This window comes from Lethenteron reissneri, chromosome 41 (assembly GCF_015708825.2).
Source record: "Lethenteron reissneri isolate LAM-NWPU_2019-01 chromosome 41, ASM1570882v1, whole genome shotgun sequence".
NCBI lineage: Eukaryota > Metazoa > Chordata > Hyperoartia > Petromyzontiformes > Petromyzontidae > Lethenteron > Lethenteron reissneri.
The window spans coordinates 5,999,607-6,287,964 of record NC_083819.1 but is presented as its reverse complement, the minus strand read 5'-3'; the positions used below and the strand labels follow the sequence as shown (position 1 = coordinate 6,287,964).

General features: G+C 51.1%; 5 protein-coding genes across 9 annotated transcripts; 1 reads left to right on the top strand and 4 right to left on the bottom strand.

Annotated features, from left to right (window-relative positions):
* Window positions 1–76,579: 76,579 nt before the first annotated feature.
* Window positions 76,580–184,170, top strand: LOC133352795 (latent-transforming growth factor beta-binding protein 1-like). 4 transcript variants are annotated; one of them, XM_061568700.1, is made up of 43 exons: window positions 76,580–77,659; window positions 79,629–79,699; window positions 83,082–83,385; window positions 94,965–95,146; window positions 95,590–95,766; window positions 97,428–97,661; window positions 98,767–99,095; window positions 99,379–99,481; window positions 109,399–109,476; window positions 114,741–114,863; window positions 115,825–115,986; window positions 116,329–116,511; window positions 118,481–118,503; window positions 118,931–118,970; window positions 120,359–120,538; window positions 120,769–120,867; window positions 122,980–123,108; window positions 123,789–123,914; window positions 125,690–125,812; window positions 128,170–128,289; window positions 129,204–129,329; window positions 131,366–131,491; window positions 133,083–133,205; window positions 134,911–135,030; window positions 137,898–138,038; window positions 147,535–147,666; window positions 148,756–148,899; window positions 149,778–149,834; window positions 150,317–150,391; window positions 152,450–152,485; window positions 152,631–152,699; window positions 154,391–154,447; window positions 155,145–155,210; window positions 155,456–155,521; window positions 156,263–156,328; window positions 156,807–156,995; window positions 158,452–158,532; window positions 164,997–165,125; window positions 170,739–170,879; window positions 172,075–172,239; window positions 177,048–177,290; window positions 177,828–177,977; window positions 179,499–184,170. In XM_061568700.1, exons 1-43 carry the CDS (start codon window positions 77,073–77,075, stop codon window positions 179,657–179,659), a joined length of 6,036 nt encoding a protein of 2,011 aa, XP_061424684.1. In that variant the 5' UTR covers window positions 76,580–77,072; the 3' UTR covers window positions 179,660–184,170. The 4 variants fall into 4 exon arrangements, with proteins under 4 accessions (XP_061424684.1, XP_061424682.1, XP_061424685.1 ...); XM_061568698.1 differs by having other exon boundaries at window positions 177,822–177,977; XM_061568699.1 differs by having other exon boundaries at window positions 76,581–77,659; window positions 177,825–177,977.
* Window positions 184,171–185,496: 1,326 nt separating this feature from the next.
* On the bottom strand, window positions 185,497–208,227 carry LOC133352543 (uncharacterized). Its single transcript, XM_061568254.1, has 8 exons — window positions 207,123–208,227; window positions 205,805–205,855; window positions 205,474–205,562; window positions 198,357–198,489; window positions 196,135–196,287; window positions 194,297–194,528; window positions 190,936–191,047; window positions 185,497–187,556 (listed from the first exon to the last, which is right to left on the bottom strand). Exons 1-8 carry the CDS (start codon window positions 208,225–208,227, stop codon window positions 187,449–187,451), a joined length of 1,983 nt encoding a protein of 660 aa, XP_061424238.1. The 3' UTR covers window positions 185,497–187,448.
* A 4,881-nt stretch (window positions 208,228–213,108) lies between these two features.
* Window positions 213,109–221,977, bottom strand: GNMT (glycine N-methyltransferase). The gene is made up of 6 exons (XM_061568383.1): window positions 221,028–221,977; window positions 216,043–216,170; window positions 215,430–215,543; window positions 214,828–214,970; window positions 213,681–213,805; window positions 213,109–213,331 (listed from the first exon to the last, which is right to left on the bottom strand). Exons 1-6 carry the CDS (start codon window positions 221,231–221,233, stop codon window positions 213,163–213,165), a joined length of 885 nt encoding a protein of 294 aa, XP_061424367.1. The 5' UTR covers window positions 221,234–221,977; the 3' UTR covers window positions 213,109–213,162.
* Window positions 221,978–225,272: 3,295 nt separating this feature from the next.
* FKBP3 (FKBP prolyl isomerase 3) lies at window positions 225,273–239,178 on the bottom strand. The gene is made up of 7 exons (XM_061568397.1): window positions 238,988–239,178; window positions 233,485–233,586; window positions 232,082–232,201; window positions 228,213–228,348; window positions 227,404–227,471; window positions 226,832–226,929; window positions 225,273–225,823 (listed from the first exon to the last, which is right to left on the bottom strand). The coding sequence occupies exons 1-7, from the start codon at window positions 239,084–239,086 to the stop codon at window positions 225,769–225,771; spliced, it is 678 nt and encodes a 225-aa protein (XP_061424381.1). The 5' UTR covers window positions 239,087–239,178; the 3' UTR covers window positions 225,273–225,768.
* Window positions 239,179–242,545: 3,367 nt separating this feature from the next.
* On the bottom strand, window positions 242,546–284,632 carry LOC133352561 (ena/VASP-like protein). 2 transcript variants are annotated; one of them, XM_061568277.1, is made up of 13 exons: window positions 284,242–284,632; window positions 262,843–263,008; window positions 260,345–260,522; window positions 255,690–255,768; window positions 253,382–253,425; window positions 250,171–250,478; window positions 249,319–249,467; window positions 248,376–248,442; window positions 248,025–248,052; window positions 245,765–245,828; window positions 244,525–244,639; window positions 244,272–244,329; window positions 242,546–243,847 (listed from the first exon to the last, which is right to left on the bottom strand). In XM_061568277.1, the coding sequence occupies exons 1-13, from the start codon at window positions 284,244–284,246 to the stop codon at window positions 243,810–243,812; spliced, it is 1,299 nt and encodes a 432-aa protein (XP_061424261.1). In that variant the 5' UTR covers window positions 284,247–284,632; the 3' UTR covers window positions 242,546–243,809. The 2 variants fall into 2 exon arrangements, with proteins under 2 accessions (XP_061424261.1, XP_061424262.1); XM_061568278.1 differs by having other exon boundaries at window positions 249,319–249,464.
* Window positions 284,633–288,358: the final 3,726 nt, after the last annotated feature.

The window sequence follows — 288,358 nt, the reverse complement described above, 5'->3', positions numbered from 1 at the left end:
GTCAACGTGACACTTTTTTTGCTGATTGACCGTGTCGGGTGGTGGAGGGTTACGACACATTTGTAAATAACGCGATCTAACCCAAAAACGTTTATTATGCTATAAAATAGATTTCTGTTTATATGATTGTGGTTATGGTTGTACTTTATTAATCCATAAAATCTGCCACTACATACAATGAAATAAGAAAAGGTTAAAAAGAAAAAACAGAGCAATGTAATACAATACACTATTAGACCTTCTTGTAAAAAATAAATAAAAATTCCATCCTATGTGTTAGTAAATTTTTTATATTCTAGGCAGGAAATTCGTTTTCAAATTTAGATTTTTTTTTTCTGGGGGGGGGACCCCCATACCCCCTGGAAATGTTGACTCCATCGCTACGACCTTTGCCACACATACATACTGTACATGAATCCGTGTGTCAGTCCATCTGTGTGGCCAGCTACCCTTCTGTCTGTCCATCGAAGTATCTGCCCAATTGCCCATTCGTCCGTCTGTCTGTCTATATATCTGTCCATCCGGTCCATCGGTGAGTCCATCGATAATTGTATCTGTCCATCCCTCTGTCTGCCCAATTGTCCATCCGTCCGTCTGTGTGCTCATCCATCCATCCATCTGTTCACCCGATTGTCTGTCCATTCGTCCATCTATCCATGTCTGTCCATGTGTCCAGACATCCACCTGTCTGTCTGCACCATTGTCCGTCCGTCCGTGTGCCGGTCCGCACGTGTTCCTACCGTGGGGTAGTAGGGTGGGGGAGGGGGTGATGGGGGCAGCTATCCCCAGCGTCACACCTCGTAGAAGGTGCACACGTAGACGACCACCACCACGATGATGTTTCCCACGGTGGCGCCGATGGCGATCCAGAGGCACAGCGATTCGCCCGAGAGGGGGCCCTGCTGCTTAGCGCCCGTGGCGGAGCAGGCGGCGTTGCAAGCGGCGGCGTCGGCGGCGTTCGCGGCGTTGGCTGCGGAGGCAGCCGCCTGCGACGGAGGGCGAGCCGTGGCGTTGAGGCACACCACGGAGTTGTGCAGAGGCACCGCCGAGCCGCCGTTGTGACAGCGCAGCGGGTAGTGGCCTCGTGGCGACGCCATCACGGAACACTGGCGGGCGAGACGGCGCCGAGATAAACGCAGCAGAACTGACGGAGAACGGAGAAATAAACCGCGCTCCGAGCACGACCCGCCTCGGGTTCCATTCCCGCGGATGACGTCGCTGGTGGATGGCTGATCCGCCGTGCTGGGGACTTCCCTAGGGCGACTCCGACTTATATCCGTGCCTCGTGCGGTGTGTTACACATCGGCGTTGGGGAGACAAAGGCGGCCCGGTGTTGTTCTACACAGAGCACCGGCTGGTGTTCCGTGTCTGATTTAATCAGTGCTCGCTAACAGCGCTTGTCCCAACAGTCTGGAAGGCTGTATGGGAGATCTTTGTCTTTCTCTCTATGTATTACTGCATGCTGTTCCACGATTTCGGTTGAAATTTGTTTCCAATATTTATTTTGTGTAAACCCCTCTTGTTTAAGTTGCTTATTGTAATCCATGTGTAAAGTACACTGGTTTTTAATAATTTTAAGTCGTTGTTTTTATATATATTCCGTGACCCCACCCATTGTTGTACCCGACTATTTCAGAGAATCCTAACATTGTAAAGTGCTCTGAAAAGACTCGACGTAAAATAATGTTTAATTGAATTGAAGACTGTGACAAGTGGCAATGCATGGGTAATTTAGATTCGTAGTTTTTTTCAGTTGATCACAATTTAGTCAGTCTAGCAATACTTGTATCTGTTGATATCTACACGTATACATTATATTTAAGCAATAACAGAGTGATGTTGAACGGTACCCACTGGTATTCTATATAATCGTTATTAATTAATTCAAAGTTGTCACCAAATCCAAACTTTATCTCAACAAAGCTGTCGTTCTCGCCATGCCATCACGAGACTCCGCAGCCAATCGGAACCCTCGCAGAGCCAACCCACCCCCCCCCCCCCCCCCGCGTTAGAGAATTGGTCATTTAGGAAGTGGATGTCACAGAGCTACCTCCGAGATCCCTCCTTCAAGAGACTTGTGGTGGCACACGGTAGAGGACGGAGCTTCACCCACTCGAGCTGCCGCATCAGAGCAATGATTGTAGCACGTCAGCCAACAACTGTTGTTTTAATTTTCAGAGTTGTAACAAATGTAACAAATTAAAGTGCAGAACCATTTTGGGGGGGGGGGGGGGGTGGGAGTGGCTAACCGGGTTGATGCTATTAGCTTGCACCTGAGAACCCGGTTTTAATTACAGGTGACTGAAACCTGGACTCGAACCCAGGCTCATCAGCGGTGCCAAGCTCATCGCTCTGACCTCAAGCAAGACCCACGCGGTCACCTCATCAGATCTCTGGCGGTCGTGCCGTTTGGTGGCGCTCCCACGTTCGACCTTTCCCTCCTCGCGCAGGGAGCTTCCTCTGCACTTCACTTCCTGAAGAAGCTCCCGGTGCGTGGAGCGAAACGTCGGGGACATCATCGCCGAGCGACACGCGGCACGACCCGACAGCACGCCGGAGGGTTCCCGATCATCATTACAACCTCACGCACCGATCATTAACGCGCGAGTCGCTGCTGGGGGGGGGGGGGGGTGGGTTTAGCTACGCAAAATTCCGACTAATCGGTTTGGTTTTTTTTGCCAATAAATTCCGCAGTACCGTGCCCTTGTAGCCGCGACGGCTGCGACCCCCACACGCCGGTAGGGACGGCGCCGCGGTCGCGCCAGTAACGTCGCCGCGCCAGCTCGCGTTCACCTGACTGGAGTCGAAGGATCGATCGGCGGGGAAGCCCGGGCGAGGCGGAACCTTCGTTGCCATCGATGGGCGGCCCTGCGGATGCCCAGCGCACGAGCTATTGACGCCGCCGCCGACGCCGACGCCACTGCTGCCGACGATACGCTGGGATTTTATGATCTTAAGATGAAGTGGCAGCCTGAACAAGGGGGGTTGGGTAGGGGTGGCGACGTAGGGACGCGAGCGCAGAAGGAGGAGTCTTGAGTAGGATGAGAGCGTGGAGTGGAGCGGCGAGGGTGTTGAGAGAGCGTGTGGGAGATTGGGGAGGCAGCCGATGGCGTAGGGAGTTGTGCGTGGGTTCTGATGGCAATGGGGGAGAGCCGAGGAACGATGGGGGGGAGGGGGGGAGGCGAGGTCCCGCCTGCAGTCCAGGCGCACGCACGCACGCACCCAGATGGGCTGGCGCTGCAAATCCTTGCAGAGCGTAATCCGGATTAGTGACAAGTCACGAGCGCTCCTGTGCGTTCAGCTACAATGGTCGTTAACAGATTTACATCTGCGCCCAGATGAATGTAACACAACGAAACGGAGAGCATAGCTGAAATCAATCACGTCGTTCTCGGCTGGATCTTTGCATCCACCTGCGGTCAAATCACCCAGAGTTGCACCGTATGCAGTGCGGGGTTAAGCTAGTGCGGGGCCTGTAGCTAATGTTATGAAGGGGCCCTGAATAAATAAATAAAAACTTAAATATTAAAACACAAATTTTTTTACTTGCATTTCATTTCATTTGCTATACGGCCAGATAATACGACAAATCGATAACATGAAACACCCAGTCGTTCATAAAAGCTGAAGGCAGTATAGTACTATAGTAATAGAGCAAGTGCAGAATCACTGAACGGGAATTGATAGCTTGAAAGCATTTTGCGCGGGGCCCTTGAAAGTGCGGGGCCCGTAGCTACATATGTAGCTACTTCTGCTCCTAGGATATAATCCGGAACTGCCCACTATGTCATCGTATCTCGCAAGCTAAGTCGGCCTGAGCCTGGATAGTGCTCGGATAGGTGAGCACCGTCCGTTAAAACCGGTGGTCGACTGCAACACAAGCAATCATCATCAGGTGTGAAAACCACAGCAATCGACTTTACCGAAAGAACCAAGAATATAAAGAAAGGGCTGTAAACTCTTCCTGTGCATTGCTCAGGGGCCGTCCATAAATGACGTCACACGATTTTGGAAGATTTTTGCCCCCCCCCCCCCCTAGTCACATGCCGTCACAAAAAGTCAGACGCCCCCTCAATTATGACGTCACCAAGACCCTGCCCCCCCCCCCCAAAAAAAAAAAAACATGCTTCAAATCGCTTTAAACTATTGTCATTGTAGTGCGTATTTAATGTGCCGCTGCACTCTGATGTTGTAGGAGAAAACATTTATCAAAAAGTCTATTAATTAAGTAAAACGTGTTGTCTATATTTATTTAAAGTTGCGCATTTTGATGTGACGTCACATTTATCATCCCCCCCTCCCCTCGTCACACATCGTCGCAAATGTTTGAACCTCCCCCCCCCTAGGTGCGTGACGTCATTTATGGACGGCCCATTACGTATAAACAATGGTTGGTAACCGTCATCATTTCAGAGGATATGACGATATTCCCACTCGGACTTCTTCAGCTGGCCGTGCATCACCCGACCTCTGCAGCAGAGGTCGCAACCGGGTACCCGATACCCGTACCCTACCCGATACCCGGCTACCCGTACCCGGCCGGGTACGGGTACGGGTACCCGTTTGCGACCCTGGTGCGGCCGGGTACGGGTACGGTAGACCGTGAGTCACTGGTGACTAACTGTTTGTCACTCATTTCCCAACGTCTTGTCTCTTCTCACAATTCAAGTTCCTAGAATAAACCCACCCGCGCCTGCAACATGGCTTCATCCCAGAGGTCGCAATCAGGTACCCGATACCTGTACCCTACCAGTACCCGGCGGGGTACGGGTAGGGTACAGGTACGGCCGGGTACGGATACGGGTACCCGTTTGCGACCCTGGTACGGCCGGGTACGGGTACTGAATCAAAACCCGTTTGCGACCTCTGCTCTGCAGTTATGGTCCGCAGCGTGGCGCAGTGGGGGCCGTCACATGCCTCACGGCAAAAAAACGTCCCTGGGTTCGATTCCAGACTCGGGCGCCTTTCTATAGGTTCTCCCCCTGTTCTCCACGGATTCCCTCCGTGTTCTCCCGTTTCCTTCCATAGCTTAAACTAAAAACAGCCTCCAATGTCACCGGTACCGGCCCAACATCGCATAGCTGAAGCATTACCTGTGCCCACCCCAACCCACCCACCCCGACTGCGACAACGTGGCAAGGAGTGTGCAGACTCCGCGAGGCTTTCCTGGGTAAAGACAAGCTGAAACAAATCGATTGGCCTCTATAATCCACACTCGGAGAGACAAGCTACTGCGACGACTACGACTATCCTCAGAGCTTTCATATTCAGGGGATAATTTTTTTCTCTTTTTAAATCCTTTATATTAAGTTCGCTTGCTTGCTTGCGTGCTTGCGTGCTTGCTTGCTTACGACCGTGCAAATCTTTCGGTCGTTTTTTTAACACACTTCCCGTGATCCAATTGAGCTGACATTTTGCACACAGACTCGTTGTGCGTGACAATTAATTTTCGTGAATTTTTTTTCCAAAATTTTAAACTTTTTAGGAAAAAAAAATTAAATGTAATTACCAATTGCTTAATGGTGGCAGGCAATCATCTGACCCATAGGTGGCAGCCATCTCAAGCCAGAGGACGAGAGGACTCTAGCCGCCACGCATATAAAGGATTTATAGTGAAAAACTTAGTTTTTACGGGTTAATTTTGTTATGTTGATGTTGTTGTTGTTGTCTAAAGACCGGGGAGATCGTTAAACGGCGGCACCGGGTCGCCACGTCTGGTGACGGCATCGGCCGCGATTCGACACTTAACAACAGGGGGGGGGCGTGCGGGCTGACAGCTTCCACTCGGAAGGGCAGCGAGCGATAACCAGCGGCGACCGCCGCATTGAGTCAACGGCGCTCTGCATGCCGAGAGGAGATGATGATGACGGCGCGGATGCGAGCAGCAGCTGGAGCGGAGCACTCGTCGGGGTTGATCGGGTTGGCGACCCCGGCACGGAACGCGATTAAGATGATCGCTGAGCGCGCGCGCGCGTGCTCGTGCGTGCTCGTGCGCGTTCGTGCGCGCGTGCTCGCTAATAGCGCGCGCACGTGGCCTCAACGTGCACACAGCCTGGCGCAAGCGACGTCACCGCCACTTAGTGGCGAATGGCGGTTGCTGTTGTTGTTGCTGCTAATAGCACTTGCCGCAAAATCTGTTAAGGCTATACGTGGTGGTGGGGGAGGGTCTTTGTCTTTGTGTCGTGGTCAACGCACTGCGCCACGAGCCCAGAGACCCGAGTTCGATTCCCGCTCACGGCCAAACGCCAGTGACAAATACCCGAACGAGTCCTGGGCCTCGCCTAGGTCGACGCAGCCTCAAATGACTTCCTGGCGTAGCGGTGTGTCGTAAACATCGCCACTGGGGAGACAAAGGCGGCCGGGCGTGGTGCTTGCCACCCACCCGCTCGTGTGCTACCGTGCCGGCCTGGATAGGTGCTGTCGGCGGGGGGGGGGGGGGGGGTCTTTGCGCGTCTCCACTCCGCGCTTTTGACACCGGGAGCAGCAGTCGGCTGCTCCCGGTGTTACCTAACGTCACATTCCCTTTGCAGTCTCGTTAGCCTCGTAGCGGGGTTGACTGCCGAAATGCGAGACGTCTGTTGATTGAAATGTAATGTCCATGAACCCAATTGAGAGTGAGTTCGTTAAAGCGTCTCTCGGCGTAGTCTTGTCCTGTTACGAGCCAATGGCCATTACTCGCTGACATTCGCTGCGTCACTCTCTATCCCGCAATCAAGACGCATGGCGTGACAAGACGGCGAGCGGTGGAGTGGTGGGCGCAGTAGTTAGGGCAATTGCGCTACGAACTCGGCCACCAGAGTTCGAGTCTTGACCATAACGGGTCATGTTTTGTGGAGAGGGGGGGGGGGAAGGCGTCCACCCTGGCACGAGCAAGTGAGTACTTAATTGGGGTTCTTTCTGGGTGTCCAGCACGGGAAGGAGTGAGGTGGAAAACGATATCTGAACCGGTCCTGGCCCACCACGTCGGGTCGTCACCTGTCCTAGTTTCCCCAGGGGTTATCCTCTTGTTGCGGTAGCTCTACTGGGAAATGAATGACATCGTCATATTTCGTTGTGTTTTTTTTTTCATAAATATATTTCAATATTTATATATCGCCGTGCATGCGATTCGCATCTCTCACAATCGCCGAGGAACTACAGAGACGAGCTAGAAGGCAGCAGCAGTAGCAGCTCGGCGGCGAGCCGGCAACCACCAACAATTGCCAGAGCTCTGCGGTCCGCTGCCAGCACTACGTAGTAATGCGTTTCCAGCCAATGGGTGAGCGTCTACACAGGTGCGAAGAAACCGGAGTGGCCGGAGAAAACCCACGCGTGCGAAAGGGGGCAACGCTCGATCCCACACACGAGGGACAGCTGAAGATTCGTCCGCACTTTGCTCTCACTGCCTTCTCCTGGCGAGACCTGGGTACGGCACCTTCCTCGACGCCCACGGGGAGAGAGTCTCACAACGCTCGTGCTGTGACTCACCAACCCTCCCTGCTGCCTCTGGAGCTGCTGCAAAAAATCTGCGGTACGTCTCGCCGGTGTCTGTGTCAGCATCGTAAACATGAATACACCACTGAAGACAGCTCATTGACAGGCAGTTCTCCACTCTCAGGACTTCGAAACAGAATCAGAATATGTATTTATAGTGGAGGAATCCGATGACCTATGAAGCATTTTTTGACAGATGCCCTCCCCACGATGTAACGCAAAGAGGTGGAATCGAGCCTCGCTGCGACCAAGGATCGAATCCGGCTCACGGTTAATACAAGTGGCGATTATCTGAACCGGTCCTGGGCCTCCCTTAGGTCGACTCAGCCTCAAATAGGTACACGGCACGGTGTGTAAATATCATCACTGGGGAGACAAAGGCGGCCAGGTGTGGTGTTGGCCACCCCCTCGTGTGCCGGCCTTCATAGGTGCTCGCTAACAGCACCTGGCCCAACAGTCGATTCAGGATTTATGGGTGTTTTTTTTTGTCTTTTGAGCACCAGGCGGTTAAAACGCAGCGAGGTGGCGCAGTGGAGAGCACTGGTGGTGCATCTCAGACTCAGAATCTTGGTTTAGACTGAAGGAATCCCATGAGGCTCTTTTTTGTAAATATCTCACAAGATGTCGGTGATTCAAGCAGCCCCCTTGGACTGATGCGGCGTGGGCAGTGGGCCTGCATCCATCCAGCAGTGGATTGGCCAAGCGCTGTATGTACACACACACACATAACCACACACGTGAAAGGCGATGGCGACTCATCGCAGAAACTTCGCAAATGCCACGGTTTGACTCGGCCGAAGGCGGCGCTCCTTTGGGATGTCATCGGTTACCGGCTTCTCTGCGTCGCACGCGCACAAACTCTCCGTGTCGCAGCATTCACGCGACCTGTCGTGGCTTGAGAGGCCCGATGCGGCTGCGTCCGTGTGTGGTCGTGGGCCAACAACGTCCCCCCCCCCTCCCCCGCAACTCACCGCACCCGCTTGCCGAGTCCAAGCTCGAGACTTGGCGTGCGTCCTCCTTGACGTGCGTTTAATGAGATGGACACGGTGACGACCCTCTGCTGGCACGCGCACGGGGAAACTCGGCGCGAATTCATCAACGCCGCGGCCGTAATAGAGTCGTGATTCAAGTGGAGAATTTCAATGGGGTTCTTTAAAAAAAAAAATTTACACATATATATTGCGGTGAACAGCGGACAGGCCTGCCGGCAAATGATGTGACCGACCGTCACACGCCACAACAACAACAACACACACACAAACACTCATTGCGTTCATCGTGTCGAGTGCTCGAGTGATGCGACATTGGGCCGTGCCGCTTACCGTACGACTCGCCGTAGTGGTGGTTTGGGAGAAGGGGGTAAAGTGGCTCTCAGTCCTGTCCCAAATCAACTGCGGCGGTAGCGGTGACTGCGCTGCACGTGGCTGCGGCTCCTGCTGCAGCTGCTGATGTCTGTAAATCCAGCGCAAGCGTGAGGGCAACAACGGTGACTGCGCTGCACGTGCCTGCGGATGCTGCTGCAGCTGCCTGTAAATCCAGCACAAGTATGAGGGCAGCAGCGGCGAGGGCCTCGTGGATCGACGCACCACGGCACGCAGATGCTGCGAGAACTCCCCTGCCGTGGGCGCCGAGGCTGTGCCGTACCGCCGGCTCGCCAGGAGAAGGCGGTAACGGTGCGGCGAAAGGTTGGACTCTCAGCCCGATCTCTCTGAATTGGGCGGAGCGTTGCCCCTCCAACGCGCGTGGGGTTTTCTTCGGCTGCTGCGGTTTCCTCCCGCGTCTTCAAGCGCTGCCCGCTAGCACCTTAACACGTGTATATGTCGAGAACCGCAGACATTGGACAATTGCTTTCTAGCGGCTCAGCGCTTTGCTTACATTTCGCTCGTCTGCGGTTCCTCCCAGCGCCCCCCCCCCCCCCCCCACCGACAGTACACAACATGTGAATTATACTGGTAGGAACCTCCTGGTTACACGAGCCCACAAGGGATTATTGTGTCCGTCCGTCCGTCGTGAATCTAAAAATGGGAGGGGTGCTGCTGGGTGGAGAGGGGAGGGTGGGGAGGGGGTGGGTGGGGAGGGGCTGGGTGGGGAGGGGAGGGGCTGGGTGGGGAGGGTGGGGCTGGGTGGGGGGTGGGAGGGGAGGGGCTGGGTGGTGAGGGCGGGGAGGGGCTGGGTGGGGAGGGGTGGGGCTGGGTGGGGGGTGGGAGGGGTGGGGCTGGGTGGGGAGGGGCTGGTCACCCCGTGGTGCCCTTATAAAACTCAACGTTTAACCTACTCACGCCGGCTTGTGCCCGCCCTCACAGTCGGGCATATTTGCGGAATACACCACGCCGCCGTTGACTCTGGCCATTGACCGAGCAACCCAACGTTCCTACCAACTCTCTCCGCAGGAATGTGTTTGTTGTCTCACACCTATGATGTCTTATCGCCTCCCAACCCCCTCTGAAAATTAGTGAAGAACACTGCCCTGGCGTCTCGTTCTCCCTCTCTTTCTCTCGACGAGGGCGAGCGAATGCATCGCGACGCGAGTTGACACCGTTGTTATTAAATACGGCAGTCGCCGGCTCGAGCAGTCTCCTCCCGCACTCAACTCTCCACTCCGGCAACCAACGACTTTCGAAGGCACGCTTGACCTTCAATCAGTCAATCAAGTCTTAATTTTTTTTCTTCTAGATTTGAAGCTTTCGTGACTGCAAGGATTCATATTCTTAGTTTTTTTCGGTAAAGTCACGTAGGTAAAACGTTAAAATTAATAAAAGTAAAATAAAATAAAAATCATGACGTTTCGGAGGCAACACAAGCTTCCATCTTTAGGTGGAACCGTCACAGCCACGACAGCTGTATCAAGTAAATGAGAGATTGCAGGAGCTACCACTCCGTTTATATAATGGTTGGAGAGGGGGGGGAAGGGCCAAGTACAGTAATAATAAGTCTTTATTTCTGTAGCACTATTTCGTGCAAAGGATGCCATTCGAAGTGCTGTACAGAGAGATGAAAAAAAAACATTGTTAATAGACTAAATCACAAGAAGAATAAAAGCAAATTCTATGCAAAACTAAGTTGTATTATAATAAATAACTATCGTAGGCACATTAACGATACCTATTCTGGGTTCTAGATTTGAAGCTTTCGTTACTGCAAGGATTCATATTCTTAGGTTTTTTCGGTAAAGTCACATAGATAAAAATTTGTAATTAAACTTAATAAAAGTAAAATAAAATAAAATTTTATTTTTATTTTATTTTACTTTTATTAATTTAAAATAAAGTAAAAAAATGTTTTCTTTTATTTTACTTTTATTGATTTTAATTTAAAATTTTCACCTACGTGACTTTACCGAAAAAACCTAAGAATATCTATCCTGGGTTGTTTTAAGTTATCCACGGCCGCTCAAGGAACCCACTCAAAACTCGAAACCCACACTCGGCATGAGGTCACTCACTCATCCTCTCTTCTCTGCCGTCGTTGGAAACGCGCTCCCCTCGGCCGCTCGTGCTGCCAAAGCCTCTGCCTCTGGTAAAGTCCAGGCTCAAGAACACGCCTTTCTTCTCTGCGTTTAACTGAGTTTTCATTTATTTATGTACAATAAATATGTAATGTCCCTCATGCCCAATATTTGTTACAGCCTCTCGAGATGTTGTTACGATTGGATCGTGTATAAATCCGCGTCTATTTTTCTTGATTCACGATGTTTATTTCAAATCTCGTACTTTATTTTATTGCCTTTGTCCTTGAAGCTTTGTGAACCTGGAGAAATCTGCCAACTCCACCGGCAAACAACGGCTGTTCCCTCTCGTTCGCTCTGGTTTTGGTCAAACTGGACTCTGGTTCCACCCCAGTCTCTCCTTGCGCTGACATTGGCTTCGTGTTAACATTTTTCCCCAGCGTGAAAGACCTTCTCGATTGCTCAAAGTCGTACACGTTTTTTTAAAAACTTGTATCCCTCTATAAGTTTGTCTTAACATGTCTCTTTACATAAGCACAGCCGCATTACAACTATGGGTCGTTCGCACACTAAAACTATCAACTATTGTTTTTATTTCACCAGGCAAGGCCCACTGATATAGAGAGCTCTTTTTCAGAAGTCAGCTGGCTACCACAAATGATAGCTCAACCGAAGTGACCTATCACGTGGGGACATTTATATCAGCCAAATAATCTAAACGCACGTTGATTCTGATGAAAAATACCCAGATGAGCCGGAGAAGAATCCACGCGACCACGAGGCAAACACGGAAACTTCAAATATACAGCAGTCGCTTCAGGGTCGGGATCGAACCCACGACTTCCCGTATACCAGGCGGGACAGTTAATATCTCGCCAACGCGGAACCGAGTTCGATTCATATCAGCGGCAAACATCAGTGGCGAGTGATATTTGAATTGCTCCTAGGCGATCGCTCCGACTTCACCAGCCCGCGTTGGCCACCGTGGTGAAGTATGGTCAATCACGCCCCATCTAATCAGCGAACTGACTCAGGGGCTAAACGTTTCAATTTGTTGTGCAATCAACTTCCCTTTCTCTTGAGCACTGTTCTGAACTTGTACGCCATCGGCGTATGTCGAACCGTACTGCCTGTCACGTGTCTATCGGATCACTCTCGCTTAGCAATATTTGACATCTCGGTGGATTCTCCCCTGCAAAACTGAAGTCATTAAACCGATTATTCAAATCGTATTGCGGCAATGCGTCGAAGGCCGGCCACGTGGTTGGGCGGGAGAGCGCGTTGCTATGCAAACGGAAGGTTTGCTCGACGTTCAACTTCTGGTTGGTCGGTTCACTCGCCCCATCATCCCGACGTGGTGCAATAATTTGACCACCAATCTCTGGGAGAAGTCAACAGTGGTTGGTTGTCCTGTATAGATACTCGGCCCCGCCATAGAAATGTGGAGTGTTCACCACTGACTCAAGTAGTTGAACACCGCTTCGATGGCTCCTTTGAGTCGGACATCACTTTGACGTTTGACTGCATTCCAGCACCTTCGCTTAGCACGGTTGGCTGCGTACGGTGCGAAAGAAGTTCAAAGTTTATACAACATCATGCATTGCGAGCAAACATTGATGCAGTCGGAATAAGGGGGCGTCTGTAAGCCGGGCAAGTTGTGGGCGATGCCGGGAGGTGGCGCAGGAGGGCCATGAATCTGCTCCCTTGAAGTCCAAGTTCTCGACCTCTTGTCTGTGCCCCCCCCCCAGCTCGAGACAAATGTGTCAGACGATGTCTCCTTCACAAACAATCCGTTCAGATAGAAGGAAAAAAATACCAAAAAATTACAAGTTTTCTTTTCTTCTTACACAACCCATCGTCCCGCAAGGTTTTCTGGGAGTGCAAAATTTCAACAGCGTTGAGTCTGTGCAAAGGAAAAAGACCACAACATCTGGAGCACCACCGCTGAACCAGGGGATGCAGAGGTGGCGCTCAGTAGGAATGGAACTCGATGTAGTTGTCACAATTCATGGTGGATATCAGATGCAGGAATTGATCGTTATTTTAAAATATATAAATTTTTCTCCCGTCTCGTTTGCATTGTTTCTTGGCAATTTCACTGTCGGATTTGTTTACTTTTGTTGATGGCATGCTTTGTTTAAAATGGTTTTAAAAAAATCTGTTTTTGGATGACAGATTTAATGCAAGTGCATTGGGAGTGAGAATTGATTGTAGTTGATGAAATGATGGATGCTTTCACGCCTCGCGCTTATTTTCGTTGATTAATCAATCGAACTGTGAATTGAAACGTGTGTTTGAGAGTGAATAATTATTTGCAACGTATATGTAAATTCTATGTGATTGCCTATTCATATTCGTGGTAGGACTGAGACGGAATTAAGTATACGGACAATACAAACGAGACAACAGAGTATTAATTTTTCGATGTAAAGCTTTCGTGACTGCAGGGATTCATCTTCTTGGTTCTTTCGGTAAAGTCACGTAGAATGGAAATAATAAAATAATAAAAATAAAACAGTTAAATAATTCTCACGACGTTTCCGCCACAACGCAAGCAGCCGTCCTCAGGTGGAGAACAGGTCTGTCGAGAAGACATAGGACGGCTGCTTGCGTTGTGGCCGAAACGTCGTGAGAATTATTTTATTATGTTTTATTTTTATTATTTTATTATTTCCATTCTACGTGACTTTACCGAAAGAACCAAGAAGAAGAGTATTCATTCTGCGATGGAATTGTTGTGAGTTAGAATCGTGGCAATTCGCAGACTGAGTCAGTGGTGTAAACTCCACATTACTATGGTGGGTGCTCAGTCACCTCCCACAAAGTGGCATTCAAACTCAGGCCCTTAGATCCGTGAGCCATAGCGACACCACTTATGGTGGAATCTACTCTTACACTTACTCAATAGTATCTACTATTAAACTATGAATCGCAGTTCCTATGATCACTGTTACATTGTTTTTTGCGGCTTTATTTTTGGTGATTTTGAGGACGGTTTGATCTGGCCACGTTTGTTTGTTGTAGTACAGAGTTGGCCCGATAACTTTAATCTACATTGCCTTGTGGTTGTTATTGGTTGACTTGCATCCCACTGGGATTTTTGCACACAGCGTTGAAATGCGGTGGGTTTATTCTGGAAGGCTTTTCTGTTTTTTCCAGGATTTTTCTGTTGCGTGTAGTCACTTTAAGATGTTTCTTGTTCATGTTTTTGTTTTGTTGCGGCTGCACCCGAGTCAAGAGCCGCATGGCTCACAGGGTTATATACCTAATACATGAAACTGAAATATACTGTATCTGCCAAGTATCCCCCCCCCCCACACAACAACTCTCTCTGGTCTATCTATGTATGTGCGCTGAAGAAGAGCCATTGCCCGAAACGTCGCCGATTAGATATTTAATTGTAAAGCCACAATGTTTTTTTTGCGAATGCGTAGAGTCTTTATTTATGCATTTAGTCAGCTGACAGCGGAGAGTTGATTATACTGCTGGTTATCCCAGAAGATCAACAAGTCAACAATTTGGATTTGAATACTGCCCTTAATTAAACGTGATTACTATAAAATCGCAGTCTCCTTTCCGTTTAGGAGTTGTATCGCGCGTTCATGTTCGACGTTTCGGCTCCGCGTGCCGGCAAATTCTTCAGCGAAACTGAAGAGACACTTTCGGAGCACGCGCGGCAAAACGTCGGACATCGCGCGGCACGACCCAAAACAAGAGAAGCGGGGGGGGGGGGGAACAAGTCAAAGGTCACGGCAAGGATCCTTAAGCAGCGGCAGCAGCGTCTTACAAACGAGCAATAACAATAACAATAGCGCAACTCACGACCTCCTCTTGATACCAAGATCCAGGATGGTCATGTCTATGCGCCGCTTCTCGGTGGCAGCCCCAACAGTCTGGAACGCCGTCATCCCTCTGCACATTCGCAGCATCACCTCAATCGCCTCCTTCAAGAGACACTTAAAAACTCACCTCTACAACCACGTGCTTTTGAGCGACGACTCTGAGCTTGGATCCGCGCCTCTGAGTTGCGGCCACAACGTCTGCAAATTTGCGCGCGTTACAAATTGAACTATTATTATTATTAAACAACAAGCTAAATAACGTCAACATGAACGCGGTCACGAGGCTACGTGCGTCGGGCCAATTGCTCGGCGGAGCGAGCGACACGTTCGACTCGGGGAATGTAGCGCGGGGCAGCGCGTCGCCAAAGCGCGTGTGTTGCGTGAGTGTTGTGTGTGTGTGAGTGGTGTGTGTGTGTGTGTGAGTTGTATGTGTGAGTTGTGTGTGTGTGTTGCGTGAGTGGTGTGTGTGTGTCGTGTGTGAGTTGTGTGTGAGTTGTGTGTGTGTGTTGCGTGAGTGGTGTGTGTGTGAGTTGTGTGTGTGTGAGTGGTGTGTGAGTGGTGTGTGTGAGTGGTGTGTGTGTGCGTGAGTGTTGTGTGTGTGTGTGTGTTGCGTGAGTGGTGTGTGTGTGTTGCGTGAGTGGTGTGTGTGAGTGGTGTGTGTGTGTGAGTGGTGTGTGTGAGTGGTGTGTGTGTGTGTGAGAGTTGTGTGTGTGTGTTGTGTGTGTTATGTGTGTGTGTGGTGTGTGTGTTGTGTGAGTTGTGTGTGTGTGAGTTGTGTGTGTGTTGTGTGTGTGTGAGTTGTGTGTATGGCGTGAGTTGTGTGTGTTGCGTGAGTTGTGTGTGTGTTGTGTGTGTGTTGTGTGTGTTGAGTGTGTGTGTGAGTTGAGTGTGTGTGTGATTTGTGTGTGTGTTGTGTGTGTGTGTGAGTTGTGCGTGTTTGTGTTGTGTGTGAGTTGTGTGTGCGTGAGTTGTGTGTGTGCGTGAGTTGTGTGAGTTGTGTGTATGGCGTGAGTTGTGTGTGTTGCGTGAGTTGTGTGTGTGTTGTGTGTGTGTGAGAGTTGTGCGTGTTTGTGTTGTGTGTGTGTGAGTTGTGTGTGCGTGAGTTGTGTGTGTGCGTGAGTTGTGTGAGTTGTGTGTGTGTGAGTTGTGTGTGAGCTGTGTGTGTGTGAGTTGTGTGAATTGTGTGTGTGTGAGTTGTGTGTGTGAGTTGTGTGAGTTGTGTGTGCGTGAGTTGTGTGTGTTGTGTGTGTTGCATGAGCTGTGTGCGTGTGTGAGTTGTGGGCTACGAGACCCCATTTCTCGCAGCAGAGCTGCTGGGGCTGTAGCAATTCCGCTGCTCCGGAGGGAAGCAAGTTTGGCAAACCGATCCGAACACGTAAATGAATAATAATTATCTGTGTGAAGGCATAAATAGATGACGGCTATGGCACGCACTCAACAAAGACAAATATCTCCACCCTCCCCCCCGCATAGTCTTAGCAGACTGTAGGGACAAGTTCTGTTAGCGAGCATCTATGAAGGCCGGCACGGCACACGTGCGTGACTTGCACCATGCCCAGCCGCCTTTGTCTCCCCAGCGGCGATATTTACGCATCGCACCATGTACTCATTTGAGGCTGAGTCGACCTAGGGGAGGCCTAAGACAGGTTCATATAATCGTCGCTGGTGTTGGCCGTGAGCGGAAATCGAACTCGGGTCGCCGGGTTCGTAGCGCAGCGCGTGAAAACCCTGATGCGCACGTGTACACACGCACGTGTACACACACACGTGTACACACACACGTGTACACACACACGTGTACACACACACGTGTACACACACACGCACGTGGACACACGCACGTGTACACACACACTCACGTGTACAAACACATAAGCACGTGTACACACCCATGTGTACACACCCACGTGTACACACGCACGTGTATACACGCCCACAACTCACACACACACAACTCACACAACTCACGCACACACAACTCACACAACTCACGCACACACACGCACGTGTACACACGCACGTGAACACACGCAAAGTGTACACACGCACGTGTACACACCCACGTGTACACACACGTGTACACACGCAAAGTGTACACACACGCACGTGTACACACACACGCACGTGTACACACACATACTCACGTGTACACACGCACACGCACGTGTACACACCCACGTGTATATACACACACACTGCAGTGCACATGCGTGAATGCGCATTGGAGGGCACATCCTTTGTGGTGTTGCGTGCACAAGTAACACAAAACACACGCAACTCGCGCGTCAGTAACGCCGCCTACCCCCCCAGGCCGCCGTGTTGATGGGCACGGGTTGTCGCCTGGCCACACTTCGCCGTGTCCCATGCAGCTCACGTGAAACTTGGTGCCGGTGCAATGTCAGAGGAATTGTGACCCCGTGTTTTTTTTGGTGTGTCTGTGGATTGTGACGCCGACCACTTCAGCTGCAGCGTGTAACACAAAAAACAAAGATTCCCCCCCCGTATAGCCTGTGACAGACTATTGGGGCAAGTGCTGTTAGCGAGCACCTATGAAGGCCAGAACAGCGCACGAGGGGATGGGTGGCCAGCACCACGCCCGGCCGCTTTTGTCTCCCCAGTGGCGATGCTCACACATCACACACCAGGTACTCATTTGAGGCTGAGCCGACCTAAGAGAGACCCAGGACCGGTTCAGATAATCGTCACTCGTGTTGTGCCGTGAGCGGGAATCGAACTCGGGTCGCCAGGCTCGTAGCGCAGTGCGGTAACCGCTACACCACCGCTCCCCACACACACGCACGCGTTGAAATATTACCGTCATTCAATAATTCTAGATTTGAAGCTTTCGTGACTGCAAGGATTCATACTCTTAGTTCTTTCGGTAAAGTCACGTAGGTAAAAAATGAAATTAAAATTAATAAAAATAAAATAAAAATTACGACGTTTCGGAGGCAACACAAGTCTCCGTCATCAGGTGGGACCGTCACAGCCAGATTAATTTTAATTTTTAAAATTTTTATTTCATTTTTAACCTACGTGACTTTAGCGAAAGAACTAAGAGTATGTCATTCACTAACCCACGGAAGCCTCACTGCCCAGTCTCAAGATTCGTCGTCAGGAGGGTCCTGCCACACCGGGATGGTTGGGCCAGCTCCACGAGTGGGTGTTTGACTTTCGTGCGGAAGGAGGCCGCAGAACCCCGGTGGGAGGCCACCACGCACGCAGGCCAGGAGCGTGCCACTGAACATTAGGGAATCCATCGGATGCGCGGAAATCTCCGGGCCACCTCACAGCCGTAGCCCACACCACGTGGTGTTCCTAGACAGTCGAACATCCAAGCACCGACCAGGCGGACGCTTGCTTAGCTTGCGAGTCGGGCAAATATTGGGTACATTCAGGGGGATTTGATCGCGTACGAACAGTTGAGAGTCTGAGCAGGCGAGAGCCTGAACCAGGTGATGGCCTGTACAGGTGAGGGCCTGGACGGGTGCGAGCCTGAACCAGGTTAGAGCCTGGGCAGGTGAGAGCCAAGACCAGGTGAAGGCCTGGACAGGTGAGAGCCTGTACAGGTGATGGCTTGTACAGGTGAGCGTCTGAACAGTTGTAAAGCCTTGCGCTGGTGCTTGAAGGTGCAGGATAGTGCCTAGCTGCTGCTGCTGCTGCTGCGTGTGCAGCAGTGGACGGGAGAGAGCGGGCTCCAGACAGCTGCTGCTCCTGCTGCTGCCGCTCCAGCCACGGAGAAGAAACGCCACTCAGCCACGGCCCTGGTGCTGGGTACGACGAGCAGCGCTCGCTGGGATGACGGACTGACAGAATTCTGCGACTGGAACAAAAACAAAATCAACAAACCATCACTTGCGAGGGCAGAGTGACGTCTTGACGACGAGCCAAGTCGGCTGCCCCCCCACCCCCCCAAATATTCCACTGATGCGCGCGGGCAGCTGCTGACGTCTCCCGGCACGTAACATCACTTGACGCTGCCACGGGGACAGACAAAGTCACTCACTCTCTCTCTCTCTGCTGTCTCTCTCTATGCTGTCTCTCTCCCTGCTGTCTCTCCCTGCTGTCTCTCTCCCTACTGTCTCTCCCCCTGCTGTCTCTCTCTGCTGTCTCTCCTTGCTGTCTCTCCCCTGCTGACTCTCTCTGCTGTCTCTCTCCCTGCTGTCTCTCCCCCTGCTGTCTCTCTCTGCTGTCTCTCCCTGCTGTCTCTCCCCTGCTGTCTCTCCCTGCTGTCTCTTTCCCTGCTGTCTCTCCCCCTGCTGTCTCCCCCTGCTGTCTCTCCCTGCTGTCTCTCTCTGCTGTCTCTCTCTCTGCTGTCTCTCCCCCTGCTGTCTCTCTCTGCTGTCTCTCTCTGCTGTCTCTCCCCTGCTGTCTCTCCCTGCTGTCTCTCTCTGCTGTCTCTCCCTGCTGTCTCTCCGCGTTGCCCGCGATTTCATTTCCCCTTCCCTTTAAAAGACGCTCCCCCGTGGTAATCGCGACAAGACGCGGGGTTGCCGCCACGTGGCGGATGCGAGCACTCAGAGTCGCTCCCAGAATGCGGCTGTGGGAAATCCTGAGCAGGCAGCAGTGCACCCCATTGCGAACCGTGGCGTACTCCCGGTTCCATTCCAACGGGGGCATTGAAGGGTTCCATTTCAGCTTCCCGCGAGGCTGTCCACTGTGCTAGCAAAGCCGGGACATGGAATTTACCATCGCCATGATCATCATCATCATCGTCGTCGTCACTATCATCCTCAGCCACGTGGGTCAATCCACTGCTGGATGAAGGCCTCCGCAAGCCGCTGACACCTCTCACAATCCCGCAACGCTGCAAGTTTGACACCAAACACGCGAACCGATTTCACCCGATCGGTCTCCCCGGTTCACGTTGCCTGCGACGCATTACAGTCGTTCTCTGCCGCCTCCCCACCACCCCCACCACCACGGTGAGTTAAGGAGTTGTTAACAGCCGATGAGCTACGTGGAACGCGACTCGTGAGTTCCTATACAGAAAGCCGAACGCGAGAACAACCCCCGCCCCGCCCCCCCCCCCGGCATGGAACCCATTAGCGACGTCAGTGGCGTTCCTGAGACGCCGCAGGGAAATCGGCGTAAAAAACCAAAAAAAATTGTGGAGCTGTGGAGGCGGCGTGACGCGTCGCGCAGTTTCCCCCCGTGACGTGGATTACGACGGGGGCTCTGTGGGAAAGGCTCCGTTGATTATTTTTTATTTTAAAATGTTTTATTATTTTATTTTATTATTTTCGGCCGATAATTTACGTGCAGCCCAAACGTGGCCCGGAGCTGTGGCGAGCGCGAGCGCGCGTGGAGCGGGTGGGTGCGTGCGTGGTGTCTGCGGAGCGGCGGTGTGTAAACGTCGCCACTGGGGAGACAAAGGCGGCCGGGCGTGGTGTTGGCCGACCCACCCCCTCGTGTGCCGCGCCGGCCTTCACGAGGTGCTCCTCGCTAACAGCGCTTGCCCTCAAAGTCTGTTCGAGGCGACATACTGTTGGGGAACTCCGTGTGTGCCCGCGCGTGGAACAACAACAACATCAACCATCAGCGGGAGATGTGCGGCCTCATCTCTGCCCGCGATGTTCCGGTGGCACCAGTCGCGGGATTTCGTGGTGACCCACGGGCGCGCAACTTTGGCCGCTCGCGTCGAACGCGGCTCGCAAAGTCGTCCCATCCCATCGAGCTCACGCCGACGACGACGCCGCCACGGCAGGGCAGGCGCGCAAATCTTTCCTGCGAGGTGGGGAGGTGAAGCGGTTTGTGGGGGGGAGGGAGGGAGAGAGAGAGAGAGAGGCCTGGAGTGATTAAATTCTTCCACGTGCCACCCCCCCCCCCCTTCGCTCCCCGATAGGCACGGAGTGCGCGCAGATTTGGTCGGTAATGCAATGCACAGCCATGCGTTAACTCAGAAAAATCAGGGTTTTTTTTGTGTGTCCCCAATTATTGAGGGGGATGCCCTCGGAGTAATAGTCACAAATCGACGGGATTTCCTGCTCAACTGAACGATTCGACGGAGCTCATCTCCTGATCACAGCCCCCTATGACGGGGGGGCGGGGGAGCGAGTCCCGCCATAGGGCAGCCGCTGTTGAGTTCCCAACATAGTGGTACTCGTTTTATCGACCGCTGAGGGATGAAGGGCTGAGTCATTCCTCCCCCAACCAGGGTATGAACTTGCAACGTTCTGATTGCGAGCCGTGCACTCTACGTCCGCTCGATGGGTGACCTGGCCTCTTCCCGTGCTACCATCAGGCTGTGGAATTCACTGCCACCTGGACAGGTGTGATGCCTCCCGCTAGGTTATTATTATTATTCCTTATGTTTTGTTCGAACTTTTAGTTTTAGTTTTAACTCCTCCAACATTGCAGATTTAGGATTCATGAGAATTTGCCACGAAATTCTCATTAACATTTGTCAACATAACTGATGCCCTCTCTCCTCTGACATGACAGGACGTGACAAGAAGAGACCACGCACGAGACCAAGAGACAGTGGAGGGGTCGCGTGGACCGTGCGCTGCCCCATCCACCGCACCGAGCCCCCTGATCTGGAACCCCCCTAAATGTTTCACCTGTGGTGGGCACATTTGAAAGCTAATTGAAAATGACACTGCTCTGTTGTGAAAAATCCCGTTCATGATGCAGATGAGTCCATCTATCGTGACTGAACACTTGTGGTTAAAACTAAAACAAAATGATTAACTTTTTAAAAACTTTACCAGGTAAGGCCCACTGAGCTATATAACTATTTTTCAGAAGCGACCTGGCTATGATAAATGATAGCTCCACGAAGTGGCTTATCACGTGGACATTTATAGCAGCCAAATACTTTAAGCACACCTTGATTCTAAATGTGGAGAAGAAAACCGGAGGACCCAGAGAAAAATCTACGCGACCACGGGGGGAGAGACACGCAAACTCCAAATATACAGCAGCAGGCGTCAGGGTCGGGGTCGAACCCACGGCCTCCTGTGTACCAGGCGAGGTAGTTAACATCTCCTAGCCACCATGGCGCCCTAACAACTAACAAGTTCTGCATTCCCCTCCATATATATTGAGACGTTTTCAGTCCATTAACTAATACGTTTACGAGAAAATTGGAGCACCTGGGAAAAGTGGCTTATCATGTGGGCAGTCAAATACCCTAAGCGCAAGTTTCTAAATGTGGATGGAAAAACCGGAAGGGCCGGAGAAAAAATCCACTCGACCACGGGGAAAACATGCAAACTCCAAATATACAACAGGCGCCAGGGTCGGGATCGAACCCACGATCTCCCGTATATCAGCCGAGGAAGTTAACAACTCACCACCATAGCGCTCCTGTTGATACGAGTGCTACATATATATAAATACTTATTTACCCAGGAAAGCCACACTGGGTCTGAACACTCTTTTTCAGAAGGGCCCTAAATTTGGATGTGTGGCCAAAACCAGTTAACTTGTACGGTGCTTAGCTATGTGAACATTATGGAGAACGCGGAGGAAAATCTGTGCCGAGCAGGGGGAGAATATACAAACTCAACGCAGGAAGGTGACCTCGTCAGAAATCAAACCTCGCTTCTTCTTGCTGTGAGACGCCAGTGTTACCACTGCGCAGAGGTCGCAAACGGGTTTTGATTCCTTACCCGTACCCGGCCGCACCAGGGTCGCAATGGGTACCCGTACCCTACCCGAAATGAGTGACAAACGGCTACTCACCAGTGACTCACGGCCTACCCGTACCCGTACACGGCCGCACCAGGGTCGCAAACGGCTACCCGTACCCGTACCCAGCCGGGTACGGGTAGCCGGGTATCGGGTAGGGTACGGGTATCGGGTACCCGGTTGCGACCTCTGCCACTGCGCCACCCGGTCGAGTGCATTGAGAAGGATGTCAACCGTGCTGATGAATGGCCAAATGTCCACAATGTTCCCGTAAACAAATGCCTCAAATGTACTACCAGTTGAATAACAAAGTCATTGAGGAGAAAATACGAGACTTTGGGGTCGGGGCCGCAGGCCTCGCTCCAATGTTAGGCCTCATTTAAACGTATGCAAATGGCGGTAGTTTTTTTAAAGATTGGAATAATTATGCGTACCCATGGATTATGTAACATGTTCTCACATGTGTTTGTCTTCGGAAGTATCTAATAATTTAATTAGCGGTACGGAAGCCACCCGGTAGCGGTCAGGGCACAACGCACATGCCTGCTTGCGGCACCAAGCTTTGGGGAAGCCTTTGCCCCGACTGCATACATTTGTGATATTGCGTTGGCAGCGGTGCATGAGCACAAATAACAAAAGCGCCGCTATGTGCTACGAAGAGGAATTGCCGCTTCCCACCATGTTGGTTTCCCTTTGAGGGCAGCGTTGTCAATGGATGTGCCGTGCCGTCCGTAGGGTTAGTCCCCTAATCGTAGCGCAACCTTTGTTATAAAGCTCCAATCATCTCTGATTATTATCTTCACGAAGAATTATCATGCCCTCCGTGTACCGCTCCTCCCTCCCCTCCCCACCTTCGGTACAGACAAACGGACGATCAGCGCTAACGCATCATGTACGCGTTCAACCTTCACTGGAAAAAGCGTTCGGAAAGACGCAAACTGCAGGCACGGGCTAGTTGCTGCCGCTGCCGCCGCCGCCGCTGTTGTTGCTGCTGCTGCACCTGGGCATCCTGTTCGCATGCAGGGAGCGCCGCTCGTTCCACCGTTCCCTTGCGACACCACGAGCCATTGCCATGTCGGAACACACAGCCCCAGGTGCTTTTCCTTCCATTGCTTCCATTACCCCGGCGCGTAATTACGGGCGCGCAAAGTGAGCGAGCGTTGTACTCGGCGAGGCTAATGGCGTCTAAATGCGCACAGCGCCAGAGTCCCCGTGCGTGCGCCCTAATAACGACGCCGAAACACACACAACTGGAATGATTCCTCCTCCTTATTAGGTCACCGGTTTGGGTGCCAGATGTTGATTTAAAAAAAAAAAGTTGCGTCACAGACGGAAACCCCGCCGCACGAGTTGATTGTTTGAGGTCAACTGGCCTGCGTTAAGGTCATCTTGGGACCCCCAAGAGCCATGGACCGCATGCTTTGGGGGGCCCTTGCCTTGCCTATAGGTGCCGCTCAATGGCCTTCGGATGGCTGCAACGGGCCCTCGGCAATCATCTTCACATTCAAAACGAAACAACTGCCGCGAACCAACACACCACGGCCGTGGAATTCCGCTACACCTGTGTGGAATCAAAACAGAACAACGTCCACTCGCCTAGACTCATTTTCCACACGGCAGCTGCTCCCCGCCAAAGTTCATTTGTTTTGGGCCGAACCGTAAAAAAATGCAAAACACGGGTTTCGATCCAACACAATGGGACATTGTCCGGGCCCACGGCGTTGCTTCCTGCCCCGGCGATCCGGCGGTAATTGCCCCGCGACACAGGCAGCTGTGGCACCCCAACTGGCCGCGACTGTCCGAGCGCGTGTGTCGGCGGCCTGCCGAGTGACCCCCTCGTGCGCTCGTGGTTTTCTGAGTGTGTGGGGGGGGGGGAGGAGGAGGGGTGGGGTTGGGGGGGTTTCGCTGCCCTCCGTCCTGGCAATCAAAGGGGGTTTCAAAGTCGGGACTGTGTCCGTGACTGTTCCGCTGCTGCTCCTCGTGGTACGGGCCACCGCTCACTCGATGGTTGCCCCCTGTGGTGAAGTATAGGGGGTGGTGGTTGCTGGTGGTGGTTGTGGTGGTGGTGGTTGTTGGTGGTGGTGGTGGTTGCTGGTGATGGTTGTGGTGGTGGTGGTTGCTGGTGGTGGTTGTGGTGGTTGGTGGTGGTGGTGGTTGGTGGTGGTGGTGGTTGTGGTGGCGGTGGTGGTGGTTGTTGTGGTGATGGTTGGTGGTGGTGGTTGTGGTGGTGATTGGTGGTGGTTGTGGTGGTGGTTGGTGGTGGTTAGTGGTGGTTGGTGGTTGGGGGTACAGGCGGTGCCACTGTTTGAGTTGGGCGGTGCGGGGCCGGGGGGAGTGGTGGATCGGGTCATTGCCCCTAATCTAGATGGACGTGGGGGGGGGGGGAAATTGACAAGAGTTCTTGTGGACAAGACGGTAAGAGCCAAGTAACCCAATGTTCATCGTGACATTACACATCTTACTTTAACGGGCCGTACGCGCCTCGTGCTGTTAGATTGATACTTGTCGTGCATTGCCAATGTATTGTAGTCATCGTCATTATCATCATCTGAAGCCATGCATCACCTATCCACCAATTGACAAAGGCTGCGTTCCCCACGCCGTCACCATCTCTTGCGACCTTGCGACGCAACGATGCTCTACAATCTCAAGAGCCACTCACATCTACGACCGGTACATTAACCTTGGCACTCAGTGGGGAGGGAGATGTTATAGGCGAGAGAGTGGTAAAACAAACAAAGAAACGCGGAAGTTTCCTTTGCAATCTGAACTGGCGATTCGAACTCATGCCCTTTGTATCCTCTTCCCTGAAATTCTCTTACCCCCCACCCCATGTGCCCCCTTACACCCCCACATCCCTCGTGGGGGTCATTTATCCTAGCCCCCCCCCCACCCCCGCCCCCCAACGGTTCACGGCCCTAAGTGAGCCTCAAGCTGTTTGGTCTATTGCGACGTTTCGGCGACGTCTGGGCAACGTCCAGGACCCTGGCAGGTACACCAGAGAGCGCGCCTCGCAGTGTCGTTTTGGCTGGCGGAGGGTTAGAAAATAAAAATACAATCGTCTAAATGAATACCACCTGCTACACCACCCCCCTCCCCCCCCGAATTAATTTGGATTAACAAATCTAATCACTCATATTCTAGCGCGGTTCGCGAAAGTGTTCTGGACTTGCGGTTAATTTACAATAGCCGGTTTGCTGTTTATGCTAACAGCAGAGGGCCCCAAGTATTTTATATATTTTTTTGTTGACTGCATACGCCGCTCAACGGCACAAATCGCTCTAGCCGGCTTCGTCTCTGCAGGTCGGATGAATAAATCAAGCCCCGTGACTTGCGCGGGGATTTAAATTACACTCGCAAGCACACACGCACCCGCACAAAAAAAACGAAACGCTTTTAACACAAAGGCACTGAGAAAGCGATGGTCCACCCAGGCACATTTTTTCCCTTCGCCCCCCCCCCCATAAAAATCTCATAATGCCAAGCTGTAGTCATCCAATACCAGATGGGTGGCTTGATCCAGCACGCATTTATTTTCGGGGTTTTTTTTTTACAAAACGTTCCGCGGAATCTGCGGTGCGATCGCTGCCAATTGGACAATGTGCCGCAGTGTTGTCTCGTTACACGAGCCCCCCCTCCCCTCCCCTTCCCCCTTCGTCGTCGCAGTCGGAGTGGCGTTTCGCCGACGCGGATTCATTTCCGTCCGCTGACACTCGTCCCCAGCAGGAGCGCACTCAGGCTTGCCGTTTGGGCGGGTTGTTGTTTTTTTTTGCTTTGCCCGTTTGACACTGGGCACGGTTGGGTCGTCTCTGTTTCACCCCAAAACCTCACGAAGATTAATCTCCAAGCCCCCCCCCCCCCCCCCCCGCGGAAACGGTCCATCACGGATACTACTTCTGGAGATTATTTGAATAAGACCCCCGCGATCCACAGATTCGGGGGGCAGCATCAGCACTTTTCTAACTCGCCCTGGCAGAGAAACGAAAGTTCACCGCGTGGCAGTTCAACCGGCACAAGCAATGTCTCGGAGCCGGACATTCGTCAATGCGTGCGCGGAACCAAGTTTCATTGTGGGTTTGTGTGTACGGCCAAAGGTGAACAGGCTGAGTCCATCAATCCGCAACACTTGAGAACCCAGTTTAACTCCAGTCCGCTGCTACCTGGAGTTGAACCCAGAGCCTCAGCGGTGCAGGCTCAGCGCACTGACCTCTGAACAACCCCGACACGAATCCCAGGGTTACTATAATTATTATTTTTTACGTTCGGCAAGCTACAGAATGCCGTTGTTGCTGGAGTCGAATTATTATTATTGTTATGCGGTATAATGGATTGCTCTGATTTTCTCCAGTGAGAATTGTGTCAAATTGTACATCGGGGGAGGGGTCGGTGGGAGGGGGGGTGGGCTTGCTATTGGCCTTAAAGCGCGATGTTTGGTGGGTGTGGGGTGGGGGGGTGGGGGGTGGGGGCAAGGGGGGCTCACCAATGGCTCTGATTGGGGCAAGCGCACGCTGTTCCGCGCGTGTGACCCGAGCGCCAGATCGTTTTGTTTAGGGTCGTGGTGGGTTGTTGGTTTTTTTTTTGTGGGTTTCTTACCCCAGCCTCACTCCCCGAGTGCACGTCGCGTGTGAAGCTGAAAGCGCTCGCACACCTCGGAATATGCACCGCCGCATATTTTTCCAACTCCCTCCCCAGCCCTCCCCCTCTCCTCCGCTCTCAAAAAAACCGAGGCTCAATCGGAGTGATTTCTGCTGCTGGTCCATCGGTTTCAAACCGCGCTGTTGTGATTTTTTTGTGTGGGGGGGTTTTCACGTTTCGCGAATGAGTGTGAAGGGTTGCGCTGGCTTTACGACTTCATGTCCTCGTCCTTAATACCTTCACCATCCTACCCCTTCCCAAACCTGCCCCTCTCTCCTTTTCCCCATCATCACCCTTCCTTGCCATCCCTTCCCCTCCCCAACACTCAAATCCCATCCAATTACCCCCATTAGGCAATAACTAATGAACCATTTTTAATTGTTGTAAAGTGTGCTATGTAAATTCGAACGTTCCTGTCGCGTCATGTACTTTCTTAAAAAAAAAACAATTGCCGCGGTATGTCTACCAAAAATAATAATAATCCCTTCTTCTAGCTTTTGGGAAAATTACAATCAAAATGTGATTTACATCCAGCAGCACTTCTCTCCTGTGCTTCGTCTTAGCCGCTGGGTGGGAGACGGTGCCCCCCCCCCCTCCCCGATCCGCCCTTCTCGGGGTGACCACAACTTCTGCGCGTGGTCGTGCCACCTGAAACACAACTCACGCGCCGTGAATCCGTGTTCGGTTTGAGCGGCGGAGCTAATTTCCGACAAAAGGCCAATTTCAAGGGGCCAGGAACCGACCAGACCTCAACATTGGCCTGAAGCTCCTGAACATACTTTGCCAAACGCAGGAATAGAATAATACAATTTATCCGTTTCCACAGGGAGTCGCTGCGATGTGCGCAAACGCAAGCCGGCTGGGTCGATTCATTTATTTACTGCAAACGGACGAAATGAGAACAGCGAAGGGGCTTAAGTGGCTCGCTTCAGTTAAAATGCGTGGAGCCGTCACTCTCTGGGACATTTGCAGCTTTGCAGAATTTTCTCATGTAACTAAAAAAAAATTACTTGTATTCATCTACAAATATAAACCGCGGAAAGTACGGCCAAGCAAACTGACGTGGGTTGGTTCCAAGACATGTTACAGCAGCAACTAATTCGCCATCGCTGCTCAAATATGTCGGCTCGTGTACAATTGTGATCGTGATGACGAGAGTGCGTGCCTTTTAAATAATAACCCGTAACAGAATCAAGACACGTTTGTTGGCAGCTTCCTTTGCAACGGAGCGCTTCGTGTCATCCGCAAGGCCGGGTCTTCATCTTCATCCCTCTCTTTCTGCCACTGCTGCAGCCACCGCCGCCGCCACCATCCCATTCCGTTTCTCGTCCGAGTTTCCGACCGCATGCTCGATTCCGGCAGGCAATTCGCCTGGAGTGTTGTTTGGCGTGTTAGGCCTCTGAGCGACACGAGGCACCTGCTGCCCGCAATGATGTACACGCAACACGCGGCGATGCCTCGGTTGAGAAATTCCCATTTGGTGGTTTACAACAACAACAACAACAAACCGTATTGCTGATTAGCACGCGATGTATTGTTGTTTTTTTGTGTCGCGGAGCGGTTTGGATGTAGGGGAGTGCACGTGTGTGGGGGGAAGGGGGGGAGCACGCATTGTAAATATTTTCATAATTATCATCGCTACAAAAACCTGCTGCCATGCACTGAAAAAAAAGTAGCTATGTTTTGTTTCCACCGTGAAAGTGTTTTTTTTTCTCTTTCCCTTTTAATGGGATAACCGTGTAATTGGTGATTAATTCCGTGTTGCACATCCGCACTGGGTTTTTGTTCCCAATATTAACGTCAATGTCAGACACGTCTTAATAATAAAAATACAAAAAAATTGTTCGCTTTAGTTTTAGATTGATTCATGATTAAAACGGCACTCGTCTAACAGCACGTGATCAAAACACCACAGGCGCAACAGGTGTCATGGGCACTGCACCAAATACACCGCGGGGGGGGGGGGTCTCCGCGGCCGCGCGTTGTCCGACGTTTCGCTCCTCGTGCCGGCAGCTTCCTGGGGAACTCGGCGCGGTAACGGTGCGCAAGTTATGCGCGTTGGCAGCGGTGCGCGAGCGAAAAATCTCGAGAACTCAACCCGTTCGTCAACAGCGTTGCCTCGAGAGGGACAAAGAATATCTGTTTGGTGACGTTTGGGACAATGGACCTTCTTCATAGCCCCCCTTGCCTTTTATTCATTTTATATTTGTTTCCCTTTTAGGGCAGTGTTATTGACAAATGCGTTGGGTTCAGCCGTGGATATTTCCTTTGCAGGAATTCTGAAAGCGTCTGCGAGAAAAGAACACAAACCTCGCAAGCCCAATTATTTGGCGGTGGTGACGCTGCTGCTACTCCTGCTGCTGCTGCTGCTGCTTAGCGTTAGCATCGGTGCACAAGCACAGCGAACACATTCGCCAACAACACTGTGTAGCCTTAATATAAAATGAATATGATGTATAAAAGGCGACGTTTCTGGAAATGGCCCATAACAGTGCAGTACTATGGGAATGGTCGTCATGCACTGAAACGACACGTGATAGACGGATATAAGCACACCGGCTTGGGGTGCTAGGTCAGCTGTGCTTATATCCAACGTAGTGTGCTTGTATAAGAAGCTGTCCTTCGCCTTCCTCCCCACCAGCATCATGCAACAATGTGTTGCTTATATCAGAACTGTGCTTAAATAAGCTGTGCTTATATCCGACGTCTATTGCATATACTAACAAACAAAAAAACAAGAGTTGCAAAAACAACTTTGCTGAGTCTCAATGAACTAAAACAACCGAGCGCTTTCGTGAGAAGGGCCATTGAACGAAACGTCGCCGTGTATATATTTATTAAAAAATCATACCACACAATGCCATAGTTCTGCCACCGACACCAAAACCCGAGCGAGCGAGCGAGCAGTGTGCCCGCTACCCACCTTAACGGGGTGGTGGTGGTGGGTGGGTGGGTGGGGGGGCAGCTTCGCTTCTTAAAAAACCCCACACAAACACACACACACGCGAGCAGAGAGGGCAGCAAAAAAAAAAGAAAGTACAAATTAAATAAATTGGCATGTGGCTGCTGATGAGAGTTGACAAGTGAAGTGCGCGAGACTTTGCCACGCTTGGGGCCCCCACCGCCGCGGAGCCCACACAACTTCCGCTCGGTAACCAAAGGAACACGGTCAATATTTGTGGTAAGTGGGTCCCGCGTCGCCCTTAATGGCCACGGTGGAATTATGCAGCGTGGTTGGGTTTTTTTTTTTTAAAAAATTTTGCGCGCCGCATAATTTCGTAGCTGGCCGTCCGTCGCATGCCGGCATCTCGGTCTCATCTCTCCCGGGAGAAAATTAGCAGCTGAGAAAGCGGCGATCGTGGCTTCCGTGGTATGGCCCGTGCTGATTATTTGACCTGCTCCCCGCTGCTCGGGATAACTGCTGAACTGCAGTGAGAGAAAAAAACTCCAAAAAACGAGGCTATCGAAAATCCATCATCGTGGCATATTCCGCTCAACAAACATAAAACAAATATATAAGTTCGGCCCAAATCGACATGTGTGTATACGTAAACATATGCACGTGCACACTTACATTTAAGTCGCCGGCCGTCATTATTTGGAAACTCTTGATATACATTTGCGAACGTGTGTTTATTCGCGAGACGCTGGCGTGTACGAGTTATAATTCATCTTGGGAAATAATTCACAGCCCTTGTGGGGGGTGGGGGAGGCGGTAGTGGCAGGAGAGGTGGCAGTAGCGCTCAGAGCCCTGGCCGCGTCGTCGTCAAGCTAGCCCACACCTCGGTTCGATTCGCAGCCACGGCTAACATCAGTGGCGAGTGATATTTGAACCGGTCCCGAGCCCTAACAATTCGCCGACCTGTACTGACGATCGGCGTGGGGAAGTGTGATAAATAAACCCATATGATTGGCACGGCATGCGGATGCATTCAAGCCAATAGCGGATTGCCAAAGATCCTTAACCAATCGAGGACTTGATCACAGAAGCTCCGAAATTGACTTTCAGCCAGCAGTAGTATATCGTTATTTTAACACAGAACATGATTATATCTGAACAGGCTGTGTATATTTAAACTTAAAGTAAAATTACATAACTTTGTAAACATCGCCTTAACGTGTTTTGTAGCTTCTTGGTTCTTTCGGTAAAGTCACGTAGAAGGGAAGCAATAAAATAATAAAAATAAAACATAATATTATTATTATTTTATTATGTTTTATTTTTATTATTTTATTAATAAAAATAAAACATAATATTATTATTATTGTATTATGTTTTATTTTTATTATTTTATTGCTTCCCTTCTACGTGACTTTACCGAAAGAACCAAGAAGATGGATCCCTGCAGTCACGAAAGCTTTAAATCGAAAGTGTTTTGTAGCGTTCATCCAACGAGATACTGGTGCAACCCTGTAATTATTGGACATCTTTGAGGACATGGGAGTTACCCACACGATACCCCACCACACACAGAAAATGAGTCAAACCAGGAGCAAATCAACAAAGTGAGATCTGGATTGGCTCAGAGTTCTACTGCTGGATGAAGGTCAATTTCGGCGCTTCTGGGATCATGCTCTTGATTACTTAAGACCCTTTGCCAATCCGCTATTGGATGAAGGCATCCACATGCTGTGCCAGTCATTTTGAATTTCAGTGGAGGTCGGCGAAAAGTTACGGTTCTGGACGCCTGTAAAAATGAGCTCAATAGCTCATCGGGTTCTTCCAGTATAAATAGATCTTCTGATTCTGCGATCCCTACGACAGAGCCCACAGGTATTCCATCATGGACATCCCTTGCGTCAGATGTATCCAGCGGGCAATTTTTTTTCCCGAGCCATGCGGCAGCTGTTTCAATCAGCCGGGTAGAGGGGGGTGGGTGGGGGGGAGAGGGCCCTGAGACCACCGCCGAGTCCATTCAGAGGGCACTCGTCGACCAACGCGAGGCGCCGTGGTCCGTCGCTGACCACGTGGACAGAGTGGCTCTGTGGTCACGTCGGGCCCCGGTGTGGAGGCAAGTCGGCTGCTCGTGGACCCTGGCCACGTTCGGAACTTCGTTTGATATTCATATTCTTAGGTTTTTTCGGTAAAGTCACGTAGGTAAAACATTAAAATTAATAAAAGTAAAATAAAATAAAAATAAAAATCACGACGTTTCGGAGGCAACACAAGCTTCCGTCTTCAGGTGGAACCGTCACAGCCACGACAGCTGTATCAAGTAAATGAGAGATTACAAGAGCTACCACTCCGTATATATAATGGTTGGAGAGGGGAAGGGCCAAGAAAGGCACACTTCGTCTGAGCAGGGCCCTTGACCGGCGTGGGAGGTTAAAAACCGAGAAGACGAGCGTTGGGGTCGGCGAATATTGGTCGAAAAACGAGAAGTGGTCGTTGATGTGTGGGCAAGAGGGGACAGGTGTGGCTGGGTCGCGGGTCTTCCATCCTACGGTTCTCAACTGGAGGAGTCTTGAGAGCACTGGAGGCAACGATTCTCGGTGGTGCGGTCGTGTGAGCGGGGGGGAGGGAGGGGGGAACTGTCACGTTTTAATTGCTCTCGACTCCTCTGGCCGGGACATCTTCGAAAATAAATAAATAAGAAGGCGGTACCCTCCGTGGAGGGTCCTAGAAAAACATTATGGAAATATCCGAACCCCCGGCACCGATCTTAGCCTCGTCCCCACGAGACGCAGCTTTGATGCGGAAATTGTTTGTTTGATTGACCCGGCAGAAAGGCAGCCCAGGGTCTGTATTCGCTCGAATCGGCGTTGGATAAATATCGCCGCCTCCTCCTCCTCCTCCCGCTCCTCTGGAGCAGCGCCGCCACCGGAGGAGGCAGCTGGTGTCCATTAGCGCCGCCCGTTTATTTGCTGCTGCTGTTCCCTGCAAAGGAAAATAATGACGCTGACCACGCCGGGAGTGTCCTGGTCATTTCAACGCGGACGGGTTCAGGGCCTCCCCGTCCACGTCCCGTTTGTGACCTTCGCGAGCGTGCCTGACCAAACGCTCGCTTCCATTTCTAGATTTGAAGCTTTCGTGACTGCAAGGATTCATATTCTTAGGTTTTTTTCGGTAAAGTCACGTAGGTAAGAAATTAAAATTAATAAAAGTAAAATAAAAAATAAAATAAAAATCACGACGTTTCGGAGGCAACACAAGCTTCCGTCTTCAGGTGGAACCGTCACAGCACGATAGTGGAAATCTCAATTGAGATCTCACTTGATACAGCTATCGTGCTGTGACGGCTCGCTTCCATGTTTTACACCTCAACCAGTAGGGGTCACTGGGAGCTGTGGCCAGTGGGGAATTTATTTTGTTCATCCAAGACTCGTCCATTGTGAATACTCAAAAGGCTCCGTGCACAGACATCAAAGTGGCCAGGAATTCCACGCTCCGGTCCTCGAGCCTCCAAAAAACGACGCTCCAGGTTTCCGCCTACGCCGAGCGAGAGGCAGATGCTTGAGATGCCCTCTGAATTTAATCTGCACGTGAAGTGCGCAGGATCACGGGATGAAGTGGATAGCCAGACCCAGGGTACGGGCCCTCAGGGACACCAAGGAGTTGAGATGCTTCCCTGCGCAGCTGAGTTGAGTGTCTGCTCCCTCTCGTGCTGTGTGGGGGTTTCTCCCGGCACTCAGCCGGGGAGGGGGGGGATTGGTGGGGCTGCTGGTCCATTTGGTGGCACGAAGCAGAAATTATTTACTTGGGGGCTCCAACCCCCCTCTCCTCCGCCTTTTTTGAATCTATACAACCCTCGTGAGATGACAGATGAGATATTGACAAGAGGCTTACCACTGCACCGCCCATGATGAGGATGATGCTGCCAATGACGCAAAACAATAAACGCCGCAACCACAACAAAAACTGTGCATACATTTGAAACGAACGACGTCAGCTGAGACAAATTCCAGCCACGCGCCCCTTTCCCCCTTGCTTGCCGACGCTCCTTGTGCCACGCAGAGTGAACTTCGAGGTCGTCATCATCATCATCGTCGTTGGTAGTTGATCAATCCACTGCTGGACGAAGGCCTCCCAAAGGCGTCGCCATCCCTGATAACCCTGCGACGTAACGATCCATTTTAGGCGCCTTGCCGTACGCGCTTCCATCGCTCTGCCTCCTCCGTGTTGTTGTTATTGTTGTTGTTTTATATCCGACGCGTTCCATTACCTTTGACTGCGCACTGCGTCATTAATCATTGGCCGTCCTCGGCCATCGCCCCATTTACTCCTAGCGACGACAAACTGGGGCTTCTGACTTGCCAATACACTCGCGCCCCCAACCCAGCCCCCACCGCAACCAAAAAAATCTACCCAAAATTATTCAACAACAACAAACAGATAATGACAACAAGAGCCATCGATGCCAATTTTTTATCTCGACGCGCGCGGCCGCTGCTCCGAGCTGGGATCGACGGGCGGAGCTCTGCCTGGGACCCGGCAGCCACGACGCCCTCGTTCGCCCGCGATGAATCACAATTCAAAATATGCCGCTACACTGGAGGAGAAATCCGATGAGCTACGAAGAACTTTCATTTTTAAAAAACAAAGATGTCCAGTTTGGTGGGGGTGGTGGGGGGAGCGAGCAGATTCAGTGCGCTACAACAACAAGAAGTCTCACGCAAAAAAATCGATTATTTTACGAACATACTCTTTGTTTTTTATATTCTTGGTTCTTTCGGTAAAGTCACGTAGAAGGGAAATAATAAAATAATAAAAATATAACAAAAAATTCTCACGACGTTTCGACTGCAACACAAGCAATCATCACACCTGATCATCACACCTGATGATGATTGCTTGTGTTGCAGTCGAAACGTCGTGAGAATTTTTATTGTTTTATACTTTTATTATTTCATTATTTCCCTTCTACGTGATTTTACCGAAAGAACCAAGAATATGAATCCCTGCAGTCACGAAAGCTTTAAATAAAAAATACTTCTTGGTTCTTTCGGTAAAGTCACGTAGGTTAAAAAAACCCCAATAGATCACGACGTTTCGATCGCCACACAAGCAATCATTATTATTAATCGTCTCCCACCTGAAGACGGTTGCTTGTGTGGCGGTCGAAACGTCGTGATCTATTATTTTTTCTACCCACGTGACTTTACCGAAATAACCTACGGTATGGATCCCGGCAGTCACGAAAGCTTCAAATCAAGAATGTTATGAACAAATAAGAAAAGACCATAGGAGTGTAAAGTATAGGGAAGGTAAACAAATAACTTAGAAAAAATATATGACGTCACTTTATTAGGGGGGGGCGGGTTGGGTGGTTAGGGGGGGGGGGCATTGCCGGAGGACGACTCCGAGGGCAAAAGTGCCGCCCTCGCTTCGCGCCGGGCGCGAGCGGCGACTACAATGACTGCTGTATGCTTTGTCCTCGACATGAAAGAGGTGGGTCAACACTGGCCCCATTACAGCCTGTCCGTGGGGATATTAGCAGTGGCATTCGGTCTCTCTCGTCTCTCCTCGTCGTCGCCCCCCGCCTCTCCACCCCCCTTCCCCCCCCCCCCCCGGCTCTGTCGTGTTTTTTTTTACTTTCAGTCAATGCTGAGAAACACGACGAAAATAATGGCCCCGGATAAAGTCCGCGGTCATCGTGGCTGCGAGGCCGCTTTGCTGCGGTCACGTGACGTTACGATGGCAGAACGGGGAGTGGTGGCGCAGCGGTTAGCGCGCTGCGATACGGTGGTGAGATGTTAAGTACCTCGTCGGCTTGTATACAGGAGGTCTTGGGTTCGATCGCGACCCTGACGCCTCTTGTGCACTTGGAGTTTGCGTGTCTCTCTCCCCGTGGTCGCGTGGATTTTTTTTCTCCCGGTCCTCCGGTGTATCCCCCGCAACATTTAGAAATATGCGTTTAGAATATTTGGCTGCGGCAATTTTACACGTGATAAGCCGCCTTCGTTGAGATATCATTTGTGGCCAAGTCGCTTCTGAGAAAGTTTCTACATAACTCAGTGGGCCTTACCTGGTAAAAAGAAAATGTTTTTTTAGTAATGCTAAATTGAAGCCACCGTGAGTTTAGAGATAATCCCTTAATGTGTACCGGTACTACAACGGAGTTTACAAAATGCATTACAGTTACTACACAGCGTCATAGTGTCGAGGCACAGACGCAGAGGTGAGGAGGAGTAGGAATCCTGAGCACCCTGTACATCGTGAACGGAGCAGAACGAGATCCTCAGCTGTTGACCGTTACACCACAAAGCGACTAATTGAGAGGACGTGGCGATTCCAGCGAAGTGAAACTTTACCCTTTCCATGTGCGCGTTGTCGAGTGGCACGCATGTGCACACGTGTCGCATCACGTGCTCGCTATGCGCGCGTCAAACCGACACCCCTAGAGACCCTTCGCTAAGGACATGTTCCATCTTAAGGGATATCTTTGGTTTTTTTCTACCATGGTGAAAATATTTGAACAAGTTAAAAATGTAAGTCGTTTGCACGGTGAGGTTTCTTCCGGGCACTCAAGCTTCCTTGGACTCGAAGCCAAAACACGGATCAGTGGATCTGAGCCAAGCAGCCCACTGCAGCATGAACCTCTTGACAAATAATCTCGAGACTCATCAGCGCTGGACCTGGGTACATATATTTTACAATAATATTTAAAAGGTGTGGTTTACACGCTTGCAGCTGAAGTGGCTGTCAGATTTGTTTATGTATATATAACAAAATCTTTTCCTGGTGAATACATTATAATTATAGAACTTGCAGAGTCCCCATACGTCTTATGGCAGGTCTGGATATTACCTCCGTGATTAATGCTTCAGCTAGAGTTTTTTTTTCTTTTTTTAAACACATGCATGTGCCTACATCAGCTTAGTAAAATAGGCACGGGTCAAGGAAAGGAAACATCTGTCCACCATATGGAAGTCACCCAAACTAACATGCAGGCTATATGTTGCATCGCGTGTACGTACGAAGATATTTGAGTCGGGAAACGATGGCGAAGTGTGGCTATTTCACTGCGCCCCTACGACCCTGGGTTTGATTCATGCCCACGGATAAGGTCGTTTGGAAAACTATTATTTCGCGCTGCGTCTGGGCCTGCCCGAGGTTGACTCAGCCTTAATATGAGAAAGCCGTGATGTTTGTAAGCATCAGCACTGGTCGGCGGATGAGGGGATGGGGAGACTAATGAGGCCGGGAGTGATGCTGGGAACCCAACCGCCCGCTCATGCGTTACGCTGGCTTTAATAGGCGATCACTAACAACACTTTCCCCAACAGTCTGTAAGGTTAAACGGGGAGATTTTTGTGTTTTGGTCACGTGTGTGTGTGTGTGTGAAGTAACGGGAGAAGCGGTCGCGTAGTGGTTAGCACGCCACGCTACCACCGACGTTTGATTCCTGCTCGCGGCCAACGCCAGTGACGATTATCTGAACCGGTCCTGGGCCTCCCCTAGGTCTACTCAGCCTCAAATAAGTACCTGGTATGGTGTGTAAACATCACCACTGGGGAGGCAAAGGCGGCCAGGCATGGTGTTGGTCACCCACCCTCTCGTGTGCCATGCTGGCCTTTATAGGCGCTCGCTAACAGCACTTGCCCCAACAGTCTATTCAGGCTTTATGGGTGGTTTTTGTCTTTGGAGCACTAGGCGGTTAAAACGCCCTGCGAGGTGGCGCAGTGGAGAGCACAGGGGGTGCATCTCAGAATCAGAATCTTGTATTAGACTGGAGGAATCCGATTAGCTATAAAGCTCTTTTTCACAAATGTACAGTAGGGGAGGGTCAGACATTTCCAACCACAAACAATACAAACACGATAGGAGTGTAAAGTATAGGAAAGGTAAGCACATCACGAAAACGAATGCTAATGAAAGTAAGGTATTTCTTTTATTTTACCAGGTAATGCCCACTGAGCAATAAGCTTATTTTTCAGAAGCGACCTGGCCACAAATGACATTCTAGATTTGAAGCTTTCGTGACTGCAAGGATTCATACTCTTAGGTTTTTCTCGGCACAAATTATATCGCAACAAAGTGGCTTATCGCGTGGAAATTTATAGCAGCCAAAGGCTCTAAATAATCCGTGGGTTATCTCAGGCAGTCAACCCACAAGCGTCTGGGTCTGCCTCGTGACCTCCTGTGAAATGCGAGCCTTCGACACTTCAGGTGGCCTCAAACTGCACCTGGCCTCATACAAGTGCTGTGGTGACGTCCCCGCCACTTGTTGGCGAATGGGCAGGTTGTTGTTGACGATGAATCCATACTCTTTGGTTCTTTCGGTAAAGTCACGTAGGTATAAAATAAAATGTGATTTTTTTTTTCATTTTTATTTCTACCTACGTGACTTTACCGAAAGAACCAAAGAGTATGGATTCCTGCAGTCACAAAAGCTTCAAATCTAGATTGACGATGAATCTCATTCTACTCTTGCGTATGATGGCAGCAATGCGTCCAGGAGCTAAATGCCAATATCGATTCATGATAAAGGTTTTTTTGGGAGGGGGTTTAGATCGCGTAAGTATAAATGTGTCGCTAATCCTCCACACCCGACGCAGCCAGTTAGTCATTTTAAAATTAGTAATCCAGCATGATCAGGCAATTTTGCCACAATTCTGGCAAAATTGCCCTATGATGCGGGTTGATGTAATTACCAGCGAAACTTCGTACTAAAATTGTTAATGTTGTGGATTTACTCTCCAACACACCGGTGGACTGAAGTAGTAACGAATTGGCACGTTTTGCTTACGAGGCAAACCTGTGCCGGGTGGTAGCGGGTTAACAACGCATTTATATTTACGCGATCTAACCCCCACCCCCCACAAGAAACCCTTATTATGAATCATTTTTATCGCGAAAGCCGACGTGCCAATGTCGATGTCTGCTGGCCACGGCTAAAGGGCTGCGGGCGAGAGAGTTCGGGCAGTTTGCTATTCCTCCTCCATTGAAAGAGCGCGGACCACGGCGGATTTACTCCGCGCTCCTCCTCGCCTTGGGTTGCCTTGCCACGACTCCACAACTGTTGCTTGTCCTTCATTATACATTTGCTGCATCTTGACTTGAAGCTTTCGTGACTGCAGTAATCCATACTCTTTGGTTCGTTCGGTAAAGTCACGTAGGTAGGTAGAAATAAAACAAAATCAATCACGACGTTTCGATCGCAAGGCAGCAGACATCGCGGCTATCGCGATTTTCCCCTGACGACGGGCGCTTGTGTTGCGTTCGAAACGTCGTGATTTATTTTGTTTTATTTCTACCTACGTGACTTTACCGAAAGAACCAAAGAGTATTAATTTATTGTATGGAATCGATCCACGAAATAACTCAATTCTCACGCGCGCCAGATTCGATGCACATTTGCGCGAGCGTAACCTACAGCATCAGCGTGTCTGTGTTTAATACCCCCACCCAGCCCACTAACCCCATCACGCCAAAAACAAAGACCCCCCGTATAGCCTTAACACACTTTTGAGGCAAGTGCTGTTAGCCAGGACCTATGAGAGCCGGCACAGTATAGAAGGGGTGTGTGACCAAAACAACGGCTGACCGCCTTTGTCTCCCCAGGGGCGATGTTTACACACCGCACCAGGTAATACTCATTTGAGGCTGAGTCGACCTACGGGAGGCCCATGACCGGTTCAGATAATCGTCACCGGTGTTGTTCGCCGTGAACGGAAATCGACCTCAGAGCGCAAGGGGCTCACCGCGACACCTCCCGCTCCTCACCGCCTGAGTAAAGACAAAGACAAAGATCCCCCGTATAGCCTGAACTGACTGTTGGGCCAAGTGCTGTTAGCGAACACCTATTAAGGCCGGCACGGCACACGGAGGGGTAGGTGGCCAACACCACACCCGGCCAGGTACTCATTCGAGGCTGAGTCGACCTAGGGGAGACCTACAACCTGTTCAGATAATCGTAATTGCTGTTAGCCGTGAGCGGTAATTCGAACTCGGGCCACCGGCTTCGTAGCGGAGCGCGCCAACCGCTGCACCACCGCTCGCCGTATCACCGCACGCCTCACGCACGCTAATCCGCTCGTCACGCCCGAGATCGCAAGCGACGGCAACACGCAGTTCCGTGTCTGCCCGTCACCCCTTGTCACCCCTGCAGCAAATCCGCGCGCGAGTGTTTATACGATCAGGGGGACAAACGATCACGGGTTGCCCGCGCGCGCCTTTGTGACCCCCCCCCCCCCAGATGTGTCTTGCACGTGCGGCCGTTCCGTCAGTGGAGAGAGGATGGAGCTGGCGGGGACGGGGCGGGAGGGGCTGGTCCCAGCCAGGTGTTGTCACCGTGTCCTTTCTTGCCAAAACAACGAGGGCGTAGAAACACCCAGAGGTGTAGGCGAGGTCACGCGGCGGTCACCGACACTCGCAGCGGCCTCGCCGAGCCGATGGCGCGATCTGGGCACGCCACCGTGGCCCGTATACAAAGATCCCCCCCCCCCCCGTGTAGCCTGTAACAGACTGTTGGGGCAAGTGCTGTTAGCGAGCGCCTATGAAGGCCGGCACTGTGGCACACGAGGGGGTGCGTGGCCAGCACCACGCCCGGCCGCGTTTTTCTACCTTGTGGCGATGTGGACACACCGCTCCACCAGGTACTCATTTGAGGCTGAGTCGACCTAACGTAGGCCCGGCACCGGTTCAGATAATCGTCACTGGTTTTGGCCGTGAGCGGGAATCGAACTCGGTCGCCAGGTTCGTAGTGCAGGGCGCTAACCGCTACACCACGACTCCCCAATTGTGGCCATACACAGCACACGCACCACACACAGACACGCACAGACACGCACAGACACACACAGACACGCACAGACACACACAGACACACAATAACACGCACAGACACACACAGACACGCACTGATACACACAGACACACACAGACACGCACAGACAAACTCTGTGGTCCATGCACCCTGAGCATCGTTACTTGGTGACGCTGCGGATGCGTTGGCAGAGGTGCACACGTACACAATAATAATAATGATACATAATTATTCAATAGATACAATACGCTGCACAATCGTCAATCACACCGACTTAATATTTATTATAAATATATAATAGGCCACGTTCCGGGAATCGGCCCTTTTTCAAATCACATAAATTGGTTTAAAAGTGGATGTATGCCCTCTGAAATCACGTAAATTGGTTTATAAGTGGATGTACGCGCTCTGCAGAAGGGCCGTTGCCCAAAACGTCGTCTAATATATATTCAATTTTTTTCATTTCACATATCCACGCCCCGAGCCGATGCGGTGTCAGCAAGACATTTGCTTCACGCCACGTGGTAGCGCGTGCGTTCGTGCTATAGCACGGCACGAGTTTCACGCGCTGTGTGCCTCGGTGTGCTTTAATCGCCCCAACCGTGCCCCCCCCCCCCCCCCACATTCTAAACTTCTCCTGCACGGTATCCACGCCGCAGCCTGCACCGCCCTGCCCCACCCCGCCACTGCCGCATCTGCCGTGCAGCAGCGCGCGGCGAGCCTCGAGCGCGTTCCTTCTCCACCCCGCACACCGGAGTGGATGGTGGTGGTGGTGGGGTGGTGGTGGTGGGGTGGTGGTGGTGGTGGGGTGGTGGTGGTGGTGGGGGGGGTTCACGATGTTCGGCGTCGATTGGCGCGCGGCTCTGCTCAAGAGGCAACCTGAGAGCCGCGCCGTGTAGCGCGTGTTGCGTGCCCTCCTCCTCCTCCTCTCTCACCAAGGCATTTGTAGACGCCGCACAAATGTTTACAATTCCTTCAACGCCACGCCTTTGGCAACCTGCCACGAGACGCTGTTCACGCGGTGCCCCGCGTCCTCGCGTGACTCCGCGAACCCGCGCCTGGACGTGCCACGCGCCGCGGTCGATGCGGTGAAACCGCTACAAACCTCGTCGGCGAATCTCCGCAGGACTGAGGACTGCAAAATGCGATGTCCGATCTCGGACGCCGAACTCGCACTGAGCGACACCCGGAATCGTCCGCGGGCAGCCAGAAGCTTCGTCGCATTGAACCGGCCAAGTCGGCACTCGGGGATGGTTGACTCGCCGCGAAGGCTTCTGAACCCAAAACCTTCCAGCCAGAGGGCCTCTCGCTCTCGAGGAGCTCATCTTGTGGAGAGCACTTCATCCGCCGGCAGTGGAGAGAGCAATCTATTGCAGGACTGCGCTCTGCACCTTCACCGATAGTTTTTTCTCTTTTTTTTTACAAGTGAGCAATCCCGCTGTGGTGGGAGCCTTTCCCGAGAACACACGGCGCATGTGTCCTCGCAGGGTCTACAGCCCCCCCCTTTCCCCCCCTGGACAGCCCCCCCTAACCCCGACTCCACCTCCCAATACTCCGCTTGGCGCAGTCACAAGGCATGCGTGGCAAGGCTGGTGGTGGTAGGTGGCACGCGGCGCAAGTTATCATCCCTGTCTGTGTTTGGCCGCTTAGGAGAGCCGCGGGGAGCAGGCCGAGCACCGGGGGATAGCGAACGTCGTAATTCTTCTTCTTCTTGGTTCTTTCCGTAAAGTCACGTAAAAAGGAAATAATAAAATAATAAAAATAAAACATAAAATAATTGCGATAATTATTTTATGATGTTTTATTTAAATAATTGTGAGAATTATTTTATTATGTTTTCTTTTTATTACCTTATTTTTTCCATTCTACGTGACTTTACCGAAAGAACCAAGAAGATGAATCCCTGCAGTCACGAAAGCTTTAAATCGGAACGTCGTAATTATCGCAGAGAGAGAGAGAGACACCCAAATTGCTCCCAACTGGCGTTGTCGGGCAGCGAGAACGCGCGCGGTATGTCTGGGTCTGGGACGGATGGGGTCGGTCCACTCTCGCTTGTCGCGTTAGGTTCCGTTTTGTTTATGCGGTACGAGGTAAAGGTGCAGCCCTGCAACGCCTCGCTCGCGCGACTGCTGTAGAAGGAGCTCCACTCGAGGGATCTCCAGAGAACAGCTCTGAGGTGGTTATTTTTGGGTAGTCCTCCACGCGGGGACAACATAATTGAACCCGAGTTCAATAGCGACTCACGGCCAACACCAGTGATTACTATCTGAACGGGTTCTGGGCCTCCCGTAGGTCAACTCAGCCTCAAATATATCATCGGTGCGGTGTGTAAACATTTCCAAGACGGTCAGTCGTGGTGCTGGCCACCCAACCCCTTCGTGCACCGTGCCGGCCTTCATAGGTATTCGCTAACACACACAGGCACGCACGATCACACACACACACGCGCGCGAACCCACCCACCCACCCACGCGCGCGCGCACGCACGCACGCGCGTTAGCGCTCAGCTTTGATTTGAGCACATCTGGGCAAAGTGCCGATTGCGACGCGAGGCGAGAGCGCAGACACGAACGTGAATGGCGGTGGTCTCGCGCGGGTCATTCTCTCTTACCGGCCATCGATAGCAGGTGGGCCCCTCGGGAACTCGCGACACCGCGGCCTGGGGCTGACACGTGCGCGCTGTCTCCGTCCGTGCGGCGCGCGCGGGGTTCGGGAATTTCTTCAGCCACTGACGACTGACGAAGAGCAGGAAGCACCTGGGATCTATCTGGCCCAGCCCGTATTTCATTTAATCATATATTTTAGAGAGAGAGAGAGAGAAAAAAAAAAACGTGCTCATCGTCTCAGTCCACGACAACCCATGCAAGTGTATTTGCGTGGTATGAAGCAGAAAGTTCCTCCCGGAAACGTCGACGGCATTGTTTTCCTTTTTTAGGGCCGAACAATGTTTATTGATGAATGCGTGGGAATTGTTGACGTTAATTGTGCGATTGCACCACTGCCATGGCACCACCACCACCACCAGCAGCGGCAACAACCAAATCATCTGTTTAACATGGACGTGTGACAAAGTCTTTGGGTTTGGGTCCCCCACCCCTCGACTCCCACCGCCGGCCCGCGGACAGGGGCAGCTCCGGGCCACGCAGGCGCCGCCACGGCAGCGACGAACCACAGCACAGCGCCTCGCTTGTTGCACCAGAGCTGGTCAAGTCGATGGAGCAACGTCGCTCTGCCTAGCGTCCGTCCGAGACGGCGCGATGCGACCTGACGTCTCTGCCGAGCGGTCATGCAGCACAGGCCCGCCGATTGTGGCGAATAACCCCCCCCCCCCCCACCCCTAAGTGACCTTATCCTTTCAGGGTGCTAATTGCCGAGTGTAGCTTTCAATTAGCGCCGAGGTTGCGGCGTTACAATCTCGTTTTTTTAAAATATATATAGAAAGTGCCGGAGCAATGCCATTGCCAACGTGGCTTAATTGTCTCACCGAGTATTTTTCGTTTCGCTGCTAGACTGGAGTATGTGGCACGTGACTAGTCGTGGTAACCGTAGCCATTGCCCAGAGGTATACTGGATGCTGTATGCCACGTGCAGATATTATTTTCCGGGTCGCTGGTAGACTGCGTGACCGGTGGTAGTCACACAGACGAGAGCTATGGTGGATGTGGTATTCCGGGTCTGGAAGTACTTTCTGGGTTACTGACTTGAACATGTCTGCCTGAGATTAAGAAGCCTTGGCCGCGTCCTGCCGTGTGTAACATCTCGCCGGAGCTCGGGAAATGCGGCCGCGTGACCGACCTCTCAGCCGCGAGTCGTACCATCTTCAAATCGCCCGTGACACCATCTCCTCTCTCAGCTCGCTAAGACTCCCTGCTGTGCCCTACCTCTCTCCTCATCTCGCTCCGCTCCTCTTCACCGTGCTCTCCTACATCTCCTAAATGTTTTTTTATCAGTCAATGCTATTTCTCAATTGCGTGTGCTCCCGAATCCACGTGCTTCTCTTCCTATCTCTCGGTGTAATGCCAAGCGTGTGCCTCGCCACGCTTATTTGCGCACATTTCTAGTTTTTGTTCCATCTGCTTCGTCGAAGACCACGCTTCTGATCCGTGCCATAGCAGGCAATATGGGACTGTGCAGCGTGTGTAGCGTGCAGCCTCGTACCCCCTACGAAAAAAAGAATTACCTCAAATGTAAGTTTTCCTCTCTTTCCTGAGCTCACCAGATGCACATGTGTTTCCCCTGTTTGTGTTTAGCACAATGCACTACGCACATGGCAACTTGATTATGACTCCTGGCTACGGCTAACATGGGGGTGGTGGGTGGGGGGTTGCATCCATCCAGCATAAGCGACGACGAAGCATTTCGCTTCTGACCGGACGTGTTCATGGAATCGCGATTCTGCGAACGCATCGAATAGACTCCCCCTCGCAGTGCATCGTCAATTCCTTGATTTGCGATTCAGGAGCCTCCCACCACGGATATCCCCGAGTGTGAAGACCGCAGCTGCCTTTCCTTATTGGCCATCGGAGCCACGGGGTGGCACTACCCGCACCTGCAGCAAGCAGGTGCGTACGCGGATAATTATTCGCGGAGCATTCATTTGTTCTACGTTCTCTTTTATTGGCTTTAATTAGCTCCCTTGGCACCCGGGCGAACATTGCCCTCCGCCATGCCGTCATCTTGCACGGTTGCGTTTCAGTCTGGCCGCTTTTACCGCGCCTCGCCGATAAAACATTCGCAACGGTGACATTTTACGTTCGCTTATTTTCCACGTTTTTATTTATATCGCGTTCACATTCCAGCTGAGTGTGAGCGTAAAACCCCTAAAAGTATGGGGGGGGGGGGGGCGTTCTCAATTTACGCACGTTGCGGGAGGCGAACATTTCAGATGTAAAAAAAACAAAATCTCCGTTATGCCCCTCCACGTGCGGCGTCCCCACTCGGTGTCGAGACCGTGGCTGCACTTGCGGGGGGGAGGCGAATTTTTGCCGGCGTTCGCGATTGTGGGTGGCGGTAGTGGTGGGGTTTTATTATTATTATTATCATCTATCTTTTGTCAGGAGCCATGCAAAGAGCAAATTTAAGAGGTTTTTCTTTTCTTTTTATCTTTTTGCACAAGCGCCGGTGCAGCTCGGACTCCGCTTTGTGCGCACGCTCCCAGATTCGTGGCATCGCTCCGCCGAGCGTGAGCCGCGTCGCGCTGCAATGCTTTTGCTCGCGTCCGGCGCGGCATCCTGGGGAGTAGGGGGGGAGGGTGTGGAAGAGAGGAAAGGTGCGGGGAAGGGTCCCGCAAGCCCCCCCCCACCCCCCCCCCTCCCCCCGAGAGAGGCACTCACCCAGTCATAATTCATTGTGCGAAATTCAGCGGCCGCCTATTGTCGGGTTAATGAATGGCATCGTCAATGCCTCTCCAGAAGGCAGAGGAATGCGCTTTTTGTTTCGAAATTTTTTGCGCGGTGCAAAGCTCTCGAGCGGTCCCGTCTTCTTCTTTTTTTGTTCCTCCGTTCTTCGTCGACTTTATTGATGACGGCTGCGGCGTTTGTGGTCTTTACTCGAGCTGCATGGCGCGGTGAGCTCAGCGGTGGTAGCGAGGGGGGGGGTGGGTGTGTCGATACAATGAGAAACACTCTGCGGGCAAGTCAAGAGCTGTTGTCCTATGGATAGACTCAAGCCAGCCATAGGAATGTGGAATTTATACCACGAGCTCAGCTATGTAAACAGGAGCTGAGCACCGATGTCTCGATGGAAATCCCTTGTGCGACTTTTACTTGGAAACGAAAGCTCATCCCACAAAAAAAACGCAATCATGTGGGTACAATCTCATTGAGCATTTTGGGTTGAACAATACCCCCATCGTTTAGATGGAGTTGTCTTGCCAATAACATCTGATAACCTAGCAGCAATTGGTAAACAAGCCTGATCTGACCTAGATGGTCGAAATCGACCCAAGGTTCGTTTTCTTAAACACGTGCCGCTGGATAATGTTGATCTAAAAAGCAAATAGGCCGCTAGACTAAGACATTCATTATTTATTTATCTGTGGAATGTTTTTCCCGGGTGCTCCAATTTTCTCGTACACGTATTGGTTAATGGACTGAAAACGTCTCAATATATATGAAGGGGAATGCAGAACTTGTTAGTTGTTAGGGCGCCATGGTGGCTTGGAGATGATAACTACCTCGCCTGGTTTACAGGAGGCCGTGGGTTCGACCCCGACCCTGACGACTGCTGCTGTATATTTGGAGTTTGCGTGTCTCTCTCATCATAATCATCATCACGGTGGCTAGGAGATGTTAACTACCTCGCCTGGTATACAGGAGGCCGTGGGTTCGACCTCGACAATGACGCCTGCTGTATATTTGGAGTTTGCGTGTCTCTCCCCCCGTGGTCGCGTGGATTTTTTCTGGGTCCTCCGGTTTTCCCCTCCACATTTAGAATCAATGTGCGTTTAAAGTTTTTGGCTGCTATAAATGTCCACGTGATAAGCCACTTCATGGAACTATCATCATAGCCAGGTCGCTTCTGAAAAATAGTTATATAGCTCAGTGGGCCTTACCTGGTAAAATAAAAATTGTTGAATTTTTTATTTCGATTTAAAGCTTTCGTGACTGCAGGGATTCATCTTCTTGGTTCTTTCGGTAAAGTCTTTTGTGACTTTACAAAAAGTGACTTTACCGAAAGAACCAAGAAGATGTTGAATTTTAGTTTAGTAAAGCAGCCCATGTCTGTGGTTACCGAGCGATCGCGAGATGCAATTTCCATGAACGACGACGCTATATTTATATAAACTTAACATGATTATAATAATTAGTTTAATATGTGGAAACGCGATGGAATGGTTGCTCACATTTTCGTTTGTGTGCAATCGAATGGCATTTGTAAATCACGACTGCTTTACAATTTTGGCGCAAGTTATTGTAGTAATTTATATATATATATATAATGCCGCAGCACGACTGGGCGTTGGTGTCTTGACATCCGACCTTCCGGAGTGACAGAACATGTGGCTTGCGATGAGTCCGATGGAGCATAAATGTGTGGTTGATTTGTTTGAGTTGTATTATTATTTCCCTATTCGTTCCACCATATACCACTGAGCCGAGGGACTATTCAACAAAATGCACGCAAAGTTTACACAAATACATGAAATATGCATTCCATTATTGCAGTCTCTGCGGTAAGTATGATGAATGGCCCGTGCCAAAGTGATTGGAATGAGTAGAAGATGTTTTGTGTGTTTGTCATTGTGACCGATAGAAATCTGCGGAAGCCAAAACTATGTTGGAGATTGTTGCCTGACTTCATTGATAAAACGGCGTGCGTTGACCGATAGAAATCTGCGGAAGCCAAAACTATGTTGCAGACCGTTGCCTGACTTCATTGATAAAACGGCGTGCGTTGACCGATAGAAATCTGCGGAAGCCAAAACTATGTCGCAAACCGTTGCCTGAATTCATTGATAAAACGGCGTGCGTTGACCGATTTTTATATTTATTGAAGCCCAAACTGCTATGCAAAAAGTTGTCTGACTTCATTGATAATAACCTTGCGTCGACCAATATAAATCTGCCGAAGATTTTTATTGATAAAAACAAAAGACAAAACACTCGTCAATAGCACTGCCTGAAAAATATATTAGTCGACCTTTTCTGCCAATGGCTCTGAATATCATCTATTACATGTTTTCCTTTTAAGGCCACAGTGTTATTGATGAACGTGTTGCGTTGTTGTCGTTGGCTGTGCTTGTGCACCATTGCCAACGCAGGAGCAGCAGCAGCAGCGTCACCAACTACATTTTCTTCATCGATAAAAGTCCACTGTTTTTACCGACGCGAAAAAATCTTCGGAAGCCCCAAACTCCGCTGCAGAATGTTGCCTGGCCCCTTCATAACTGACAGCCTCGTGTTTCCCACTCGCCATGTCGGTGAGAATCGGCCATGGTACCACGCTTCCGTCTCAGCTTGTTGCTGAATATGGCGCGTTATAAATCTTGGATTGAATGCCACGTAAAGTAATAAAATAGCAAACGTATAAAAAAAAAACTCCCGTTGCTAAACGATCGATTCCGCGTGCTTCGGAAGGCACCGCCGTGTATGGGCCGGCGGTGGAGGGCAGGGGGGGGGGTCGGCGGGTGGTGGTGGTGGTGGTCGGGGGCGTGGGCGGGGAGGGTGGCTGCCCCTCGAGTGCGAAATCCCTCGTTTGTCACGGACGTCAAACTCTTAATATAATGTCCTGAGCGTGAAAAGGTCGGCTGGCTGGGAAGAGCGCAACCGCTCTCCTCGTCGTCTACGCTTCGAGACGCAGCCTAGGGTGCAGGACTTAGCGCGTTAAGACCTTCCGTTGGTGAGCACCCCCGTGGCCATGTGGGTTATGGGAAAGCAGCCACACTCCACTGTTGTACTGCGGGCCCACGCTCCCACGTCAAATACACTCGCTGCCTTCCCCATCCCATACTGAACCACGCATCACGATGCGTGATAGCTTGACAAGCGATACTAATCAAGGGTTGTTTTTGCGCTCGTTTCTATAGCTGTTTTGCTTTTGTTATTTTGGCGACCGAGAGCAGTTGCTCTTGGCAAAGGAAACTCATCCCGGTCTCTTGAGTTCCCACCAACCTGGTTACGCAGAAACATAAACTTCAATCACTGCAGTGGTATATCCATGTGAAACCAGTCTCCGCACCTTCAATGAACACGAATTGCTAGGCACGGTACGGGAGAAGGTCAACATACAGTCTCCACCCATCTGATGGGATCTAGCGAGATGGAGCACATTCAGGGTGATTTTGTCCCAGGCAATGCGGATACCCACCACACAGCAAAACCGTACAGCCCTTTGTCGATCTAGTGGCTGGGTGAATGTCCTCCCCATGCCAGAGGTGGATCTGGAAACGCATACGGGTAGTGGACGTTCCAGAAATGTCAAGCCTTTTTTACAGATGGTCGTACATCAATTTAAAATAAAACAACGTATCGTCTACGGTAAATATCAATAAGCCACACATTTTGGGTGTCCCTGAAAGGGGGAGGAAGGGACGAGGTCATTGCCCCCAATCACTCCCCCCACCCCCCAGGTCCAACACTGTCCCATGCCGTGACAGTGGCGGTGTTCGTTTGACCATACTTCACCACCCTGGTTGGTAAAGAGGCGCTGCGCAGGGACCGGTTGCGATATCAATCACCGCTGATGACAGGCGTGTTCCGTGAGTCGAACCCGAGTTGCCTGGGTTCACGGCGCCGTGACGTCACTATCATTGCAAATGAATCCACGCCCGATTCACAGTTTCCTTTTTTTGTTTGGGGGGGGTGGGGGAGTCGAGCGTTTACAATAATCGTGTGGTATAATGTCGCGCACGATGTCCTGAGCCAACAAAAACGAATTATGTACGACTCGTAACATCGGTCGCCGAATCCCACGTTAAAAGGCACCTTTCGTAAGTCGTTGTTCGACGGCGTCGGGTGAGAGTGGGGGGGGGGGGGCTGTTGCCGCTGACAGGTGGAGAGAGCGGCCAGGGCTCAACGAACAATCGCCTATTGTTGGACACGAACAGCGGCACTGTTGTTTTTTGCCAGGAGCCTCTTTTCATGCCGAGGAGTTGAGGCAAGGCAGGTCCGAGGCCAGGTGCAAAGGTCGGCCGAAGTAATTCCCCGCTGCGCTGGATCTCGGAGGCCCCAAAATTAAATGTTTCTCGCTCGTCGGCTCAGCCGTTCGGCCGTGGGGGGGTGATGAGTGGGGGGGGGCACCTCTCACCTCGGCGTTCACGCGAAACCCGCGAACGGAATCTACAAAAGTGGGGAAGTGAGCGTTATCGTCGACGCGAAAGTGTCGCGTGGTGAACATATCTCGCGTGTGTGTGCGTGTGTGTGCGTGTGTGTGCGTGGGGAGCGGTAGTCTTGCGGTTAGTGCGCTGAGCTATGAACCTGACGACCCGGGTTCGATTGCCGCTCACGGTCAATACTAGTGACGATGATCTGAACCAGTCCTGGGCCTCCCCTAGGTCGACTCAGCCTCAAATGAGTACTTTGTGCGGTGTGTAACATTGCTACTGGAGAGACAAAGGCGGTCGGGCGTGGTGCTGGTCATCCACCCCCTCGTGTACTCTTCCGGCCTTCATGGGTGCTCGCTAACAGCACTTGCCCCGACAGTCCATTGAGGCTATACGGGGATCTTTGTCTTTGTGTGCGCGCGCGTGTCTGCGTGTGAAGTCGGTGGGGAGCGGTCGCGCGCTGAGCTACGAACCCGGCGAACCGAGTTCGATTCCCGCTCACGGCCAACACCGGTGAGGATTGTCTGAACCGGTCGTGGGCGTCCCCAAAGTCGACTCAGCCTCAAATGAGTATTTGGTGGCGATGTGTAAACATGTGTAAATATCGTTAGACTATCACTCCCCACGCACACGCACGCACATACACACACACAACGCACCCCATCGTGTGCCGTGCCCGATGTCATAGGTGCTCGCTCATCGCACTTTCCCCAAGAATCTGTTGAATTCTATACGGAGGATCTTTGTCTTTATCTGCGTATGCCCTATCCGTACCGTGCATTTCAATTCCCAGTGTTCCGTATGGTCATAGGCGGCGGGTGTAGCTCTGGCTGAAGGGGCTTAGCCCCCTCAATGCTGCTGATTATGGAAACGGCTTGGAGTGAACTAACTCTGCGATTAAATAGAATGGACGAGACGTACGTGGTATGGACACATAAAATGGATGAACAGGGCCAGATTGATAGTGCTATTTATCCAGGAATGTCACATTTAGTCCAGGAGGTAATTTAATTCAGGAATGCCACACTTATTTTTCAAGAGGTTATTGTTCTATGATGGGCGCGTTGTGTCTACGGGACAAACTTTGCTCATTGGCTGGGTCAGGTGGTGGCGGGTTTAACGACACATTCATATTTATGCGATCTAACCCAACCACCCCCCCCCCTCCTCCTTTAGTATGAATGGATAATATTCCCCGCGAAAGCCTTCTGCGGAGATGTGATTTCCATTGGCGGGATAGTGAAATAACAATACATGCGGCGGGTCGGTAAGGGGTTCTTCCAGGGCTTCAAGGGCTTAGCCCCTCGACATTATGGGGGGCAGCCCGAGCCGCGCTCACGCCGCCTGCAGGTGGTGGAACCGTCAACGACGCCCGGGGACTCGGGCCGGGGACTCGGGCGACGGGAGCGCGAGGCCACCGCTAGAGGGGAGAGCGATCGCTGAACCCGCAGCCCCTTGGACGCGCCGCCAGTCCACCCCCCGAGGCCCTGCTCCTGGACGACCCTGGCGCACTCTTTTGTATTTTTTGGACATTGGCATTGCTTTAGATTTAAAAAAATGTTTTATTTCAAAACATATTTCATTTCATTAACGCACCCCCGGCCCCTGGAGGTGTAGCGCTCAAGATTATGACACTGCTCCATTGCTGTGGTATGGAAGACTCGACGAGAAAATGATGAATATTTGCTGGCAACGGATGACTTGCTGATCCCTTCACGTAGTTCGATGTTGGAGGCGACGTTACGAGGTCATGCAAGGGGCCTGCAGCTTGGATACCAAACACATCACCGTGCCGGGTCTCTTGAAGCCAGGGCTGCATTCGATGGTGAAAAATAAATAAACTTTACATATACGATTTCAGCCCCACGGTGAAAAACGATCTCTGTTCACAGCCACCTTCGCTGCGTGTGCGCGTCGCTTGCATTCGCGTTCCGATTCCCCGTCTCGTAGGAAGACGCGTTTTGGATTAATGAGCAAATAATGAATACCCCACGCACGCGCTCGCTCTCTCTCTGTGTCTCTCTGCGCGTCTCTGGCGAAGCTATTAGCGCCGATACGCAGCGGCGTCTCGCATTGTTGGCACTGTCCGAACTTTTATTAGCCCGCCACGTACGTTTGGTGTTTACAAATTGACCCCGAGCAAAAAAAAAAGAGCGGACACATCACGTTAATCGCTTTTTTTGTTCGCAATTCCCGCCAGCGAAACGCGAGAGAACAATAAAATCCGGAACGAAAATTGTGCTACGAATCTTTATTACTCGATATTCCTTCAGGAGCACTCCAATAACGCGATTGATATTTTCACGGCTGCGTCTCCTCCAAGATGTTTTGCATCTAAAACACGGAGAAAATGTAGTGGGTCTTTTAGGGTTTTTTTTTTCGTTTCTCTCGCGTGATGTAGCGACGCAGATATGATTTAACGTGAATTCTCTGGAAATTACAAATTCTTGGAGAAGGAGCCGATATATCACAGCTTGGCTGTCTGCGAGTGAATCATTACACCGGTCAACTGCGCCGGCCAATATGGAATGAACATCAGTGTGCGTGCGATACACGATGATGCTGACACAGGAACTAATGGGGTTTACACATCCAGCCAGATTTAATTTGTTTCTTAGTTATTCAAATGATCAAGGGAAAAAACATTGCTTTGGGCCTTTTCTCTCGAGCATTTTATTTCCATCGGACCATCGGCGTACAGCCATGACATGAAGAATTGTTTCAACCCGTAGGCCTTTGCAACCAATATGTTTTATTCATCATATTTTTTGGGGGTCAGTTTGCCACGTAAATTAAAAAAAAATTGTGTTGTGAGTCCTCCTCCACCCGACACAACACAGTTACTAAAGTTGCCACGTGACGATCAGACGTGGCCAATTTATTACTGTTTCAGCAGCACCACGGGTAGCGTTTACATTTGTGGATTTCTCTCCAACACTTTTCGAGCGTAATTTCTGTCAGCGTGTTTGGAGCGCAGTGCGCTAACCACTACACTGCCGCTCCCTTTGCACTGCAACTGCCCCAGCGCCACGTACAACCACAATCGCCTCTCCGCCACACGCAACTAAAACTGTCCCAGCGCCACACACAACCACAATCGCCTCTCCTCCACACACAACTAAAACTATCCCATCGCCACGTACAACCACAATCGCCTCTCCGCCACACACACTAAAACTGTCCCAGCGCCACACACAACCACAATCGCCTCTCCGCCACACACAACTAAAACTGTCCCAGCGCCACGTACAACCACAATCGCCTCTCCGCCACACACACTAAAACTATCCCAGCGCCACGTACAACCACGATTGCCTCTCCTCCACATGCAACTAGCACTATCCCATCGCCACGTACAAACACAATCGCCTCTTCACCACATGCAACTAAAACTGCCCCAGCACCACGTACAACCACAATCACCTGTCCGCCACATGCCCGATTATCCTTGGTGTGTTTTGCGCGTCTATTTGCTGTGCGTTGGTCTATGTTTATCTCCGCTCGTGTTAGACAATTGCGCTGCAGGGTTGTTGGTCTCCCGTGTGGAGACTTCGTGCACAAAGGTCCTCTGTTTGGGACGACATTAGTCGCTACAGATGGGCATTGAAGCGAGATGTCAGCCCTTTAATTGGTGGAAACCCACCACCTTTGCGGTCGCTGCCCACCACTTACATTAACATTTAGCTGCCCCGCCCATGCTGCTGACATTTGGGCTATGCCCATTTTAAACCTTTATAAACAGTTTGCCTTTAGAAGCTAACCCCCTTTTTCTCATGACGACCGCTTGTGTTGCAATCGAAACATCGTAGTTTTTGTTACTTTTTTTTAACCTACCTACTTGAAAGACCCAAAGAATAGGTTTTTATTTCGCCGTCGTCTGGCCGTGATGTGGGGCAACAACTTTCATCCGACACCGATGCGGCTAACGCGCCAGATATTTTTTTGCGCCGGGAGTGGCGCGCAGTGGCCCATCGCTGCTGTGATTGGTGCCCCCTCCGTCATGCTTGACACTCGAGCGATAAGTCGTTGTACATTGTTGAGTCGTTTTCGAGTCGTTATACATGGAGTCGTTATTGAGTCGTAATTGAGTCGTCCTTGAGTCGTAATTGAGTCGTCCTTGAGACGTTATTGAGTCGTTATCCATGTTCCACGCTTCTGTACTGGGCGCCCACAATCCCCGCGCACCAGAGAGTCTTCAATTATCATTCGTGCACCGAGTTACCCGCATCTTATCTAATTTTATATTTATAGAGCGCCTTAGCTCAAGGCGCTTGACGTAGATTAAAACAGCGGTAACAGAAATAGAGTGATTTTGATGGCAGGGGCAGTGCAAGGGCCGAGGGATGAGTGAACGCAACATAGGTCACGTGGTGGTGGGGGGGGTCACGAAGAGCCACAGGGGAGGGATGGGACGGAGTGAAGTGGCGAGGGAAGGGAAGAGGAAGGGAATGGGCGATGGAGAAGACGTGGCGAGGCTTTGAGAGAGGAACGAAAGGAGGTTGAAGAGGACCACGCTGCACAGATGTATAGGAAGATGTAGGAGTTACCCATACTTTACCCCACCACACGTGACCTGTATATAGCCATATCCATCATGTTGTCACCTCTTATATATTTTTCCTTTAAAGCCACAGCGTTGTTCACGCCTGTGTTGAGTTTTATAAATGTACCTATAGTTGTTTAGATATTAACTTTTATGTCCCAAACAACATATTGAATGTTGGTTTTTTAGCTGGATGGATTGTTACATCACAGAACTGTAACAGTTATAAGTGGTTATCTCGGGAGTCCTTCATTCAGCAGTGGATAGATCACGACGGATGATGATGACTACCGTCTTCAACGTGGGCCCGGTTGACCCGGCGCAAGTGTTGGGAAGTGTTTACCTTGGCAGGATCAACGTTTTCACATCGCCGCGGTTATTATTATTATTATTACTACTGCGGCTCAAGTGAATAGAACTGTGAGATCCGAGACCGTTGTTTCTTTAGCGGCAACCAAAAACGATCAGCCGTTGTAATTACAACAAGCGCATGCCTCTCTTCTCGCGATAGGGTTTTCATTGTGTTTTATTTAGAGTATTGTTATTGCAGGGGTCGGGAGGGGGGGGGGGCATTAGTGCTAGACTTGCATGCAATGTTTGGGTTAGCCTTAACTGCCATGAGTGATTGTTATCGAATTGGAGGGATTTTTTCTTTGCTTTATTTTCGTGTGGGAACGCTGCATGTGGACGGTGGTGGTTTTGCGGCCCTTCAATTCTCTGCAGTGGAGTGGTAGAGGTGTCGTGTGGGATGTGTTGCCTGCACGAACACGTGGAGAATTGTTCCTGTGGGACGCGTTGCCTGCACGGAACACGTGGAGAGTTGTTCCTGTGGGACGCGTTGCCTGCACGAACAAGTGGAGAGGTGTCGTGTTTGCTGACGAAACACGTGGAGAATTGTTCCTGTGGGACGCGTTGCCTGCACGGACACGTGGAGAGTTGTTCCTGTGGGATGCGTTGCCTGCACGAACAAGTGGAGAGGTGTCGTGTGGGACGCGTTGCCTGCACGAACACATGGAGAGTTGCTCCTGTGGGACGCGTTGCCTGCACGAACAAGTGGAGAGGTGTCGTGTGGGACGCGTTGCCAGCACGAACACGTGGAGAGTTGTTCCTGTGGGATGCGTTGCCTGCACGAACACATGGAGAGTTGTTCCTGTGGGATGCGTTGCCTGCACGAACACGTGGAAAGTTGCTCCTGTGGGATGCGTTGCCTGCACGAACAAGGGGAGAGGTGTTCCTGTGGGATGCGTTGCCTGCACGAACAAGTGGAGAGGTGTTCCTGTGGGATGCGTTGCCTGCACGAACAAGTGGAGAGTTGTTCCTGTGGGATGCGTTGCCTGCACGAACAAGGGGAGAGTTGTCGTGTGGATTGTTTGCATGCATGAACAAGACCCCCGTCGCATGTTGCAGACTGCTTCTGCAATTGCAACATTTGTAAATTAATGAATAACTATAACGATAACAATTATAAATTACCTGTTTCTGCTCAGTCCCCAAAGCACTTTACGGATAACAAACATAAATACATCATTGGCCAGGTGGAGGACAAACTCAGGATTCCAGAAGCCGAGCGAGAGGAGTGAGAGGTGTAGACCCGAGAGCTTTAGTCCCTAGAACTTTAGTCCCAAGAGCTTAAGTCCCTAGAACTTTAGTCCCAAGAGCTTTAGTCCCTAGAGCTTTAGTCTCAAGAACTTTAGTCCCTAGAGCTTTAGTCTCAAGAGCTTTAGTCCCAAGAGCTTTAGTCCCAAGAACTTTAGTCCCGAGAGCTTTAGTCCCGAGAGCTTTAGTCCCAAGAACTTTAGTCTCAAGAACTTTAGTCACAAGAGTTTTAGTCACAAGAACTTTAGTCCCAAGAGCTTTAGTCCCAAGAACATTAGACCCAAGAGCTTTTGTCACAAGAGCTTTAGTCCCTAGAACTTTAGTCACAAGAACTTTAGTCACAAGAACTTTAGTCCCAAGAGCTTTAGTCACAAGAGTTTTAGTCCCTAGAACTTTAGTCTCAAGAGCTTTAGTCCCTAGAACTTTAGTCTCAAGAACTTTAGTCCCTAGAACTTTAGTCTCAAGAGCTTTAGTCCCAAGAGCTTTAGTCCCAAGAGCTTTAGTCCCAAGAACTTTAGTCACAAGAGCTTTAGTCACAAGAACTTTAGTCACAAGAACTTTAGTCACAAGAACTTTAGTCCCTAGAACTTTAGTCTCAAGAGCTTTAGTCCCTAGAACTTTAGTCTCAAGGACTTTAGTCCCTAGAACTTTAGTCTCAAGAGCTTTAGTCCCAAGAGCTTTAGTCCCAAGAACTTTAGTCCCAAGAACTTTAGTCACAAGAGTTTTAGTCACAAGAACTTTAGTCACAAGAGCTTTAGACCCAAGAGCTTTAGTCCCAAGAACTTTAGTCCCAAGAACTTTAGTCCCAAGAGCTTTAGTCCCAATAACTTTAGTCTCAAGAGCTTTAGACCCAAGAGCTTTAGTCCCAAGAACTTTAGTCTCAAGAACTTTAGTCCCAAGAGCTTTAGTCCCAAGAGCTTTAGTCCCAAGAGCTTTAGACCCAAGAGCTTTAGTCCCAAGAGCTTTAGTTCCTAGAGCTTTAGTCCCAAGAACTTTAGTCCCAAGAGCTTTAGACCCAAGAACTTTAGTCCCAAGAGCTTTAGTCCCAAGAACTTTAGTCCCAAGAGCTTTAGACCCAAGAGCTTTAGTCCCAAGAGCTTTAGTCCCAAGAACTTTAGTCCCAAGAACTTTAGTCCCAAGAACTTTAGTCCCAAGAGCTTTAGACCCAAGAACTTTAGTCCCAAGAACTTTAGTCCCAAGAGCTTTAGACCCAAGAACTTTAGTCCCAAGAGCTTTAGTCCCAAGAACTGTAGTCCCAAGAGCTTTAGACCCAAGAGCTTTAGTCCCAAGAGCTTTAGTCCCAAGAACTTTAGTCCCAAGAGCTTTAGTCCCAAGAGCTTTAGACCCAAGAACTTTAGTCCCAAGAGCTTTAGTCCCAAGAGCTTTAGTCCCAAGAGCTTTAGCCCCAATAACTTTAGTCCCAATAACTTTAGTCCCAATAATTTTAGTCCCAATAACTTTAGTCCCAAGAGCTTTAGTCCCAAGAACTTTAGTCCCAAGAGCTTTAGTCCCAAGAGCTTTAGTCCCAAGAACTTTAGTCCCAAGAACTTTAGTCTCAAGAACTTTAGTCCCAAGAACTTTTGTCCCAAGAACTTTAGTCTCAAGAACTTTAGTCCCTAGAGCTTTAGCCCCAATAACTTTAGTCCCAAGAACTTTAGTCCCTAGAGCTTTAGCCCCAATAACTTTAGTCCCATTAACTTTAGTCCCAATAACTTTAGTCCCTATAACTTTAGTCCCAAGAACTTTAGTCCCAAGAGCTTTAGACCCAAGAGCTTTAGTCCCGAGAACTTTAGTCCCAAGAGCTTTAGACCCAAGAACTTTAGTCCCAAGAGCTTTAGTCCCAAGAACTTTAGTCCCAAGAGCTTTAGACCCAAGAGCTTTAGTCCCAAGAGCTTTAGTCCCAAGAACTTTAGCCCCAATAACTTTAGTCCCAATAACTTTAGTCCCAATAATTTTAGTCCCAATAACTTTAGTCCCAAGAGCTTTAGTCCCAAGAACTTTAGTCCCAAGAGCTTTAGTCCCAAGAGCTTTAGTCCCAAGAACTTTAGTCCCAAGAACTTTAGTCTCAAGAACTTTAGACCCAAGAACTTTAGTCCCAAGAACTTTAGTCTCAAGAACTTTAGTCCCTAGAGCTTTAGCCCCAATAACTTTAGTCCCAAGAACTTTAGTCCCTAGAGCTTTAGCCCCAATAACTTTAGTCCCAATAACTTTAGTCCCAATAACTTTAGTCCCAATAACTTTAGTCCCGATAACTTTAGTCCCAAGAGCTTTAGACCCAAGAGCTTTAGTCCCGAGAACTTTAGTCCCAAGAGCTTTAGTCCCAAGAACTTTAGTCCCAAGAACTTTAGTCACAAGAGTTTTAGTCCCAATAACTTTAGTCTCAAGAACTTTAGTCCCAAGAACTTTAGTCTCAAGAGCTTTAGTCCCAATAGCTTTAGTCCCAATAACTTTAGTCCCAATAACTTTAGTCTCAAGAGCTTTAGTCCCAAGAGCTTTAGTCCCAAGAACTTTAGTCCCAATAGCTTTAGTCGCAATAACTTTAGTCCCAAGAACTTTAGTCCCAAGAGCTTTAGTCTCAAGAGCTTTAGTCCCAATAGCTTTAGTCCCAATAACTTTAGTCCCAATAACTTTAGTCCCAATAACTTTAGTCTCAAGAGCTTTAGTCCCAAGAGCTTTAGTCCCAAGAGCTTTAAACCCAAGAGCTTTAATCCCAAGATCTTTAGTCCCGACAGCTTTAGTCCCAAGAACTCGAGTCCCCCCTGGGTTCACCGGCACCGCATTGACCAGTGGGGGACTCAGGCCCTCTCCTTCATTCTGTGCAGTCGAAACCCGAACTCATACACAACCAAATTGTTTCCGCCCCCCCCTCCTCCCCCGTTCTGTCTGATATGTTTGACAGGGTGTGCGCTGTAACGGAAGAGAATAAATGCCACGACAGAATGAACGATAAATTGTTGTAAATTATCAAGCCCATATATGGGATAATTGTAAGTGGGGGGGGGGGGGGTGGTGTTGTTCTCTCCCAAATAATGAATATTGGACTGGGAACCGTCAGAAACGATAAAGATTATTGAGCAGCAGCAGTGACAGCAAAAAAACGGACCCAAAGTTCGATCACAATGCTCGAGGGCGCGCTCAATCACGACCATTGGCAGCCCTGAGCATTCGCACAATAATACATCGTCATTCATCATCGATGATCGATGTTCGGTCGCCACGGTGATGGCATTTGTCGCGATCCGTCACTGAACAGAGTGGGGTCGCGCGAAGGCTACCGCCACCTTCCACTCTCAACGCAGAAAGACCCAACGAAGAAGATTCCCTGAGGTTGTATCTTCCACGAGGCTCATGGTCCACCTTAAACCGCTTCCACTGCACAAACGATGACGGATGCGGACACCTGATGCGCAAAAAGAAACATTGAGAAGTTATCAATTGCGTGACTCCGGTCATCCAGAACAGACCGTGCAACGGGTAACGACGCAATGCCCGATCCACGAACACGAGGGAAAACATCGCAGCGATACACTCCGATACTCATCACGCGGTCATCAGCCACACGATAGAAGAAGAAGAATGATGATTCGTCGTGTTCGGTTACAGCGCCACTGCTCGCTGCGGGGGCTGCGAGGAGAGACGTTGACTCCTGCAGCAACGCGCCCCTCCTCTTCGTGATTGTTGCAGCAAGGCGCTTGTCGCAGCAACTCCGCCTGAGATCATCGCTCAAGGTGCACCGCTACCCACAGCCGAGCCCCGTTTCTCGACACGCGCCGCGATGGGCGGGAGAGTGACTTGTTGAGATTTATCCTTGCACTTTTGTTCATGTTCTTGCCTTCCCCGTGATTTATTTGTTGTTGTTGAAATGACGGTGGAGCACCACTGGGCATGTCCACAAGTAGGTTTGTAACGCTATTGTGATAAAGAGCTGTCATTCAAATGTGCATGCACATAGTACGATGTACGATTTGGTTGGCGTGTCTCTTGTAATCGGACTTCTTGAGCACATATCAAAAAAAACTAAAGGCTTTCTCTTTTTTTATCGCAATGAAAACAAAAAGTGTGAGCAAGGGAAATGCCGGCGAACTTTGGCGTTGGTTTTTTTCTGCCCTTATTTTACGATAATTATTTCAAACCCGAGGTATGCGCTGCGCTGTCAATTACACTATTCGTCCAATTAATTACGGAGGCCATTAACATTTTTTAAATGCGTTAACTCTGAGAGCATGTTTGTTGCAATTGACGTGTTCGGACATTTTAGCTGGCGAGTATTAACATCGGCAATCAATTCGCACTCGAAGGTACATTTTAAAACGACACCACGAACATTCCAACGGTGGCTTTTCACTTTTAAACATTTCCTATTCGTATGTGGCAAACTGGTATGGGTTCCCACAGCTCTGCTCGTTCTCAAATCTCGATTTCTCACGCAATAAATGTTAGCCCCCCTCCCCCCCACCCCCCCCCCCCCCCCCCCCCCCCGCTAAGGATCCTAAATGTGTCTTAGTCTGGCTCTATATAAGCCTCAGGTATGACCAACTGAATCGAATTCATCTTTAAGGATGCCTTAATCCGGATCTGTGAACCTCAGGAATTTGAACTGATCGCCCCGTGCGTGCGAGAATGGTCCGTAGAAAGAGATATCACATAGCTACTTCTAGAATATCTCAGAGTGGCCTCTGAACACACGAGGGGACAGAACTCTACCACACGCTTTGCTACAGAGATAGATTTGCGTCACATGACCACCAAACAAATATACAGTATTTAATCTTCACAGCTGCTCAGATTTAATTCGGCCAAAGTAATTAGGAAACCGTATTTATGTTTCGATTTAAAGCTTTCGTGACTGCAGGGATTCATCTTCTTGGTTCTTTCTGTAAAGTCACGTGACTTTACCGAAAGAGCCAAGAAGACGTATTTATGTTGTTGGGAAAATACCATATGCCTATGGGCTCGTCTGCGTATAGGGACAACCCGGCCGCTGACTTCCCCATAAAATGGTACCTACTTTACCGACCCTTGAGGAATTATGGGCGGAATCAATCCCCCCCCCCCGCCCCCCCAAGTCAGAATTTGAACTCTCCAAACTTTTCAGATTGTGAGCCGCGCTCGCTCTACCGTGGAGCCTCGGGACCGGACCAATTCGGGGGGGGGGGGGGCGTGTGGTGTCCGGGGTCCGTGTCCGCACGTGGCTGACGAAGCCGATGAGAAGAAGCGAAGTTGTTGGGGGGGTGGGGGTGTATAACGAGGGTGGGTGAAGCAGAGCGCGGTGGCAGCTGAGGCCGCAGCGGTGCCACACGCGCGCTCGTCACTGCAGAGAAATGGAGAATGGAAGAGGAAGAATAAGAAAAAAAGACCCGCCGGTCGCTTAATGCGCTCCAGACGAGCGTCATTATTTTTCATTCCAGCAATTCCAATAGCGCACCATTGGAAATGCCATTGTATCGCGGCCGCAATTTAACCGTTTGCAGACGTGCTCGTTAAGGGCACTTTAATTTACTTCGTTACCCCCTCTCGAGAGGATTTGCGAGCCCTCGTTTAAATGCCCGGCTATTCGTCGGGTCCCAAATAAGCGGTACATTTTTTTTTTACATGTTGTACAACCACTCTGTGCCAGTTCGTATTTATGTTCGCATTTAATTTTAACGAATTATAGTTGCGGTGTCTGAAAACGTTACGTTATTTCTGTTGCGAGATGACAACAGTTTTTTTGGGGGGGGGAAGGCTTTCACCCATTTGTCGATCGATCATGGCTGGTGGTGATACTGATGAATTGCAAGTCTCATTACGCTCTTACCTGGTAATTTAAAGGATATCGATCAATGAGTAAACGGTGATTAATTAGAACCGCTCGGTTAACGAGGTGCAGCTCTCAAGGGATTATCCTCGTTACATTAAAGTAAACAGCGAGAAGCTCAAACGTGTGCGCTGTTCTTGTTGCCGCACGGCGCGTGTCGATGCAGGGCAACAACTCTGCAATGCCACGTGGAGGTGGTCACGCCAGATAACCGCATGAGCAGGAGTAGCGGGGACTGTATCGTCGCTACGATGTCTCCTTCGCATTTGCGGATCGGACGTTGCATTGTTACACGTCATATGGCAACGTTGTTTGTGGTCATCCACGGCATCTGGCAGCCGTGGGGTGGGGGGGGGGGGTCCCCGTTGAGGAGTTCGAGATGAAGTGTTTACAGGACCCCGAGACATCTAAATCAGCGTCCGTCTTCGCGTCCCCAGATGAGCGGTGCGCGCCTCTTAGCTTCAGCCGCGTCTGCCTCCCCATGTGGTTCCACTTTTCCCGAGGGACAGGAACGAGAGAAATTAGCTCGCAATATGGAACGTAAAATTGCTCCGGCAAAAACAGACTTCGTGGAGGAAAAAAAAGAGGTTCGGACCATCTTATTGAGTGTCCAGTTTGAGATTATTTTTTTTGCAATACTTTTTTCCATGTGTGCCCATTTTTTCAAATCAAATCCTGTCACTGTGGTATTTTTTTTTTTAAAAACCGCTCGCATTATCCCCAGGTGCGCCTTTACGAAACGACTTCCCGCGTAGACGTTGTGCGAGGGGGGGGGGTGTCTGTGCGCTCGAGTTCACACGGAGTCACGAACTCCTCGTGACAGACCCCCCCCCCCCCAACCACGCAGACAATCACCAAATTCGATCTTCCACACCACGAGCCACGGGGCCTCAACTGCCTCCGCGCGCAAGCAGATGCGGATACTCGACGTAGAAATGGAAAGGAAGCGGCGATACACTCAGACGTATCAGAGGAGTTGTATCGTTCAAATGCGTCCGTGATTATATTATCGCTGCGTCTAAGACTTGAATATTACCAAACTCTAGAACGGGAAAAAATGGTCTCATGCTGGTAAAAATGTATGAAAAATACTTTGATCCTGGCAAAACAACTATCCCATGATATAGCTGCTCACCCCGAGCTATGAATGATTATATAATCTAATGCGTGCATGGTCTTTTTACTGTTCGCTTTTTAGCGTTATCTGCTCTGACACTGGTGAGACGAGGCCATCAAGACGGCTGTCTCTGGTGTAGGCCAATCAGTTTCAAAGACTGCAGATATTATCAGAGCAGTGTTTGTTGCATGTTCACTACAAGTTCGTGTGATTAATGTAGTCTTGATTCCTTGCAAAAGGTTTCTATTTGGTGTTCGAACATCTAAACGCCTGTTTTATTGCCAGAAAGTGTAAAACCTTTTACGTTTCATACACCCACCAATATGTTAATGGTGGGTTAGTGACACACCCTGCAGATCCGGATCCTCGTTCCCTTCCTTCGTGTGGCTGATGTAAATGCAGAACTACCATTTCACATTCAGAATGAGAATATTTATTGACACTGAAGGAATCCGATGAGCTATGAAGCTCTTTTCGCAGATGTCCAGTCGGGGCGGGTAAGAACGCTCCACCGACAAACAATACAAATACACGACAAGAGTGCGTATTATATGCAAAGTAAACAAATCACTTTAAAATAAATACAAACAAAACGAAACTTTTTTCAATCTTGGCAGGTAAAGTCCACCGAGCTATTAGCTTACTTTTACAGAAGCAACCTGGCCACAAATGATACAGTAAATTTAGCTGTGGCGGTCCCACCTGAAGACAGAGACTTGTGTTGCCTCCGAAACGTCGTGATTTAATTGATTTATTTTCCTTTAATTATTATTTTATTTCTACTATTTTTTTTACCTACGTGACTTTACCGAAAAAACCTAATAGTATGAATCCTTGCAGTCACGAAAGCTTCAAATCTAGAATGAACACAAATGATAGCTCAACGAAAGTGGCTTATCGCGTCGAAATCCACAACATCTAAATCATCGAAATAATCTAGACGCATGTCGCTTGTAAATGTGGAAGAAAAAACTGGAAGACCCGAATAACAACAACAACACAAAATCCACGGGACCACTGGGAGAGAGACAGAGAGACATGCAAACTCCAAATATGCAGGCCAGATAACCGCGCCACGACCAGCGGAGTGTATCGCTGTGGCTGTCGGAGACGCGATCGAGGTGGCACACGCCGCTCGATGGAAACCGACCACCCCCACACCCCCATAGCCCCTACCCCTCTCGAATGAAGCCGAGCATTCTCCATCCCGACCTCGTGCAGCATGCCACACGTGTTCGCCGAGTAGGGGTGGTGCGGGTCGGGGGGAGCGTGGGGGTGGAGAAGAAACCGGGCTCGGAAACTTTATAAAATTTCTAACCGCAATTAAGGGCGAGAAAAATACGTGAATTTAATCGCTGGTAGGTCCCCGGTGACTCCAGCGGGAGTGACTGCGGGCGACATGGAGGAACAGATTCATGCATCAAGCCCCCGTAACACAATAATACACAGCCGTAGCGCGGTTACAGCGGCTTGCCATTACGAGCAATTAGATTGCCATTGTGATAACGAAATGACTACCACTCGGTCCAGTCGTTAATCCCTTGCACATGTTGTTATTTGACATAATTAGCACATGACTCGATCACGCATTGCTAAGGCGCCCTTCCAACTATTGCTTCGCCCCCCTCGTTACTACAGAAGCCGCGTTAGGAGATCCGCACGCCGGCTGATAACAACTTCACTTTGACGGTGGCTGAGCACCTTGGGGACAGAAAAGTGACCGGGCCGACGCACCCGGCTGATTGGAGGCTGCGTCTGACGCTAGAATTCTGCGCGCAAAATGTACATTTAAATAACATATATAGAGAGACGTAACACAACCCCGTTGGCTTGCTAATTAAATAGCGAGGCGAACGGTGACCTCGGCCAGTAGAACAAGCGATCGGGCCGATAGCAGCAACCGCAATGTCACGTTCACGAAAGTGCATTTCGTGTGCATCGTGCGGTTTTGCAGCTGTGCGGCGGCGTTTACGGAATTATGGAGTGACGGAGGCGGGGTGAAGGGTTGCGAAACTTTCCTTCATGCAGCGGTGAACACGGCCACGAAATGGGTTCGGAGGGGTGGCAGCTGAAGGAATAAAATTCCCCGCTGGGTTTAGGAGGGCGGCAGCCACAGGCAGCAGGGCGCTGTGCATGCTGGGCAACGCAGGTGACAGGTGTCTCCCACACTCGCCCCCCACGCACACACGCACGCACACCTTCACTCAGCAATGGATCGTCGAAATTGATCGTCGCAATGAATTGTCGCAATGGGTCGTCGCAATTGATCGTCGCAGTTTGATATTGTTTTTATTCCTGATTCAAGATATTTCATTGGTTATTAATTTTCAAGCCAGGTCACCCTTTGCAAAAAAAAAATACGTGTCTGACCTCAACAAAGCGCTTGCACAATCTTTCGACGCGAATTGCAACCGAATTAAATACGATGCGAAATGTTTTAACAATTGTAAAAAAACAAAAACTAATTTAGCTTTGTGTCTATTTATTATTATGATAACATCATTTATTCCAGCCCCGTGGGTGATATTATGCTCAGAGTAGTTTTCAACGTATATGTTAGGAACATGCGGCATTACAAACAACGCTTTCATTATTTGCCTGAAGCTCGAGCAACGGTGGCAGCGACAGGCCCTGTGATACTCGCTGGTCCCCGTGTCGCCACGATCCTAAAGGCATTGGGGAGCACGGCTTGTGGCGAGTCAGAAGGTCAGATTAAGAGGCTGTTATGGCACTCCGAAAAGTATTTCTCTGGATATAATCCCACGCTAATGACAGACTTAGTCGCTGGAATGCGGTGTTAATATCAAAGAAACACTGCCCTAATGGGTATTAAAGTGCAAGAGGTATTTCATACGAGTATTTACGTTAAAGTCCGAAATGTAATATATATAGTTTCAAATGTTTGCTTAAACTCTCTATATATTTATTTATCTTGCTCTCATGTACAGAAAAAACCATAATCCGGCAAAGGATCACGCGGTGGAGGTTATAGCCTGCAACAGGATCGCCCAATCGAAGAAAGGTTTCCAAGTTCAATGTCCGTCGGGGGGGGTCCAACTCATCCCAACCGTCCTTTGTGAGTCGATAAAATAGGCTACCGGATTTTCCAGAGAAGTCAACAGTTGCTTGCCCAGTGAGCATACTCATCCCTGCCATAGGAATGTAGAGTTACATCCACAGGGTTATATATCTGTATGTAAAACAAAGGGAGATTCGAACCGCCCCCCCCGCCCCCGTGTGCGCGCTGGAGTTGAAAAGCAACTCCGACTTTTCAAAATTGCACTTTAATGACTCTCCATAGAGGAACGGAACCGTGTTCGAAAGGACGTCGACCGGTGAGATGGAGCGATGAATTCAGCCCGTGTGCAGGAGGTGGGTGGATTGTTACATCGCGTGAACCGTGAAAGAGTTGGCGACAGATACGGGGGGAGGGGGGGGGGGTCGTCATCCAGCAGTGGATTAATCATGGCTGATGACGGTGGTAACTCAGTCCTCGCATTTTCAGAGAGCCATGGTTATTAAAACATTACGTAAAAACACACAAACATCGGAGTAAGTATGCTCATGTTTTACGCAATCTCTGGGGCAGTGAGATCATTAAGCCAATGTTTGTCAAATTTGATAAAGGTTGCAGGAAAGGTCAAATGCAACCCCGGCATGTTGATTAATTAATTATCCTGACAAAAAAAACAAATTATCCACGCCTCCCAAAGTTATCGTCTCGAAATAAAAAATATTTTAGCTTTTTTTTTCTTCCAATTACACTCCGTTGGTGCTATCGGCACCACGCCTCGAGATAAACACATTTCCATTTCGACCTGTTGCAGCTAGCAGTGCATCACCCTGTGTCATTAAGTGGAAGAGCGTACCATAACAAAACAGATCTTGGGAGGCCAGGTGCTGACCGTGCAACTGCTGCGAGATCTGGAAGTAGGAAGGAAGCGATGGCTCAGTTTTGGGGGCTTTAACGGCCAATGGCCATGATGACCTCTTGACCTTGAACCCAAGTGCCCCCTCGGACACTCCGAGGAGCTGCCTTTGAATAGCGGGGGCAACTCTAACACGTAGGCTTTCGCGACCAATGTTATTCATAATCTACGTTTTTGGGTTTAGATCGCGTTATTTATAAATGTGTCGTAACCATCCACCACCCGACACGGCCAATCAGTAAAAAAGTGTCACGTTGACAAAAGACAAATAGTTCACTGCTTTAGCCCACCGGTGTGTTGAAGCCACAAATTGTAAATGTTGAGCCACAAATTGTAAATGTTGTGGCTTCAACACACCGGTGGGCTAAAGCAGTGAACTATTTGTCTTTGTCAACGTGACACATTTTTATACTGATTGGCCGTGTCGGGTGGTGGAGGGTTGCGGCACATTTATGAATAACGCGATCTAAACCCAAAAACGTTGATTATGAGGGCAACTCTGTTCGTTAGGGGAGGGGGGCATGCTCTTCCGGGGCACTCGATAAAATCACCCAACATCACGCGATTTAGATTGATTTCTGGGGCAGAAGAAGGGGGGTACATCAGTGTGAGACCACGTTGATGGGTGTTTTTGCCCGCTCGTGATGGGACTTTAAGCGTGACGCCAGTAAGCCACCGGCTCGGTCGGTTCAACCCGGCTCACATCAGGTAACCGGGTTGAAGGCCACGATTTGTAGGTGGTCGTGCATCTTAGGTGTCACAGCACTGAGCTGGCATCGCTGAGAGCCAGGTTTTAGTTACTTGTGATTGATTACACGTGGGTCTCAAGTTTTAGTGAGTTAATGGTCTTCACCCGGCCATCAATGATCACGTAAAGAACGATCAAATGTTGTTTTTCGCCTAATTTGGCAAAATGCCAGCTTTAAAAGTTTAAAACATTAGTTTCACTGCCACGCGATGAACATTTCTTTCTGTAGCGGGGGAAGGGATAAAAACAAAGTCACTTTGAGGGATCTCAAAAAGCGCTCTGCGAGATATCTGCTTCCGCAGGCCAGTCGTTTAACATAAACACTGGGCGATCGATCACGAACATTGCGAAAATTCCAAATGGAGAACGCTTCATCAGTCGACGGCGAACGCACAATTGGAATAACACTTTGAGTAGAAACCAAGCATTTGTTAAAATAACATATCCATGCCCCAGTGCATTCATAGAACATTGCAATGCGCTCACGGACGAAGAGCCGTGACAACGTCTTGCCATGCGCCGTACGCGACGGTGGCGGTAATTAATGATCGCGTTTCTCGTGTCCGGCGAGTTGTTGTTGGGTTTTTTGGGGTGCTTTGGAAGGAAACGAGATGCAATCCGGCCGGGCACCGTGCCCAGACAAACAATAACTCGGAAGAGTTTCATTGCGGAAGATAAAGCGCCTTTTAATAAAAGAAAACAAATCCTTTCGCCCGCGCCAAATTACGTCTCTGAGCTGCGCGTGGGGCCAGCTGCTCGACACGTGGTGCGCAAATGAGCCCTCTCTGCCGAGAGGTAATGAGCCTCGTGTCGACGAGTCGGACACGCCGACGAACCTGCACGCGGAATGTACGGAACACGCAAACCACGCACGCGGAGCGGCGGCGCGGTGATTAGCACCGCGCCGCTCGCACGAAACCCAGTGGCAAAGGTCGACAGGTTCGATCCGGGGTCACGGCCAACGTCAGCGGCGAGCGGTGTCTGAACCGGTCTTGGGGCCCCGCTCTCCACGCCACGAACCCGCGCCGACCAGAGTGGTGAAGTATAGTCAAATAACTCCATGACGGGCACAACATTTTTTTTGGGTGGATGGGGTGGGAGGGGGGAGGGTGCGGACGGTAGGGGGTTCGACTTACCATACACTCGCAGGGTCGATAAAGTAGATACCACTTTGTGAGAAGTCAACACTGGCTGTCAACGATATATAAACCGCACTGGTTTCCACAATGGGAATGTGGAATGTCCCTCTCTGGCTCAGTGCAATGAAAATGAAAACGCCACCCCCATTGCTCATTTGAATTAAGCCATATTTGCCCTTTAGGTCCAGATAAGAGCTCACTGTTTGAAGTGTACACGGGCTGCTATGACGTGTGGATCAGAAACATGGAGCATCGACTAAGACGATGTCCGCCACGAAGTATGGAGAAGCGCTGGCTTGCAATTGGAACCTAAAGGCAGAATAACGCGTGGCATCAGATAGAACACGCACACGTTCCAGGCATCGTGTCGGTGAATGATAACAAGCGGGCTTTTGGCAGGACTTGTCGCTGAAAGGGCCGATGGCCAGCAATGGAGACTAACGACGGATGGAGTGGCAGTCAAAGGAGGGAGCGCACCCGAGACGGAGTTCGTCGCGGACACGGAGCGAGACGACTTGCGTGCTCGGGGCCTGGCGGATGCTTTTTTGTTATTTGATGGACGTCTGCTTGGGTACTCCTTCATCCACCAGTGGATAAAACCTAGTTGATGCTGATGATGACTGAGAGCCCACTAAGAAGAGGTGCGGGGGGGGATTATCACTTTGACTCAAACTATGAATGAGTCTTTCGTTATGTGCACATATAGTATGGTATTTTAAACATTTTGAGAAAATGCAGCACAATGTGGATGAGATTGCAATCACGGCGTATGGATTCCAGCTTTGCAGTCGGGGGTTGGGTGGAGGGGTACGAGCCTTGATTAGGACCAAGTTTTGAACGTGTCCAAAAAAAAAACACTGCAACGGACGATCACCGCTGCACGTGCCCATGCTCAGCCGCTCCTTGCCGACGATCAGATGCACCTTCTCGCAAGAGTCAGGGACTGCTGCAGGCTCTCCGCAAGGGTCTGATTTTCGGAAACTGACGGACCTTCTCGCGTTTGTTGTTGTTGTTTTTGTTGTTGTTATTGGTCGTGCGTTACAGAGACACTAATAAATAACAATGGAAATAAAACCCACCACGATTGACGTGGACTCGGTTGACACTTTCGTAAGCGCAGAAGCGACGTTTGAACATATTCTTAGGTTTTTTTCGGTAAAGTCACGGAGGTGAAAAATTAAAATTAATAAAAGTAAAATAAAAATAAAATAAAAATCACGACGTATCACTTGATACAGCTATCATGCTGTGACGGTTCCACCTGAAGACGGAAGCCTGTGTTGCCTCCGAAACGTCGTGATTTTTTTATTTAACTTTTATTAATTAAAATTTTAATTTTTCACCTACGTGACTTTACCGAAAAAACCTAACAATATGAATCTTTGCAGTCACGAAAGCTTCAAATCTAGGACGTTTGAACACTCACGGCCTCCCCGTGAAAAATTCACGTGCTCACAGCGCGCCACGAATTGCTGCAGAGACAAGAAAACCAACAACGACACGAAATTCCGGAAAAAAAATTGTCCCAGTGGACTTTCTCCGAAGCCCCCCAAAAAAAATATGTGGAGAGACTTATTTACGATCGTCTATATGACGAGCTCCGCTGGAGTTAATGCAGAGCGAATCCACACGCCGGAGGCTCAACTTATTTGACAATGTAAAGCGATCCTTTATTATAACTGCAATGAAATGCAACAGGGCAATCTGTAGGTAACGTGATATATCATCCCGGTTGATTTAGGCCCCCATTTTCACGGACCCAGATTTTCTTGGTACAAAAAATATAAATATATATAATGAAACGGCTCGAAAAATTCGAAGTGGAGGAAATGCCGCACAAGACAAGATTCTTTTCATAACTGCAGGGGACTTTGTTGCTTGGCAGCCGACCGCAGAAAATAAAAATGTCACGTATGATTTAATTTTAGTCGGCGAGAATAGCCTCGAATGACATGGGACCTGCGTAGTGTACTTTTGGGGAGTCTGCGTGTTGGGAGGATGGGACAGGCTGTAGGCGGGGTGTGGCTCGAGAAGAGAGCCCCAGAGAGAGAGAGCCAGAGAGAGAGCCACAGAGAAGAGAGCCACAGAGAGAGAGCCACAGAGAGAGAGCGCCCCAGAGAGAGAGTCACAGAGAGAGAGCCACAGAGAGAGAGCCACAGAGAGAGAGAGCCCCAGAGAGAGAGAGAGAGTCACAGAGAGAGAGCCACAGAGAGAGAGCCAGAGAGAGAGAGAGCCAGAGACTTTGACTTTTAAACAACTTTTATTGCCGCCAGCAGCAAAAGCACTGGAGGCAATACACAGCCACCAGCAAACAAATGCAAATAAACGCTACAAATCCACGCGCTGTGCCGCTAAAAGCACCGCGCACAACACGAAAGAAAAGTCACGTGGTTGTAGTGGTCATCGCGCACGCCACGGTGACGAGCGAGCCGCAGAGAGAGAGAGAAAGAGAGCCAGAGAGAGCCAGAGAGAGAGCCAGAAAGAGCCAGAGAGAGCCAGAGAGAGAGAGAGGTGGGGGGGGGGGATGTAGGCTGTCAGTTCACGGACGCCCGCCTCCTGCTGCCTTGTTCCCACGAGGGCATCCCTTGACCTGATGCCCGGCTGGTGCTGTTTGTTGCTGGTTCCCAACGCTTCAGCGCGGCCTTGTTTAAACGCAAAGGAGAGGTGGGTGGGAATATATAAACTTAGACTTAGGTGGATAGCGGGGGGGCATGACACAGTCAAGTTTTGCAAATTTGAAAAATACTACACAGGGTGAATGAATGTGGTTGAGCCATTAGCGCCATCCAGCACCCCCACTACAATACAACGACGACGGATGTCGCTGCCAAGGTGCTCTGCTGGCGGGCAACTTAGCACCACAGCAGCCGAGAGCATGGTAGTCACCCATACGGGCGCGATCCTGGTTCAACCGTGAGATGCGATGAGATCGGGTGCATTACATTTAGTCTTCGGACAACAACAACAACGACAGAACATGGTCCCAAACCTGTCAACTCATACGGTTTACCCGTATTCTTGCACAGGGAAATAGAGTTTTCAGGTCCGTACGGCGTACAGCCGTTTGAATACGGGCAAAGCAAACGTCTATTTGTTTGTGTTTCTCTCTTGCGATGGGACTTTGTGGGATGAACGTTGAGATGTGTAAGGGCACGGGGTGACCGATGAGGTCTGAATTGGTCTGTAATAAGGTAGGGCACTGACAAGGGGTTGACAGGTATGTGGTCGACACAGCACTCAGGGTATGATGCGCACGGCGGCATGGCACTGATATAGTGTGCAAGTGCCCTTCCTGACCATCGCGTGAAAGGTCACCATCGTATTGGAGAATAACGAGCGCGTGCTTGCCATTTAAGATTCGCATTTGCAACAACAACAACAAACAACAACAACAAGCGACAACAAAAAGTCTATGCAGTCGGATCGGCTCGAGGGGTACAAACTTGGGGGTCACCGCTCGGAGCCGCCGGTCGCTCCGAGCCCCCCGGTGGCTCCAGCTCCGGATTTTGAGCCGCCCGCAATTTAAACTGGATCCTGCAATGCGACGAGCTGATTGGGTGAGCCCCGGTCACCGATGGCTGTACACGAACATCCCCCCGCCCCCACCGTATCAAAGTTGGTCTCTCCCACTTAATTTGGCTAAAATCCAGCTGTGAGAAATGACAAAGGGTTGTGGGTTGACAGTCACGCGAGGAACGCATCTCTGCAGGGCACGTGCATCGTGACTGCTTTCTTGTTTGAGCTCTTATTGCTTTGGTGCCATTTCTTCATTTGGTTATTCATTTTGATGATGCTTGGCGGCAGGGTTTGTGTGTGCGTCTTGGGCTTTTTTAGAGTATATGATATTTGGTCGTTTACATATATATAATGAATGTACAGCGTCGAAGGGATGATTTTGGCATGAATTACGCGATATAGAATGAAATGGAGTATTATTTAAAATGAAATTAAGTGTTTCTTGCTATTTTTTAATGTTACACCATCCTGCCCGGGTCAGCGCTTCGTCTCACCGGCCTCGCCAGACACGTGCTCCGCAGGGGACACAAGCGGCCTCTTTCAGCACTCCAGGGGGGGGAGGCCTTCTACGGCCCTCCAAAGGGGGCTGGGGGGGCCCAATAGGCATCCTACGGCGCTCCAGGGAGGCTGCGGGTACCCTAAAGGGCTGATATGGCCCTCACGTGATGGCACGGGAGACGAGGTCCGACCACGCGGCTCCGCGGTAGAATCGAAAAGGTTGCGAGTTCAAATTCTGACTGGGGGGATAAACCCAGCCGGTCCATCATCGTCATCATTCCTGCAGGGTCGATAGAATGCATGTGACTACCACTTCTTGGGGAAGTCAACACCGGTTGTCTGTCGGCATAGCCTCGCCCCTGTCGTAGGAATGTGGAATTTCCATCAGCGGCTCAAGGCTGCTCCGCTACCGACGCTCATTTGAGCAGAAAATCTAAATCACTTTTGGCTTTTTTGTTGACGGGGGGGGGGGGGGGGACCCCGAGCTGAGAGTTGGGATTCACGCGGCCGTGACCAATCCCCCCCACCCCCCCACCGTACGCCGATCGCCACAACTACAAATGCACGTCTCTGCACCCCCCCCCCCCTCTAATCCCGGCCAAACGTTAGCGCTTGACTGCCGGAGTGAGACCGGCGCCGTGGCAGAAAGGAGGGGGGGGGGCAGTGTGGAGGAAAGGGAGGGGGGTGGTTCGTGTAGAAAATCTCAGGACAACCGGCGATCTGCCGACTGATGTCCTGCCAACTTCCAGCCCCTGTGAGCTCCCCTCGCACTCGTCCTGGGTCCAGGGATATTGAAGCCTTCGCTTTGTAACATCTTGGGGAAATGAGGGCAGGGGGGGGGGGCGGAGAGAAGCAGCGAGCGTCTCCGAGTAACGCGTGCGAGTTGTTCACGCGCGCGCGTCGTTGACCCGCTTGTACGCGGCTGCTCGCGGGTGTCGTGTTCGGGTCCATGGGATGGGGGGGGGGGGAATATAAACGCGAGGCTGGCCGGAGGTCGTCGTGATTCGTCGAGCGGGGGGCACGAGGGGGGGAGGGCACAGGGGGGCACGTGGAGGGGGGTACGGGGGAAGCGGGTGGGGGTTCCTTTGTGGGGGGGTGGTGGTGGGGGGTTCAAACCTCGCCGTGGCCAAACGTTTCCTCTCGCGAAGCCACAAGAGGTCAAGGTGGTCTCCTGCGGCTTGAGGCATTGAGACGTCATCGGTGCCCAACTGCCGTTGACATCCCTGCGGAGCCCGCGGTGGGAGATGCCACATTCCACTGGTATGTGTGTTGAACTTCCTTCGCACCGTACGTAGCCAACCCGTGTTAATCGGAGGTGCGGTGAGCCTATCCATAGAACAAACGCCGTTGACGCCCCCCCCCCGCCCCACAAAGTGGTACCTATTTTGTCTACCCACCTGGAGGTACGATGGGCTGGAGTCGAATTCCAACGTGGCATTGTGAGGAGGCGCTCGCTCCACCGCGAGGCCATCTCCGGCCGGATTTCCCGCAACGGCGGCAGCGCACGTGCTGCCCGCGGCGCCTCGCCGGTTCTATCTCCTGGCGCGGCAGTTGAAACAATGGGGCGCGTTGATATTACATCTCCACCCACCCACCCACCCAACCCCGGGCCACCCGAATCTCCGTCCACTGAGCAGTAGGAATGGGCGCCACCACAGTTAGTCGATCGGGGGGTTCCACGCGCGGGCGGGGTCAAGTCTGGGTGCTCCGAACCTCTTCCAAGACGTCTGGACAGCGTGGAAGAGTAGGCCGAACACCCTCTAGGAAGGGGTTGCCTTGAAAAGCGCGCCTCAAGTGGAGGCCCCAGCAGCGATTGCAGGGATGCGCCTTTATCCCTTACTGTGAGCAGGAAGTACCGTTCCGTTATGAGCTGCGTTGTGTGGGGTGGAGGGGAGGGTGCTCGGCTATTTTGAGTTTGTGCAGTCGCCCTGTCAAGAGCTTATTTTAAGAGGCAGTACAGCAAGAAGGGGGGGGGCGGTGGGAGCGGTGGCGCATCGGTTAGAGCACTGCGCTGTATGAACGGGGGCGACTCGAGGAGTCCCAGACGCGGCTGACATCAGTGGGTGGCGAGTGAAACCTGAAAAAATAAACTGTCCTGGGGTCTCCTCGATTTGTAGCAACCTGTACCGACCAGCGTGGTGAAGTATGGTCAAAAGCACCCCCCTACCGCCCCCACGACCGACATGGCATCGGGAGGCTTTTTAATCCAGTTTGCGGTCGCTGTGAACTTTGCGGATTCATGAAAGTGAGCCCTCGTCCAAATCACCGCTCCTCCGGGGCGCGGCAGTTCTTCCTCCGCCATTCGATTGGCGCTTTCCAAGGTAAATAAATGACCGAAAATAATTTTATTTAAGTGCAAAATACTTGGAAGGGGTGTAAATGTCTTGCATAATGACTGATATCAACAAAAGAAAATCAAGAACACATATTTTCCAGCAACATTTCAGGCACAAAATCTGGCACCGGTTTAGACTTTCTGAGTTTAATCAGTTTAGGTGTGGTCTATTAAAACAAACGCTGTTGGACAAGCTTGTGTTTAGATGAATCGCTACGCCACACGTTTTGCCCCACAACGCACGCGAACATGGATGGAAGGCGTGTCAATAATGCCCTTCATTGTCGCCAGAGAAGCCTCACCGAGTCTCAAAAATTTATTTTTCAAGAGGCCTCTGCTCCACGTGGCCCAATTCCATTAATGAGTTGCACGTGGGTGGAAACCAGAGTACGGAGAGAAAAAGCCACCCGCGCGCACGAGAGGGTGTCACTCAAAGCCGCGCACAGATAGATCCAATGATCCGTTGCCTCTCGTGACCACCTTGCAGCCCATGCACGATGGCGTGTATGGTATTCCCAACGAGTCTCCCATCCACATGCTTAACCAATCTGCTTCGCTCCTGAGATTATCTGGCTCGCATTGAGCGCGATTTGAGTTGTACGGCTTCTCACTTTTCAGAGTTAACAACAACACAAATCAAGCCCCCTCGGCGTGCCGCCTACTCTCTCACTCGTTTCTCCCTCTCTGTTCTCTGATGCACAGTTGCCCCCACTCTTCCTCCCGACTCTCCCCTGCTCTCCTCCCCTACTCCCCCCCCCCTCTCTATTCCACACCCCCACCCACCCTCCAACACACACACACACGCGAGCGTCATCACCATCATCACAGAGGGGAAGGGAGGAGGGGCGTAGGAGCTATTCGCGAGCGACCCTGAAGATTCGTGGAGCAAATCCCAGCGCCGCGTCTGGCAGAGGAGGCGCGCCTGTGACCGCCGCCGCCGCTGCCACCACTCATCACAACCTCCTCGAGCGCCCCGAGTAATGCGCATTGTTACAGTCGAGCGACTCAACCGATTGTCCGAAGAGAGGCTCTGACTTTTTTTTGGTTTTTGTTAATGAGTAAATAAATGCGGCGATGATCAGCCGCTTGCGCAAACTGAAGACAGATTTCTCGTCCGGTCTTTAATTGGCGCCACGAGTTATCTGCGTGTCACGCGAGCCACTGCTTCGTTCTTAGGCGTGTTTGTACTTATCTGTGTATAGCGTTTATTGGGTTGAGGCGCTTGTATGTGTTGTATATGAAGGTAGGTGCATGCGACACGGACCGTGCGAAGTGCCCGCTAAATCTAATGCGGCTCTGACCAGGCTACCTGCTTGCAATCTTACATGACGTGAGTGAGACTGCGCGCTACCATGATGATGATGAAGATGATGCCTCGTCTCAGAGGTGTGGCGTTGTCATCTTATACGATGTCTCTTCTCGCTATCACGATGGCGACTTTACTTGCGCTTGGAGCAACACAGCCGAACACACAGCCCCGGAGGTCCCAACAGCACCATCATCAACAACAGCAACTGCAGCAACAACAGCAGCAGCGGACTCCTGTTCGGACCCCTCTTGTGGCGCAAAGACTTGCCCACCAATCAGCAGCAGCATCAGCAGCAGGGGCATCAGCAGCAGGGGCATCCGCAGCAGGGGCATCGGCGGTGATGGTGGCACCCGTGCAAACGAGACTACGCGGTCAAGGGACTCGCTTTGGGCACCAGGGAGACGCTCACGGCGCCACCACCACCACCACGAGTTCGGCTGGACGCGTCGACGGATATCAGGCCGGGAGGACGAGGGCGCGGGCCGTCGAAGGTGGCGCTGCCGGTGGCCACGGGAGAGGAGCGGGAGGAGGAGGAGGAGTGGTGGTGGCCACCGCGCTCGGTGCGAACCCGCGACCAGGCGTGCCCGGCCCCGCCCGTACCCAGGCCAACTCAGCCACAGCGCTCACAGGGTAACTCATTACAACCACACTCCCCACACCCACCCCACACTAACAAACTCCGGGTTATAAGACGCGGCCGGAAAGTAAGACGCACCAAAAAACTTGTACCCGGTGTCAATAACGTTGTACAAATCTGGTCGTACACACGCGCGCGCGCACGCGCACCGGATTATAAGACGCACTCGAAACTTGCTTTAAATAGCGTGGAGGTAGAAGTCGGAGGGGGGAGTTGCGTCTTATAATCCGGAAAATGGTAATTAAAATATATTAATGTTTAATGTGTACACCACTTTGTCGGTCAACCGCTGCATTCAAGCACCCCCCCCCCATCCCTCCTCCACTCCGTGGGTATTGTTTGACCATACTTCACCACGCAGGTCGGTGCGGATTCATCAATTTGGGCATAGGGGTGGGGGGGGGTGCCCAGGAACAGTTCGATCGATCGATTATCATTCCAGTGCAAATTAATGAACGATTGAATTTCCTGTGGGAGGAAAACAAACCCACCATCCGTACGAGGTGGGGGGGGGGGGGTTAACACTGAAAGCTCCGCACAGATGGAATGAGGAATCCACTCGCTGTTATTGCTCGAAAGCTAATGTTGCCTGTCCCTGCAGCGTAAGAACAGGTAACGTGAGATGTTTCCCACACAGCTCCATTGGGGGACAGGGCTATTAGAAACATTAGACTGTAGAGTGGAGCGACTCTGCAGTGGGTGGCGTGACGCGCTACACGAGTTCCATTCCCGACCACCACGGCTAACATCAGTGGCGCGTGATTCCTGAATCGGTCCCGAGCGCCCCTTGCCCCTTCGCCGACCCGCACTGACCAACGTGGTGAAGTATGAGAACGACGGCGTAGGGAGGGAGGCCTTGTACTAAAGAATGACTTTGTGAATGTACGCGCCACAATTAGTAAAAATGATTATGCAGTGTGATCCACTTAGAACAGAAATAAGTAAAAAAATGTTTTATATCAAAGCCTCTGCACGTATTTCACCAATCTCAATGTGCTTAGTTATCTATTGTTAACACTTTCCGCTGTACGATACGAGGCCGTCGCTTGATGCACACCCGTTCAACGACCTGCGAAGAAGGGAGAGCATCACCGTAAATCGGTGGCGCGTCGACAAATGGATCACCCAGCGTAATAGCCAAGGCAAAGGTGCAGGGCTGTTAAGAGGAGCACTTGGCCTACTCTTCCACGCTCGCCCAGACCTCTTGGACGAGGTGGGATGACCCACACTTTACCCCCCGCCACACGCGACCTGCCAGAACGACTGTCAATCTGCGTGCTCATATTTATATTTGCCGGGAGCACAGAGGAAGGGGGAGGAGGGGGGTCGGGGTAGGCGCGGTGTGGGTGGGGGCTTAAGAAACTGGCAACGATTGTTTATACTGCCGAGCCGGGAGATAGAAAGAATCGGCAACCTCTGCATTGCAAAACCGGTGCGCTAACCATTCGACACCACGGCAGCATCCTATATCAGAATCAGGATATTTCTTTAGACTGGAGGAATCCGATGAGCTACGAAGCTCTTTCACAGATGTGCAGTCGGGGCGGGTTTGAACGTTACAACAACAATTAATAAAAAAAACACGACAGGAGTGCAAAGTATATTTTAAAAAGTTAACAAATCACTTAAACAAATATACAAACTATGTTTTTTTACCTTACTAGGCAAAAACCCACTGAGCTATTTCGCTTCTTTTTCAAAAGCGACCTGACCACAAATGATTGCTCAACAAAGTGGCTTATCATGTGGAAATGTACAGCAGCCGAATTCTCAAAACGCGTGTTTCTGATTGCCTACAGAGGCCATTGACGACATACTCTACGGACAATCAGCACGGGCCCGGATTAACTTCAGAATGAGTGGGCGAATGCGTTCCCCAGTTCGTACTTGTGGTCTTGCCTTTGGACGTGTTGGGCAATCCAGAATGTGTTGTGACCATATCGCGTGCCGCGGTTTCTCCAGACTCAATGTCTGCGGTGGGCAATGCTGCCCGGGTTGGAGGCTGAGTCCCGGACTTCAGAAATGCACCAAACGTGAGTATGACGCGAGCCAAGCCTGTGGCTGGGTCACTGCCGTCGCGATTGAACCAGGGCTCAGTTTCCGCACACCCGGAACACCACATCCAGTATACCCCTCGCTTTGGCTATTTAGTTCAGTGCCAAATCGAACTCGTGTCGCCGGGGTTTCATAGCTCAGTGCTCTAAGCCACCGATCCACTACAATACAGGTATAAAGACAAAGATCCCCCGTATAGCCTCAACCGACTGTAGGGGCAAGTGCTGTTAGCGAGCGGCGATGAAGGCACACGAGGGGGTGGGTGGCCAGCACCACGCCCGGCACTCATTTGAGGCTGAGTCGACCTAGGGGAGGCCCAGGACCGTTTCAGATAATCGTCACTGGTGTTGGCCGTGAGCAGGAAATCGAACTCGGATCGCCGGGTTCGTAGCGCAGCGGCGCTAACCGCTACACTACCCCTCCCCACACACACACACATACCCGAACACACACACACACACTTAAACCCCCCGCCCCCAGTCGACAGCCCCCATTCAAGGTCTCTCCCCGCAAACAGAATGCCCCTTTCTCCCCCTCCCCTCTATCTGGGTAGTTTTTTTTTGTTTTAATGCCGACGAGCTCGGCAGTCTGTCGTGGACAGGTGCGTGCAACGCACGGGCACAGAGAGCTGCGTTATTGGGGTTGCACACAAACAGCAGCAATCATCGCCCCCCCCCCTACTGGCATCCAATTGCCCGCGCGCAGGCCAGGTGCCGAGTCACCTTGTGCCGCACAGGGATAGCTGCCACTGGGGGGCTTCAAATGTCTTGAGATGAGCTGTGATGTAAAGCCCCCCGCTAGGGCTCTCAATGCAATTCACTCCCTTCCTGTCCGTGCCGTCCAGCGCTGTCACACCGCACCGCACCGCGCCTCGCCATCGCCTCGTTGCACCCAAACACGTGGGGACATTGCAGACTTGACAACAGCCGTCTCCCCTCCGCTGTGGGTGAAACATCTCGCGTGTGAAATAGCGGGTTGGCTGCGGCCCCATCGCGTCGTGATGAGCGAGACGAGTCCCACTCTGTGCGAAGTCGACAGCGGACGTCACATGGCACGGCTGCCCCTCCCCCAACTGCCCCCGTCACGGGACTGTGGAATTTCCACCAAAGGCTCGCGACACTCAATGGAGATGGGCGTTGCTACGCATTGGCCTCTTCGAGCAGGGAGAATGGGTTGTTTAACGCGGTGTGGGGTTTTCTTTGGCACTGGATGTCTAATAAACTGTTAAAGTGGTGTTAAATGGCCGAGATGTGTGCCAAAGCTGTTTCGGTAGCTGTGATATTCGTGTACAATGTGAATCGTGGAGATTTTTTTGGCCATACTTCACCCACACTGGGGAGTGCGGGATCACGAAGGCCGGCAGCTGGAGAGTAGTTCAGTCACGGAATGAGATTGTGCCGCGTGCTGACCGGGCAGTCCTTGCAACATTAGCCTACATCGCCTGTTTGTATAACCACTTGGATGTCACTGGAAGTCCACCCATCCAAATAAATGAAGGTAGAATCCAGCGGTAGTAGTATCCGAGTAGTAGTCGTGAGTATCCAGGCCCGAATCCCCAGCTCAACTCCAGAGATCTGACATGATGGGGCGCATTCCCAGTAATTTGGTCATATGCACATTTGTGGTATTCGAAAAAAAACAACAGCCATGTGGGAGCCTATTAACGAGTGATCCTAGCTATGCCATGTGTTGTGTTTATACATCTGGCAGTGTGGATAGGGGTGGGGTGGTGGTGGGGGGGGGGGGATTGTGAGTGCAGTATACGCCCAGGCCAGATTAATCGACTTGCAGATTCCAATTACCCCAATTATCTCATTATGAATAATGCACGCGCAGAGCCCGCTTTGCCATTCTACTGCTGGATGAGGGTTCGCTGCAAGCCGCGCGGGTCACGGTGGCGAGTTATTTGCCCGTTAACCTCCGCTGTCGTAGACGTCTTCAAAGTCCACACATCGTGTCAGCGTGGCCACGTGGAATGCGCTGACCTCTGATGTAACACCACTTTGACGACTGAAACCCACGCGATTTCCAAAATAACGTGAACGACGCAGACAGAGAGAGAGAGAGAGAGTTTCGCCGACGCGAGCCAATGCCACAGCAGCGCTCTGTTTCTCTCTCTTTGTCTCTGTCCCAGGTAACTTGCAAATTTGAGCCTTATGCAATGATGTACTGTGCCGTGAGTGTACATACGGACAGCCGCGTACGCGCGGTGGTGCACGACAAGTGTGATCAACAGAGGGCATGTGAACTCACTTTAGAAGCATTTCCACTGCTTTAATGCCCCGTGCACATGGGACGGGTCGCGTTGGGTTGCCACCTGGCCTGGTTTTCCCAGGATTGTTCTCTTGTTCTGTTGGTAGCTGTCCTCGGAAATTTTTAAAGCTTGGAACATTAACAGTGGCAGTCTTTGTCAGTACCGGTGTAATAATGCCCCCCCCCCCCACGCACTCAAGACGATGTTTTCGGCCCGGTGGTTCAGCGGCAGAAAGAGTGGACTCGCAATCATGAAATGGACATTTGAATCCTGGTTGGCGTTGACTTAACCCATCATCCATTCTTGGTCGATAAAATACCTACAACTTTGTTGCGAAGTAAATCGTAGTTGTCCCATGGATAGACTCAACCAAGCGCCGTGGGAATGTGGAATTTCCACCACTGGCTCAGGGCTGTAAGCAAGGAGATGACCACCACTTCAATACTCATTTGATTTTGGATTGACTTTGACAAGACAGTGGATTGACGATTAGCTCCCAGCTTCTCTGAATTTGTGAGATTTGCTTCGTCTTCTTCCCGTGATATGTCCCGGTTTATTTCCATTTGGGAAGCACTCTCGCAGGGATCTATCTCTCTCCCTCTCTCGTGGATTATAAGACGGACTTTGGTCTCTCTCTTGCGTTGCTTCGCTCCTGATATTCCTCCGTTCATCCCGTCGAGTCTTTTCCCGCTCGTCACTCTTCTCACCTGTCTCTTCTTTACCCACTCTTATTCCTTCGATATTTTTGTCCATGTCTCGCTCTCTCTCTCGCTCTCTCTGGCTCCCCACATCACATCTGAGGATTGTCGCTACGATTACGCTCGGAAGGCGCCGGTCATTTGGAAGACGCATACTTGGGGTTTCTTGTTTTTCTCTCTCTCTCTCGTTCTACACGGCTGCTCGAAATATAAATACAAAACTAAACCTCTAAATTTTGTACCATTAACAAAATGTGCAGTGGACACCGACGGGAAATCTGCACATGGATCGCGATGATTATGATGATGCCATCCCTAAATACAAGTTTGAGTTTGTGTGAGAAAGTAGGTGACCAATCATCACTCCCCCCCCCCTGCACCCCCCCTCACCCCACCCACTGCACCCAGCCATCTGTACCCCTGCCTGCCAGAACGAGGGCATGTGCCTGCGACCACAGCTATGCCTCTGCAAGCCGGGATTCGCCGGACAGGCGTGCGAGGTGGTGAGGGCTCCCGCGCAGTTGCAGCCACACGGCGCCGCCAAGAAGCCGGCAGCCTCCCTGCTGCAGCCCGGTGACGGCCAGCCGCAGCAGAAGCAGCAGCAGCAGAAGCAGCAGCCGGAGCCAAGCGGTGATGGTGGTGGCGTTCCAAGCGGCGTGGCGTCACTGAACCGGAACCCAAACCGCAGCCACGCAGCGGCCGGGAGGTCACCGTGAGTGTCTGGGTCATTCTAATTCATATTGTTGCCATGATTAACGTTATATAGAGTCATAATTTTTGGTTGGAAATGGATAGTAAAAAGAAAACCCAGCGATTTTACTGCTCCCGTGTCACTGGCTCCGTATCACAGCCTCTCGGAAATGAATTGAGGTTGGGTCGTGTGCACGGGGGGGGTGGTGCGAGGGAGAAGCACAGGTAGTGCACGGGCCATCCAGCCCGCTCCGCTAACCCATAACACCTGGTGCTTAGCCCACGGGCAACGAACATGCACACACACGCAAACACATGCCGGCTTTTCACAAACACAAAAAGATGTCTGCTCAACACAGCTTTAGATCTTTTTTTTTACCCTCTTCTTTTTTTAAACCCACTTATGATGTTTAATCCATCGCATCGATTTGCAAGACATTTCTCGAAGAATAAACTCACCGTTGTACACTTATCGAATGACAACGTGCGTTGGAGACTCCGCTAATGTCTTCCCAAGACGTCAACCTTTGGGCTCTCAGAGCCGTGACCTTAGGGAGGCTCGTTTATCAAATTGCACCATGGAGGTCACGGTGAAGGTCACCATGGAGAGGGATCCAGGAGGGAGACAGTAGTGGTCGTGTTAGTCGCGCCCAACGTTTTTTGCTCTGCCCCCTTGCAGCGGAACAAGCTGACACGGTACCCAACACATTTTACGTGCAGCGTACTGTTTGATTTCTTACGCAGGTCAAAGGTTATAGGCGTCACATGGCCCATCATTAAAACGACAGGTCCCTGGTTCCTTGCGGTCAGAATCACCCCCGTGCCCGTCTCTGTGCAAGAGAAATTACTCAAGTGAGTGGCTGTGACCGACAGACCGACAGAGTATGTTTTATACAAATCAGGAGATCTAGGCAAAGATGACGGGATGGGGGGGGGAGGAGTTTGGTTATCTTCAGATAAGTGGGGGTGATAGGTCGAAGCGTACGTTGAGGACATTAAATAGAAAGAGGGAGGGGGGAGACAGGTCTCTGGTTCCACACAGTCGAGTTATTGTTGCCTTTCGGCGAGAGCTAACGAGTCCCCATAGAGTCGGGGCACAAGCCCGCTCCGTATATTGGGGGGCTCCCAGAGGCGCGTGGCAGCGGCCAGCATCGATGACTGTTGGCACAGTCCTGGTGATGAGTGCTGACGAGGTCGAAACAGGAAGAACGGCTGCGCGTGTGTCTTTGTTTCACTGCTGCCAGTCGCTGGGACGGCCCACGTCGTTCTCAACTCTGTGAGTCGGTGATTTCTGAACGACACAACGGCCACGCTGTTCAGTTCCTTTTGAGCTGGTGGTCTGGATAAGGCTGAGGGCATTAATACGTCTTTGTGTGTTGTTGATACACAGAGTCAGTCATCGGTAGAGGGAGAAGAGCCAAGACCCGAGCCAGAAGTCGCTGTGACCCCGGGGACTTGGGTTATGTGTTACTTTATTATTCCTACTGCTACTCTGCGTGTTTGCCCAGGAATACTCTTTTTCAGGAGGGTCCTGCCGAGGTTTCGCAGTCAGGGAAGCGATGTTATTGCCGCGTGTGATCCCAATCGAGTGATTTGCAGGGTAGTTTTTCGCGTCGGGATGTGATATCGTTTTTTTTATTCGCAATGGGAGGAAACCAGAGAACCCATGCAGAGCAGGGGGCGATCATACAAACTCCACACCAAGAGGCGCCCGATTTGGGAATCGTACCGAGGCTCTTGCTGCTCCGAGTTGAAGTTCGTTTGTTGAATCGGCTGAGGACTCAAGAGATCGTGGTGAGTGTCACTCTGCGAAAGTATCTTCGGTCATCAAAATTACAAAAGCAGTTCATACAATGAGATGAAGTACAATGCAGCAAGCGGAAATCACAACAAAAACAACTGTATCACGTGATGAGTCAAACATATTTCATGAACATAAATACGTATTAATTAAAAGTTAAATATTACATTCCCTGCAGCACAAATCGGCTCGGGGCAGGTACTTTTTAGATTGATCATAGTACAAATTACAAAATTACGGAGACATTGGACATTGAACAGCTATAGGGTGATTCATATGTAACAAGACAAGGCTATGTGTCAATTGCTATTGAATCTCTCATGAGATGGGAGGCAGATGAACCGACATTTTTTTTTGAAGCGATGGCTTCATCGTTCGCACGGTGGCAGTGGGCAGCAGCAGCGGCGGGCAGCAGGGTAATCCACCCACATTCATCCTCGCTCGAGTGCGAACACGTGGGCAGCCACGAGTGCTGCCCGCACCGTTGTGGGGAGTGGTGGCGCAGCGGTTAGCGCTCACGGCCACCAACCCCTTGGTCGACTCAACTTCAAAGAAGTAACCCGGTGTGGCGTGTTAACATCGTCGCTTGGGGAGACAAAGTGGCCGGGGGTGGTGGTGTTAGCCTGGCCCTCGTGTGCCGTGCCCGCCTTCATAGGTGGACGCTGACAGCACTTGCTCTCAATCAGTTCAAGGCTATATGGGGGATCTTTGTGCCTGTGTGTGTGCGCTGCGCGCGTGTGTGTGTGGGAGCTTTTGCGAAAGAGGGAACGTTTTGCGAGTGTGTGAGCGTTTGTGTGTCAGTGAGCGTGTTTCTATGTATTCGTGTCGCTCTCTACCGTGCAGAGCCTTCGTGTAGTGGTTAGCGCGCTGCGCTACGAACCTCGGCCCCCCGCGTTCGATTCCCGCTCACGGTTTTAACATCGGTGACGAATTTCTGAGCCGGTGCTGCACCTCCTCTAGGTCGACTCAGCCTTAAAACGAGTACCTCGATGCGGTGTGTAAACATCAGCTTTGTGGAGGGGAGACAAAGGCGGCCCGCGCGTGGTTGCTGGCCATCCACCCCGCTCCCTCGCATGTCGTGTCGACCTTCATTGAAGCTCACGAACAGCACTTGCCCCAGCGGTCTCTTTAGAGGCTTTTTGGCGACACTTTGTATTTGTGTTACAGTACTGTGAGCGTTGGGAAGGTATTGCATTTCGATTTAAAGCTTTCGTGACTACAGGGATTCATCTTCTTGGTTCTTTCGGTAGTCACGTAGAAGGGAAGTAATAAAATAATAAAAATAAATTATTTTATTATGTTTTATTTTTATTATTTTATTACTAATAAAAATAAATTATTTTATTATGTTTTATTTTTATTATTTTATTACTTCCCTTCTACGTGACTTTACTGAAAGAACCAAGAAGAGGTATTGCATTGCAAAGGCTGCCAACAGCTTTAGCTTTTCAGCAGTGCGTGTTTTACACCCCACCGGTGAGGGATATCGTAATTAACTCGTGTGTGTGTGTATCTTGATGTGTGTGTATCTTGATGTGTGTGTGTATCTTGATGTGTGTGTGTATCTTGATGTGTGTGTATCTTGATGTGTGTGTGTATCTTGATGTGTGTGCGTATCTTGATGTGTGTGTGTATCTTGATGTGTGTGCGTATCTTGATGTGTGTGTGTATCTTGATGTGTGTGCGTATCTTGATGTGTGTGTGTGTGCATCTTGATGTGTGTGTGTATCTTAATGTGTGTGTTTGTATCGGGGGAGCGGTAGTGCAGTGGTTAGCGCGCTGCGCGACCAATCCAGCGGAGCCGAGTTCCATGCCCGCTCAATGACCAATATCAGTGAGAATTTTATGAACACATCCTGGGCCTCCCCGAGTTCTGCTCAGCCTTACATGACTATTTGGTGCTGCGTGTTTCGACATCAGCACTGGGGGAGACAACGTCGATCGGGCATGGTCCTCGCCACACCACCGGTTTGTGCGCTGTCAGCCTTCTTCGGTGATCTCCACAGCACTTGCCCCTCCTACAGCTTGTGTACGCCAAACAGGGGATCTTTGTCTACATATCCCTCTAGTAGTGTTGGTGGTGCCTTTGGTGCAGTCTCATTGTCACAGCACGTACAACTCATGCAATAATAGCTCTTGCTTTGCGACTCGCAGATGGCAGTGATGCGGTGGTCGCCCAGCTGTTAGTTATCTCGATTAAAACGATTTTGCCTGCTCTCCAGGTCAAGTCACTCTCTCTCTCTCGCTTCTTCTGTCATCACATGGCGGCTCGCGATGAGACTGGATGAACTTTTTCCATTCCTCGGTCATGGTGATTGCTTCCCGTCGACGTACATTTTTCTTCGTTAACTTTCTCCTCCATTAGGCTGTCAGGCAGCCTCTTGTATGGACGGCCTCCCCCCAGTAAACATGCCAACGTTGTATCAACGTTAGAATGTGGGTTGGAACCATTGCACCAGCGTTGGCTTTAACGTTGGTTCGACGTTCCATGTTTACTGGGTCTATGTCTTGCTCCTGCCACATGGCAGTACAAGATCATCATCATCATCATCAGCAGCAGCAGCAGCCGTGATACATCCACTGCCAATCCCTGCCTTAGATTTTTCGCTAAGCTTTTGGGGCCACTACCCCATCCGCACACAAACCATGGCAGATGCTTGATGCGCAAATGTAAAATGGAAAACTCTCTGGCCAGAGTGCTGCTGTGGTCACCCAGAACACAACCGTAGAACATGGAACGACTCAATGCCCGATTCACAAATACGAAGGAGGCATCGTGACAGCGATAATTCGCCCCTCTGCCGCTCCTGATGCAATTATCTGGCGCAACCAGCTGAGTGTAAACGTATCGCTGTTGCCGCGCATCAAAGGCCTCCCAAACATTTCTTCCATTAATGAAGTCGCTCCTCTCCAGCACGTGACCTCCGACCTCTGGGAGCTCGTCTCGCTCCGCTGTCTTCCCCCGCTTCCTTCTTGAGCCGTCTCCGCTCCGCGTAATCGCCGAGCCATCGCCTCGGCGATCTGAACTCATGCAGAGGGCCCGTCTCTCGCTCGGGATGAGGTAACTTGCGCGGTGAGGGCGTCTCGGCCGCGCAGTTTGCCAAACGACGGCACGACCCGCAGCGGCGTTCCTCGCCAAAGCCTGCGAGCTGGCGCCGTTGGCTGAATCTCGGCCTACCCTTGGCTGTCGTACGACAGAGGCCACAAAGCTTTCACCATTTCCTTTCGCTTGTTGTGAAGCCAAGAAAAACAACATGTGAAATTGACGCATGTTTCGCCAAATTGGAACCTTTTTTTTTTCAACGGCCGCGAATTAATACTGCTGGCCTCACGACGGGGGCTTGGGGCCTACCACGTATTCATAAATATTCTGATTCTGATGTTTTCAGGAAATCGGTCGCTTCGTGCGACACAGCCGTCAGTTGCGTGTGTGCGAGCGTTTGTACTCGAGGCAGTGGCGTTCAGGCGCTGCCGAGCGGCAGTCTTGCGGAATGAAGTCATCGTCCGCTATTCGAGTGTCAAACCGCACAGCAGCTGTTCCTTGCGAGCTCCAGGGTTGTGACCAGAAGCTAGCGGCACCCTGGCGTCTATTTTTTTTCCCGCCCTCCCTCCCTTCGTTCAAACAAAAACATTTTTGGCAATTGGCTGAAAATGGTTTTTCTCCAGTGGAACTTCCAATTGCCCCGCGTAAGGCCAATGGGATCGTTGACAGGCCATTAAAATCACACACCCGCGCGTGCGTACATACGCACGCGCGCAATCCGTCAACAATCAACAGAGGAGTTCGCAGCATTGAGGACGCTGGTAATTTCATGCAGATGGTGCGCGTCACGTGTCAGGGCAACGATTCTCCCCTGGTGGCGTCTATGGGCAAGTTCCACGATCGCAGACGCACGCTTCAGACACTTGAAAGATCGTGGGGCGATCGTTCGGATAATCACGACGTCGTTTTATTGGACTGTGGTTCAGATATGTCCCGCACCTCCGGCTAACACGACTGGCTGCGTACGGTGCGAAGGAAGTTCAACACACATATATTTTAAAAGTGTGTCCACCTTTCTTGCCTCGAGAGAAAATCTCATAAAATACCACGAGGTCAGACGTGCTCAAACCAACCACTTATTCCGTAAATAAACCATAGTTTATACAACTATAGACAATGACGATGATATGTATTAATCGGAAGACTTTGAATAGTTTGATGATAGCCTATGGACGAGACTTGTCATAGAATGGCAGCGACCGCAATGCATGGAGTGATGATGATGATGAAAGCCAACTAACACGTAATTCGATCGATTAGATGGAGCGATGAAATCAGTTTGCGCGCAGTACGCACCGCCACATCGATTATTGCATCGTTCGACCCATCAGGAAAAATAACGGCTTGGGGAGGGAGGCCTTCATCCGGCAGTGGGTAGACGATGACTGATACGAATGTTGATGTTGCCGAATTTGTAAAGCCGCCAATAGCACGTGGGCTGTGATTCAGCAATTGCGATGCCCCGGTAGTTGGCTGTCGTAGCATGACTCATCTCTCTGCTCTGACCCAAGACGTTCGCCCCAAATGTTAGCGACTGCCTGCGCCTTGGCGGCTTGCGTGCACGTACTTTGAACTTCTTTGGCACCGTACGTAAGCTAGCCTTGCCAATCGGAGCTGCTGCTGCTGCTGCTGCACAGCTCAACCGGCGTGTTGCTCAGGTCGGTCGTGACCACGCGCGTTCTTCGCCAACAATGTCCGACGTTTTCGCTCCCGGCACGCGGAGCGAAACGTCGGGACGAACGGCAACACACGCGGGGTGCATGACCGAGGGAGCTGTGTCCACGTGCGCGCGCTTAGCTCGGTCGCAGACACGCCGAGACCTACGCGGGGCCTCGCACAGCTCTTGTTTTCGCTGCCCCGGGGACACCTTTTTGTGAAACGGGACGTTTAAGACGCCTTAAAGAGCGCATTCCTGGGTAAATGTGTTCAATAAATAAACTCGATTCGAGCGCGGTAAGTGCCGGCGTGCTCGCCCTGGCTCTGCGGAGTTTTGTTTAGCCCCTGTCGACGACCACGGGGTGGGGGGATTCGGGGTGGGTGAGGTTTTTGTGCTCGATCTGGAACGGCGGCCGCGCGAGTGCTTCTGTTAACAACACATCCACGTGAAACACGCGCACCTTGTAAAGTACATCCCCCCCTGGGCTGTTGATCCCCAGATAGGGTGGCGGCAGCGACGGAGGCGGTGAAGTGGCCTTATCGGCAATCGGCCACAGGCTCAGCGGCAATTAGCTGAGCACCCACACTGAGCTCTCGTGAGCTTGACAGATGTTGCACTCGTAGAGGCGGTTAGATAATTGGGCCCGATTGACGCTCTCCAGATTCTCCGCCGTCGCAAAGTTCCTCCCGTAGCGGGGCGTCGCTCGCGGCGGTCGTTATTCACCCGCAGAAACGAGTCTGGGGCGCACTGACAAACAAAGTTTGTTAACTTCGCTGTGTCCGATAAACGCAGAGTGCACGCGCGGGGCGGGGGGGGGGGTGCTGCTGGAGTGGACAACTTTGCCTGGAAGCCCAAATGCTTGAGCCAACGAGAGAGTGGCAGCCGATAAACTTGGTTCAGGATAACGAACGGCCGTCTTGAATTGCTTCGCAGCAGTTGCCATCTTCCCGTAATTAGAAAACAGGGTGATCCGTTTATAGATACGCCGTGGAAAAAATAACTATAGGAATAAATGACGGAGAAAACTGCATTTTGTTTATTTCACAAGCTTCCCGACACATCTCCCACCCGTCTCAAGGATAAGAGAATTAGCCCTTTTACGCGGGGAGACATATATGGGAAGGAGGCGTAATTGTCTGCCTATTTATGCTGGAAGCCAAATTTTTTCCATTTATAGATATCCCACCAAAATGAGTGTGTAATTACAGAGAAATCAACATTGTATTTCAAAGCATCTAACTCCATGTACACGCCTCCCTCCAATCTTGATACACATGTTCACATTTTCAGCGCTCTCCTCTGTAGAATAACGGAGCCATCGCTGTCGAAATATTCAATCGCCTGTTTAGAAGTAAATCAGGGTCATTAGAAATTAATGGTGTATCGATAAATGGGCCACCCCAAAGGAAAGACTCAATTGATTCCTCTTTTCTGCAATGTTTCCCTGGTGGACCTTGATAATAATCCTAACATTGAAGTGGAAGTTGGGGTGAGCAGTGACGCACGAGCAGACACACCGTAAAACGAGCTCTGCCATCTGAGTTTGATTCCTTGCCACGGCTAATATCGATGGCAAGTCGCATCTAAACCATTCACGGGCCTTCTCTTCAACAAAACTCATACTATCATGGTGAGGTCTGGTCAAACAACCCCCATGAATGACCTTCACAGCAATTGGGTAGGCGTGTCAGTCTGTTAATTATTTGATTCTAACACCAAGGCAAGTGGTAGTTTCCTTGATGCCGCATTTTAAAAACATTCTCACTGCCCTCACCCCATAAAAAATACGGTGCACTGAATCCTAAACGTGATTGTCCGAGGACAAAGCCTGCCAACGGCTCGTTATAACTTTTGCTACACTATGTAACTATAATCAAGGTGTATAGAAGGCTCCTTTGGGAGGGTGGGGGAGCGATCGCTTCACTCGGCATTAAAACAACTGCGGAAACATGAAGTTGATGTTCGTGTGTGTACGTGTCGAGAAAAATAAACCATTATGCGCCACGTTCCTGGTGTGCGTGCAGCCCCCCACCCCACCGCACCCCGGCGTGCTTCCGATGTTGACGCACTTGAAGCTTGAACGTGCCGGGATTATTCACTTCACAGCAGCTCTCCAGCTTCTGGCATGTTGATTGCCCGAGCCGTGTTTCCGCGTGCTGAGGCTCGGCACTCTCTCGGTGAAACTATGCTAAGTGTCCCCTTTCTTGATTCCGTTTCAAAGGGGGCAAGCAGAGAATGCGCGATGGCCACGAGCGCAAACGTCGGACTTCAAAGATCGCGCCGGACCCCTCGCTGTCGTTTGTCATCGTTTTGCTCGTCGCGTTTTTAATCGTCGGGGGTAATTCAATTGTCTCTTTTGCAAGCTTTTCCCCTGGATCATTCTGACCCCGTTGGGCTGAGACAGCTCGCGTTATTGTTTCATTGTCACCGCCACCGAGAAGGCATTACGGGGGTGTACTTTGGCAGGGTGCGTGCCATGTGTTGCCGCTTTCCACACACAGTGTGCATTCTTCCATTCGCTTTGAGGCTATTAGCCTTGTTAGTGTCAGCCCCGAAGTGGTGGCTTAATTTCTGTAAACATTAGCCCCCCTTCATTTTTTATTTGTCGCGCTCCAGCCAGCTCCAGGATGTAACGTTTAAAGATGAACCCGTTTGTGCGAGCACACGCGAGCGTGTGTTTTGCTTAACCGAGTGTTCAGTGTTGATTTATGGAGACAAGAATGTTGTTCTCAAGCCATCATGGCTCTGGAAGCTGAGATCGCCACTTTGATGAAGTTGGAACCTTCCCCGGTGCCAGGAATGTAATTTTAAAAAAGGTTTTAACCACCGCTGCTAACTTGAGCCCGGGTGACGAGTAACAAATAAACACGACGTGCCCGCTCACGCCGCTTTACATCTGTTTTAATGTAATGTCCTGTGCTTTTATTATATTTGTTTATTTATTAGTGAGAGCTCGGGCAACTTCATGAAATTCTGCTCAGTCAAAAGTCCGGCATAATGGTAGATTTTATTCACATTAGTCTTTTCCAGAATTTCATTGTTGATGTGGTCATAGTAAAATAAAACAAACGCTTTCCTAAATATTTGCTCTATCATTCGTTCACCTATAAATATTCCACTATTTTGTCTGCAGTGATCTGAGTGTACATCCATGTGAGGGTCGAATCAGGTTTTGAGGCTGTCGCCTCTAAAAGGCTAAAATTGGAGAAACTCCGAAAGGCCCAAACTCACACGAGATGGAGTCAGCAGGGGGTCCATGAGAGCAGACACAGCAAACAGCCACCGATGAACACGAGATGGAGTCAGCAGACACATCAAACAGCAACCGACGAACACGAGAATTCTCACCGTTCCAAATGAAAGTAAGCAAAAGTGCAAGTTACACAAACAAAGTCTCGGTTGCTTTCATCTCAAACTGCAGAGCTGCCAGGACGATAGTCCAAGCAAATAAAATACTGGGGTTCGTAACGAGCAACACGAGGAAAATATTCAAGGCTTTCTGGGCGTTGCAGGGCAATACAATACAACATTCGTCAAATAGACAAGATCAACTTTAAACAGCAAAGGTAATCGGTTAGGTTGTAACCAGATCAACACGGTCCTAATAGCGAATGATCAAAGTCCAGCAGACACCGATGCACAGTCATGAAAGAAGGGTTGTGATCTGAATCTCACAGGTCTCGGGTCGGGGTCAAGTAAGACTGCATAGGTCACAGACTTTGCGGTGTATTGCCACAAGCCCAACGGCGTGTGGAGGTGGTAAGGTTGCAGGGTTCGAAGGTGGTCTCAGCACAGACCAAGCAGAGTTGTGCAGCTGGCAGGGTTTGAAGGTCTGGGGAGCACAAGCTGAGCAGGGCCACTGAGGTGGTGAGGTTGTGAGGCTCAGTGGCACTCGGGATAGGCTCCCAGGCTTTCTCCCGTTGCTGGAATTGCAACCTTGTACTAAGATCTACTCGCAGGCCTATCCAGGCACTGACACTGTACTAAACGAGTTGGTGCGCACCTAGCAAGGTCGCACTTGGTTGATGGAAGGAGATTAAGCATCTGTATGCAGTTACAGGCAAGCGTGAGGCTGAGTACGAGGCACTAGGCCTCACAGGCCTCACCAGGCAAAGTCAGCGGAGGGGCTCTAAAAAGGTTCGCAAGCGTCTCCAAAGTTTTCTCATTTCTCCAGGCAGGTCTCCTAGGTTCCCCGTGCAGGATTCTGGGTCACTATCCTTTTCGGTGATGCTGGACACAATCTTCCCCAACCTCATTTAAGACGTCCCGCCTCAATCCTTCTCGACCAGGGAGTCGGAAACTAAATTAATATAACAAGAGGCATTTTTTTCGAATTCGGTGAAAAAAACACCTCAATATTTCAAGAGCCGCAATGCACGTTGTGAGCACAAGACGACGGTCATAAATAAATAACTTTATGAGGCAGTCCTTAAAGAGCCGCAGGTTGCCGACCCCTGGCCTAGACAGTCTCACCCTCAAGATGGAGTCCCCATAAATATCGCTCGGCGGGGGGGAGGGCACCGTTTTGAACTGGTAGGTTTCACGTGGCCGTAGGCCATGTGAAAATGAAGTCACAGGCCATAGGTTACCCACCCCTGGTCTAACTCGAGGGGGCGTCGTGGTGGCAAGTTGTTAAATACCTCGCCTGGTACCTCTTCCGGTGGGACCCCGCCTGGTTTGGGGCAGCGGGTCCATTCCTCATCTGTCTATCCTCTGCTTTATATAACCGGTTTAGTTTATGTTGACGGTATATACTTGCGTCACAATGCGATGTAACGGGCCCGCGTATTGCCTCAATAAAGAAAATCTCGCCTGGTATGCAGGAGGTCGTGGGTTCGATCACGGCCCTACCGCATTTTGTACGTTTGGAGTTTGCGAGTCTCTCTCTCTCCCCGTGGTCGCATGGATTTTTCTCCGTGTCCTTCGATTTTTCCTTCCATATTTAGAATCGACATGCGTTTAGATAAGCCACTTCATTGAGCTATCAATTGTGGCCAGATCGCTTCTGAAAAGAGCTACAGAGCTCAGTGGGCCTTACCTGGTAAAATACAAACTTGTTTTAGTTTAGTGACTTGCGTTTGTATTTCCCTCTTGACCCAGCCAAGGGCAGGCAGCTCAGGGTGGAGCACCTCCTCACCTGGGTCCCCAGCAGAGGCTGGTGAGGCAGAGGATCATCGGGCGGCAGGCGCTGAACCGCTTATTGAGTGGCCGGGGCAGCGGACGCCTGAGCCATGGGGACCCCCTGGGTCTGCAGTACGTGCCCAGGCCCGGTGACGAGAACGGTGAGGAGTTTTTGAGGTCATGGCGTCGGTCTGAGATGCATAAAAAACTCACTGCCTGGCGGGTGGGTGAACATGTCGGCATGATGATTTTCGTTGTTACGCAAGTTAGAGGGATCCTCATTTTGACTGTTAGTAAAAAATAAGTGGGCATGGTCGGCAGGTCGCGAGCACAGATGATGGCCAATGGTTGAGACTGAGGAGAGAACGTGCCCGAGTGGACTTCCACGACTGAGATGGATCTATGAAATCATCCCAGGAGCCACATGCATTGCTGCATCACGAGACAATTAGAAATGGAAATTTCTTGGGAAGACCTTTACCTGGCAGTGGATGATCATAGCTGATCATGATGGATATATGATGAATTTTGGTGGAATGACGTTGACGACGACGATGTTGATGCTGATATTGGTGACAAAGATCATCCCTCTGCCTTTTGCCAGGAAATTACTCGGTCCCAGTCCCCAAGCGCATCAAGGTCGTGTTCACGCCGACGATCTGCAAGCTGGACTGCGCCGGCTCCGTGTGCAAAACCTCCTGCTCCAAGGGCAACGTCACCACCATCATCGCCGAGGACGGCCAGACTATCTTCCCGCAGCACGGGTCCGGCTTCCGCGTCGGTGTGTGAGCCCGCGGCCCACACAGCTTTGCCGTGCTCGGCACATCTGCACGGAACTCATTGCCGGTCACTGCCCAGGTTTCGTCGGCGACCCCCGTCGGCCAGTACTACGGTAGACTCAAGTGGGGAATGTCCTGTAAAGCTATCGTCGGAACTTTAGAAGCGATTCAAGGTTTAAACCTGAGTTACAGGCGCTTGGATAGGACACTTGCTGGGAGTGACGGGTGTTGCAGCCTTGGGATGCGAGGTGGTCAGGAGGTTGGCAGTACAGCAGTGGACTCTTTAAACTGTGCAGACATTTGAATGTAATCTCCTTGTAAGGGTAGTGAAGTTTCTCCGGGTGCTTTTGTTTTTTCACTCAATAATGGAATTACCCTAACATCCCAATGCAGAACTGTCCTGGAAAAGAAACTTGAGGCTCAGTGAGGCTTTCCTGGGCGAATATTAATAATTGTACCGGGGGTTATTCTTTTTCATTTTGCTTGTTCATTGGGTAGTGAACCGCCTCCAGACCACCCCAGTGGCGGTACAGAATTTCACCGTGTCATATACCGCTGGCGGATTATTTATTTAACTTAATTTTTTTATTTCTAAGTGGCACGTGCTGGATTTTAATTTGCAGGCAGTGTGGAGACGTTGCACGTTGCGCTCACGCTGAATGGTGAAATCTTAAACCTCGTCCGTGTCGCGCCTGCTGGCAGGAAGTCCACACAATGGTAGTTGTTTACGTAGCGGCAGATCTCCGCGGCACTTGAAGGATCGCGCATGCCCGAGATGCGTCGCAGAGCATCGCATGTGAAAATCTCAAGTCCAAATGACCTTGAGCCCATTTCTCTTGGCGGGCACGCGCAACGTCCAACCATACGTCCCCCCCCCCCCCCACCACCCCGCCACCCACCTTGGGGGACACCTTTGGGGTAGCAGGCCAATTTATTCTGCGTGTGACATGAACGCACGCGGCAGTGTTATCTTTCTGGCCGCGTTTCACTCCACCCCCCCCCCCCCTCCAGCAATCTCGCATCTTGGCAGCCGCGTCGGCAGCCCACACACACGGGCGCGCGCGCACACGGCGGCCGATTCTCTGAGCCAAAAAGCGAACGGCAATGGGCGCTCGCTGTTGCGGTGGAGGAGGTAGCAGCTGCGCCAATTCCCCCATGGTGCCATCGCTTCATAAATGTTCTTTTCGGCGTTCAGTGCCAGGGGTAGCATTTGCAATGATAACACCTGCCTTTTCAAAGAAACTTTTTGCTCGAGTGATTGTTCGATCCGAAAAATCAATCCGTCTTTTTGACCAAATCAACATGAATGGTACTAATCATATCAGATCTTGGAATATAAGTGGGGTTGGGAGACTGTCTGAGAATACCAGGCCTTATAGGCTTGGGGCTGCAAGGTGGGCATCAGCATCAACAGCAGCAGGAATCCTTGAGTGTTACTCCTCAAGCATCGTGCGTGTTCTCTACCTACTCCAGTATCCTCCCACATGGAGCCAAACTCACATCAATTCAATTGGCCAAACGCCGTGATGAAACTCGGTACGACTTCCTTAGGTATATAAAGGGCATGGTATTTTATAATAATTATCATCATGAGAACGATGCCACGATGTGTTGTGAAATGAAAACCTCCGCCTGCCACCGACGATCTCTTTCCCACCCTCAGTGATCTGCGGAATCCCATGCCACAACGGCGGGCGGTGCGCTGCCAGGGAGAAGTGCTGGTGCCCGCCCAACTTCACGGGAAAGTTTTGTCAAATCCCGGCGCTCACTAACGAGGTGAACGGGCAGGCCGCCACGGGGAGCGAGGCCCAGGTGGCCTCTGACGGCCGTCGCCCCAGTCAGCCCAGTCACTCCGTCTACATGTTCCCGCTGTCGACCATCGGCAACTCGACGCAGGGTGAGGGCCGTGTTCATCATGGGCGCCAAGGGGGGTTGAGATGTTAATTACCTCGCCTGGTATACATGAGGTCGTGGGTTCGATCTCCACCCCTGACGCCTGCTGTATATTTGGAGTTTGCACGTTCTCCCTGTGGGTGCGTAGATTTTTACCCGGGTCCTCCCGGTTTCCCCTCCACATTTAGAATCAACATGCATTTAGAGTGTTTGGTTGCTACACATTTCCACATGATGATAAACCACTTCGTTGAGCTATACATAATCATGGCCAGGTCGCTTCTGGAAAAAGAGCTTTCTAGCTCAGTGGGCCTTACCTGGTAAAATAAAAATAGTTTAGCTTCAGTTCAGTTTATCTCCTCAGCTGACGAGACATCTTTGACGTCGCCTCAACTACGTGTCCCCCCCTCCCAGCTCTGCCACTCCCCCGCCCACCCGCATGCCACACCACCCCCACGATATCATTCATCCCTCCCTCACTCCCAAATTTGTAAAGTCTCAGCGCCAGCCGCACCTGGGATTCAGGTGAACCTTGGCCGAGGAATTCGAATCCAACACTTTCTGCAAATGACGAGAGATGCTACCAACACAGGCGAATGTGTGTTGCCTGGAATTAATGAGAAATAACAATGAGCAAAGGAGTGCTGATGCTCACAACAGCAAGGGGGGCACGACTCTAATTCGTATGCCGTGTGTGCGTGCCATGAGACCACCACCACATTGCATAGACCGTGCTCTTGGTTGACTCTCGGTCTCACTGCCTTCAGAAGGGGATGGCCAAATACTTTTAATCCCAATTGAGTTGGTGGTCTAGACAAAGCTTACAGCAGTGTACATGCAATGAACGGTCAAACAACACACACAGATGTGCATTGCTTGTACAACATTTCTTTGGCCTTGTTCTTCTGTCGCGGGGGGGTTTCTCATGTTTTACAGAGTTAAATTCATGTGGTGGTCACACAACACGCGGTCACGAGGCATATAGATGGGAGTTTTGCGCCTCCCCCGCTGTCTGCGAGCAACACAAACTCTGCGCGTACCCGTTACCTTCTGTCTCGGCTGACGGTGCGTCACCGTTCGTTCTCTCTCGCCGCGTGCCGCTCTGGCAGTGTCCGCGCCGGGGTCCCTGCCCAGCTACCCGGACCTGGTGAACGTCCACGTGAAGCACCCGCCCGAGGCCACGGTGCAGATCCACCAGGTGGCCCGCCTCATGGACGGCCTCAACATCTCGCACCACCAGGCCCACCGGCCGCCACACCCCCTGCCGAGCCCTCGCATCCGCCCGCTCGCGTCGCTGGGTGGGCACCAGCATCAACAGCAGCAGCGGGACAAGGAGAGGGACCAGGCCATTGCGGGTGGAGCTGATCCTTCCCAGCCCAGGATACTGGCCCGTGCGCCCATGCTGGGACGATGCTACGTGGACATCAAAGACAACAAGGTGGGGGTCTTGACGGCGCTGTCAGAGCACTGGAGCAGCACCGCTGGGAACCTGGGTTCAAATCCCGTGTTCAGCTGCCCACGATTGAAAACTGGGTTGTCAAGTCGTAGCGTATTAATGGGCTCGGCCGAGCAACAATGACTTTACACACACGCACACAAAATACCCCATTGCATTACATTTCAGCTGAATCGCGACAAAGTTCTAAATACATGTGTAGAAGCAGGGCAGGGCAGAAATGTAGCAATAGCTAAATGCAAACACTTTGTTGTTGTTGATACAGTGTGTGAAGCCTCTGCCAGGCCTCACGAGGCAGGAGGTGTGCTGTGGGAGCGTCGGGGCAGCTTGGGGCCTTGACCGGTGCAACCGATGTCCGGAGAAGCTGGGTAAGCGTTGCACCCTCCGACCAGCTTACATGCCAAAGAACCTTCATAGGAAGAAGAATATCTGACAATACTGGAAGTGGGGAGAACTACATGTAATGCTTTGCCTTGTATGTATGATGTTTGAGATTCTTTTGCACCATACGTAGCCAACCGTGCTAATCGGATGTGCAGTAGGGCAAGAATGGGCAGTCTTGAGTGGTCTATCACTATTGTAGTGAGTCGCAGACGCACTTCTTGGAGGCAACACATTTATTAAAACCAACACACGGGGTACTACCCCTTATCAAGATAACAACCTATGGTGGTGGACCACCAGGCTAACTACACTAATTACACTGGAACTAGCTATGACGGACCGGACCCCAGCTTGGATCCAGGTCCACGTGTTGGTGACTCTTCTAGGACGTAGAACGTAGATTTCTTCAGGATGAACAACAGCAGCCGGTCCCTCTCGGGGACCCGGCTTATATCCACCTTCTCGAACCCTCGAGCAGGATCTCGGCCCTGACACGTGACCACCCCTAGCCCCCACCTGGGGGCCCTGTGTAGACTTTACTGGTCACGTGTCCTCTAGGGTCAACCAGAGTGCCATGGCCTATAGTAACCCCATTCCCGTGGCTGTCACCCTGACGCCCCATCCTGTCGGGGTAGGCACTGCACGCAGAACGTGGTGCCATCCAGCGCTGTCAGTCAGCGCTCACCGAGCCCCTTTAGGGCCGGTACTGCACCCACATACACGTGGTGCCTGCGATGTCAATACATTGCATGCCGTGCCTCTCTAAAGCCGGCATTATACAGTGACATCCGCGATGTCACTACACTTATTATGCAAAAATCAAAAGTGAGGACTTTTCATGTCCCATAAAGACTTACAGATTTCCCAGGGCAGCTTCTACCTTGTCAACAACAGGACATCCTTGTAAAACCAAGGCAGGTGGCACATTTACCTCCCGCCATGGCTTTGGACTTAAATAGCGAAGTTATTACTGGCACTGTGCCAGCCTACGGGGGTACTTGTGGCCACAGGCAGTGGGTTGCTTCGGCCTAACAAGGCCCTACATCCTATTTTTCCAGCTCTAGCGTTCACACACAGCCTGACAATCCCCCACGACCAACGGAGCATGGTGAGACCTTGATCCAGCAAATAGGCTGAAATAAAAGGCTGCATATTTCCATTGTATATCGTCATTTGATGGAGCTCCTTTCTATTGGCAAGTATGCACTTAATTTTCGTATACCACATACCTGTCAACCGCTTATCAGTGCCTACCTTAATACAGACCTTATTGGTCACCCCGTGCCCTTATAAACCTCAACGTTCATCCTACAAGGTCCCATCACAAGGGAGAAACACAAACAAACAGACATATTTTTTGCCCGTATTGAAATGGCTGTATGCCGTATGGACCTGAAAACTCAATTTCCCTGTATAAGAATACGGAGTAAATCGTATGGGTTGACCGGTATGACACCAGATCGCTAAATATGATTGTCTTGGGGTTTTACTTCATTTGAAGCACGGTCAATTGAGCGCGACAGTTAAGCCAAGTTGTTTGCATTGCCCTCCCTGTCGGCTTGCGATGAGACCTTGCCAAAAAAAGACACCCATGGTCGCGTGCGCCGTCATCCGACGTGAAACGGGTTCATGGAGAGTAATTTCCACTTTGTTTGGACACCTGGCGATCAGAAATCGACTGACTCCTTCGGAGAAAAAAGGAAGAGCATAAATTACAGAATAACAGTGTAATTGCTTTTGCCGAAGATCTCTTTGATGTCTACCGTTTGACTTTCTCTGCGCTCGGAATACCAAAGCGGTGCTATGAAAAACACAACAACATTTTCTTTACTGATGGTCATCGGAACAATCTGACAAAACACAAAATATATGTGGTTTTTTTTTAAACAGGAAACACGTGAGCTGGCCGGGTGAGTCAGAGGTCATTGCGCTGGGTTCGAATCCAGGTTCTGCCCCTTATTCTGTGGATAACTCAGAAGTTAGCTCTGTGATATCCACTTCCGTGGGCCCTTCTCCAACACAAAGGGTCGCACTTATCTTGCCGCCCGAGATATATTGTTCACCGTGGCTTTCTGCTGATTCGAGCAACCAGAAGAGACAGAAAATTAATTCTATTTCCCACAAGTAGCCGCACAGGTACCACAATTAATGTCCACAGATTCTGTTCTATTCTTTCGTATGGCAATATGTTCAGGAGCTAAAGGCCACAGGTAAACGTGGATAATAGATTCAATCGAGCCGAGTCGGTGCCATTTGTGAGTTATGCCCGCGATGCCAGCTGATGTGCCGAGGGTCGTTACTTGGGTTTCGTCCCCTGCTGTGAGTGACCCAGTCGCTGGGACCAACCCACTCGGCCACAACAATTAGGGGTTTTGTTGCGAGTGCGGGAGGAGAAGGAGGAGGTGCGCTGCACGGAATAGGAAGTGTCTGGGTGGCACAGCAGCGATTGCCGGGTGGCAGATGGGTTTGAATTATTCAACGGGCACATCTGGAACAGACATCCACTTTAAAGCGTCGAGGGGCTACCGTTAACCCCATTCACAGTTTAACGGCGCATCGCACACGTCGCGTCGTCCATTATAACTGGGCAGCTTGAGTTCAGCTACAGAGGGTCGCGTGCATCTGTTCGTGCTGCCTCTTCCCCGGTGGGCAGTTTGCGTGGCACTAATGCGGCGTTTCCACGGCCACACAATAGCCCATTTGGTCGCTTCGCTGACCTGAAGATTGGGCCAAGCCAGGGTTGCCGAGGCAGTCTGCGAGCTCGATCTGGGGCCCGTGTGGCTAATCTATTTCTGGGCCGTGTGACACGTTTAGACGAGGGGGATAGCCGCTCACGGTTGGGCCACCCTTGGAGTCGTGACCGCCGTGATGGGGCTGTGCCGTGGTGTTCTATCAGTCTGAGTATCTGGAATGATGAAGCAGAGGGTGGACTGTGACGGCACCACTGACCAACTCGCCAGTCTAATGCTCGGTGTGAGAATTGCATGAGCCATCTGGGAATGAAACAATGCCGCCGTTAATAAATGAATGTTGGTTGAGCTTCATCCAGCAGTGGAGAGATCATGACGGATATCGATGCATTGATTAAAAGTGATTCTTACTCTCGTGACACATGTATTGATACACACGTGCAAGAATCGATGATTTACAAATGCATACAAAATATATGCCAATGTTGCATTTTCACGAGCGGATCGAATGGGACAAAACAATACATGAACAGTAAATGCCCTTCGTGCACAGTACGTCGTCCATTTTTGGCCTACTCTTCCACGTCAGGTCTATTGGAAGAGGTGGGAATTACCCACAATACCCCACCAAGAGTGACCTGCCGGTGGACTAAACTGTGGTGGTGCACTCATTGATGTGTCTTGGTAGAGACTCCAAGTGTCTCTTCTTTACAGGTGTCAATGATGGTGGACTTAAAGACATCCCAGCGCTGCCCACATTGTCCCACTGGTGGTGATTCAAGTTTGACAGTTTCCCATTGAGACATTGGCAGAAGAGGTCTTGCTTAATCGAGTCCTTGAGACCTTCGACGTTTAGGAGCCAGTTTAATGGACATGGTTGAGCAGATGAGTCGATGATGATCTGTCAGCAATCATCAGCTGCTCGAACAGCCTGGGTGATGCATACATCTTTGCGATCCCGGACACAGACAATGATGTAATCGATCAAGTGCCAATGCTTAGATCGCGGATGTTGCCATGATGTTTTGTTTTGTATCATTATTTTTCCTAGTGGAACAGGGTGTTGTTGGTGACGATGAGTCCATGTTCCGTGCATTTAGTCACGAGCAGGATGCCGATGGAATTCACTTTTCCCACTCCTTCCTTGCCGATGGTTCCATTCCAGAGGCTTCAACTCTGGCATTAAAATCACCGAGAAGAATGAGTTTGTCTCCCACAGGAACGGTAGAAAGGACCTGGTCAAAGCTAGTGTAGAATTCTGCTTTAGTTTCATCATCGGCGTCAAGGGTCGGGGCATATGCGCTGATGATGGTGGCTTATTGGCTCCCCCACACCAGTTTGAGACGCAGAGGCACTCACTGACTCCGATAGGCAACTCGTCAAGCTGACTGATGAGTTAATTGTCGATGGCGAAACCAACTCCGTGCATCCGCCGTTGTTCTTCCTGTCTGCCTGTCCAGATGAGGGTACAGCCACCTCCTTGTGCCTTGAGCTGCCCCTCCCCTGCCCACAGAGTCTCGCTAAGGGCAGCCACGTCAATGTCGTGTCGTCTGAGTTCCGGGGACCACGATTGCGGTTCGCTTTTAGCGTTGTCAATGAGGGTCCTGACATTCCAGGTCCCAAATTCAATTATTTGACTTTCATGTTTGTTTCCGCTGCAGTAATGGTTGATCCCTCTGGACGCCGTTATGCAGTCGGGAAGAGGTGAGACAGACGATGTTTAGGGCAACTCATCGACTCGCGTAGGGAAACATAGACATAGATCAAGACCCACCATAGACTCACACGGACATCCATCGACTCGAATAGACACTCCTTATTCCGTCTGGTGGGGAGTTGATCGGAAATGTTTATATACTCATGTCGATGTCAGCGAGTGAGCCAGTGGACGGCTTCAGAAGGAGCCTGGTCAATTACTGAGACGCTGCCGGCAATTGTTTGTCCTCCGATTAGCACAGTCGTCTACGTACGGTTTAGCGAAAGGAGTTCAACGCACGTCCACATGTGGCGTGCAGCGGCGTTACGATGTGGTCCAGTGGTCTGAGATCGGTGACCCCGCTGCTAACGAACGGCAGTTAAAGTGCGTTAATTGATCGGCCCTCCTGCTGCGCCGACGTCTCGCACAGACGCTGCCAAGTGGGCAACCTTCAGGCGGCACGCAGCCCCAAATAACCTCGGTCTGCCGCGCAGGGCATCTGAGTGTCATATTCTTGGTTCTTTCGGTAAAGTCACGTAGAAGGGAAATAATAAAAGAATAAAAATAAAACAGAATAAAAATTCTCACGACGTTCCGATTGCAACACAAGCAATCATCATCAGGTGTGAAAACTACAGCAAGAAATGTTTAGCTGAAGTGAAGATTGCTGTCGTTTTCACACCTGATGATGATTGCTTGTGTTGCAATCGAAACGTCGTGAGAATTTGTATTATGTTTTATTTTTATTATTTTATTATTTCCCTTCTACGTGACATTACCGAAAGAACCAAGAAGATGAATCCCTGCAGTCACGAAAGCTTTAAATCGAACATCTGAGTGTCATTTAATTTATTTTGCGAGTTCATTCTCTGGCTGTCATAGTTGTGTATGTGTGTGTGTGCACTTATTGTATTATTGTCGAGAGCGATGGCACAGTGGTGAGCACAGTGCGCTATGCGTGTGTGTACGTTGAACTGACTTTCGCACCGTACGTAAAGCAACCGTGCTAATCAGAGGCGCTATGAACCCGGCGACCTGAGAGTAAGCGATCGTGTTCTGGCAACAGCCTCCACATTTGCCAAATTAGAAAAATGCCCGAATTGAGATTGTACAAAGCAGTCATCGACCTCTGCTGGAAGACGAGTGGCCCGGGTCGCACTTGTTAATGAGAATTATCCTGAACGAAATAACGAAATGAACGTGGAATGCTTTAACGAGCGCTTTCGCATGCACGTGGCAGTGAAACGAAGTCACCAGGCGAAAACCTATCAAGATCACAAGGGGGACAGCACTCAAAGCGCCGCACGGATGACTTCACGAGACATACGTGCTTGTGTTTGGATTGTTTAAAGTTTGCGTTCGAATTCGCCGCTTTCAAAAATAGACGAATGGGTGTCCCTTCCCGTCAGTCGTGAAATGGGGGGGGAGGGGGAGGGGGGGAAACGCAGCTCGAGTGCTCGACTCACAGCGAAGAAGGTCGCAGTTCGAATCCCGGTCGAGGATCGACTTGGACATTGGTGGGGAAAGTCACACAGTGGTTGTGCTGTGGATACACTCGCCCCTGTCATGGGAATGTGGAATTTATGCCGCTAGTTTACCACAACATATATAGGAGATGATCACTGCCACATGCTCGTTATGAATGGGGAGGTGGGGGGTGGGGAGGGAGTGGGGGGGGGACCCACTTCGGGCTGGTCCTGTGTCCCGTGAAACAATAATACTTTTGAGAAACGATAACAAAGTTAAAGAAAAAATAAGAAAAATATGATTTCGTACGAACACGTCGGAACGAGCGAGCGAGCGAGAGAAAGCGAGAGAGGGGGACATCTGGCACATCTTTTAATAATAAATTCCCAGCAGACGCAGACTGTACCACTTCCCATGCCCGCAGTCTTACCGAAGGGCCCCAGGCTCTTTGCTCTTTGCTCAGAACAAGTCCAGCAGCTTTTGAAGTGATCTGATGGATCTCTGCTTTCACAGCGCCGGTCAGCAGACTCAACATTAATTTCCCAACGCTCTCCTACAACTTTATTGACGGAACTTATCACTTGCAGACGTCGCCGCGACTCGTTGCGCTGTTTCGCGTCCGCGGCGGGGGGAGAGAGAAAAAAAACTGTCCTCTCGAGATGTGTTCGCTCTTGTTATCATCATTCGACAATTTTATCCGGATCGCCCTGCTGTCGTCACGTGTCATTCAGAGCTCTCGCGGAAGAGTGCGAGAGAATGCCTCGCGGAAGTGGATATCACAGAGCTTCCGCTGAGATCTCTTCAAGCAACCTGCGGTCCACACCGTTGAGGGTAGCGTCTCCCCAACCAGTGTACGAGAGCAATGCTCGTCTCGTGATAGTCAAACGAACAATTTTTTTAAATTACTTAGAGCTGAAATGTATCCAAATTAAGTGCAGGACTAAATGAAATATTGCGGATTTTTTTTTATCGTGCAGTTATTGGAGATCGGGCTAAGACCAACATCTCGCTGCACTTGGGAACCCCGGGGGAGTTTAATCACAGGCGGCTGAAACCCCGGAATCGGACCCAGGATCTCGGCGGACTCTTACGAGCTTTGCAAGAGAGGGAGGCGGAGATGACATGAGATCGCGGGGAGACATAACACCGCCACATGGAATATCTTCAATCTCACTTTTTTCCCTTTCGCTTCCAGCCATATGCGGCGTCTAATATACATTACCCAGATAATCCGAAAAGAACGTATATTACCGCCGTCGCGTAAAACACGTGGAGAGTTTTCATTACGAGGGGCCAGCTCTGTGCCTCAACCGCCGGCCCTCACGAGCGTCGCATCGTGTGTGTGTGTGTGTACGCCGTTCCTCGGGCGCTCCGGTGTGACTTTACACCGGCGAAACGCGAAGAATTTTAATTTGTACCAGAAAGGCTCCTGATCCCACCCCCAACACACCCCCCCCCCCTTCATTTCTCAACACACTCGGAGGGGTCCCCCCCCCCCCACCTTGTGGGTCGCGCCGTCCGTGGAGCCGGGACTGCGCCCGGGACGAGAATTTTGCGTTTCTTTTCAAACTACCGACGACGACGCCACGGGTTGTTTGCAAACTAAAAGTTATGGAACTATTTTTCGTGATGCCAGGTAAGGCCCACCGAGCTTTGTAGCTCTTAATCCGAAGCGACCTGGCTGTCACGAATGACAGCCCAACGAAGTGGTTTTCATCATCAAGTGCAAATGTATAGCAGCCAGACGCTCTGAACGCGCTTTGATTTAAAATGTGGAGGGAAAAGCTGGAGGACCCGGAGAAAAATCCACACGACCACGGAGAGAGAAAAAGACATGCAAACTCCACATATACAGGTGTCAGGGTTGAACCCATGACCTCCTGCATACCAGGCGAGTCAGTTAACATCTCGCCACCGCGGCGCACGTGGACGAACGAGGAAGACGTCACGTGTCGCCGGTCCACGATGCCCGACGTCCAGGCCACAGCGCCACGGCAAGAGCGGGCGCCGTGGGCTTCGCGAGCCTCTGTTTCAATTAGGAGAAGGTACTTGAGTTGGGGGTGGGAGGCGGGGCGGGGCGGATAGGCAATTAGCCGGTCTGATAGCTCTGAGCAATTAAGTTAAACGGCTTTTGGGTCGTTTCGCAATTGGTCAGAGGTCGCCGGCAGAATGGGTGGTCAAGCGGCGAGCACGGGACGTGCGGTTGAAGGGTTTCCCCGTGTGGACGCTGAGTAGCTGCACCCCCCCCCCCCAACCACCTTCTCTCACCTCCCCCAACCCCCGACCAGACAGAGCTCCCATGGTGACAGCCCCCCCCCCCACCGTCCCAGCCACCCCTCACCCCGAGTCGCTCGCCCCCTCTCACCGAGAGAGAAGATCCACGGCCCATCGTCTCTCCTACGGGCACTGTGCAGCCTTCGCTCCTCGTTTGGCGTTGGCACTCGTGGCGATGCGGTGTTGTGCTCGTGGGGGGACGATAGCGTGGGGATTGGAACATGTTTCGATTTAAAGCTTTCGTGACTGCAGGGATTCATCTTCTTGGTTCTTTCGGTAAAGTCACGTAGAATGAAAATAATAAAATAATAAAAAAGAAATATTTAAATAATTCTCACGACGTTTCGGCCACAACGCAAGCAGCCGTCCTCAGGTGAAGACCAGGTCTGTCGGGGAGACGCTGCTTGCGTTGTGGCCGAAACGTCGTGAGAATTATTTTATTATGTTTTATTTATTATTTTATTATTTTATTATTTCCATTCTACGTGACTTTACCGAAAGAACCAAGAAGATGATTGGAACATGGTTGGGGGTTAGGAAGAGTGTCGGTGATGCGTTTGGGATTAGCGATCGGGATTTGTTTCAGGATCGGGTGAGGAATGAGGATGTTTTTTTTCGTCGATTGGGATGCTGATCGGGTGAGGAAGAGCGCCGTTGGCTGACGGTGTGGCTGACCGTTCATGAAAGGGTTGACGGGAGGGTCTGGGACACGGTGGGGGCCACCACGTGGTGGCTGCTACACTTTTAGCGAGGGCATCACTTCAAACGTCAGTCCCCGTTGCCAGCGCAATGATTGCTCAGCCCAAGCTATGAATGCTTTGATAATTGTGCATTGCGTTTGCGCCGTTCGCCTTTTGCCATTCTCTGGTCGAACACTGGAGAGACGAAGCCGTCAAGGCCAATCAGTTTCAAAGACAACGCGTGCATTGTCAATGCGTGTTTGTTTGCCTGTTTTGCCACAAGCATGTTTGGTTGATGCAAACTTTGTGCCTTGCAATAGGTGCCTATTTTGATGTTTGAACATCTTAACACCTCCTGTATTATTGCCGTAAAGGGTCAAGCCTATTGTTATTCTTCTCACGATCTTGATGCTGGAAAAAGGGTTCCATAGATTCCACGTCTGGTTTTTGGTTAGGCCACGTGGTAGTTTTATGCCAAATTCTTGCCGTTGACCCTGCACCACCCCTTCTGATATTAAGAAGCCACTGCAGCTATGCACTTTTAAATCATTTAGATTGAAAACTCATTTCTTTCGAACCGCTTTTTTGTATTCAGTTTATCCCCCCCCCGCACCTCCAATAACCACGGTTGGCTACGTACGGTGCGAAAGAAGTTCATCGTACTGCGTGTCACGTCTACACAGGTATTATTCATGTATCTTCCTCGACGTGACTACCGTCGTGTGGGGGGGGGGCGGGTCAATGACAACAATAACACGCGCGAGCCAAGACCCCAGTGTCGCCCGAGCGCTGCCTGACACAGTTCGGGGGAGCCTCAAAGCATCTCTCAAAAGTCGGCGTGGAGTGACCGCCGCCGCCGCCGCTGCGATTATACAGCGGAGGGGACGACGGTAGCCGCGTTCCAAACGGCGGTGGGCTGCCTCCGCAGAGGGGAAGCTCACCGGCCAGCGGCCACGGCTTTCCCAGGCCCTCGGTGTGGAAAGAGAAGGGCGGACGCGCGGTTTTCACGCCGCGGCGCCGGGCGGAGGCACGGGGCCCACTAACGGCCCCCTCGACTGTTCCTCCTCCCCCCTCTCGTTCTCTGTCCGCTACAGGGCAGCCCATCATGGTGAACGGCGAGCTGGTGGAGTGCCCCCACGGCTTCCGCAGGGAGAACTCGACGCACTGCAAAGGTAACCCACGGGAACCGCCCCACCCCCACCCACCCGGTAGCGCGACTCGCACTTAGAGCCGCCCACCTTTCCCCACCGTGGACCTAACCCCACACGCGTTTCTCAGTCAGCGCTCTGGGTCTGTTCGTCGAAAGTGTGCACTCGACCGAAGCGAAGTTCAGCGCGATACCGGCGCTGAAGATCTCGACGCGAACGGATTCCTGCCACCCGAGCACCAATTGCGAATTTCCAGACTGTCCGGGTAGAACCCAGACAGTGGCAACCCCTCCCTACTTATACTCCAGCGCCCTCCCCCCCCCCGACAAAAGCTTTACCCAGTGGAGGGAGGCGAACTCGTGACCATTCTGATAGAAGTTTATTTTGCAAGGACGACCTGCGGTGTGAAGCCAAACGTGTTCAACGTCCGCCGCCGCTCGCCGTGCGCGACCTTTGGTCGGGTTTGGCGCGCTCCGACGAATCTCTCTAGTTGCGGGAAAGTGTGCGCCTTTTAAGGCCAGCCACACGGCACTCGGCTGGCCGCGGTCAGACGGCCAAATGCAGAGCAGCTAAGGCTGCCGTAGCACAGTGGCGCACGCACGCACACACGCACACACCTGCCCTTTGATGCGTTTGATGTTTAAAACGGGAACAAAGCACTTGGCGTTCTTTTTTTTTCCAGACGGGAGCAATAATTAAAAAAAGCCATCACCACCGCTCACCTCCAGCCGCCCTTAAACACGATAGCCTGGGCGGCCCTTTCCTCGATTGTGTACGCGGGGGGGGGAAAAAACGATTCGGCAAGCGCCACCGTTTCGGGCTTTTAAGGCTTCGCTAATCCTTCTCCTCACCCACGCCGCCCCCCCCCCCCGCCACCTCGTTTAAATCAACGTGTTTGCCAAAAAAAAGGGGGTTAGGGGCATCCTAAAATGCAGGAAGTTTGGGAAAATAGGTTTTGGCCTGCAAGCTGTAATTATGTGGTCTTGGGCACATTAAAGGATTAGGCGGCGACCACTACGACGGAATTCTGAGAAATTTAAGGGGGCACGCTGTCGCGCCGTGCCCGCGAATTCACCGGTCTCTGGGTTGGTAGTCGCCAGGGCGGGGGGGGGGGGGGTGCGAAAGCAAACGAAACAAAAGGTCGTAGGGCATCAGAGAAGCTTAAGAAAGCGGGGGCCCAGATTCACGTAGAAAAAAATATGACCCCACCAAGTGGAAATCAGATCATTGTAAACAAACAAACAAACAAAATCATCGTTTATTATCACAACAAGAATTTTAACTTCGTTACCACAAATGTGTCTGAGTCTGTTTGTATCGTGATGCACCCCAACAAATATTATCTGCTTAGGGCCCCCAGTGGGCTGGCAATAGCACTGGCCGGTCGTTTGTCTAAACGTTTGTTATTCATCCTCGTCTTATTAAAGGCTGGGGAAAGCTACCATCTCAGCATGAATGGTGCACCGTTTCTCAGGGGCATTTACAGACGCAGTATATTCACGGCCTCATGCTTCCTGCGAGAAATATTCGTAAAAAAATGCTCACCGTGGTCCGTCCATCTGTGGGTTGCTCATAAAACAGAAGATGGATTGAACCTTGGAAATGTTCGCAGGCTTTTTTTGCGAAACATTTTTGACGGAGTCAAAGAGAGAGAGACAAGAGAGAAACGATATGAGGAAGCCACTTTTCAATCTAGATTAAAAACTAATTTCTTCAGAACTGCTGTTTTTGTTTAATTTGGTGTCCTTCCCCCGCACCTCCGATTAGTACTCTTGGCTACGTACGGTGCAAAAGCGGTTCAACATACATACATACATTCCCTGCTCACCGTCTTCACGAGATGCCAGCGTAATCCAAGAGGTGGTTACATTATTGAAAAGTGAAAGTGTTTCCGTGGGATAATACGAAAGTGTTGACGCAGGGACGCATTCCGCAAAGTGCTTGTGGCTAAAATGAACCCTACTCCTCTCACTTCATTATTTGGCACCGTCTTGAAACGATAACAATAATAGTCGTGAAACGTGCAGCGGCACGCACCGAGACCTGGTTCCAGGATTGTGTAAGGGCGGCTTTCAAAGATGGCGAATGGAGCATGGAGTCATTGTCATTGGACGCCACAGGGGCGAGATGTTTACTAACTCGCCTAGTATACAGGAGGTCGTGGGTGCAATCCCGACCCTGACGCCTGCTGTATATGTGGAGTTTTTATGTCTCCACGTGGTCGCGATGATTTTTCTCCGGATCCTGCGGTATCTCCCTCCACGTTTCGAAACATGGGTTTAGAGTATTTGGCTGCTATACATTTCCACTTTCTTCAGCTATCATTTGTGGCCAGGTCACTTCTGAAAAAGAGCTATATCGCTCAGTGGCGCTTACATGGTCAAAAATAAATAAGTAAAAAGTCAACACCATTTATATTCAACAATTACAAAACTAAATTATTTCTAACACACGCAAGAGAATCTATGCTGCATGTTTATATGTAGAACTTCTTTCGCACCGTTTGTAGCCACCCGTGCTAATCGGAGGTGCACAATTGTTAGCGTGTATTGCTATGTGTGGATTTTTCGCCTAAGAATTGATTTTAATCAATGAGTCGATGCATCTCTGCTCACCTAACGGGCACGAAGCCATGGTGGAATATACGTAGGTGGCGGATGGCTAGGGCTTTTTCGAAAACTTCCAGGGCTTAGCCCCTCAGCCCTATTGGGCAGCCCGAGCGTGCTCACGCAGCCTCCAGGCGTGGAACCGTCCACGACGCCGCACCGGGCTGTGGCGGAGAGCGAGCGCGGTCCAGAGGCCGGCCCCTTGGACGCGCCGCCAGTCCACCCCTGCTGCCCTGCTCGTGGACGACCTGTGGCGCTTTCTCGCTTTCCTTGTCAGATGGGAAAAAAAAATGTCCGATCATTAACTTAAACAAATATTTAATTTCTGTAAAAAACAATACGTTGAAACTTATGATGAAAAAAAAATGTCAGGCCCCTTTCCAAGAATTCATATTTTATTACCCACCGCCTATGAATGGGTACATTGACGCCGGCTGAGTTGCGCACAACGCGACGGAGGTGAACGGCCGACCGACGCTCCTGTGGCGGCCCTGCAGGCCGCGATGGGCTGGGACGCGACGGTTTTATCCCAGCGCTCGCCAAATTTGACGAATGCCCGCGGGGCCTGCTCTTCATTTTATAATCCCCGCTTCTTCTCCCACCCCCCCCCCCCCCCCGCTGTTTTTACATTCGCCTTTGATCAGCAGAGGCTTGGCAGTTTGCCGCGGTTTTTTTTAAATACTTTTTTAAATAGGTATTTCCCGGCGGCTGGGAAGAAATAACAATCGGCGCGCGGGCGAGCAAACGGTGGGAGGCGGTCGTGGCTGTAAGCATCCCGCTAGGAAGAGCCGCTGGCCGGTGTCAGGCAGCACGGGGTCAGGGGGGTTGGTACCTCTGGGTTATGAAAAACAAAACAAAAAACAGGACTTATCGTGGGAAGAAGAATATCCGACAATGCCAGAAGAGGGGGCAGAATTCCACGCCAATGTAATCGTGTAATATTAGGTAACTGACAACCATAACTTGTAATGTTCCAGCAATAAGTATCGATTTCCATAGGGGAAAAAATTGGGTGATCCTGGGATAACCAGGACAGGTGGCAACCTTAGAATGGGGTCAGAGCCCAGGGCAGATAGATTCAACAACCCATTGCTGTCCTCATAACCACCAGGACATAAGGAGGCCTTCATCCACCAACGTATTGACAAAGGCCGGTAAATTAATATTATTAATGCGAATGAATTGTATCTACATTGTAATCTCTGTCGTTATCAGGACAGCGTTTTGTTGGGGTGACAAGCTTTGGCCGTTCATCGCAACGGACGAAACGTCGGTGTCCAAGTCCCATGCTCGCGCGTTTGGGCTGCGAACAGCGCGGTGGAGTGACAAAGGGGACTGTTGAATGACCATCAATTCCCATCGCTCTAGCACTCCCGATCCTCGCGTGCGTTCATCATCGTTATCATCCTCATTGTGGTCATCGTGGAGGCCTCTGGAATCCTTGGTCACTTACCGAGCCCAGGCGTGAAGTGCCCTCCTCCTCCTCGACTCACCGCTCACCGTCCCGCCAGCAGGACCGCCCGTGTCCCCACATCTGCGGCGCGTTAGCGCGCTTCCTCCATGGCTGGGGATGTTAAATAACTCGGCGCAGATGAAAGCACCAACGAGGGCTTGCTCGGGGGGGCGGGGCCGGTGGGATTTAGGGGGGGCGAGGGGGGGGCAGCCAGGTGCTGTGCACACGTCACGGCACAGACGGGTCCGTGCGATGTCTGGGTCAAAACATTAGCCCACCATCGGTCGGAAACGAAGTCTAATTTGTGGGCGGCTTCTTCTTCTTGTTTGGGGCAGCAATGCGAAACGGGGTAGGTTGGTGGGGGGGGGGGATGGTGGGCAGAAGCGTGAGCGGCACCTGGCACCCGGGCAATCGCGGGGCTAATCGCCACTCCGACGCTATTGACTTAACCCTCGGGTTTAACACAAAGCAAAAACAGTCCCAATTTTTTTTAAACCCGCGCGCACGCTCCCGACTGAAATAACAGGGCAGGGTCGCGCTGCGGCTTTCTACTCGTGGCCGGCCCCGGACGGCGGCGGCGGAGTGGTCAACACGCCGGAACTTGCGACCCCGATGCCGCCGGTTAGACGTCGTGGCAGTTGAAACAATAGAAGGGGGTTTCTGAAATCCTCTCTGTCCGCCCAGCAGTAGGAATGAGTGACAGCCACAGTGAGTCGATCGGCAGGTTGGGTGTGGTGGGGTAAAGCGTGGGTACTCGCACCCTTGCCAAGTCGTCTTCCCAGCATGGAAGAGTAGGCCAAAAAAGACCCTCGAGATGGATCTCTCCGTAGCATCGTTCAGTGGCGGCCCTTCTGCCCACGGTGGCATGAGCGAGCAATTGCAGGGCTGCACCTTTTCCGTCGCGTGCAAGCTGTGGCTGGCGCTCCACCCGGTTGTCTGAGCGAGCGTGATTCCCTCCCGGTAAACATGCAAACTTTGAATGTTGATTTGAAGTTTTCGTGACTGCAGGAATCCATACTCTTTGGTTCTTTCGGTAAAGTCACGTGGGTATAAAAATGCTTTCCCACCTGCTGACGGACGCTTGTGTTGCACCCGAAACGTCGTGATTCATTTGATTTTATACCTACATGACTTTACCGAAAGAACCAAAAAGTATGCAAACGTTGGCCCAATGTTTGCACGCTGACGGAGGGGTGGTGGGGGGGGGGTTGTGTGCTCCGATTGTGCAGATATTAACGAGTGTCAGCTGCGCGGAGTCTGCCCCAACTCCACGTGCCTCAACAGCCCGGGCAGCTACACCTGCAGTTGCTTCATCGGCTACGTCTTCGACTCCACGAGTCACCAGTGCATCTGTGAGCAACATGATCTCTCACCAACACCCATACGAAGGTCCCCCCGTGTCGCCTTCAACAGACTATTGAGCAAACACTTATGAAGGCCGGCACGACACACGAGGGGGGTGGTGTGGTCAACACCACCACGCCCGGCCGCCTTTGTCTCCCTAAGCATTGATGTTTACACACTGCACCAGTCACTCATTTAAGGTTGAGTCGAGCTAGGCGAGGCCCAGGACCGGGTTCAGTTACTCGCACACCCTGGCTCGTTGCACAGTGCGCTACCAAACGATGAGATCACGACGTTGATCATAACGAATGGAAACGATCGTAACAACCAAGTGACTCAATTGGGACTAAACGTGGCAAGCATCAGCCCATACTGCTACTTTTTTGCAAGCCATGTGCTGAGTCATCTTGTGCGACGCAGGTACAGCTGCCCTTGGGATGGAGGGAGCTGTTGTCTACCTCACTGTGTTGAGATGGGATGCGCTGTAAAGCGCTCTGAAACGCCGCGACGTGTCGGGTGGCGACGCTCGATCAACAAAACGTTGTCTGATGATGCTCGCGCTGCTGCTTTGCCAGTGGTGCACAAGCACAATTAACAAAAGATGTAAACACATTCGTCAAGAACAACACTGTGTGTGGTGTGTGGCCTTAGCAATACAATATATAATTGTCGTAATGGCCCTATTTCAAGGCACACATTAATTAAATTGAGTTTTTTAAAATATCAAAACCAAATCATCAATGAATATTAACGACGAATTCAATGACGATAGCAATGATCACGACCGTGATGACGCTGACGATGCCAGTGATGATAGCAATGCCCACGGCGACGATGATGATGACCATGATGGTGGTGATGGTGATGATGGTGGTGATGGTGATGATGATGACAACGCTGCTGCTGCTGCCCCCCCCCCCACCCCGTGCCACCCCTATGCACGCTCCATCGAATGAACCGTCATCCCAGCCGACAAGCTGCTCTCGGGCAAGACGGGACTGTGCTACCGCGCCACCGACGGCCGCTCCTGCTCGCTGCCCATCGCCATCCCCCTCACCAAGCACATCTGCTGCTGCAGCGTGGGCAAGGCCTGGGGAAAGAACTGCGAGCCTTGCCCCCCGGAGGGACACAGTGAGTGCTTCTAGATTTGAAGCTTTCGTGACTGCAAGGATTCATACTGTTAGGTTTTTCCCGGTAAAGTCACGTAGGTAAAAAATAAAATTTAAAGTTAATAAAAGTAATAATGGAAATAAAAAAAATATTTTCTTTTTATTTTATTTCCATTATTACTTTTTTTAACTTAAAATTTTTATTTTTTACCTACGTAACTTTACTGGAAAAAACCTAACAGTACAGTGAGTGCTGCTTCACGTGCACGACACACGTGGTACACCGGGCCACGTGGGGAGGGAGTGCGGGCCGCGAGAGTGACGAGCGCGTGCACGTGCGCCCCTGGTGTGTCCGCGCCCGCAGCCGCGTTCCGGGAGACGTGCCCGGCCGGCATGGGCTACCACTTCCCCATGTCCGAGGTCAAGTACAAGATCCGCAAGCTCACGGAGGACGAGGTTGCGCAGCGCGGGCGCGAGCCGGCCGGACGCCCGCTGCCCACCCCGGCCGACGGGGACGACGCCGCGCTGCTCCGCGGACTCGACGACTGTGAGTGGCGGTCGAGGTGGGGGCGGGGAGGGGGGGGGCTATGGGCGCGCGGCTCTGTAGCACCAGCGCATGTGGGGGGTGGTGGGGGAGTGGTGGATCTCTCTTCCACGTGGAAGGGTGGGTGGGCGTCGAGGAAGAGCCCGTACCCCTGGCTCTCCAGGAGAAGGCGGTATCAGTAAAAAATGCCGACCTGTTCCGTCTGTACGGGATAGAGCGTTGTCCCCTCGTGCGTGTGGGGTTTTCTCCGTGGGCTCCGGCTTCTTGTCCACATGGAACGCCTTGATACATAGAGGACCGCAGGGCTTGGGGTGAGTTGTCTTTCGTCTTCACGAGCGGGTACTGTGCGGCGCGTTGTGAGCTGCATCGTTTTTTTTTCATCAACGCGGTTGTTGAGCACAGGGACCAAAGGGTTAAAACGTCAAGCGGCCAGCAAGAAACAGCACTGTCGAAGTTGCCATAGACGAGAGGTCAGCACGCTAATTGAATTGAGCAAGAGCAATGTAAGAGTTTGGGAGAGACAGTGGGATGAATTCCAGCAGTGCGAGGGATGAAGCAGAAGAGAGAGATGTTTGTGACCTGCGGTGTTGGTGGTGGTGGTGGTTAGCTTCAGTGTGGATGACGTGAAACAGTCTCGTAGGGCCAGTGATTAACATAAGACCCAACAGTCCAGAACTTTTTTTTCGGGTGTTACTTTGGCACACCACATTCATCCAAGTCGCCGTATTTTGTCCTCAGAAATTTTATCAACCTGTTAATAGCATTGTAGGAATATAGGGTACAATAATATAGGATTATTATGAATAGATGTATGGCTAGTACCTTACACCCATAATCCAGACTTTGAACCAGCCTGGCAGCGTTCCGGTAAATATCGAGTGAGAAATTGCGCCCTGGGTTGAGCCACCTTCGGAGGCCACCATCGGACAGATTGAGGACACCACTCACCGTGTGGGCGGGGATAGTGGTTGAGTGGGCGTGGTTATGTAGAACTGGGCGGGGCTAACAGAGGGAGGGGCCGCCAGCTCACCACCACGTGTGCCCGTTTGAGCCTCACAAAAATGCAGTAGCTTTTGAGGTGAGCAGGTTTTTGGGATCATTCTTCTGTGCACACTGCCGGCTGCGCCGCAAAGCGAGATGTTAACTACCTCGCCTGGTATACAGGAGATCGTGGGTTCGATCCCGACCCTGGCGCCTGGAAATTTAGAGTGTGCTTGTTGTCCCCGTGGTCGTGTGAATTTTTCTTTGGTTTTTCCTTACACATTTAGAAGCACGCGTTTAGATCATTTGGCTACTATAAATTCCGACGTGATAATCCATTTTGTTGAGCTATCATTTGTGGCCAGGTCGCTTCTGAAAAAGAGCTATATAGCTCAATGGGCCTTACCTGATTAACATTTGTAGCCACTGTTAATCATGTGGTAGTGGTGTAATTACAAGAGTGTTAATTTTACACAGTGGGCCCAGTAAACACTTCGGCAGAGGCAGCAGCAGCAGCGGCTGTACTAAACTGCCCCTATGGGGAAATGTACCACATGTCGATCGATGTGCAGATTCTGGGCAGCCGCGCGTCGCATCTGTTGTGAATATCGTGTTGCCAGCAGGACCACTTTCGATGTGCTCACAGGTTCCCCCTCTCTCGCCAATTCTACTCGCAATTCGCACAGTAACTCGTCAGGCAGTCGGCACAGGTGAATACGCAGCGCTGGGATGACCGCGCTCGCTCGCTAGACGGAGCTCTAGGGAGCCCCTCTAGCGGAGGCTATTTTGGTCTACTTTTACACGCCGCCGATTGGCAAACTGTGGTGAAATCAGTTACACCGCTGGCTGGACAGAGGGCGGAGGATTTGTTTTGACTGAGATTGTTTCAGCACAAAGAGACCTCGTGTCTAGCAGCGTTGCAGTGCTTCGATGATAGTTTCGTAATAAACTGGCATCATAATAATGTTTTGCGAATGGGTTTTTTTTGCAGATGATATTTTGGAAGGTCAGCAGGTAAGAAACGTTTTTATTTATTTATTAGAACATCATCGTTATCATCATCAGCTGTTTTTTTTTTATCCACTGCTGGATCAAAGCCTCCCAATGCCCTCATCATCTCGCTGCCTTGGAATGCCACAACCCATCTTTTCTTCCTGCACGCAAATTGATCTCATCGCTCCATCTCCGCTGTGGGCCTTCTCTCAGGCATGCTCTCGCCTTTGGATGCCATTCCGTCACCAGTCTTATCCGTCAACCATCATCATCATCGTCCTTTCTGACATTGATGTGTCCTGCCCATGTAAATGCCTTGTGTTTGAGTTGACACTTTGCGTGCCGTGTTCATGCGTATCCTCAAATCATTTTTAAAAATGTGTGACACTAAGGTACGTCGCTCTTAAAGAGGGGTATGGAAATAACACAATTATAATTTCCTCTGCAGATCATCGCTCAGTTCCAAGATGGACAACGGAGTTTCCAAGGTACGGCAACAAAGACTTGTGCAGAGCAAGGGCCACTGATTTGCACTGTCACGAAACGCTTGCCACGACCGATCAGCACGGTTGGCTACGTGCGGTGCAAAACAAGTTCAGCATACAATCAATTACATTAATCCACCAATTCCCTTGAAATAGATTATTCTGGTCTCAATGAGTTATTACGAACAATAATGATGTTAATGTCCAGCCCTTTGTCAATCCACTGCTGAATGAAAGCCTTCCGAAGCCGTGTCGGTCTCGGGGGATGTTAGACCATACTTCACCAGACTGGTGAGGGCAGGTTGGTAAACGTTTGGGGCTGGTCGCTGATGGTAGCCGTGGCTGGGAATCGAACTCGGGTTGCCCGGTTCATGGCACAATATACTAACCACTGTGCCACCACTCCAGGAGGTGCCGTGGAGGGTGACGTAGAGAGATTGTGTAATTGGTTCGTGTCACCTACAACGCAGCCGCTAGAGGTGCTGCCACCATTTACTGCAATGGGTATAATGATACATACACACACACTCTTGAATCGAATCACAACCCATAATTACGGCCACTCAGTTGAACCACCGTGGGAAGAGGCGGCCTGAGTCATAACACATCTGATATTTATATGTGTGCCGCATGTATAAAGTCTCGTATTTATATCGTCCATTATCCCGGTCGAGTCCTTGACACTTGGCTAAATAATCGTTTCGAAGTCCTTCCTCTAAAGAGGCTCGCGCGCCACTTGGCAGTGATTAAACAAAATAAACGGCCGTGCCTCTCCGTTTATTTGGAGTTTGCTTGGCGTCCCTTGGGAGACGAACGACAGTGATCACCTTCGTGCAAACGCCGTGTTGTTCTGGGGCCTCCCGCCGCGTAACAAAGACAAAGATCCCCCGTAGTGCCTTAACAGACTGTTGGGGCAAGTGCTTTTAGCGAGCACCACCGATGAGGGATGGCACGGCACACCAGGGGATGGTTGGCCAGCACCATGCCCTTCCTAGTGGCGATGTTTATACACCACACCAGGTACTGCTCTTTGAGGCTGAGTTGACCTAGGGGAGGCGGAGGACCAGTTCAGATATTCGTCGGCACTGGTGTTGCCCGTGAGCGGGAATCGAACTCGGGCTGCCGGGTTCTTAACGTAGCACGCTAACCGCTGCGCCACCGCTCCCCACACGCACGCGGGAAGGTGCCAATCACGTGGTTAGTCAGTAGCCATATTCCTGTCCAATCTCTGCAGCCCTCTATGTATTCAGTTGTTAACGGCCAATTAATGAGCCTTCACGTGTGCGAGGACCCCCCGCGGAGTAAACTGCTCAGAATGCAGGAAGCCAATGTGGGTGTGCTGCGTGTGTGCGCTGCGCTGTGCCGCTCTTGGCTTGGTTTGGCCGGGGAAGAGATCTCGCAGAGGCTGCAGCGTCCAGCCCTGGTGGAGCCTCCTCCTGGAGCGGCCGCGGGGAGAGAGACACACCACGGAGGCGGCGGCGGTGGCGGTGGCGGTGGCGGCGTGAGACAGCCCGTGGCAGGGGCGGTCGGCGCCATCTCGTCCGACAGGGAGCCCCCCAAGAGAATCCAGAGTATGGCCATCATCATCATCATCGTCATCATCATCGTCATCATCATTGTTGTCATAATTATCATTGTCGTGATCATTATTGTCTCTGTCATCATCATCATTGTCATCATCATTATAGCCTTCGTAATGATCATAATTACGATTTTTAGCTTTGCCATCATATATATTGTCATTATGATTCATCATTATCACTGATATCATCATCATCATCATCGTTATCTTCTCCTGCAGTTGGTACCTCGCGTGAATCTCCGGGCACCGTGGTGAGACAGCCAGGAGGAGGAGCTGGTGCCGCCCCCCCCGACAGAGACTCGACAAAGAAAATCCAAAGTACGAACCTAATCATTGTCATCATCGTCATCGCATCATCTTCATCATTGTAATTGTGAGCATTGTCAGTTTTTTCATCATCGTGTTCATCATCATCAATCAGTGGGGTTTGGGTCAGGAAGCACGGGTTGCTTTTCCACTGCACAAGCCAAGCCGTGCCAGGGACGTCACGTGCTACATGTGACGCCAAGACACAGGCAGATGACGCGGCGACACTGTGTCTGAGTCGTGCCGCGCCCCCTGGCCCTGCTCGGCCCCGAGCCAGATTCAGATGTCATCCGGTGAGGCCAGCGCAGCACGTCTCGGTAAAATACCAGTGGAAAACCACCCGTGCCGTGCCGGCCCAGAGCTGGCCCTTACCGGCACGGCTCCCCGTGCTGCGTGCGAGGGAAGGTCTTGTTTACGCACGAGACGCTAAATGAGAACCATCTTGGGACCACGGTCCACTGCACGCGGCCACATTTTACGGAACGCGGCGCCGGAGGTTGATTCCGGTCAAATTGTGTTTCACGGTAAAAGATGAAAAAAGGCAGCGTCAGATGAGCATTGCACGAGGATCTTAAACCGCATTTATTTGATGCTGCGCATTGTGCTGGCTATCGAATGAGTCGCAGGAATGAATGTGAATGGACGGTTGCGCAAGCTGCGTCTGATTGGGGATTGTTGACTGTGACAGAAATAGGATTTGGAATGTATTTCTCGCGGATCGCGCGTTTGGCGGAACAGAGGAAAATGTTGAATCAATGAAATACTTCTTTCTCTTCGGCCGTTTTGATCTTCACGAAAACAACTTCTCGCTTTGACCTTTATTATCGCTTCTTGCATTCATTTCCATCAAACACAACGGGCTGTGATGTGTAAAAGTAAAAAAAAAACAGTTTTAAGAAAAAATTACCACCACACGTGGCATTAAAACAATTTCCAGCACTTCGCCTGAAAGCCAGATCGGCCGGATCCCCAGAAAGTTGAATCAGATGCCGCGTCTGCCGTCAACTCTTTGACCCGCCCGCTCCCCGTGGCACCAGCCGTGCCTGTCTGCTCTCCGGCCAGCCACTTTGAAGAGACTCCACAGCTGATTGTGGTCTCCGCTCCGCGCAAGCGCCGGGTCCGCCCCGCGCCAGTCCCGCGTGCGTCTGCGCTAGTTTTATCCGCGGTGCCAGTAACGCCATCGCGGATTAGCGCAGGCTTTGGCGCCGTCAGCTGCCAGCGTGGGGTCCCCCTGCCCCCCGCACTGGGACTGGTGCTGCGTTATCCGCGTGTATGGGGCGGTGGGGTGGGGGGGGGGTCTGGCGTCTTAAGAAAGATCGACCGACCGGAGCCCGTCGAGTGGCCGTGCCCGCCGTGACGACGCGCGGTGGAGCTCGGCTCGTTGCGGCGGCGGAGCGGTGGCTCGCGTGCCAGCGCATTAGACCGGCACTGCCAACATCCTGTGTTTTTATGTTTTTGTGTTTGTATTTCAACTCGACGCGAGCCCAGTACACAGCACCAATAACAGGACAAGAAAGGGGGAAGCTGGGGAGGGGGGGGGGCAAAAATTCCACGAATTTGGCACGGCAGGGGGTTGGCGAAGAGAGGACCGAGAGCCTGTGTCTGAGTCTGGGTTTCAGCGGCTCGCGATGAAACTGCGTCGTATTTTGAGATGATGTCGGTCAGTGCCGTCGATACGACGTCAGTGTTTGTGGCAGAGGGGAGCAGGGGGGGGGGGGGGTTAAGTGTGAATTCGCGTTTGTTGTCCTTCCCCCGAACGTACGATTTGCACGGTTGGCTAAGTACGGTGCGAAAGAATTTCCACGTGCGTTTGACGCCTGCTGCGCCGAGTCAGCTGTTTTGTCTTTCGCAGAGTTACGCAACGCGTCGCTCCGCGTCTCCAGCGTTGCTTCGAAGCCCCCCCCCCCCCCCCCCGATCCATTTGCTTTCTTCCGCTCGTGTTTACGTCGACAAAAGAGGGCGCTCGGGGGAGAATCTGCTCTTGTCATTCGAGCGCGGACTTTGTTATGGTCTGGGCAGTCGTGTAAAACGAGCGCCGAACGCGAATCAAAATAAATCTCGAGCCATATTTACGTGCATATTTATTTATATTTGTACACTATTTATGGGGTGTTTTGTTCACAGCGGTGACGAACATCTGCCTCCAAAATCCAAACATCTGTGGCCGGGGCCAGTGCGTGAGTTTGGCAGTGGGGTACAGCTGCTTGTGCGAGCCGGGATTCCAAGCGAACGGCCAAAAAACGCAATGTGTCGGTAAGCCTCCCTCGGCTTCGATTGCCATCACCTCCGCTGCGCCAGAGTACGCTGGATGCAAATGATTGAGTGACTGATAACATGGCTCTCAGTCCAACTGGCTCCCGTCCGGATTACATAAAGAGATTCCTACCAACTCGTCCATCCATCTGTCAATCAATGCATCTGCCAAACTGCCTATCAACCTACCTACCCACCCATCTAACCACCTACCAATGTACCCACCCATTTATCTACCTACATACGTACTCACCCATCCATCTGTCAATCAATGCATCTGCCAAACTGCCTATCAACCTATCTACCCACCCATCTAACCACCTACCAATGGACCCACCCATCTATCTACCTACATACCCACTTACCCACCTACCTGCTCATCCACCTACCCACGTATCTGCCTACCGACCTACCCACCCACCCGTGTGCCCGCCGACCTACTCACTCATCAACTTACCTACCTATTCGCCCATCTATTAACCTACCTACTGACCCACCTACCAACAGCACAAATTGAATGTATTAATCATCCGAATGGCGACATCTCAACAAACACAATGTTTCTCTTGGTTGTATTAACAGGACTGGATCTGGAATATGTGTTGTTCTTATCGTGACCACCCCCGCCCCGCCACTCCCCCCCCCAACCTCCACTCCCCCCAAACCCCCTCCGACCACAGATGTAGACGAATGTCAGAAGAGCGCGGGCCTCTGTGCAAACGGGCAATGCGACAACACGGCCGGAAGCTTCCGCTGCGTCTGTTCCGCGGGCTACGCTGCCAGCCCCGGCAGCCCCCAGTGTGTCGGTAATCAGCGCCTGTCCTGCCCTGAATTGTCACCCAAGCCTTGTCATTTAACATCTTGCCACCGTGGGAAGATAACATCTACCTGCCTACATACCTCCTCGCTCATCCATCTGCCTACGATGGCAAGATGTTATCTCCCTCGCCTGGTATACAGGAGGTCGTGGGATTCAATTCCGACCCTGACGCCTGCATATTTGGAGTTTGCATGTTCTCCCTTTGATCGCGTGGATTTTTCTCCGGGTCAATCGGTTTTTCCCTCCACATTTAGGAAATGTGCGTTTAGAGTATTTGGCTGCTATAAATTTACGCACGATCAGCCACACTGCAATGAGCTATCATTTGTGGCCAGGTGGCTTCTTAAAAATATCTGTATAGCTCAGTTGGGCCTTACCTGGTAAAATAAAAAATAGTTTCGTTTAAAATGTGTTACCATGAACCTTGTGCCCACATGCCTCCGTTGATCGCAAAAAGGCTCGTTCTCCTCGCTCACAATAACAGCACAAACACATCTTTATTCATAGGGCGCCTTTTTTAATCTCGTGAGATGCCCGAATACATTCAGAGGGCTGAATTATCGGGCTAGGCCTCGAGCCATGTGGGGCGGACCTCCTGACCCGGTCGGGCAGAGTTCCACGGTGGCAGCCTCCCGAACACAGACTCCGACCCTCCCACTGCAGAGCAGGGGTCACGACTGCCAGCTGACCTCAACGCACGCCGAGGCTGATAGGGAGAGAATAGCTCTGACAAGTAACCCGGTGCCTGTCCATTGAGTGCCCTTAGATTGGCCGTTTCCTCTCATCCACTCTGTGGTGAACCGCGATATTGCAGAACAGGCAACGGCATTTCTCTTCCCCATGCTCTCTACGCATCGCTCGACTTGTGGAACCGCCTTCCACAGTCGCCGACGTCTTCCATCCTCGCTAAATTCCACAAATTGAGTCATTTTATCTGCTATCATTATTAGTTCCCCCTGTCGATTGCCCGCAGAGCTCTGTCCCACAATCTCTGCTCTCGAGTTTCTGTAGAAAACCTGGGAGCCCTCATCTGCTGTGCCTGTCATGAGTGCTCTGCCTTTTCCTTGGCCACTTTTTGTTACTGGTCTTCATGCCAGTGCTGTGCAACTGCAAAAAAACAAGACAAAGATCCCCCGTATAGCTTTAATATACTGTAGGAGCAAGTGATGTCAGTGAGCACCTATGCAAAGAAACACACACACATATTCCTGGCTAATGCCACTTGACATACGAGTTTTGGAAGGCATTTGTTGACTCCATAATACTAAAACTCAACACTTGGGTTGATACTAAAATTATGAATAACGAAGCAGATAGATGTCCGTCTATCCACGTAAAAATTAACTATCCAGCAGCATTTATGTTCGCAGCACATTTCCGGCTGCCGCCTCGCTAAAGTGGCAAGCGGCAGTTCGCGGACTGCGGAGGCAAAATGATCAAACATCAACGCGGAGTAAGAAATATTCCTGTGCCTGCTTGCTCTGCTACAAGAGGCAACCAAATGTTTTGCCGTTCAAATCGGATTTTTATTCTTTGCTGTCATTGACCCTCCCCCACCCGACGAGAGTCTGTGTCGACGTGACATGTACGTACGTTGAACTTCTTTCGCACCGTACGTAGCCAACCGTGCTAATCGACTGCCCACACGTGACCAACCGTCCGATTCACCACCGGCTCACCGGCTCACCGACTCGCCGAGCGAGTGGCCGATCGAGCGGCGTCGATGTTCGTTTTTCTTTTTGTTTGGCGTGCGGCGCGCAGACGTGAACGAGTGCAAGGACCCAAGCGCGTGCCGGACGGGCCGCTGCGTCAACACGCCGGGGTCTTTCCACTGCCAGCCGTGCCAGCCCGGTTACCGTGCCGGCCGGCGCGGACAGTGCGAGGGTGAGCGGCCCGGTTTCTTGAATGCGCCGTCATCTTCGCAGTCGCCGTGCCCTCCGCGGATCGTTAAACTGCCCACGGTGCTTGTTATTGTTGCGCGAATGTACATGATGAGCACAGGCCCAAAGCTCTTTGCTCGTCGTGTCGTCGCCCATTATCGCTCTCCATTCATTCGTCCGACGACTTGTGTTTCTGTTGATTCATTCCTTCATCCTTCAACCCCTATTACACCGGGATTGTGCTCTCGAGACAAAGTTTGGCGTTCGGATCTCTCGCGGAGCAGTTGCAAACACCCCCCCCCCCCCCCCCCCCCCCCCGGGTTAGAAAACGGGACCCACGGAAGCGGATATCACAGAGCTACACTCTGAGACCCCCTTCAAGTGACCTCTGGTCCGCACACAGTAGGGGGGCAGTGCGAAGCGACCGGCGCGGGGGGGGGGGGGGGGGGGGCGTGCCGCGGTCATTATCCCAGCCCACCCACCGCGACCGTCCGCTACCTGTGCGCAGAGCCGTAACGGGGCAACCCCCACGCGCCCCCCCCCCCTCCCCCCGGCTGGGTGGTCTCCACCGCCGACCAACGCGTGGGCTGCCCTGCCCGACACTTTGACCCCAAAACCCTCGACCCCCCCCCCTCCCCCACGCGATCCCAAGCCGTTATTTCGCGCTTACCGAGCCCCTTGCAAGGCCGCACGGGGAGGCCGGCGCCTCTTCGGGGTCACCATTCGCTCCTTGGGCCGTCACTCAGCCGTCGGCTCAGCCGCCTGCCCAGCGACGGCAATTTTTTTATTTGATTGAGAGGTGAAATGGGGGGGGGGGCGGTGGTTAGGAGAGAGGGTCATGGTGCTGGGAGGTTGGGGAGCCCGGTGAGTGAACGGTTCCTGCTGGTTATTGGTCAAATTACAAACAGGATCCCCTACGATGCTCGACTCCCACACTCCGCCCCTCTCCTCTCCCAGCCTTCGTCCAGCAGTGGATAGATCATTGCCGATTATTTAGATCTCGCTCAGCACTGATGTCAGCCACGGCTCGGAATTGAACTCTGGTCAGCCCAGTGAATAGCGCAGTGCGCTAATCTCTTCGCCACCGCTCCGCCCCCCGTTGTTGTTGTTGTTGTGCGTGTGTGCATACATTCACTGAAGCAGCAATCGGATGAAACGCAGTGGCATCCTCATGTTACAAGTCGGCTACTCGAGCAGACAAACAGCACAACGGACGTCATAGGAAAATTAGATAGAAAAGAACGAAATCTTGATCACAACCAATCACTTCCCCATGATTGTGACGACCCATCAACTCGCTGTGGTGGCGTGAATCGTGACCCTCCCCCTCTCGTGCCTCCAAAGATCTCCACCCCCTCACTTTCCTCCACCTCCTCCTCAATCCTTCTCATCAACACGCCCGGCTCTTCGCACCGGGCGCGTTGATGAGGTCACTGCCCTCGAGGTGACCCCGAAGAGTCACACCGGGCGCCTCCGTCTCGCGCCAGGGCCGGCTCGAGGTGGGGGGTGGGTGGGGTGGGGGGTGAGCGGGCGGAGTGGGTGTCGTGAGTGGGTGGGGTGGGTGGGGTAGGGGGGGTGAGTGGGTGGGTGGGTGGGGGTTGGCTGCTGCTGTGGGTGGTAGCGCGAAGGCAGGAGGCAATTACAACAATCGCGCTGCGGCCGTGAAGCTGCCAAATTATGATTCATACGGCGGAACTCGAAACAGATGTTGGAACGCGCGGAATTGGTATTAGCTGCATCGCCACGTATATATTGTGTCGCCGCGGTTTTTTTTTGCTCCCAGGGCTTTTGATCCTCGCCCACTCTTGACAGCTTTACAGCGGTATTGCTTTTCCGGCCCGCGGGGTCGTTGCCCACGCTCAAATCCCGTCCCTTCGCCGCGTTCGCGGTACCGCCGCCGCTAACCGCTAACCCCTACCCCGTCGCCCCCCCCCCCCCCTTCTCCAAGTTAAAACTAAAAATTCGCGTCCCTAAGAGCAACAGATTTTTTGTTATTTCATTTTGGGTAACCCTCGCACCAATATGATCCGTTTTTGGTGAGTTTTTTGGGTCACTTTTCATGACGCCTATTAAAATTCCGGCACATCTATGGGAAACTGATCGCATCGGTCAAACGATTGCCCGCGGCGAAAAGGAAGACTCACTTGCAATGTTGCAGATGCAGTTTGTCCCCGACAGCCTCTTATTCGTCGGCTGCCAAACTGCCAATTATCCACTTCCGCGGACAGAAACGCTGCGTTGGAACGTGTCGCATACTCGTTTATTTTCACCTCTCTCGTACTCCTCCCCCTCTCCAACCCACCCTCGCCCCCACGCAACCCCCCACCATTCCTTGCCCGCCTCCTCCCCACCACCCTGCAGACGTGGACGAGTGCGCAAGCCCCGGCGCGTGCCCCAGCGGGGAGTGTGTCAACTCGCTGGGCTCGTTCGAGTGCCGCCCGTGCCCTGCCGGCTTCACGGGCTCCGGAGGACGCTGCATCGGTACGGCCTCCTGCCCGTGCACCACCCCGTGTGCAGTGGGGGGGAGGGAATGGCTCTCGAAGATGACCACAATTGTGTAACATATTTGTTTATACGTGGTCGTTTTTTGTAAATTAATGTCGCGCTCGTGTTCCAGTCGTGCCCACGGCTCTGTGTCGTGCGATGGCAGACCTGTGCATGAGGATACTCTCAAAGTGAGCAGTGTTTCGCAGGCCTCTTTATCTACACGAGGGGTGGAACCTGTTAATCGCGGGTTTTTAATAGTCTAGTGCCTCTATGCGTGGCCTGCTGCAGCTCTGTAAGCCTTCAAAGTCTCTCTGTTGATATCTGGGTTGCTGGTTAAATTTTTTTCTACCCTTGGCTAATGCGCCTCAAGATAGAGTGCATATCAGCTTTTACCACTCGTTCGGGGTTTTCACTATCATCAGCAGCCACGATCTATCCACTGCCAGATGAGGGCCTCCCCAAGCCATCGCCACACTCCATCTCCTCGGTGGACGTGCATCTCTTGGCGGTATTTCCCCACCTTTGGCTGCCACTCCGTCGCGAGTCTCGACCATTGGCCATCGCCTCCATCGCCCCTTCCAGCGGCGCGTCCTGACCCCCCCCCTCCGCGCCCCCCCGCCCCACCTCTCTCCTCTCTCCGACGTCCCTTAATTTTTGACGGGCGGTTCTCCATCGCCGCGCCCTCTGGCTCTCTCCGATTATCGGTTGCCGTTCCCAAAACACGAAAGTGCGCAAGTCCCCGCGCCGTGCCCCCGAGCGGGGAGGAGTGCCGTCAACTCGCTGACCTCATTGGAGTGCCGCCCGTTGCCGCGGCGGCTTCGCGCGACGATGTAAACGCCACGACCGCGCAAATTTACACCGTCACGCCCGCTTGTCGTCCCGTCGTCTGCCGCCTTTCCCCTCCGCAGACGAGAACGAGTGTTTGAGCAGTACGACGGTGTGTCAGCACGGCCGCTGCGTCAACCTCCAGGGGTCGTTCCGCTGCTCCTGCGGACGGGGGTTCACGACGGCGCCCGACGGGAAGAGCTGCCTGGGTACGCGACGGTGTTAGCGCTTCCCGGTTAGCGCCTCCCGGCTAGCACGGGTGGGCTGCGTATGGTGCGAAGGAAGTTCAACACACATACGGAGGCCACGCGTGTTTTTTTCATATGGATTACGATGATGATGATGATGATTTCAACTCGTAATGCTCGCTCTCGAAGAGAGAGAGAGAGATGACAACTCAGAGGCACGAGGAGAAACCGCGGACGAGCAGGGAAGGGCAGCAGCCACGCTGCTGAGGAGCCGGCGCCAACACTCGCCCAAGCTCTGTGGGTCCTCTCTGTAGAGTATACATATTTCAGGTGTTATTGGCCAATTAATGAGTTTCACGTGGGAATGTAAACCTGAGCACCCGATGAAAACCCACGCGTGCCAGGGAGAAACGCTATTATCCCACACAGACGGAACAGGTGGGGTCCACGCGCGCTGCATTGCGTACCCCCTGGCGAGCCAGGGTACATGACACCTCAACGCCCACGGGAAGGTAGTCGCACAACATTTGTGCGATCTACCAACCCTTCGCCATCAGTGCCGAATTACAGGCTGGCAGCCACTGCCGCACAGCTGGAAGTAGCGATGGATGTAACTACGATGATTCATTGATTCGTTTTTTGTTATGGGTCAGATCGCCACGTGAGTAAAACGCCAATGTGCGTCATACACCCGTCCTCCTCCCAACACGGCAAAATAAATAAGGTTGTCTCGTGAACAAACGCTGCCAATGTATTACTTGCATCAAGCGCACGACCCGGTATTTCAGAGAACAATCCACCACACATTGAACAAATTTGGTACGAAGCTTGGCTGGTAGTTGCAACCAGCATCATCAGGAAATCGCCAGCATCATCTGGCAGGATTCTGGGTGGGTGGCGGGCGGTGTGCGACACACCTTGGAAATGTAATCACGTGGCGATCTGACCCAGAAATCGGCTGTGAATGAAAATTCACGAGTGAAAAGCCTGCGTGTTAGAGGTACTAAACCACAGCAAGCATTCACACACGAGCGGTGAGCGAACGCACGTGCGTGCGTTTGCCGGGCTGGTGCGTGTGTGTGTGTGAGCGTGAGGTTAATAAAACCGGAGAGTGATTGCGAAAGAGCTGTGGACCATGGGATCGAGAAATTGAGCTGCATTGCGAAACTTCCCTAAGAGCTGCGTTTCACGAGTTCCCCTTCAAGAGGTGGCAGGGAGGCAGTGCAGCAGCAAAGCTCGCGCCTCAAAGCGAGGAGAGCCTGGGTTCGATTCCCCACTCAGGACACCTTTCTGCGTGGAGTTCACATGTCCACCTGTTCTGCAGTGCGTGAGAATGCGTGTATGTGATTTGAGCGTGTGAAGCGAATGAGTGAATGTATGAGATTGTGCAGAGTCTGTACGTTCTCCTGTTTTGCAGAGAGGGTGTTTGGGTGTCACCGAGTGCATCCGTTTGTGATTTGCTCCGGGTTCTCTGGTTTCTCCCCATGGGTAAAAAGCTAAAAAAAAACATTAAATGGAACTTGTATTGGGCAAAAATTCCAATGCTGAAAAATTACTCCATTTGGATTACACACAAAGCAACGCTGCCTGCTGCGAAAAACTTGGCGGGACCCTCCTGACAAATAGAGTCCTCAGCCTTTTCCTGTAAAATCAAGTTGAATAACAAGCATAACGCCGAGTGCTTTTCCACTTCTGCCGTTGATTGGACAAGCGATCCATTCAGATGCAATGTGTGTACACGTTCGGCAGATTTATCAGTACATCGTTGGACGCCAGCCCTCTCCTCACGCCGTGTGTGCCAAGCGGTGTACACGCAGCGGGAGCCTAGAAGTATTGTACAACAATCCGCTTTGCTGCATGGGCCTCTGCTGCCGAACAAAATGTATCCCCGACTCAGTTTGTACCAATTGCAGTTTCCTCGCCCTTCGAGAACGTCGTCAGTATTGGTATCACAGTCGCTCGATCAGTTTCACGCCGACCGCCAACATGTATTCAACCATCGTCAATGTTCACTGGGTGTTCATCCATCGCGCTGTTGTCGTTGCTGTGTTGTTGAGATGTGGACGAATGCGGCGTGGGACGACCGTGCCGTGACTCCATGTGCCGCAACTCCCCGGGCTCCTTCACCTGCGTGCCCTGCGGCTCCGGCTACCAACTGGCGCCCGACGGCAAGGCGTGCAAAGGTGGGCGGCTCGTCTTCCCCTCCTCCCTCCTCCTTGCTGCTCTTCTTACTCATCCTCCCACTGTCTCCTCCTACTGTTTCCTCCTCTTCCTCCTCCTGCTCTACCTCCTCCTTCTGTTGCTCCTCCTCCTCCTCCTTGCCGCTCTTCTTCCTGCTCCATCCGCTGCTCTTCTACCTCCTCCTGCTCCTGTTGCTCCTTTCTCTCCTCTTCCTGCTGCTCCTCCTCCTGCTCCCCTCCTCCTCTTCCTGCTGCTCCTCTTCCTCCTCCTGCTTCCAGCTCCTCCTCCTGCTGCTGCCACTCGTCTCCTCTTCCTGCTGCTACTCTTCGTCCTCCTGCTTCCAGCTCCTCCTCCTGCTGCTGCCACTCCTCTCCTCCTCCTCTTCCTGCTGCTTCTCTTCCTCCTCCTGCTTCCAGCTCCTCCTCCTGCTGCTGCCACTCGTCTCCTCCTCCTCCTCCTGCTTCCAGCTCCTCCTCCTGGCCGCTCTTCTTCCTCATCCTCCTGCTGCTCCTCCTCCTCCTCCTTGCCACTCTTCTTCCTGCTCCATCCGCTGCTCCTCTACCTCCTCCTCCTGCTCTATCTCCTCCTTCTGTTGCTCTACCTTCTCCTCCTCCTCCTCTTCCCGCTGCTGCTCCCCCTCCTCTTCCTTCTTCCTCTCCCGCGACTGCTTTTTCCGCTCTTCCTTCTGCTTGTTGTGTTCTTTTGCCCAGCGACCGATCCATGGCTCAAGTTCCCTCCAAGCTTCATCCCACTCGACCCTCTTCACCCCCCGCCAGCCGCCTGATCCCCCTCTCTCCCACCGCCGGCCCCGCCCCCACCCCCCGCCCATCAGCCCCCACCCCCCGCCACCCCCCACCGCCGGCACTGCGTCTGGATGCTTGAGCCATGACCAGGGGTCAGCTACCTGCTGCTCCGTAGCCGCGTGCGGCTCTTTAAAGGACCGCTTCGTGGCCGTTATTTATTGAGGACCCACCGTCCTCGTCTTCACAACGTGCGTTGCTGCTCTTGAAATGTTGATTTTTCTTTTTTTAACACCGAATTCCATTTTAAAAAATGTCTCTTCTCGTTGTTTTTGTTTGCTGACCCCTGGACCACGACTGTGACGTCGTCGCCAGTGTGTTTGAGGCAGGGCCAGAGGTCGAAATGTAAAGGTGGAAGCGCCGGCGTGAGACGCATTTTGTCCCACAGCAGCCCGCGTTCACTGCCGTTGATTCCACCGCTGCGGAAACGGCGAGGCATTAGGGGTGGGCGCCGTTTTCGAAAAGTGCCGCTACAGCGTAGGCCACTGGGCGGTCACCACAAGCGGATTTGTTTTGATGTAAATCGAGCTCATCGTGATCTCACACTTCACTCAAGAATATATCACTTCGGAAGTCGTTTTCTGTCCTAGTCTTACTTCTCTTTTACTTCGTTCCTCAAATCTTAAGAAAAGGTCGACGCCGCTGAGGGCTGGACTCGGCTGGCTCACTCCCACTATAATCCACCAAAGGGGCTCTCACGCGCTGATAAACAGACGCCTCCATCGTCTCCGTCGTCATCGTCATCGTCGCCGTCTTCGTCGTCGCTGTTGTCGTTGTTGCTCGTGATTTCCAGACGTGGACGAGTGCGCCAACGGGATCGTATGCGGCGGCGGCGCCTGCCTCAACTCGGACGGCTCCTTCCGCTGCGAGTGCCGCTCGGGATTCAAGCTGAGCGGCAGCGGCGACCAGTGCGAAGGTGACGTATTCACCAAGTACCGGCCAGGCTCAAACCCGCTTAGCTTCGGGGATCCAGTGGGAGCCAACGGGGATCCAACGGTGACGCGGTTTGCAGACTATTTGAAAAAAAAAAATAACTCTAAATTCCGCGCAGATAGATTCATGGTATCGCTGCACTGGCATCTCCTTGGCACCTGGGGAAGCCCTCGTTTTAGTCTGCACCGGGGGCCGAACCCTGTGCCCGCCCGCCCGCAGAGGCACGGGCTGTTTGCCAAACCCTCTGAGCGCCGATCCTCCACCGCTCCCACGTCTCTCTCACGTCATTGCGAATGAAAAAAACCATCGCGAGTGCCTTCCCGCCACCGTTTACGAGCCGTAGCCTCGCGGGCTTTGCCTTTGCGCGACGAGTGAATGGGGTCCGGTCAGAGGGAGCCCAAAAAAACACTCAACTCACTGAGCTGGGCGGGCGATGTCGAATGTTGACTCTGTGCCAGATTTCAAGTGGAGTTTTTCGTCTCCCACGTTCCGAATAGATTCGTCCTGCGGGACAAAATCGTTGTTAGGAAGCCACTGGCGCTGTGCACTTTCAAATCTAGATTGAAAACTCATTTCTTTAAAACTGCTTTTTGTGTTTGGTTTGTTGCAAACGGCAATGGGAAGGCATGTGTGTGTATCTATTAATGTTAAAGAAATTAGATTACCCCCCCCCCCCCGCCGCCGCACCTCCGATTAGCACGGTTGGCTAAGTTCAACATAAGTCGATACATACACGTGCGTTCCCGTTCGCAGCGGCGGCAGGGGCGGCAGCAGTCACGGTGGAACGCGCGTCATATGTTCACGACGGGGAGCCGTCACAGACATATCACCGCAAGTGTTGATTGCTTAATCATGTAGGATATAAATAACACTCATTATAAACGGTAATTTTTTTTGGGATGAACGCTAAGTGCGGTGGGTTAGCACTCTGCGCTCTGAATCTGGCGACCCGAGTTCGACTTACAGCCACGGCTAACATCGGCGTGGGTGATATATTTGGACCGATACTGTGTCGCAACCCCCTTCCATCCCACCGACCAGCACGATGAAGTATGGTCCAACTACTCACACGAACAAGGCGGTGTGCGGGAGGTCAACGTCCGGCAGTGGACTACCGAAAGGCTGTACATTATTTACATGTGAACACACGTGTGTGCATGTGAACACACGTGTGTTCAACTGCGGCTAGGGTTAAACACAGAAAACAAAACACTGCTTTCTACAGAAACTTGTCGTAGTATTTACATTCTGCTGCACTTACTCATCGCAGGCTGTTGAGTTTGAATCCACTTTCTCATGAGCAGAGTACACAAGCACTCAAAGCACTTATGAAGACAAAGATCCCCTGTATATCCTTAACATACTTTTGGGGCAAGTGCTGTTAGCGAGCACCTATGAAGGCCGGCGCAGCACACGAGGGGGCGGGTGGCTAGGGCCAGGCCCGACCGCCTTTGTCTCCCCAGTGGCGATGTTCACACATCGCACGAGGTACTCACGTGAGGCCGAATTGACTGTGACAATTCGTCAAATCATGAGTTATTACATTCGTACAAAGTCCGTCAGCTGGAGTATAAACCGTCTGCGTGTGCGTGGGCGACCGGCTCATGTTGCCGCCATTGTGGCAGCGGTGGTGGTGGTCATCATCGCCGTCATCGTCGTTGTCGTCGCTATCGTTTTGCCGCGTGCAGACATCGACGAGTGCGGAGAGGGCGGTCGGTGCCAGGGCGGCGAGTGCCTGAATGTCGCCGGCTCCTACACGTGCCGCTGCTCGGCGGGCTACGTGGCCGTCGATAGCACGCGGTGCCGCGGTGAGTTCTCACGACGACGAGCAATGCAGGCGGTGCAAACGCACCGATTACACACCTTTCAGAGAGAGAGAGAAATGGGAAAAAACCGTAGCAATTCTCTTTCAGCGGTAGCTGTGGATCCTGGTGGGAAGGCCCCCCCCCATACGCAGGGGAAGACGGCCCCTCCAGCGTAGTGTGCAGGCGGTGCAACTGCACCGGAACCACAGACCAGCACGCTAGCCTCTGTGAAACCACTACCACCCCGCTTGCAAACGTTGTCAGATAGAGTCCATGAGCCAGAGAAGAAATTGGCAGCGTCAATAAGTAGCAAAACGTGATCTACGTGGCCATTAAGAGTGAATTACTAGGTAACCCCACTCGTGTCAAGTTGTTATCGCATAATTCACTGTTATTGGCCACACGGAGAAATCGGAACCGCTCGAGTGACGCCACTTCAGGTGGCACCGACATGAGAAACATCTGGTGTGTGCCCGTGGACTAGTCGTGAATAATTGCCAGTCTCTGTCGATTATTACTATTATCGAATTCTCAGAATTTTCTCTTCCTCGGAATGGATCGGCCACAGGAGAGAGCGGATTAACAAAAAAGAGCAGAGATTCCTTTAAAGCCGCGTTGCTGCGCACGGAGCAAATCTCGCAGAGGACATCCGAAAGATATGGTCAGTGCAGTGGCTTTGACATTCCCACAGTAGAGCTCGCCAAAGCCGCTTTTGACAAAAAAGTAAAAAAACAAAAAAACATGCTTTTGAAGATTTGCGCATGCTGGCGTATCTCTCCGTCGTCCTACGTCGCGTTTCGCCGTGACCACGCTGAATAAGGTAACGGGGACGCGGTGATGTCATTCTATGCTGATATTCAGCGAGATTAAAAATGGCTAAAGAGAAAGAAAAAAACTCAACAAAACCCACGAAAAGTTGTCCTGATTCACAATCTCCCATTGCCAAACGGTTTCACGGCCAGTATTGGCCGTGGTCAGCTTTCCCCGCCGCGTGTGGGCCAGGCCGCACGTCGGCTTCGTCGGGGAATAGAGATTTACGGCTGTTTATCGCGACCAACTCGGGTCTTTTTTCTCGCCAAAATATTTTTGTTAAAGCAACAGCACCGCTCGTACGTAAATCGCTTCGACGCCCAGAAAAATAAAAGCCATCGCCTCGTTGCTCATTACTCGCGATAGATTGCGGCGCTCGCAAAACGGACGCACGTTTACGGAGGATTTATTTATGTTGCTAATTTGCTCACTGTCAGCGCTTACAATTGCGAACGGCATCCATTCCGTTTCATTTCGTCCCCGCACGAACTCCGCAATTTGCGTGAGTAATATTTGTTGCAGGACATTTTCTCCCTTGAAAAATGTTTGCAGCGGACGAAAGCGGCGACGCCAACCCGCACTAAGTATGGTCAAACAACCAGCAACGGCCCGACAAACAGCTGTAAATTATTCTTATTATTAGACGAGTATTTATACCGAGTTAATCGGTGAGAGTCATCGTCCACTCTCACTGCTGTGGTCCACCAAAGTAGATCCCTGCTCTCTGAGTCACATGCCTCGTGACAGCCGCCAAACTCGAGCCACCGTTGATTTATTTTTGACCAGGTAAGGCCCACTGAGCTTTGTCAGAAGCGACCTAGGCACAAATGATAGCTCAACGATAATGGCTCATCATGTGGAAATGTATATCAGCCATACGCTCTAAGCACATGATTCTAAATGTGGAGGGAAAAACCGGAGGACCAGGAGAAAAATCCACACAGCCACGGGGAAGAAAGAGACATGCAAACTCCAAATATACATGTGTCAGGGTCGGGATCGAACACACGACCTCTTGTATACCAGGTGAAATAGTTAACATCTCACCGCCATCGTATCCCACCGCTCGGCACATCCACACTGGAGCTGGCCTTCACTTCCGCGCGTGACCACATCCCCAGAGCTGGGCTGTCATCTAAATACTTGAGTAAATCGATGACTCAACTGTCATTTGCCGGGCGGTGGTGGGTATTCACGCGGCTGTGCACGCGAGGGTCGGTTGATCACCGCACAAATGTTGTGAAACTCCCTTATAACGTGGGCGTCGAGGAGGAGCCGTGCCTCGACTAAGGCGACACAGCACATGTGGATTCCACCGTATGGGATAGAGTGTTTCCCCCTCGCACACGTGGGTTTTCCCTGGATGCTTCGGGTTTTTCCCACATGTAAACACCCATTAATTGGCCAATAACAACTTAATATATAGAGGACCGTAGAGCTTTGGGGGGTGAATGGTGATAATTTGGCGCCGGTTGACACCTCGCTTTTGGCTTTCCTGCTCGTCTGTGGTTCCTCCTCGTTCCTTTGAGTCGTTCCGTCTCTTGAAGAGTGAGCAAAGACATGTGCCACTGGCTGGGAGGTGACGGGTGGGCCATGGTGTCGTCATCAACATCATCAGCAGCAGCTGCGTCACAATGGGCGTGACTTATGTGGGGTTTCCAGCATTCGGGAGGCAGGATGTGAGGGGCGGCCGCCAATTTTAAAGGATCCTAAGTAGTCCACCATTTTTTCATTAGTCGACCACTTGTCCTACCTTTATTATTATCAATGTTGACTTTGATTGTGTTGTTGGTGTTATTGACATTGTTATTTCTGTTGTTGATGTTGTTACGTTATTATTACTATCATTAATGTTGGTAATGTTGTTATTGTTGTCGCGATCATTGTTTTGATGCTATTGGTGTCGTTGTTGAAGTTATCGTTGTTGGTGTTATCGGTGTAGTTGGTTACGTTGTTATTGTCATAATTGATGTTGCGCATGCTGCTGTTGTTATTGCTGTCGTCGATGTCGACCTAACCCTCGTCGCCGCTGTCGTCGTCGTCGTCATTTGTGCTCGCAGATGTGGACGAGTGTGCGGGCGGGCGAGCGTGCCGCGGCCACGGCGGCGGCGGCGACGGCACCTGCATCAACACTCCCGGCTCGTTCCGCTGCTCCTGCCCAAGTGGCTTCCGCACGGTGCCAGGCTCCGACCAGTGCGTCGGTAAGTACCGACCTGCGTGTACGTACGTGCGTGCTGCCGCTCGCTGGCCCAGCCCCCCCGGGAGGCCCCCGCGAAGGCCTCCCGTGAAGGCCTCTCGCGAAGGCCTCAAGTGAAGGCCTCAAGTGAAGGCCTCGTGGCGCACAGATTGTGGCAGGTGGCGCCGCTCTCTCGTAGCATCAAGGGGGTTGACCCCCCCGACCCCCAACTCTAACCCCGACCCCTCCCCCCGTTGACCCCCCCCATTGACCCCCCCCCATTGACCCCCCCCCCCCCGTTGACCCCCCCCCCCCGTTGACCCCCAACTCTATCCCCAACCCTCCCTGACTCCCGACACTCTCCCCGACCCTAGCCCTGGCATCGATGGGGCGGGCGCGGGAATGCGACCGGGGACCACTTGCGCGGGGGCCGTGTTTAAGCGGCAAGCCTTCTTAATGAAGCTGCTCTGTAGGTCTGGAAGCCTTTGATACCTCAAAGACGCGGGGGGGGATGGGGGGGATCTCTTTGTGCGGGGCTTTTGAGACCCGACGCAGATGTGTGGCGGATTATGGCCGGGAGTTGACGGTGGCGTCATGTGCTTTTAATAAGCACGAGGGGCCTTAAACGATGAGAGCAAACCCCCCGCCATGAGTTAACCCCCCCAACACCGCCCCCCCCCCCCCCCACACTGCCCCCCCCACACTACCGCCCCCCCCCCCCACCACCGCCCCCCCCACCCTTCCCTCCGAGCGCTCGCGTCTGAATAAAGCGGGCGTCTAATTCGATGCGACAATATTATCGTTTTATCGTGTTGGTGATATTATCAAATGCGACTTGTTATTTTAAATTCCGGTGTTTGTACAAATTCTCGGATTGCGCACAAACGATTTAAAAGCGGTGAGGATATTGAAAGCAAAAGTGTAGTTTCTTTACGGTATTTTTATATGTTTATAAAAGGCAGGAATATTATTACTTTTGAATGGGACTTCACGTTCAATTATCTTTAATTGCACATCACGAGTGAGAGTGGTATGATCCACATTATAGCGATAGTTATCAAAAGAATTTGTACATGTGCTAATTCACGTGGTCGCTCAGCGGAGTAGTGGGTTAGTGCACTGCGCTATGAACCTGGTGACCCAAGTTCGAGTCCTGGCCACGGCTAACTCCAGTCGGTAGTGAGTGATATCTGAACCAGTCCTGCGGTCCTTCCCCACCAACACGCGCTGGGAAAGTATGGTCAATCAATGCCCCCCTTACCGACACGTCACGTGCAGGAGATACTCATCCAACAGTAGATTTACAGAGGTCTCAACATTATAATTATAAATTACTGCAGTTAAGTATTTACAGAATTATATGTGGATAATTGGATAATTTAACGGGTAAGCTTTCGCAAAGGGAATTAGATGTTTGCTGTGTCTGGATGCGAACGATCATTGAACCGGATGACATTTGAATTCACTTTGCGCCAAACACAATTTGCAGCAAGAGCGTGGCACGTTTCGCGTCGAGCTTAGGGCTTCGTTTTTTATTATTGTTTTATTTTAAAAAAAATATTCCCACGAAGCTGCTATTAAGCCATCTGGCTGTTCTTAAATGAGCGCAAAAGGCCACAAAATCTGACTCATAGCCAACGTCTGTTTATACGCACGAACGGATGATGTACGAGCATCGGGGAGGAACGTCGTTGCAGCAAGCCTCATGTCGGCTCGCAGAGAGAGAGAGACGATGATGGCGACGACGGCGGTGGACGAGAAAAAAACTCAAAATCTTGTTTGTTTATCTCATTTATATCCATTTTTTCCCGTTTTTTCCGCAAATGTTTATACTCGCCGCGCCGTGTGACCTTCGCGTTGTTTAAAATGCCATTCGCAGGACAAAACCGAAACGAGCCGCTCTCGCGTGGGGGATTTGGTGTTCCCTTGCCGTTGCTTCTCCAGGCTAAAAGCCGGGCCGTTGAGTCGCGTGCCCCCCTCCCTCCACCCCCCCTGCCCCGTTTCGTGGTTGCATTTCGCCGGTTACCGTTGTGGGCTCCCCCGGGGCCTTAGCGCTCGCCTGTCCTGCAGTGTGTGCCCCGCGTATTCGTGCAGTGCGGCGTTCCCTCGTTGTGCACGAAATTCGCTCTCCGCGATAATTTGGCCGTCCGCGAATCGCGTCTGGGAAAGTGATGAGTTCAAGTGGTGAGAAATAGAGTGATGAGATGAAGTGATGATGCACCGCATCACCATAATTTAAGGTTACTTTGTTTTTTATCAAACAACCAAATGTTGTTGCTGCTGTGTCCTGGTCACAAAAGCAAATTTTGTGGGGAATAATAGCCATTTTCTATAATTTTTAGGCATAAGCAATTAAAAAATAACACTTAGTACCCAGGAACAAAAATTGTGTTACATATTGTAATCATTAATAGGGTAGGACACCAGAGCATTAACTGGCTCTGAACCTGGCGACCTGAGTTCGATTCCTGGCCCACGGCTAACATCAGTGTGCTGTCTGAGTCAATCCCGGGGGGCCCCGCCCCCACACTTCACCAACCGACGCTGACCCGCGTGGTGAAGTATGGTCAAACTGTTTCTATTACTGATGCGCCGTTTGGGAGACACGGGGCTGCGTGTGTGTTACACCGATGCGTCGTCGATTCGTCGGAAAGTTCGCCATACGCTCAAATCCAATCGCACGTGCCTTCGATGCGTTCACCTGACCTCTGCGGCAACCAGAGGCCCGCTACTTTCTCCCGGACTCCGGGGAAAGAGATTCTTTAAATCAAATCGAGATCGTGAATCATGCCCGACTCATCGAATCACACGATCGGCGGAAACTTTACGACACCCCCCTGGCAGATGAACTTCGTGCCCAGGAAAAGGTGCAGCATTGGGCCAGCGTCTGAATGTTTACTGGGCGTGTAGGTCACGAGATGTACCCACGTCATGCTTACTTACGCGCGCACAAAAGCACAATGCACGGGCGCATGCACTTTACCGCGCAGGAGTGACCCGCGAAAGGACTCGTAGCGCCAAGCGATTTGTACAACGTCAATCACGAACAACTGCCGAGGCCGGTCCCATACTGCAACAACACGCCTAAGTAAGGCTTCAAAATGTACATTCCGCACAGGGGAGGAATAGTGGTGGTGGGGGGGGTGGTTTGGGGGGATGGGGGGTACAGGAGGAGTCTATATTTTGCTCCGCGGCTGGCTGCCCATGAACCGGGCAGACTCTCGGAGCGAGCCCCACGTCGAAGCGGTGTTTTGACAGCTGGGGGGAGGTGGGGGGGGAGCAGCGGGGCGTGGAGGGGGGGCGACGACGACGTCCCGCGGGTGTCGCGGCGATGACGCGGCGCTAAGCAGAGGGGCACGGGTAAGGTTACAGCGGTCAGCATGGAACTCGCTTTCGCCTTTCGCCGTGGTGGCTCGTGCGTACGCACGTTGCGCTTTTGCTTCTTTCCCGCTCCGTACGTAGCCAAGCATGCCGACGGGAGGTGCCGGATTTTGTCCGACTCGTCGACGTTCAAGTCGACATTGGCCAGCATTCGCCGCAAACGCGAGTCGCGATCGAGTCGCGTGAGCGTTTTGCGCGCGTCGCGTGCGAACGTTAACTTGCAAGGCGCGTGCATCGAGATGCTTGGATGAGCACGCTTGGATGCGCACGGTGCGAAAGAGGTTCAGCATGTCTACGCACCCGGCGGGTTTGAGAAGAACAATGTTAGAAGGTCGGAACGAAAGAGCCAGGAAAAAAAAAAGGGGGAAATAATACAAATGAGACCATCTTGATTTGAAGCTTTTGTGACTGCAGGAATCCATACTCTTTGGTTCTTTCGGTAAAGTCACGTGGGTAGAAATAAAATAAAATAAATCACGACGTTTCGATCGCAACACAAGCGATCGTCATCAGGCAAAGGAGTCAGCCTCTAAAGGCAAACTGTTTATAAAGGTTTGTGGATGGGCGTAGCCCAAGCGTATCAACAACAACACCAGAAGCACGGGTGGTGCACGAGTGCCAATGCAGCAGCAATGCCAATGCAGCAACATTGCCAATGCAGCAACAATGCCAATGCAGCAGCAATGCCAATGCAGCAGCAATGCCAATGCAGCAACAATGCCAATGCAGCAACAATGCAATGCAGCAACATTGCCAATGCAGCAACAATGCCAATGCAGCAGCAATGCCAATGCAGCAGCAATGCCAATGCAGCAACAATGCCAATGCAGCAGCAATGCCAATGCAGCAACATTGCCAATGCAGCAACATTGCCAATGCAGCAACAATGCCAATGCAGCAGCAATGCCAATGCAGCAACATTGCCAATGCAGCAACAATACCAATGCAGCAGCAATGCCAATGCAGCAGCAATGCCAATGTAGCAACATTGCCAATGCAGCAGCAATGCCAATGCAGCAACAATGCCAATGCAGCAACAATGCCAATGCAGCAGCAATGCCAATGCAGCAGCAATGCCAATGTAGCAACATTGCCAATGCAGCAGCAATGCCAATGCAGCAACAATGCCAATGCAGCAGCAATGCCAATGTAGCAGCAATGCCAATGCAGCAGCAATGCCAATGTAGCAACATTGCCAATGCAGCAGCAATGCCAATGCAGCAACATTTCCAATGCAGCAACAATGCAATGCAGCAGCAATGCCAATGTAGCAACAATGCCAATGCAGCAGCAATGCCAATGCAGCAACAATGCCAATGCAGCAACAATGCCAATGCAGCAACAATGCCAAAGCAGCAACAATGCCAAAGCAGCAACAATGCCAAAGCAGCAACAATGCCAAAGCAGCAACAATGCCAATGCAGCAACAATGCCAATGCAGCAGCAATGCCAATGCAGCAGCAATGCCAAAGCAGCAACAATGCCAAAGCAGCAACAATGCCAATGCAGCAACAATGCCAAAGCAGCAACAATGCCAAAGCAGCAACAATGCCAATGCAGCAACAATGCCAATGCAGCAACAATGCCAAAGCAGCAACAATGCCAAAGCAGCAACAATGCCAATGCAGCAACAATGCCAATGCAGCAACAATGCCAAAGCAGCAGCAATGCCAATGCAGCAACAATGCCAAAGCAGCAACAATGCCAATGCAGCAGCAATGCCAAAGCAGCAACAATGCCAATGCAGCAACAATGCCAAAGCAGCAACAATGCCAAAGCAGCAACAATGCCAATGCAGCAACAATGCCAATGCAGCAACAATGCCAATGCAGCAACAATGCCAATGCAGCAACAATGCCAATGCAGCAACAATGCCAATGCAGCAACAATGCCAATGCAGCAACAATGCCAAACGCCCACCCCCATCCCCAAACCCTTATAAACAGTTTGCCTTTAGAGGCTGACTCCTTTGCCTGATGACGACCGCTTTGTGTTGCGATAGAAACTTCGTGATTTATTTTATTTTATTCCTAACTACGTGACTTTACCGAAAGAACCAAAGAGTACAAATGAAACATTTGCCAACGAGACCGAACGCAAGAATAATAATTAATCATCTCTTAAAATGAATTGTGAGCCCCGATTCATCGAAATGTGAGTGGTGAGACCGTGCCATTGCTTGCCGAGGATTTGCCCGAACGCGAACGCTCAAGCATTTGTTCTGGCAGGACATTTCCCCGTCATCCGCAATGCCTGACGTTCATACTCTCTCCACATCAACTATTTTGCCCACAAGTTCCTACAACCAAGCTAAGTTCCAAATGCGCGCTTGTCTTTCGCGATCATGACATTTGAAAAGCAAGGGAGTGTCATTGGGTTTGGAGAAGCGATTCAAGTGGCATCTGGGGTCGCCAGATGGATTCCATTTGTACATCCTGCAACAGCCCGTGTTGAGCAATGATTGCTGATGAGAGTGATGGGTTTGCACTTCACTAAGAGACTCAGAAACTCACACAGATACCCATAGACTCACATAGAAACCCATAGACTCACGTAGAGATCCATACTCACATATAGACCCATAGACTCACATAGAGATCCATAGACTCACGTAGAAACCCAGACTCACATAGAGACCCCATAGACTCACATAGAGACCCATAGACTCACATAGAGACCCATAGACTCACATAGAGATCCAAACTCACATAGAGACCCATAGACTCACATAGAGAGCCATACTCACACAAACACCCATAAATTCACACATAGACTTTCAGAGACCCACAGACTCACACAGAGACCCAAAAGACTCACACAGAGACCCATAAACTCACATAGCTACACACAGACTCGCACAAAGACTCGTAAGACTCGCATCGAGACATTAAGAGGTGACCAGGAATCCAGCTCGAGCAATCGAGTTTGCAGTCCGCTCACCGCTTACTCCGCCACTCGATCCCGATAAGCCCAGCACGAGCGTGGCGCGCGGCCACGTGCCCGGCTTTAGTCCGCCGCTGCATTGACGTAACTCCCGGTATGTGCCTTCCCAACGAACCCTGCACCGCCTCATCCTTCACCCCTGCTGTGAAGTCCACGCTTGAATTGTGCGGTAATTACAGCTTCGTTTGAGTGACAGAACCCCGCAAGGAAAATGCTGGCACCCCCCACCCCACCCCACCTCACCCACCCCATTCCACTGAAGACCAGCTCGCGCTTGGAGAGAGTATCCCTGCAGCTGTCCATTCCACCTTTCACCTTCGCAGTCTCATCTGAAGCGAGCCCGTATACATCCCTCCGACGTTGCGTTCCCGCAACGGTCCCTTGTTGTTGTTTTCTAGAGCGCACTCAATCTCAATTGTGGTAGGCCATCCCTCCAGCGCTGGCACGAGCAGGTACTTGCGGGGCTGCATCTTTACTTTTATTATTATTATACCCAACAATAAATTTCACGCTGTGGGGCAGCAGTAAATCAACGGTTTATTGCTGAATGCCGTGCTAGCCTTCGGCTGTTTTCATCGTCCCGCGGTCCAGGCTGAGAGAGATATCACTTTCGAGGCATGCGGAGCAGCAGCAGCAGCAGAAGCACCGGCGGAGAGCCACAGGGCTCTCTCTCTCTCTCTGTCTGACGACTGAAGGAATCCCACGCGGGTTTCGGCCACATTCAGGACACGTGGGCATTTATTGCCGGCCTCCTCGGGGAGAATCGGTGGTGAACGGTGGATGAAAGTGAGCCCCCCCCCCCGCCAGAGTCTCATTCCCTCGGTCTCTCCCCTCCCCCCTCTTCCCCAGCCTTTTGCTCAGGACCCCAAGCAGCTCAAGGAGATCCCTGATTTATAGAGAGAGAGAGAAAAATACGTATTCATCGAATTTCATCCTCAAGTTCACGTCCTGATAAACGACAGAGCAACGCCATTAAAGTGAAAATGATTCACGCATCTCTCTCGTCGCTTGTCTGTTTACATATCTTTTTATTTTACCACTCGTCGGTATTTGTTTTCGTCCACAATTCATCTCACTTCATAAAAAAAATAACTTTAGTTACTCGGTATTTTTTTGGCGAAACTGGGCTCTCCACAACAACAACACCACGTACGCCACACTCCCCCCCACCCCCGCACCATCTCCCATCTCTCCGCGCAGTGTCGGAGTGGCCCGTCTCGAACCCGCACGCGAGCCGGGAGTTGCTCGCTGTCTGTGAACTTGACCCCTGGTGCCCCGCGCGCGGCGAGCGATGTTGCAGGCGGTTCTCGTGATTTGGGACTCTGTTTGGGTCGTCGCGCGCCGCTTCCCCGCGTCGACGCTTTTTGAGACTGAGCGGCGACGGCGGCGGCGTTCGTGCGAGCGAGTTGATGTGAGACGGGGCGCGGTGGAGTGGGGGTTGCCTCATTCGAGCGCAATGTGCGTGTGCTGCGTGTGGGAGCGGTGGTGTAGCGGTTAGCGCGCTGTGCTAGGAATCAGGCGACTCGGGTTCGATTCCCGCTCGCGGCCAACACCCAGTGACGATTATCTGAACCGGTCCTGGGCCTCCCCTAGGTCGACTCAGCCTCAAATGAGTACCCGGTGCGATGTGCAAACGTTGCTGCCAGGGAGACAAAGGCGGCCGGGCGCGGTGTTGGCCACCCCCTCGTGTGTCGTGCCGGCCTTCGTAGGTGCTCGCTAACAGAACTTGCCCCCACAGTCTGTTAAGGCTATACGGGGGATCTTTGTCTTTGCGGTAGCATAGTAGCGGTTAAGCGCCACGCTGCGCTCCGAACCCGGCGACCCGAGTTCGATTCCCGCTCACGGCCAACACCCAGTGACGGTTATCTGAAACCAGTTCTGGGCCTCCGCTAGGTTGACTCAGCCTCAAGTGAGTACCTGCTCCAATGTGTAAATATCACCTTTCGGGAGACAAAGGCGGCCGGACGTGGTGTTGGCAAACCACCCCATGGTGTGCCGTGCTAACAGCACTTTCCTCAACAGTCTGTTGAGGCCATAGTGAAATCGAACGTATTCCTGGCACTTTGTGTAAACAATCCGAGTTTCCCAAATAAGGGAGCAGTGGCTCAGTGGTTAGCGCATGAAGGCAAAAACCGAGTGCGGTGATTCTTAAGGGTGAATCCCGGCTACGGCTACCATCAGTGGCGAGTGAGATTTGGACCCGTCCCGCCCCCCCCCCCCCCCCCCCCGTCGTACCCCCACAGCTTCACCAACCTGCATTGACCAGTGTGGTGAAGTATGGACAGACAACAACTCAGCGCTGTCAAACGAGAGCAACATATTCCGTCTGTAGTGGTAACAACACTCACACCGTGGGTTGAACCTCTATAACACATTCCTGCGGAGGGAGCTGGAAGGAACGTTGGGTTGCTCTGGTCAATGGCCTGCAGGGTCAACGGCGATGTGGTGTATTCCGCAAATATACCCGACTGTGAGGGCGGACACAAGCCGGCGTGAGTAGGTTAAACGTTGAGTTTTATAAGGGCACCACGGGGTGACCAGCCCCTCCCCACCCAGCCCCTCCCCACCCTCCCCACCCAGCTCCTCCCCACCCTTCCCTCCCCACCCAGCCCCTCTCTCCCCACCCAGCCCCTCCCTGCACGACGGACGCAATAATCCCCTGTGGGCTGGTGTAACCAGGAGGTTCCTACCAGTATAAGCAGCTTGCTGTCGGCTTCTGTGGGGCTATGTTGTGGGCAAGCAGAGGGCAGTGGGACAACATCCATTGTGGTTGTGTTCTGTGCTCCCGCGCCTCTTTGCCAACCCGCTCTTCGTGCCACTGGAGCTGTGCACTTCTAAATTATTTGGATTGAAAACTCATTTCTGTAGAACCGCTTTTTGTGTTCAATTATTTTTGTCCTTCCCCCGGCACCTCCGATTAAGCGCGGGTTGTCTACGTACGGTGCGAAAGAAGTTCACCACACGCACGTCCGTATCCAGCAGCGGGGAGAGAGAACGCGTTTAGGCGCGCGCCTTGTTTCGCGGCACGTGCGAATAGCGAGTCGGAGGAGCCGGTGCGCCGCTGAACTACTCGGTCGAGCGTCGCTGTCTCGCTTGCTCGCTCGCCCCGGGGTCGCGGCCGCGATCACCACGACGACGGTCGACTCTGCGCCCGGAGTCTCACGGTGGCGATCATCGCTCTCTGTGTGCCTCCGCAGACGCGGACGAGTGCGAGGAGGATGCTGACGCCGTGTGCTGGCCGCACCAGTACTGCGTCAATTCCCACGGATCCTACTCTTGCCTGTGCGACCAGGGCTTCCAGAGCGCCGAGGAAGGCAAGGGATGCGTAGGTGAGGAATGGCCACTGACGCAGTCGTTTCTCAGGCCACGGTTTGTTTCGTGACGCTCGTTAAGGCGGGGAGGGGGGGGGTGAATCGCTCACTCGCGACGCGCTACTGGCGAAACGCCATACTCAAGATTGTAAATGTTGTGGCTTGGCTCTTCAACACACCGGTGTTGCTGTACTAGTATACTACACTATACACTACACTATATACTGCACTATACACTACACAACACATACACTATATACTACACTATACACTACACTATACACTACACTATACACTACACTATACACTACACTAGTACACTACTATACACTACACTATACACTACACACTACACAATACACTACACTATATACTACACTATACACTACACTATACACTACACACCGGTGTGCTGTACTAGTATACTACACTATACACTACACTATATACTACACTATACACTACACAACACACTACACTATATACTACACTATACACTACACTACACACTACACACCGGTGTGCTGTACTAGTATACTACACTATACACTACAGTATACACTACACACTAGTGCTGTACTAGTGACGAATTGGCCACGTTCTGTTCACGTGACAACCCTTACTAGTTGGCTGTGTCGGGTGGTGGCGGGTTTTAACGACACATTTATATATTTACGCGATCTAACCCAAAAAAAACCTCTATTCGGGAATCGCACGTTTACGGCTGACGAGCTCCACGGCTCGAGGAACGGAAACCGCGGGGGCCTTCGGAATCAGAATTTCTATTTAGACTTAAGGAATCCGACGAGCTATGAAGCTTTGAAGCCTTCCACCGTGGGCTGTCAAGGAGCAACGGAACGTCCGCGTGACGGCCCCATCGCACCCGGCGAGTTGAACCGGTCCTGGGCCTCCCTTCGGTCGACTCGGCCCCAAAACGAGTACTCGGTGTGGTGTGTAAACATCGCTCAAAGGCGTCCGGGCGCGTTGCTGTCCCCACCACCTGCCGGCCTTCGTAGGCGCCACTCGCTAACACCACTTGCCCCAGCGGTCTGTTAAGGCTACGCGGTGGGTGTGGGGGGGGGATCTTCGTCTTCGTTTGCGACACAGACGTGAACGAGTGTGAGCTGGTGGTCGGCGTGTGCGGCGAGGCGCTGTGCGAGAACGTCGAGGGGACCTTCTTCTGCGTGTGCGAAAGTGAGGGCGACGACTACGACCACACGCTGGGGCGCTGTCGGCCCCGCTCGTCCGCAGGTGCTCGCCCCACCCCTCTGCCTCTCCCCCTCTCCGCCTTCTACCTGTTCCTCCTGCTACCCCGTTGTTCCTTCCACCCGTTCCTCCTTCCACCTGTTCCTCGTTCACTCTTTCTGCCTGTTCCTCCTTTCACCAGATCCTCCTTCAATCTCTTTGCTTGTTGCTTCTTTCATTCCCTCAACCTGTTCCTCCTTTCACCCATTCCTCCTTCAATTCGATCCTCCTTCAATCTCTATGCTTGTTGCTTCTTTTATTCCCTCCACCTGTTCCTCCTGCCATCCATTCCTCCTTCACTCTTTCTGCCTGTTCCTCCTTTCACCAAATCCTCCTTCAATCTCTCTGCTTGATGCTTCTTTCATTCCCTCAACCTGTTCCTCCTTCCATCCATTCCTCCTTCAATTCGATCCTCCTTCAATCTCTCTGCTTGTTGCTTCTTTCATTCCCTCCACCTGTTCCTCCTTCCATCCATTCCTCCTTCACTCTTTGTGCCTGTTCCTCCTTTCACCAGATCCTCCTTCAATCTCTCTGCTTGTTGCTTCTTTCATTCCCTCCATCTGCTCCTCCTTCCACCCGTTCCTCCTTCACTCTTTCTTCCTGTTCTTCCTTCCATCCATCCACCTGTTCCTCCTTCCATCTCTCCGCTTGTCCCTTCCTTCTTTCCTTCCATGTGATCTTCCTTCTCCATCCTTCCACCTGTTCCTCCTGAAATCAGCCACAGGGGATGCAAAGGTGGGCAGACGTAATACCGGCCACACCACCCCTTCGTCCGCTGCGCCTGCCATCACAAGGTGCTCGCTGACAGCACTTGCCCCTACAATCACGGCTATACGGGAACCTTTGTCTTTGTGTGTGTGTGTGTGCTTATTTTATCATTGCAGAATTCAACGAGCCAATGAACCTGCACAGCCAAGCTGCCCAGCCAGGCACTCGACCAGGTGTTTGGAAACACTCAGAGAGACACAGACACGCACACCCACACAGACGAACACCACCGCTTTGACTCTCCGGCGCGTTTTAGTGTTTTTGGGTCGTACCGCGCGTTGTTTCGCTCGCTCCACGTGACCGGGAGCTCCCGAAGCATCTGCCAGGACTCGGAGCAACCCCCCCCCCCCCCCCCGGACGTCGTGCGGTACGGCGCTCGCTCGGGCACGAACGCGCGGTACGACCGCCAAACTGCGTCCGTGAGCTACGCGCTAAGCGCTGCCCCTGTACGCCGCCCGTTGCGCGGATGGCACCGCCGCTTATTCCGAGCGATCGTCGCACGGCGGCTCGGGGGAAGTGTCCGTCGCTCACGGCTCCCAGCTGATGGCGAGCAGGCGCGCGCGCGCAAAAGCGAACGTAACCGGATCCGGTTTCGCGACACGCCAAATAACCGCCGCTGAAATCTGTCTTGGGATGTTGCCGCTGCTCGATGAAGGCTCCCACGAGAAGACGGACGTTGGACAGCTTCCAGGCACGCAGAGGCAGCAGCAGCAGCAGCCTGGCGGTGCAGGTGAGTGACAGACGCGGCCTAATCGGACATAAGTGGCCTTTTGTTTTATTGATCATGGCCCCATCCCGTTGTGATGCAAACACGTGTTTGCAATGTATTGAGAGTTTCGTGAAGAAATAATATACAGCGATGCCAGCACAAAAACACACTCTACCATCGCTTGTTTTGGTTGTTCCGTGCATGTGCGCGAGTCTGGCGGTTAGCGCGCTGCGCTACATACGAGCCCAAAGACCCGAGTTCGATTCCCATTCACGGCCACCAATAGCAGTGGCGATTATCTGAAGCGGTCCTGGGCCTCCCCTAGGTCGACTCAGCCTCAAATGAGTACCCGGTGCAGCGCGTAAACATCGCCACTGGGGAGACACAGGCGTCCGGGCGTGGTGCTGGCTACCCACCCCTTCGTATAAATGGATCACCCTGCGTTTCCTGTTGCACAACAAGGCCCTCGCAAAGCCAACAGGTGGTCTGAACATTTGCGTTCAATCATAGTGAGCGGACGCAATTACGTCTTGTGTTGTTTTGCTTTCTTTGTCACGATGCCAGGATCGTGCGAACGTGAGGCCTTATGGTGCCAGTTGTAATTACTGGTGAAACGTCGTGCTCAGATTGTCAATGTTGTGGATTTGCTCTCCAACACACCGGTGTGCTGTACTTGTGGCGAATTGGCACGTTCTGTTTACGTGACAAACCTTACTAATTGGCTGTGTCAGGTGGTGGCGGGTTTGTCGACACATTTATATTTACGTGGTCTAACCACAAAAAAAGACCTATATTATGAACTTATTTTCTTTGACAATTTTTTTTTCATGATTATCCCAACAACTTTTTATTGTGAATTGAAATCATATCCGGCCGGTCTAAACATTTAATTTCCGCAGGAATTCATTAAAGCAGATTACATTGAAGAATAATAAAAACGGTAAACAAATTTCGTTCGGCCGGGCCCACCAGCCTCTGTGCGTTTGACGAGCTGCTGGGTGATCGTTCAGAGGAGCCGCGTAAGATCAGAGTGGGGGGGGGGGGGGGGTTGGGGGGGGATCCGATCCAGAGCCGTGTTTGTTGACAAACTGCCGGGGTCTGCAGGGAGAGTTTCGTAGACGTTTCACGTTCGCGAATTGTCATTCGCCCGAGCCGTGCGACGTCGGGGTGTGAGGGTGCAAGGGGGCAGCACCAAGTTTCGAGGAGACGCACGTCAGACTTCAACCCTGTAACCTTGAGGATAGAGATCCACACAGAGTCCTACAGAGACTCATCGACTCCGACTGCGACTTTTATTGTTGCGACTGGTGAGGCCCCTTTGAGCCCAGCAGCTCTTTTGCAAACACGATCACGGTCCAAGGCCGTGGGCAGTGGCGGCAGTTGCAGGACGTTGCTGTTACGTAGAGTTGCATAGAGATCCACAGAGTTACATCGGGACTCATAGACTCAGACTACGACTTTATTATTCCAGCCGGTGAGGCCCATGAGCCAAGAAAGTTATGTTGGCAGGACGACCTCCGTCCAAGGCCGGCGGCGGTGGCGGCGGCAGTTCCAGGACATCGCAGGGTGGCAATGTTCGAACTAACGAGAGCCGAAACGAACGTTCTTGCAGCAGGTCCCAGCCACAGTTTTGTGCAGAGGAATCCTGACGAAATGTTATCTTGCAAATCTGTGTTGCGTAACGATGTATAACTCCGTCACTTAAAAAGTGTAATCTATTGCGTTAACGCTGCATGCACCGAACGGCACGCGACGGAAGAGGTTGCTTGCGTTCGTGCAAGTTGCATGGAAATGTCCTCCCAGTGTTGGACTCAGGCTGATGGAGTGAACAAACCCGCAGGGGACGGGACACAAAAACAAAATTAAGCAACACTGAAGCGACACTAAAAACGATACGAAAATTGTCGAATAGAGAACCAAGTTGCAACCTGGAATCACGAGATTTTGTCGCGTCGCCGGTTTGGGTGAATTTAACCTCTGTTCTAGTATCTTGACATTTAAATAACGACATACAAATTGCAAATTGTGGCCTCGATTCAAGTTTAATCCGGGAATCCCCGCACCCTTTTTGAACCGCAGGTCAGCGGACACCGATTTCGTCGAGGCCACAACCAGGTAAGCGCCGATATTTTTTTTGGTTTGTTCGTAAATTGTACTTTTACACAAAACAACAACAACAAAGAGAAACTTTCGTACCCATTGAACGCGATCGGAACTCGGAATATGAGGCTGTCAGTTTTTCTCCATTTCTCACTTGCAGGTCACAGCTCGCACACGGACGGGCAGCAGACACACGGATCACCGTCGCGCACTCCGGACCCGCGGCCCGGTAACTCCCCCCTGCCCCCCCCCCCTCCTCCTCCTCAACGCGTCGCACACAGCGGCGGAGGCGGAGGAGCTCCCAACTGCGATGGCTTTGGTTTCCCTTCGGTTGAAGAGGATCGGCGAACCCGGACAGCCTGGTAATGTTGAGCGTGCCCGCAAACGTTTTCGCGGCGCATTTAACGATTTGCTACCGAGCCGCTGGTGCCTCTCCAACGCACACTGGCACCTTTGCTCGCGTGGCAAACTTCACGAATGGGCTGCGTGTCGGGTGGCGGAGGGGTTTGCCTACGCGCCGATCTGACTGATTAAAAATAAATGAACTCGGCTGTGAATCGCGCAGCGGCCCCACCGGAGGGGGTTGTTGCAAGGGCTCCGGGGTTAGTGGCGGCCGGATCAGGCGTTGCGTTGGAACGCGCAGCTACAGTGGGCGGGCTGCGGGTGGTGGTGGCGGGGGTGGGGTGGAACCCTGGAGAAACTCTCCTTCGGTTGCTTTGTGTTTAAACACGTGAACATCCTTCACGGGAACGGTCGCTGTGAACCCCGCGCGACCTTAACACGACGAGCGAACACACACTTGTCATTTTATTTCTGCACCAGCCCCTCCGGCCGCCCTCGTTGTGCGCCGTCGTTGGCGGCGATCGCCCTCCCGCAGGCCCTGCTGCTTTATTCCACAGGAGACACCTCTTGCCAAAAACACCCTTCCCTCGTACACCCTCAATCTGATATCGTAGGGCCGGGTGCACAAACCTCCTGTTTTCTTTTTTCACCACATGGTCCCAGGGATGGTGTAAATTTTCTTGAAGCACGACGAGCAGAGAGGAAGAAAATAAATAAAAAAACGTGATGATTTTTTTTTTGTTATTCAGGCCAGGAAATTCTGCGGCGTCTCGGCGTGCCATTCCGGCTCAGGGCCACAAACCCCGAGTGCACGTGAGGGAAGGGAAAAATAAATAAAAAGAAAAATAAAAAATGCGAGCCTTGCGCAAAATCCCAAGACGTCCGAACGATGTCGTCAGCGCATATTTGCGTTACGGCCCCTTTGTCATTCTACTGCTGGATGAGGGCCTCCCCTCAGCGCTGCGTGACTGACGGCTTCCTGTGATGATACACTTCCTCACCTCGGTGTGTGCTTGTTCACCCCACACCGTGATTCAGTTGCCACTCGCGATCGCCGTTGCTGAAAAACGAGGAATCGTCACAAAATGTTAGTTTGTAAATCAAATCTCAGTGCACTAACCACTGTGCCACCATTGCCCCCCCCCCCCCCCCCAATTAAATTTGATTCGTCAGAAGCTATGATCAATCCACTTCTGGATGAAAGCCTCCCGAAATTCGTTGCCACCTTTCACAGCCCTGCGATGTAACGAATCTATCGCCCGGGCAGCTTTCATCGATCTAATCTCCGCAGTGCAACCTGCTCTCTCTCTCTCGGGCGTGGCTCCCTCTCTTCACTGCCATTCTTAAATCTTCACTTTCGTATTCAGAACTGCTCTTTGTATTCAGCTAATTTTCCTTCCCCGACACGTCCCCTGAGCACGGTTGGTTACGTACGCTGCGAACGAAGTTCAACACGCACACGTACGTACATTCGGTCATTTGTCTCGACCGTTGGCCTTGAGGTTTGCTCGGCAGGGATACGCTCCACGGCGTCGGTTGCGATGAGAATGACGGTCGCGTTTCTCCGCTCTCTTCAAGGGAATCATGATCGCCAGCGAGGACCTGCTGTTCACACGGCTCAACGCGTTCACACAGGTATCGATCCCCTATTGGCTTCATGATGTGACGCCGAGAGATATTTTATGATTCCCCTGGTAAAGGTAAAGGTGCAGCCCTGCAGTTTATTTCTCGTGCGGTTGTTCAAGTAGAGCCCCCTCCACCCCTCTTCAGCTTACTTTTCCACGCCGGCCAGATGCCTTGGAAGGAATGGGAGTAACCCTCCACCGCACGCCACTTGCTGATCGTTTAATTTGCGGTCGCATGGGTGTCAACTTCTGCGTGGACAGATGCTGGCCAGGGAGGGATGTTGGAGGTGGTGGGGCGGTGGGGGTGGGGATTGTCTCACCTGCCGGGAGATCGAAACGACCTCTGGATTGCAAGTCAATTGCGCTAAACGCTACATCGCGTCAGCGGCATTCCGTTGGGAGAGGGGGGCGTTTGTCACATCGACAAGAGTGACCGTGATTCCTGCCGATGTGCCGCGCGCCAACACCACTGCGGAAATGTTTATTTTCGCCAAAAGAACCAACATAAAATGGCCTTCAAATTTATTTCATGATCGTAAATAACAATAATAAAAATGACGATGTAAAAAGTTTCGAAATGCCACGTGTTGAAATCATATTTCTTTATATCACGTGCCGGCGGCATCATAGCGCTGGCCTGGCTCGGCTCCAAGTGGAGTTCCCGTGCGGCGGATTTCACGGTCGCGTGTTTTATTTTCACCGCACAGCTCTCCCGGAGGGACACGGCCAGGCCGGCTCTGCCAATCCTCCGGCAGGCTCGCCGGCACGGCCCGGTGAGAAAGAACCCTCCCCCCACCCAATCCTCCCTGTTGCTATTATTTTATTTTATTTTTAAAGTACGTATAAAAAAAACCTCAACTAAAATTGAGTGATGTTTATAACGTAAATGTAATATTCTTACATCTTTTGCGTCTCAAGGAGCAGCAGCTGCTGCAGGCCGTCTATTTTTTGTGAAATTGTCGAAAGGAGGGTAGGGAATGGAGGAAGAGGGATGAGTTGACTTTTTGTGTTGTTCCAGATTCTGCCATCGGAGTTCCCAATCTCCACTCCACGGGATCGCTGCCCGGCCTCGCGTGGAGGCCAGGTACTTCGTTTATTTATTTTTTTTACAAATATATATTGCTTGGATACCTGGAGGATAATCCCTTGCGATCAGACGGGGCAATATCCTCACTTCGCAGGGGTGTCCAGGGTATCAGGTGACGGCACACAGAGCAAACACGTGATAACACGCGTTCAAACATGTTTGAATCTACAACATATTAGTGTGCGTGCTGCATGAACGTCGCGTACACTTTATTTTGCGTCAAGAACAGGAATGAGGCATCCGAGGCAGCTGTGCGTGAACATCCTTCCGGCCGCAAACACGCGATCAAAATCCAACAGCTATTTTAGGACTTTTTCACGATTTGGGGGGCTCGCGTTCCTAATACAGCCAATTGCAGGAATTGTTTCATGAATCTGTCTCGTATTTACCTGCCCGTTTGTATTGTTCCCGGTGGTGTTTGTTCCCTGTCCTGCTTGTCCATCGTTTTGTTCGCTTCCGTGAGCCAAAATGCCACGCGAGTATATCTGTTGCAATGTTTGCAACAATCGTAAATAATCGATTTTCAAGCGTACGATCCGATGCAAGTGTCAGTGTCAGAGTGGGCGCGGCCGTTATTGCGCGCTGCGATACGAACCCGGTGGCCCTGAGTTCGATTCCTGCTCGTGGCCGATGCCGAGCGACGATTATCTCAAACGCTCCTGGGCCTCCCCTAAGTCGCCTCGGCCTAAAGTGAGTAGCTGGTGCCGTGTGTAAAACCGTCGCTCGTCACCGCCGCAGGTTTTGCCGAAACGACGGAGAGGCACGGCGCGGTCGTCTTCCCAGAAGGCTCCGACAGGCGGCCGGGTGAGTGTCGGGGGTCCATGGTCCGTAGCCGGAGTTTATAGATCTCTTCCTTTTTCCTATCTACTTCCGCATCATAAACATATTACAATCATAAACGTATGATTATGATGATGATGACGCAGTGTTGTCAAATTATCGACATGCCATAGTGTGATTGTGGCCATGCAGCCCAAACTCTCGACCACACGGTAAACCACTGTGATATGTGCTCATTCAGCAGCGGTTGAGGCGCAGCGAAACGGCACGAACTCTTACCTCCTGACGCCCCATCGTCTTGGCCAGCAGATCCGGACATTTTTTGGCATTGATCCACGGAACAAATTGCCATCGGCACGAACAGAATCATAATCATCGCTATCATCATCGTCATCGTCCTCCTCCCCGTGCCTGTCCCCCCCCCCTCGTTGCCCCCCCCCTCGTCCCCCCGCCCCCCCCCCCCCCTCGTCACGCCCCCCCCCCCCCTCCCGTCGGTCGTCAGCCGCAGTGCCCGCGAGGACGGGAAGCTCTGGCCGCGACGAGCGCAAGGAGTGCTACTACGACGTGGACTCGGAGACCGCGTGCTCCAACGTGCTCGCGTGGAACGCCACCCGCGCCGAGTGCTGCTGCACCGCGGGCGCCGGCTGGGGCGTCGACTGCGCCATCCGGCCCTGCCCGCCCGCCGACACCGGTAACCGCAAGCGCCGCGTCGAATCCGTCGTTCCGGCCGCCGCCCGCCGGCCCGCCCGCCCACCCCACCGCCCACCCCACCCCCTTTCCGCGAGAAGCAACCGCGTGAGATGCGGCACGGCGAGCTAGCCGGGCGGCTGCGGCGTTGGTGGCGGTGGCTACGCTTGCAGGTGGCCAGGTAATCCACTGACCAACGGAGGCAGCGGCGGAGGAGCCGTGTACCCTGGCTTGCCGGCAGAAGGGCCGTACAGCGAATGCGGACTTCACACCCGTTTCCATTTGAGCGGAGTCGAGCGTTGGCCCCGTGTGCACGCGTGGGTTTTCTCCGCGCACACCAGTTTCCTCCCACATGTAAACGCTCGTTGATTGGCCGGTAATGCCTTCATATATATGTAGAGGACTGCAGAGCTTGGGAGGGAATTTGGTGTTGGATCACAGCCTGGTTTCCTACCTCGCTTGTCTGTGATTCTTCCTCGCACCGCAGTCTCTCTCTCTCTCTCTTTGAGAGTGAGATAATACTGGACAATAAATGCCACCGCATCTCAAGATGCTGTGCAGACACGGTGTGTTTATCGTGAGAGGAAGTCGGTCATAGGTCTCTGTGTGAGTCTATGGGTCCCTGTTGAGTGCCTGGGTCTGCATGTGAGTATATAGGTCTCATCATATACAGATCCAAATATTTACAGGAGATCCCATACACTTACATAGAAGCCCATAGACTCCCTTCGACCCATGCTCACCTCCGATGAGTACAGTTGGCTACGTACAGTGCGAAAGAGGTTCAACATGCATACACTTCGGGTTCCTAAGTGAGTTATTGGGTTCCCATGTGAGTCTATGGGTCTCCATATGGGTACCCATGCGAGCATATGGGTGTCTAAGCGAGTCTATGGGTGTATCTATGTAAGTGTGTGGTTGTGGGTTTTTCCTATGGCTTTCCGTGTGAGTCTATGGATCTACGTGTGAGTCTATGATTCTTTGTGTGAGTCTATGGATCTACGTGTGAGTCAATGATTCTTTGTGTGAGTCTATGGATTTACGTGTGAGTCAAAGATTCTTTGTGTGAATCTATGTATCTACGTGTGAGTTTATCATTCTTTGTGTAAGTCTCTACGGCTCTCCTTGTGAGTCTATGGATCTCCGTGTGAGTCTACGGCTCTCCGTGTGAGTCTACGGCTCTCCGTGTGAGTCTACGGCTCTCCGTGTGAGTCTGTGTATCTCCGTGTGAGTTTATGTATCTCCGTGTGAGTCTACGGCTCACCGTGTGAGTCTACGGCTCACCGTGTGAGTCTACGGCTCTCCGTGTGAGTCTATGGATCTCCGTGCGAGTCTACGGCTCACCGTGTGAGTCTACGGCTCTCCGTGTGAGTCTATGGATCTCCGTGCGAGTTTACGGCTCTCCGTGTGAGTCTACGGCTCACCCTGCGAGTGAGCCCATGAATCTCTTGTTTCTGCAGAGGAGTTTCGGTCGCTGTGTCCAGAAGGCAGAGGAAACATCCCGAGCCAGGACCCTGTCACCGGCAGGAGAGTCTTCCAAGGTGAGCGGCAAGGGGGAGGCACGCAGACTCGCGCAGTGAGTGGCACTCCCGCAGTGAGTGGCACTCATTACATTGTTATTTTGATCAATGCCCAGGGTCCCTGTGCCATTTTTTTTTCAAGACGATCTCAGTAGTTCTACAAACATAGAAGGAATAATTGGGTGCTGCTGCTGCTGCTGCTGCATTGGCAGTGGTGCACACACACAATTAAAGAGGAAGTGGCAGGAAAACAAACTGAACAAATGTGTAAATAACACCGTGGCCTTGAAAGGAAGAAAAAAAACGTTAAATTGGCGACATTTCAGGCAACGGCAGCCTTCTTTCTCATAGCACGTCGACATGTGCCGTGGATATGCGCGAAGCCAACCCATCGTCTCCGCGAAACGCCGCCGTCTGCTCTCTTAACGGTCTCAGTGGGGAGGCAGCGCCGGCTTCCGAGCCGACCAACCCCGCTGCCCCCCCCCCCCCCACCTTCTTCCCCCTCTGACGTCGTGAGTGAACTCGTCTAATTAACGGGCCGTAAAAATCGGATGTTTGCTAAGGATCTCGTTAACGGCTGCGCCACCGTTAATGAGTGGAAGCGGTGCGGGGTTTGTGGTGAAGGCGAGGGAGGGGGGGAGGGGAGGGAGGGGGCATCGCGCCCCATGTTCCACATTACGCGTGCTCCGTTTGCTCCCCCGCCTCTCATCGCCGGGGTTGGTTCACGTCGGCACGGTGTACGTGTGTATGCATGGTGAACTTCTTTCGCACCGTACATAGCCAATTGTGCTAATCCGATGTGTGGGGGGAAGGACAATAAACCCAACGCAAAAAGCAGTTCTAAAAAAAAAATATTCAATCTCGAGCAAAGCTCCAGTGGCTTCCTATTATCGGAACGAAGAGCGTTCCAGACGGCCACAGAAGTGCGTATGAAAGCGCGCGACAAGGTGACCGCCTTTGTTCCACGGCCAGCCAAAAGCCGCCGCCGTCGCCGCTGCCGCGAGGACGACCGGAGTCCGCGTGTTGGTTTATGGCTCCTGGGCGACATGAGCAGCGGGGTATCGTGCTTCAATTGCGGCAAGCAGCGAGGTACCGTGAGGTTGCTTCACGTCGACGCGGCGGGTGGTGGTGCACGTTTCCGGCCGTGCCGCGGCCAGTTGCTGAGTGAGAGGTCGTCGCCGGCTTCCAAGGGAAAGCAACCGCTCTCTTCCTGCGCCGCTGTGAAAGCGAGCCGGGCGTGACGCGATGTTTAACACCACCCGCCTGGCCAGCCTTCCTTCGCTTCCCTTCTTTTATTCATACCCTAACGCCCCTGGGCACGAACGTAGATGGGAGCTGCCGTACAATGATTTTCGCTCGTTCCCCCCCCCCCTCCCTCTCCATGCCCTCCCCCCACCCCCCTACCCACTCGAGGTTTCCCTCTCGTAATTTGATTAATAGTCTCCAGCATCTCCAGCTATAAACTGCTTCATTACCGATTACTATTTTACTTAGCGGATGAAGCCCACTTGAGCTATTGCGCAGAGGTGACCTAGCCACACGTGAGAGCTCATCCATCAGAGTGGCTGATATCATCATCATCATCATCATCCCCCGCGGGAACTTATGAGCAGCAGCCAAATAATCTCGACGCGCGTTGAATGTAAATGTGGAAGGCAACACTGGAGGAACACGGAGAACAATCCACGCGACCACGTCGGCAAGAGAGAGAGAGAGAGAGACAACACGTGAACTCCACACGTACAGCAGGCATCGCCGGGGTCATTGATCGAACCGACAACCTCCTGCGTACCAAACGAGGGAGGATAACATCTCCTCGCCCCATGTAAACTGCGTACTGGGCAATTTATGTGTGAGAAAAAAAGCGCAATTAACATAAGCGCAAGTGAATTTATCTGTGTAGCGATTTTCCTGAACAGCCTCGAATTCGCACGATGGAAAATACACCGAGGCATGCACTGTACAGAACATGTCACCCTCGTGGGCCGCCACCTCTCAAGCATTCTTCATGCGTACTCTTTACCCTTTAGACGGCAGAGTGGTGGACTTCCCCACAAACAACGCTCTCCTAATGTAACAACATTACTGAGGCCTTACAATAACATGCGGAATAGGCGACGTTTTTGGCAATGACCCTTCTTTGTAGCACAGATATATAGTAAAACAAAATTCTGAGTTGCTTTTTTGTTATTTGTGCTTGCGCGCACCACTGCCAGCGCAGCAGCAGCAGCATCTCCGGATAATTTGTTTAACTCCACTCTTAGATCGTTCGTCACGCGACAGTCGAACGGGTTATTTGTCATTCTCACAGCTGGAATGTAGCCAAATTAACCGCATGCAACGTGAAACAAAAGTCACCGAGACCGTCAAACTCTGCTACGCTTGAGAACCCGGGTCTAAACACGGGTGGCTGAAAACCCGGATTGGACCTCCGGATCTCTGCCGTGCCGGGACCTGCCCTGTGAGCCACCCCGGCTCGCCTCTCGGCTCTCCGCGACGCCGCACAACGACCGGCGTGCGGGAGGTGCGGACGTCTCTCCCCGCCGGTCAGATTAGTCACCACATTCGGCCGGCTTTTGTGCCATTATCAACGACCCCAATTGTACAAATTTGATAATAGCCCCGCGATTACAAAAATTGTGCGCGGCAAAAAATGTAATATTTCCTCATTTGTGCTAAGCGCGGTGGGAAGAGCCCTCTGCCGAGCGTGCAAGCTGCGGTTCCCTTTGGGCCAAATTGCCATGAGGCAATAATTGGCGTGCGCATGATGAATGGAAGTGGTGCGTTAGTATGCGTGTGTGTGTGTATGCGTGAGAGGGAGCGGTAGTGTAGCGCTGCGCTATGCACCCTGCGACCCGGGTTCGATTCCCGCTCACGGCCAACACCGGTGACGATTATCTGAACCGGTCCCGGGCCTCCCCTAGGTCAACTCAGCCTCAAATGAGAACCTGGTGCGGTGTGTAAACATCGCCACTGGGGAGACAAAGGCGGTCGGGCGTTGTGCTGGTCACCCACCCCCTCGTGTACCGTTCCGGCCTTCATAGGTACTCGCTAAACAGCACTTGCCCCAACCGTCTGTTAAGGCTTTACGGGGTTATGTGGGGGGAATCTGTCTGTGTTTTGCGTATGCAATGCATATGCAATGTGCATGCAACGTGCATGCAATGCTTATGTCATGTATTTGTTAACTTCTTGGTTTCGTATGCCACTGTGGAGGAGGAAAGCCACGACTGGTGTTAATGACTTGCATCTGTGCGGCGCTCGGGGGCCTTGTGTACATGTTGACGGAGCGCGCTGGGGGGCTCGCGGAAGGGCACAACAACAAAACGAACGAACGAGGATCTGGGCTTCTGCGAGCGTGGCTTCACACTCCGCCGCTCGGCAGCAGTGTCGCGTTACAGTTTTGCAAGCGCAGCTAATGATGTGGAGGGGTTTCTGCGTCTCTCTTCTCCCTCCGAGCTTGCGCAATTGACCTTTTGACGGCTCCACCGCTTCCCAGCTCCGCTTCACGCGATTAAACGTCGTCGTTTTTGCGTAGCCGTACAATTTAAAAAAAATAAAATCGAAGGCTTCCCTCTTCGTTTGGCGGATTAACCCGAGTCGCCGCCGCTCATTTTACAGATCGAATAGAAAATAATGAACCCCACCGACCCGTTTTATTTAATTTATTTCATCGATTTGTGTCTTGTTTTAACAACAATATATATAACAACGAACAACATTTTCGATGTCGTTTCGGCCCTGAGTAACGGTGAGAAGCCCTCGCGAGCGTGAGCGCCAATGCGCCAACACGACGCTCATTTTCGCGCAAAAGCACGGAGGGCATCGGCCGCTGCGCGTCACGGGGCGAGCGTCGAAGCTGCAGCAACGGCACCAAAAAGCTCCCGGCGCTAATTGTGCGAATAACCGGCGAGCTCGCGTCGATGAACCCCTCCGGCGCTCGCCGTCAAGCGGCCAGAATCGTACGGCCGTGACCCCGAGCCTTGGCGAATCGTCAAGGGCCCAACGTTAAGTTTCGCTTTAGCCAGCGGGTCACGTTAACATTCAGCCGAGCGTCCCCGAAGGGAATTCCGCGTTGGGCTACGTTGGCCCGCCAGAGGGGGCATCGTTTTACATCCGACTGCGGCTCGTGGGGTCCCGACCGGGCGATGACGTGAGCGTCGCTCCGCGGGAGGTGATGTAAGATGTCAGACTCGTGGCTCCGCTTGCACAGGTACAGGTGCGGGGGCAGCAGATGCGCAGGGTTCGGTCGAAGAGCGGGGGGCCGCCACCGTTCGCCCTCGAGCCCCCGGGGGGCTCCGGCCGCGTACACAAACGGCCGGTATCACCGCCGTGCCGGCGAGGCTTGTGACCTCGCGAGACCGGCCGCACGACCGTAATTTTGTCCATGCTCGATTTAAAGCTTTCGTGACTGCAGGGATTCATCTTCTTGGTTTTTTCGGTAAAGCCACGTAGAAGGGAAGTAATAAAATAATAAAAATAAAACATAATAAAATAATTCTCACGACGTTTCGGCTGCTTGCGTTGTGGCCGAAACGTCGTGAGAATTATTTTATTATGTTTAATTTTTTTATTATTTTATTACTTCCCTTCTACGTGACTTTACCGAAAGAACCAAGAAGATTTGTCCATGCTGTCGTCCTCATTGGTGCGTGCGCGATATGGTACACGGTCGTTCATGTGCATCCTGGTGGCCACAGGGGTGGTGAGTGTGTCGCGCTGTGAACACGGCGGACCCGAGTTCGATTCCTTGCCACGGCGAATGTCAGCAAGTATCCCCACACCCCACTTCCTTCACCAACCCGTACTGACCAGTGCGGTGAAGTATGGTCAAACAACCCAAAACACCCAGTGACACTTGACGGCCTGCATCCAACAACAAAATGACAACGGTCTACATATTGTTATTATTATAATTATGACATTTTTGTCTTTCTATGTAGAATTTTACACGCGTTAATATTTTTTGGCCGGAACCGTGCTCCCACGTCGGTGTGAACCAACACGATACCTCGCTGCTTCCCACACATGAACCACGAAACCTCGCTGCTTCCCACACATGAACCACGATACCTCGCTGCTTCCCACACATGAACCACGAAACCTCGCTGCTTCCCACACATGAACCACGATACCTCGCTGCTTCCCACACATGAACGACGATACCTCGCTGCTTCCCACACATGAACCACGATACCTCGCTGCTTCCCACACATGAACGACGATACCTCGCTGCTTCCCACACATGAACCACGATACCTCGCTGCTTCCCACACATGAACGACGATACCTCGCTGCTTCCCACACATGAACCACGATACCTCGCTGCTGGTTTCGTCAAGAAGCCACAAATCATCACGCGAACTCCGGCTATCTTCGCAGCGGCGGTGGCGGCTTTTGGCTGGCCATCGAACAAAGACGGTTGCCTTGTCGCGCGCTTTCATGCGCGCCCTTCTGCGGCCGTCTCGAACGCTCTCTCTTCGGATATGAGGAAGCCACTGGAGCTGTGCACATCTATATTGAAAAGTAACTTCTTTAGAATTGCACTTTGTGTCCTTCCTCCGCACGTCCGATTCGCGCGATTGGCTACGTACGGTGCGAAAGAAGTTCAACGTACGCACGTGCGTACACGGACGTTCGCTCGCTCCCTATCGGCGGACGGTTGAGGAGACGCTCGAGCGAAAATCTCCACGCGTAGCTCGTCATGCCCGCTGTTGCTGCAACCCGAGCCGGTTGTCCAGCGGAGAGAGCGTTTATTAAATCCCGGGAGCCTCCTTGATAATTGGTTTATATGTTTTTCCACCGAATGAAGCAAAATAATCGCCGCGGCGGAAGCACGTGCGAGCATCGTTTTGCCAGCTGTGTAGCCGCTTCGCAATCGCTGGAGAGCTTCTTTTAAGGGAATTGAACTCGAAGCTAAGGGGGGATACAAACGCTGCATGATCAATGTTTTGACTGATGGCCCTGAACCACACGCACGCACGCAAGAAGAAGAAAACAAGTTTACCACCAGCAAGAGTACGGACGCACGGATAGGTCAACCGTGAAAGAGAACAGACGCGAAAGATAATTATCTAATCATTTTATTAAAGCAATACATTGCACGGCGAGGTTGCCGGTTTGGCTCAGGGGTGAGATCGCCGAGCCAGCACGGATGAGGGGCACGGGTTTGTGATTCTGGTTTCAGCCGTCCAACCGGGATGGAATCTTTCAGGTTCCCACGCGCGGTGAGGGAATGGTCTCGGCCCGGTCACCAATGGCTCCGCACGTTACATTTACGTATTCTCGTGACCGCTTTTTCAGGAAAGTCCCGTCAAGGTTTTGCAGCACTGGGCAAATTTGGACCATGGCTGGCTGCTGCTGATGATGACGACGACGACGACGATGCCGATTCTGAAACTCGGTGGTTTCGCCGACTTTGTCGCGGCGACGCCGCTGGCAACCGGCCAAGCCGTCCGTCTTGCCGTTTTGTCTCGTGTGAGCAGACGCCGATGAGTGCACGCTGTTCGGACGCGAGATCTGCAAGATGGGACGCTGCGCCAACTCCCGACCCGGCTACACCTGCCAGTGCCAGCCCGGCTACTTCTACAACGCCGTGAAGCTGCAGTGCCTCGGTGAGCCGGCGAGGGCGCGGGGGTTTGGGGTGGGGGGTGCTGTCGCGATCGCTCCACGGCCACGCGCGACACAGGACATCGGACGTCGCGACGTCGCGTCAAGGCGCCACCGGTCCACGGCTAACGTCACTTTGCAAATGACATTTGAGCCGGTCCCTTCACCAACTGGCGCTTGCCAATGTGGTGAAGTATGCGTCGTTGGGGAAGTCTTTGCTCCAACGTTGGATTGACAGGGCCGCAAATGTACGACATTTGCTTTGAGATGCTGTGCCATTTAAGAGATTAATTGATGCAAATAATTATCCTCATCACACCACCACGCTCATCCTCTGCTCCCACATTCTCACTCCACGGCTCCCACACGCTCTGCAGGCGGCGTACGCCACGATTTCACTCACTCACCCATTCTGCGCCATTTGACCCTCTCCGTCTCCCCTGTCTCTCGTTTCCCGTTCTCGCTATCGCTGCTTCCCGCCACCCCCCCCCCCCCCCCCCCGTTCTCTCCTTCGCTCTCTTTCGCTCTTCCTCGGACAAAGTAGCGAGGAATTCGACGGTAAGAGTCGCTAAATCCAAATGTCGCTGACAACTTCATTTGCAGGGATGGATTTTTATTTTTTTCAGTTGGTCGCTCGATCATCGTCTCACTTAATATTTCAAATCCAGTTTTTTTTTCTCCGCGCCTACGGCGTTTGGTCGCGCATTGCAGATGGGGCCCCTCTTTTTTCTCCCGTTAAACACGCACATTGTAGTTTTTTTGTGTTTTGCCCTCGCTCGAATCGTTAATTTACATTTGACCGTACCGCTGCCAAAGACTTGTCAGATGGATAGGGTTTCTAACAGCGTATCGAGTAACCCTCAGTGAAATGTTACATTTCAGTCTTGGAAACCACCAAGGAGGGGTGGTGGGGGGGTGGGGGGTGGGGGGTGAGTCGAGTCCTCTTTTTTTTTAACCTCCCATTCCCCACGGCGGAGGACGTTTCAGCCACCATCTGAAACCGTTCAGGGGGTGGGGAGGTGGGGGGGCCTCCGTGGCTCGGACTTCCACGGCCGCATTTTTTCACCAAACCGCAGCTACGCTCCGGCTCGGCCTGGCCGGGCTGGGCCGGGCGTGGACGGGGGGGGGGGTCCAGGCTGCCGGACCGTGCACCGGGCCAGCTTCCTCTCCGCGGGGGGACGCGTCTTGGCTCGCGTTACCCGCGGCACATTTTCGCCATTCATGTAATTGTGTTGGTTTTTCCACGGTTCCGTGAAGCTATGTGTGTGCGCGCGGGCGCACGCGCGCGCGTGGCTGTGTACGCGCGTGTGCGTGCGTTTGCGTGTGCGTGTGTGCGTGTTTTTGTTTTGGGGAACGGTGGCGCAACGGTTAGCGCCCTGCACAACGAAGGAACCCGGCGACGCGAATTTGATTCTCGCTCGCTGGCCAACCAACACCAGCGACGATTATTTTAACATTTTCCTGGGCTTGCCCTAGGTCGACTCAGCCTGAAATTAATATCTGGTGCGATGTATAAAAAAAATCGCCACTGAGGAGACAAAAGCAGCCGTGCGTGGTGCTGGCCAACCACCCCCTCGTGTGCCGTGCCGACCTTAATAGGTGCTCGCTAACAGCACTTGTCCCAACAGCTTAAGGCTATAACGGGGATCTTTGTCTCTATTTGTATGTATGTGTGCACGTGACTGTGGGGAGCAAAAGTGTTGTGGCTAGCGCACTGCGAAATGAACCCGCCGACCGGAGTTGGTCTCCCGCTCGTGGCCAACACCAGCGACGAATGTGAATGGGTTTTGGGCCTCCTTGAGGACCTGGCGTGGTGTGTAAACATTAGCACTGGGGAGGCAGCCAAGCATGCTGCTGGCCACCCACCTCCTCTTGTGCCGTGCCGGCCTTCGCTGTCACTCACACAAAGACAAAGATCCCCCATGTAGCCTTTTGAACAGACTGTCAGGGCAAGTGCTGTTTGGCCGGGCGCCATGCCCGGTCGCCTTTGTCTCCCAAGTGACGATATTTACACACCGCACCAGGTACTCATTTGAGGCTGACTCGACCGAGGGGAGGCCCATAAATGGTTCAGATAATCGTCACTAGTGGCAGCCGTGAGCGGAAGTCGCCGGGTTCGTAGCGCAGTGCACTAAACGCGACACTGCCGCTCCCCACACACTCCACACACTTGGCCACACACTCACACACAACAACAACAACCGCCATTCGCCACTAGGTGGCGGTGATGTCACCACGGCGCTTGTGCCAGGCTAGGTGCACGTTGAGGTCACGTGAAGTGTTTAACGCCCGCTGGCAGGTCACGGGGGCAGACCCAGGTGCCACAGGTCGACTGACTGAGATGGCCGAGATGACTGGCTGATGCACCACCTGTGCCCCCTACTGTGCCAACCACAACTCACACACACACGCACATACACACTCATTACACTTTGCTTACCACACTCAAACATTCGCTCACCACACTGCAGGTCACAAGACATCTATTTCTGCCTTGCCCCCCCCCTCGCACTGCTCAACTCTTCCTCCTCCCATCATCGTCTATTCTTTCTCGAGTTCTTCCGATAAGCTCGCTCAGTTCAATGAACGCACTCGCTCTTATCTATTGCGCCTTTAGTAGCGCCGTCGCGTGTTCGCTGTGCGCGCTTGGCGTTCCCAGCCAGCCAGCTCTCCTCAACATCCGCGGTTACAAAAACAAAAAACATCGCCGGACAATTTCCACCCCCCCTCCCCCAAATTCAACAACAACGCGACGAATCGGAAACGCGATTTCACAACAACAATACGCGCGGCCGTCATTTTTTTTTACAATTGAATCCCAGCGTTTAATAAAATAAAATAAAAATGTAATATATATATAATAAAAACACATTGACCCGTAACAATTAAACGGCTCGTTTAAGGAAGCCTGGGCGCGGATCCCTGAGTCAGAAAGCGACTCGCGCACTGCGCCCGTTAAAACAAACAGCGAGAGAGAGAGTGGGTGGTGGGGTAAGGCGGCGCCGTGGCTGCCAGGGAGTCAACGCCTCGAGGCCCCGGGTCTGCACTTCAAGATTTCGCTCAACAGAGACCCCCACCGAGAGAGAGAGAGGGGGGGGGCGGGGGCTCGCTGGCGCCACGGCCCCGACGCTTTACGGCCGCTGTGCTATGCGCCCGGGCTTAACGTGGGAAGAGCGATGTTGGCGTGGGGGGGGGCAAGGGTGGCGCGGTGGGGGGTTGCAAGGATGGCGTTGGTCAGGAGATGCCGGAGGAGGAAGGTCAGAGAGTTTGTTTTCGGCAGGACCTCCAGCAGGAGCCGTAAAGAGTCTTTAAAAAAACACACACAGAGCGTGTCATCGTTGTTCTGCTTTGGCTTAACGGTCGGGACGCGCTGGTACTGTGGAACCAGAGGTCGCCGCTTCCATCGATTTGATATCCTGACGACGCAGTTCAGGCGACGGAGCGAGTTCCTTTCAATCCTCCCGTGCCGCACTCGTCCACCCAGTGGTCTAGACGGGGTCGCGGCGCGCGCTCAGTCGACGGTCCATCGGCAGGTCGCGTGTGGTCGGCATGGAAGAGAAGGCCAAATACACTCTAGAGAAAGTGGGGGGGGGGGGGTGGTGCTTTCTAGATCTCCCGAGCAAAGGCCATCACTCGCGCCAGTGGGTGGCGCAAGCGAATAATAACAATCATTTCACGGCTGCACCTTTCCCTTCAACAACCGTCGCACCGGCCACAGAACCACGGGCCCCATCGTCGGCACGCACCGTCAGCTTCCTCCACAAGCGCCGCCCGCGATTCTCCCGCTGCACGGCGCGGAGGCCGCGAGAGTCGAGGCGTCGTGGGCGGCGTGGGCGGCGATGCGTCGACCTTGTCTTTGGCCCCGGTTTATTTTTCGCCTGCCAGGGGGCTGAGCGGGCAAGTGGGCGAACGAGCGAGCGAGCGAGGGGCCAGCGCTGCGTGAGCTAAAAACCGGGCTCATCTCCTAGGAGTCCGATAAATAAAGCGTGCTGTCAAAATAAATAATCCCATGCGCGTGTTTAATTGAATATTTACTGCACATTTGGTTTGGCTTCTTATTTTTTTTGCAAACGGTATGGATTTGAATTCTTAAAATGTTTTGTTGTTGCGAAATTTAATAGAAATATACAATTACGTACATCTGTGAGCTGTGGTCCAGTTTCTGATCCACATGTCATAGTAGGTAACACACACTGATTACGCGCATCTGGGCACACCGTGCACGTTGTTTTTCATTATTATTTCAAAAGCGACCCCAAACTTCCTCTCGTCCACCTCTACGGTTCACCATTTTGATCCCCAGGTTCCACCTTCGGTAGCTGCCCTAGGTGCGCATGCTGGGCTCTGCCGCGTTCCTCCGCCGCGTTCCTCCGCCGCGTTCCTCCGCCGCGTTCCTCCGCCGCGTTCCTCTGCCGCGTTCCTCTGCCGTGTCCCTCTGCCGCGTTCCTCTGCCGCGTTCCTCTGCCGCGTTCCTCTGCCGCATTCCTCTGCAATTGTTCCTCCTGCCGCGTTCCTCTGCCGCATTCCTCTGCCGCGTTCCTCTGCCACGTTCCTCTGCCGCGTTCCTCTGCCGCGTTCCTCTGCCGCGTTCCTCTGCCGCGTTCCTCTGCCGCGTTCCTCTGCCGCGTTCCTCTGCCGCGTTCCTCTGCCGCGTTCCTCTGCCGCGTTCCTCTGCCGCGTTCCTCTGCCGCGTTCCTCTGCCACGTTCCTCCTGCCGCGTTCCTCCTGCCACGTTCCTCTGCCGCGTTCCTCTGCCGCGTTCCTCTGCCGCGTTCCTCCTGCCACGTTCCTCCTGCCGCGTTGCTCCTGCCACGTTCCTCTGCCGCGTTCCTCTGCCGCGTTCCTTCTGCCACGTTCCTCCTGCCACGTTCCTCTGCCGCGTTCCTCTGCCGCGTTCCTCCTGCCACGTTCCTCTGCCGCGTTCCTCTGCCGCGTTCCTCTGCCGCGTTCCTCCTGCCACGTTCCTCCTGCCACGTTCCTCTGCTGTGTTCCTCTGCCGCGATCCTCTGCCACGTTCCTCTGCCGCGTTCCTCCTGCCACGTTCCTCCGCCGCGTTCCTCTGCCGTGTTCCTTTGCCGTGTTCCTCCTGCCACGTTATTTCTTCAGCGTTCCTCCCGCCGTGTTCCTCCCGTCGTATTCCTCCTGCCGCATTCCTCCCGTCGTGTTCCTCCTGTCAATACCTCGAGATGTTTCGTGGGCTCGTCGTACGAGACTTTTTGGTTTTGCTCGTACTTAATCTCAATCCCTGCTTTGCAGCCTTCCTTGTTAATCTCTTCCATATACATTTTTGTAGTTCATTTCTATTGGACGTTTTAACGACTATGATACCAACAAATCAAATCTGAAGGTGGTTAACATCTTCTCCGCTCATCTCTTTATCGACACCAGCTGGAGCCTCGTGTAAATCACGTGACTTCTGTGAGCACCACTTTGTGGGGGGCGGGGGGAGGAGGGGAGTCAACGGTGGTTGCCCTGCGGACAGACTCACCCCCGCCACATGAATGCGGAGTTCTCACGGGGAGACCCACGCGAGCCGGCGATCGAGTTCGACTGCGACCCCATTACATTTGTTGTTGCGCCCCTCTCCCCCCGCGCGCGGGCGGCCCGGACAACCGCAGACATCGACGAGTGCCAGAGCCCCGGGAGCTGCCTGGACGGGCAGTGCTACAACAGCGAGGGCAGCTACAACTGCTTCTGCACGCCGCCGCTGGTGCTGGACGACACGGGCAAGCGCTGCGTCAACCGCAGCGGCCCCGCCGGTACGCGCTCCGCACCAGAAGCGACGAACGGCGACGCAAAGTTGAGGTGGCGTGGGAGGTGGGGGGGGTGGTGGGGGTTGGGGTGGTGGGGGTTGGGGTGCAGCAGAACGGAGGGGAGCTGTTGCCGATCGAACGCGCCAAGCCTCGAGTCGGATTGATTTAGAAAGGAAGGTCAATAATGGCTCGAGCCCTCCCGTTGACCCAAACGCTTACCAACGCGACCCATTCAACCGCCTGCTGCACGTACGTGTTGTCGAACTTCTTTCGCACCGTACGTAGCCAACCGTGCTCGTCGGAGGTGCCTTACTAACCTTCTAGGCCGACCAGCCATCCAGCCACGAGTACTCGTCCTCCCGCCGATCCGAATTCCTAGCCTTAACCATCGCCCCGGCACAAACACCCCCACGGCAACCTCCAATGTCTCCCCTCAGCCTCCCCTCCCAAGGTTAAGCCCCTGCTCCCTGCCCCCTGCCCCCTACCCCCTGCCCCCTACCCCCTGCCCCCTGCCCCCTGCCCCTTGCCCCTCCACCGCACTCCCCACAACTCAGCCCACGGCGTTGAGCCCCCTGCTTGGACCCCATCGTCGTGCCGCGGTGGACGTTCCTCCGCTGTCCGAGGCGGGCGCGCTGATTTAGGAGGTTTGGATCGGAGAGAGAGACCCCCCCCCCCTCCGGCGGGGGTCGTGCCGAGCGCTGTCGATCGATCTGCGTTAGGGCTTGCGCTGGGTGGGGGGGGGGGGGGCTTTCTCCCGACGTTAGCGTCACACTCCAGAGGCAAATGACTCGGTTTGCTGACGATGGGCAGTGGCGTACGATCGTATGTGCTTAGTCTAAGAGAGCAACGTGTAGCTCTCGACTGAGTGTACCAACCTTGCCTTATGAGTGTACCAATCGACCAGCAGGCAGCTTAACACAACGGGACTTGTCAGTGGGAACACTTACAGATTGGCCAGTACAGCCACCTGACCAAGCCGGGTAATCATCCTGGGATAGCCGGGACGGGCGGCAACACCCTAGCGATCTACGTCTGAAGATGGGCCATTTCTCGAAACGTCACCTATTTTACGCGTATATATTCACTGCTAGAGTCTCACACACCGGTGTTGCTGTTGAGTTTGCGTCACGGGAGGGATGTCCGATGGCCGTGTGTGACCGCACCGCCCCCCCCCCCACCCCCATCCCCCACCCCCGCGCAGACGAGCACCTGGACAACGTCCACGTGGACATCTGCTGGACGGAGCTGTCGCGCTCCTTCATGTGCAGCAAGCCCGTGGGGCGCCAGACGACCTACACGGAGTGCTGCTGCCTCTACGGCGAGGCCTGGGGCCCCGAGTGCGCCTTCTGCCCCCCCAAGTCCTCAGGTGCCGGCCTCTGCTGACTCCCAACGGGGTGGGGTGGGAAGAGGAGGGGAGCTTTGACTAATGGCTGCGTTGGATGGTTGGGTGGGATTAGTGAGAAATGCTGCTGTATGGTTAGTGCTAGTGTATGATTAGCTAGATGGCAATTTGGTGACGGTCAGTAGGGAGTGATAGTGCTAGTAAGTGGTTAGCTAGATGGCTAGTTGGTTAGAGTCAATAGGGAGCGATAGTACTAGTGTGTGGCTACCTAGATGGCTAGCGGGTTATATATATTTGTTATTACATATGTATCTTTCCTGTAAGTGTAAGAACAAAAATCCCGTTTTATACTTTTTAGTTTTTGTTTTATCAACCCAAATGTTGCTCATTGTGCGAGTGCACCCAAGCGGCACCTTGACCGGCGCGTTTCGCTAACGATGCTGCGTGGAAGAGTTGGCGGTGCCCAGTATTTGTCGAACGGTGGAAATTACTTCATTGGGAAACTCGACCTTGTGCCATGGAACGGGAGGGGGGGTGGGGAGGGGAGGGTGGAGGTGAGAGGGGGGTGGGGGGAAGGGGGGGGTCAGTCTCGTTCGCCGTTGCGACACCGCCAAGGCCAAACCCGTCGACGAACCCGCCGAGCGGTTGCATAAATAACACGCGGAACGCCGTAATTGTTTTAATTGGCAATCCCCAGACCCGAGCGCATGAAGCCAATCGCTCTGAGTTCCTCCACACCTCAAGAGTCACGCGGCAAACCGGCAGAGAAAGCCGGAGAATTCCGGGGGTCGAATAAACAGGCCCTTGGCTCGGGAACTCGAACTGCGTCGCCGACAATGCTACGAGCGCCGCGCGGTTAACCGAACGAATTTCCACGCGGTATCTTGATGGAGTTCCCCAGCCAGCTTTCTGCGGTTGGCGTGCGTCCCCCGCGGCTTTCCAAAACGTTTCAAAACACGCGAAAATTGGTTTTCGCGACGGCGAGCGTCGGGCAGTATTTCCGCGAATTAACTTCTCTCACATCGGCGATGGGTGGCGTCGATGTTGGGTGGGAGGAGGGAGATGGCGGTTCGTTCACGTTCACCTCGAACGGCACGCGGTGCGAAAGTTCCCGCGTTGACATCGTCATCGTGCCGTCGAGTCTCCGCGCCGACGCGACGTAAAAATTCCGCTCCGGACCGCAGCGTGGAATTCTTTTAGCTCTTTTTTTTTTTACCCCTACTGCGGTCCACCGTGGCCAACTTTTTTTTATTCTGTAAAAAAAATATTTATTCGAGCGATACAGATTCTATTTTCGTTGGGTTTTTTTTAAAGAAATGAATTCCGTGACTTTGTGCCACGCGGGCCATGTTTCGTGGGTGGGCTGGGTGGGGGAGGGATGGGGTGTGGTTGTTCTGCATGCCTACTATGAGTTAAGGGCAGCTGTGGGATTTCGTCTCTAATTGTAAAATTGAAATTGCTCTAAATTAATTTAAAGCGCGCACATTTGGATCTGAATTGAAATACAGTACGGTCGCATTTTCATTTCTGGCAGCGCATCCACGTCCATCGCCGCTTGCTTTGCAGTGACTCATAAGTGTCCCAGGGTGACTTCACCCTGAACGCGTGCAGTGTCCTCAGATCTGAGAAGCTAAGCAGGCTTGTGCCTGCTCGGTACTTGGATGGGTGGCCACCACCATGGCTTGCCAGGTGTTGTAGGCGTGACGGGGAGGGTGCGGTGGGGGGAGGGGAGGTGGCCAGGGTATGGCAGTGCTGAGTGTCACCCTCTTAGGTACAGGGCGGTGGGTTTTCTCCGGGGTCTTTCCGTTTCCTCCCACGTCAAATCAAACGCCCATGAATGAAGTTGGCCAAACGCCCCGAGATCCCAATGTAGCAATGGCACCTCCTCAAATCAGCCTCGAGACACGACGAGGCTTTCCTGGACAATTAACTGATGGCCATTCTCGCTTACCATTGACCATGACGCAGGAAGTCACAAAATCCCAACTCTGGACACAGCCGTCGGAAGAAAAAAAACGCAAGCGTTGCAATATTTGTTTTTGGAATTGCTACCAGCAGCAGCAATGCTCCTAATAATTCTCAGTTGCACCCGAGTCAGCTGCGCGAAGCCAAAAGGTCAACTGCGAGAGGTCGCTCGCTGGTGTTTGGTGTTTGTTGTGAGGCGTCGTCCGTGGCCACGGGGGTGGGGTGGGGGGGGGGCGGCGGGGGGGGGGGGGGTGTTGTGACTGCCCTTGGTCTTGAATAGCTTTGTGGAATCGCCACCGATGTTCGTGGAGCTGGCACCGCCTAAACGCCAGGCGCGGCAGAGACAACTGAAGCCGAGAAAACATTCTTGAAGCGGATACAAAGGAAATTGAAAGCACACTTCGTGTGGACATTTGTCACGAGCTTCCAAAAAGTGCGTCACCGCTGAGCGTGCCGTTTTGTTTTCCGCACGTCGGAATTTTGGCCGCATCGTTTATCTGTTTATTTCCTTTCTACAACTTCCAAGGACGCTCTTCAGGTTATTTTAAACATCTGATGTTATTTCACGATTCCCTAATCGGCACAGAGAGGATGCGATTGTCTCATATTATATTTTTTTGGCCCGTTATTAAAATTGCGATATTTAGACTTAGCTTTTTGTCAATCCATTTTTTTTAAGTTCACGTTTGGATTATTTTTTTTTGGAAATTCCGCGTCACGTCTAATTTTTTTCTCTCCACCGTTTTTGTTTTGGCTGACGTTCAAAACTCGAACGTTGTTTTTTTCGGTTTGCCCAACCGCTCACGGCCCCCTTTTCCTTTATTTCTAAAACCTCGTCGCCGGTGGCCTCATCCGGATCATCTCTTTGATCACGTCACACGTGGATCTCGCTCCGCTCGCGATCGTACCGGCGGGGAAAGTTGTCAAACGCCACCGTCGTCGTCACGGCCCCCCACCCACCCCCCTTTGCCCCACCCCCTTCGACTTGCACCAGGATCCGCAAACTTGACGGCGGCTCGCGGCTGCCCCTTTAAGTCCTCGGTTTCGCTTCAAATTCCACGCTTTGCAGGTGGCCGGGTTGGCAGCAAAAGGTCAAGTCGCTGACCTGGGTTCGAATCCAGATTTTAGCCGGGGCCCGCGATTAAACCTCCTTCACGAGCGTTGCGAATCGATGCCTTCTCGCCGGGTCGCCAAATATGACTGCACACAAAAACATTCATGCTGAGCATAACTGACTCTGTCTGTTCCTCGCATAAGTGGGGCGGGCGCTCTTAGTCTCTCGGTCTGCGGCGATTAAAGCGGTCCGCGCTGCCGCCGCCGCGTGAATTCTTCACTCTTGTCCGCGATGACGAGTGCCGTACCGGCGATGAGCACCGTACCGCTGATGACGAGTAATGACGAGCCATGATGAGCACCGTATCGGCGATGGCAAGTACCGTTTCCGGCGGTGACGAGTGTTGTACCGGCGATTACGAACGATGACCAGTGCCGTACCGGCGATGACGAACGCCGCGAAGCGACCCAGAGCCCCCGATCGCGTGCGACCGCTTCGTGCATTTCTGGCGCCAACAGCTGGCACGGACATTCCTCAACTTCTCTGGGAGTTATGAGCCGTCGGCCAAGCTTAGAGATGCTGAGCTGGCATCGCCGAATCCCTGGGACCCAATCCGGGTTTTGGCCGTCCCCAATGATTCAGCTGGGCACTCCAGTGCGGTGAGTTGATTATCTCAGCCTGGTTACAGACAACTGCGCGCAAAATATCATCGCGTTTTAATTTCGGTTTTCACCTAATTAGGATGAAGTCCAACACCAAGGATGACAAAATATCAGTTTAACACGTAGGCTTTCACAACCAAGTTCAAAGGGCTCGCATGATGTACGTTGCATCAGTAATCCCCCCCCCCCCACCCCCCACGTGATGCAAAAGCGCAGAAGCGTGGTCCCCACATTTACGCCTCTATATAAGGAACGAAACAGTTGGACTTCTCCTGATGAAGCTAGTTGTAATTATTGGCGAAACGTCGTACTCCGTTTGTAAATGTTGTGGCTTGGCTCTCCAACACACCGGTGATGCTGTACTAGTATACTACACTATACACTACACTATATACTACACTATACACTACACTATACACTGCACTATACACTACACTATATACTACACTATACACTCCACTATATACTACACTAGTGTTGTACTAGTGACGAATTGGCCACGTTTTGTTTACGTGACAACCCTTACGAGTTGGCTGTGTCGGGTGGTGGAGGGTTTAAACGACACATTTATATATTTACGCGATCTAACCCCTAAAAAACCTCTATTATGGATAAGAAAATATCGGTTTGGGTGTCATCCGACAAACACCAATCCCAAAGCAGCAAATCGAGAAGAGTGCTCTGACTATTGTCTAATAAAAAATAAATTTTTCTGAAACTTTCTGAAAATGTTTTGTAAAGACAATCTTGTACTAATAGCACAGTTGTCTACGTACGGCGTGAAAGAAGTTCAACATACACCCTCGGGATTACACTACCTACTCTGCCGGATTTCCAAATGCCCTCTCTGTCCCACGATGCTGACATCGCGAATTGAAATCAGGTGCCCTGATTTCGTTGCAACGCTCATTTTGTATGCACGTACGTGTGTTGAACTTCTTTCACGCCACACGTAGCCAACCGTCATTTTGGTGACTCCAGGTGTCACTCTTGCACACGAGACTGTGCCCATGTGTCGACTACCACCCCCCGGCTAGACAAACTCAACGTGAAACTCGATATCCGCCTATCTCTTACCACGAACTCGACCAACGTCACTTGCTCTCCTTGGCCGCTAATCCCTCCCCGCCCCCCTCCACCTCCCATCTCAGACGACTACGCGCTGCTGTGCAACATCCGCATGAGGACGGACGTGGACAACTTTGGCCACTCGCTCGACCCGTCGTTCGGCTATTCCGGGCCGTACGGCGGCATTGGCGGTGACGGCGCGTCCGGCCCGCACTACCTGCCCGATCCTGAGCCCAACTTCCTGGACCGCGGTGCCGCGGCTGCCGCCGCCGGTGCCTCCGTGGGCTTCTACGAGGACAACGTCCCCATCTTCCTTCCCGACGAAGGTGCGTAGGAGAGAGGGAAGCAGCTTCCCCCGTCGCTCACAGATAGGGCGCAGAGGTGGCGAGATGTTAACCACGTCGCCTGGTATACGGGAGATCGTGTGTTCGATTCCGACCGTGATGCCTGCCAGTACGGTCACTCCTAGGTTAACGTCGTGGTTAATTTCTGGATCAAGTGCGACTTGAAGTAAAGCGACGTAAAGCGAAACCAAGTTCCAAGACGAGATTTTTCTTCGCCAGCCAAAGCCCATTGACATATACAGTAACACGTTTTTGGTAATAACTATAAACAGACAATTTAATAGAGGTGTGAGTTTTAACTAATCTTAAAGAAATAGTTTGAGCGACGGTTGCTTCGCGTTGAGCAATGTTTGCGTTGCGTGTGCCGCGTGTGAATGCTCGCGGTGGTGGTGGTGGCGGCGGTGCTGGTGGCGGTGATGATGGTGGTGCTGGTGGTGGTGGTGACGATGGTCGCGGTGACGATGGCGGCGGTGGCGGTGACGATGGCGGTGCTGGCGGTGGCGGCGGCGACAGCAGCAGGCTCGTACCCGTACCGAGAGGGGCTTCAGGCGGAGGAGTGTGGCATCTCGCACGGCTGCGAGAACGGCCGCTGCGTTCGAGTCCCCGAGGGTTTCACGTGCGACTGCTACGTGGGCTACAAGCTCGACAACCTCAGCGTCGTCTGCGTCGGTGGGTGCTCGCTGTCCGGCGATCGCCGACGCGTTCCGTCGCGGCCGTGACGACCACGGGTTGGGGTTAATCCCTGGATTCGCCGAAGCCCCCTCCTCCTCCTCCTCCTCCTCGCGTTGTCTCACTCCTAAACTAAAGTTAAAAAAACTGTGAGCTCTATTTATTTTACCAGGTAAAGGCCTACTGAGCTTTACAAATGACAGCTCAACGAAGTGGCTTATCACGTGGAAATTTATAGCAGCCAAATACTCTGAACGCACATTGATTCTAAATGTGGAGGAACAAACAAGAGGACCCGGAGAAAGATCCACGAGACCACGTGGAGAGAGACACGCAAACTCCAAATATGCAACAGGCGTCAGGGTCGGGATCGAACCCAAAACCTTCTGTATACCTGGAGAGGTAGTGAACATCTCGCCACCGTGACACTCACTTCTGATCTCCGTTTTGTGTTCACGTGCTACTCAGTGGATGTCGCCCTCTGCGATGTCCGTGGCGAAAATTAATTTGCCGTTGACAAAGAAAGCAAAATGAAAGCCGAGAAAAGAAGTAGTGAAAGAAGTATGCACACTAGAATTGGAATGTCATCGAGAGTAGAGACCGACCGAAACTGAATTTCTGGTTTCGGCCAAAACCGGAGCCGAAACCGAACATTTAACTACACTTTCGGCCGAAACCGGAGCCGAAAGTTTAACTCCACTTTCGACCGAGACCGAAACAGAAAGGTATATAACCGAAGTTACCGAACACAAGATTTATGAAATATGTCATGATGCAATGCTACTTTAATTAAAAAGAAATCTAGAACTAATCATTCAGAGCCTGCAGTAAGAGTCGCTAAATATCAAATCTTTAGTTGTTACTTACTTAGTAATTATATCCAAACAAAAGAATGTTGTAGTTAAGAAACAACAGTTTTTCCGCATTCAGCCAGACAGGCTGCCGTCTGTTGACCGGTCGTATCTACATTAACAGACCATGGTTGCGGCTGTAACCTCGCTCCCAGGCTGCTGCTGCTGACGTGTTCGTGTGTTTGCAGCCTATCGCATAGGATTGCCTAGCGCCGACTAACCGGCCGTTAGGCAGAGTGATAGACGTAGCACTAGCGTTATATTCTAAAAATAGATCTTCGGTTGACGAATGACGACCGAAAGTCAATATCAATTTCGGCCGAAACCGAAACCAGACCGAAAGTAAAAAATGGACTTTCGGCCGAAACCGAAACTATGCCGAAAGAGGCCATTTGCCAACTTTCGGCGCCGAAACCGAATTTGGATCGGCCTCTAATCGAGAGACAGAATTAAAACACGCGGGTTACGAACCACTCGTGGCCAGAGGAGGCGCTATATAAATCTACGATAGGACTTCTTTCACACCGTACGTAACCTACTGTTGTAATCGGAGGCGCTATATAGATCTACGATAGGAACTTCTTTCACACCGTACGTAACCAACCTTGCTTATCGGAGGTGCCACGACGACGACGATGATGATGCCCGCCCGTCGCCCTTCTACTTTCAGACATCGACGAGTGCGAGGAGGAGGCCCCCGCGCCCTGCGCCAACGGCCGCTGCGTCAACGCGGACGGCTCCTTCCGGTGCACGTGCGACGCCGGCTTCATCGCGTCGCAGCGGGGCAGCCAGTGCCTGCCCATCCCGTGGGCCCTGCTACCCGGCCGCTAGTGCCCGACGGCTCTCTCTCTCTCTCTGTCTCTCTGTCACGCACGCACGCACACACGCGCAGCCAAACGGGGTTTCCGGCGCCACCTCTGCCGGAGCTGCCCGCCGCCGCTGCCCCCGGGGTAACGACGGAAGGTTCCGAACGGAAGCGAAATCCGCTGGGGGGGTTTTTTTGTTTGTTTCCAGCCGGCTCGTCCACGGGGTTGCGGGAGGTGGAGGGTGGGGGGCGGCTGTTAATGTTGGGATGTAGCTCTGCCCGGCGTGCTTGCGAGGTCCGTACCGTGGGTCGTTGGGCTCGATGTCCTGACGTTTCGCTCCCACGCGCCAGGAGCTACCTTCAGGAAATAAGTCCGCCTCCTGCGGAAGCTGGGACCACGCGTTGTGTTGGCTGAGCTGGCAGATTCTTCGGTAACCGAACTGAATCAGTGGAAACGGACTTTGTTCGCTTTAATCGATTCTATTGATAGATGGCCATTACCCGTCTCTCCTGAAACTGAATTGATTCGGTGGAATGTCATTGATTCACTTGAATTGAGTCACTTGAACTGACGATTCATTTGAATTGATTCGGTTGAATTTCATCTGTTGCATTCGTTCGGTTGGCTTGATTCGATCGCATTGGGGGTCGATTCTGTCAAATCTATTCGGTCGAATGTATTCAGTCGAGTCGAAGCGGGCCCCGTTCCCGAAAGAAGCTCCCAGCACGTGGGTGCGAAACGTCGGACGTCACAGCGAACTACGCGCGGCGCAACCTGAAAATCACAACGGCGAGCTATGCGGCAGCAGCGACCACGAAACCCGACGCAATGTTGGTTTTCTAACCTTGGTACAGTATATGTGTGTGTGTATAGCCGAATACTTTTTGAAGGAACAAACCCTTTTATTTGAATGAAATGCCAAGACTGCATCCCTATGAATTATTATTGTTGATGTTGTTATTGCAATTGTATTACTCCCAAACACGACATAAACCACGCTGCTGCCTGCTGTCTGTATAGTTATCAAGTGCGGTAATTGAAGATTTAAATAAAACACAAACAAGTTAATACGTTTCAGATATATATTAAATAAATGCATTATTATTATATTTTTTCGCAGATATTGTCGAACAGGGAGCGCGATGAGATTCTGTGTGTTTGTGTGTTTGCTTCGCAATTTTTTTATTCGGTGGCGAGATGTGAACTACCTCGCCTGGTATACGGGAGGTCGTGAGTTCAATCCCGACCCTGACGCCTGCTGTATATTTGGAGTTGGCATGTTCTCCCCGTGGTCGCGTGGATTTTTCTCCGGGTCCTCCGGTTTTCCCTTCCACATTTAGAATCAACGTGCGTTTAGAAGTATTTGGCTACTATACATTTCCACGTGATAAGCCACTTCGTTGAGCTGTCATTTGTGTCCAGGTCGCTTCTGAAAAGGTGCTACACAACTCAGTGGACCTGGTAAAATAAAACTAGTTTTTGGTTCACAGTTAATGAATTGCAGACGTGTGTGTTCACACGCTTTATTTTTTCTGAGAGTTCAACAACAAAATCACTGCCACTCTTGTACAGTGCTAAGTGTAAGTCGCGCGCCTTGTTCACCGTATATTTGTCCGTTTCCTGGCGTAACTATTAGCAGAGGTTCTACAGACGCGTCGATGTCGATCGGAAGCTAACAACAAGGAAGCGAAGCGGACGTTAATAGGCAGCTTTTCAGGCCATGACGCTTCTGCATAGCACGTTGCCTGTGCTTCATTTACACGAGGCCTTTGCCCAAAACGTTGCCTATAATATACGTCTTCTTTGGTTCTTTCGGTAAAGTCACGTAGATAGAAAAAATAATAAATATAAAAACCACGACGTTTCGATCACAACACAGGTGGTCGTCATCAGAAAAAGGGGGTTAAGCCTCTAAAGGCAAACTGTTTTGTTTTGCCTTCTTTGGGGCCACGCGTGCGAGCGTGGATTATGCGCCATCGCCAGCAGCGTCGCTAAAAAAAACACAGCAGACGAACAGCAACTGCGTGCGTAAGAATCACTGCGTGTAAACGCGGTTCGCAAATGACCCCTTGAAACCACTAGAGGCCGCTACGGTCACCCTCTTCCCCCCCGCCCCCCCAAGTGTTTAAATTAGAATGGATTTGAAGTTTAGATCCCCTCCTCCAGCGCCCCCCCCCCCCGATTCCGAGAAGGGAGGTGATGAATCTTCACAGCTGTATCATTCGTATTCAGCAAATGCCACACTATGCATTCCACCAATCGGTTATATAAAAAAAATCAAATCCCACTTTAATACATTAATCCTAAATTTCGATTTAAAGCTTTCGTGACTGCAGGGATTCATCTTCTTGGTTCTTTCGGTAAAGTCACGTAGAATGGAAATAATAAAATAATGAAATAAAACATTATACAATTATTCTCACGACGTTTCGGCCACAACCCAAGCAGCCGTCCTCAGGTGGAGAACAGGTCCTGTCGAGAAGACAGAGTCTTCAGACTTTTCAGTCTTCCATTCTACGTGATTTTACCGAAAGAACCAAGAAGACATTAATCCTAGTTCAGAGGATCATTTTTGCCACTTTAATAAATTAATCCTGGGTCAGAGGTCAACTGGGCCCATCGTCGTCCCTCTGGGATGGGTGAATTAAAGTCCACAACAGTTGGTGGCCCCATGAATCTCATGTGGTATGGACCACTACCACGTGAGGCATACCACTGATAAATGGCACCACAATCAATCAATTGTCATTACTGCAATGCAATCATAGCCACACTAATCGAGCACTCCAGGTGGATGGTGAGAGGGGTATTATTTAACCTGTCAATGCTGTTTGTAATTTTATCCCCCCCCCCCCCCCAAATCGAACGCCCAATCATTTCTGTGAAGGTGTGACCTAATTTGATGTTTGAATTATTATTACTGGACAACGCCAATGCGTGTTGAGCGTTACGTGAGCTTATCCACCAAAAGGTATTTGGAAGTCGATCGCGGCCCTCGTTCAAGAGCAACGGTCTCCCCATCGCTGTCCTATAGCCACACTGGTCCCCGACATAGCAATGTGGAATTTCAATTGTTACTGTGCGCGAGACCTCTAACGAGAGTTGAGCACTGTTTCGTAGTGTGGTTAGGTGCGGTGGGGGTGTCGGGGAACGGGGGGGGGCAATTTGACTTCACTTTTGTTTAAACATCCCACGTCCTCATCGGGACGTTTGAGGCACGCAGAGGCAACCGACCGACCCCAATCAGTGGTTTTAACAGAAGACAGCCGAAACTTTGACGCGCGCAGAGATTCGCAGAAGACGTTGCTGTGCCGTGTATAGTTTACCTTTGCATGCGCTGCCGTGATATATGTGTGTTTCTTGTGGTGGCCTCTGCCCTGTGGTGCAGACCTTACGGTCTTTTGTTTGTCTTTTTTTTGTCGCTGTTTTTGGTTGTAATTTTTTTTTCTCGATCGTTTCTCTCTTTTTCTCTTCCTCCTGCCCAGCTTTTATTTTGGTTCATAATCGATTTTTATTTGTGGGGGTTGGGTTCAGATCGCCACCTAAGAAATATGTTGCGTCGTACACCCTCCGCCACCCGCCCCACGCGGCCAGTTATTAATAAAGTTGTCGCGTGAAACAAACGTGGCCGATTTGTCACTGCCGCAACAGCAGCAGCACCATTAGTGGGTGGCGAGATGTTAACTCCCTCTCTTTGTATACAGGAGGTCATGGGTCCGAACCCGACCCTGACGCCTGCTGTATATTTCGAGTTTGCACGTTATTCCCTCCACATTAATAATCAACACGCGTTTCGAGTAATTGGCTGCTATAAATTCCCACGTGATACGCCACTTCGTTGAGCTATCATTTGTGGCCAGGTCGCTTCCAAAGAAGAGCTATATAGATCAGTGGGCCCAGAACACATGGAACAATTAGATAGTATGGGCGTTTCGCTGGTAGTTACAACCAGCATCATCAGGCAATTTCCAACACTACCGGATGTGCTGACGCAGTTAATACATTGGGCCACATTTGTTCATCACGCAACGGCTTCATCAATTTGCTGTGTCGGGTGGCGGAGGGTTTACGACGCGACATTTTACAAAACGTGCTTTTAACCCCCAGACATAAAAAAAACTCAATTGTGAATCATCGTAATACCGGTCGCGAAAGCCCTACACGTGTTCAGCTTTTGTTTGTTTGGCTCTGCGGTCCACGCGTTACTCGGACGGGCGACGGAGAGGGTGCCCGCAACCTTCCGTCCCATCGCACCGTGAGACATTTGGACTCGATCACCGGTGCCTCTCGCCGTAGCTCTAACCCCGGATTCCCGGACACCACCCCCAGCCACCTTGGTGACGATGGGAGTCGCGACGCGGGGAGAGTTTAGGGAGGTGCGTCGCGATCGTTCGCTTGAGCGGATGCCGTGCGCGGAATGTAAATTAGCTGCGTTGTGTAACTAGCACCGCGCGATGCGATGTATTAATAACGATCCTGTACAACAACAAAAACAAATACCGGCTATGTACTTTTAATAAATAAACAAAAACACGACACACGTCTTGGCTGCACGAGTAGCTCCGGACCGACTCGTCAATTCTATTTGCCCAGAGGTCGCGCGCGGGAGGAGGACGCGTCTGCGTCCGACGCAGAAGCCAACTTGGGGCTGTCGTGAACGAAAGTGGATGCGAGCGGCGCGCCATTGACTCCACGTGGCAAGACGCTTCACGAGTCCACTGGTGTGCGCGTGTTTAACCAGCCGCGTTATCGCTGCGCGTATGAAACATGAAGATGACGATCGAGATGTCATCGTGGCCACCGTGCATCGCATTCTTCCCTCCACCAGAGTCCACAGCCGCTGCGCCGTAGACGCACGGCGACCCCCCCCCCCCCCACCACGACCACCACCATCCGGCCCTCGGTCCTCTCTGCTTCATCCTCTTGTCGTACGGCTGCTGCTGTCGATGCAGAGCAGCAACTACAATTTCACAGGCAGGTAACCACGGGGCACAAGCAATCATCAGGCATAAAAGAAATAGCAGCAAAAATCTAACTAGAAAACTATAGACAGACATACAAGCAGACAGACATCGCAAGGACACACAGAGAGAGAACACATATATGCCGATATCGGCATATATGTGTTCGATTTTGGTTGCTATTTCTTTTATGCCTGATGACGATTGCTTGTGTTGCAATCGAAACGTCGTAATATGCTATTATTTAATTTATTATTTTATCTTTAGACGTGACTTAACCGAAAGAACCAAAGAATAATTCCTGCAGTCACGAAAGCTCCAAAATTAAGATACAATCGTTATAGTTTAAACTCAATGCCGTGTAAGCGAGGGGCCTCCTAAGACTTTGCCAAATCTCTGTTTTCCCGCACTGATTCCATAGTTGTCGCCCGATTTTGCCTTCGTGTTGGAGGAAAATGATGGGACGACCCGGGTCTCTGATTTATCAAAGGCCACGTGGGCAGCTGCCGTGGGGCGATGAGGGCCGACGGTGGCGAGGTCGTGTTTTGACCGCGTCGCTGTCTGGAAGATTCTTCAATGAGCGGTCGTGGCACCAACGCTCGCAGTGCCAGGGCTCTACAAGGGGACGGCCATCCGTCTCTTATTAACGTAAACCCGGAGTGAATTACGACTGGAACCGCGTGTCATTGAAGAAGAATGCAGGAAATCTTGCCACGTTTAAATTTTGACATGAAACTGTCGTGACTGCAGGAATTCATATTCTTTGTTTGTTTCGGTAAAGTTACGTAGATAGAAAATAAAAATACAAACATTTTTAAAAAATTAAATATATTTTTTATATTTAAAAAAAATGTTTTCTATCTACGTGACTTCACCGAAAGAACCAAAGAACTTGCCACATTTATTTTGCTGCAACGGAACGCCCAGGGCACACGCTCAAAAAACACACGTACTGTAAAATATGTTTATGTTCGCCGTCGTTCCGATGATGAATCCCTCCCATGACCATATGCTCCACAATCACTGCAATTACCGTTGGCGACGGTGTGCAGGCACCGCTAAAAATGCAACTCAAACACTTTCACCAATAACACTGCAAGCACATCCATTGCCCTGATGAAGGGGCCATTGCTCGTAATGGCGCCTAAAACACACGTTTAACCGGGGGTTGACCAGCGGGCCCGTTGTGCCGAGTGTTTCCGTGCAGCGGCGCTGCGCCAGTCGCCTGCGCGTTGTCTTTGCGCAGAGAAATGAACCTGCGCGTCGCGGCGACCCGCAGGTATTGCGAGTCACCTGGTTGGGGACGCCAATGAACAAAACCCCCAACACCGCTCCGTGGTGTTGATTTTAGCACTCGGTGCTTCTGTTATGTTGTGACTCCGAAGGAGAATGTCTAAGGGTGCACCGAGCGACTGACACCCATCTGAAGAATGTCTTAGGGGCACTCAGAGACTGACAATTCATATGAAGAATGTCCTACAGACACAGAGCGACTAACATCCATCTGAAGAATATCCTATGGACACCGAGCGAGTGACAATCCATCAGAAGAATGTCTTACGAACACCGAGCGAGTGACAATCCATCAGAAGAATGTCTCACGAACACCGAGCGAGTGACAATCTATCAGAAGAATGTCTTACGGTGCACCAAGCGACTGACACCCATCAGAGTGGGCATGGTAGTTAGAGGAACGATCAACTCGCGTTCCAAAAACCGCAAGTGACGCTGTTAAGAGGTGGTTGGGAGAGGTGGGGGTTCGTGGCTCGGGTCAGAACACTGAACTAGCACCGCTGGTTGGAAATCCTCGTGTTTCAGCCGCGTTGGATCTCAAGTGCGGCGAGTTGATGGGGGCTCAGCCTTGGTCACCAACGGCGGCACGAGAAGAATCACGAAAAAAACAACCCATCACATTACATTCGGGAGACACGTTTCCGCAGCAGGGTGTGTGGGAGAGTGATTGCCGACAGAGTGGAGATCACCTAACGGGCTCTTGAGAAGATCTTCCATCACAACTCCTTCTGCAGACGGTTCTCTAACCCTAGGCGAATGCACATTCGGACAAACGGGCCTAAATATTGTTGCGGGTAGTTACTTGATGATTGTTACTTGTGTAGTGGGTTCACTGAGAGACACACACTAACTCAGGAGGCAACACGTTTATTCTATGGACCACAACGGGATAACGACATAAACAGGGTCAGGACAGTCGGCATACTGCCTGACCCACGATGCCGAGCACGAAGACCGGAGACCCAGGGGAAGACGCAGCACGGAGGACTCCATTCCTGCAGACAGCCCCAACCCAGCCTCGGGACCTCCCTTTTATGCCCCCCAGCGTGGCCTGGCTCCGCCCTCGGCCACGCCCTCTTCTGGAACCTACCAGAAGGCTCAGGGCCATACCCCACGTGTCCCTTCTGTCACCTTAGGACCCACATCCTTACCTTGTCCTGTCACGTGCCCTTGCCAGCCAACTGGGCTGCGACGTCCTCAGATGCCCCCTCTCTGCCCGCCACCAGCACTACGCCCCTTAGGGACCCGTTCCATGACATTACATGCCCCACTGGCAGAGAGGGCTACTACACTCTCAGTTCCCCCCTCTATCAGTAACCGGCGCGAGGCGCCGTAGTGACCCATTATATGTCACTACACTTGCATTATGGCGATACACCCCGCTGCTCAGACGCGATTATTATGGCCTAACCACCTGAATGTGAAATTGTAGCTGATGCTCTACATCTACATCAGCAGACGTACAAAAGAAGAAGAAGACTCGATGACTCTAAGGTGTCATTGAAAGTCATCTTCGGGAAAGAACACAGCCCCCCCCCCCCCACCATACCCAACCGTGACTTAGAGTGTCACTGTGATGGTCTCTCCGGCGCGGCTGGCAGCCGCCCATTCACGCTCCAAGCACGAGGCGGTCACGTGGCTCCGGGAGCCCGCTGACAGGGCCGCCTCCTGCCAAGAGAGACGGACGCACCGTCCCCGCCACTCAATAAATGCAATGAACCACCGACCGTCAAGCTCGAAAAACCAGGTTCGACCCTGTCTCTGGTAAGGGGTAGGGAATGGAGCAAGCAGTGGTGATTCTATGGCAGGGGGGGTGCAACCCCCCCCCCCCCCCCAATGAACAGCAGGACCCCCATTCAAAGGCAGCTTCTCAGGATGGCAGTGAAATAAGTCAAGTTCAACGTCAGCCTGGGCAATGCCGCTGGTTCAACTTCCAAGATTGCTTTGGTTGCCAAAGGGAGAACTCAATATTTGGTCGTTAGAAAAGTCTTGACTGTTGATGACGACGATCTTCTTCTTGCTGCGATCTGATCTTCTCAATCATTAAATTGAAGGTAGGTGTGCCTCACTGTTACAACACTCTGCTATGAGATGGGTGCTTATCCCATGACAATCAAACCAAACATTGTTCATTCTCGGAGCCAGGAATTTACCAAATTAAGTGCCAAACTGAATTACAAAGGTTGTGCGGCCATGAGTGACCGGGCTGAGATCATCCGACTTGCTACACGCAAGAATCAAGTTTAATCAGAGGCGGCTGAAATCCAAACGTTTTACCCAAAGGGTGTCAGCAGTGCCAGCTCAGTGTCTCTGAACTGTGAGTCGTCAACTTTTGCCTCGTCCGTCCAATTTCCTCGAGAGTACGTGCCAGACTCCATCACCATGAACGGGGCAAATTGCACGGGGCGATGTGCCGCCACGGTTTGTTTCATGAGTGATGTGACTCTGGCGCATTGTGTGAGGGTTCGTCCGCGTGTTCTTTGCAGCAAAAACAAACGTTGAGGCTTTCTTCTTGGTTCTTTCGGTAAAGTCACGTAGAAGGGAAATAATAGAATAATACAAATAAAACATAATAAAATAATTCTCACGACGTTTCGGCCACAACGCAAGCAGCCGTCCTCAGGTGAACACCAGGTCTGTCGGGGAGACGGCGTCTGAATGAAAAGAGTTTTCAGACGCCGTCTCCCCGACAGACCTGGTCTTCACCTGAGGACGGCTGCTTGCGTTGTGGCCGAAACGTCGTGAGAATTATTTTATTATGTTTTATTTTTATTATTACCCTTCTACGTGACTTTACCGAAAGAACCAAGAAGATGAATCCCTGCAGTCACGAAAGCTTTAAATCGAAACATTGAGGCTGTTATCGCTACATTTGTCATCGGCAGGAGCAGCGGCGCAGCGGTGTATTGCAAGTGCGCTGTGAAAGCTGGGGACAATGAGTTTTATCACCGATCACGGCTAACATCAGTGGCGAGTGATATCTGAACCGGCCCTGGGCTCGCTCAAACCTTCACCAACCTGCGTTGACCGGCGTGGTGAAGTATGGTTAAAAAAAAGGTCATGAAATGAGAAGGCGTGAAGAGGCCTTCATGCAGCAGTTGATGGATAAAGGCTTGTAGATTATAATTTATTAATTCTAATAAATGTTGCCAAGCCTATATCTAGCGAGTGTTATGAACAAAGTGGTGATGCGTGACTTAAAACTCTGTAACATGAGTAATATTCTTTGGGTGTTTCGGTAAAGTCACATAGATAAGTTCAAACAAAATAACAAAAAAAACTACGATGTATCGATCGCAACACAAGCGGTGACTTTACGGAAAAATCCAAAGAATATGAATTCCTGGAGTCACGAAAGCTTTAAGTTAAGATGGGTAATGTTTATAACATGCGTGTAACTCCATTTAACCCTGGAGGAGGGGGGCAGAACGGAGATCTCATATCGTCTCTTCTGTTTATTAATAATTATAATATCCTGTTCATTAATAGTATCCTCACCACTGGAACCACGCTAGTGTGTGTAGTCTATGTGTGTAATTCCACACTAGTGTGTGTAGTCTATGTGTGTAACTCGACGCTAGTGTGTATAATAATCTATGGTGAGTGTTTAGCTCACCATAGATTAATTATACACAATTGTGAGTATAATAATATATGTGTAACTCGATGCGAGTGTGTATAATAATCTACGTGTGTAACTCGAAGCTAGTGTGTATAATAATCTATGTGTGTTACTCGACGCTAGTGTGTATAATAATCTACGTGTGTAACTCGAAGCTAGTGTGTATAATAATCTATGTGTGTAACTCGACGCTAGTGTGTATAATAATCTAGGTGTGTAACTCGATGCGAGTGTGTATAATAATATATGTGTGTAACTCGACGCTAGTGTGTATAATAATCTACGTGTGTAACTCGAAGCTAGTGTGTATAATAATCTATGTGTGTAACTCGACGCTAGTGTGTATAATAATCTACGTGTGTAACTCCACACTACTATGTATAATAATCTATGTGTGTAACTCGACGCTAGTGTATAATAATCTGTGTGTGTAACTCGATGCGAGTGTGTATAATAATCTAGGTGTGTAACTCGACGCGAGTGTGTATAATAATCTACGTGTGTAACTCGACACTAGTATGTATAATAATCTACGTGTGTAACTCGAAGCTAGTGTGTATAATAATCTACGTGTGTAACTCCACACTACTATGTATAATAATCTATGTGTGTAACTCGACGCTAGTGTATAATAATCTATGTGTGTAACTCGACGCTAGTGTATAATAATCTACGTGTGTAACTCGAAGCTAGTGTGTATAATAATCTAGGTGTGTAACTCGACGCGAGTGTGTATAATAATCTAGGTGTGTAACTCGACGCGAGTGTGTATAATAATCTACGTGTGTAACTCGACACTAGTATGTATAATAATCTACGTGTGTAACTCGAAGCTAGTGTGTATAATAATCTACGTGTGTAACTCCACACTACTATGTATAATAATCTATGTGTGTAACTCGACGCTAGTGTATAATAATCTGTGTGTGTAACTCGACGCGAGTGTGTATAATAATCTATGTGTGTAACTCGAAGCTAGTGTGTATAATAATCTGTGTGTGTAACTCGACGCGAGTGTGTATAATAATCTGTGTGTGTAACTCGACGCGAGTGTGTATAATAATCTGCGTGTGTAACTCGACGCGAGTGTATAATAATCTGTGTGTGTAACTCGACGCGAGTGTGTATAACAATAATCTATGGTGAGTGTTTAGCTCACCATAGATTAATTATACACACTAGTGTGTATAATTAATCTATGTGTGTAACTCGACGCTAGTGTATAATAATCTGCGTGTGTAACTCGACGCGAGTGTGTATAACAATAATCTATGGTGAGTGTTTAGCTCACCATAGATTAATTATACACACTAGTGTGTATAATTAATCTATGTGTGTAACTCGACGCTAGTGTGTATAATAATCTGTGTGTGTAACTCGACGCGAGTGTGTGTAACAATAATCTATGGTGAGTGTTTAGCTCACCGCGATCCTGCGGAGCTGCAGAGCCGAGCGAACCCCGAGAAGCTCCTTCTTGAGATCGAGCAGCTCCATCTCGCCCTGCAGGAGCCACATCTCGCGCTCCTCCACCTGCAGGCTGCACACGTGAGTGGCACACAGGCGTGTGCATAACGGTGCGTTCACACAGGCGTATGAGTATAAAGGTGCGTTTACACAGATGTGTGGAAAAGGTGCGTTCACACGGTGTGTGCATGAAGGTTCGTTCACAGAGGTGCGTTCACACAGGCGCGTTCACACGGTGTGTGCATAAAGGTGTGTTCACACAGGTGTGTGTATAAAGGTGTGTTCACACAGGTGTGTGTATAAAGGTGTGTTCACACAGGTGTGTGCATAAAGGTGTGTTCACACAGGTGTGTGTATAAAGGTGTGTTCACACAGGTGTGTGTATAAAGGTGTGTTCACACAGGTGTGTGTATAAAGGTGTGTTCACACAGGTGTATGCATGAAGGTGCGTTCACAGAGGTGCGTTCACACAAGTACGTTCACACAGGTGTGTATAAATGTGTGTTCACACAGGTGTGTGTATAAAGGTGTGTTAACACAGGTGTGTGTGTATAAAGGTGTGTTGACACAGGTGTGTGTGTGTGGAAAAGATGCGTTCACACAGGCGTGTGTGTGTATAAAGGTGTGTTGACACAGGTGTGTGTGTGTGGAAAAGATGCGTTCACACAGGCGTGTGTGTGTATAAAGGTGTGTTCACACAGGCCTTCATAGGTGCTCGCTAACAGCACTTGCCCCTACAGTCTGTTAAGACTATATGGGGGATCTTTGTCTTTGTTCACACAGGTGTGTGCATGAAGGTGCGTTGGCATAGGTGTGTTTACACAGGTGTGTGCTCACATAGGTGTAAAAAAAAACGATCCGAGAGGTGTACTGAATGTGGTGTGCCGGATACGAGAGTATTTTCCGGCTCCACCGACACAAACAGGTGACGAACGTCATAACGCCGCCCGGGCACGAAACCAAGAATTTCACAGCGCCGGGCATTGATGATGTTGGATTTTGGATGTTGGGTTGTTCCGTAAATGGTCAACTTAATGCTGCGGCGACATCTGCTGGTCGGAGAGCGGATTCCCTATGACAAGTGAGACGGGTGGAACGGTGGCACGGATTCATTTACGAAGAGCAATGCTGAAGCTCACGGCGTGTTCGATACTATGAATCGTGGCGCGCAAGAATCGATGTTTTGTTTTTCTTCCCATTTCTGTGTTTGTTACATAGTTGCGTCTGTACGGGATAGAGTGCTTCCCCCTCGCACGCGCGGGTTTTCTCCAGGTGCTCCGGTTTCCTTGCACGTGTAAGCACTCGACAACTTGGCCTGGTAACGCCTTAACATTTAGAGGACCGCAGATCTTGGGCAACTGTCGTCGCCGCCCTCCCGCTCGGGAGGTGAATCGCCGCCCGCACCCACAGCAAGTTGCGTTACGCAACGGACATCAAAAGGCTCGGCACGTGCGCACCGGCGGCGGGTAGACGAACAAAGGACGAACAGCGCTTAGCCCCACTCAAGCCGAGCGACCGGCTCTCCCGCTCACACGCAACAACAACAACAACCGCCATTCGCCACTAAGTGGCGGTGACGTCACCACGACGCTTGTGCCAGGCTATGTGCACGTTGAGGCCACGTGAAGTGTCGAATCCCCGCTGGCACGAGGTCACGGGGCAGACCCAAATGCCAAGGGTCGACTGACTGAGATGACTGGCTGATGCACCACCTGTGCCCCCTACTGTGCTAACTTGCTGTGCTTTATCCACCCGGCGCTCCGCTCGTTGTTGTGAGCGTCGCTCCTCCGCCCTCCGTTGTTGTTGGAGGGCGACTGCCTCCAACTGCCCAGTAGCGTCCTTCACAAGCCTCCTCCACAGAGGCCGATCTTCACACCGCTGGTCCCAGTCATCGGCAAGTCCACTCAGCTCCACGTCCTCCTGTACCAGATCGCTCCATCTCTTCTCTAGCCTATGCCGCGCCCGTTTAGCCCCCTCGATCCGGCCAAACAAAAGCTGTTTAGGCATGCGGTGGCTGGGAATGCAGGCTACATGACCCAGCAAAGGCAGCCTTGCCTGACGGAGGAGCTCACCGATGGGACTTTGTCCAGATCTTTCAAGGATTTGTGAGCTCCTCACACAATCCAGCCTGGTTAAACCCGGGATGGATCGTAGGCAGGCCAGCCTAAATGTTTCTAACCAAGGAAGATTTTCCATTAGGGGGGTCCATGTTTCGCAAGCGTAGAGAAGGGAGGGAATGACTGTGGCCGAGAAGACCTGAAGCTTCGTGCGGAGCGACTGAGTAGGTAGCTTCCACACAGCGTTACGCAACCATATTTTTTGCTCACACACACACGCAACACACAGCCCGCGCCGTCAAACCTCCCACCTCGGCGGCTCGACAAAAAGTGCGCCAGCTCGCCACTCCGCAGACAACACGAGCTGGTGGAGGACCCGCACAATTGAAATGTATTTGGGGTCGCTACCGTCCAAAAGCCAACAACTTTTAGCGTGCACAGAAGAAGAAGAAAAAAAACCCACAACGGGAGCCTTCGAGGTCACCTCGAGCAAGGCGGAGCACGCGGCGCGCCGTCTGACGGAGCCGGTGACGCCCACGTGACGTCATTGCGCGTCACTCGACCCAAGGCGCCCTGCACGTGGCGGCCCTGCCCGTGTGGACGGGAGGCCGTCACTCGTGTCGGGGTGGCCCACCGGGTGAGCGTGGGGTTCGTGGTGGTGACCTATGGGTGGATGGCATCGCTCAGCGAAGCGGTCGGCAAATTTCGACGCAATCTCTCGCGGCGGTCCCGTCACTCGTCACTAAACTGTTAAGATATTAAATCTTGACTTTAAGCTTTTGTGACTGCAATTCATGTTATTTGGGTCTTTCGGTAAAGTCACGTAAATAGGTTCAAATAAAATAACCAAAAAATAACAAAAAACTACGACCTTTCGATCACAATACAAGCGATCGTCATCCTGATGACGATCACTGTTATTGTTGTTGTTCTTTTCTTTGAACCTATCTACGCGACTTTACCGAAACACCCAAAGAATATTAAGCTCTTATTTTACCAGGTAAGGCCCACGCGGCTATAAAGTTTTTTTTTAAGAAGCGACCTGGCTGCCACAAATGAACTCAACGAAGTGACTTATCACGTGGAAATTTACGGCAGCTAAATTATCTCGAAAGCGTGTTTATAAATGTGGAGGGGAATCCCGTAGGACCCGCGTAAAAATCCGCGCGACCACGGGGAGAGAGACATGCAAACTCGGAATATACAAGCGTCAGGTTCACGACCACCGCCTGTATACCAGGCGAGGTAGTTAACATCTACGCCACCTATCGGTGTCGGGAGGCAGCCTCGGCAGACGGGCGATGTCCTCCTCCTTCTGGGCGATGGCCGCACGGATCCGCGCGAGGTCTCCGCGCAGATCGGAGACTCGGTCACCCTGCGGGGGGTGGCGGCTCCTCCTCGGCCTCCGCGTCTCTTCCTCCGCGGGCCTCTCCCCGGGTTGGCCGAGGCCCGCGATGGCGGCGGTGAACGTTTGCAGGTCCGCGCCGCTTAGGGACTCTGCGCTCATCGATGATCATCGTCATCATCGTCGTCGTCATCATCATAATCGTCGTCGTCATCATCATCATCGTCGTCATCACCATCGTCATCATAATCGTCGTCATCATCGTAATCATCGTCGTCGTCATCATAATCGTCGTCGTCGTCGTCGTCATCATCATCGTCGTCGTCATCATAATCGTCATCTTCATTTGTCAAAACCCTCGGCGGGAGAGCTCACAAGGTCGACTGGCGCTATCGATGAAACCCCGTGCGGTTGAGTTTGTGTAGACGGTCAATGGCGTCCTCTGGGCTCACATCGTTTTGAGACGAGGCTCAAAAGAAAGCTGTCTCTGGTGTGGACCAATCAGTTTCAAAGACAATGCATATATTATCAGAGTACGTTTTTTGTTTGCATTCTGACCACAAGTATTGTGGTTAATGCAGACATGATTCCTTGTAAAAGGTTTCAGTCTTGTGTTTTAACATCTTAACAGCTGCTTTGTTGCCAGAAAAAAAGGGGAAAACCTCTTCTCACAATGTGAATGTAGGTTTCGCCACAAGCCGTTGGCGGTGTGATCAGTTCATCGCCACTGCCACCATCAGTGTCAAACAAGACGCAAACATTGCGTGCGTAACGCAACAACAACAAAAAAGCCATCGGATTTTTTGCTCAAGGAATCCACTGTGCTCCTCTTGGCATATGCACACAGGCTGTTCGACTCTTTACACATTTAACCGTCTCGTTAGAAATGTGTGGTAGTTTTCCGGCCTGCACTGTCAACATTGCGCTGAGATGCGATATTTCTTCGTCATTTACAGCCCGGATGGCAACCACCATCACCACCATCAAAATCAATCGTTGAACAAAAAACGGTAAACCCAGCAATACATTGATGAGATTTAAAGTAAAAAAAAATTTTGAATTTTCATTCTTATTTTTAACAGTATATATGTTGTTTGTCTCTTAACCGTGATTTTTAAATATGTTATTGTTCGATAAAAATTTTTTACCCTTTTATCTGGCAACAAAACTGACACCTTTTTTACAAGGAGTCATGTTTGCATAGACCACAATACCTGCAGTCATAATGCAAAAAAACACATAACTCTGATCATGTATGCACTGTCCTTGAAGTTGATTGGTCCACACCCGAGACAGCTTTCCTTAGAGCCTAGTCTCACATGGTGTTGGACCAGATGACGCCAAAAGGCGCATACATTATCAGAGTTATGTTTTTTGTTTGCATTATGACTGCAGGTATTGTGGTCTATGCAAACATGACTCCTTGTAAAAAAAAAGGTGTCAGTTTTGTTGCCAGATAAAAAGGTAAAAAAAAAACAATTATCATATATTATTACTGGCAAATGAGGTTCCAATGATGTTATTGTTCGTTTCAAGGGTGTGTGGGCAACACTTTCCTGGGTGACAAGTGGGCTCGGCTTTTTGCCCAATCCTGGCCCAGATGACCTCAACAAACTTCATCGACGAACGACGCCACACAGACGTCGACGGTTGGGAGTGAACGGACGGACAGAGCCGCCCTGCGTAGCGAGGAAGGGAAGTAGTGGGTGGGTGGGGTGGGTGGGGTGGGGGGCGGTGTGGATGAGACGGGGTTCTCACGGAGGAGCGAGTCGACGGCGCGCGCCTCCCGCGCGTGCGTCTCGCTGTAGAGGGCCGAGAGGAGCCGCTCGCGCTCGGCCCACGTGCTCAGCTGCAGCGACTCGAGCGTCTCGGGGTCCATGGAGGTCAGGTGGCGCCCGGCGAGCCGCGAGCCTGCGGCAAAGGCAAAGCGACCTCTGGTCTCGGCTCGGTCGCTCGCTCGGTCGGTCGCTCGCTCGCTCGGCGGGGATTGATGGTAATGATGATGATGGATGCATTGTGATTCGATGATGGTGGGGATTATGATGATGATGATGATGAGTCAATCGTAGGTGAGATGTGGAACCACGGTGTTGATTTATGTGTTGGCAAATGTTGCGACTTATTTAAGTAAACTTCGGTCATCCTCACAGCGGCTTTTGGCTGCTGGCCATCGAACGAAGAGGGTCAATGCATCGCGCGCTTTCAGATGCGCTTCTGCGGCCGTCTGGAACGCTCTTCCTTCCGATATTAGGAAGCCACTGGAGGCTATGCACTTTTAAATCTAGATTTATTTATTTTTTCTTTAGAACTGATTTTTGTATTTAGTTTGTTGTCCTTCCCCCGCACCTCCGATTACCAACGATTGTCTACGTACGGTGCGAAAGAAGTTCAACATGCATACAGGGCTTGGACAAAAATACCAACTGTTCTAATTTACTCTCAACTGAATCAATTCGCCGAGCGACGGTGTTTTGTTTGGCCATTTTTGGCGAGTTGCGGATTCTGGCCGAGCATCGTTTGAAATGAGAATTCGCAGCAGGAATCTCACATGAACCATCGGTGGCCAGCATGTCGTCGCTTTGCGTGATGACTTCATAATTTAATCAAGATTAATTGAATTAAGTCCCATTTTCTCTCCAACATAATGACCACCACACAGAAATATGGTCTCTCTGTATTACATTACGTAACTCGTAACGATGATAATAATTTACAGCTCTCTGTCAGCGCCTTTCTGTTGGCAACCTCAGAAAGACGGCCTCCGCATCTCGACGCCTGCCCGATGTCTCAGAGCCGCGACGTTCCAGTGCCGGTGTAGGCAGAAGCTGCCGAGACTCGAGCAAAGACTGTCCCAGCTGGTGGCTTGAGGCTGGTGGTTCTCCAGTAACGAGGACTCTATCCCCTCCCTTTGATGCTGCTAATCCTGCATAATGCACGAGCATAATATGACTTCAAACCCCCCGCCCACCTCCTACGCATTTCACAAGTAGTACTAATCGCATATCTGCATTTACCATAAATATGCTAAATTCCTCTTGATATGCAAATTATTTTGTCAAGGCGCTCTCACCCCTCCAACCCAGCTTAAATAGACGCTCCAAGCCTGGGGTGTGTCATTCAGACTCTGTCTTCTCGACAGACCTGTTCTTCACCTGAGGACGGCTGCTTGCGTTGTGGCCGAAACGTCGTGAGAATTATTTTATTATGTTTTATTTTTATTATTTTATTGTTTCCACTACGTGACTTTACCAAAAGAACCAAGAAGAAAAAAAACGAGGACCCTTTCAGTGCGCCGTCGCGGGGATTTGTTTGACCGAACTGCCAGTTCAGCGCGGGTTTGTGGATGGGCCACAGATTGCCCAAGGACCAGTTTGTGCTGTCACTCGCGACGCAACGTTGGCTGCGGCAAGCGTATCGAACTCAGGTCACCAGGGTCATCCCTGTTGTGTTTATGTTAAATTCATTCAAATTCGTATCCCGTTCACTTGCTTTGCGCATTGAGTCTCCGCTAGCCCGTCGTGAGGTCGAACATTTTACTTACAGATCTTGTCACTGTGCAACCGCAACACATCAAATGCCTCCCCCCCCCCCCTCGCGAAAAATGAGATAATGCGAACATTTATTTTTCAAATGCGCCAAACCGTCTCGATGGCTCGTAAGTCTTCTGGCTCTTGTCTTCTTTGGCTTGTTTATTGTATAACAAATTACAAACTTTGAACAGAAAAAAAGTCAACCCAGTACCAAGCCCAAATATTTAAAACGTATTTTCCGCGCTCATTGTAATGCGCAACGAAGCGGCTCTGCAGTTAAACTTTAAAGCGGAGTGAAGTCATCGTTTGGAGGCCGGGCAGAGAGGGAGGGAGGGGAGGCTGGCCTATGTGACTTGGCATCTCACGTAAATTGTTTAAATCGACCGCCAGCCCTCCGAGAAGACGGCGCATGAATGTGATGACAGGCAGAGACGTTTTCTGTCAAATTACCTCTAACGACGATTCCCAGCCTCTCCATGCCCATCGCCTGAAGCCACGCGCAGGCGTCATCGCTCTCCATGTCCTCCAGCGCCTTCCTCCTGCTGCTGCTGCTGCTCCCCTCCACTCCGCTGTCCGCTGCTGTCTTTGTGGCAATAAACACGGAGTCTATTAGGGCCGTGACTCTGTTTCTGGATGATGATGATGATGATAATAACGACGATGACCCGGCCCTGTTTGAGTCGTTTGAAAATGTAATTTATTCTAAGGGCGATTGGAACAAATTACATTGTCCTCGGAGGATGTGGGGGAGAAAAAAAATGGGCAGAATGGATAGGTTTGTACCCAACTCGCAGATGTAAGCGATTTCCTTTCACATTCACAGATGTACACTGTGTGTCGGAGAGAGCCCGATAGCATTCAACTGTCGTTGTTGCATTGTGAAGACACCATGGCTTACAACAGCTGCCAGTAGCCTCGATTTCTACACCTTCTGCCAGTAAACCCAAATTACATGTCTGCTGCGAGTAGAGTCACATTGCAAAGCCGCTGCCAGTAGACTCAGATCACATTGCTGCTGCCAGTGCAACGCAGATCGCATCTGGCAAACGAGCAGCATTCGATTAGCAAGCATGACATTGCTGATGAGACACGGATGGGCGAAACCGGTCCGGAGTTTATTTCCTTGAGCAAATTCTGCTGGTAAAAGGCCAATACGCTGACTAAAAGTGATATTTATTATGGGACTAGGAGAATGGAGGGTGATATGTTTATTCAATCAAATAAAAGAAAATGTGTTGATGCATCGGGTCTGTGCATATGTTTGTGTATCTGCGCGTATATGTGTGCGGAAGAGCGGTGGCGCAGCAGTTAGCACGCTGCGCTACGAACCCAGCAACCCCAAGTTCGACTCCCGCTCGAGGCCAACACCAGTGACGATTATCTGAACCGGTCCTGAGCCTCCCTCTAGATCAGCTCAGCCTCAAATGAGTACCTGGTGCAGTGTGTGTAAACATCAGCGTTTGGGAGACGAAGGCGGCCGGGAGTAGTGCTGGCAACCCCACTCGCTCGCGTGCCGTAACGGCACACTTTCATAGCAGCACTTGCCCCAACTGCCTGTTAAATTCTCCACTGTATCGTGTGTCTTTGAGCGGGGAGTGGTGACATTGCAGCTTTAGTTTGTTGTCCTTCCCCCGCACCTCCGATTAGCACGGCTGGCTACATACGGCGCGAAAGAAGTTCAACATGCAGTACATACATACGCGAAAAAACCCGGCGATACGCGTTTGGTCCCTGGCGTCTGAACCGGCTATGAAGAGCCTCTCCAGGTTTAACCCAAACTAGTGCTTGTGTGTGTAGAAGCATCCGCACTGGGTGAGACAAAGACGGCCGCGCGTGGTGATAGTACTAGCCACACAACTACCAACTCCCCCCCCCCCCCACCCCCCGATGTGTCAGATCTCGCTCACAGCACTTTGCCCCCGACAGTGTGCCGGTTGATGGGCTACGCGGCTTGAACCTTTTTTTTTCTGCAATATTTTGCTGTCTTTTCTTGAATTTTCTGTTTGCACTTAGTCACATATTCACTTTAAGATGTTTTTTGTTCATGTTTTTGTTTTTTCTTTGTTGCGGTTGCACCCGATTCAAGAGCCGAATGGCTCACAGGGCTATACCTAATAATTGAACTTGAACTTATCTCTGCGCGCGCGCGCGTGAACTCATGCGCACTTGGATTGGCGCAATCAGCCACTGAGTGGTGAATGCCGGTGGTTGTTGTTGCTGCTGCTGCTGCCGCCACTGTTAAGGAACCCGCGTCCTCGATGCAAGGAACTTACTGGACAAGACGAGTCTCGACTCGGATACGAAGCGCCGGGCGTCTTCCCATCGCTCAGCCGGGGAGACGAACCCGGTACGTACGACGCTACGTGGGGGCGGGCGGGGGGAGATGGGGTGGAGGGGCAGGGCGGCGTGACACCGCGATCCTGGCCGTCTTTATCTCACTCAGTGCCGATGCTTATACACACACACACACCGCACGAAGTTCCTGGACCGTCGAGTTTCGCATTCCTAGCCGATCTCCGTCAAGAGGAGACGGATACATCTATTATCTACGCGCCGTGTGTAGACCTTCTTTCGCGCCGTACGTAGCCAACGGTGCTGATCGGAGGTGCGGGGGGAGGACAGCACGCCGCACAAAAAGGCGGTGCTAAAGAAATGAGTTGAGTTTATAAGTACTGATGTTGATGTAGCTTCTGCAGTTGACCGTATTTAAAGCGGATGAATGTCCTCTGTTTGTGTGCTTATGAAATATACGTGCATATTATAGATATGCACGTACATTCTCGACAGGATACATTGTTGTTGACGAGTGTTGATGATTTTGTCAGTTTTTAAATTGTGCTTGTGCACCATTGCCAAAACAGCAGCAGCAGCATCAGCAGTAGCAGCACCGAATGAATTGTTTAACTCTGAGTTGGCAAGTCACTTGAGCAAAGGTAGACCTGGGATTGCTCCAAAAAGTCTGCTGCCAATAATGAAACGTCATCGTTATAAGCCACACTCTGTCTCCACTGCTGTCACGGAAGTTTCTGAACCATACTTCACCCTGCTGGTGGGTGCAGATCTTGATGAAGGGGAGCCCCAGGGACTGGGTTCGGATATTGTTCGCCACTGATGTTAGCCGTGACCGGGGGGAAATCAACTTTGGGCCAAAGAATTCATAGCGCGCGGCATTAACGCCAACGCACTACGCTAGAGGTGTGTAACACATCGCACTCACAAATAGAATGTTTAAGAATTAGACTGCCAAATATTTCAACTAATTTATTTACCATTGTATTGTTTTGAGTTCATAAGCACGTGCATAAGTCATGAATAGAATCGATCGTGACAGAAACTGGGGGGGGGGGGGACGAAAGCTAGTGGTCCGGGTTCATTTCAAACTTTTGACTCTTTAACTGTTGAACTCTTGAACAACAATAAAACATCAAAATCCCTCCTCGTCGCCTTAACAGAACGTTGGATTCGCGTCAGGATTCGGACAGCTTCCCCAGGCTGACGGTAAATGACTCTATCTTGAGCAACAATCTCTGCCAGAGAGATAGATCCCGTCAGTTTTGATCAACCTCCAGGCTTTGTTCATAACGCCACCGAGGGTGTGACATGTTAACTCTTAACACGTCGGGGTTTCGAGGCTAATATCACCATTCATATAAACGATTTAAAAGCCATCCATCAAGTCAAGCAAAACAAAAACACACTCATGTTCAACAATACTGCCTTAAACATTTTTTTAAATATTTATCATGACATATATGTAAAATTGACGACGTTTCGGACCATAGCCCTTCTTCATATCAATGTTGTCCTGAGAACAGGATTACTAAAAACATTGAAAAAATCTAGAAAGTGCTTATGAGTGAGAACACGCAGCGCCGATGAAACGCACCCGGCACCATCACAGAAACCCATAGACTCACTCATAGAGACCCATAGACTCACTCATAGAGACCCATAGACTCACTCACAGAGACCCATAGACTCACTCATAGAGACCCATAGACTCACTCATAGAAACCCATAGACTCACATAGAGACCCCTAGACTCACTCATAGAGACCCATAGACTCACTCACAGAGACCCATAGACTCACTCATAGAGACCCATAGACTCACTCACAGACACCCATGAACCCACTCACAGAGACCCGTAGACTCACTCACAGAGACCCATAGACTCACTCACAGAGACCCATAGACTCACTCACAGAGACCCATAGACTCACTCACAGAGACCCATAGACTCACTCATAGAGACCCATAGACTCACTCACAGACACCCATGAACCCACTCACAGAGACCCGTAGACTCACTCACAGAGACCCATAGACTCACTCACAGAGACCCATAGACTCACTCACAGAGACCCATAGACTCACTCACAGAGACCCATAGACTCACTCATAGAGACCCATAGACTCACTCACAGACACCCATGAACCCACTCACAGAGACCCGTAGACTCACTCACAGAGACCCATAGACTCACTCACAGAGACCCATAGACTCACTCACAGAGACCCATAGACTCACTTACAGAGACCCATAGACTCACTCACAGAGACCCATAGACTCATATAGAGAGACCCATAGACTCATTCACGATCGAAACTGAATCAGCAGTTCCACTGCTGCATTATTTTTTCCGCCTGAGAACGACCGCTTGTGTTGTGCTCGAAACGTCGTGATATATTATTTTTTGTTTTATTTTATTTTTCTACCTACTTGACTTTACCGAAAGAACCAAACAGTATGGATTCCTGCAGTCACGAAAGCTTCAAAACAAGATTGAACAGAACATTCGTTTTGTTAAAACCGTCCCTCCCAACCCTACAGAGCCAAACAAATTAACCCGTTAACCTGTCACGTGTACAAACAAACGTTTAGCACCATGGCAATTGCGAATTATTGTTTTTTTCACAACCAAGTATCAGACTACAGTAGATTTCGTTTTGAAGTTTTGCTGGCTGGCTGGCGGGCGGACGGACAAGCGAGTCGGGATCACGAGTGCTGACGTCACTGACCCCCCCTCCCCCGCCACAAAGCTTCCTCCCGCCACCCCCCACCCCTCGTGACGATCGAGGAGGGTGGGGGGAGTGGGGGGGGGTGCCCCTCACTCACCAATCGAGTAACGAGCGTGGAAGGGGGCGGGGGGGTGCCTTGGTGGCCAAAACTACGAGTTGGGGGTGGGGGGGGTTGAGAGCCCTTGCCAACCACCGAGAGATGTATTTTCAACAACAACAACAACACCATTGGAACCTCCTTTGCCAGTAGCAAAATATGATAATTGGGTTTTTACACTTTTATCTGGCAACAAAACTGACACCTTTTTTCTTTACAAGGAGTCATGTTTGCATTAACCACAATACCTGCGGTCGGAATGCAAACAAAAACACACAACTCTGATAATGCATGCACTTTCCTTGAAATTGATTTTAATGTTTTAATTGCATAGTAAAGTAATTGTATTTTCCCATTAGCTATACAGCCAGATAATACGACAAATCGCTAACCTTAAACACCGAGTCGTTCATAAAAGTTTAAGGCGGCATAGTACTATAGTAATAGAGCAAGTGCAGATTCACTGAACCGGAATTGATAGCTTGAAAGCATTTAGCGCGGAGGACCTTGACATTTCGGGGCCCGTAGCATACGTAGCTACTTGTGCTCCTGGGATAATCTGGGCCCTCCTTGACCGATTGCTGTAACCACCCCACCCCGCCCGCTGAGCCGACAATGCCGTCACTGCTGCCCCCTCCTCACCCAGCGTGGCGCGCCTCGGCCGGGCTGAGCCGTCATCGGGGGACACGGAGAGGGCCGCGGTGGCGGCTCCCGGCTCCGTGTGCGGCCGCCGTAGCGCCACGCCCGCCCTGATCCTCGTCCGCGTCTCCCGCTAGCGAAAGGCATCCGGCAAGAACGCTCGACTCGCGCGTTCCCTTCGCGCCGTGCGAATCTTGTTCCGTCTCTCCACCACCCGCGTTCTCGCGCGTAACTCCCCCCCCCCCTCCCCCCAGCCAACACGGCCCCTTTCTTCCTTCTGGGATCCGGGGACTTTTCCACCAGCATTGATTGAGGACAAAGCGAGCTTCCAGGCAAGGATGGGGGTTCCCCTTGCCAAGGTCGCCAATTCTTCTTCTTGGTTCTTTCGGTAAAGTCACGTGACTTTGCCGAAAGAAGCAAGAAGATGAATCCCTGCAGTCACGAAAGCTTTAAATCGAAATGTCGCCAATTATCTCCAGCATTGATTTTAAAAGCAAGCCTCAACTCCGCTGAAGAGACGCGCCGAGTGTCGAAAGCGGTCCAGGGTTGTTGCTTGTGTCTCGAATCAATGCTTCTGACATGATGCGGCTGATGGGAGACATTCCCAAAGCTGTCGTCAACCCATACGGTTTTGCCCGTATGCTTGTACAGGCAAATTGAGTTTTCAGGTCCATACGGCGTACAGTCGTTTCAATGCGGGCAAAAAGAAAATCAATTTGTGTTTCTCCCTTGTGATGGCACTTTGTAGGATGAACATTGAGATTTATAAGGGCACGGGGTGACCAATGAGGTCTAAATTGGTCTGCAATAAGGTAGGGCACTGATAAGGGGTGGACAAGTATGCATTCCTCGTATTTATTTGGTTATTTATATTCCAACAGTGACTTCTTCTCGTGACGGACGTTACAAGAGTGTGTTGCCTGCGGTTAGTGGAGGTAACGGCGTCACAAGGCTGTACCGGCGTCAGTGTGAAAGTTACGGCGCCCATGATCAGACCTCGTTTAACACAGCGGTAGAACGCGTTCCTGAAAAGTGTCACGTTGAACGAAAAAAACGCGATTTACCCATAAACAATGCAATGATGCAGTTCGGCATTATTCCGCGTCCTGTATCATTGGACCGCTCAGCTTCGCAGCTCCAGAAAGTAGTTCGGCGTCGACCGCTCAGAAGCCGCGTTATAGCGGTGCACACGTTCCTCGTTATAGCGGTGCGCGTTTCGGCATTATAACAATGTGCGCATTCCGCGTTGTAGCGGCGCGCGTTACAACAGTGCGCGTTTCCGCATTATAACAATGTCTGGGTTGTAGCGGTGCATGTTCCGCGTTATAGAGGTGCTCGCGTTCCTCGTTGTGTGAAGGTGTTCCCTCATGGAAGAACCGCGTTATAGAGAAACCGCGTTATATTGTGAACACCACGCGCTAAGCAAGCACTTACCATACGTGTTATTGCGTGCCGCCCATTCTATATGTTTGTCTGTCAAGGCCATTGGGTTGTTTTTAGTATTCGTGCTGCCAACGCAGCATCACCAAATAATGCATACGTGCAATACAGGGCATTTACACGCCAGAGGCGCTACGCCAGCGATTCTCAACCCCGTAGGCTTGCGCAGGCTGCAGCATGGATACCGTGCAGGAGAAATGTTGCAGGCACGTGGGAAACACCAGAGCAAACGTTGTGGTGACACAGCATACGAATACAAAATGAGGCTATTCGGGGGACCTTTGTATTTGTCTGGACCCCTGAGCAGAAACATTGTTTATCTGTATTTCAATGATGCAGTTTTTGTGGTACGCGTGATAATGAAGTTACCTTGTTCAGAGAGTCCGATTGCAGGTGCAGCTTTTGCATCTCTTGAACCAACCGGTCTCTCATGTCACACTCTTTTGTATTCAATTCATCTAGAAAAAAAAATAAAAAATATATATACGTTGAAAATATTTGGGGTCATTAATAAAGAATATTTTAAAAACTATAAAACATTCAATCGATTTTTTTGGGTCAGATCGCAGAAGCAAAAATATGTGCTGCATACCTGACAGCCGCAAAGAAACAATCGATTATGAATCGTGGCATCGTTTGCGAAAGCCTGCGTGTTCAACCGCAAACAACGAATGAAAGGCCAAAAAAACCCCACACGTACCGAGATTCTGTTCCGTGAACTGCAGTAGGTTTATGCCTTCGTTAAAACTTCCTGCGTGAATGAAAACGCAACAACAACAAACAAACAGAGATGTGTCCAGCAATCCAGTATCCGTGCCGCACGCATACACAGTTTGCAATTTGACTGCAACACTAAACACACAACGTAGATCAGCACAACATTGGCGTCCCCATGACGCAATCGACCCAACTCACATTTTCTAATTAGTTTTTTTATGGTGTTAATATCTTAATGTGTGAATTTGTGTGTGTGTGTGCTGCTCATATTGATGAACAGATGGAGAGCGGTAGTGTAGCAGTTAGCACACTGCACTACGAACCCAACGACCCGAGTTTGATTCCCGCTCACAGCCAACACCAGTGGCGATTATCTGAACCGGTCATGGGCCTCCCCTAGGTCGACTCAGCCTCAAATGAGTACCTGGTGCTGTGTAAAAACATCGCCACTGGGGAAACAAAGGCGGTCGGGCGTGGTGCTGGCCACCCACCCCCTCGTGTACGGTGCCGGCCTTCATATGTGCCCGCTAAACGCACTTTCCCCAACAATCTGTTAAAGCTATACGGGGGATCTTTGTCTTTGTTTCGTTCATGTTGATAACGTTGCCTTGTAAAACATATTTGTACGCACTTGTATTGAGATGGTTTCGTAAATAAATAAATATAATGCTGTTAACCGTAATTTTTTTTTATTTTCACCTCTCCACAGAAAATGTATCCCGATGATGCTATCGCTGTCACACCATAAACTCACTGCCACAGAGCGGGGGGACAGATTGGCCCACGGAGAGAGAGACATCACACAGCTACCACCTTTGAAAACCCTTCAAGTGACCTCTGGTATACGTAGTACTTTCCTATTCTCTGACATAGAGAGAAATTTTGTCTATTTTATATCAAACCAATCTTTTTTATTTTTAGAGCTGGAATTTCGCCAAATCAAGCAAATAACCAAATTTAATGTGGCTGAGAGTTTTGCGTTTTTTGTGCATTCAATTGATGACCAGGCTGAGACCTTAAACTCGCTGCTGCACTCTAGAAGCCCAGTTCATATTCACAGATGGCTGCATTGGATTCGGACCTAGACTTCTAAGCGATGCCAACTCCAGCGCCACCCAGGTCGTTCTCAAATAATCATCGTGATTATTGCCGATGTCAAAATGTCAAAATGCCACTGCCATTGCATACATGCGTGTTGAACTTCTTTCACGCCGTACGTCGCCAACCGTGCTCATCGGAGGGGCGGGGGAAGGACAACAACAACAACTATTGTTTACGACCGTGCGCTCCCTCGTCCGTACCTTTTCTTGGGTGAGTTTGCGGGAACGCGTTCAGCTGCGCGTTGGCGATCTCCGAATTCAGACGGAAGCTTTTCTTCTTCTTGGTGGTGGCAGCGGTGGTGGCAGCGTTGGTGGCAGCGGTGGCATCCTCAACGGCGCCGACTCGCCCGTGCCGGTCGCCGCCCGGCACCTCGGCCTCCTCCGCCGTCTTCTCCGCGCCGTCTCGCGCCACGGCCACCGGCAATTTCTCCGCCGTGTCCGTCGCGGGCACGGTGAGCGACGCCTCCGAGGTCTCCGCGTCGCCGGCGTTCCCCGTCGCGTTCTCTCGCTCCACCGTGGCGTGGCTCCCCGAGCTGTCCACGCAGTCGCTGTCGGACGACGGCGGAGGGCTCGTGGCCCGCTCCTCCTCCTCCGAGTTGATCTCGAAGAACTGGTCGTCTTCCAGCACGTCCGACGGGCTGGCAGGGATGAAGTTTATCGTCGGCATGGAGAGGCCGCCGCCAGCTCCTGCCACAGTCTCGCCGTCGCCGTCATCGCGGCCGGCGCCACACGCAAGGTTCTCAATTCCGGCCATCTCCTCCTCGCTGCTCACGCTCGCCTCCATCCGACGCGTCTCCACGTTGGGCAGCGAGGTCAAAGCCGCGAGCTTCTTCTTCCTCCTTCCGAGGCCGCCGTGCCTGCCGGGCTGCGGAGACAGCGTCAGGCTGCCGGAGAAACTGGCCGCCCTCTTGCGCCACTCGGCGCACGCGCCGCCGACGCCGACGGATTCCGGCTGCGTCGGAACCCGCCGGTCGCCCTCGCGGTCTTCGTCGGCGCCTCCCGAAGCGGTGGTCGTTCCCGAGGCGGATGGAACCGTTCCATCCGCCTCGTCCGCCGCCGCGGCGCCGCCGGTCAAACCGCCCTCGGCGTCGGCCACGCGAGCTTTTGCGCTGGCATGGACACTCGGTGGTGATGGTGGCGACGTCTCGTCGACGGGGTCGTCTTCGCCCGTGCATCGACAGCGGAGCAGCCTCGTCAGTCGGCGGCAACGTCCTCTCTCTCCGAGCCGAGAGTTCTCCTGGGTTTTTCCGAGTCGCTCTCTCGCTCGCGTCCTCGCGAGAGGGCACTTTGCGCTCTTGCGTGGCATTTCAGGGGTCGACACCCGCTGGAGGACGAGCTACCTCCCCCGCCGATGGCACTTAGGGGTCTCGCGCTGCCTGTCAATTCCAACGCTTGGTTGCCAGAAGGTTTATTGGTCTGACTCGGGCTTCGTGGTTACATTGGTGGACGATGTTTGTTAGCAGGCCCGGACGACGTGAAGCCCGAATGGGATCGTCACGACCGCTCGTGGTGTCATTCCCGTGGAGCTCAGCCGCACAACATTGGCTGGAAGAGCGTTAAAGTGAGATGGATTTTCATGGAGGCGGAGGGGGGTGGGATACATTAATCCCTAAATAAAGCATTAAAATAGTCATTGAGCATGGGATAATTAGCGGGTATTTGAAAGTCAATTGAGCGACATGTTTTGATGTGGTAATCAATCAATTTTGTTACATATCTCTCTTATACTTTCAAATTGGCCGTGCACTTTAAATATATTTGGCATTGATGTTGCAAAAAGACCGCATCAGCATAGAGAGGGCTCATTTATTAACGGCACTGGGTAAACAATGCAGCTCCGTCAGAGGACGGAACACATATCTGCTAGACTTTCGAGTGCCAACATTTTATTATTTTATTAGCATATCAAATTACCATGTGAAAGTGCGCGGTTCATATCGTATATGAAAGACATCCAATTACACCATAATACACACACACACGTACGTTTTATGTATTTATAAACATGGCATAATTAGAATGTGGTGTTAAGTGCGTTGAAGAGAAAAACACGACAAAGATTGTCGGATACAGCCGTGTCGCTGAACTTGAAACTCATAACGTTGTACGAAACTAAATTCTTAATTCTAGATTTGAAGTTTTCGTGACTGCAAGGATTACCCACGTGACGGTAAAGTCACGTGGGTAATCCTGTAAAGTCACGTGGGTAAAAGTTATCTCGTTGTGGTTGTCCCCACCTGATGACGGACGCTTGTGTTGCGCCCTAAACGTCGTGATTTAATTTAGTTGTTTTCATTTTTTTATTTTTACCTACGTGACTTTATGGAAAAAAAACAAAAAGTATTCATTCTTAATATTCGGTGGCACGGAGGTGAGCGCACTGCGCTATGTGCATGTACCGTACGTTGAACTTCTTTCGCACCGTGCGTAACCAACCGCGCCAATCACAGGTGTGAATTTTTTTTTTCTTAAAAAGATAATGCCACTACGTGAATGAGATTAATCAGAGGAATTTCTTAGTTGTATCTTTTTCGTATTATATTGTGCCCAAACGCCCAACCAAAGTTCGTCAAAAGTTAACCGGTGTTTTGTGACATATCCCCAGCAAACGTGTAACGCTGCGTCAACGTTCGTCCAATGGTTACAACTACGTGATGCCGCTCTGCCGGCGCCGCACCCGCGATGCCCATACCACGGAACGGCCTGGCCGACGCTGCTCTTCCCTCACCTCCCCCCTACATTGAACCTCGCGGGGAAGTCGCCTGGCCCACAGGTTTTCACCCAGGAGCCCTCCTCGTGGGGGGACATTCTCCACGTTTTTTCCTGAGGCCAGGGAATTGTCCGAGGCTTCCCCCAGGATAAATTGCACCGCGGCGCCGTGAATCGACTTGAAATTACATGTCTCACGGCGGGGCCACTCAGCCGACCGCAGCGTTAACGGCACACACCGCGCGTGTAGCGCGTAGAGATACATTGGTGAGCGTGTGTTTCGCAGCCGCAGCTTGATTAATGAGTTCCGACCCGCAGCGGTGAGGTCATCGGTAACCACGCAACGGTTTAAAGTCCTGCCAGCAAAAAGCGCTGACTAATTAATTGATTCCGAACGGCTGCGACGGCAAATAAAACAATATTACGTAAAGTAATAGGTTTTTCCCCTTTTTTCTGGCAACAAAAACTGACACCTTTTGCAAGGAATCATGCTTACATTAACCACAATACTTGCAGTCAAATGCAAAAAAAAACAATACTCTGATAATTTATGCATTGTCTTTGAAACTGATTGGTCCACACCAGAGACAGCTTTCTTTAGAGCCTAGTCTCATATGGTGTTCGACCAGATGACGCCAAAAGGCGCACTTTTGGCGTCATCTGGTCGAACACCATATGAGACTAGGCCAGCCCAGAGTTACGTCTCACAGAGGGGAAGCGGCAGCAGCAGCGAGGAGTGAGGAAGAGGAGGAAGGGGGAGAGGAATCGGGGGGCACCAGCCTCAACAACTACATGACAACGTTAGACCAACGTCGGCTTACCTACCGGCAGTCAGTTCGTGCCATATCCGAACCACCATCCACCACGGTCATTCTCACCGACCGCAGCGCAAGAGCGTGGCCGCTATGAGTGACCACTACTTGTACTAAATTTCGATTTAAAGCTTTCGTGACTGCAGGGATTCATCTTCTTGGTTCTTTCGGTAAAGTCACGTAGAAGGGAAATAATAAAATAATAAAAATAAAACATTCTCAAATAATTCTCACGACGTTTCGGCCACACGGCAAGCAGCCGTCCTCAGGTGAAGAACAGGTGTGTCGACAGGTGAAGAACAGATCTGTCGACAGACCTGTTCTTCACCTGAGGACGGCTGCTTGCGTTGTGGCCGAAACGTCGTGAGAATTATTTTATTATGTTAAATTTTATTATTTTATTATTTACCTTCTACGTGACTTTACCGAAAGAACCAAGAAGACGCTACTTGTACTCTTTGTCAACAAAACACGGATGAAAAAATGAAAATCACAAACGGGGTCCTTTTTGTGCAAAAAGCTGTTTTTTTAATCGACATCGGTGGTGGACAAAAAACCGGGGGGTTCACCACGTGGGCACAACGTTCCCATGAGCCGACCGTGTCCAAGCTTGAGGACGTGGAGCCAGCACAACCGCACACACACAAAGACAAAGATCCCCCGTATAGCTCAAAAGACTGTTGAGGCAAGTGCTGTTAACGAGCACCTATGAAGGCCGGCACGACACTCATAGGGGTGGGTGGGTGGCCAGCACCACGCCCGGCTACCTTTGTCTCCCCAGTGGCGATGTTTACACACTGCACCAGCTACTCATTTGAGGCTGAGTCGACCTAGGGGGGGGGGACCAGGACCGGTTCAGGTAATCGTCACTGGCGCTAACCGTGAGCGGGAATCGATCCCGGGTCGCCGGATCCGTTGCGTAGCGCGCTGACCGCTTCACCACCGCTCCACGCACACAAAGACAAAGGTCCCCTGTGTAGCCTCAACAGACCGTTAGGGTCGGTTTGGCACGCGCGTTAACTGCACAACGCGCTCAGTCTCGCAGGTGTCTCGGGCACTACAAACGTCGACACGGAGCACAAAGGCATCCACGACCAGAGGCAAACTCCGTCGTATGTACGGTGAACTTCTTTCGCACCGCACGTAGCCAGCCGTGCCGATCGGGGGAGGTACGACAAGCGAGCGGCTGCGCCGTGATCAGTTGGACAATAATTGACAAAAAGACAGAAATGTGAATTATAATAATTACAACCAACTTTATTCTGCCTTTCCGACACGTAAATCACTGACCCCCGCTTAGAGACGAGACACGCGCGCCCGCCCGCCCGCCCCCTGCGTTTCCTTTTAGCCGCAACCTGCGCGCCGTTCGTACGAATGTCTACACAGCGGGCGTCGAACTCGACAAATTAAACCGCCGGCAACATTCACGGCGCGGATCGCAGAGCAGCGTCGACATGCAGCGCTACGTCTCAAGATTCTGTACAAAACGGTGAGACGCCTCCATCACGCGGAAACAAGCAAGCACGTGTCATTTATACGTACACTATAATGTATTTACCCCACATGATGAGCCAAGAATGTCTGTGTGTCCCGCGCGTGACGTCACTCCACGTCGGCCAACCCCCCCTCATTAATACTTATGAACAGGTGACGTCACTCCGCATGTAGCACCCCCCCCTCATTAATAATCATGAGCAGGTGACGTCACTCCACATGTAGCACCCCCCCCTCATTAATAATCATGAGCAGGTGACGTCACTCCACATCGAACAGCCCCCCACATTAATAAATCATGAGCAGGTGACGTCTTCAAATGGATACGCCCCCCCCCCCCCACCATTAATATTAATTAGTGGCTGACGTTACTCCACACATGGGGCGAGGCGCCTCCTCCCCCCTTCTCAGCGTCAACTCACAACCCTCACTACAAAGGCAGAACCCTCACGTCACGCGATCTCCGTAACGCTGTTGAGACATCAAAGTAAAATGGAAGTCATGATGAACAAGGGATTATAACCATTAAATGAAATAGGTCTGCGTCACCGCGGCCTTACAAATTGCACACGAAGTGATGCAGTGAATATCACGTCGCAGTCTGCTTTTCGCTTGCAAGTTTCAGATTTAATGAAATACACCCGTCCTTGGACGGACAAAAGGCTAGTATAAAATGTTAAGACACAACAACAGGCAAAGGAGATGAGGAAGCGCCTGATCCAGGGGCGGGAGGCTGAGAGCACAGACGGCTGGGGGAGGGAGAGGGGGAGACGGGCGTTCTAATTTCACGGCACGACAATTTTCCAAGCGCTTGTCAGGACGCTTGCGTCTCCTCGTTGCAAGCGGCAAACCCCTCTTCAGCCGGACACAGCGGTCGCGGGCGAACGATCGCGCGATAGCGGGGCGCGTCACATTCGGCTTAGGGCGGTCGAGAGCGCGCGCCCTCGCTGGACGCGTGGGGTGGTGGAACGCAATCGGCGCCCACCACCCCGCGCAGTGGGACCCCGCAGCCCCGCCGAGGAAGGAGCGGCGCGCTGTGACGCGACGGCGCAAGGCAAGCGGCACGCCGCGCGCGTCGCATGCCAACGAAGCGGCCGGACGCATCGCGACTCCATCGCAGCCGGCGTTCAGGACGTCGCCGGCGTCATCCCCCCCCACCCCGCCACCACCAACGCCCCCCACCCCCCGCCCCCTTCCCAACCAGCCGCACCGCAATCCCCGCCACGTCAGCGCTTCTTGGCCACGTGGATGTAGTAGCAGGGCACCTCGGGCTGGCCGCGGCGGTACGGCCGGAAGTCGCCGTACACGCCCAGCTCGCAGCGCCCGGCGAACGCCCCGCGCAGGAGCTCCGTGAAGCCCTCCAGCCGGTGCGGGTAGTAGGACAGCCGGAACTTGCTGCGCGCGCAGAAAGAGAAAGATGGTGACAGGAATCTCACATGGTGGTCACGGGTCCACGAGACGCGGGGGGGGTAGGGGTTCTACCATGTTGGAGAAATAAGCCATCGCTGCTGAGAAGCTGGGTTTCGAATCCAGAGTACGGTCACCCACGATTAAACCAATTGATGGTTTCTGTCCAGTCACCAATACCATTTATATAAATTGTGGGTTTTTTTCTTCGCTCAATACAGCAGATTCCATCTCTGAGATAAACTCAGTGACTCACCTGCACCCGATCTCAATATTCTCGCTCTAGCAAGGCCGAGTGTGGGGCCCTGGGAGAGGGAGGGATAGCGGAGTGACTCACCTGTATCCGATCTCGCCGTTCTCGCTCTCGGGCTCCGGCTGCATGATCGTGTAGTCCAGCGTCACCATGTGCGGCTTGCTGTTCACCCACAGCACCGACGTGCTGATGTCCTTGGTGAGGTCGCTCTGAATTCAACAAAAACGAACCGCCACCATGACCAACCCGCTCTCAGTTACACAGTCGTCAACATTTGTCATCATCATCTTAATGATCATCGGCCATGGATAATTCAACATGGCGTGAAAACCTCCGCAAGCCACCACCATCTCCCACAATCCTGATGTGTAACAATCCACCTAGCACCTGCACATCTGACCAATGATATTCGCTGCTCCTTTCTCCGTTGACGCGCCCTCGGACGGGTTCCATTCCTCCTCCGAACATCTCGTCAGAGTTCTTGATGATAATTTCAAGTTGATTTCGTTAAGTCCTGGTTTAGAACTGGAGAGACCAGGATAGGAGTCTCATTTGCAAGACCGATCTCGAATGACCTTGGGAATTAGTCTGCTGGTAAGAGGCGAGAATTGAGCAGTTCTTGCGGTGTAACTTTTAAATCTGGCAAATGTGGACCCTGACGCCAGTGCACGATGGCCCACTCTTACAAAATATACCGACGGTTCTTTAACGTCCACTGGGGGCGAAGCACACGACACATACTTGCATTTGTATAATTATCTCGCCCGGTATACAGGAGGTCCTGGGTTCGATCCCGACCCTGACGCCTGTATATTTGAAGTTTGTGGTGTCTCTCTCGCCGTGGTAATGTGTATTTTTCTCCAGGTGCTCCGGTTTTTCCCTCCACATTAAGAATCAAAACGCGTTTACAGCATTTGGCTGCTATAAACTTCCACATGATGATAAGCCACTTCCATTGAGCTATCATTTGTGGCCAAGACGCTTCGTAAATTGAGCTATAATAGCTCAGTAGGCCCTTACCTGGTCAAATAAAAAAAAATAGTTTCCAGTCTTAGTCGATTACCACGGTTAACACTCCCACCCCAGTAATAACCAGGGCTGGCCGCTGGATCCAAACCGCAAACTGTCCGTGACTTGCGGCGAACCGCGCTGCCCCTGGGCCCACCGGGTGCCGGCTGCGGCCACGCGCTGCTTCGCGCGACCGAACAGCCGAGCGGACGCTGGCGCTCACCTTGTAGTAGATGTTCTTGCCCGGGGGGGCCTTGCCCGTGTCCAGGATGTAGTCGTAGTTGCGGTGGTCGATGATGAAGATGCCGCCGGGCCGCACCATGCTGGCGATGTTCTGCAGCGCCAGCTTGTGCTCGCTTTGGTCGCCTGGAGGGTTCCCATCGTTCTCGTCGTCATTGTCGTCGTCATCGTCGTCGTCATTATCATCGTCATCGTCTCCGTTTAACGCGGTGGGCTACGTACGATGCTCAAGAAGTTCAACATTCATACATCCGAATCCGATCAGAGCCATCGGATTCCTCCAGTAGAAAATTGTATTTATAAATAGGGTATTTAAATACATATTTATAAATACAATTTTAATCATACTGGAGGAATCCGATGAGCTATGAAGCTCTTTTTCACATTCGCCCAAGACATGCGTTGTTGACCACAGAGTAAACCGCTGCCCCTTCAAGAGCGCGCGGTGACCCGCCAACCATCGCTGCTGCCTCCCACAGTGCTGGATTACGGCACCACGTGCTTAGCCAACACCACCGCCCGGCTAAACACCGGGCGCCCCGCATTTCGATTCTCTCTGCATCGATTCTCCCCGAGTCGCCGCACCTTTCAAGTCGGGCAGATGCGCGAAGGAGTTCCCCAGGCAGATGGCGGCGTCGAAGCCGTCCCCGGGCTTCTGCACGTCCTGCTGCAGCGTCAGCCAGTTGGCCTCCTCGATCACTGCACACCGGGCGGGCGGGCGGGCGCGTTAAGTCGCTACCCTGCAGCTTGGCGAGTGGGTATGGGTAGGTGGGTGGGTGGAGATGGGGATAGGTGAGTAGGTAGGTGCGTAGGTGGGTGGATGGTTGGGTACACGGGTGGGTAGGTGGGTAGGTAGTTGGGTGAATGGGTAGGTACACGGGTGGCGGGGGGGTTGGTAGGTGAATGGATAGATGGATGGGTAGGTAGGTGAGAATGGATTACAGGCCACGTGCATAGCCACTACTGTTTGGCATACGGGAGCGTGGCATATGGAGCGTGGCGTACGGGAGCGCGGCGTACGGGAGTGGTGTATGGAGCGTGGTGTATGGGAGTGTGGTGTATGGGAGCGTGGTGTATGGGAGTGGCGTATGGAGTGTGGCGTATGGTAGTGTGGTATACGGGAGCGTGGTGTATGGAGCGTGGTGTATGGAGCGTGGTGTATGGAGTGTGGTGTATGGAGTGTGGTGTATGGTGTTACCCCAGTTGTCAAACGCCGGCTCCTTGCGCCGACGCCAGCGCTCCTTGAGCGCGTACTTGAGCATCTTGTCACTGGCGTCCACGCTGGTCATCTGGAACCCCTCCTCCAGCAGCATGATGGAGTCCACCCTGTGACGCACGACGCCGCGATGGACACCCCGAAACGTGAGCGTGTGGGACCGTATATACGGACGCGGACGTCCAGACCCAAATGTCGCATACCTTTAGCCTTTCACGTACCCCCTCGTAGACACTGGGGGAACCATCAGGACATCGCCAGGCTACTGCGCACACCTCCTCCATCAATGGTAATGTCAAGACACGAGTCACTGCAGTGTGATTGTGGCCATGCAACTCAAACTATGGACCGTATCGTAAACCCACAGAGACCCATAGAGCAAAATATACACAGAGATCCATAGAGATCCATAGAGACACAGAGGCCCGCAGATACTTATGGAGATACATAGAGATAACATTAAAGACACGAGCCACAGGCGTGCAATTGTGGGCCATGCAACCCAAACTAGGGACCGTATCGTAAACCCACAGAGACCCATAGAGCAAAATATACACAGAGATCCATAGAGATCCATAGAGACACAGAGGCCCGCAGATACTTATGGAGATACATAGAGATAACATTAAAGACACGAGCCACAGGCGTGCAATTGTGGGCCATGCAACCCAAACTAGGGACCGCACAGTAAACCCACTGTGACCTGCCCTCCTTCAACGGAGGAGAAGGATGAACGGCGAAACGACACGAACTCTTTACTCCTGAAGCCCTCTCTCGTCGTGGCCAGCAGACCTTGACATTGCTTGACATTTAGCTCCTGAACGCATTGCTATCCGCACGAACAGGGCACGGGTAATGAGCATATAGACTAAGCATTTTCTTGTTCTTAGTTCTTTCGGTAAAGTCACGTAGATAGAAAAATATATAAATTAAAAGCAACAATCTCACGACGTTTCGATCGTTTCTTTCATATAGCTGCTCTATATAAAAAAACAAATTGTTTTATTATCCACGCAAGGGAACGGCATCCAAGAGCGGTTAAGATATTATTGATATTAACCGTGGCCGAGAATCGAACTCAGGTCGCCAGTTTTTTCATCGCGCAGTAGCCTAACCGCTGTGCCACCGCTCAACGGAAGATAAATAATTCGTATGAAAACAAAACAGGTGTAGTTTACAACTCCTGCGAAAACACAACCCAGCACACACACACACACCCTGGTGGTGGCAGAGATGACATCACAACCCACAGTCCTGACACAGACCAAGGTCCACCACGTGTCCACTCAGCTCATTGGAACTCTTGATAACCGCAGACAAAACTTAACATTTGGCAAAAAAATACTCCCTGAATAGCAAGAGAATATATATCATAAGTGACGCTTTTAGGAAACGACCCAATATGAATACGCCGCCTATTTTATTTTTTGTTTTGTTTCAGGGCCACTGTGTTGCTATTATTGACAAGGAACGTTGTTGAGTGTTGTTGTTGTTGTTTGTGGTCTACGCACTACTGCCAACGCAGCAGCAGCAGCATAGCAAACACGCGTTGCTACCAGCACAGGTCACCTGCTCCCCTGTCCTCTCGCCCCTTGCCGTTAGCCTTGGACATTCGCACCCTCCGCATCCACAAGCACAGACAAACATCGCACAGAGGTCCCTGTACGTGTCGCGGCCCTTTCGTCAATCTGCTGCTGGGCGAGGGCCTCGCCATTCCACGTGTGGCTCGTGGGGGAAAGGGGAGTGGGGCTAGTCAACCACACTTTTAGCACGCGCTGGTCAATGCAGGTTCGTGAAATCGGGCAGCATAGACGCGGGGAGCGTGTAAGTACTCTAGAGCACAGGATTGATTCAATGCACTGCCCTCTCTGCTATCCACAAAGTAGCCTTCGCCCACCCATCCACTCACTTATCCACTCACCCATCCACTCAACCAATCACCCACCCGTCCACCCACTTCGCCACTGACCCACCCATTCACTCACCTATCCACTCACTCAGTCACCCACCCATCCACTCACCTATCCATACACTCATCTATCCAGTCACCCAGTCACCCACCCATCCACCCACTTAGCCACTGACCCACCCATCCACTCACCCATCCACTCAACCAATCACCCACCCATCCACCCACTTAGCCACTGACCCACCCATCCACTCACCTATCCACTCACCCAGTCACCCACCCATCCACTCACCTATCCATCCACTCATCTATCCAGTCACCCATTCACCCAGACATCCACTCACTCATCCAGCCACTCAACCGCGCGGCAGCAAACAATGGAGTTAAACATCTCCCATGTGGTTTCGGGCTCTGCCACGAGTTGTTCGGCTTGACGTCCGGCGTGTTCGCCCCACGCGCCTGCAGGTGGAGCGAACACGCGGTGGTGACACAAAACATTAAAAATAACAAATCCGAGCAGTCAGCCAGCCCCCTCTGCCGGCAGCTCCACGGTTGGCATGAGGTCCGCGCGTAACGAGCGCTGTGTGTGTCCCATGCGGTGACAACGTGATCGTGTCGCGTGGACGAAAGGAATTGACCAAACATCCCGGTGCCAGGAACCCTCTTCCATTTGTTTTAAGGGGGAGGAGCCGGCGTTTCTTGAGACTCGGGCGAAGAGTATTCCTGCGGTTAACCTCAGAGCGTGCTGCTCACGGTTATAACATGACTGCACAAGCTCAATCCGTAGATGTAATTGGCAAAGGGTTGCAGGCAGGATAACGCGGGGAGAGCGCCGCACGGGACAGATTCAATCATCGGTTGCCCCACTGCCATCTCCTGGTCGCCTTGCGGACAACATCGGACAAACGAACCCAGAGGGCTTCTCAGGCAGTCGCCCGTGCAAATACGAACCAGGCTCACGCTCAGACGACAGGACCTCACACAGCTTGGCGTGGAGTCGCGTGCACGTTATGTAAGTTGAACTTCTTTCGCACCGTACGTGGCCAGCCGTGCGAATCGAAGGTGCGGCGAAGGACAACAAATTAAAAACACTAAATGCACGCAACCCACTGTTTGTTGTTTAATTACTAAATGTAACTTTACAATGTGTACATATTCAAATGCGAACCTAAAAAATTGGCTCGTAGTGCGGGGCCCCACTGCCAGCCAGATGGCATCACCCCCACTATCCCGTCCACATCGTTCCGCCAGTGCGGATGATGCCACGATGCAGTCTCGAACCGAGTGGGGGGCGGAGGCGCCCCCCCCCCCCCCCCCCCCCACACATTGCGGTAAACACCGACAAGAACGGCAGGCGTGGGTCCCACCGACCTCTATAATTGCCCAGCGGTGACGTTGAATTGTCACGCCGCAGGCACGGGCGAGTCCACTTTCACGGGAGACGGTGGCCAGGTGGAGGGGGGGGTTGGTTACTGAACTAGCGAGCGTAGCAGTAATCAATAGGCTGATGTACCTACCACTTGGTGAACACCCCCCCGCAGGGTGAATGGAACGATGAGTAAATATAACCTTGGATTATTGTTGTTGTCATTCGTGTGTCCGCTCTAAGGCTGCGTAGTACAGAGACAAACAAGTGGAGCTTGACCCCCTTACGTAACGAGACCCGGGACTGTGCAGCAGCAGCTGCGGATGCAGCCACTGCAATGAAGAGAGCCGGGTGAGTTGCTTACGACAGGGCTCTGAGTGTGTTGTTTACAACAACAACAACGTGAGAATCAATTGCGCGGCCGTGTGGGACGGAATCCGCGAGACTCACGAATAATAATAATCCTTGAGACTTGTGTGTGTGTGTACGTGTGGTTTACAGTACACGGCCAGTCCAACAGCATTCAGTTTGTACAATTCTAATTTCATGGACTGTGTGTTGTCTTGGTGTGGTCTGGGACTATTGTTGCTGTTGTTCCACTGCCCCTTGCCGAAGCTTGGAAATTGATTATGCAATTTGAATGGATATACTTTATTTATTGAATGGGCGCCGCCACGGTTGCGAGATGTTAACTACCTCGCCTGGTATGCAGGAGGTCGGGGGTCCAATCCCGACCCTGACGCCTGCTGCTGTAGATTTGGAGTTTGCGGGTCTCTCTCCCCGTGGTCGCGCGGATTTTTTATCTGGGTCCTGCGGGATTTTCCTTCCATATAAAAAAAACACGCACTGAGATTATTTTGGTGCCATAAATCTCCAAATGGTGGGCCTCTTTGTTGAGCTATCATTTGTGGCCAGGTCGCTTCTGAAAAATAAGTGAATACTTCAGTGGGCTTTGCCTGGTAGGATGGGGATGGTTTAGTTTTATTGGTATGCGTTTGGGTGATTTGTTTACCTTTCTTGTACTTCGCTCTCCTATCGTGTTTTTGTGATGTTTGTTGTTGTAACGTTCTTACCCGTCGCTACTGGACATATTTGAAAAAGAGCTTCATAGATCATCGGAGTCCACCAGTATACATATTCTGGTTCTGAATAAAATATCCTCCCCTCCCCCCTCCTATCCAATCTTCTCTCTCTTAATCCGCAGTTGCACGCCCTACCCACCTGCTAGTGGCACCACTGGGAGATTATTCATACCTATTTTGCTTGTTTGCCTCTCGGAAAGATTTGCCGAGCCTCATGATTCTTTGGCAGTTCTGGTTCGGGTTTCGCAGTCTGGGGGGCGGCGGTGATGGGCTACTGAATGTATAATCACATTTAGTAATTTGAGGGTAATTGTAACCAAATGTGGGCAGCGACGGCGACATGCAATGGCCCACTCTTGTTAACGACGTCACTGGATCTTTAAATTAGACGACGCGTATTTTTTTCACATATATACGGCGAAAACAACCCGCAGTATTTATCAGGGCGGCCGCTCGATTCGAACCGGTGGTAAAAGTGAGAAGGAGAAAAAAAACTCTGCAACAAGAGCGACAAATGCGTTCACGATGGGCCATGGCGGTGGTAGGTGGGTGAGTAGGTCGGTATAGATGGGTGAGTAGGTCGGTATAGATGGGTGCAGTAATTCATTACCCAGTGCCGCAAGCGACGTCCAGAATCCTCTTGCAGCCGTGGTCGCTCAGCAGCTTGGTGAGCCACGTGCGGTACTCGTCGGTGCGGCTCTGCGTGTCCCCGATGTACAGCTGCCACACGCGGGCGGCGCGCCCGTCCGCGTACTGATCCGGGAGCCCCTCGGCCGGCACCCCCAGCGAGCGTGTGCGGTACACGCTGTCCACCATGTCGGTGGTGAATGAAGAGTGTCCCGGGTGAGTGGATGGGTGGGGTGCGTTGGTGAATGGATGGATGGGTATGTGCGAGGATAGACGGTCGGATGGGCGAGTGGGGTGGGTGAGTGAACGGGTCGAGATGAGTTCGTGGATTAATATACTAACCGATGAATGGATGAGAACGATGGACAGGTGATTGGATGAATGGCTGAGCGAGTTCAAGTGCGAATGGATGGCCGGCCGCGTGAGTTTATTGCGTGAGGGCGAGTGGATGGATTCGTGAATGAATTTACGAATTAGTGCGTCGTGGGCCGATTGACGAAGGGGTTAGCTGCGTGAATGGGACGCGTGCGTACGTGGCCGAATGTGGCGCGCGCGTATGTGTGTGAATGAGTGATGGTGGCGGATGAATGGCTGGGCTAGCTGCCGCGGATGGGTTAGCGTCTAAGACGTTGCCGCTCGCCGTTCGGTCGTACTCGCTCACAACAAGTCAGTTCATGTCGGCCAATCCCCCCTACCCGGCCTTTGCTGTATTCTACCACGCAGAGATTTCGCTTCCCGAAAAACACCACCGCTACACGTGGCTCGGCTCTCGTCAAGTCGAGCGTGACATCACCGCACTGCAAGACGCGTCCGCCAGCAACCTCGCGCGCCGCACGTGTGCCCGTGTGTGTGAGCGTGTCACCGCTTTATTTGGCCACTCCGTGTTTACCCGGCGTGGCGGGGCCGCGAGCCGTCACACCAATGGGAGACGGGAGCCAGGTGCCGCCCCTCGCAGGCATTTGGCACAAAATGAGTTGAACGAGAACGCGACACTCGGCCAGAGTGACGCACATTGGCACTCACTCCTCCTACTACCCCCCCTCGCTCTCTCAAGTCTCTCTCCTCCTCCTCTGCTTTACCAGGCGCCACTCCCCAGGTCTTATAATCCTCGGGCGTTGCTCGAGTGAGGATGTGTATTTGGTGGTTACAATGGCTGGGCATGGCAAGCCTGGTGAATATATTCATAATAGAGTACGGGTAAATATAAATGTGTCGTTAAACCCGCTACCACCCGATTAGTAAGGTTTGTCACGTGAACAAAACAAGCCAGTGAGTTAACAATTGAGCACACTGGTTGTGTATTGGAGAGTAAACCAACGACATGCACAATTCGAGTACGACGTTTCGCTGGTAGTTACAACTAGCTTCATAGGGCAATAGCCAGGCTATCGGGTGGCGGCGGGTTTAACTACACATTTGTATTTACGCGACCTCGCACAAAACAAGTCTCTGTTATGGATATTGGTCCCGAAAGCCGACGGGTTAAAGTGTTTAATTTAAAATGTTCCTTAAAGGCGGTGCTGTTCCCTCGGGGCACGTGGCGACGTGGAACCCCCCCACCCTCCTCCCACCCCGCCCCCTCCCCCCACAAACACAGGTGTGTGTATTCTTAGGTTTTTTCGGTAAAGTCACGTAGGTAAAACATTAAAATTAATAAAAGTAAAATAAAATAAAAATCACGACGTTTCGGAGGCAACACAAGCTTCCGTCTTCAGGTGGAACCGTCACAGCCACGACAGCTGTATCAAGTAAATGAGAGATTGCAGGAGCTACCACTCCGTTTATATAATGGTTGGAGAGGGGGGGTGGGGAAGGGCCAAGTAAAGCACACTTTTTACTCACCTTACTATATGAATAAAAAGTGTGCTTTATTTGCCCCCCCCCCCTCTCCAACCATTATTTAAACGGAGTGGTAGCTCCTGCAATCTCTCATTTACTTGATACAGCTGTCGTGGCTGTGACGGTTCCACCTGAAGACGGAAGCTTGTGTTGCCTCCGAAACGTCGTGATTTTTATTTTATTTTACTTTTATTAATTTTAATGTTTTACCTACGTGACTTTACCGAAAAAACCTAAGAATATGAATCCTTGCAGTCACGAAAGCTTCAAATCTAGAACAGGTGTGTGTCTGCCCCCACAAGTGTCTGTCTGTAGCCGATGACGTGAACGGGCGCGCGCGTCTGCCTGCAGGTCAATGTGGCATCTTGGCCCGACAGCAGCCACGGCGAGTGCGCGGTTTGAGCGTCGTGAGTTTCACGGTTAACTTTGACGGTGAGCGGCAACGCAGCCCACGGCGATGAGAAGAATTGCCGAGGCTCATTGTTTGACGCAATGCGATTCAAGAAGCGATTCTCTGGGTCCCCGCGTTTGCCGTCTGCTTTGCGTCGCGTCGGAAGCGTCTTTCTAAAGGACCGAATCGATTTTTGAACGCAGCCGATCGGGTTTTTTTTTGTAATGCCCCCGGCGCGTGGGAGCAAAACGTCGGACATCGTTCCGAACGCGCGGAAAACACATCGGGGGGTATTGGACGGCCCCTATCCGGTGCAACCCCTCGGGTTACGCGGGTCCCAAACCGAGCAGTGGATAGACGGCGAACGAAACTGCGGTAACGAAACTGCGGGGGCCCTTCATCGAGCAGGGGATAGACGGCGGCTGATGATAAGTGGGAGCGGGTTCGTGTTTAGTTGTTCTACGCAACAGGATGACATTGCAAGTCTCGCGTGCAATGCAAACGACGGCGCGAGAGAGAGGACGCTCTCGCAAAGCGTGCGTCGGCTGAGAAGCCGAGGGACACACGCAGGGAGAAAGACGAAACAGCGCTCTGCACATGAGCCAACGTGTTGGTCGAATTTCATCAGCCCACAGTGACGCCAACGGCGCTTCCTTGTGGCACGCGGCCGCAGTGGCTCGGAGATATACAGGAGGTCGTGGCTTCGATCACGACCCTGACGCCTGCTGCTGTATATTTTGAGTTTGCGTGTCTCTCATCATCATTATCACGGTGGCTAGATGTGAACTACATCGCCTGGTATATAGGAGGTCGTGAGTTCGATTCCGACCCCGACGCCTGCTGTATATTTTGAGTGTGCGTCTGTCTCTCCCCGTGGTCGCGTGGATTGTTCTCTTGGGTCCTCCGGTTTCCCCCCTCCACGATTGGAATCAACATGTCGTGTTATGAGTATTTGGCCGCTATAAATGTCCACATGATGATGAGCCACTTCGTTGAGCTATCATTTGTGGCCAGGTCGCTTCTTAAAAAAAAAGAGCTTTACAGCTCAGTGGGCCTTACCTGGTAAAAAATAAAAACAAAAAGTTGTTAGTTTACTTGCGTTTCCGCAACGCCCACAACCGACCGCCGTGGACCCCGCTCCGAATCAATAGCGGCCCTTGCCCACGGGTCCAGCGAGACATTGCACCGTAACGATGACTAAGGATATAAATTTGTCCAAATACTGCTCGACTGCACAATAGTACAGACGTACAAGTATCCGATTCGCTACGCAAGCGTAACTTCGCATGCTTGTTCATCAGCCGAGAGCCATAGGCTAATGGACTAAGCTGATAATAGCTGGCACACACGGGCCGAATATTGGTCCAGAATACCCATTAGGTGATGGGACCGCAAGGCTATATATTCTCGGTTCTTTCGAAAGAACCAAGAATATGAATCCCTGCAGTCACGAAAGCTTCAAATCAAAATTTGACCGCAAGGATATTTTTACATTGCGAAACAGACCATTGCCTTATTATTTTATCCGCAATCCACCTGCACAGTGCATGAAAAACATTGCCAAAACACTGCAGCTGTTGAAACCGGCATATTTACCTGCACAAAGCTTTTAGACACAAAGCTTTTAGACTGCACGTTCACTCGAGGGTTCTCACACAAGTCACTGGGTAGAGCAAAGACTCGATGCAGGGTGTGGTCCCAGTGCAACAGACATCGCACTAACAGGTCACTGTTGCGAATGAGACCCCGATCACTCTTGCAAATGAGACGAAAGTGAATCTTGCAAATGAGGCCCAGATCACTCTTGCAAATGAGACCCAGCTGACTCTTGCAAATGAGACATAGGTTACTCTTACGAACGAGAATCATCATCTCTCAAGTTCAACTTTGAATGTATCGTGTTAAGCCCAATGTGGCATTCGACGATCCCCAAAAGTGTCGAGTGAAGGTCACCAAACGACGGAAAAAAATTGTACCGACGAACACGCGTTAACGCGGTGTGTTTCATGGGCAATTTATTATTCAACCTCCCCGTGAAACAACTCCCACAAGCCCCAACGTCGGGCGGCTTGGCAAGGTTTGCCGCGCCATTTCTACTAAACCACGGAGTCAACATAAACTCGCCAAACATGCAGACCACCAAGACTGAAGTACGGCGGTTTTACTTGTGGACGACCAAAACACACACACACACCGTGTGCGCTTGCTGCGATATTTCTTGTATGCATTCCAAAGCTTACGGATCTTCAGAGTCCAAGGCATCCTCGTACTGAAGTCCAGCAACAAGCCAAGTCAAAGGATCAGCCGCTAGGGTTGAACCCCCAGTCACGGTAAAAGATGCTGTTTACATGCAGCTTAATTCACTGCTCAGGTGAGAGAGAATTTGACCAGCCTGTAAAAGCGCGTGTTCATTTGTAAAAAGTGTGATTCGGAGATGGTGTGTTTGTGTTTTTTTTCTTCCGTGAAACAGTGGGGTGGCTCTCTCTTCTGGCTTTCACTGAACATCCACCAGCTCCACTTCAAAAATCAACTTCGCATTGGGCGGAATCCTGCGAAGGGAGTCAAGGAAGTAGGAACATCGAAGGGTCGTGTGTCACCGCACAGGTCAACGTCGGGGCCGCGTGCACTCGCATCGTCTGCGATTGACACCGTTCTGCTCATCCAGAACGGTGCGGTTATACGTCCGATGAAAGGCGTGCTATTACTTATTTGTGTCTTTCTACCCCTGGTTCAACTGACACTGAACCGGCACCTCCGATTAGCACGGTCAGCTACGTAAGGTGCGAAAGAAGTTCAACGTACATACAGTACATGACCGATACGCAAGGGTGTAACTCTTCGTCTTCCTACTGATTTGACGGATCGTCACAATTCACCGGTGAATGGTAGCACCGTTATTGGCTGTCGCGGTGACGTGAACCCATTACGTAAACAAAAGGAACTGAAAAAGATCAGATCTTACACCTTCAATTCAATGCATCTATCGTGAGCTTAAAAATGGTGGTAATTATGATGAATTCACGCATCGTTCCACACTTATTACACGTTTACACCGTGATGCAATTGAAGCAGTGTCCTAACATTAATCATCGCAGGCTTCGCTGTTGAATCTTTTCACGGAGATGCAACATCGCATGCCGTCAAACACAAACAACAGCATACACTGCAGTACACACAAGCGCAAAGACAAAGATCCCCTGTATAGCCTCTACAGGTCTGTTGAGGCAAGTGCCGTTAAGCGAGCACCTATGAAGGCCAGCACGGCACATGAGGGGGTGGGTGACAAGCACCACACCCGGCTGCCTTTGTCTTCAGAACGGCAATGTTTACACATTGTACCAGGTACTCATTTGAGGCTAAGTCGACCTCGGGGAGGTCCAGGACCGGTTCAGATAATCATCACTGGTGTTGGTGGTCGTGGCCACGATTGGGAATCGAACTCGGATCTCCGGGTTCGGAGCGCAGCGCGCTAACCACGACACTACCGCTCCCCGTATGCGTGCACGCACACAAACACACACACACTCCCGTACGCACACAAGAACCAAAAAGGATACTTGGCATCTGGCATGCCCTTCCTGCCATAAGCCCACTCAGGCTCGATCTCCAAGCGCACCTTCTCACCCTTGCTCATGGTCAACAACGCCTCGTCCCACTGAGATGGAAACACAGGGACAATGGTGACGGGGGGGGGGGATGGGGAACACATGACCCCGATTAGCAGGGTGCAAAAGAAGTTCAACATACATACATACATATGTACGCGACTCATTTTTATATTCTTGGTTCTTTCGGTAAAGTCACGTAGAAGGGAAATAACACAATAATAAAAATATTAAACAATACAAATTTCTCACGACGTTTCGACTGCAACACAAGCAATCATCATGAGCTGTAAAATCCACAGCAAGAAAATAAAAAAATAAAAACGGGACTCATTTTGTTCGGTTTCAACGGCAATGGGGAAGCTAATGTCGTGACTTAAAGCTTTCGTGACTGCAGGGATTCATATTCTTGGTTCTTAATAGTTTTATTATTTTCCTTCTACGTGACTTTACCGAAAGAACCAAGAATATAACGTCGTGACGTAAGGAGCTGCGCAGTGACCCTGGGCAACCGGTGAACTTACCCCGCGGATGACTCTGCCCAACCCAACTTTAAACGACAGCGGCTTGGTCGCTTTTTTCTTTTTGGCACCTGAAAGAAATTCACGCACCGTCAAAAATAATCAAGGGAATTGCTTCACCCCGTCACCTTAACAGTCACGCATATGCAACCAACGAGTCGCACACGATCACAATGCTCGTCAGCTGCTTCTTGTCAGTGGGTTCGCGTGATAAGAATAGTAAATCATAGCCCTTTGTCAATCCACTCTGGGATGGAGGTCTCCCCACACCGCGTTGGTCGTGGGTGCCGTGTGAATATACTTCACGGCGCTGCTTAGCGCGGGTTGGAGAACAGGGCGCACGGAACCAGTTCAGGTGTCGCACACCGCTGATCTTAGCCGTGGCTGGGAATTGAACTCGTGTTGCCGGGGTTCACACAGCAGTGCGCTGACGACTGTGGCACCGCGCACCACGATGGGCTTGTTACCTGCTTAGAAATGAAGGTCATCCATCATTCTATTCAATTAATTATCAGGCCTCGGGGTCAAAATTGTCATCAAGAATCTTATTGTTTTCAACAATGGTGCATGTGACAGCCTCCCAGCATCGATTCTTCCAAACGCGTCTTGCACGTTCATCTTGAGAAAAGTGATCTTCATCGAGGAATTGCTTTATCGTTACACACCGACAACACAACAGTTTCTGCCATTGTGAAAGGTGGCCGACGTCAAAACTTTCGGGAACACGAGTCGAATATCAGCGGCACTCTCCGCCAGCCGCGCGCGCACGCACACGCACACGCCTACGTGACGAGGGCGTAGCGGCGACGTACTGGTCGTGATGTTGGTGTCGAACACGGTACCGTCCACCAGCGTGCCAGTGTACCAGCAGGACACCGTGTCTCCTTTACGCGGCACGGTCACCTTGTCCCCGCGCTTCAGCACCGACTTTGTGTACTTGGGTGGGCCCTGGCGAGACACAACGGACGACGCGAGTTGGCTCAAGGGAAAAACTTGTCGGCGGGACAAAATCTTTGCCCGAACCTCGAGGCCTCACTCATGACGGAGGGAAGAGAATTATTTCCCCCGCACAAGTCTACCGACAGAACGTTTAACGAATCGATCGGCCTCGATCGGGCGTCGCGCTTTCCTTGAAGTCGCCAGATAATTGTATGCACGCTCGCTCCGAGTCTGCACCGAGGATGAGCGGCAAAAAAGTCAAACGGTGATAATGCGGAGAGTTAATGGACGGATATGAACGATTGGTAAACGGTAAACAAAAGAAACTGTTGAAAGAGCAGAACAGTATCGTAAAAAAGTACATGCACACACACAGATAAAAAAAAACTATTTATACATTTATTGAAAACAAGAGAAAATGCTGGAAAAAAACACAAATCCTGCCTCAGAGACTATCAGAAGAAATCGGGACAAGTAAACATGAGCTCAACGATAGGGCGCTGTGAATTTACTTGGTTTGTAAACATAATTTTTTGCCATTTCTGAAAAAAAAAATGAACTGGTAAAATCCGGTTACCAGTTTGCCGCACACACATAGAAATGTCTCACAATGGCCGAGCAACAAAGGGAATTTCCACAGCGGTGTCAATGGTTAACGCACTGGGGACCTGCAATCCAGGGGTCGCCAGTCTGATCCCATCTCCCGCTTTGACAGCTGAAGAGTGATGCAAAAGTGTCTTACATCCTACCCTCTTGCCTCTTCACCCAACAGAAAAATAAATGGGTACCGCCAGTCGATGGGCAAGGTTTCGCTTGCGGTGGGTTAAAGTGTGGGCAGCGCTAACCTCTTCCAAGACTCCTGATCAGGGGTGGAAGATTTGAAGCTATCGTGACTGCAAGGATTCATACTCTTAGGTTTTTTCGGTAAAGTCACGTAGGTAAAAATAAATATTAAAAGTTGAAATAATTGAAATAATAGAAATAAAATGATAAATCACGACGTTTCGGAGGCAATACAAGTCTCCGTCATCAGGTGGGATCGTCACAGCTAGATTTGCCATATCAAGTGATAGAAATGTCTCACAATGGCCGACGGAGACTTATGTTGCCTCCGAAACGTCGTGATTTATAATTTTATTTCTATTATTTCTATTAATTTTATTACTTATTTTTACCTACGTGACTTTACCGAAAAAACCTATGAGTAGGGGTGAAAAGTTGCTCAAAAACTCCAAAGAGAACTCCCTCTAGTTTAGGCCCATGACCAAATTTTGCGTTGACCTCTGCGGAACGCTTCGAGTGGAACACCTGGCTCTCGTGCGCCCACCACGAGGATGCCCGTTGCTTGACAGCCGCACGGGAAGCCGCTCGACAACTTCACGCGATGACTCGAGAGGCACTCGTATCGAGCATCAGAGCCACCAGGTTACCTCTCAAAGCCTATCCTGCGATGTTTCTTTTTTTCGAAGAAATCAAGTGGAAGCGTAAATTCCGTGCACGCTTACATCATCCAGTTTTCCAAAACATTTACCGCGATTCCTTGTTATTACCGTTAGTATGGCGAGGTATTGGTCGACGCGATGATGTACCGTCGAAGGCAAAGCCAGGTCGAATAAACATTTTGTCGTATAAAGCAATGGTGTATTGATGCATCAATTGTTGCATCATCATAAAGAAACGATTGAATAGATTGCTAAAATGTGGTCTTAATCTCGTCGTGAATAATTATCATGTTTATTTTGATTAACCATGTGAGAACTCATGAGACCAGGAGAGTCTCATTTGCAAGAGCGACCCTGCGGTGTAAGTCCGCCTGTAGCGGGCGATGATTGCTACGTATCATCCAAATCGAGTCATTTGTGGAGCACTTTTCGAATTTGCCATATTTTGACTCGAGACGCAGGCACAGGATGGCCTCCTCTTGCGTATGACGTCACGGGATCTTAAACATCCACTGTAAAGCGGACGGCGCGTGGTATCGTTACGGCTATTAGACAGCGTGGTATTAATCAGGGCTGCCACCGGATCCGAACCCTCGAACCTCTGTGGGCAAGCAACGGAAACGATACCGCTACGCCAGGTCACCGCCAATATTTCCAACACAAATAATAGCAGTACTTTATTTACTCCGCAAACCTTGAGTAGTCGATTCTTAAGACTCACAATACATGCATTGAATCGTGCGTGTGAGAATCAATGACAATTGATCCAGTACGGCTTGACCTAACCCCTACAGCCACTATTGGCAGCTACATTCATCACACGATGAGATAATAACCGATTCCTGAATCGATTCTTGACCACGAAGCGCGACAATTCATCAAGTCGCTGGGCTAAACTAACCGTCGCACCTCCACTTATGAGGCTTTTTCTATTTTTCCAATTAATGTACAATCTTTATTTTGCCCAGGTCATTTCAACAAAAAGCCGGAGCGTGTCGGCTGTATTTGAGTACTGGCACAAAACTCAGACAGCGTTGGATGCTGGGGACATCGCCACTTTATCGTTCAAGCGCACACAAAGGGAAAAAAACACACAAATATCCTGCCACATCACGATGATTCCTGCGAGTTCTCTGCAACAAAATATTGACAGAGTTTGCAAGTTAATGGGGGGGGGGAGTGGGGGGTAGGTTAAAAAACTGTTAAACTGTGCGAGAGAGCAAATCAACATTGCTCAGTGTGCACTGCCCATGCTATTGATCCATACGGACACACGCCTCTCCCCCATTGGGGCGGTGACACGGGGCAGCCCGTTCGCCCCCGCACTTGTCGCACAAGTTCACGGTTTGAACCCAGCGGCCGCCCTGGTCATTTCTATTGGACCTTTTTGGCAGTATCAAAACGATTAAGAGGTTCAAACATCAAACAGATACCTTTTGCAAGGCATCAAGTGTGCATTAACTACACGTACTTGTGGCAAAACATGCAAACAAACATGCTCTGATAAATAGTATATGCATTGTCTTTGAAATTGACTGGCCTACACCAAAGACAGCTTTCTTTATAGCCTGTACTGTTATCCTTTTGGCACACTCTGGTCTAACGCTGGTGGGACAAGGCCATAACGAAGGCTGCCGTGGCGAGTATCAATCATAACAATACTGCTACGCGCCGTCCGCTTCACTCACAGCGGACATTAAAGATTCCTCTCTGTCATTCACGAGAGAAGGCCATTCATTGTGTGCTGGGCGATTGGGTCCATGTTGAAAAGAATTACCCTTGAATGACTCTATTGGGATCACACACCCCGGGTCATTCCAGCAAATGAGACTCATGAGTTCCCGCCTAGTTAAACAAGTCCTTTCTCTGCTATGTATCAGTATAAAAAAATTAATCCATTCACCCACAATCCACCAATTTATCCACTTCACTATACATCCACCTATTGCGTTCTCCCATCCAATCACACAAATCACCCATCTACAAACCCTCCGATCCACTAACACACTCACAAACCCATATATCAAATCACCCATCCATCCGCAAACCCACCTATCTATTCAATAACCCACCCATTCATGCATTCACCTACCCACTCATCCTCTCCCCCACAAATCCATTTGCCAACCCACCCACATCCCTATACCCCATATATATATATAACCAGCCCTTATCGTGCATGTGCAGAGGCCATCATGAGAAACACTAACTCCGTCGTCGCCTGCAACGCACGTTTAATTTATGAGTGTCGCCCTCCGTCGTGACTGGCGACGTTGGCAGTGTGTGTGTACAAGTGCTACCTCTTCCACCGGTGCCTCTGCCGCCGCCACCGCCGTCACCACCTCCTCCGCCGCGCCCGCGTCCTTCACGTCCTTGGCCTGGACGGACGCCTCCTTCGCCGCAACCTCCCCTCGGAAACTCTGCGGAGGGTGTGGGGGGAGGTAGCGGTGAGGGGGGGGGGGGCACAGGCATTGGTGTGGGGGCGAGTGAAGCGTACACAAAATCTCAACAGCCACGCTGACCACCACGGCAGGCACGGCAGATATTTACCGTCATCGTTAGTATCACCGTCGTGGGTCAGCAATGATCAACCCGCTGCTGGATGAAGACAACTCAAGTCGTCGCTCGTATTCTCGCGATGTAACCATCTGTTTAGATCCTGCGCATGGTTTTATTTCATCGCTCCATCTCCGTGGTCTCACGTCCTCTCGGGCAAGTGCAGCATTTTTTTCACAGCAGGTCGCAGGTGACGATGCCGCTGCTAATTCCAAAAAACTGGGAAACCTGCTGTTCCCCGCTGCACAAGCTGCCCTAGCGCTGCTACCAACCGCACCAACATGGCCCCGGCCGCGATTACAAATTGAAAGCTCCCCATTGCAGGCGCTACCTCCTCTAGGTGGTGTGGCTATGCCCGACAAATTTCGGCGACGTTAGTTTGGCACTTTGCCGAACATCGATGGCTGCCTCGTGGTGTGTGGCGAGTTCTGGCGACGCGAGAAAAACACAAACTTGAAAACTCTCTTTTGTTTGCAAATCCGTAAACCATGTGCGTGCAGCATGGAGACAAACAATGGCCCCTGTATACACTACGACTATGTTTATTTTACCAAGTAAGGCCCACTGTGCTATATAGCTATTTTTCAGAAGCGACCTGGCCACAAATGATACCCCAACGAAGTGGCTAATCTAGAAATGTATAGCAAACCAAAAACTCTAAAGGCATGTTGATTCTAAATGTGGAGGGAAAAAGCGGAGGACCCGGAGAAAAATCCACGCGACCATGGGGAGAACATGCAAACTCCAAATATACAGCAGGCGTCAGGGTCGGGATCGAACCCACGACCGCCTGTAAACCAGACGAGGTAGTTAACATCTCGCGACCGTGGCGCCCTCCGACTGTCAAGGCGAGCGCTGTTAGCAAGCGCCCATTAAGTCTGGCATGGCATACAAGGGGGTGGTGTGGCCTCCACCACGGCTAGCCATCCGCCTTTGTCCACCCCGTGCTGAAGTCTACAAGCCGCACCAAGTACTCAAAATCGAGGCCGAGTCAACCTAGGGGAGACCCTAGAACCGAGCAAAATATTCATCGTGAATGTTAGCTGCGTGCAGCAACTGAACTCGGAGGAGCCAGGTTCATAGCGTAGTGTGCTAACCACCGTACCAGCGCTCCTCACATGTGTGCCAAGTTTTTGTGTATGCGTACCTTTGTGTCAAACAGCAGGGCATAAGCCTGGGCCAAGTGCTCTTTCTTTGCCGTTTTGGCCACATTCTTCAGGTTCCCCAGCAACTTCTGCTCTGCAAGGAACTGCAGAGATTGTGCATCAACAGTCAGAACGCACAACCGCAACACTCGCAGTCAAACTATGCACAAAACAAGCGGCAGTTATTTTGCAATTCGGTTTCATCATTTTTGGACAGCTGCCTAAAATAAAAAAAATGGACACAATTTCAACTCATTTCAGCCACTGGGCCTCACTGACATTGTACAGAATATATGCAGGAATGCAAAGCACTCTGGGACTTCCTGTTATCCTTTTACTGTGACTTGTTGCGTATGTCTGTGGTCTTTTTTGTTGATGAAACCCGATTTAAGAGCTTCCTAGCTTACAGCGTAATAAAAAATAAACTGAAACTGAACTGTCTAAATTGCATGTATTGCATTTAATGATTCACAAATGAGATGGTTTACGGCAACGGTCCTCAAACAAACTGGAAAAGGACGTTTAGGAGCTTTACAATCATTTCACATTCTCATGGGCCAGCAAAGCTATGCGTTCCTTCGCTTGTTCGTCAAGCAAGCATTGCGAAGCAGAGCATTCACCAAGACATGATGACGGGACAACGCTCGGGCAGTGGGACTCTAACGAGGCAGGCGTGCGGACAGACAGGCAAGCCAAAGAGCCCAAAGTGAGAGTTGGGAATCGTAACAAAAACGCAGCAGATTCCTCGTGCAAAACCCACGGGACTGGGCAAAGAGGGCCATGGCTAAACGATTGATTTACAGGTCTGAATGCGTTTATAATGCTGGGAATTTCCCCACAGATGGCCCAAAACGGTGGAGTCTCACAGCAGTGGTTGGTCGCCGAGACGATGTACGCTGGGCGTAAGCACACCGACTTGGAAGCAAGGCCAGCTGTGCTTGTGTCCAAAGTCGTGTACTTGTACATGAAGCTGGCCTTTGCCTACATCACCACCAGCGTAATGCACGAATGTGTTGCTTGAATCAGACCAGCATGGTGAAGTATGGTCAAACAAACCCCATGACCAGCCACGGGGCACGGAGACCATCAGTGGACAAGCATAGGGTTACATTTTATTTTTGTATTCCTATTCAAATTGATCTACATCCAATATTCTAATGAAGTTCTAATGGCGTGATGTCATTGATATCAATGCAATGTCATTGATTTTTTTCGTATTGCACTTATCAAAAGACAATGATCCCCCATATAGCCTGAACAGACTGTTGGGGCAAGTGCCGTTCGCGAGCACCTATGAAGGCCGGCACGGCACACGAGGGGGTGGGTGGCCAACCACCGCGCCCGGCCGCCTTTGTCTCCCCGGTGGTAATGTTTACACACCGCACCAGGCACCCATTTGAGGCCGAGTCAACCTAGGGGAGGCCCAGGATCGGTTCAGATAATCGTCACCGGTGTTGGCCATGAACGGGAATCGAACTCGGGCTGCCGGGTTCGTAGCGAGTGCGCTAACCGCTACCCTGCCCCACTTATCACTATCAACCTCGCCACCATTGTCATTGATGTAAAGCGCTGTGGTATTTTATGAAAGGTGCTGCCATATCAGCTGTAAGTATTATTGTTGTGGTGGTCATTCCGCATAAACCTCGAGAGCTATTTCTGCAGAGGCTTGCTACACTTTTCCACCAGAGGGCGCCGCAGCACAAGTTAATTCATTTGCCATTCACGACAACAGTTTACATCACAATATTTTGCCTACAATTAGAATAAAGCCAATCTAGATTTGAAGTTTTCGTGATTGCAGGGATCCATACTCTTTGGTTCTTTCGGTAAAGCCACGTAGGTATAATAAAGCCACGCAGTATAATAAAGCTAAGAATATGAATTCTTGCAGTCACGAAAGCTTCAAATCTAGAATGAATGCACTGCCCGTTGAAAGCCTCCTCTACGCCATATCGATCACGGGACATTGTGTGACCATGCCTCACCGCACTGTCCGGTGTGAGCTTGTGAAGAAGAGCCGTGACTGGGAATTGAACTCTCAAGCCCGGCGGCCGGAATCACAGCACATTACAGTCCACAAACTGCAGCAGCGCTCCCCCCAAGTGGCAGTGTATGTATGTTGAACTTCTTTCGCACCGTACGTAGCCAACCGTGCAAATCGTAGGTGCGGTGGGGGGAATGGTAAGGACCAGAAACTAAACAGTGTACTGCAGTCAACTAACACGTACCGCTGGTTTAGCAATCCACTGGTTTGGCAATCCTCCCCACACCCTGCAGGATCGCCGGGTATATATTAGTCTATACTTCACCACGGATGTCAGAGTGCGGCTTGATTGAGATGAAACACAGCAACGATGCCAATATGTGCTGTGCTGCACTGCCCTCTGCTGACAGCGGCAGCGTAGATGTTAGCGCTACGCTGCACTGCGAACCAGGCGATCCCATATCGATTCCCACTCACGGCCAACAATCTGAACCGGTACTGGGCCTCCCCTAGGTCGACTCAACCTCTAATGAGTAACTGGTGCGGTGTGTAAACAGCGCCGCTCGGGAGACAAAGGCGGCCGGGCGTGGTGTTGGCCACCCACCCCCTCGTGTGCTGTGCCGGCCTTCATAGGTGCTCGCTAACAGCACTTGCTCCAATAGTCTGTTGCAGGCTATAAAGTGGATTATTGTTGTCGTATCTGCTTACAGCACGAGTCAACATGAGTGTATAGACAGTGTAGAAGCCACAATGCCCCCTATGCTCCAAGTGGCACGGTCGAAATTTGTGGTGTGATGCAATTCATAAACCAAAATGTCTTGTTGTTGAAGCAAAAAAAAAACCCATAGTTGTCAATTATTGCAGCAAACACCAAAGTCCAAAATAAGCCGTGGTGGTGGTGGTGTAGGCCTGTAACCCAGATGTCTGGAGGCAAGGGTTGGTGGTTCACGCAGGTTTGCAAACAACCCCCCAACCCCCAAAACCCTGTGAGGTGGGCAGGTGGTGACAGTCCTGTGAGTGGGTTCGAGAAGCTTTCTGTGCAGGTGCCACATCTCAAAGGCTCCAGGGCCTACCTTGGCTCCTCCCACCCTCAACCAGTATATTATAGGACTGTTTTCTTGGAATTTCTCTCACTTGATACAGCTATCGTGCTGTGACGGTTCCACCTGAAGACGGAGGCTTGTGTTGCCTCCGAAACGTCGTGATTTTTATTTTATTTTTATTTTACTTTTATTAATTTTAATTTTTTACCTACGTGACTTTACCGAAAAAACCTAAGAATATATAGCCATCTCTCTCGTTTGTGTGGGGTTTCTCTGGGTGCGTCATTTAACTCTGACATAAACAAAAACGTAAAATGTCAGTTAAGCCGGATCCCCCGGACTGAAAATTTATACTCAAGACTCAGGCTGTCCCTAAAGGAAATACACAAACGCAGAGGGGCAGACCTGGCCATGGCACCACTAACTCAAGTGTCAGACATTTAGCTAATGGGCCGGTGTTCACACAATAGCATTCTAAACCTCAATCGAATAATAGGGGGGAAGCATCAATCTCCAAAAAAAACGCGGCCAGCGTAATTCGTCTGTTCATCAACGTTCATTTTAAGAGGCTAATTTTATTTTAAGAGTGGGATTGGGCCACCAAAGGGGTGGATTCGCTAAGTCTGGGCCTCATCTTATGACCACCAATTCACCCTTGATGTCATGGCCCACCATGACACAGTGGCAAGAGGATAACCTCCCCTGACGCCTGCTGCTGTTTATTTGGAGTTTTCACGTTCTCCCCGTGGTCGCGTGGATTTTTCTCCGGGTCCTCCGTTTTTTTTACTCCACATCGAACCCACGACCCTCCTGTATACCAGGCGAGGTAGTTAACACATTCCTGCGGAGGGAGCTGGTAGAACGTTGGGTTGCTCGGTCAATGGCCAGGGTCAACGGCGGCGTGGTGTATTCCGCAAACATGCCCGACTGTGAGGGCGGGCACAAGCCGGCGTGAGTAGGTTCAACGTTGAGTTTTATAAGGGCACCACGGGGTGACCAGCCCCTCCCCACCCAGCCCCTCCCCACCCAGCCCCTCCCCACCCAGCCCCTCTCTCCCCACCCAGCCCCTCCCAGCACGACGGACGGACACAATAATCCCCTGTGGGCTGGTGTAACCAGGAGGTTCCTACCAGTAACATTTCGCGTTACTGGTGATGCCACGACCACCAACCCCACGCTGGCTGGCCATTGCTCAATCTCCTCTCAACAACGGCCCCCGATCGCCACTGAGTGGCGGTGACGTCACCGCGGCACTTATATACCAGGCTAGGTGCACCTTGAGGCTTCGTCGTGTCTAAGGCTCGCTACTGGCAGATCATGGGCTGACCCAGGTGCCACGTGGGTTACAATTGGCTGAGATGACCGTCAGACGTGTCCCTCCACTATACCAACTCGCTGCGGTTTATCCACCCGGCGCTCCGCTCGTTGTTGTGAGCGTCGTTCCCCCCCCCCCGCATCCCAACCGCCCAGCAGCAGCGTCCTTCAAAAGCCTCCAACCACAGAGGCCGATCCCTAAACGCCGCTGGGAGTCCAATCAGCTCCGCATCCTGCTGTACCGCATCATGCCCCTTCCCTTTCACGACCGCCTTTGTCTCCCCCGAGTAGCGACGCTTAACACACCGCGCCAGGTGACTCATCCGAGGCCAAGTCGACCTCGACGGAAGGGCCCACGGGGCCACGAGACCACGAGGCCACGGGGTCACCCACCCCACGAGGCCACGGAGTCACCCACACCACGAGGCCACGGGGTCACCCAGCCCACGAGGCCACGGGGTCACCCACCCCACGAGGCCACGGGGTCACCCACCCCACGAGACCACGGGGTCACCCACCCCACGAGGCCACGGGGTCACCCACCCCACGAGGCCACGGGGTCACCCACCCCACGAGGCCACGGGGTCACCCACCCCACGAGGCCACGGGGTCACCCACCCCACGAGACCACGGGGTCACCCACCCCACGAGGCCACGGGGTCACCCACCCCACGAGGCCACGGGGTCACCCACCCCACGAGGCCACGGGGTCACCCACCCCACGAGGCCACGGGGTCACCCACCCCACGAGGCCACGGGGTCACCCACCCCACTAGGCCACGGGGTCACCCACCCCACGAGGCCACGGGGTCACCCACCCCACGAGGCCACGGGGTCACCCACCCCACGAGGCCACGGGGTCACCCACCCCACTAGGCCACGGGTCACCCACCCCACGAGGCCACGGGGTCACCCACCCCACGAGGCCACGGGGTCACCCACCCCACGAGGCCACGGGGTCACCCACCCCACTAGGCCACGGGGTCACCCACCCCACGAGGCCACGGGGTCACCCACCCCCCACCGCCACCCCGGTTCAAGATAAATCGTCACTGGGTCATTTGATCGTGAGTGGCGATCGAACCGCGAGTCACCGAACATCAACCACCATCCACCCACCCACCCACCCCACTCCGCCCTTCGTCGTGATCGGCCTTCACCCACCGCCTCGGAGGCGTGCTCCTGCAGGAAGACGATCACGTCCTTCTTGCTCACGCCGTCGCCAGCCAGCTGCTCGGACGTCCACTGCCGCTCGGGTGCCATCGAGTGCGAAGGGGAAGAGACGGACGGACGGACAGACGCGGCCCTCGTGTTGGGCCACCCACCTTTGGATGATCGTGACGTCACGATCACGGAGCCCGACGCGGTTGGCTCGCGGTTTTTGACGTCACTTCGACAGTTGTCGGTGTTTTGTGTTTTTTTTTTATCGCGGTGACGTCACGCGGGTGTCGAGGCACCCGGTGACGTCACGACGCTATACCTTCGGGGGTGGGGTGACGTTGAATTCGCGTGGTGACGTCACAATGTTATATTTGCGTGGTGACGTCACGACGTTATAATTTTTGGGACTCGGATTTACGTTATTTTGCACTTTAAAACAAATACCTGTCAACCCCCGATCCGTGGCTACCTTATTACAGACCAATTTAGACCCTATTGGTCACCCCGCGCCCTTACAAATATTAACGTGCATCCTATAAAGTTCCATCACAAGGGAGAAACACAAATATTTATTTTGTGACCGTATTGAAACGGATGTACGCCATATGGACCTGTAAACTCAATTTCCCTGTACAGGAATACGGGTAAACCAGTATGGGTTGACAGGGTATGAAGTAGATGTGTTCGTAAGTCCAACTTTTCTCCTGTCAATTCCAAACATGTTGTACGAAACACGAAGAAAGGCTTGAAAAGTTTTATAATCTCCTGCAGATGTAGATGCCACTGGTTCTTCACGTTCTGCAGATGTAGATGCCACTGGTTCTTCACGTTCTGCAGATGTAGATGCCACTGGTTCTTCACGTTCTGCAGATGTAGATGCCACTGGTTCTTCACGTTCTACAGATGTAGATGCCACTGGTTCTTCATGTTCTGCAGATGTAGATGCCACTTGTTCTTCACGTTCTGCAGATGTAGATGCCACTGGTTCTTCACGTTCTGCAGATGTAGATGCCACTGGTTCTTCACGTTCTGTAGATGTAAATGCCACTGGTTATTCACGTTCTGTAGATGTAGATGCCACTTGTTCTTCACGTTCTACAGATGTAGATGCCACTGGTTCTTCACGTTCTGTAGATGTAGATGCCACTGGTTCATGTTCTACAGATGTAGATGCAACTGGTTCTTCACGTTCTGCAGATGCCACTGGTTCTTCACGTTCTGTAGATGTAAATGGCACTGGTTCTTCACGTTTTGCAGACGTAGATTCCACCCCCACTACTCTCGGTCCGAACAGGCAACTGGACATACGTACAGGTTTGTTCGTATCTCTGAAAGTGCGTAGGTCGAATGTTCGTAAGTAGAGGAGTCCCTGTATATGTTGCCCGGCTTGAAACCCGCATTGACCAGCGTGAAGTATGGTGAAATAATCCACACGACCCGGACGGCTTGGGTCGTCCCTCATCCAGCAGTGGCTTGAACAAAAACAATCCTGTTCATCTACATACAATGACGTTAGAGCAGTGACTTTTTGGCAGTAAGTGCACTCCTTAATAACATTGCCAAACATTATGGGAACCTCATTTGCCAGTAAAAATATGATATTTGTTTTTTTACCCTTCTATCTGGCAACAAAACTGACACCTTTTTACAAGGAGTCATGTTTGTATAGACCGCAATACCTGCAGTCATAATACAAACAAAAGACATCTCTGATAATGTGCACTGTCCTTGAAGTGTATTGGTCCACACTCGAGGAAAGCTGTCTCGGTATTGCGGTCTATACAAACATGACTCCTTGTAAAAAGGTGTCAGTTTTGTTACCAGATAGAAGGATAAAAAAACAATTATCATATTTTTACTGGCAAATGAGGTTCCCATAGTGTAGATGCTTGCCCCGAGCTCTCATACTCTGATGGTGCATTGTCTTTGAGTTGTGCGCCTTTTGGCGTCAATATGAAATGTTATTTCCATACTTTAATGCTTTCTATACAACTCGACCCGAAGCATATGCATGAAAAGACAAAAGTAAAACTTATGAAAAGCCAGGATAACGGGATGAATCACCACCAGGTCGAATATAAATACATAATAAAAACGAGCTCTCATACTCTGATGGTGCATTGTCTTTGAGTTGTGCGCCTTTTGGCGTCATCTGGTCCAACCCATGTGAGACTAGGCTCTAAGGAAAGCTGTCTCGGGTGTGGACCAATCAACTTCAAGGACAGTGCACATTATCAGAGATGTCTTTTGTTTGTATTATGACTGCAGGTATTGCGGTCTATACAAACATGACTCCTTGTAAAAAGGTGTAGTTTTGTTGCCAGATAGAAGGGTAAAAAAAACAATAATCATTGCCAAACATCTCACACGCAGGATGAGCCTGAAAATGAGTCTCGAGACTCAGGCAAGGCCTTTCTTATAATGAGAATTGCAATATTAAAAATTAATTAGCCAAATATTCCAATTAAGGATCATGATTTTGTGGCTCAGGCTCACCATATCACCAGTTTTATTCTGTACAACAGGCTGGTGTTGGTGTTCTTGTAGGCTGAGGCTATGACGTCAGTGTTCTTCACTAATTTCCAGAGGAGGGCCACTTTCACCGACAAGACGTCAGTGTGTGAGGGCCGCCACACATTTGAAACCATTGGGGGTTTGACAGCAGCACGATGAAGATGGGGGGGGGGGGGGGGGGTCACATTTGTGTATTGTCAGGGGCAGCACTAAAGTCCACCAGGGGCCGCCAGTGGGACACGGGCCTTGCAATGAAGAACACTGGGCTGTGATCGGCAGCTAAGGGCAGTGCAGAACAAACGTGTTATACTCTCCGCTCCCACGTTCTACATTCACCACTTTTCGCCCACACTGACGAGCGGAAGGGCCTAACCCGCACGGCAATGGATTGCCCTCATCCAGCAGTGGATTGACGAAGACCTGTACATGTACATTCTGAATAGACCAGAGAGTAATCTCAATAATGTAAACTCCTTTGTCAAGGCGCTGTGCTCCTCCCACCCAATTTAAAATACGCTGCCAAGATTAGCAGTGTTCATTAGGACTGTGCCTTTCCGACAACTCTGTTCTTCACCTGAGGACGGCTGCTTGTGTTGTGGCCGAAACGTCGTGAGAATGTTATGTTTTATTTTTTCTGATTTTATTATTTCCCTTCTACGTGACTTTACCGAAAGATCCAAGAATATAATCGCAATAACTCTCTTGAAACCCCTAGTTTGGCTAACTCGACAAAACGTGTTTTTTTTTTGCTCACGTGGCCCTGACCTTGGATTATCTATAGGCTGTCCTTTTTAATTGCAAACTGCAAAGCATTAAGGTAACAAGTGGCGAAGGCTCGCTCAAATGTTACACTTGTATATCTTTCAGCAGAACAATCATCCCGTTTCGTGCTTGCTTACGCGGGGAAAAACGTTTAGGCTGACGATAGACATACCGTTCTCGAAACAAAAACATTATCACGGGACATGTTTCAATGGAATGCCCCTAATGATACAATGCAAGCGATTCCACGCAGACTTACTTTTAGAAGCAGTATACAACAAGTGATAAACCCCGAAATCAATCCTTTATTTGAAATGGTTTATCCCAAGGTAAGCATAAAATGAGGTGCATTTATAACAGAAATAAGTCTGGCTAGATACATGTAAGTAAACAAGGGTTCTTAAAGCTTGATGAATAGAAAATACAGTCCATGATTAATTATCAAATAGAGAAAAAGTAAAATTAGATTTGCGTTCTATTCACCCGGCTCTTTCTCAAGTCAGTAGCGTGTCGAAGGCCCCTCTCTACATGTCAACGTTACACTCGCAAACTTTCTCTCCGAGCAGAGAGAATTACCGTAATATAAATTCAGACACATTCTTCAGTTCGGGAAAACTCTGAAAGTTCCAATACAACTTTTCAGTTACCCCAAACTTTACCCTATACCCATCACCGTAAGAAACTATATTTCATTCAAATGCCTACAAATGTTATTTTCATAATGACTTAAAAGGAAATAATCCATTATTCTTTTGCACGTGTTCATCAGCTGACTTACAGTGATTGGTGACCAAGTACCATTGCATTAAAATCCTGCATAATAATAATAAAGCTTTGTCAATTTAAACATTTAAAAAAATTAAAAAAACTAAACAATTTAAGACAATACAGCTCACCGCTATTATAAAATGCTCATGTGGTCTTACTGGTCTGCATGGTCCTCGGAAAAGGACATGTATATCCTTTCAGCAATTTCATCTCCACTACATTGTGCAGACAACCTTATAAAATATTCCAATAACATAATTAAGACAACACCAATTCAATGACTTTTTAGTTTTACAAGGGGAGGAGGGTGGAGGTGGTGGAGGGGGGTTGTTGTGCAGGGTGGGGGGGGGCAACCAAATAGTCGATACTAAAGCAGGCTGCAAGCACCAACAACACGAAGCAGCTGACGGTAAGAAACACTTGTTTAACGGAAATTATTTCAAGTCGGAGAAATGCTATAAAACAAAAGAAAAATATTTGTTTCCATACAGCCGTAGCTCAGAAATAACCCACTGGTCTTTAACATTTTTGCAACAGGTGGCTGCAAATAATCCACCTTGGTAAGGCTCTGGGCGACGTACAGAGTTCACACGTTCCGCAAAGCAATCGTTAGGCCTGCCAGCAGCTCCGTGAAAACGCAACGCCGCAGAATTGCCGAAGGACGACGGCTCCTCCTTGCTCCTTAGCCCACGAGTTCATGAGTGTGGCCGTTGCTGGCCCCCACACACAGACGGCGCAGCTCCATAAAGACACTTGCCGCTGGCTGCCACCGCCAAGGCAGCTATGTCGTGCTGATCCGGCTGAGCTCTTCCCGAATCGCTGCTCAAACAAAACAAAAAATCGCGGTACGGACACGCGCAGACATGCACACGTACAGAGATGCGTGCACACATGCATGCACACACGGGCGACGAGCGCACACATACGTACGTACGTGCAAATGCAGACACACAAATGCACCCCATTACAACAAACTTAATTTGATGATTTAATAAGCAAACTTAATAAAAAAAGATTATGCACCAAGACATTTTACATGGCATTTCGATCTTCTATGCAGTTGTCATAAAAAATTGTCGTCAATTATTGCAGCAAACACCACATTAGAGCGTTCAAACGTTAAGAGTCTAATAGATATTTCCGGAGTTTCTGCACCCCCCTCCTATGTCATGGCTTGTGCTCTGTACCGGGCTCCTGCTGAAATATAATAAAAACACATTTTTTAAAGTTGAATAGATCTCACCTTCGATGATTTCATCTTTTACTTTGTGCAGCTCTTTCCTCACCTCGTCCAGGATATCCTGGAAATCCCACAAGCATAGTCGTTATAAATCGGCAGTCATTCCAAATGTCATCATCATTTAATTCCGTTATGCTCCGCCTCCCATGCTATACATCTCAAAGCACCAACACACGCAGTCAGCTGGCTCTACAAGCCGGAGGGGGGGGGGGTAACGTGGCTCGGCATTTGCGAGGGAAGCACTGGCTCACAGTACCTGCTTGAGCCTGTCGTAATCCGAGCCCTCTGCAGACGAGACACCATTGCTGCTTGGACTCCCTGTTACCGATGACGACGATGAAGCAGCAGCTGATGCCAGTGCCGGTTTGGACCTGTGGCGACGACCGTCAAGAACCATCAACCGGGGGCGGCCAACTGCTCACTCGGCACTCGGAATTTGTAAATATTCGCACACTGCCCGAATCGATAAATTGTCGAGATTTGGATTCACAGTAAAGATTCAGCAATCGGTCCTTTCGTGGCCAAAGTGATCCAGTGGTAAACAATTATAAACGTGTATGGATTTAATGTAATGGCGTTGTTACACGCATGGGTATATGCACTTTATTGTGAGCGTTTATTGTGAGCGTAAGAATATTTTTAATAGATCAATGAATTTCAATCTTCACAGCATGCAGCACGAGTCGCACAATTTGCTTTGGGTGTTATTTTTCTCGTGTAAAGAATACTGCGCCCCTCAGTCTCCGCGGTATAGTGTGAAGGAAAATATTAGAGACTCGTCAAACTAAATAGCATCATCTCCTCCAAACCGATCTGTATTTTAGGTGAAATGTAACGCAATATTCACATTTCCAAATGTGTACAGCCATCAGACCTAGAATAATGTAAAAATAATCGCCTGGCTGTCCCTGACAGTGTGCACTGCACAATTCTAGATTTGAGTGATTTCTAATTTTATTTCTATTATTATTTCTATAATTTTAATTTTTTTACCTGATTGATAATTTTATTTCTATTATTATTTCTATTATGTTCATTATTAATTTTTTACCTGATTTATAATTTTATTTCTATTATTACTTCAATTTTTATTTAATTTTTTACCTACGTGACTTTACCGAAAAAAACTAAGAGTGTGCACTGCAAAATTCTAGATTTGAGCGATTTCTAATTTTATTTCTATTGTTTTTATTTTTATTTTTTTTACCTGATTCATAATTTTATTTCTATTATCATTTCTAATATTTTTTTTATTATAAATTTTTTACCTACGTGACTTTACCGAAAAAACCTAAGAGTGTGTACTGCTAAAATTATAGATTTGAGTGATTTCAAATTTTATTTCTATTATTTTTATTTTTTTTACCTGATTTATAATTTTATTTCTATTATCATTTCTTTTATTTTTATTATTCATTTTTTACCTACGTGACTTTACCAAAAAAAACCCAAGAGTGTGCACTGCAAACGGCCGTTATTAGGCCCTGGGCACTCGCCTTGAAATGGAAGGTGATCTGTTGGCCCCACCGTCAGCCCAGGCCTTCTTTCCGGCGTCCGCCACTGCACAGGCCCACCACAGACACATCGCAATCATCTCTCGCTCGTATTCGATGTGGGGAAAACGCTACCCCCCCACCCACCTCCACGGCTCAGCGGTGCGCGTGTGTGCTCGGCGAACTAAAAAGACACCCGTGAGGAGAAATTACAAAACTTTGAGATCCTTCAACAAACTCCGGGATAAGCTGCCAAGCCTGGTGGTGTTCATTCAGACTCTGTCTTTCCGACAGACCTGTTCTTCACCTGAGGACGGCTGCTTGCGTTGTGGCCGAAACGTCGTGAGAATTGTATTTTATTCCCTTCTACGTGACTTTACCGAAAGAACCAAGAAGATGAACATGAGTTTCGTCTTTGCTAGTATTTAATGAGCACTATGGAAGCAGACAGGTAGCTGTCAGAGCACAAAACATCTGTGAATGTGCAAGTTTTAAAAATATATATCTGGATTGTGTATCAAAGTTTTGATCAACTCTTTGATTAATGTTGTAAAATTTCTTTACAGCTAATTATAAATGGAGTGTCGTACTAATGCTCGGTTCATGTTAGATCATGTTTAGGAGGGTTCTATTCACCCCGCTCCCTCACTCCGTTACAAACAGACAGACGAACAGAGTTCATCTATAAACGCCTTCAACCATGTTGGCAAAGTTTAAAAGTGAATCACAAAAGGCACCAAAAAAAATGTTTGCGGATGGAAAATAAACTACCGGATTGGCGTGACATTTGGTGAGGTCGGCGCAGGCAGCCCACTTCAGACCAAGTTCAAATGTCACGCAGTGTAGGTTAAAGCTTACAAGCTTTTTGGACGTCTTGGTTAAACGTTCCACTATTCCCTCCCGTTACTGGCCCGATTACTCTAAACATTGTGCACAAAAGGAAAAAACACTTGCAGGGGGGAAATGTTTTTTTTCTCTCAAATTTTCCCCTTCCTAGTAAAAAATAAAAAATACCTACAATAAACAAAAGTACAGTTCCAAATTGCCAGTAATGCCCACTAATTATGTTGCCAACATTTATTATTATTATTGTAAAAGAAGGATTTTTTTATGTATTTAATAGCAGCAGCGGTGTGATGTGATTCCACGCACAGCAATTAAGTGGATGTTTACATGATAATCCCCACCCAGCAATTAGCAGCGTTACACGATTAGCAGCCCACGCAGCAGGACCCAAACATGACCCCGAGTCGCAAACGCTTCCGCAAACCTGCAATTAATTCAAATTTAACTGTCCCTTTTGACTCTCACGCAGCCCATGCCTAAATCAAATTAACTTCCTGCCTTTTTCCAATCCACCGCTGGATGAAGGCCTCCCCCATGCCGTGTATGTAATCGGGGCTTTCAATCTAATCACGCCGATCAGTGTGGGCGATTTGTGAAGGGAGGGCACCAGACTGGCTCAGAAATCGCTTGGCACCGGATTTAGCGAAGGCCAGGAAGCCATGTCAACGCGTTCACGATGCAGCACTTAGCGCACCCGAATATTTATAAGCAGTACATGAAACACAAGTACAGCATGTTACGTCCCGATTTAATACTTTCAAGCAGAAACCTTAAGCTCAACGCATTACTCAGAAGGCAATAACTTGCAATTAATGTAAAATAACAAATCTGTGACTGGGCTGAAGGTCATACTACAAAGCCATTTTCTTTTCTTGCAGTACAGCAAGTTGGTGCCGTGACTTTCACCTTATTAAGGAATTACGGGCGTGCCAAACGGAATTAGTAACAAAACATTGCGTCCGAAATGGAATGGAAAAAAGTAATCCGCTCAGTCAGCTCCGATGTCACATCGAAAAAACGTGTCGCACAATACCGGCTCCTTGATCACGTTAAGCGGATTACCTCTCCGTGACACCAGGAAACAACACTCCAGACACACAAGGCTAGCGCCGGATGCACGGTTGCGGCAGGACAAGGTGCGTTTTAGGCACATGCAGCGGAAATTGTCTCCGTGTTGTCTTTGGTTATGCACGGCTGGGTCGACGCTACTCGTGTTTGTAAGATAAAGGATGAGGCTGGGATGAGGCTGAGATGAGAGCAACGATTGGGGGATGAATGAAGAACGGAAATTGTTCTCGGGAGTGCTCACACGGCTGCGCTTCTAAATTACGCGATTCATGTACGTCCACTTGCGAGGCCTCTGGTAAAGGGTGGAGGAAATTGTTTAATGAATCGCCCCATTTTGTCGCCCACTCACCGCTCCCTCTTTTGCCTTCAAAATCGTCCTGAAAAAAATCCAAGGCATAAAGCAATGATTACAACCAGGAACAATAAGAGTCGAACATATGTATACCACAACAGGTTCTCGTCAACACACTGGGAATTGAACATCGAAAATGTCAGCACTGCTGTTTTGTTTTATTACCAACGAGTGTATAATGTTATTAGTCATTGATGCAGTGATTGGAAAATTAAGGGTTATCACTAGTGTTGCAAAATTGCCAAGTTTTGTCGAAAACATCTCATGAAAAGGAAAGTGCCAAAATGTATTGTCTAAAGCTGACGATTAAATGAGGCATAACACGTTGAGTCAAATACTGCCACGTACATTTGCTGGGATCTCTTCTTTCGGCTCCACTTTTTGCTGAGCTGCCGGCTTGTCAACAGTTTTCCGTCTGAAAGAAAAGCAACGATTTTATAAAGCTACAATTTTTGTTTTTTTTAACCAGGTAAGGCTCACTGAGCTATGTAGCTCTTTTTCAGAAGCGACCTGGCCACAAACAATAAGCCCAATGAAGTGGCTCAGGTGGAAATTTATCGTAGCCCAATACTCTCTAAATGTGGAGGGAAAAACCGGAGGACGGGAAGAACGTGCAAACTGCAAATATACAGGCGTTAGGGTTGGGATTGAAGCCACAACCTCAAATCAAAGACTCAAGGAGATCCAAGAATATGCTGATATAATACCTAGGAATGCATCGATGGACCCACCTCCCATCAATTCGAAGTATTGTCACTCTATTTAATTTAACCTTTTTTTCTCATTTTCACTATCGTTCTGTTTCCTTTGGACAGTCCCGTCCACTCAATTTGCATATGATTTGCATAATAAGCAAACAATCAACGCTTACGAATCTACACATTGTTATGAGCCTAAGAATAACCCAGTTCTGTAACTTGACCCAGCAGTGTGGCTCTCCGAAGTGTTTTTATGGATTGTGCCGCTTGTTGCTAGGCACGATGCCCGATGTTTCGCTCCACGGTGTGCTGCGAGCTTTGTCCAAGACCTGAACACCTGAAGAGGCTCCCCACAGCTCGAATGAATACTTAAAGAAGCCCCCAGCGGCATAAGGAGTGAAACGTCAAGACGTCCTGCACGGCAGGACAAACCGAAAACACATCGGAATGCCACGCACACACAACCGTGAAAAACTTAGGTGGCACTTCTACCCCAGTGGTTGTGCGCACAGGCGTTACCAAAGCTCGACTAACGAGCGACATCGCCAGTTAACGAGCAACACACGCAGAAGCAGCAGCAGCAGCAGTAGTACCTCCTGGCCAGCAGGGCACTCATCTCCTCCATGAGGCCTCCGCCTCCGCCTCCCGACGGCAGGGTTGCGCTGCCGCTGGTGCGGTTCGCGTCCTGTTTGGCGGCTCCACCGCCGGCTAATGGGGAGCCCTCCTCCGCCTGCTGCTGCTGCTGTGTGGTGGTAGAGGCAGGGGGCATGGCAACGGTGGGATTCACGGAGAGAGAGGCGAGGACTAACGTGAGCACCACACGATACCGTCGTGACTTCACCGTCCGTGCAGTGTGATTTAAGCAACTGTGCAATGTCTTCATTTGCATGTTTGGCTCGAATTAAATTTAGGTAATTTGAATGCGCTCCCTCCTCCACTACTTCCAAATTGTTTTTAACTTTAAAAACGTAGCTATGTTTCCCAGAATATCTATTAGAGTATGATATCAGACAGGCAAAGAATCCATTCAGAACTCTCACGGAGAAAATAAATCATTCGTGATTGGGAATGGCCTGTGGAAGCGGATCTCAGAGCTAACTCTGAGATCCCCTAAAGTGACCTGTCATCCAGACATACCACTGAGAGTGATATCGGTCGCTTGACAGTCAAATCAATGTTTGTTTGACGCAGTCATCGGTGACCATCCTGACACCAGAAACTCGCTACGCTCGAGAATGGATTAATCACAGGCGGCTGCCGAGATTCAATTCCAGAATTTCAACGGTGGCAGTTCAGCGCTCTGACCTCCGGGTCGGTTGTAACTTTAAGCAGGGTGTGGTTTTACTGCAGCCAGCCGAGCTGCCAGTTTATATATATTTTTTATCATTGAAAATTTACCGTATTGATGAAGGCTCCTGATCGGACGTGTTTGTGGTGCAACAAACCTTGGCCACTTTCTTGAGTTTAGCATTGGCCAGAGCAGCAGCCAGTCCCCCTCCTCCAAGATCACCTCCTCCCCCGAAACCCCCGATCGGCAGAGGGGGAGGAGGGGGGGGGCCCCCACCTGGGGGCGGAGGGGGCCCCCCCCCACTGGGTGGCGGAGGAGGCCCCGGCGGCGGAGGGGGCGCGGGGGGAGCACCCGGTCCTCCGGGAGCAGCGAGCGGTGGAGCCGGGGGTGCAGGTGGAATCGGGGGGGCGGCAGGAGGTGCTGGGGGTGCAGGGGGGGCCTGTGGTATCTGAGGCATGGGAGTTCCTTCACACACACACCAAAGGAAAAGAGAAATGTGCATTTAATCTTCCACAATGGCGTATAATGGCTTGTTTTTATGCACGAACATGGCAAGCAAGTTTAATTCATCGTTATTTGGTGGCTTTACTTCGCTGTTAAAATGTTTACATCGCCGTCTATTTTAAGAAGGTAAAATGGCATCCAGGAAGTCATCCGTCAATATCTGACAAAAGACGCATAAGAACTCGGCATCGTGCAATATATTATTCAATGGGCTTAATTTATTTGTCGGCCGGAGTCACGCTCCCTCGCCGAAGCTGACGAGTGCACGTGCTGATGAATGCGCATTTCTTCCCATCGCCAACGCCTATTGTTGTACACTGACAGCTGGATTAGGCTGCATCCAAGTGCGCAGCTAAAACCATTTTTTTGTTCCCATGCTGTGCTTTGGTTGTGCGTTCGCTGTTAGCGAAGCTCGGCTGCGCTACACACAAGCAACGTTATTTTTTTAAATTTTATCCCAGGTGCCAGCCTTGTCATTGATCCCACACCATTATTTATTTAGAAATGCTTTTCGTGTTTACTTGGTTGCCCTCCCGATTCGCACGGTTGGCTGTGTACGGCGGCGAAAGAAGTTCAGCATAGGTACGGGGACATCAGTGGCGCCAGCTCACAACGACCAAATTGAGCATTGGGGTCTCCCTCGGCCCCGCCTCTTGTTTTGCTTGTCGTGGGTAATTTGTACAGGAGTGTGGGGGTATTGCTCCATTTAAGCCATCTCTAAAGAGGCCAAAAAAACGCATTCATCAATCAGACTGCCTTAAAAGGTTGAATATATAATCGGCGATGTTTCAGGCAATAGCTCTACTTCACAGCACGTACGAGAATTATGTAAAAGCTAAGCGCTGTAAAGAACGCCCATTGCCCGACACGCCACCCTGTCGCATATATTTTTCCTTTGAAGGTCACAGTGTTTAATTGATGAACGTGTTGAGTTGAGTTTTTTCTTTGCTTATTTGTCTAAATAATTTGCTCTAAAGGGGGGCAAGTTTCACTCGCAAGGGGGCCTCTCGTACCTCTGCCTGCCACCTCAAAATCCCCCTACAAGACACGCGCACCGAATCCACTCGCTCCACTCGGTCCCGCACGGTGCAGTCGGTGCACGTGGAAAATGTTTATCCATTTTTAAACGGTGCGTAACGTGCGTTGGGAGGGGATCACTTGGCACACTGTATCGTGGGCCCAAGTGAGGCCTTTCTAAAGGTGGCTCAACAATAGACTCCGACAAAGAGAGAAGGGAACAACAAAGGAACGGCGGCACGTGCTGTTGCTCTGCGCGCATGGCTCATTTATTAATTGCACCACAATAGGGACGCATTTAACGCTGTTAAAGTCGAGTAGACATTCACGCTCGTTTGTATTGCACAAAATTTCAGCTGGCATTCCGCTCAAACTGCCGTTGACCTGGAAGGAACACCTCGGGCTCTGAAAGCTAAACGAGGGGCGGGGGGTGTGGAGGGAGGAGAGGGGTTTGGAGGAGGGTACCCTTTGAGCAAAAAAATAAATAAAGGGTGCCACACAAACAATGCAGGGATAATATATGGGAGAGAATTGAGAGGACTACGCGACAGCGTTATCGCAAAACTAAACGAATTCACTGTAAGCTTTCCGCAGCGTACATAAAACATTGGTAGAAATGCCCTCGACAGGATCACAAAATGATTTTTTCTTCTTTTAAAACAGTTGGACCAACTTGTTTTTGTACAATTGGGATAGCGGGTTCAAGATGGCAAGCCAAGACAAACAGGAAATGTGTCCAGCACTGCACTTCTGGATGAGGGCCACCCCTCACCGTGGTGAGTTATTTGACCGAAATTAACCACGCCAGTACATGTGAGTTGGTGAAGGTGGAGAGCAAAGATGTGCGAGCATAGAAGTACAGTACAGCAATGGATATTGTTGCACTGCCCTCTGGTGGATGGCTATCTCAGCACTATCCAGGCTCATGTCTGCTAAGCTTCTGAGATCTGATGACATCACGCACATTGTGCCTGCCACAAATGAACTACAATAACTTGCTGATCTTGTTAAGGAGCATAAACCATCGCGAGAACTCCGATCATCATCGCAGCAGCGGCTTTTGGCAAGCCATCGGACAAAGACGGTCACCGCATCGCGTGCTTTCAGATGCGCCTCTACAGCCGTCTGGAACGTTCTTCCTTCCAATATTAGGAGGCCACTGGAACTTTGCACTTTTAAATCATCTCGATTGAAAACTAATTTTTTTAGAACTGCTTTTTGTGTTTAGTTTGTTGTCCTCCCCCACACTTCCAATTAGCGCGGTTGACGACGTACGGTACGAAAGAAGTTCAACATACATACAATACATTCTGAGTGATTTGGTCACAGGCAACAAGAAGAGTGTGTGCGATTCTAATTCCCGAGCCACACATACCCTCCGAGTGCTGGTGCACCTTTCCAGCGAGCCCCTCTATTGCTGGACTGGCACACGGTAAAGCATGTGCGGGCAGTGGCAGAGCGGTAGGCCAGAACTAGAGAGGCAGTCTAAGCAGCTTGCATATGAAGGTTACTGTTGATGAAAGCCATAAGGGCAGGGAGTTGTTGTCTATGACGGGAAGAGAGCACGGTGATTGATGTCATTAAGGCATGCGGCTCTCAACCATGAAAATCCACCACCACCAGCAGCCCAACCTCCGCATCCCACCTAAAAGCCCTTCATGAATAACGAATGCACAGAAATCGAGCTCCTTTACAGTTCTTTGCAGGGAGTGCAGTGTGTCACAAATACTACGTGTCGGGGGGTTGGGGGGGGCAAGAAGGTGCAGGCAGGTAACGCTGACGAAAAAGTGAACGCTGCGAAAAATAGTTGATGGAAAAAAAGGAAGGCTGGAAGTGCAAATGCATACCTAGGCTCCTGCGGTCCATTTGTTCCCTCTCCATCTCCTGTTGCCTGCAAACAGAGATCACAACAACAACAACAATCACAATGATCGCACCGCGAGGCGCGACAACGTCCGCACGCAACAAAATCGCACGAGCAGCGCCACGTTACAGGAGCACCGCGGCCAAACGAGACGCGGTAACCGCCGTCAGCTAAACAACACCGCGTGCCATCCCACCCCCACCCACCCCGGCCACCACCGACGCGACCCCGCTCGCCGACCCACCTGTGTGGCATTGGCTCCACGCTCGCCGTGAGACAGACGGGAATCACGGACATCACGATGCCACGCATCCGCGGGCGTCTGCTCCTGCGAGAGTGTGCCGAGCCCGCTTCACCCTCTACGTGGCCGAGCGCAACGTCGTCACTGGATCGTGCATCGTCTCGCCGCGGTTTTCGGCAGGCAGAGTGACGCAGGTCCGAGGGGGGACGTTTCGGTGCTAGGCAGCTTTCCCGTGGGCTTAATAAGATTTGTTGCGCCGCTTAATACGGCCGAAAAAGCTACCCGGCTAATCATCGAGGTGGGGATAAATCCCTGAAGCTATTATAGCAAGTCTCACCGGCCAACACCAAGTTTTACTCCTCGTTCAGTGCTACGAGCCATTTAATTATTTTGTCCCAATGGTAAACACAGCTCCCACATGTCAGTGTTAAATTAAAATGTTATAATAACAATAATTTTGATGTATAAGGCAATCTTAAACAATTGATCTGTGCCATTCATATAAAATAGTTCATATAAAGAAGTAATATTGATTCTCACACGCATCATTCTTGAGTGCAAAAATAGATTGCAATCACTGAACTGAAATACATGCATCGTAACGTGCCCAAATAGCCAAGCTATGCAAGCTAAATTACATATATACATCAATACAAAACAATCTACACGTGGCACTCGGCGTGTACAAAATTCAATGCCATGCGTGTGCAGTAATACGACATGTCCAGCATGCCGCAAATACAGCAGGCAACACGTACTGCAAACGGTCACGTACACCATGCCTATCGTACACCGTGTCACACGTACAGCGTGCGTTGCGTTACACCATGCAGCGTGTACAGCAACGCGTCGCCTGAAGGGTGCCCTTTCGTACAACGTGTCGGCAGGCCGTGCCGTACACGACCGGCGTGGATAATGCGCGGGGGGGGCCCATGGCGAGGTACAGCGGCTACTTGGCAGACTCGCAAAAGGCTTGAACGTTTTCGCTACGGGGAAAATGACACGCGGCAAAACACCCGCTTACCGCTTGACTTCATCTCGTCGTCCGCGTTCTAAACCAAACTAAAAACTCAAGGTGAGGCCCATTGAGCTATTTTAGCTCGTTTTCAGAAGCGACCTGTCCACAAATGATCGCTCAACGAAGTGGCTTATCGTGCGGAAATTTATAGCAACCAAATAGTCTAAACGCACGTTTATCCGGAGGGAACGTGCAAATATACAGGTGTCAGGGTTGAGTTTGAACCCACGACCTCCTGTGTACTAGGCGAGGTAGTTAACATCGTGACGCCATGGCACCCCTGAGCTGCGGATAAGGTGACTATTATACAGGTGCTCGCCCATAATAAATAAGCAATTAAGCGTACGTGTGTACATTATTGATCTTGTTTTTCTCAGCTATGAATTCAGTATTGTTCGCAAAGCCTAAATAGACCATTAACATATCATCCACGTAGAATTTGTACAAAATTGTATTCACCGAGTCTCGCACACGTGATTCGATGACAAGTACAGTGCGTGTATGAATCAATTACAATCGATGGAACTGACGCATATCTACACCGTAACGTGTCTTTATTTCTACTAATGTTACAGCCAATTCTGGTGACACACCTTCATGTGTCGTCATGTAATGTTATCGCAACCGTAACATGTGAACTAGTGAGTCACACTGAAATAAGAACTTTGTATTGAAACCATCAGCCCTCGTCTTGTTTTCCTGTACTGTAACAGGCACACTTTTTGGCGTGTCGCTCACACGCATTTAAATAAGCTTATTTGTTTTTCACACTTAACATTCATGGACATTACCACTAAACGAGTTATGCCTGATAATGCGCTCATCAAATACTCTCATCGGCCAACCCTTAACTTAAACGCAACTTGTCTACTTCAGAAGCAGGATCTCCGTGACAATGGCCACATCATACGTCCACACGGCAACCGCTATTGGAATGCGATACAGGAGTGCTACGTCACGGCTGAAAACGATTCGCTCGCTTTACGCACGTTAAACACGAACAGCGTTACCAGTATCGATGCAAGAGCTCACCTCCGCATCTCCAATTCCTCTGCAGAGGGCCCGTTTTGCAGGCTGCTGACGATCGACGGCTGCCGTTGCAGTGTGGGACCTTGTTGGAGAAAGAACAAATGAAAAAAAACCCGTCACCGCTGGCACACCAAAGCGATGACTCGTCCGTAACGCCTGCACACCATCATTTTTTTTTCAAAGCGAAAACAGCGCTAAAAAATGCTGCGGCACAAAGCTCCAACTATGGACCGGTGCAGAGTGAAACGACGCTGGGTGGGGACCCGGGTTTAGGAGACGCGACGCGGGAATTCAGCCCCGCAGGTTGCGGCGTACTTTCAAAACGGAAAGAAAAACTCGGGACATCTTTTTAAATTTGCATGGAATGAAGGCGATTGAGTTACGTCCAACAAACCCGGACCGGACTATTCTACTCGCCCACGGCCAATGCCACCGCCGAAAGGAAACGGGCTGCGGATTGCAATGGACTGCGTGCGGCAATCCCAGTTTCGGTTTCAACGGCAAGGCGATTCACAGAAGCACGCTCTCCGCTGAACTCTTGGCGCAACGGGGCAACGTGAACCCACACGCCATCTTGCACAGGCTGAGGCTCCTGCAGGGCCAGTAGCAGACGCACAGGCAGCGGCAGACACAGTGCCCTCCCAACGTCGGAGGGGGCGCCTTCAGCTTCTCGGCCGTTCTTCGCTCCTCCGGCAGCTCGCTGTCGTCATCCGTCGCGCGGCACCATGCCATGCCAAGTAAACGTTCGAGGCTTTATAAAGGTGAGGAGTTGTTTACCGTTTTAATTACCCGAGCTCGAGAAATAGAACGCCGTAACTATCCGTTCACTTTGTGTGGATCGGGAGATGTAAACCATTGCCGCAATGATGTCGGCCGTCCGCTGTGAGAGACGGTGTGCGGTCGGTCCGTCGACGATGAGTGAACTTGGCAGCGGCGCTCGCTTCATTTCATCCCACCGTGATATCGAGCATCGTTACATCTCGGCCAGCTCGTAGAACACGTGGCTAAACAGCACACCATCAAACTCCCTTGAAGAATTACGTAAAATGAACCTCCTTCCCCACCCCATCCTGATCACTCCGAGAAAATGAAAAATGAAAACTTCTTCTCTACGTTATCGAGGCGCACTCCGTCGCGCAGGATAACCGCAGCGGCACCCCAAGTCGCACGTGGCGTCCGATGGGGTTCGGAGGGGGGGGGGCAACGACACTTTTCCCAGCGACGCGACGACACGCAACCACCCCCCCCCCCCCCCCCCCCCCCACCGCGTACAGGACACGCCGCGACCGCCGTCATCACGGCATGTGCTAGCAGTGGCTAAACCAGGGGACGGGTCGGGTTCCTTTTGCCGGCTCGGCATCAGGTGGCATCACAGATGATAGCGAAGAATCCCTCGGTGGGGCCCGCTTCAGAAACAAAAAACAAACAACAAAAAAACCCCGCGTGAATTATTGATTTCCGACGTGCGCAGGTGAGCCCATCAGCGGTTACCTGGTGCTTGAGTGAACAGAGCGATTGCTACAATTTGAAGGGGCAGGGGAAAAAAAACCCCCATCAACATCACCAGTCTGCCAGCTGTTACAATTGTTTGCCAACTGTTCAGATTCACAACAAAGATGAGTGATGTTGATGTTCTGCAGATAATATATATTGTTCCATGCGGGCTTGGTCTTAAATATAAGTACAGTTAAGATTAACGCATGTTTAGTTTCCTCCCGAGTCAAACCACATAAATGTTAACGATGCCAAATGTGACTCGGCCAGACGTAACGTCTGGCCTATGACAATAGACACAGTACTTGGCATGTGAATTCTCAAGGCGATTGCCAAGGGTATTTACTGTGACCAGAATGCACGCGCAATTCCTTATAAGTTCAACCTTGGCGGTTTAGCATTCTTAACAGGTAACCAGCATTGCGGCTCTATGAATTAGAAACATCGGTTTGACCATCATGCGATGAGCGTCACTCTGTGGCAGGAGAGAGTGCTGCCCCCGCTGCCGTACGGAACGGAGGTGACTCGAATGGATGTCGGAGGTAGCTCTACGTTACTCGCTTCCACGGTACGTTCTCATATAAGTAGGGTTGCACTGCTACCTTCGAGATATCCGAAACGTTGCTTCGTCTCGTGACGCGACCCCCCATCGAACGATGGGGTGACAACATTTACCAGAAAACTAAAAGATCAGCTAAAGCTACACATGTATAGCACAAGCGTGGTTATCAAATATTAACAGCCAGGCCATTATGTGTGCGACTTCCCCTTTTTATAATGCGCGGGGCTACTTTCGCTGACATGTGCGTCCAGCACAATACGCGCCTGAACGATCGTGCCTTAAAACCACCACTTGCGGGTGAAGAAGAACGCAAAAACATGGGCCGGTATGGACGTGACGGGTAACCGCACATTAAATTTTGAAAAGAATCAAAAATGAGAACTACACTTGGTTAATTCTGGAAATGTCTTCCACCTCGTACCTCCTGTTTCAGAAAAAGGAAGTATAACGGGGCGTTTTTTTAATGAATAAGTAAATTAACAAAAGGTAACGGCTAAAACGGTTCCATGCGTGTGCCTGTTTTGTTACTTTGTCTGAGACGATGACATTCGGCGTCATGCGAGGCGAGCTATGGAGAGCAGAGGATGGGGTGCAGAACTAAAACTAAACTCTGTAATAGAGGGTTAGATCTCGTAAATAGAAATGTATCGCTAAACCTGCCACCACCCGACACAGCCACTTAGTAAGGTTTTTCACGTAAATAAAACATGCAAATTCGTTACTAGTGTAACGACAGCAGAGTCTACCTGCGGTGTGAGTGGACTAGTGGCCCAAGGAGGTAATGACAGGGGAGTCAGTCTGCAGTGCGAATGGACTAGTGGCCACGGGAGGTAATAACAGGAGAGGCAGCTTGCAGTGCTAAGGGACTAGTGGCCACGGGAGGTAATGACAGGGGTGTCAGCTGTGAGTACGAAGGAACTGGTGGCTACGAGAAGAGGAGCGCGGTCAGGTGACGGAAGAGGACGATAGTCTGCTGGTGGAGCGAGCGTCTAAAGTCATTGAGAAGGTTCCAGAAGGTTCGGGAAGAGGGGCGTGGCCTCGGTCCGTATACAAGGGAGATGTTCAAGTGAACGTATCTTCAATAAAGAAACCATCTCAAGAAAAGTGTTTCAAGTCATCTTTACACTAGTATTGCACACCGATGTGTTGTAATTTATATGCATCAATCTTCATTTGAAGCTTTCGTGACTGCAGGAATCCATACTCTTTGGTTCTTTCGGTAAAGTCACGTGGGTATAAAAAATTAAAAATAAATTACGACGTTTCGATCGCAACACAAGCAAGTTTCTTGTTCAGCAGTTCTACGGCTGTATCTTTCTACCTGATGACGATTGCTTGTGTTGCGATCGAAACTTACGTGACTTTACCAAAAGAACCAAAGTGTATGGATTCCTGCAGCCACGAAGACTTCAAATCAATCTTGATTTAAAGACTTAAAATAAATATTCATTTGATAAACGAGCGAGGTCTTGCAATACGAGTAGTACGTGCATACGCTTTGTCTGCCGAGCGTCACGTGATCACAACTGACATACAAGTGCTTTGATATACGAGTGCTTTGGATTACAAACACGTTTCCGGAACAAATTATGCTCGCAATCCAAGGCTTTACTGTATTTAGCAGGTACAAAAACAAAATGAGAACAAAGACTGCTTACCATGAAATATTTTAGTGCGGCCAAAAGCAGCTTCATCACAGAATAAGCTCGCAACTTGCAATATTTAGTATTTGAAAAACCCGATCTGCAAAGAAATAGCCCTAGTATTAAAGCTTGAGGAATTAACACCACTGGATGTCAGAGCACTCGACTCCCAACTTCCAAGTTAACAGTTCACATGCCAGCCAGTGATCAACTCTGGACCCCTCATCCCTCTGGGTCAGATAAAATACGTATGATTTTGATGCAAGTCTACTGTAGTTATTCAATGCAGAGAATAACCTCCACCATAGTAATATGGAATTCCCACCATTAGCTCAAGGCCGTCAACAGAGATGAGCATTGCTCCATTGTTAATTTCAGCAGATAGGCATTTTCGGATTGAAAATGGAAGCTGGTGTATGTAAATTAGGAATGAGACCTATGCATCCATTAAAACCGAGCCAAACAAGAATACATTGTGAAGATGAACCATGACAATTCATCGAATCACCGTGGGGTTCAATCCACGCGTGCCTATAGCGCTAACGCTGCATTCCTAAGTGGAGATAAGGGCACGGCACGTGATTAGAGCTGAGCGGCATTGGCCAAGGTCGTTTCTAATGATGCCAAGGTCGAGCAATGACCCCTACCTCGACCACCCAAAGTGGAATAAGGCCAACGGCGTCGTAAACCACTATCGGCCGAGCGACTGTACGCTCCACAAGATGGACACTGCCTCCTGGGTCATCTGTCCACGAACTGGCTGAAGGTATGCGGGCCACGAGCGTCGCATGCAGATGATATTTTTTGTTTCCTTCTCACACTTAAGTTATGAGAGCCAGCGTGACGATCATTCCGTACGCACGACGCACGACCCACGGCCGCCGGCATCGACGTCGCACGGTCGCACGGTCGACCGGGTCGCGCCGGGCCTGTGACGCGCGGGCGGCACGCGTGCTTACTCGTGTCCTGGGCGCTGAGCGCGTCCAGGGCGTGCATGATGCCATTGGCGAACACGTTGGCGTCCTCCTTGCTGCCGAAATTGAGGCCGTACACCTGCCTCGCGTCCCTCCACTGGTGGAACATGGGCGTCGCCTGGTTGTACTTGAGGCCCTTAGAGAGCGAGCAGTTGATCACCACCTGACGCGCGCACGTACAAGCAGTGTTACATATGTATAAAACAAAGCCAAACACAAAGATCCCCCATATAGCCTTAACATACTGTTGGGGCAAGTGCTGTTAGCGAGCACAGACGAAGGCTGGCACGGCACACGAGGGGGTGGGTGGCAAACACCACTCCCAGCAAAGTTGAAACACCGCACTAGGTTCTGATTTTGAGGCTGCGTCGACATAGGAGAGGCCCAGGACCGATGAGCGGGAGTCGAACTCGTGTCGCCGGGTTCGTAGCGCAGCGCGCTAACCGCTGCACGACCGCTCCCCACATATGTAAGTATACATATACATGCACGCGCACACGATGCGGGCAGTGATGAGAAGCAAACTGGCACAATTTGGACACATTTTTAAGATGAACGACAACAGCTACATTAAAAGGGTGTTGTTTGGGGGGGGGAGGGGGGGGAATGGAAGGAACAGGAAAGAGAGGAAGACCTAACAGAGAACGGCTTGACGACGACATAAGAGAGTGGTGTCAGAAAGATGTGGCCACTACTTGAGCTTATTGGCACAAGGCAGAGGAAAGTGGAAACAAACAGCGACGCGTGCAACGGACACCTACGGACTATATGCCCATGGATCGTGATGATGACTTACAAGCCGGTACCCACCCCGCCCCCCCGTCTATCCTACAGACGAGGTGAAGATGTTTCTAAATGACAAATTCTAAAATGAAACTGCATTGCGCGAGCAACGCGAAGCCTCGGGAGGGTTCAACCCTCCGCCGAACCGTCGCAAAAGTTTCAACGACCATTAACACCAATGCCATACGTCACTGGTTCCTTGCAATGAGAATAATGAGCTGCTGCTTTGCTCTGTTGGGCGAAAATCACTCGAGGAAGTGCTGCGACTGACCAACTGACATAAAGATGAACAGAATGACTCACAGATGGACAAAGGAAGTTTCTCAAAGTGCTTTTGTTCAGGGTCTAAGCCAAAGTGTACCCACACTCAAATGAGCATTGGGCGGTGCTCATCTTGGTTGCCTGTCCACAGCCAGTTGTGGAAAGTCCACATTACGATGGTGGGGGCGAGTCCAGTCCATCCACAGCACAAGCACTGATGACTACCCACAAAACGGTACTCATTGTATTGTCCTCAGAAGGATGATGGGGTGAGTTGAGGGCCAACCGGGAATTGAACCGGCGACCTTTCCATTGTGAGCCACTGCGCCACCCAGCCGAAAATTGTGGGCAACACAAAACATTGAACTGCATCAATGGATGCGCACGATTGGCTACGTGTGGTGCAAAAGAAGTTCAACATCCACGCATAATGACGATAGGCATATTAATGAATGTGCTATTCCCTTTTAAGCGAGATATGAGAGGGTGTCCTTGGGACTAGAATGGAGAAATTCTTGAGCCAAGTGCAACAAGAAAACGCTCAGCATCCAGGTCATAAAAAACGAGCGAATCGCAGCACGTCTAAATATAGACGCGGTAACCTTCACAGCCATGGATAAGGCTCGGCGTCAGTAATGCTCATTCATTTTCTTTCACCGAGTTAAAAAAAAAAGTTACCAGTCCCTTATCGGCTGACAAGCCTCACTCAAAATAAACCATTCAAAGGTTTTCGCTCATTCCTAAAGTGTCTCGTGCATAACCATTCATTCATTTTTGCCTTTGCGGAGTGCATAGCGCATTACAAGGAAATTAAATGCAAAATCAGGACTACAAAGAGCCATAATTTATCTTTATGGACCCATAAGACAAATTCTGTTACTGAGCACATATTAAGGCTGGTACCCCACTCAGCGGCGTTTTGTGGCAACCGCTTTTGTCTCTGCAATGCAGCTCCCCACACACACACACATGCCCACACACACATATCACTGCCCTACCATTCAACAGAACACACACACAAACCAACATGCATAATGCTATGCCACCCACAAACCCGGCAGAATGCAAACAGGTACACATATCACTACACCAGCATTCAGCAGAAACACACATACCAACATGCATACTGCTATTCCACCACTCATCAGAAAGCTCACACACACACATCACTACACAACCATTCAGTAAAACACAAACAAAAACATCTCTCATATAGCCTTTAACAGACCCCTGGGGCAAGTGTTGTTAGCGAGCACCTATTAGGGCCAGCAAGGGCACACAAGGAAGTGAGTAGAGGGCACCACGCCTGGCCGCCTTCGTCTCCCCAGTGTTGCACGTTTACACATCGCGCCAGGTATCGAAAACGCCGGCAACTCTGCACAAGCGCACTTCACCCACTGCCTCCCGGCCGGCTGCCGACCAATCGCCGCCAACGTCACCTGCTGGTCCTGCATGCGCCGGCCAACCACGCGGAAGGTGTTGAGGCTCGTGTGGTGGTAGATGTGCACGCGGCTGAAGCCCTGCTGCCCTCCAGACGGCAGCCACTTCTTGTTGGCGTCATCGTACACCATGACCTGGGCCCGCGCCTGGCAGATGCTCTGCTCACTGTGCAACAGAAAAGGACAAAGACAAAGATCCCACCATGTAGCATCAACAGACTGTTGGGGCTTGTGCTGTCTATGAAGGCCGGCACGGCACACGAGGGAGTGGGTGGCCTGCACCACGCCGGACCGCCTTTGTCTTCCGAGTGGAAATCTTTTACACATCGCACCACGTACTCATTTGAGGCCGAGTCGACCTAGGGGAGGGCAAGGTCCGGTTCAAATAATCATCACTGGTGTTGGCCGTAAGCGGATATTGAACCCGGGTCGCCAGGTTCATAGCGCAGCGTAGCGCTAACCGCTACACTACAGCACCCCTCATGGTGGCACACATACACAAGTGCGCGCGGACCATGTGAAACGCACGCACACACGAAGAACCGACATTCACGAAACATGTTCAACAGTACAACAACAACCGCCATTCGCCACTAAGCGGCGGTGACATCACCACGACGCTTGTGCCAGGCTATGTGCACCTTGAGGCCACGTGCAACAGTACGCACACACAAACACACACGTAAAATTCATGCAACGCACAATGACACACACAGGGAACACACCAAAACACATGCACGCGCGCGCGCACAGACACATGGAACACGTTTCACTATTACGCTTGTTAACCCAGGAAAGCCTCACTGAGTCTCATAACTCTTTATCAGGAGGGTCCTGCCAAGTGTTCGCAGTAGGGGGCGATGAAGCATATTGCAACCGAGCAAATTTGAAACACATGCTCGCAGACAAAACATGCACCTAACAATTATGGCACACGGTGAAAAACACGCAGACACGGATACACTGACACACACGAGCATAACACACGTGCATCCAGGCAAAACAGGCACAGCAAACCAAGTGCATCGTCTGAAACAATGACAAGGAGCCGTGGCAAATCACAGGAAAAAGCCCATTCATTTAACATCCAGGGGGAGCAGATGAGCACGTGCGAGTTTTTTCTTTAATCACGACAAACGGAGAACCGCACACTTTACGTTTTCCTGAGCGGTTACATTATCACAGTGAAAAAATATATATACACACATCATAAAACGAAGTTCAGTATTCACGGTAATAATTAATTTTAGAGAGACAGAGAGAGCGAGCACACCAGCGACCAAATAGTCCCTTGAAATTATTAATGAGCGATCAAACTCGGCTTGCAAACTGGAAGGAGCCCTTATCCGCACAATTAGGCTGCCTGTGTACAGTGCTCGGAGTGATGCGTCCCAGGGGATGACTGTGGGCGAATCCCGCTTCCTGTGCATAAGTCGCAGCAGCAGCAGGGGCAGCAGCGGTTGCATTCCAGGCGCCGCGTAAATGCTTTCCTGCATGACGTAAAATCTGTCAACGGTGCAGATAATTTTTTTTGTCCTGAGTGCCACGCTGCGCGCATGTGTGAGTGTAAATATAAAGTTTCATCGCCACCGGGACCTCGCCGCTTTTGGTTATGAGCGCGTCGCTACACGCGAACGGTGCAATCCCCCATTGCCCCGCTCAAGTGTAGCTGAACCGGGGCCCCTTTTTTGTTGTTGCGGCGGATGTGGACGGTTATCGTTTTTCTCACTTGAATTGTTCCTGGATCGCTAATGTAGCCTACAGCCACACCGAGAGGTATACTCGGATGCGGTGTGCTGGGCACAGAAATATATTGGACGTGTCGCTTTGGTACACCTGGATGTCGTGTGCCGGGTCCAGACATTTTTTTGTACGTCACTTTGTAGACTGGAGTGGGTGGTACGTGACTAGTGGCCACAGCCAAAGGAAGAGGGACACTAGATTGACTTTCATCCCCGAAGCAGCGGCTTTTAGCTGGCCATCGAACAAAGTCTGCATCGTGCGCATCTGTGGCCATCTGGAACGCTCTCCCTTCCAATATTAAAAAGCCACAGGAGCGATGCACTTTTCAATTTAGATTGAAAACCATTTTTTTTAGAAATGCTTTTCGTGTTTAGTTTGTTGTCCTTTCCCCGCACCTCCAATGAGCACGATTGGCTACGTACGGTGCGAAAGAAGTTCAACATGCATACATACAGATATGGTGACGGGTACAAAAATATGTTCAGGGTCGCTTACTAAGACAGACCCAGCTGAATGGAAGCCCTGGTTCCCTTCCTTGAACATGATTGGCACATTCAGATGGGAAATTACCAAAGCGGGATGTTACGCTGTAAGATGATGTGAAATACACGATGAAATCGCTCGCTCGAAAAACACAATGTGGTAGGGCTAAATTCTCACATTTGGACTCCACCAGTAAAATGGACTCCACCAGTAAAATGTGTTTAATTTTTACTCGTAAAAATTATAGCTTGGTGTTCAATGATTCGACTCCCAAAGCCCACAGCCTCCCCACACCCGCCACAGCAATTTAATGAATTATGAAAAAGCTGGGTCACAATTTGATGCCAGAATAAATAATTTTCCTCTTGTTTCTCACCATCTCGTTTATATTGTTTCTCATCTTTTCCAATTCGCACAGATTCGTGCGCTCCGCTACCTTCAAGGTACTCTTTGGTTCTTTGGGTAAAGTCACGTAGGTAGAAATAAAACAAAATAAATCACGACGTTTTGGACGCAACACAAGCGTCCGTCTTCGATGTTACCTTAAAGGTAACATCGTCACATCATTCGTATGCAATGTGCATTATAAATTGTCGTGCATATGACTCGATGGGTTGTACAATGAGCGTAGGAAATAATTCTAATGGATCTGATCGCCAACGCTGTGTGTAACATGACACACGCACGCACACTGGTGTCTAACATAAACCTCAAAAGTCTCCAACTTTGGTTCAAAACTAAAAAAAAGTGCACATTGAAGCGAACGGGATGTTCCTACCATGATGAGGGCGTGCGTCTTTTTGTTTGTTAAGGGTGCGGTGGGGGGGTATGCGGGGGGGGAGGGAAGGGTGGTTGGTGGTGAGAGGGAGGGGGGTGGAGGGAGCGGGTAGGAGTAGGAAGTGGTGTGACCACAGGGAGTGTTCAAGCACTGGAACTCTTGGAAACGCTGGAACGCACGGCAGTTCACGCACACGTGGTACAACGACAGCAGCCGAAACGCAGGTAGTTGATGAGCAGGGGTACACACGTCTCGTGTTTGAGCGTGAAGGATGACGGCGAGCCAAAACACCGGGCTTCCTTGTATTTCCCCTGGCAACAAGACTCAGCCTTGTATGGCTTTCTTTCGTAGGATTTTAACATGGGGCACTTGAATTCCATCTATTACACAGCACTGTATAGTAATAACGATGTACGGTAAACACCGTTTCACGCACCCAGTAACCAGATTTTGATTCCCGGCCATGGCTAACATAGGCGGCAAGTGATATCTGATCTGTTCCTGGGCGTCCTTACTTCAGCAACCCACACCGAGCAGCGTGAAGTAAGGTCAAACAATCCCTGTGACAAGCACGATTGTGCGGAGGCCTTCATCAATAAGCACGGCTGGCTACGTATGGAGCAAAAAAAGTTCAACATACATACATACATTATTAATGCAGAAATATGGATTTCGTAATAGAGGTTATTTTGGGTTAGATCGTGTATGGTAAATATTTACGTGATCTAACCCAAAAATACCTCTATTATAGATAATATTGGGTCGCAAAAGCCTACGTGTTATATACACATTTCTTATATTTCGTAAGCCCATCAAGAAAGAGTGCCTCTATCTATGGAGACACATGCGAGCACATACATGCACAATCACATGGTGTCTGTGTATATCGAACAAAAATCCTCGGTTTTCAGACTGCCGGGACAAGTGCTGTCACAGCAAGCACCTATGAAGGCCGGCACGGCACAAAGCGATGGTTGTAACCAGCACCATTCCTGGCCACCTTTGTCTCTCTAGTGCTGTTGATTTAACCCACCGCACCAAGTACTCACTTAACGCAGTCAATCTAAGGGGAAGTCCAGGACCAGTTCAGGTTATCATTTGCCACTGTTCATAAACCGCGAGCGGGAATCAAACCTGGGTCCCTGGGTATAATAAGTACATTGTGCAAACCACTGCACAACCACTACACATGTCTGTGTACAAAGACAGAGGTCAACTGTTCTAAAACATACTGTTGGGGCAAGTGCTGTAAGCAAGCGCCTATGAAGGGCGGCATAGCATATGAGGAGTGGGTGGCCAGCATCAAGCCTGGCCGTCGTTGTCTCCCTCGTGGCGATGTTTACGCACCGCACGAGGTACTTATTTGAGGCCGGGTCGACCTAGGGGAGGCCAAGGACCGATTCAAATAATCATCACTGGTGTTGGTCGTAAGCGGAAATTGAATTCGGGCCGCCAGGTTCATAGCAGTGAGCTAACCGCTACACTACCGCTACACTACCGCTCCAAAGGAAAAAAACAAAGATCCCCCGTATAGCCTTAACAGACTGTAGGGGCAAGTGCTGTTAGCAAGCACCTACCCAAGGCCGGAACAGTACCCGAGGGGGTCAGATAATTGTCAGTGGTGTTGGCCATGAGCAGGAATCAAACTTGGGTCAGCGGGTTCGTGCGCGCAGCAACGCCAACCACTGCACTACCGCTCACCACGCGTCCGTGTACATGTACACACCCACGGTGTTATTACGACACACACACGGAATGTTCTGCAAGTATCAACAGATGTATGTTCCAAGGAGATTTCAAGTATGCGAGCGAGTCAAGTCACAACTGGCCCCAGTGTGTGCTATATAGATTACGTTAGGGAGGGGGGTTCAATCCTCTGAAACAAGGAAGGGGAAACAAAAAGTATGGGACGCCGCATGCCCCATTCCCACGCACCCTTGTGGCTCTCCGGCTCTAGAAACCGCTGCTTACTAGCGTGGTCCACAGCTGCAACTGTTGGCGATTGAAATTATCTATTAATCCATCGATTATGGCTTCAATCAGGCCGACGTAAAAAAAAACGCCCCGGAATGCGCCCGTTCTTTTCAGATTTCGGAAGCTGACGAAGCAGTGCTGAGCATCGATAGAGCGCTTGGATAGTCGGCCGCAATGCATAACCGGTGCTATAGGCTGCCTACGGGGTTTAGTGGTGCAGCAAAAGCTGTTGCGCTGCTGTAGCGCTGTGTCCCGTCACCAACCCCGTACTGATCAGAGTGGTGAAGTATGGCCAAACAATCCCCATGAAGGCCAAAGCATGCATGACGAGGCCCTCATTGGATCGATAAAAATTACCTTCACCGACCTGTATCGACCGAGCCCAGTCTGAGGCACCGGACCCCACTGACGTTACCCCATGGGCGGGGGAATCGAACCCAGGTCATCGGAATTGAATCCCCGCGCAAACATTCCTCACAGTTGGGCTCACGCCACGCACGCCCACGAGCTCCAATGAGAACCAATTTTGTTTTTTCCCTTGGTGAACTTTGAGCAAATCGCCGAGGGCTGCTCTGCGAATCCAGAGAAAGGCGTTTCACACAAACACAACAACACCACGGGGCGCGGTCGGCGAAAGGTTTTGGCGCTTCACGCCGATCAGAAAAACGCAAGGCCGTCAAAAGAGAAGGGGTCAGCGGCATCGATGCAACACGTAAACATTTACAACAAACCTGATCCTTGTATACAGAAATAATTACGGCGAGTTTGTCATTCGCTAAACAAGGTGTCTTTTTGGAAACAATGCGTCGTCAACCACGCCGATGTCGTCGGCTGCATCACTCGTTTTTGGGTTCTGGTTTCTTGCAAAGCGTTTCCCAAGTGTCGCAATGGAAAATTAGAAACTTTCCAGGAGCGTACGACTGTGGACATCCAGAACAGACCGGTCAACGTATAATGCCGCAATGCCCCTATCCACAAATACGAAGGTTGCATCGCGGCGAACCATCCCCACTGCTCCTGACGTGGTCATCTGGCTTGACCAACTGAAAGTGAATTTGTAGTTGTTGCTCTGAATGACATCCGAGTTTATTTTGCCCGGCTGCCTTACACGGGAGATCCGTGGTGCCGCGTGAGCATTGGGGCAGCAACAACAACGAGAACAAGAGAGGCAAAAACATCGATGCCGCAGAGAACGAGTACGGACAGGGTCCTTAAGGAACGCTGCAAAACTAACAAAAGAGAAATCGTGAAAAAACACCCACAAATGTTAAGCGGCAGTCTGCATTGTAGACACCTCCTACACCCACCGAGAACGCAACAGTGCCCAACAAAGTCCGATAACATGAACGCAAAAGGACCAGGCATATACTCGACTGGACTCAGCCTGCTATACTTGGGGCCCTCAATCCTCTGGGTTGATATGCATTTAGTACAGATTTATAGGAAGCCAACAATGGTTTTTCAATGGATATACCAGCCCCCGACATAGGAATGTGGAATCTCCACCAGTGGCAAAAACAATCGCTGTCAGTAAGGAGATAGTGCCATTCAATTTGAAAACATTCAAGTAAAAAAAACACATTTACCATCTCATTAGTACTGTTTCTAGTTGTTTTCCGTCTCATTTGCAGTTTTTTTGTTCAAACCGTTCGGCTAAATGTCAAATTAACATACAATTTACATATATAGTGCATAAATAACAGTTTCACCAGCACAATTCTACTAATTTATCATTCACACGGCTACTGAATTGAACTCTAAACGTGTGCACATGTAGACACACACACTTATTAATTAATTCGTTTGCTTCCAAACAATTTTTAGAGCATGCAAAGGAAGACGGAAGATTTCAGAAGAACACAGTTGACGTGAGCTTGCACACCACGGCTCTCCGTGGACCACCAGACCTGTTGTAGTGTTTCAAAGAGGGAAATAAAAATAACGACCAGCCAAAAACCTCGGCCCGCATTTTTTCTAATCTAGAGTTTCGCGGTCAAACCTCTCACGTGCAAGAAGCAGCAGCAGGTAGCGCCGATTAAACCCGAGCGTGAATAACATCTTATCTATACAGTACAATACGGGTGCTCGACTACAGCTGTTGCTTAAACTTGGCATGGCGACACACACACAGCGCCTAGCACAACGTGATAGGTGCTTTAAGAAGAAAACCCTGCCAAAACTGCCCCCCCCCGCCGCCTAAAGAATATACATCGCAAACGCTGGTTTAATACTTTCTAAAAACGTTTCATGCGTTTCAAAAAAATATTAATCACGTGTCTAATGCAATGCTTATTAGTGAGGTCGAATTGTTTACATTGTGGCAATGTACTTTTGATCGCGTGCCAAAACGTGTCACTCCCCTTTCCCCCACTCCGAAGTTCACTGACCAAAGCTGACCACCAGCGTTGCGTTGTAAGCCCCGGTGACTGTACGTCAGAGGTCGCAAACGGGTTTTGATTCCTTACCCGTACCCGGCCGCACCAGGGTCGCAAACAGGTACCCGTACCCTACCCGATACCCGGCTACCCGTACCCGGCCGGGTATTGGGTAGGGTACGGGTACCCGATTGCGACCTCTGGGATGAAGCCATGTTGCAGGCGCGGGTGGGTTGATTCTAGGAACTTGAATTGTGAGAAGAGACAAGAGGTTGGGAAATGAGTGACAAACAGTTACTCACCAGTGACTCACGGCCTACCCATACCCGGCTGCACCAGGGTCGCAAACGGGTACCCGTACCCGGGTACGGGTATCGGGTAGGGTATCGGGTACCCGGTTGCGACCTCTGCTGTACGTCGTTGAGGTGGTTGGCCTCTTGCTAAAAGGTCTCGCTCGGAAAAAGCCCTGCCCCACGTGGCAGGCTTCCACACTTTTGCCAATTATCACATCGCGTGATTTCTATTACAACAGTATTTGCATTTGAAAGGGGGAGATCGATGAGCGTGAATAGGAGAGCCGTGGCGGGGTGCAAGGCGCCGAGTGTGTTCGAGACCCGGACATGCCGAACCAAAGCGCCCCGAAATGCGATTACAACCCTTTTTTTATTGCGACCCGCGTAGATTTTATGTATAAACAAATCCCACCTTTGACCCACGGGCAGAGAGCCGCAACTATGGCTTAAGGCTTTATGGATGAAGCGTAGGCATTAGCAGCGTTAGAAAGGCAGCCAATAGGCTTTCCGCGAGAGCTGCAAGTCGCAGGCTAACGCGAGAAATTAATCCGCCAGCGGAGGAGACGGCTGCTGATGTAGATGCAGAGCAAACACCTTCAATTTCACATTCAGGTGGTCAAGTCAGATAACCGCGTCACGAGTCGCGGAGTGTATCGCTGTGACGTCTCCTTCGTATTTGTGGATCGGGCATTGGCGCAGTTGGGGGCACATGCACTGGATTACAGAGAATGGAGGTTACTGAGCCCCCAGGCCTCACTCAAATGAGGGCCCTACAATGGGCATGTGGGTGGTAGAGTAAGGGCTCGACACGACATTCCGCCTTAAGCGTCCAGAAACCTGCCTCTAGCGTCCAGAAACCTACAGGAAACCTACAGGTTTCTGGACGCTACAGGCAACCCAAGAGACAAGCAGCGGAGTTGGCACTCACGATACTCAAGCCCAGGGGGAAGAACTACATCCAGAAGTTGGGACACTGCAAGAGTAAAACTTGGAAGTGGGATACCGACGGTGCAACAGTTCTTAGATCTAGCAGGAGGGAAGCAAGACGAGCGGGTGAAGTGTGACGGCATGCACAGCCACCGCCGTGTTGGTGACCTCTTTTGACACCGATGCCGATCTCGAAAATGCAATCGAAACGTCCGAACGAGGGCTTCACACGGGGGAGGCAGCGGGAGGACACCTCGGCCACACACCTGGCTCGCTGCACGCGCAAGCACAGCAGCCGCTAATGCAACCGCGGACCTTGGAAGAGGCTTATCTGGCCGCGAATGAGGAGGGGTTGCAGGTGCAGATTACCAGGCTGCGAGGCTGATTAATGATGTAATATAGCGGACGCACCACAGGGGCCACCCGAATCGCTCTGCACGCGTCCACCTACTGTAAACCCAGCCGCTATGCTGTATCACCACTTGAAGCTTATCCTGTTGAACTGTATCGACATCGGTGTATTGATCCTTTCACTAGCTCTCAAAAGCGCGCATTTATAGACTACTGTATGGAATTAGGTACGGCTGAATTCAACAGCTTTGGCTGCGCTGATAGCCAGTCGTGTGTGTACAAGAACTCAGGACATGCGGGTCAACGGTTGGTTAAAGCAGAATAAATACACCTAGGGTCACACTGTTAGGGGTATTTTGGGCCACTGCCCTTATTCAGTGGCGTATTTACGAAGTGAAATGTTGAAGAACGGCGAGGTAAAATGTGTTTACGTATAATTAACATGCATGCGTAAGCACGAATAAGCAAACGCTGTGAGCTGCAGTCTGTTCCAACCGTTGCGTACATCTTGAACGGGCCAAAGAGACACAAAGTAACATGACTACTAACTTAAGGATACACAATAACAGTTTTGTTGTACACAATCGACGCCAAGGACAAATGCTTGAGAAGATACAACAATAAACATTAATAATTAAGCATTGAGCAGCAGCAGGAGGAGGGGTAATTCTTAACCTTTTTTTCATTTTTTTTTAAGCGGACCCACCACAACAGCGGTCAATGCGGAGCTGATAAACTCCCCCACCGGATACGCGCTAGACGAAATGCACACAGCACGCACTCGCAACATAAACACGGCGCGGGTCGAGTATTATTACATAGGCTGCGGCTGCTGGGCAGAACAAGGAGGAAGTCCGTGTCCGAACTGGCAGAACAATCACGGGCAAGTTTGCGCACGGCCGGACGGGCAAACATTGCCAGTGATCTGAGCCGAATGGAGTTTAGAGGATCGGCAGCCCGGGCAGAGTGCCCGTCTGTTCCACCGCGTGCCCCGCCATGTCCGAACAGAAATGCGCCAGGCAGGCAGGGCATCACACACGCTCCTCGGCACCAATAAGGCAGAGGGCCCTCAAACACGCCAAACTATTCTGCACGTTCTGCCTGCCAGCAGCGCGTGGTGGGGGGCGAGCAAGTTGCAGCACCTCGGTAGGTGAAAGATATGAAATAATTAAGTGCCTCTGTCTGGGTGGGGCAGGAATGTGTTTTTTTGTCTTTTGTCGGCCAGTGCGTGCTTGTTTGAGCGACTAAACTGTGTTCTGCGACTCATAAAAGGCGGGTTAAGTAAGCGAGTCAATGTTCTCCTTATGGTACTTGCGATGCCGGCCCGGTGGGGCCCGGTTTAACAAAGGTCACGTGTGGCGAACTGTGCCAAAGGAGCGCAGCCTCTGCAAAATAAGAAAATGTCCATCTTTTAAAAAGAAAATCAGAACTACTTGCAACGAGCAAGCGCAACAACGCCGACTTCGTTCCCAATTCCTTCTCAAGAGTTGCGCAACTGCGCGGAAACTTCAACAGCGGCGGGGGGGGGTCACCCTTTGGTAGTTTCAGCGTGAAAATACTCAGAGACCCCCCCCCCTAGCGCGAACAACACCATTTAAATGCTGGGGGGGGGGGGAGAGAAAGCCTGCCCAAAGCCGAGAGCTGCAACCTCATTCCGCATTACGCAGCAAGGTGGGGCACAAACTTGTAAAACCCGAACAGACGCGGCTCCCGGAGCGCCCCGTGCTTTGCCCAAATTAGGAAGTTGTTGCTCTCCCTTGCCGAGGCAAAAGCGACGAGACAATCCCTAAAACACTTTGGCGTAAAAAAATAAATAATATAAACCACCACCCCCCCCGCCCCCAGTGACTGCGCCGCGGCGGTGAAGCGAGCAGACTTCTCCTTGCCGACTCATAAAGTGGAAGTTTAAAACGGAAGGCCACCTTGCGACGGGGAAGCGTTTATATTCTTTGCTTCCTAACATCAAAATGTGCTAAGGTCGGCCCCCTGCGCCAAAGGGACCCCCCTCCCCGTCCCACACCAGCCCCCCCCCCCCGCCACTACAGTAGTAGAAAGCTTTGGCGCAGAAGTCGCAAATGGGTTTTGATTCCATACCCGTACCCGGCCGCACCAGGGTCGCAAACGGGTACCCGTACCCGGCCGAGTACGGGTAGGGTACGGGTATCGGGTACCTGATTGCGACCTCTGGGATGAAGCCATGTTGCAGGCGCGGGTGGGTTGATTCTAGGAACTTGAATTGTGAGAAGAGACAAGACGTTGGGAAATGAGTGACAAACAGTTACTCACCAGTGACTCACGGCCTACCCGTACTCGGCCGCACCAGGGTCGCAAACGGGTACCCGTACCCGGCCGGGTACGGGTAGCCAGGTATCGGGTAGGGTACGGGTATCTGGTACCCGGCTGCGACCTCTGCTTTGGCGACTGCGTTTGCAGCAAAGGGCGAATTCCATTTCGCGCCGCGAGGATTCCTCGTTCACAATGTTATCACAGCGCAGCGTCTGGCCACGGATGAGAGCAAACTTTCGCTCCCTCCCCCCCCCTTTGTTTAATTCAATTAACTGCTCCACTTATTTGATTTGATTAAGCGGCTCCAAGAGAAACCTATACTTGCACCCACGACCACGGCTTACCCCCGCTTGCGACGAATCTACTTTTGGGTAACAAGTCAGCATTTCCTGAGAGTGGACTGCACATTTGATATAATTAAATTCATGGCAGGGCAGAAACATTTTTAAAACAGTTGATGCTCAACTGATAGCCCTTCATTTGCAGTACATCGTGGAGCATTTTATAGTTCCCGGCTCAGGGCTTGTCTGCCTTTTTAAGGCACCGCACGGAGGGTATGGAAAAGTTCCTGGAAATTCTGCCTCGTGTTTGCCGTGCGCTTCCGGCCCCTTTAAAAAATCTCGAGCAGAAGATGCCCTTCCACCTCGTACCGTACACCTAGCAGCCCCCCCCCCCCCACTCCACAATCATTCGTGACTTGACATCCCCATGTGGTCCTTGTTAAAGACATTTTAAAAAATACACCCCATCAATAATTCGGGACGACGGTCACTCGTGCACGGTCGGGCTTGCACGTTGCTACCTAATGGGCTCCCAATGCCAAAGTTCACATCACAAAGGGTGAAAATAACAATAACAACAAGCGACAAGAATGCTTTAGCGTAAAAAAAATTCAAGGGAGAGTTGTATTGTGAATTCTTGGCAAGCGCGTTTAAAATGCTCGACTCCTTTGTCTGTCGCTACATGTGCAGCTCAAACAGCAACAGAGGGAAGGGTCTGTGGCCCCTGCCTGGCTTTGTGCGCGGCATTAACGACCAGCTTTTGTGCGGCAGGTACATAGACCAACACAATATGCCCTGGGCACTTTGTGGCACAATTCTGTACTTTTACAGATTACAGAAGGCTTTATGCATGCCTCTATATGCGTGGGATTACCGACACTGTATGTATTTTAAGTGGCTTTAAGGGATAATGGCCGGTGGATGAGAACTGCTTTGCGGCAGCAAAAGGAGGGAAAGTGTCCAAGAGAACGTCCAAAGTAGAGACGGAGCGATGATATCAGCTCATGTGCAGGTGCTGGGTGTTACATTGTGTGACCGTGATGAATGGCTATGCTTAAAAGGGGGTCTTCATCCAGCAGTGGGTTGATGATGGTTGATGGTGATGATGACGTGCTTGCAACGTCCTATATACGTGGGGTGGAGTGGTAGTGCAGTGATTAGCGTACTGTACGATGAGAAATTCCCAGCCACGGCTTTAACATTATTGGCAAGAGTTATCTGTCCTACTCCTCACCAACCTCTGCGCTCGGCAGTGTGGTGAAGCATCTCAAGCAACGCGCATGACCATCACATCACGGCATGGCGAAGCCCTAATCCATCAGTGGATTTAAATTCTGGAAAGTAAATACACACAGCCAAATCATGCTCCAGCATTAACTGGCATCTGACCTATGGAGAATATAGAGAACATGTTAATAGTAAAAAAAAATTACATGAATTATTTTAGAACTCTCAAAGTGACCATGAGAGCTGAATCTCCAGCCTCTGTGAATTTCCCGAGAAGGCGACCCATGCAACAAAGGCACGTTATACACAGAAAATTGCGTACGTGATCTCAGTCTTCCTCCAACAGCTTCTGGAGTCCATGAAATAAGGCCACTCGTGAAAGCAAAAATATTGCCCGCCGACTGCAAGGCGCCAGAAGCACACGTCAAGGGCAAATGCGTCGCGTCATTTCGTCAATGCCAGCAGCATTATTTGGTTCACACTTTCGCAAGGAAAATTACTCGGGACTCAAAGCTGCGTCGCGACTGTTGTGCTCTACTCGCCCTGCTTATACATGTGGCAGCTATGAATGCGCGGGAAGGGGGTGGGGAGGGGGGGGAAACACGCAGATATACAACCTCAACGCGAATGACAAATGAATTTGGCAAAGTGCCCGAGACAAACAACAACTCTGCACGCCACCTGCCCGGTCTAGATACTGGCAGGAGATGAGCAAGAAATAATACTACCGTGTGCAAAGACAATGACGATGGTGGTGGTGGTGTTGTCGGTGATCATGTTGATGACTGTGAGGATGATGTATTAAAAAGGGCCTGCCAGGCGAAGAGGTGTATGTGTATTCAGTTTACAGAACACACAAGTGACAATGGAGTGGAGCCGAGGACTGACAGCACACACCAGCAAGTCTGCCCGCGATAAGACCCATATAGCTGGCATTCCTCTCTCCCACTGCAGCTGTTAATCTAAAGGATGCCTAACTGCAGTCAAACGACGGGCTACTGTACAGTTCATGTATATTTCATCTCACTTCTTACGTTTTGAGCCAGTTGGCGTATCAACATATAAACACACAAACAAGCACAAGTCAAACGGCGTTTGATCTCCAAAGGCCGTTTCGATACATCCAAAATATGATACGCAAGAAATCCCACGAAATCGTCACCAAGGATCTAATTATCCAACGATACAGGCACGATGAGAAGCATGGAGGGGGGGAGGGGGGGAGGGGGCAAGGGCGGGCACGTCAAACCCAGGAAAAAGTTAACGGCGCTCTGGCAGTGCGAGCTGAGTACGAGTCAGAGGCAGCAAACGGGTTTTGATTCCTTACCCGTACCCAGCCGGGTACGGGTACCCGTTCCCTACCCGTACCCATACCCTACCCTAAATGAGTGACAAACGGTTACTCACCAGTGACTCACGGCCTACCCGTACCCGGCCGCACCAGGGTTGCAAACGGCTACCCGTACCCAGCCGGGTACGGGTATCGGGTATCGGGTACCTGATTGCGACCTCTGGGATGAAGCCATGTTGCAGGCGCGGGTGGGTTGATTCTAGGAACTTGAATTGTGAGAAGAGACAAGATGTTGGGAAATGAGTGACAAACAGTTACTCACCAGTGACTCACGGCCTACCCATACCCGTACCCGGCCGCACCAGGGTCGCAAACGGGTACCCGTACGGGTAGCCGGGTATCGGGTAGGGTACGGGTATCGGGTACCCGGTTGCGACCTCTGGTACGAGTAGCATCTATCAGTCCAGGGTTCTCCGTGCCAGCACCATCAGGCGTGAGCGCAGTGTGGTGCGCATCGAAGCGCCAACAATGGGAATCCGAAACCACCCCTGGGGAGCCAACATCGCTGGAGGGTTAAGGTGGTAATATCGTATTAGATTTCTGGCGCGTATGTAGACTGGTGACTTCTACACCCGTTTTCATCACGGTAACCCCTAAACTTCAATTCACGCAAACTGCGGGGAACGGTGGCGCAGTGATTAACTCACTTCTGTGAAATCCGACAGACGACCTGAATTTGATTCCCAGCCAGAGCCAACACCAGTGGCGAGTGCTCCTCCAACTTCTCTTTCAACAACCAGCACCTGAACAGCGTGGTCAAGTATGGTCAACACAACCCCTACATAATGCTGTGGGGAAGCTTTCATCCAGCAGTGGCTTGACAAATGGCTGTAAATTATGCATTAATATTACATGGCATGGTAGATAGATGTAACAAAGTGGTGCTACCCTATCAAGCATTTTGTCAAAGCTTACTGGCAATCCAAAACACAAGGTACATGTGTGTGCATTTATATACAAATCCACGTCCTTTTTAGCGTAATGTAAAATGCGGTCTTTGTACAAAATAAATAAATAACGCACATGGTTCCGAGAATTTCTTCAGCAGCCATTTTTAAATGACCCAAAACATCACCAAAGACGGATCTTCAAAGTCTGGCTACCGGAAGTTCCCCAAAAGTGCTCTCAAGGGGCAGCGCTCAGCAAGAGCCGTCTTGCCAATGTGGGCGCACTTTCACAGCGCCGATTGCTAATCCACGTGTCTGGAAATGGCTGTAAGCAGCAAACGCCTTACTTTTTACCGTGCCTGTAGGACTTAGACGACACAATCCCATCCCGCCCGCCCGCGCGAGACAGCGGACTGTAAATGTATTTTTTGTTACTTTTCTTTAGTGCTTAATTTACAGCTCTTTGTCAATTCACTCCTGGACAAAGTCCTCCCCCCATGCCTTTGCGGCGACGGGGTTAGTGTGACCATTCTTCACCGCGCCGTTCAGTGCGGGTCAGCGAAGGTGGGGGTTGGGGGGACCGGTTCAAATATCGAACTTGGGCCGCCAGGTTCGTGAGCGCAGCCCTGCTAGCCACTGGGTGCCACCGCACTCTGCCCTTATTTCTTACACCAAACAAAAGCCCGGTCCTTCCCTTCGCCTCATCATCACTTACGGCACACGCGCGTTGAATAAAGCCGATTCGTACCGCCGTGCCCATTTTTCAAGTGTCTCCACGCACGGCCGTGAAGTCCGTCCGGCATACGGGGGGGGGGGGGGTGTAGATGGAGATGGTGGAGAGGGGGGAGCGGGGCGGAGTTTCTAACAAAATGTTCCTGCGCCTGTTCACTTTTTCGTTCAGTCAGCACCGTGACTGTAATTTGTGCGGAACAACAGCTGTGCCCGCTCAGCTGTCCGCTCTTCACTGGCTCGCTCGTTCAAACACACACACACAGGGTCCTGTCTCGTCACCAGGACCCCGTCCCAGCCGAATAAGCCTATTCAACAGTAATTTTTGTTATTATTCCACCCGTATTTATCTTTATTTACTTACACACACGCGAAGACAAAGAGGCCCGTTTATAGGGAAATTAAATATACCGTACTGGTAGAACGACCATGAGACCACGAGTCCTTTCCTATTCTCTTGTTGAGAAGTACCACCATCGTGCACTCTGTAATGTAACCGACATGTGCACATCCTTTTATGAATTCACAAATAGCCTCCATGTGGGTAATGGGAGATATTTGAGCGTAATTCACCTACAATGATCAGTGCCGATTGGTGCGAATGGAGAGCATAGATGTTCATAAAATAGGTTTTTGGGTCAGATCGCGTTATTTATAAATTTGTCGTAACCCTCCACCACCCGATACGGCCAAACAGTAAAAAAATCAATAATGTGTTAGCATACAAGTACGGTACAACAATGGATTATTTTCCTCGACGGACCTCTGCTGCCCAAAGTGTAGCCCTGGAGCCCATAACACCTGTTACGTGTGGCATGTCGACCAGCCCAGGCCCAAAGTCTTGGCGCTGCGTTTTTTTCTTCCGAGACCCAATGGGATCGGGTGTATTCGGGGCAGTTTGGTCGTTGGGTCAAACCAAAACCCAAAAATAAAAAAAGCAACCAGTCGGCACACCACCTGAACCAATCGAGTTATCCGAGACGGATTCCCGCAGATCAAGTCCACTTTGAGGATGACACTGCCTGACGGGACCTGACAAGTCACCGCTCAAGGAGCAACGCAAAGAATTTAGTAAAGGAATTAAGTGCTGGCCTCAGGTGCACCTACAAGCTGTCCTCCCACGCAAACGTCACTGACGTTGTTGCCTCTGACTGGTGTCTGACCACAGCGCCCCGTCGGCGCCCAGGAGGTCCTCGACTCACTCGGCCACGTTCAACGATAAACCTGGCGTGACGAGCAACGCTTTGTAGCGAGCGGCGTGCAAATGAACACGGGGGCACTTATAATTAAATAAAGAAACTTAAAAACACACAATCGGTGCCGCCGCCGCGCTCGCCAAACGCCAAGGGCTCGATACGCACGGACAGAGCCTCAAGTGTTTGCCGGAGAAAGCTAAAGCACCCTTCGGGAAGGCAGCAGGATGACCAAATACAGTAAGGCGCTCCACTCCACATGCACAGCAAAAAACCCATCCTGCTTTGGGCACGGTGAGAGACACTCGCCGCGTATTTCATCGGCGCTTTAGCGTGGTGCCGCGAACGGTAACGCGCCACCCCATGTGCTTTACAGCTGTGCCACACGTCGTTTAGGGACGACGTCAAATTTTCACTCAGTTCTTGAAGAAGTTCCCAGATTCGAGGAAGTGCAACATCGTGGGCACGCAACTCGCAGTGACAACCCCGACAACACGTCGGGAAAGCGTGCGCTGTACAACCGTGATAACCCTACGTGGTGGGATTAAGCACTGTTAAAAGTTCATCTTCTTGGTTTTTTTCGGTAAAGTCACGTAGAAGGGAAATAATAAAATAATAAAAATAAAACATAATAAAATAATTCTCACGACGTTTCGGCTACAACGCAAGCAGCCGTCTTCAGGTGAAGAATGAGACACTGCCAAGCTAGGAGCTTATATATAAGTTGGGTTGGAGGTGGAAGAAGAGCGCCTTAACAAAAGAATGTGCATATCAAAAAAAAACAAGAAGATGAATCCCTGCAGTCACGAAAGCTTTAAATCTGTTAAAAGTTGTCGAGGATGCCGTTTTACCCTGGAAAAAAAATCCTCGTGGAAGAGATGGAAATACGAATTTCAACCACACTAACCTGCGGTGGGGGGGGGGGGGTGGTCTTTTTTGTAGCCGGGATGGGTGGGGGCGCAAGTGGCATTACGATGGAATGACATGCGGGTTTACAAGTGAATTGACCTCCACATATTTAACATGATTTACCAGCAGGGCCAACAGTGGAGGACCTGGCCTGTTACATTTACCATGCAGCAGGCGTGTTACGCTGGAGAGGACACGCAAATCCTGGAGAAGGAAAAGAGGCAATATCAAAGAAGAGAAACATAATTTCGACTTTATGTTACACACACGTGTCCAGTGGAGAAGAATAACAAAGTTAATGTTAATCTAGTATCTGTGCAGTAAATGTAATTGCGGGCAATTTACCAAGGGGTGGGGTAATCAAAACAACATGTGGGACAGACTCATTATCATGAGCAAACACACCTGGCCTCAGGGGAGGTTGAAGAGGAGAGGTGATTGTGTTTGATGGGGGGGGGGGGGGTCACCGAGGATAAACTCAGACAATCTCTCCCACATTGAATCTGGAGCACAGGTTTTAAAACCCTTTGCAAGGGCACCACTAAATTGCTCCTCAACAGAGCAGCTCTGCCATGCAAACTCTTCCCATGGTCCACAGTGGTTAGAATTCTACAGCATCAGACACTTATGCGTGTCCGTTTACGTAGAAGTTTTAACTTAAAAGTTATTTTACTCTGATCAGCCTAAAAATAAGCTGACCAAGCCGGCTTGCGTCTGAGGGAATTTATAACTTAACACCAAGTTATGTTCGTGCAATATTTTCAATAACCTTACGCGACACCGTTATTCTTTTTACGATTAATATTTGCTTGATTGCTGTACTGTCCTTCATTTTACATCATTGCATTTGTCATTTTGGTGACCGGGGGCATTCTTGTCTCGTCAAATCTCACCTAGTTAAATGAAATAAATTTGAAACTCGAATTATCATCACCAGCACTACCACCGATCACATAATCTCGACCACCAGTATCGCATCGGTCTCTCATTCACGAGCCACGCAACTCTTGAGAACAGCGCATCCTTCTGAACTTTCGCAACGCCTCTGGGTCACCTTTTCGCCGAGCATTTACTTCCACCCTAAAGAATGCGGCCAGGGCCACTCTGGCAACGGGGCGTTGTCCGCAGCCCTCGCTCGCGAACCGTTCACATCTCCCCCCCACCAGAGCCCTCATGGCAACTCACGACCGTTCGTTAAACTTTAACCCGAAGTGTAAAAAAAACCGCGGGTAGGCACACGGGCGCCAACGACGCCAACGACGCCAACTCATAACGAGGGGACGCGTGGGAAAGTGACAGAATAGGCGGGGAAGGGGGGGGGTAGAATATTAACCCGAAAGAAAAGCGGGGCCTTCACACCTCACAAGTATTAATTTCAAATTTGTTCACGGGACTGTGCCACGTTCAGGCAAGAGTTGGCAGCTGACGGTCAACGCCACTGCACACCTCAGTGGCTAAAAGCCCTCTCGCTCTCTCGCTCTCTCTCGACTTTCAACCTGATGTAACGCGTTTGGCTGTGACAATATCCCCATAATCATCATCATCACCGTCGTCACTTCAGGTGAGACACGTGTCACACTTAGCAGAAGACACAACAAACGCTTTCACTTATTAATGATACACGTACGTTCTCCCCCCCCCCACACACACAACGACTTCGCTTTGTAAGGTGATCCAGTATCCGTTTGTTTCTGTGTGCTTGCTGAGAAACTGCAGAGGAGGAGGGATGACACATTTTTTTGAGATCGCAGGCTCCCCGGTGACGGGGCCTAGAAGGTCACTCCGGGCAAACAAGTGGTAGGGAGGGGGGTGGAGATCACAGTGCAGTGTGATAGCCATGAGTCAACTTTGCTCCCCACCAGCTCCTAGACCTGTACAGCGACGTGTGGGAAGAAAAAAGAACACACGACACACGCACAAAGGGAAGCCCGGCCACAACAATTCATTTCCTCGTCCTTTTGCAAAAGTCAGGTGAGAGGCTATGTCTCGTAACTCAAGTACACACGGGGGTTCATGTATGAGGGCAGATTCCTTTCTTGCGTGTCGCAATTCTTCATCTCGTTCTTAAATCGGGAGGCCATATAAAGTTGCGTTTCGCCGTAGTAACCGTACGAGTTAAACTCGAAAACTGTGGTCCTGAAAATGAACCCATCCCCCAACATTGTAGACCCTGGGATTTAACACGTAGTTATAAAAGCCTCCCGTTCACACGGAAGCCAAATTGACACAACGACCACAGCAAATCTGAGCGTAACCACGAATAACAGCAGCACCTTCACCACGACTGATCAACATTCCAATAACCGACATCACATACAAAGATCCCCCCAGTATACACTGTTGGGGAAAGTGCTGTTATAGTGGGGGGCACCTATTACGGATAGTATGGCACGGCCAGACACCGCCTTTGTCACCCCTAGTGCCAAATTCACACACTGCACCATGTTACTACATTTAAGACGGAGTCCACATCGATGGGAGGCTCAGAACCGATGTTAGCTGTGGTCAGGAAACGAACTTGGGTCACTCACTGGGTTGGGAAGCCACAGTTCGTCGACCACTGCACTACACACTTTCCACAACACTCTCTAAGGCCAACATCACCAGAATCTAGCACCATTGTTTTGCCACAAAACGTGTCCAACATCACCAACACCTTTACCACCATCACAACAACAATTATCAACATGAATTACATGAACATGCGCAACAACATTATCGGTGGCAACACTTACAGCATCATTAGTCACCCACATCAGTGTGTGACACCAACACGAGGTAGCCGTCAACATCACCATCAATAGAACCACTTGAACATCACCATCGCTTTCGTAACCCTGATCACCGTCACACTCATCACCGCGAAAATCACCATGGGCACAAATGTCATTACTACGAGCCAATGCCATCCAACATCACATCATTGCCACCGTCACCCCCGTAATTACAAACCATCACGACCACCAACATCACCACTCCCACCACTAACATGCACCATCACCACTACCACAACCACCACCACGAGCACCACCACAACCACCACCACGAGCACCACCACAACCACCATCACCACTACCACCATCACCACCACCCCTACCACCACCTCCACCAGCAGTAGCACCACCAGAATTCTACCATCACCACCACCCCTACCACCACCTCCACCAGCAGTAGCACCACCAGAATTCTACCATCACCACCACCCCTACCACCACCTCCACCAGCAGTAGCACCACCACGAGCACCACCATAATTCTACCATCACCACCACCATCACCAACTCCACCACCATCACCAACTCCACCAGCAGTAGCTCCACCACGAGCACCACCAAAATTCTAGCATCACCACCACCACCACCATCATCATCATAACTTACAAGACCACCAACCTAAGCATCACCCATTAGCCGGGCACCACCACAACATGAACACCATAAACACCATGCACCACCAACATAACCGTCCCCACCGCCACCACCATCGTTCGCAAACCAGCACCATCACCCCAGACACCACCATCATCCGCGCAATCGTCATCCCCCCACCCACCACCACCAACCATCATCATCAACAACAATAGAAGAAACACAAAGTCCATCCGCCCGCTTACCTCATGGTGCCACCGGCTGCAGCTGCAGGGGGAGACGGGCACGGGGCTGTCGGGACGATGTCTCTCTACCCAGGGGGGTGGTGGTGGTGGTAATGGGACCGGTCCCAACAACCAGAACCAGCGGGACCGGTAACCAATCACTCCGCAAATCCCGCCTTCTGAATAGAAACCCCGGCCTCTGTCAGACTGCTTCAAGGTGGTACCCCGCGCCTATTCCTTCTGTATTGTACAGCCGCGTGTGAGGGCGAGGCAGCGAGGGAGATGGGCCAAGCAAAACGATCCGAAGCGGGGACCGAGAGACTGGGGCTGCCGAGGTAGCGCGGAACCTCGGCGGAAACGGCGAGAGGCCTTCCCGCTCCCCGGTGCAGAGGGGCACGGGTGCGCACAAGCCCCCGCCCACATTCACAAGCCCCCCCCCCCCATGCACAAGCCCCGCCCCCTCCCATTCACAAGCCCCGCCCCCCATTCACAATCCCCGCCCCCCCCGTGCACAAGCCCCGCCCCCCCACGCACAAGCCCCGCCCCCCCATGCACAAGCCCCGCCCCCTCCCATTCACAAGCCCCGCCCCCTCCCATTCACAAGTCCCGCCCCCTATTCACAATCCCCGCCCCCCCGTGCACAATCCCCGCCCCCCCACGCACAAGCCCCGCCCCCCCATGCACAAGCCCCGCCCCCTCCCATTCACAAGCCCCGCCCCCCATTCACAATCCCCGCCCCCCCCCGTGCACAAGCCCCGCCCCCCCATGCACAAGCCCCGCCCCCCATGCACAAGCCCCGCCCCCCATGCACAAGCCCCGCCCCCCATTCACAATCCCCGCCCCCCCGTGCACAAGCCCCGCCCCCCCCCCGTGCACAAGCCCCGCCCCCTCCCATTCACAAGCCCCGCCCCCCCCCACGCACAAGCCCCGCCCCCCCACGCACAAGCCCCGCCCCCCCCCCCATGCACAAGCCCCGCCCCCATTCACAAGCCCCCCCCCATGCAGAATCCCCGCCCCCCCACGCACAAGCCCCGCCCCCCCCCGTGCACAAGCCCCCCCCATGCACAAGCCCCGCCCCCCCCGTGCACAAGCCCCCCCCATGCACAAGCCCCGCCCCCCCCGCGCACAAGCTCCCCCCATGCACAAGCCCCGCCCCCCCCGCGCACAAGCTCCCCCCATGCACAAGCCCCGCCCCCCCCGCGCACAAGCTCCCCCCATGCACAAGCCCCACCCCCTAGACCCAAACCCCCTCCGCCTAACCCCCCGCCCCCTAGACCACACCCCCGCCCTCTACGCCCAAACCCCTCCCCCAATACCAACACCGCCGCCGCCTACACCCCAATCCCCGCCCCTACGCTCAACCCCCCGCCCACTACGCCAAAGCCCCGCCCCCTAGACCACACCCCAGCTTCCTCCGCCCAAGCCCCCACCCCCTACCCCCACACCCCCACCCCCACCCCCTATCCCCACACCCCCACCCCCTATCCCCCCGCCCTCAATGCTCGACCCTTGCCCCGCCCTCTCGCTGTGAAGCCTCCGCCCATCTCCATCAAAGTCCCACCCCATTAGTGCCCAAGCTCCGCCCAGCACAATCTGAACCCCACCCGCTCCACATCCGAGCCCCTAACTTGAGTTCGATACATATTCTTAGGTTTTTTCGGTAAAGTCACGTAGGCAAAAAATTAATAAAATTAAAATAAAATAAAAATCACGACGTTTCGGAGGCAACACAAGCTTCCGTCTTCAGGTGGAACCGTCACAGCACGCTTGCTCATTTACTTGATACAGCAAGCGTCCTGTGACGGTTCCACCTGAAGACGGAAGCTTGTGTTGCCTCCGAAACGTCGTGATTTTTCTTTTATTTTTATTTTACTTTACTTTTATTATTTTTTTACCTACGTGACTTTACCGGAAAAAAATCTAAGAATATGAATCCTTGCAATCACAAAAGCTTCAAATCTAGAATTGAGTTCGATACTCAATACATGTGCCAGAAACGTTTAATCATTCTGCTTTTCATGCAGATGAATTTATTCACGAATACGTTGGTAATTATTACTCGATAGCTAAAATAGTTAACTATTCATATGGAAATGTAAAAATGGGTCATCAGGAAACATTTAATTGTAATTATTATACACTAGCTTGTTTGCCCGTCCTAGGATGGAAGCTGTAGTATAATTGTATCGTGTGTAAATTTAATGGCAGTGAATTATTGCACGAAAGTATGTCATCAAAAACTTCACTGCATTTCACTGTAGCGCCGTATATAACTGACCGTCAATTTGTTAAAATTCACTGCTCTGATACTTTATTCTCTTCTGCTTTCGGTCGCTGGGGTTGAAATGAAATGGAAATCGATACAATATCTGGACAATCATCGAGAAATGTAAATTCTACCATAATGTAGAAGCATAAATTAGACTTTTGTGTCAAGTGTTGAAGAAATTAAAAAAACACCAAATCCACTTTGTTGCTGCGTATAATTATTGATTAGATTCACTTTCGATAAAAAAAACGTCAAACTTAAAGCGAATTTGCGAAAAATATATATTTCCGCTCGACCTTCTTCAGCGTGAGTGTAAAAATCCACCCGCTCATGAATATTAATGACGCGGGAGGGGGTGCGGCATGTGGAGTGACGTCACGCGCGTTACACACAGACATTCTTGTCTCATTATCGTAGTAATGCCCCATAGTGCAATTGTGCAGTCCTTCAACTCGTATTCACTCTCTCTTTCTCTTGAAGAAGGGCCATCGGCCGAAACGTCCCGCCCATTAGCACAAACTCCCCACTCCTCACTCAATCACCCACCCCTCCACCCCTTGTAGAGGTTGATCCAGAATCAGAATACAGTATTTATTTAGACTGAAAGAATCCGATGAGCTATAAAGCTCTTTTTCACAGATGTCAAGTCGGAGCAGGTCAAAACGTTACAACAACAAATACAAAACACATTCCTGCGGAGGGAGCTGGTAGGAACGTTGGGTTGCTCGGTCAATGGCCATGGTCAACGACGGCGTGGTGTATTCCGCAAATATGCCCGACTGTGAGGGCGGGCACAAGCCGGCGTGAGTAGGTTAAACGTTGAGTTTTATAAGGGCACCACGGGGTGACCAGCCCCTCCCCACCCAGCCCCACCCCCCACCCAGCCCCACCCTCCCCACCCAGCCCCACCCCACCCAGCCCCTCCCCACCCAGCCCCTCCTCACCCTCCCCTCCCCACCCAACCCCTCCCTCCCCACCCAGCCCCTCCCTGCACGACTGACGGACACAATAATCCCCTGTAGGCTGGTGTAACCAGGAGGTTCCTACCAGTAAAACACTAAAATATGTTTTATCTCACCAAGTAATGACGCTCTTTACAGATCTCATTCCTACCGAGAGCTGATTGAATCGCATTCGTTTCTTTGGCCATACGAAATCATCATAATCATCATTGAATACAGTATTATGAAAACAGCGGTGGCTCCTGCATCTTAACATGAGAGTGTTAAAATGATGAATGCAACAGATGTATTGAGATGTGGAAGACGTGGATAGGCTTTGAAATGCCGTAGTAAACACAATTTTGCTTCGTTTATATTTTCGCCCCAACCTTTTAGTGGATCCATTGACAGGTATCTGTCAATGGATCACCCTGTACAGTACTGTTATAGTGACTGTGAATGAGTGAGTCATTGGATAAGTAATCTGTATCGATTTTTTAAAAAGGATAAAGCCCAAAGGCATGCGGTAAGCAGAGAGCAACTTCTTTTTTTTACTTCAATAACAAAACGGCATACGGGCTGCGGTTTATAAAGTCGTTGAAAACGTGTTTGATCAATTACAATGGGCCAGTTACACTTGCAATGTAACTAGAAGGCATGATTTAATCTATATGCATCTGTCTGTTCAAACTGTGCATCTGTCCGTTTTTCCTGGCACTTATCCTACTCATACGAGGGCTCTGCTTTCCTGGTCCTCTTATGAATTCACTCCTGTCCTGGGCCATCATCCCCGTATTATATAGAGTGATGCGAATTTCATCGGCGAATTTCATCGGTGAGTCCATCATCACCACCACACTAGTGGCCCGGCTTCCACAACACACAGCTGATCAGTGAGCACTTCACCACCATACTCGTGCCCGGCTTC

Bases quoted from the DNA above. Each gene is read 5' to 3' on its own strand.
- FKBP3 (XM_061568397.1), bottom strand. From the start codon at position 239,086: ATGGCACCCGAGCGGCAGTGGACGTCCGAGCAGCTGGCTGGCGACGGC. The intron at 233,587-238,987 runs GTGGGTGAAGGC...CAATCTCTGCAG, and splicing joins AGGAGCACGCCTCCGAGGCG to TTCCTTGCAGAGCAGAAGTT. The intron at 227,472-228,212 runs GTACGTCGCCGC...AATTTCTTTCAG, and splicing joins CGACACCAACATCACGACCA to GTGCCAAAAAGAAAAAAGCG.
- LOC133352795 (XM_061568698.1), top strand. From the start codon at position 77,073: ATGATGATGATGAAGATGATGCCTCGTCTCAGAGGTGTGGCGTTGTCA. The intron at 114,864-115,824 runs GTGAGCAACATG...CCGTCATCCCAG, and splicing joins CACGAGTCACCAGTGCATCT to CCGACAAGCTGCTCTCGGGC. The intron at 165,126-170,738 runs GTGAGCCGGCGA...GGACAACCGCAG, and splicing joins CGTGAAGCTGCAGTGCCTCG to ACATCGACGAGTGCCAGAGC.
- LOC133352543 (XM_061568254.1), bottom strand. From the start codon at position 208,227: ATGCCACGCAAGAGCGCAAAGTGCCCTCTCGCGAGGACGCGAGCGAGA. The intron at 198,490-205,473 runs GTAACTTCATTA...ATTGCCACAAAG, and splicing joins AATCGGACTCTCTGAACAAG to ACAGCAGCGGACAGCGGAGT. The intron at 194,529-196,134 runs GTGAGAACCCCG...CGATGAGCGCAG, and splicing joins CGCCGTCGACTCGCTCCTCC to AGTCCCTAAGCGGCGCGGAC.
- LOC133352561 (XM_061568277.1), bottom strand. The intron at 244,330-244,524 runs GTACTGTGAGCC...TGGGATTTCCAG, and splicing joins ATTACGACAGGCTCAAGCAG to GATATCCTGGACGAGGTGAG. The intron at 243,848-244,271 runs GTGAGATCTATT...TTGTTTGAGCAG, and splicing joins AAAAGATGAAATCATCGAAG to CGATTCGGGAAGAGCTCAGC.
- GNMT (XM_061568383.1), bottom strand. From the start codon at position 221,233: ATGGTGGACAGCGTGTACCGCACACGCTCGCTGGGGGTGCCGGCCGAG. The intron at 215,544-216,042 runs GTAACACCATAC...CCCGGTGTGCAG, and splicing joins GCCGGCGTTTGACAACTGGG to TGATCGAGGAGGCCAACTGG. The intron at 213,332-213,680 runs GTGAGTCACTCC...CTGCGCGCGCAG, and splicing joins AACGGCGAGATCGGATACAG to CAAGTTCCGGCTGTCCTACT.